This window comes from Rana temporaria, chromosome 8 (assembly GCF_905171775.1).
Source record: "Rana temporaria chromosome 8, aRanTem1.1, whole genome shotgun sequence".
In the NCBI taxonomy this organism is placed as follows: domain Eukaryota; kingdom Metazoa; phylum Chordata; class Amphibia; order Anura; family Ranidae; genus Rana; species Rana temporaria.
The window spans coordinates 26,916,345-27,204,702 of record NC_053496.1 but is presented as its reverse complement, the minus strand read 5'-3'; the positions used below and the strand labels follow the sequence as shown (position 1 = coordinate 27,204,702).

The 288,358-nt window shown below is 42.3% G+C and overlaps 1 protein-coding gene across 1 annotated transcript; it reads right to left on the bottom strand.

The window, feature by feature from the left end:
- Positions 1–65,978: 65,978 nt before the first annotated feature.
- Positions 65,979–182,020, bottom strand: C8H10orf90 (chromosome 8 C10orf90 homolog). Its single transcript, XM_040361427.1, has 8 exons — positions 181,944–182,020; positions 178,987–179,917; positions 164,413–164,616; positions 145,301–145,425; positions 142,310–142,487; positions 73,690–73,753; positions 66,330–66,429; positions 65,979–66,241 (listed from the first exon to the last, which is right to left on the bottom strand). The coding sequence occupies exons 2-8, from the start codon at positions 179,915–179,917 to the stop codon at positions 66,203–66,205; spliced, it is 1,641 nt and encodes a 546-aa protein (XP_040217361.1). The 5' UTR covers positions 181,944–182,020; the 3' UTR covers positions 65,979–66,202.
- Positions 182,021–288,358: the final 106,338 nt, after the last annotated feature.

Below are 288,358 nucleotides of genomic sequence, written 5' to 3'. Positions count from 1 at the left end.
CCCTCATTTACATGGGGTCACGATTCATTACCATACAACATGCCCCCTACCTGCCTATTCTGAATTAGGTGGGGTTATGCCGGGCCATTTGCGCTATGCCGACGTAACTTAGGAGGCAAGTGCTTTGCGAATACAGTACTTGCCTCACTATGTTACGTCGGCGTAGTGCAAATGGGATGCGCTACGCCCGCATAAAGATACGCCACTGTACGTGAATCTAGCTAATGGTGTCTGTCGAATGTTCTAAAAAAAAAAAAAAAAAAAGATTCGACGGAGCATCGAAACTGTACGTTGCCGCATTGAATGTTCCGCCTACAAGCTATAGAAGAATTCTAATGTTGTATGACTAGTAATAATTATATTTATTAACTATTATTACTAGTCAACCAACATTAGAATTCTTCTATAGCCTATGGGCCGAGCATTTCACCATAAATGTCCGCTTGCTGCGATCGTATGTTTTTAGCTACTTCGTCGAATCTACATGTCTCTCTATGTCGAATCTTTTCTCTCTGTTAACTCTTCTTCATGTTTCTATAATGTCGAATCTTTTCTCTTTACGTAGAATAATATTGGACTAATAGAGTTAAGGTTAGGCACATTCGACTGCAACGAAAACGAAAATAAAGCATTTGTTTGTCGGATCTTTCGGTTTTTGTTTCCTGTGCTTTCGTTATCATTTGTTAAAACAATAACGAAAATACCTGAAATTCGGACGAAAATGCATTCGAACGAAAACGAATGCACATGTCTAGTGACGCATTACAGACGTAGAAACACACTTATGCATAACAAAAAGACACATCTGTTCAGGGCTTAGCACTTGAAGATCATGTTCTTACATACACTGTATTACCAAAAGTATTGGGACACCTGATTTTACACGCACATGAAAATTAAGTTTCTACGTTTGTAATGCGTCACTTGGATCCAGGCACCAACACTGCCAGGACATGTGTCCTTGGTGCCCAGGTGTAGCGAGTAGAGATGTGCATGACTGAAAAATGTGTCTTTTGTTTCGTATTCGTTCACTAAGTTATGTAGACACTTAAAAATTATGCCATCACACATAGTATTAAGCAAATGAGAAAAAAATGAAATTATTTACCCTAGATATCTGTCACCCAGATAGCAATATCATGTTGGCAAAGTGGTTCTGTTATCCTGATCAGACGTCATATGACGTGATCAGGGAAAACAAGCCCCCACGGGGGGGCGCAGCGCTCCGATCGTTTCAGTCTGACACACCGCAACTCCGATCTAGGTAAAGAGACTCTAACTGAGACTCTTTACCACGTGATCAGCTGTGTCCAATAACAGCTGATCACGATGTAAACAGGAAGAGCTGAGTATCAACTTTTCCTCACTCGCATCTGACAAATGCAAGTAGAGGAGAGCCGCTCGGCTGTTCTCCTGACAGGGGGGTCTGTGCTGATTATCAGCACAGCCCACCGAGGATGCCCACCCAGGACCACCAGGGATGCCACCATGACCACCAGGGATGGCCACCACTGATGACCACCAGGTATGCCACCCATGGCCACCAGGGATGCCAATGTGTGCCCACATATGCCAATCAGTGCCCATCTGGTGGTTGGTGCCATTTAAGTATAATTTTGATTTTGCCAAACAATGTTTATTAAGTTGGAATATAGTTTTGCTGCAATTTAACATGTATACTATTTATAGTATAGTAAATATATTGTAATTTTTCTAACACAACAAGCATTCATTGTGTTGTTGTACTGGTTGCTGACTTAGCACTTCATGCAATAATTGCACTCATTCTTTACTTGAAAATTTAGGGGAAAACACAAATTAGTTTATTTTCTGTGTAGCTCCTCTGATTGAGGAAGTTGACTATTTTTCTGCAATAAACTATGGGCCAGATTCATAAAAGAGATACGACGGCGTATCTCCTGATACGACGGCGTATCTCTGAGATACGAAGGTCGTATCTATGCGCCTGATTCATAGAATCAGGTTACGCATAGATCTCCCTAAGATCCGACAGGTGTAAGTGACTTACACCGTCGGATCTTAGGCTGCAATTCTAGGCCGGCCGCTAGGTGGCGATTCCATTGCGGTCGGCGTAGAATATGCAAATGACTAGTTACGCCGATTTACGAACGTACGCTTTGCCCGTCGCTGTAAATTTACGTAGTTTCTGTAGACATACGCGGCGTAAAACTATACCTGCCCTCTAGCTGGTCTAGCCAATGTGAAGTATGGCTGTCGTTCCCGCGTCGAAATTTTAAATTTCACGTCGTTTGCGTAACTCGTCCTTGAATGGCGCTGGACGCCATTTAAGTTAACGTCGCAACCAATGACGTCCTTGCGACGTCATTTAGCGGAATGCACGTCGGGAAATTTTCGGGACAGAGCATGCGCAGTACGTTCGGCGTGGGAACGCGACTAATTTAAATGGTCCCTGCCCCATTTGAATTAGGCGGGCTTGCAACGGGCGGATTTACGCTACGCCGCCGCAAGTTTACAGGCAAGTGCTTTGTGAATCAAGGACTTGCGCTGAAAAGTTGCGGCGGTGTAACGTAAATGAGTTGCGTTACGCCGCAGCGCAGGTACATGAATCTGGCCCTATGTTCATAATGGAGTCTAGCAAGTGTACTTTTTGCACAATTAACAACGTTGGGAGATGCTTCTCTTAAAGCCCAAGATTTCTCTATTGAGTTAACTGTAGTCCCTTTCTATAGTGAGAGAGGTTTTAATAAAGTCATGTTTTTAATTGTGTGTGATTTCAGTAAGAAGATTATCCTGTATTTCCTGTACCAGGAACATGTGAGCAAGAAATATGGCGGAGATGTCATCAGCCGACAAAAAGGTACGGACAGCAATATCTAAAATGTTTTTTTTGTGGTTGGACTGTAAAAAAATAAATAATAATAATCTTGAGAAAGGCATTGTGTTAAGTGTACATGATTTATATTTTTCCTAGTTGAAATGGGGACAAAAGCAGCATTTAATTGTTCATGGTTAAAGCGGTGGTTCACCCTGCTGAACAACATTTCAGCATACAATTCGGCATCGTAGCGCGAGCTACAGTATGCCGGTCTTACATTTGTTAACCCCTGTACTCACTGTTTAATCGTACATAGACGATTCCGTCTGCCGCGGGGAATGGGCGTTCCTAGCAAGAGGGAGGGTGATTGACGGCCGACTCTGGCACGTCACGCTCCCCGAAGACAGCCGGAGTAGGTCTCGGCTCTTCACGGCGCCTGCGCACAGGCTATGCGCAGGCGCCGTGAAGAGCCAAGCCTATTTCGGCTATTTCCGGAGAAGCGTGACGTGCCAGGGCCGGCCGTCAATCACCTTCTCTCACCATAGGAACGCCCATTCCCCGGAATCTTCAATGTGGAATAGCACAGTGAGTACGGGGATAAAAAATGTAAGACCGGCATACTGTAGCTCGCGCTACGATGCCGAATGTAATGCTAGAATACATTTTTTTTTTTTTTTTTTTTTTTTTTTAATAGGGTGAACCCCCGCTTTAAGTTTAGAGTACTTCTATTGGAAAACAAGTAATTTGGTTCAACAATTATTTTTAATTAGCATTCCGTTACCAATGACTAATTGATAAGGTTGCAGCATTCTTAATAAATGTAGGACAGTATTTGCATGACATTTTCTATAACATGCCTATAATGCCTCCTCACCCACCTCCACTTACACTAACTTGTAAGGATTTTGTGGAAGCAAACACAAACAAAGCACCATTTGATGGGTTAGTGCACCCAAATATAATATTTAGTTATACTGTAGATGGAGCCTGGTGGGCTGACTCTGTTCCTGGCTTGTAGTACACCTTAAATACACAACCATGAGATCCCCTTGTCATAATTCCCAAGTTTGCTGTTGTCCATTTTGAAGTTTTAGTTGTACGTCTTTGTATATTTCAGTGCCTACTATTGCATTCATCATGATATAAAATACATAATTCCAAAAGTGAGCAGGGGCGCCTTCTCCCATTGGTCACAGAAGGTGTGCAGACCTGGGATTCATCCTGAGATCTCACCAAAAGAACCCTTGAAATATATAATCAACGGCCAGGTGTTTTAATGTTTTAACCACTTGATAACCGTGCCTATTTTGGCACTTCTCTCCTTCATGTAAAAATCTCAATTTTTTTTGCTAGAAATTAATCAGAACCCCCAAACATTATATATATTTTTTAGCAGACACCCTAGGGAATAAAATGGCGGTCATTGCAACTTTTTTTTCTTGCACAGTATTTGTGCAATAATTTTTCAAACGTCTTTTTTTGGAAAAAAAAACGGTTTCATGAATTAAAAAATAACAAAACAATAAAGTTGGCCCAATTTTTTTTGTATAATGTGAAAGAGGATGTTATGCAGAGAAAATAGATACCTAACATGTCACGCTTTAAAATTATGCACACTCATGGAATGGCGCCAAACTTCGGTACCTAAAAATCTTCATAGGCGACGCTTTAACATTTTTTACAGGTTACTGTTTTCGAGTTACAGAGGAGGTCTAGTGCTAGAATTGTTGCACACGCTCTAAAGCACATGACTATATCTCACATGTGGGGTTTGAACGGCGTTTATATATGTGGGCGGGACTTGCATGCGTGTTCACTTCTGCGCACATTTTATTTTACTTAATTTTTTTTATTTTTACACTTTAAAAAAAAAAAAATTGTATTACTTTTATTCCTATTACAAGGAATGTAAACATCCCTTGTAATAGGAATCAGTGTGATAGGTCCTCTTTATGTAGGGATGTGGGGTCAATAAGACAAGCATGAAATCGGTGAAAAAAAAATCACAGATCACATGCTGACAGCCGCGATTGCGGCTTTGTTTACTTCCGGGTACCGCGAGTGACGTCATGACGTCGAGCCCGGGCCTCCGACGGTCATAGAGATGACTGGTGACCAGCTGGTCACCAGTCATCTCTATGCTTTCCAGGCAGCGCCGACCGATTCGCTCTCCTGGCCCCCAATGGCACGGGAGAGCCCGGAGAAGCACCAGATGGCGGCGGGAGGGGGGGGCGTCCCCTCCCACTGCCTATAAGAACGATCAAGCGGCATTCTTATCGTGCAGAGAATCGGTGGCTGAAGACGGTGATATCTGAATGATGCCTGTAGCTGCAGGCATCATTCAGATATCACCACACAAAGTCGAGGAGGTCCCAGGGACGTCCTCGGTTGTCAAGAGGTTAAAGTGTCCCACTTTCAAAAACTACAATCAGGTAGGCCATTTATTGCATAAAAGATATGCAATGTGCAGGAGTGAATAAATTGTTAGCCTCTTAATACATATAAATTGTGTGGTACCATCATCCTGAAAATCAGTTTGAACAGAGATAATAGGGTTCAAGGGACCCCAAAGACCCAAGAGACCAGAAGCAAAAAGCTAAAGAAAAAGGAGAGCAGTAGGACTATAGCGGTACAGGATAAACAAGTGAACTCAAAAGAGCAGTTTATTATAAAAAATATACATTTCTTAACATAGTATTAAGAAAATAAATAAAAGACATCAAAGACAAAAACAATACATCACAATACAAAAAGCAACGTGAGTCAATCATACAGATCACTGGTGGTAGATTATCTCAGGAGGGGAAAGATCACAGTGAAAGTAGGGATCACGTAGAGGAGGGGAGTTTCTCAACTAGTTTTGCGATCAAGTCGCTTTGTCAGGAGAGTTCTAAAACAAATATCCCATCAGCTCAGACGCCAAAGCCACCATGAGGAGAGGTCTCCCGCTGCGACCAAGGGGGACAAATTGGAGATGGACCTGCTCAACTGTATGAGGTGCAATACAGAAATAATAAGGGGCCTCAGGACTAAGCAAGCATCTAGCTGATGTTATTTGGGAGGTCTCTTTTGGTCTCCATGTGCTGACCTCGCCTTACCATCACCACCATTAATTAATCTGTCACTTACTCACCTGCTGTTAACCAGTGAAGTCATGTACACTGACTCATTTGCAAAGCATGAGAAATTGCTATAGAATATACTTGAATGTTGTGCTGAAGGTTCATAATATGTATAACGTACCAAGTTCAAGGTATCCAGTGCAAAAACCACAAAGGAAAAGGGCCTCATTAAAGAGTAAGTAAACCCTCCTTGAAAAAAAAAATCACCCTGCATAGCATACTAGCGCATTATGAATTACTTACCTGAGTTTGTAGCCCCCGCAGCGGTCCTCGTTCGCCTCCTCCGACGCCGCCATCTTTCCCAGAGTGACTTCTGGGTATTGTGGCTCCGGCCCTGTGAATGGAGCCGCGATGACATCACTCCCGCGCATGAGCGTGGGTGCCGCCACTAACGGCATGATCGCTGTTAGAAGCGGCACTCTCAGTGCTCATGAGCCCGATGTCTACGGCGCATGCGCCGTAGACTTCGTTGGTGATGTTTCTGCAAATATCTCCTAAACCTTTTAGGTTTGGGAAATATTTATTGCACCTACAGGTAAGCCTTGATCTAGGCTTACCTGTAGGTTAAAGTGGTTGTAATGGGTTTACAACCAATTTAAGGTGAGGATAGTATGAACACCTGCATCCTGTAGCTAAGCATACAATTATTTATTTATTTTTGTTTTGTTTAACAAGTTGGAAAGTAGGAGTGGGTAAAACTATGGGCAGAAACCTGTTTAAATTTGAAATGGTGTTTTTTTTTTCTACAAATTTAGCAGCTTTATCATTAGCCAGAAATCTGTCTGCTGCAGGAGAAGAAAACAAAGCTTAATAGCTGATAATTTTATCCCGAGCCTGAATAAAAAATCAGCCTTTCATGATGCACAAATTACACAGAGATTGTGAGTCCTCTTTGTAGAATGGGAACGGTGACAAATCCACTTCCTATCTCTATTTTTTCTAAAATAATGTTTACATTTATAAATGTACATCTTTTATTTTAACACCAATATATTGTCCTGTGTTGACAGCTCATTTGTGTAGACCAGAAAATGTTGTTTATTTTGAGGCTGTCGCTACTATCTTTGAAGAAAAAGCAAAATTTAAAAAAATATAATAAACATAATACTCACAAATGTATATCAATCTTTCTTTAGTTTCCTAATTATATATTTTCTAAGTGGTTGTAAACCCTTGTGCCTCATGCACACTGAGCATTTGCTCAGCTCCCCTGGATGTATTTTCCGTAGGGCTGTTACTGATCAAAATTTTTGTGTTCTTTTAATCGATTTTTTTTAAATCGATCGACTTACTTCAATTAATTATAATGCACATACAGATCCAACTACTTTTAGCTGGTCTCCTTGCAGGCAGGGACACATAAAACACACAAAGGCAGCGCTCGATGGGAATAGCATTAAAACTTTTATAGTCTTCAAGTAGGTAACAAAATAAATATTGCACTGGAGATAAAATCGATGTAGCTACATAAACTGTAAAAATGGTGCGAGTAATACCAAATGGTAGCAAAAGCAGTCATAAAAACATGTAGCTAAGTATGATACTGGTATAAAAATGTGTACAACGATGCCACTGCTGAATCCAGATGAGGAGAGGTTAACATCAGTCCGTCGGCATGTAGATGTCCCGTGAAGGGAACTATCACAACTCCCAGTGGATGGCTGTAGAATCCCAGGTTGATAGAGGGAAGTGATAGAGGGAAGTGTAATAGCCCTTGTGCGTGGCAGATAGTAAGGTCCCGCCAGCATACAGATATGAAGACACAGCAAAGGAGCCCTTCAGATGGACGCGGCAAGCCCCGCCGGTGTCCGTGACGGAACTCCCGGAAGGCCCGGAAGCCGGCGGAGAGGTGAGTACCAATCAAAAGAATTTTGATCGATCAAAAAAATTAAAGATTAATCGATGAATTAATAGTTCATTTCCACAGCCCTACTTTTCTGCTGGCAGCAGTAAAGCTGCTTTTAAAATTAGCTTAAAGCTGCATTTTGCACAGGTGTTTAGGCGCATCAAGCATTTGGTCATTCACTCCATTGGTCAGAATATTAATAAATTGGGATGACTGAATGCCCAAGCTCTCAACACGCCTAATGTATAGGCGCATTTACAAGCGTTTAGGAGCATCAAGTGGTTTTATGCTTGAATGCTCATCTCCTGAATGAGCTGTTGATGATTTCTTTTTTTTCTTTAGCCAGTAAAGGCTCCTCTTCTAAAACACCCATGGGACTTTGTTGCAGCCAGACAAAAAAAAAAACAGAATATATTCATAAAAGGTAAGGGCCGGATTCAGATAGAATGCGCCGTCCGTGAAATATCCCAGTGTGCATTGCTCCAAAGTACGCCGCAAGGACGTATTGGATTCGACGTGAACGTAAATGACGTCCAGCCCTATTCGCGAACGACTTGCGCAAACGACGTAAAAATTTCAAAACTCGGCGCGGGAACGACGTCCATACTTAACATTAGCTACGCTTCATATAGCAGGGGTAACTATACGCCGAAAAAAGCCTAACGCAAACAGGAGATACGCCGTCGTATCTCCTATCTGAATCCGGGCCTAAATGTTTATTGTACAAGTTCATAAAATATACATATGAAACTCCTCAGGTTACTATTGATGTACAATATTATACATTGCCTTCCTATACAAAGTTGAGAAGGACATGTAGATGCACATTGATTGCTGAATGCGTGATAATTCAACCACCAAGGTAAGAGGGGAATTGGTTGAATTATTAGGAGATGTAGGTTAAGATTGGTGGGAATCAATGAGGACTTTTGAAGTGTAATGGTGACCAGTGCATATTTAATGAGTTGGGGAAGATGCAAGAAGAGAGGGAGAGATTGTGAGTTAGAGAGTGTAGGATAGAGCCAGCGGGTGACCGTAGTATTTGGGAGGAAACAGGTTCCAGTGGGTAGGTGGGCATAAGAAAAAGGTTTAGCAATCTCATCTATAATAGCGGGCTTGAATGAGGAAAGTATTGTGTACCTGTGGGCATGGATTGTTAAGTGGGGGAGATCTATATACAGTAATGATTTCATCACAAATTATATCAATCTTATTTTTAAACCACTTCCCGCCCGACCTTTAGCAGAATGATGGCCGGGCAGTGGTTCTGTTATCCTGACTGGGCGTCATATGACGTCCAGCAGGATAACATGCCGGAACGCGCTCGCAGGGACGAGCAGCGTGGCGACCGCAGGTGCTGTGTGTCAGTCTGACTAACTGCATCTCCGATCATGGTATGGAGCCTCTGACAGAGGCTCCTTACCATGTGATCAGCTGTGACCAATCACAGCTGATTATCGTGTGAACCAGGAAGTTCAGGCATATCTGAATGCATCTTATGTCTTATATAGACGGTCGATTTGATTTTTAGTTCAGTTGGATTATTATTATTATACTACTCTGTTCGTCTGAGGACGATATTATATGACACATTGTGTCGTGTACTTTTATGCTATGATCTATTTCTAGGACAATGATCTTTAATGTATATGTTTTTTGTATGTTTATCAATTGTTTTCAATATGCAATCGTTTTTTACTATCCAGATAATAAATACACACACACACATATATATATATATATATATATATATATATATATATATATATATATATATATATATATATATATATATATTATTGACCAATCTTCTGGCCACATGCTTCATTTAAAGTCCCAATTTTCTGCTTATTTACGTTTTATTAGGGATGGAGACGTAGGTTTTTCTGCGTCTCATTTAAAGTCCCACATTCCCCACCCTCCCTTCCCCCCTTCTTTTTCATATATTGACTTTTACTAATCCAGTAGACTCTGCAGAGCTTTGGTTGAATCCTCAATCTGAGCAAGTCCTCACTGGATTAGTCACACAGCTTGGATTACCTGAGCCTCACATAAGGCGCAGCCTTGTCCAAAATCTTACTGCTGTAGGACAGAAGTCTTTCCTGAGGGAAGCCCTCACTTCATGCCTGCATGAGGGTCTTGGGTCAAATGGTTGCTTGCTTCGAGGCTGTATCATATTCCCAGTTTAACGCCAGACCATTGCAACTCATTCTGGCAGTGTGGGACAAACAAATTCAGTGCTTAGTCTTATGCGCCTTACTCCCAATTCCAGACTCCCCATAGCAAGGTGTGTTACCAACTCGGCTCCTAAGTTAGGGAAGGCTTTTTCTCAAAAAACTTGGAACACTCTCAAAATGGATGTCAGACTTGGTCGCTGGAGGAGGCCCACCTTCCCATGAACATGCTGGATCTCAGAGCAATTAATTTGTCCGTTCAGTGATGGACTCACTACTCTACCGGCACTCGACAAGAATCCAGTTGGACTATGCCATGTCTGTGAAGGAGACACAAGAAGGTGCATCAGATTAAATCGTGTATTAGTAAAAAGTGCAAATTAGCCACTCACATGAAGTAGGAATTAATGCACATATCAGGTTAAAAGCTGTCGCCTATGAGGACCTGGGTCATTTGAAGCAGATGGGAGCAACCCCGCCAGTGTTATGAGATGCACAAAAGCTCAAAACCAGAGGATACATCAGCTCTGGAGCCAGTCTGATAGCTTGGAACTTGACCAATGACATCAGATGCTGCAGGGTGTGGAGGGGCAAGGCTAGACGTTTATAGAGGCGGCAACGCCTCTTTTTCAAGCCTGTGATACTGAGGAATACAGACATTCCCTTTGAATACATACAGTGGCCAGCAAACCCTGCTCACTAAACTCAGGAAGCTGGAATAAACACATGGAGTGTGTGACTGCAGCTTTGAGGTTGCTTGCCAGGGATAGAAGGGGACTGCTAAATGCTGCATATACAAAGAGAGGCATAATATAACATATAAACAAAGACATATGCCTATGCATGAATAGAATCAAGGGATTAAAAAGAATAATAGTAAAGCTAATAGAGTGATTGATCGTTCCCCATGATTGGAAATCCAGTGTCCCATACTGTTATCTGCAAAACCGATTTTATTGGTAAGTCAAAAATCCTATTTTGTAAAAAATACCTAACCGTGTTCAAGGAAAATCTTTAAAAAAGCAGTATTTTTGCTTGCGTATGATTGGACAGCTCTGCCTCATTAAGGAAATGAACCTTGCAGAGTTTCGCCTTACTATGCCAAGAGATATTTCCCTTTAAAACTTAAGAGCATATTTGCCTTTAGAAAATCAATCCTATAGCATCCTATTAATAGCTGCTTTGAAATGTTATGATGGCTCCAAAGTGAGGAAACATGAAATCTGGTTGCCAGGAGTTACTTCATCATTGTTGTGCACTGGCTCAGTAAATGATCCCATCAGTATAGTTTTCTTTTGTTCAAAGGGAGATTTAACTTGGCAAAATATAACTTATATAACTTGGTTAGTGTGTCAGCCTGTGTGTCACCCAATGTCAACTCCTTTATGATGGTAAGTAAACAGCACACTGAGTTTCCCAGAATATACTGCATGTATTTCTGTATATATACTTTTCAGAAGTAATGATGTCTGCATATTCTGGCACATGCTGGTCAGTGCAAGTTTCCCACACATTGTGCTTGTTATGGAAGGGAGCTCAGCTTTGTTTGTTGCCTTGGGGAAGATTCCCACTTTTGACACAGTCTGCTGGATAGTACAGTGAACTGTGTAGGGAGACACTTTCCTGTCTTGGACAAGAAGCCTGCTCCGGCGTTAAGGGAGCTCTACTTTAGTGTTATTTCCAGCTATCATTTAATCCATTTCCTAGTTGCAACTGATGGCAGACACATTTGCAAACAAAGCAAATGTATTACATTGCACTGATACATTTTCTAAATTCAGATTCTGGTTGTAGTTTAGCGTGTAAAGGTAGAGAAAAATCATGAGGGACATGGCTGTCCACAGGGCCACGTCCCACTCTGACAGCCTGAATATCTGATGTATGTTTGGTACCAGTGATTTAAAATCAACCAGCATGTAGGGATCCACAGTGAGTCTACCATATAAGCACTCTGAAGAATGGCACCATGGATATGTGAGAATGCTGGGGAAAAAAAGCAACAATCAAAATTAAAGCAAGTTCCAATTCCTAAACCCATGGTGGTTAATTTTATAGGACCCCAAGTGCTTCCCCCAACACTTCAAGAGGGCCACCCAATAGGGGGTGCAGGGTGCAGGGTGCGGTGCACAGCTGCATCATCCTTCCGGATCATTGACCAGAGCTGTCACATTTGGAAAGTAAAGTGACCCTATGTGTTGCCTTCAGGGCTTGAACATCCCGACGCCCATCTTGGTACACCCTGAACTTGGCCACATTAAGCCAGCAGCAGACATCTTGTTACACCCAGCCCATATAGTTTGGGCTCGGTGTAACAAGATGTCCGCTGCTGCTTTTATGCGGCCGAGTGCAAGGTGTACCAAGATGGGCGCTATAGGCAGCATAGTAAAATATTTTAGTTTTCTTTTTCCTCTCATGTAATTTAAGTGCCAGATCACCTGTAAGTGCCCAGCCATCCAGTGCCATCTGTCAGTGCCCAGCCATCTGTCAGTTCCATCGGTCAGTGGTCAACAGTCAGTGGTCAACAGTCAGTGCCCATCCATCAGTGCCACTGCCAGCCATGAGTCAGTGCCAGCCATCAGTGCATGTCACCCATCAGTGCCAAAAAATGTTTTGGGGCGAACCCCCGCTTTAAGTGGTTAAGACCCGCCCTGAAATTTTTGAATGGTGACACTAGTTGTGAGGGCCTGGAGGGGGGCAATGGATTCCCTTAATTTGCATATATTTCCTCTAACTTCCTGTTTGGCTATGGGGCAGGAAGTGAAGGGAAATATCTGCAATCGGACAGGGATGGTAAACTGACAGGGGCCTCCCAAAATTAAAAAAAAGTGTTGCCTATAGTTCTACTTTAAGCACAAATTTCTGATAATTTTATGGAGAGGACTAAGAAGATATAATGTTGCAGCACAAAACATATAGCACAGTGAGGAAGGTTTGTGGTCCAGGATGATAGGACTGTCAAAATTAGAAGCAGCCCCCCCCCACACACACACACGCAGTTGCGGAATGCTGGCCTCCTGCATATCGGAAGCAGTGCGGCCGCTTTATGGGGGCGCTAGACCATTTGGCTCTTGGCCCAGTCCGCCCCATAAGACTGGCGCTACACTAACAGTGTAGCGCAAGTCGGTGGGGACTCTTTCCGTGATGCCCTAGGTCTGATGGGGAAATTTGCACCATCTATGACCAGCCTTAAGAATGTGGAGTATCCCACAGCTCCCTGAACCCTATCCAAGTTACTGCAATAAACTTTAAAAAGACAACCCTTATGGTTGCTCTTTGCCTGACTTCTGCACTAGCGGGAATAGAACTTGGGATTTTAAATGAGCAGACCGATAAAGGGATTAGCACTACAGGATTTTTGACAATCACAAATTCGTGAAAAAGTTATCATTCTAGTTTTTGTGCCCACACAAATCCTTTATGTTAACCACTTCAGCCCCGGAGGATTTGGCTGCCCAATGACCGGGTCATTTTTTGCGATTCGGCACTGCGTCGCTTTAACTGACAATTGCGCGGTCGTGTGACGTGGCTCCCAAACAAAATTGGCGTCCTTTTTTCCCCACAAATAGAGCTTTCTTTTGGTGGTATTTGATCACCTCTGCGGTTTTTATTTTTTGCTCTATCAACAAAAAAAGAGCGTCAATTTTGAAAAAAAAGCTATTTTTTACTTTTTGTTATAATAAATATTCCCCAAAAATATATAAAAAAATACTTTTTTTTTCCTCAGTTTAGGCCAGGGATCCTCAAACTACGGCCCTCCAGGTGTTGTAGAACTACACATCCCATGAGGCATTGTAACACACTGACATTCACAGACATGACTAGGCATGATGGGAATTGTAGTACCTGAACAACTGGAGGGCCATAGTTTGAAGACCCATGGTTTAGGCCGATATGTATTCTTCTACATATTTTTGTTAAAAAAAAATCGCAATAAGCGTATAATGATTGGTTTGCTCAAAAGTTATAGCGTCTACAAAATAGGGGATAGTTTTATGGCATTTTTATTAATAGATATATTTTTTTTTTACTAGTTATGGCTGCAATACTGTGACTGTGACATGGTGGACACATCAGATGCATTTGATGCTTTTTTGGGACCTTTGTCATTTATACAGTTATCGGTGCTTTAAAAATGCACTGATTACTGTGTAAATGACACTGACACAGGAAGGGGTTAACCACTATGGGGCAAGGAAGGGGTTTTGTCTTAGGGAGTGATTCTAACTGTGTGGGGGCTGGGCTTCCTGTGACACAACACTGATCACTGCTCCTGATTACAGGGAGCTGACGATCAGTGTCCTGTTACTAGGCAGAACAGGGAGATTCCTTGTTTACAATGGCATACCCCCGTTCTGCCACTCTGTGACATGATCGCCGGACACGGGCGGACATTGAGTCCCGTGGGCATGGTCACAGAGCTTGCGGCAGGTGTGCAAGGCGGGAATTTTAAAGCAAGGTACCCATACATTGCTTTGCGCACACCAGCCATTCTGCCAACGTATATCTACTGGCTGCGGTTGGCAAGTGGTTAATGGTATGCTTCCAATTCATGCAAACCAATATTGTTTTCCTGTATGTGTGTGTGTGTTGCAGTGTATCATCAAAAGGGAAATAAAGCTCTCCTAAAGTAGAGTGCAGGTATCCACTTTGCGCTTTTGCTATGTTACATAAAAGTTGCACTTGTGTAACATAATTACAGACGTTGAGGTTAATATTTTGGGATACATTTCTGGTGATGTGCAAATTACATAATTTTTGCTTTTGAAAACGGTACAAAAAACAAATAAAAAAAGGTTTCAGGGTTTAAGAAAGAAAAAGATTTTGCGACTCAGTTGGTTAATTCCAAAATCTGTTAAGAAGACCACTGTGGTGCAGCACCATTTATGTTGGCATCTCAACTGTAGGTCATGTTGCCTTGGACTCAAGTCTATGTAGCCTGCCTGCAGATCTCGGCTTGGGTACCAAGTAATGGTAAATAAACGCTGGTATTACAATAGATTTATAGGTCTAAACCTACTGGTGAGCCGAGAACTTCCAGCCTGCTCTATCTGACTCTACGACAGCTGCCGCATACTAAAGGCAGAGATACTGTAAATCTCTCCACCCATTCCCTTTGCCTGAAGAAAATCCATCCTGAATACACATCTGTGCATTGTATTAAAGCTTTAGCAAATACGCAGAATGCGCGCTTATGTTTGAGCAGTTGTTCCGCAGCAAGAGAGAACAGATTTTTTGTTGGATATTTATACAAAATTCTCCCTGTTTTCCTCCTGGGTGTTTTGATCTCCTTTAAATTTTCCACTTCTGACTATCATGTTGTAAAACCCATCCATAAATTTCTAAAACCTATCTCTATAAATCTCTCTTTTTCCCAAAGTCCCTAAACTGTCTCTGCGAGCAAAAATGTCCTTCTTTAACCTTTCAGTTTGTTCTGTGATGCCAGATTTTTTTCTTCCTCTCAAAGCTATTAACTTATGTCCTCCTTTTTTGCGGATAGCAACGTGTATTACACAGGAGAATGCAGTGCTCAATGTTTTTTTTTTGCAGTCTGTTAAAAAAAAAAACTTGATGCAAGCCCTGTGTCCAATTCGTGACATGGTGTTTCCTTAAGGTGGCCAAAGACAGAAATACTACTACTGAATGATATTGTTGTCTAAAAACAGATGTATTTGAAGATTTAAACGAAAAAAAAGAGCTTACAAATGATAACTGATTTGTGCAAAAGATCCTAAATGTCTCAATTTATTGAATGTCAATAAAAAGACATCTTTGCAAAACTCGGCATCAAGCAAGCTAGTCCTTAGAGAAATAAAATAGAGTGATCTGGACCTGTACCATCGTCACTAATTGGTTTTACATGTGGAACTTTTTTTATGTATAATCACTTCCAAACAAAACATGGGATTTAATTATATTTTTAACATTGTGAATAGAACCACATGAAACCTTACTATTGTGTCCCATAACCAACTCTACATTCAGAACCATTGGAGTTAAAGTGGTTCCATTTTTTTTTTTAGCTTATTGCATTCCTTGCATTAAAGTGCTTAAGGGTGAAGGTATTTTTACCTTCATACAATCAATGCATGAAGGTAAAAAAACATCAGTGTGCAGCTCCCTCCGCAGCCCCCCAAATACTTAGCATTCAGCAGTTTAGGTTGGGGGGGGGGGGGTTTGGCCTCCCTAAAACTTGCCTTAGCCCGATCCTGATCCAGACTAGAGTAGCGGCTCTCCCGGGTCTCTTTTGCTCCTCATTGGCTGAGACACGGCAGCAGGAGCCATTAAGGAGGGAGTGAGGAGCGTGATTGAGCCATGCTCTTTGTGTCCTATAGATACGCAGCGGCAGCTGTCAGCAGAGACTTTAGTGTGTAGGATAGGCAGCTGATGTCCGCTTTCTCCTGCACACCAAGGGTGCCGCTGGAGACTGGAGCAGCTGCAGAACAGGTAAGTATAGTGAGTTTTCTATTACAGAGCTAGATAGATTAGGCCTAGAATGTGATTTAGAGTAGGTTTAGAGTTAGGTTTTATTTTTACTTCCACTTTAAACCACAATATGTGTCTTGGCACATGTGGTCCCTTTCCTTTTAAATAGCACCCCAACTAGGGTTGCCACCTCATCCCTTTAAAACAGAACACATATGAATTACACAGGTTCTGTGGCTGATTTAATGCAGGTAAGGCACCAAATGAGTCTAATTACCACTTAATTAGAAACAGAACCTGTGTAATTCATATGTGTTCTGTTTTAAAGGGATGAGGTGGCAAACCCTAACCCCAACACACAAAGTCAACACATTGCCAATGTACATGCATTGCAGTGCACCAAAATGCATGGTGCTGATGTAAATAAAGGCAATGTCATTTGTATCTTTGCCCATCACAAACTTGTGAACTACTGGTCATCATGCTAATTTGTGCCCTTGCCAACTCTCTGTCTTGTTGTTATACTTCCAATTTATGCAAATCTGTATATTTTCCCTGCATGTGTGGCAATGTATCATCGAAAGGGAAATAAAGCTCTCCTAAAATAGAGCAAAGTCATTCAATGTAAGCTTTACCCCTCCGCTAGGTTACATAAAATTTTCACTTATGTAATATAGACTTTGAGGTTTATATTTTGGGATAAATATCTGGGGGGTGCACAAAGTACCTAAATGTACATACAGTACAAGAAAATTCATTTTTTTAAATGTTCATATTTCTTCCAAAACACATAGAAAATAATATATACTGTGTATATTTATCAATGTTAAAAGTGTCACCTGACACACGTTGCGGATTGTCACTTGCCACGTCACCTGCCACACATTGCGGATTGTCACTTGCATGCTACAATTGTCACTTTCCTGCTAAGGTGGGAAATGTCACCTCCTGTGTCCCAGAGTGAAGTCAGGCAGCAGAGAGATTATGTAATCTCTCTGCTGCCCGTGGCTGCCTGCACAGTGATGGCAGAACTGCAGGAATGCAGGGCGGGCACCGGACGGTGAGATATAATGTCATCTCTCTGCTCCCCGACCCACTGGCCCACTGATTGGCCCGCCGCTCACCCGCAACTAATTTCTTGGGGGGACAATTGCCCCATTGCCTCCCACTGGATCCGCCCCTGGACACAACAGGACAACAAAGTGTGAATGGGCCCTCTGACTTTTTGCCAGTCATCTGTGCTAGATGTAGAAAATAGTACATCAGTGGAATTGGTTTTGGAGATGGTCTAGATTGGTCAGCTTACTGTTGTAGGGTAAAAGGTTGGGTTATTAAAACAGTAGGTTTTCATAAATTTTAAATGCATAGGTCCTTCTATTAATATTGATCCTCAGCATAAGCCGACAGGTTATCCTGTCTTAGTACCCCAGTCCTATTACAGAAATGGTGGTTTATTTTGGCTACTTCACTATAATCAAACGTATTAACCATTTCCACCGCACGGGTTCTGTCTTGAAGGATTGGTCTGTATATTGGCATTCAGTGGATGATCTTTAGCTAAGATGTCACTTGTGTGTTGACAATACTAACTTTTCTAGCTGGGTTTTACTTTTCACCTCATGGTAGGACATATTAATAGAAATGTTGCAGTATCCTGGCTCTCACAGCACAAATAGACTGACTGAAGCAAAACATTGTCACGTGTCCAATCACAGAGCTTACAAATAAGCAAGCGGTGCAATTGGCTTTTGTCCTGTGGCTGCTTAGAGTTGGCTCACACAGTTATGTTACATAGCAGTGACTGTTTCCGAAATGCAAATCATTGTTAAACTTGACACGGGTAACCTAAACGCCACAGGAAAAAGACTGAAGAAACAACATTTTGCAAACTATACAGTAGAACATGATGTCCTCCTAGCTTATACCTAAAAAGGAATGGATTTTTCAATATTAAGCCGCATTTTGGGTATTGTAAAGCTGGCACAATACATTATATCCACTGCTGTTATACAGTCAATCATGTTGAGTCAATAGGCTTCTAGAGGAATGTAGCGGAGCACTTACATTTATTGTGTTGCAGAAAGTATAAAATATCAGGTAAGCACAGTAAATTTTACAGCGTAGGTATGGCTTCATAATATAAATTTATATTATAAGTAATGCTACTTTTTTCCTTGTCAAGTAGATAATGGAGTGCAGACTTTTGTGGGCAGAAATGTCAGGCATAACTAAATATGACTTCCCACTGTTTGACAGTTGGAGATACTATAAAAAAAATACTGCATGTACACAGTCCTGAATAAAATTATTCATATCTAGTGTTTGTAGGGCTCATGTGAATTATGTGATATGGGGCAAGATGAGAAAACAGTTTTTTTGTTAAAGCTGCTGGTGGAGTTTATATGTGGAAGAGTCTGAACCATCCACATGTCCCAGCCACCTCCTCAGTGTCCGCACATGTCCCTGTTTTCTAGAGCAAAAGTGCAACCATTAGTAATCAGATTGTTGGATTTAATTTGAGAAATTATAATTTTTTTAGCTAACTACTGTGTTTTTACTGTAGTTTTCATGTCATCGCCTTAGTTTGCAATAATTTGAATTGTCTGTGTAGGTTACCCATTTACAGTGATCAATTATATCTATATATAAATGTATCTCTCTACTCCCCCCATCTCATTCCTTCAGTCTCCTCACGTATCACTAATTTACTAACAGACATATTAATCTGGATGTCACACCACTTCCTCAAACTCAATCTATCAAAAACCAAACTCATTGTATTTCTTCCCCCATGTGCCCCTTCTCCTGATCTTTCTGTGAAGATCCATGGTACAACTATCAACCCGTCCCCGCATGCCAAGGTGCTATGTGTAATCCTGGACTCTGATCTATCCTTTAGACCTCACATCCAAGCATTGTTTAAACCTTGCCTCAACCTCCGCAACATCTCCAAAATATGTCCCTTTCTAACCAATGACACCACCAAGCTCCTAGTTCACTTACTGGTCCTTTCACGAATCGACCTCTGAAACTCCCTCCTTATTGGCTTACCTTTACATAGGATATCCCCCCTTCAGTCCATCCTTAATTCTGCTGCCACGCTCATCCACCTTACCAACCACTTTGTTGTCTCCTCTTTGTCAATCCCTACATTGGCTCCTACTCACCCAACAAATTAAATTCAAAATATTAACAACTTACAAAGCCATCCACAACTTGGCCCCAAGCTACCTCACTAACCTAGTCTCAAAATACCAACCTAATCTTTCTTTTCGTTCCTCCAAATACATCCTGCTCTCTAGCTCCCTCGTCACCACCTCCCATGCTCGCCTCCAGGACTTATCCCCCCCTCTGGTACTGCCTACCCCAATCTGTCCAATTATCTCCTACTCTGCTTGCTTTTAGAAATCCCTTAATACCATCCTCTTTGGAGAAGCCTATTCTGCCCCCACCTAACAACTGTACTTTGTTTTTCTCCATCTCATCCCCCACAGTTATTACCTTTTGTATCACTTGACACTACCTCCTAGATTGTAAGCTCTAATGAGCAGGGCCCTCTGATTCCTCCTGTATTGCATTATATTGTAACTGTACTATCTGCCCTTGTGTTGTAAAGCACTGTGCAAACTGTTGGCCCTATATAATCTTGTATAATAATAATAATAATAATAATAATAATAATATTATTAATATATAATGTATCTCACGTATACTGAGACATATGGTCTCATTACTCTGTGGAAGTTGAGAACCTCTGAACCTTTTTTATTCTATGGTGTGGCTCATACCAATTTTAACTAGTTTTTTAGTTTTTGAACTTAGATATATATATATATATATATATATATATATATATATATATATATATATATATATATATATATATATATATATATATATATATATATATATATATCTCAAGGGCTATGGCCTCTAGGAACTCCATCTGAAGAAGTTGTGAACTACCCCTGGATTGAACATGCTTGAACACCCCTCACATTTATGTAAATATTTTATTATAATCTTTTTATGTGACAACACTGAAGAAATTACACTTTGCTGCAATGTAAAGTAGTGAGTGTACAGCTTGTATAAAGGTGTACATTTGCTGTCTCCTCAAAATAACTCAACACACAGCGATTAATGTCTAAACCGCTGGCAACAAAAGTGAATACACCCTTGCTGATATTCGAAGGATGGAACGTCTTACAGCTGTTATAGATGATTCTTTACCCAAATTCAAAGCTATCTGGGAGAGATGGGACTCTTCTGATTTTAACACAGAGCCTCATTCCACTCCACCATAGCTGCCTACTCATTGCCCATATCCCCCACAGTTCTGTTTGGAATGATGCCCCCTTTTTTTTTCTCTTCCCTTCTTCCTCTCTTTTTTCTATACAGGTAATAGATTGTTGATATATGCTTCTGCTCAGCAAAGCCATGATAAGTTGTTCATGTTGAACCCACCACTTATTTTCTATTTTATGGTATAACTAACTTGTATACAACCAGACTTGTCTGTTTCCTGTTGAAAATGTGACTGTTTATTTCTTGCACATTTAATCATTCAAAAGTCTGGATTATGTAATTACTTTGTCTGATTTGAAAATCTATAAATAAACAATTAAAAAAAAAAAGTGAATACACCCCTAAGTAAAAATGTCTAAATTGGGCCCGATTAGTAATTTTTACCTCCCCGATGTCATGTGATTTATTTATGTTACAAGGTCTGGTGTGTGAATGGGGAGCAGGTGTGTTAAATTTGGTGTTATCGCTCTCACTCTCTCATACTGGTCACTGGAAGTTCAGCATGGCACCTCATAGCAAAGAAATCTCTGAGGATCTGAAAAAAGAATTGTTGCTCTACCAAAAGATGACCGAGGCTATAAGAAGATTGCAAAGACCCTGAAACTGAGCTGCAGCACGACCAAGACCATACAGCGGTTTAACAGGACAGGTTTCACTTAGAACAGGCCTCAAGTGAAAAGATATACTAAAATATTAAGATATTAATGTGAGGGGTGTACTCACTTTTGTAAGATACTTTTATATGTAAGCTGCCATTGTTGATATCTAGCTTATCCTCTTTTGCTTTGTGTAATACTAACATTTTGCAATTTTGTATTACACTTGTGTTTATGTTCTCTTACTGAGAGGTCAGACCATGAACATCCCATATATTCCCTTCCTTTGGGTTTGTTATGTGCTTATTCTCTTACCTAAATATTTTCTTAATCTCTGATACTAACTCCAGCACTCCTGATTTGCTTACACATTGCCCAGCTGTTTGTGGGCTTTTTGAGTCACTGATCTGGAACAAGAATCCAGATCAGAAAGACCAACGTAATGTCAGGAGCTTTTATGAACCTGCCTATTACTAGTCAGTCAGTCAGTGACTCAAATGTTGAATCTATTGGATCAGAATGACAACCAGGCAACTAGGATTGCAGTGGCAACCTGTGTATTCACTTTACACAAATTCCTTTGTTACTATACTATTTTATAATATTGCATAATTCTAAAAGAAAATTGTATAATGTATGGCAGTTTAAGATTAGTAAATCAGATTTCTTCCACATTTATGGCCGAGAAACATTTGAATTATTATAGCTCACCTTTTAAAGGATGGATTATTTGACTCATTCTCGGGTGTAGGCATTCAAAAGGCTGTTCATTTTATGTAAATAAAATGGCTTTAAGATACTTGCAAGAAAAGACAGCTTGAGTAAATTACTTTCATTCGTAGGGCATTGTTGTGAAAAAACAAAACTGTAAAGAAGTTAAGAGGAGCAGGGGAAGCTTCTGCTGTATATCTGAAAAAAAAATGTTTTTCAATAGAAAAGTCACAATTGCTAAAGGTGAAAACAAACATGACTGTCAAATGTACTTCTCTTCTTTTTTTTTTTTGTGACTGTGTAATAAGGGGGAATATCTTCTGTCAGGTTTTTGTTGCTGTGTCCCCACCAGGGAGTTTTACCCTCTATTTTTAAGGGGGACTGAAAACCATTGGAGAACTGCAATTGAAAGAGAGAATATTTCAAAGGGGGCACCAGTTTCGGAGTCTCCAAAATTTCCCACTTCTCCCTTTGTATTGTCTCTAGGACAGAAAGGTATGGAAAATCTCCCCAATGAGACACACATACAGTCATGGCCAAAAATATTGGCACCCCTGCATTTTTGTCAGATAATGCAACACTTCACCCAGAAGAAGTGTTGCAATTACAAATGTTTATGCATTCTTAGGTTTATTTGTTTTGTTTGTATTGGTAGGACACAAAAAAGTGGAGAAAAAAAATCCAGATCTGACAAATTCCATGCAAAAAAAAAAATATTGGCACCTTCTCAAAAATGATAAAAGTTGACTCAACCTTTCTGTTGTGTGTCTGTGTGCCGCACTGAGCATGGAGAAGAGAAGGAGCAGCAAATACTTGTCTAAGGATTTGAGAACAAAAATTTTGGAAAAGCATTGACAATCTCAAGGTTACAAGTCTATCCCCAGAGATCTTAATGTTCCTGTATCCACTGTTAGCAACATTGTCAGAAAGTTTACAGCCCATGGCACTGTGGCTAATCTCCCTGGGCATGAAAGAGAAACATGTATCAAAGGGTTTGCCAAAATTTACATGAGGAAGACAAAATTATTTTGGGAGAATGTGCTGTGGACAGATGAAACAAAGTTACAGCTTTTTTGGTAAAGCCCATCTTTCTACTGTTTTCAGAAAAAGAATGAGGCCTTTAAAGTAAAGAATGCAGTCCCTACAGTCAAACATGGTGGAGATTTACTGATGTTTTCGGGTTGATTTTCTGCCTCAGGCGCTGGATATCTTCACTGTGCATGGCATTATGAAATCTGAAGACTACCAAAAAAAAAATCTGGGGTGCAATATAGGGCCCAGTGTCAGAAAGTTGGTTCCCCATCAGAGGTCATGGGTCTTACAGCAGGACAATGACCCAAAGCACATGTCAAAATGCCCCCATGATTGATTTAAAACAAAGCGCTGGAGAGAACTAAACTGGCTAGCAACGAGTCCAGATCTAAATCCCATAGAGCACATGTGAAGAGATCAAACAGCAGTTAGGAAAAGGAACTTTTCCAATCTGAAAGACCTGAAGCAGTTGGCAAAATAGTGGTCCAAAATTCCAGTAGAGAGGTATATGTAATGGTTACAGAAAGTGATTGATTTTAGGTATTTCTTCCAATACCTAATATTAAATTAAGGCTGCCAATAATTTTGTCCAGTACATGTCATGAAGATCCTGCCAGAGACAGGCGCCTCAGACTCTGTGGTTCCCGATTGCGGATGCAACCGCGCATGCATGTGCGCACCTCTGTTGGCGCCAGGCAGGCTATTTTAGCCGGCCTGTCACATACCGTCCCCGCTGTCTGCTCTACAGCGTTTGCGTACCTGAAACATGATCTGTGACTTAACCTGTGAAAGACCCCGGCTTACCTGTGACTATTCCATCCATCCAACTACACCTGATCCTTGGCCTGTTCTGACTATTTTTCTGTCTGCACCTCTGTACCTTGCCGACCGCCTGATAACTGACCCGGCCTATCTGACCATCCTGTCGGCTCCAGTCTGCTGAATGGTTCCTGTCTGTTCCTGGTTCCAGTCCAGTCCGCTCCAGTCTGCTGAACGATTCCTATCTGTTCCTGGTTCCAGTCCAGTCTGCTAAACGCTTCCTGTCTGTTCCTGATTCCAGTCCAGTCTGCTGAACGATTCCTGTCTGTTCCTGGTTCCAGTCCAGTCTGCTGAACGATTCCTGTCTGTTCCTAGTTCCAGTCCAGTCTGCTGAATGATTCCTGGGCCATATTCTGAGTAAGGATAAGATGGAGTATCTCAGGATACTCCATCGTATCTCTCTTTTTTGGCCCGTGTATCTATGCGACTGATTCTTAGAATCATTTTCGCATAGATACACTTAAGATCCGCCATGTGTAAGTCACTTACACTGTCGGATCTTAAATGTAATTACTCCGCCCGCCGCTAGATGTCGTTTACGTTCAGGTCTCATTTGTTTATGCAAATGAGCCTGATACGCCGATTCCCAAACGAATTCGCGCCGCGAACGTCGTTTGCGTAAGCGTAAACTTACCCCTGCTATATGAGGGGTAAGTTTACGCAAGTCCCACGTAGGCCATGTTAAGTATGGCGTCGGGTCCGCGTCGTGTTTTTCCGTCGGCTACGTCGTTTCCCTAAGTCGTTCTTGAATACGACTTTACGTCAATGACGCACACGTCGGCGTCATTGACGTTTTACGCCGAGAACTGGAGCATGCGCACTGGGCTATTTTAAGCCCGGCGCATGCGCAGTTCGTTAGAATCGGGGGCGCGCTTAATTTAAATAGAAGCCGCCCCCTTGGAGATACGCGTGGCTACGCCGGGCCATTTACACTCCGCCGCCCCAAACTACGGAGCAAGTGTTTGGGGAATACAGCACTTGCTCCTGTAGGTTGGGGCGGCGGAGTGTAAATGGCTTACGCGCCGCCCGCGGGCAATGTACGAGAATATGGCCACTTGTCTGTTCCAGTCCAGTCTGCTGAATAGTTCCTGTCTGTTCCTGGTTCCAGTCCAGTCTGCTCCAGTCTGCTGAACGATATCTGTCTGTCCTGGTTCCAGTCCAAGCTGTTCCAGTCTGCTGAACTGAGCCTGTTTGTTCCTAGTTCCGGTCCAGTGATCCAGTTCCTGTCTGCCTAACTTGTCAGATGCTTCAGCTCCTCTTTCCCAGTTCCTCAGAAGTTCCTGAACGTCCTGATTACCTCTACCTTTGTTGATCCTGCCAGGCACTTGTACCACTCACTCCTGTGCCTTTTTGTTACTTTACCAGGGGCCGAGAGTAGGAGCCGTAAGGGAGGTTTCCTTCTGCTATATCGAGCTCACCACCATCACGTATGTGACAGTACATTTTTGGAGTTTTGTGTCTAATGTCAGATTTGACTTTTTGTTTCTCCACTTTTTTGTGTCCTACCGATACAAACAAAAGAAATAAACATGAGAATGCCTAAACCTTTGTAATTGTAACAATTACAAATGTGCGAAGTGGTGCATTATCTGACAAAAATGCAGGGGTGCCAATATTTTTGGCCATGACTGTATGTGTGTCTCATTGGGGAGATTTCCCATACCTTTCTGTCCTAGAGACAATACAAAGAGAGAAGTGGGAAATGTTGTGGTGTATTATCTGACAGAAAAGCAGGAGTGCCAATAGTTTTGGCCATAACTGTATGGCAAAAAAATAACCCCTTTTTGAAGGGGTTCCAGCCATTCAATAATTCATCAAAATTATAATAATAAAATGTTTGGCTTTAAAAAAAAAAGTCGGCCACCAAGTTTAGTCAGTAGTCATGTTGACGTACCATTGTCGGTTTTTCCAAACACTCATCTGAAAAGGTTAGTTTCTCCTTAGTGGTGAAGCAGGAGGTTCTGTATGGCAAGCCAGGGAACTACTGTACATTTTTTTTTGGATAGAGTGGAGAAGGATTAGGGCACCTGTCAGTTTTTATTGCTGCCTTAGAGTTGACACCAGAACAGTAATAGACGGGAAATCTTCGAAAGGGGACACTAGTTCTGGTGACTCTCCTGACACTCTGGGATTCTGTCACTTTGGACGGATTTCCTCTCACCTCCTGTCTTTGCTATGGGGCAGGAGGTAAAAGGAAATCTCCCGTATGTGACACAGATGGCAAAAAAATAAAATAAATGGACAAGAACTTTTGGCCCCCTTTAAGTCAATCAAAATGAAAAAAACATTATTTTCTTTAGTTCTACTTTAAGTGTTACATAGATGAGATGTGTTCATTCTAAAATTCAGACTTTCTGCTGCTTCCCTTTCTTTCCGCATGTGGCTTTAATTTCTTTGAATGTTTTGTAAAACTCTCTCCCTGTAAGTCAATGCAGAGTGAACAAACCTCATTACATTTTCTGCTAGGTTTTCCATTTTTGTCAAAGCCATTCTATAAAAATGTAACAGGCTGAATGCGCTCGTAAGTGAAGAGAGTCGTTTTTCCCCCCACATCTATTTTCTAGTGTAAATTAACAAAGGCGGGAGACAACAGATGTGTTGATGAGATTTGCTGTATGTCTTTCTCACCTATAACATACATCTCTAAAATAGCTGCTTGCGTCATGTCTAAAAGATATCGTATGCAAATTGCCTTTTCAATGAAGTCTTTACACTTTTTCAAAATGATTCCGTTCAAATCATACCACCCCACACATTTTTTTTTCTATTAATTACACATCTTTATAAAACTTCAAGCTTTAAATCAAAATCATATCATGGAGTCTATCAGTAATTTCCTGTTGTGAATACAATTATTAAACAGGAAAAAAAAAAAAATTATGTGATTATACATTTTGTAACTCATAGTGCTGTCTATGGATGGCAGCTGAAAGCTGATTAGCTGATATAGGTGACCCAGACACAGTTTGCTGACTTGCTGATTGTGCTATAGGCAAACCGTGGTTAGTGCACTAAACAATGTCCTTTAATAAAACAATGTAATCCAAAAAATGAAATATATTTTATACATATATGCAAAAAATTGCTGCGCAAGATCTGCAAATCAATTTAAGAAAAAACTTTTACCTTTTTGCTTATATCTTTTCTATATATTACTACTTCTTAAAACTTTAACGTATTTTTTATTTCAGGTACTTATAGCGCTGTTAATTTATGCAGTGCTTTACATATAAATCGTACATTCACATCAGTCCCTGGCCTTAAAGGAGAAGTCCAGCCTGAGCTTTTTAGGCTGGGCTTCTCCTCTGGGTCAAAGGAGTGCAATTTGTTTTTCACTCCTGTGACCCGTTTTCAGCGGAGAAAGGTCTGAAGTCTGCTCTCCGCTGACGTCACTGCTATCAGTCGGGGCAGTGCGTCATCCCGACGTTCAAGTCTGGATCCGCCAGCTGCCCTGATTGATGGCAGTCTCAGCAAGCTGCTGACATGGCCGCTTTCCGCCGCTCCACTGAAGTTAGCGTGGGGGACTCAGTTGTGTTTTGGACAGTTTTTGTAAAGTTAAGCCTCGTTCACACAATCAGATTTTCATCAGACAAAGCGTAGGACTTTTGTCCGAAGGGCGTGAACTTGTATTGCATACAAACGGCAAAGAATTGACGGCCAACAAACTCAAATTTACATGGTTGCCCTTTAGCTAATGTTGTGCTATGGTGAGCATGCGTGTTTGTACTTTGGATTTTTGTCAGACGGACTTTTGTATACACAATCGTAAAATCTGACAAGACACATTTGTTGTTGGAAAATTTTAAAGCATGCTATCCAACATTTGTTGGCGGAAGCAACAACAATTGTCCAAAGGAGCATACAAACGGTTGGATTTTCCGATAACAGACTGCCACACAATTCCCGTCAGAAAATCTGATCGTGTGTACGAGGCTTAAGACTGGCATTGGGAATTTCTGCACACTCTTTCCAAAAGCCTAGTGCTGTATGTTACAGAATACTTTATTTTCTAAATGCATAGAGGAAAAAATATTTAAAACAATATTCTGGGAGGGGAAAAAAATCCTAAAGAACATCTTTCCAGTGATTTGTTTTAAAAATATATCCTTCAGATAAAATCTACATTGCAGAAAAAAATGAAATCAAGTAAGGGAGGAATATGCACACGATTGAGTTGTTTTAATTATGTATGCATGACTCGTAAGAGTGCTGCTGATACTGTGACTCAAATTAATTTCACGTATTTTCTATTTAATCTTTATGTTAGTGTAAAATGGAACAAGAAAAACTTTAAAACTATGGATAAAAGTGACTTTAATAATTTAAGTTAGGTATGCATACCATATGCTAAGCATGTATATTTAATAGGATAGCTAAACTAAGCGGGGGGAAAAGATGGAAGGGGTCCTCAATAGAAATCTGTCCCTTTTTTATAAGAGCTATCAGAGGGAAGGCAATTGTCCTCATATGTCTCCCTGTGGTATCCACCATTCTTGGCATTGTGCAGTCTCTCTAAATTACTTGACCTTGGAGCACTCCTAGTTAGGCTTTATGCCTCCAACAGACCCTCTGCAGTGCAGGTGGCACACATGAGTTTTCCCCTTTTCTTCCAAGGGAATGCAACAATAGCCTGGATAAAAGGAGACTTACTATTTCCACTTGGAGCAACATCTATGCACTTGATCATCCCAACATCCTCTTTTGTTCTGGGTTTTTGTTGTCTCGATATTCCATGCTCTGTCTGGTGACATGAGGCTAAGGGAGCTGCAGTCTCTGTAGTAGCAGCATGTTCTATGAATGAACGTAAACCCTCTCTTGAAATCCCCCTGAGGAAGATATGAGACCCTGTATCGATACGCGTTGGGGAGGGGCACGCAGTACCAGGAACTACCGTGTAGCTAGTTATTTCCATGAGAAGTGCCAGCAGGGCTTGTGTGAATTGGAGAGGTAATTCCCAAACACGGATTTCATCTTTGCTGTTTACAGACTGGTGCGCTTGTAGTACCAGAAAAATGTGAGTACCTTGTCATTGCTTTGTATGCAAATAAATGCTTTTTAAATGAGACAAGCACTATCAGTTTTCCTTCTCTACTATTTATCATTGGTAATCTCTGGCCACATGGGAGCAAGGAGTGAAGTGGAGAGTTGTCTTGTTATAGCCCATGGTGAGGCTTGAAAGCTGTTTTTCTGTTTCAATAATTTTTATTCTGTTTTAACAAATGATTATTATGCAAAAGTTCTGCCCACGCAGGGGCTATCATTGAAGTTGGAACAGGTATTGGCTCATAAGAAGAGCAAAATTAAGCAACACAAATAGAAAAAATGCAACAGTAGTAAATTCAAGTGTGAAGGATACCGACAGGATCCAGGGGTCCAGGGAGGCTCCCCACAACTACTTGTTTACCCCATAGGCCCCTCGTAACCCAAAAGGTGGTGCAATGTACAGCCAAAACTGAACTAACAAAGATAGAGGAGCAGAAAACAGAAGAAAGTTAGGCAGACAGGAGAAGCTGAAGAGAGGGAGGTTGCGCACCTACCGAGTAGGAAGTTGGAGGAGGGATAGGGGAGTCTAGGAAAGAAAGGGAAGACCAGAAGGATGGGGACCAGGAGATGGGGAAAAGGAGAGGGCTCTGGAACATCAAGATCGTCCGTCACAGACTGCCCAAGCTAGCTGGGGGGAGGGTAGGAAAGGCAAAGTGACAGCAATGGTTCCCAAATGTTGAGGAACTTGGCATGAGTGTCCCCGCTGATGTTTGACATCTGTTCATTAATGTATCAGTACAGTAATGCGATCTCTCACCCTCTGAAAGGGGACAGATGGCTTTTTCCAGGCTTAGGCAATAGTTCTTTTGGCTGAAAAAATAGGTAGGAGGCAAGTTTCCGCTGATAAAAAACAGACCTGCAATTGAACAGTGTAATAAGGCAAACTTGGCCTCTTTTTTGGTACAGGCATGTGACACAACATAAATAGGAGGCCAAATACCCGAGACCAGAAGCCAATTAGTCTAGGACATTTCCACCATATATGTATAACATCCCTCCTGATGGCCACAACCCCAGAAACCGCATTCACTGTAGAATGGATTGGCATTGGAAATGCTAGCAGGGACCCAATACCAGCTTTGGAGCACCCTATATGCCCCCTCCAACCTGGCTGTATTAAACAAGCATTTGGCCACAGAAGACCAGGTCCAGTCCGTCAAGTCCATTTCGTTCGCCACATCTTGTTGGCATCACTGAGCTACATAAGTGAGAGAGGAATGAGATGAACAATTATTCAGAGAAGCATAGGGTTCCGAGATGAGTCCTGGAGATCCCAGAAAGTGCAGGCAGATGTGTTTAAACATGGTTTTCTGGAACGGGTATGTAGCAGTCCTGTGCAATGAGGTGAGCCAATGCTTGTTGGAGATACAGGAAGAGCTCCTCTTCTGGTACATCATGAGTCTCCCAAAGCAAGGCCTATTTAGGAAGTGATCTGGTGGTTAGGAAGTGTCGAACATGTGAGAACCCATTAGCAACCCACCAAGAGAATGCCCATGGTTGGTCCAGACCCAGAGAAAAGAGGATTGCTAGTGATTGGAAACAAGGGCAGAAAGGGCAACATGAGGCCAGTGGAGTACCGCACAGAATCCCAGACTTGTAAGCCATGATGCATGAGCGGGCTCAAAGTTGTTGGGCGGAGGTTATGAGGTAGCCAGAGGAGGGTTGGCATGGCGATGGGAGCACAATTTGGTAATTCCAAGAGAACCCACAAAGGCGTATCAAATGTAACATGAAGCAGGCATAATTTGGCAATCTGGACGACCAGGTAGTATTTGGCGATATTGGGAAACCCCAGGCCACCCTGTAGCCTGTGTGCCCCGGGAAATGGAAAAGGGGGATGAGAAGACCCCGGCAAATTTCACAGAAGCAGAAGGGGGCGAGTATATGGCCTGGATCAAGGCTAAGATGACCTCTCCAAACCCCCAGCGAGACGATACAAAGCACAAATATTCCCATGACAGGGAGTCAAAGGCTTGGTAGAGGTCCAAAGAGTAGGAACCCAGGAATTTTCCACTGATTTAGGAGGTGTATGAGGTGGACCACTTTGCGGACGTTGTCACAGGCCTATCGACCTGGGATGAAGCACACCTGGTCTCTATGAATCAGGTGGCTTAAATCTTTCCTAAGATCTTCATATGCTCATTTAGGAGAGAGATAGATTGGAAGGCTTTTGGTTCTGGAGTGTCTTCTGACAGTTTAGGGAGCATAGTGATGTGTGCCATGAGCGCGTCTGAAGAAGGCAGGTGAGGCACTAGGGGGCCAACACATTTCTTGTAATAAAGGCTATCTGGGCCAGGAGCTGAGGAAGGTCTTGCATAGTAACTATAGGTGAGGTTGAAAAAAGACACAAGTCCATCAAGTACAACCTATGTGTGTGATTATATGTCAGTATTACCTTGTATATCCCTGTATGTTGCGGTCATTCAGGTGCTTATCTAATAGTTTCTTGAAACCATCAATGCCCCCTGCTGAGACCAACGCCTGTGGAAGGAAATTCCACATCTTTGAATTAATGTATTGCTTAACTTTTTAGTTTGAAGTCCTCATACACTGCTCCGGCCAGGTATCGCGGGCTCCAGCGCTGTGATTGGCGTGAGCTGCGATGACGTCACTTGCGCGCGGGAACTGCTGGAAACGGCATTCTAGCTAAAGCAACGGCACGGACATGCCGTTGCTTCAGTGCGTATGTACAGATGACGTCGGCACATGCTAATACAGGGGATATCTCCTAAACCTTGCACGTTTAAGGCTCCGTACACACGACCAAACATGTATGCTGAAACTGGTCCGCGGGCCAGTTTCAGCATACATGTTCGGTCGTGTGTAGGCGCGAGCGGGCCGAATTCCAGCAAACATTTGCCCGCCGGGCCTTTTTCCAGCGGGCAAATATTCCTGGACGTGTTTTAAAACCGTCCGCTGGAATCCTGCCCGCTCGGACATGTACGGTCGTCAGTACAGACCTACCGTACATGTCCGAGCTCTCGCCGTCCCTCGCATGTGTCGAATGACTTCGACGCATGCGTGGAAGCCTTTAAATGGCAGGTCCGCCCACGTCGCCGCGTCATCACCGCGGCGACGACGCGGACACGCCCCGCGTAGTGTTTAAGTGCGGACTTCTGTACGATGGTTAGTACAACCATCGTACAGAAGCCCTCTGGCAGGCATGTACGGTGAAAACGGTCCGACGGACCGGTTTCACGTACATGTTTGCTCGTGAGTACCCGGCCTAAGAGTTTTCCGGGGTAGCTACAGGTAAGCCTTATTATAGCAAAAAGTGGTTGTAAAGGGTTTACAACCACTTTAAGGACTGCTGTTTTAGACCATACTTATCTGTAGTGGTCATACTGACCCAGGTGAGAATATTCCTGCAGGGGGGAGCACCTGTGGTGATACATATGCTGGATCCTTTTTGAGCACAGAGTAGATTAATTTTAAGCACTTTTATATGAAGCACTTACACTGTGAGGACTAATTTCTACTATATTTTCTATTTTAAATATTTATTATATGTTCATATGAATTCAGTTTTTTGGTATTTTACAAAATGTAGGCGTTTATGCACTGCATGACTAGTATTGGTTTCACGTATGAAGTGATATTTGTGGTATCATGATAATACTTGTATATTTTCACTATATATGCACTTTAGTGTGTTTAGTTTTAAGCGCTACACAGTTGATTGTTTAAATGTATTGTTACACATGTGGGATAGTGATTAGTGTCAGAAGCTTTTTAGGCTTCCTATTATCCTGTTATAGGAGTGGCGCTTAGGATTTATTTTTGATTTATATTATACTTATCTTCTCTGTGCAATGGTATTGCACATAGCTGCCCTAAATTTCCTCTTCTGGGGTCCCCCTGCCAATTCTCTTCTCCTCCTCATCTGAGGGCTAGCTCTTGAGCTGGGTTGTGTGCATTCATAGACAAACACAGCATGGTTTTGCCCCATACCCCGTTCTCTGCTCACAGGATTTGATTGACAACTGTAGGAGCCAATGGCTCCCACTGCTGCTTTTTAGTCACCAGCTGTCTGGTCACTTTTTTTTGTTTTGTTACTAACTCCAGGCTTGTCCATGTTGGCTGGATCCAAGTCTGTCTTATGGTTCAACAATCTGTTATCTGGTAACAACCTGATATCTACATAATTGTTGTTGTCTTTCAGCTAAGGCTGGCCGTACAAAGTGCAAATTTCTTTCCTGCAACCACAGGGGAATCGGCAATTGTTTTGTTGTGAACAAGCAAGCTATCGCTTTTGAAACGTGTCTACCCCTGCCTGTGTCTGTCTGACCCTTTTGACAATAAAGAAAGATGACATCAAGATAAGTTGGAGTTCCAGTGTGTGACCAATTTCTTGTTTTAATTGTCTTCTCCAGGCAGGGGGGGGGGGAGCCACCCGCCAGGAGAAGACCGTGATTATTATCACTAGCAGATACAGCAGCCACTAGCGATAATCATAAAATAATCTGTTGGGCTGGTTGTACCCAAGTTGATTGATCGATCAACTTGATACTTTCACCATGCCCATTAACGGTTTGAATCTCAGCCGGTTCCTGCTGAACTGGCTGAGATTTGAACCATGTATGGCCGGCCTAAGTTTGAATCCAAAAAAGGAGTTTGACCTTCCTAAGTTTGCATGGGTTTATTATCAGGGCTCTAAATACCCCTCACAACCCAGAAACATACTGTTAACTGTTATACAACCAGATTACCCTTATGTGCATCACCGTGTATGACTATTGAGGGGGACGGGGGTTGTAAGTTTCCCAGGGGGGTAGCAACTGCTGTGTATGGTTCTATGCTCTCAGCAATATATAAATACAGGAAATAAACTGTTCAAGTCCTTGCACATGACATGTATCTGATGTGAATATTTAAATTCTAAAGAAATGGGTTGTAACCATCCTTTACTATATTCATACTTTAGTATTGGTATTAATGGCACAGAAAAGAAAGTATGACATTTGTATAACAAATGCCACCTTTCATGTAATTTAAATTGCTTTGTATCTTGCACGGTAATATGAAGTCAATAATAAAACAAGACAAGCAGAACTAACAGAAAGCCTTAATACATTACAGCAAAATACACTTGGAACTTTTGTAATGTTTTGAGCAGGACCTTTAGTGAAGCGTGAGACCCATAATTAATTGTGATGTATTATTTTTCTCTGTTAGTGGCTGGTTAGGGTAATATGTAAATGTCTGTTTTTCAAATCTGATTACTGTGTAAAGACATATGAGATTTGGTTTATTAAAATATTTACAACTCCGTTCTAGCATACAATGTTGTACATTACTTGTTGGGTTATCTCTTCTATTCAGTGATGCAATAAAGGATGAAATAGATTAAGAAATGCATACCGTATTTTCCGGCGTATAAGACGACTTTCTAACCCCTTAAAATCTTCTTAAAAGTCGGGGGTCGTCTTATACGCCGGTAACCTAACCTTACCTTATCCCAGAATCGCGGCCATACGATTTTTCAAAAGCCGCGCCTCCTACGTCTTCTGTTCCGTGATAGGCGGAAACACTCAGCTTCCCAGGAGGCACTGTGTTCAGTGTTCGCCTATCACGGAGGCCCTCTCGTCCTGTGTTTAGTGTCCGCCTATCACAGAGGCCCTCTCGTCCTCGGACGAGAGGGCCTCCGTGATAGGCGAACACTGAACACAGTGCCTCCTGGGAAGCTGAGTGTTTCCGCCTATCACGGAACAGAAGACGTAGAAGGCGCGGCTTTTGAAAAATCGTACGGCCGCGATTCTGCATGTCTTGGGATAAGGTAGGGGCACAGTCTGGCATGTAATGGGGCACAGTCTGGCATGTAATGGGGCACAGTCTGGCATGTACTGGGGCACAGTCTGGCATGTACTGGGGCACAGTCTGGCATGTACTGGGGCACAGTCTGGCATGTACTGGGGCACAGTCTGGCATGTAATGGGGCACAGTCTGGCATGTAATGGGGCACAGTCTGGCATGTAATGGGGCACAGTCTGGCATGTACTGGGGCACAGTCTGGCATGTAATGGGGCACAGTCTGGCATGTAATGGGGCACAGTCTGGCATGTAATGGGGCATAGTCTGGCATGTAATGGGGCACAGTCTGGCATGTAATGGTGGCACCGTGAGGCGAGGCATGACTAGTAGGAAGGGGGTAGTCTTATACGGCGAGTATATCCCAAAAACAACATTTTGGCTGGAAAATTAGGGGGTCGTCTTATACGCCCAGTCGTCTTATATGCCAGCAAATACGGTACTTTTTGTGCATATGCACTTAATATACTGTAGTGTATGTGTGTTTATTTTATATTTATTACAGCACAGTTAGTGGACTCCAAGGCTTTGTATCTATTTAGCAAGATTGTATGAGCAATTGGCCAAAATTCTTAAAGTCAAGATTTCTCCTGGAAAAAATTACATTTCCTGACAGCATCACCAACACCTAAAACTCCCTCAACCCATCACCTTATATAAGAACAAGATGATTGGTACCTTCTCTGCACGTTTACCTGACATTCACTCAGTCTATTTTCACTCAAATTTGCCAGGTTGAGCTTTGTCAAATCATTGCTTTGTCTACTAATAATGCAATGTTTTTCTAGTGAGAGTTTTCTTTCTTATTCCAGATGCCTAGGAGGGCATGTCAGCAAGTGGTAGCTTATGTCCCACCTACCCTCGCCCATAGGAGGCAGCTTGGTGAATAGTTCCCTCCCTGGTGAACTGGTTTAAGGGGTCTTTTGGAACCCCAATCAATTTACTGAACATATGGGTAAGAAAAATGAATAAAAACAATACCACCATTGTAGTAAAATAGATGACATAGCATTGGGGATAGGGGAACCCATTCTCGTTCATCCAGTCTACCCAGGAAACTTATGGACATCACTGGAATCCAACTGATAAATATTGGTAGATTTTTCAATAGTGTGGGTGTTCTGTACTTTTTCTTATCTACCACAGGTTAGGGACTCCAGGGGCAGGTAGGCAGTAAATAACCCCATTTTCTGCCTTCCCCTTCTTGGTAATGGGGGGGGGGCAAAAAGCTGTGTTGTTAGGGAACCCCTCCCAAAGGACCCCTTCAGGAATGCTAAGGGGCATACTGGCTGGTATCATAGTTACATAGTTAGGTTGAAAAAAGACACAAGTCCATATAGTTCAACCATAAAAATAAAGAAAAAATATCAAAAAATCCCATATACCCAATCCTATACATACAGTTGATCCAGAGGAAGGAGAAAAACTCCAGCAAAGCATGATCTAATTTTCTACAGCAGGGGAGAAAATTTCTTCCTGACCCCCAAGAGGCAATCGGATTTTCTCTGGATCAAATTTACGTATAAATTTAAAGCTGAGGTTCCGCGGTATATAATTTCTTTTTTTGATCAGTGCATTGTTTGTTTTTATGTTCAGCAACTTAGTATATATTCTGTCCGTGTTTGAGTTATATAATCTTCCCCAGTCTGAATTGGCTGAAAATCGAAACTTTTTAAAATCGCTGCTGGACATTGTGAAGCCCACAAGCAAATGCTTCTGGGAAGCGGTGAATGCTGGTCTCCCAGCATTCACCACTCTATCCTGCGCATGAGCAGTCGCCGTCGACACTTCACGGTTCCCATTACAATGGGCGGCGTCATCATAAGTACACGCCCCGTTGTGACGGCACTGTAACAGTTGTGGTTCACTCCGTTCACCAGAGCTGTTACAATATATTTCAAATGTTAGATTTCAAATGTTCGAGTCCCATAGACTTTAACGGGATTCTAAAGTTCACAACATTTGGTTTGTTCGCAAGTTCTGGTGCGATCCGAACAGGGGTGTGTTCGGCTCATCCTCATCGATGCCAATTCCCTCCCAGTCTAAGTCCTGGAGAGCAGCCCTCATCCTTGGAAAATTTTCCCTCTAAAAGTTAAATGTTTTTATCTTTCCCGTATGTGTTTTTTGCTTGCATCAAATTTATCAGTTAAGCAGGGGTTAGCATGCTTACTATTTCCTTGCTAATGGCATAACAGCCCATATGCCTTCAGGAAGGGGGAGGCGGTGAGATTGAAATAAAATGTTAAGAATATAAAAATAAATACATTTATATCTTCTGGTGCTGAAATTTGTGCATAAACACATTTTTAGCAGCATGGGGGAACTACATTTACAGCCTTTTACAAATTCATCCTATTGTAAATAGGGAAAATATGACTATGAAAGGGGAAAAAAGATCAAATCAAGTTTTCACCATGTCTACTATCTATCTAAAAAATATGGCAGCCTAAACTCGAAAGACAAAACAAGAGAACATTTCCGGCTCAACTCACCAACCAGTCTGCTTAACAACCAAATTAACCTGTCCAACAGTCTGCACCGCCTAAACGTCCATGATAATTAGCCTACAGTATGTGTGGGCACATTTGCAGTATATATTCTTTTCTAGCCATCATACCAAAAGGAAGTGAAATTTTATTTGAAATAAGAAATACATCTGTGAACTTAGACGTGTGCAAATGCACATGAGCTGTGTGATTGTTCTGGCTAGGAAATGACCCACAATGTTTGAAGACAACATTATAGAACCTTAAACAACAGACAGCGCAAACAGCTGTCACTTTATCTACCCAAAGTCTCCAGTGATGTGTACAGACTTTTATCATGATGGACATTTTTCTGCAGACTTGGATCCACTGACTGACATGTACTAATGTCTGATAAGGTTTCTACAAGGCACTACTGGCTTGTAATCATTGTCATTTTGGAGCTTGGATATACAGTAGAAAGCAACCTAAGAACACTTTATCCTGTTTTGTCTAAATGATTTACTGGTTGCCTTCCTCTGACAGCTGACCACCCCCTCAAATGCACCTTCTGTGTGTTCACAGTACAAAAGCCTAAAGCTGATGTAAACCCAACCACTAAAAACAAATGATGGCTATAAAAATTCATGCAATTTCAAATATTATTTTTGGCCTGTTTAAATCTGCAACTTTAATTAAAATAACTTGTGATCCTACTATGAAGGTCCTTGTTCAGGCATTTCCTGTATGGGGGTGACAAGTGTAAACTCGTTGTGCTACTGTATTGTTACCCTGTTATATGCACCCCTGATTGAAACTAAAAGCAACCATGACGATATACAATGTGCCAGTGGCATACCTAGACTATCTGGCGATAATTGTTTTTCAACCCCCACAAAAAAAAATGTATTGCATGAATATAGTACCCTATATATTCTGGCCATGAAAAGGGAAAACCATAAAACACCAATAGCGGTGCACTGTATGAAAACAAGCTGCCATATGCATATGCAGACATTTAGCAAATGAAAGTGTGTTCACAGCCACCAAATTGCATGGTTCTGCCATACTTTTTGCGCATTTGGCACCTGTTTGAAATTGGGAGCCTGCCGAAAACATGCCATGTGGGCAATATGCTGTCAATGAGCCCATAATCAGTACTAAATATACAGTACACAACCATAAATACCACGGGTACCTTTCTGAAATAGTACAACAAAAGGTTATATAGATAGTTACATAGTTAGTCAGGTTGAAAAAAGACACAAGTCCATCCAGTTCAACCACAAAAAACAAAAAACAAAATAAAAAACACAGTACAATCCTATACACCCAACTCCATACCCACAGTTGATCCAGAGGAAGGCAAAAAAAAAACAGCAGAGCATGATCCAATTTGCTACAGCAGGGGAAAAAATTCCTTCCTGAACCCCCGAGAGGCAATCGGATTTACCCTGGATCAACTTTACCTACAAATCTTAGTACTCAGTTATATTCTGTACATTTAGGAAAGAATCCAGGCCTTTCTTAAAGCAATCTACTGAATGGCCAGAACCACCTCTGGAGGGAGTCTGTTCCACATTTTCACAGCTCGTACTGTGAAAAAACCTTTCCGTATTTGGAGGTGAAATCTCTTTTCCTCTAGACGTAAAGAGTGCCCCCTTGTCCTCAGTATTGACCGTAAAGTGAATAACTCAACACCAAGTTCACTGTATGGACCTCTTATATATTTGTACATGTTGATCATATCCCCCCTTATTCTCCTCTTCTCAAGAGTGAATAAATTTAGTTCTTCTAATCTTTCCTCATAGCTGAGCTCCTCCATTCCTCTTATCAGTTTGGTTGCCCTTCTCTGCACTTTCTCCAGTTCTCCGATATCCTTTTTGAGAACTGGGGCCCAAAACTGAACTGCATATTCCAGATGAGGTCTTACTAATGATTTGTACAGGGGCAAAATGATATCTCTGTCTCTGGAGTCCATACCTCTCTTAATACAAGAAAGGACTTTGCTCGCTTTGGAAACCGCAGCTTGGCATTGCATGCCATTATTGAGCTTATGATCTACCAAAACCCCCAGATCCTTCTCCACTACAGATCCCCCCAGTTGTACTCCCCCTAGTATGTATGATGCATGCATATTCTTAGCCCCCAAGTGCATAACTTTACATTTATCTACATTAAACCTCATCTGCCACTTAGTCGCCCAATTAGACAGAGCATTGAGGTCGGCTTGTAAATTGGAGACATCCTGTAAGGACGTTATTCCACTGCATAGCTTGGTGTCATCTGCAAAGACAGAAATGTTACTTTTGATCTCAGACCCAATATCATTTATAAATATATTGAAAAGTAAGGGTCCCAGCACTGAACCCTGGGGTACACCACTGATAACATTGGAACATTCAGAGTAAGAATCATTAACCACAACTCTCTGAAGTTGCAGTATATATATGTATCACTGTCACTTGTAAACACAGAAGCTTGGGCTGAACTCTGTGTAGTGTACCCTTAAACTCTGCACTCTGTGTGTAGCGCACCCCTAAATTCCACACTCTATGTATAGCACACCCCTGAACTCTGCATTCTATATGCAGCATACCCTTAACCTCTGCACCCTGTGTGTAGTGCACCTCTAAATTCTGCAGCGCTCTGTGTAGTGCACCCCTGAACTCTTCATGTAGCTCACCCCATAATTATGCACTCTGTATGTAGAGCACCTCTGAACTCTGTAATCTTTGTGTAGCACACCCCTGAACTCTGCACTGGAGCTTTTAAGGGGTGGGGAGATGAGGGCAGTGAAAGGGGGTGTGTCCAGAGGTCAGAGATAAGGAGGGGTTGATGGGGGTGCAGAGGAAAGGAGTGGACGACGAGAGCTAAACTCTGCATTCTGTATGTAGCACACCCCTTAACTCTGCACTGTGTGTAGCTCATCCCTGAATTCCGCACTCTGTGTGTAGCGCACCCCTGAAATCTGCAGTCTCACTGTAGTGTATCCCTTAAATGTACACGGCACACTCCTGAACTCTGCACTCTGTATGTAGTGCACTCCTGGTACAACTCCAGTTCCAAAAAAGTTGGGACGCTGTGTAAAATCTACATAAGAATAGAATAGAATGATTTGCAAATCTCATAAACCCATATTTTATTGACAGTAGAAAACAAAAGACATATCAAATGTTTAAACTGAGAAAATCTACAATCTTAAAAAAAAAAAAAGGCAATTTTGAAATTGATGGCAGGAACAAAAAAGTTGGGACAGGGCCATGTTTACTTTGGTGTTGTATCTCCTCTTTTAACAACACTCTGTAAATGTCTTGGAACTTAAAGCGGGAGTTCCGCGGGAAAACAGTTTTTTTTAAAGAGCTTTTTGTCACGCTGGTGGTACATAGAAAATAGTACTCACCAGTCTCATCCTCGCTGCCGCTAGCACTACGATATCGCCCAGAAAGATATTTTATAAAATTTTCTGATGGACATTGCCATCTTTACTACTGGCACTCTGAAGCCGTCCTGCAGGATCTTCCGGGATGCGGTGAATGCTGTCCCAGCATTCACCGCTCTATCCCGCGCATGCGCAGTGTGACGGCGAGGCGCGCCGTCAACACTGCTGAGTTGCTAGGACAACGGCCGGCAGCGTCCTGAAAAGGACACTCCCCGCTGTGCCTAGCATATAAATTTATGTTTACTATGGGAGAATTGTATCCGCCCCTGGTCACATGACCGTCACCTGACCGCGTGCAGTCAGGTGACGTTCGAAAGATCGCGAGATTGCTTCTCTAGCTGCTGTGTCTCGTCACCGTCCAGAGACACACGTGTTAGCTCCCAAAATCCTTTGCGGAGCTAGCCGACACGCCCATTCCCGAACCCCTACAACCCGGATGTGCCTGCTCGAGATGCTGAAAAGGGGGTATGTAGATTTTTATATTTTTTTGGAACCGCCAAATCGTCAGGCACACCGGGGGGACTGTTATATCAAACAAAGTGACCTAATAGGGTGAACCTCCGCTTTAAGAAACCTGTTTTGGGAGAGGAATGTTGCCCCATTGTTGCCTGATATAGGATTGTTATTGCTTAACAGCCTTCTTTGTTGAATTTTTCATTTAAAGCTACAATAGGGCAGATGCTAACTGAGCACAGCAAACATGACAGTCCAGGCACAAGGCAGGCAGACTTCAGAATAGTTGGGGGTCAAATTTTTAGTTAAAAGGCAGGCAGGGAGTTCAGAGAATAGTCTGGGTTTCAACATAAGGTCATAAACCAGGGAATCCAAGCTAACAAACAGGGAGCTTGGAGCACATGTTGCAATGCTATCGCAAGCACGAGACTGCAGCCTTGGCTGGCTTAAATGAGATTTGATCTCCACCTAAAGACTGGGTACGTAAATTACCTTCCAGTTGGACAGACAGGGAGAATTTATCACAGCCAATAACAGAATGCTGGCATGGGACCAGCAGCTGTCATGGAACAGGAACATTTACACACTCCTGACACATGCACAATATGGCACCCCCATGCCTTCAAAGATGCAGGCTTTTGAACTGAGCACTGAGAACAAGCTGGGAAGTACTGTACATCTCCTCTTTACTCCGAAGAACATGGCACCCATGATTGCCAAAAATTTCAAATTTAGATTTGTCTGAGCACAGAACAATTTTCCACTTTGCAACAGATCATTCTAAATGAGCTTTGGCCCAGTGAAGATGGCGACATTTCTGGATCATTTTCAGATATGGCTTCTTCTTTGCGTGATGACGTTTCAACATGCAGTTTTGAATTGTAATCATTTTTATTGGGTTTTACAAAGGTTGTACAGGAAAAGATGGTACAAAACTGTGTGAAAAGAATAATTGACCAAGAAAAAAAATATTTTTTTTAGAGTGTACAAGAACATATACACAATGAATGGATATATTAGATTTACTGTTTCAAACCATAAAGCAAACTAACAGTGGAGTGCAAAAAATCCAGAGGAAAAATTGAAGGTTTTGGACCTAATGAGTGTATCTCTGCCAGCTGATATTGCCAAGTGGAGTGTGAAAGGCTTATATAGGAGAGCATCTTATTAAAAAGTAACCTATCAAAGCAATATAAAGTTGGTGGAAAATCAAAGAATTCCAAGCGAGATTGAATGTAGGTATGCAATTATTTTTTATAGCATATTTGCACTCAAATGGGGAATTACGATTGATCTCTTTGACAATTTTGTAAATCTTTGGGAGATTGGAGGATTTCTAATGTCTCAAAATATTAAGCATAGCAGAAAGCATATGAGTAATAACCGTTCTAGTGTTGTGAGCGAAGGTGTCTGCCTATGGTCAGGTGGAGTGGCATTCAACCTAATTAGTTGCAAAATATTCTTCCAGCTCTTCCTTGTTAGTGCCACTATTATTGCCAGCTTCTTGTTCCCCTGTTCCAACTTTTTTGAGACATGTTGCTGCCATCAATTTCAAAATCACCCTATTTTTTTCTTAAAATTTTTAATTTTCTCAGTTTAAAATTACATTTTGTTTTCTATTCTCTTTTGTGAATAAAATATGGATTTATGAGTTTTGCAAAATGTTGAATTCTGTTATGTAGATTTTGGTCACACCCATCATTCAATGCAGTTTGTCTGGGAAGGGAGGGGGTGGGGCATAGTTAATTTTTAAGAAAAAAAACTCTGTAGATAATCACCAAAATTTCAAACCAGATTGGCACAAATGTTGCAAGGGCTAAAAGGAGGAATACAGCACTGTGCCAACACAACTCTCTAAGGCCCCGTACACACGACCAAACATGTATGCTGAAACTGGTCCGCGGACCAGTTTCAGCATACATGTTCGGTCATGTGTAGGCGCGAGCGGGCAGAATTCCAGCAAACATTTGCCCGCCGGGCCTTTTCCCAGCGGGCAAATATTCCTGGACTTAGCCATCGTACAGAAGTCCCCGGGCAGACATGTACGGTGAAAACGGTCCGACGGACCGGTTTCATCGTACATGTTTGCCCGTGTGTACCCGGCCCAAGACTCAGTGATGGTGAACCTTGGCACCCCACATGTTTTGAAACTACATTTCCCATGATGCTCAACTGCACTGCAGAGTGCATGAGCATCAAGGGAAATATAGTTCCAAAACATCTGGGGTGCCAAGGTTTGCCATGACTTCTCTTCTCTTAGCATGAAACACTGCATTAAAGAGATTCACGTTGTCCTTCCTCAGTGAGGCTTTTAAAAAGGTACAGCAAGTGCAGGTTGCAGGAAACTGAGCACATTGCTATGAAACTAGCTTATTTCAAATAAAGTGTTTTATTATAAAAATAAAACTTTATTATAAAACTATATCTGGATTTTTTTTATGAGCAGTTCTTTTATGTAATGTGCTCAAGCTGCTTGTATGTTTAGCATTACAGGTCCACTCTAGCATTTTCTTTCCTCATAAACATGCTGCACAGTGGACCTGAAATGATAATCATACAAGGCACACTTCTCTCGGGCATCCTTGGTGCTCGATTTCTAAGGCTGTGTTCACACTGGCACAACACAACTGTTGTACAACTGTCATCCTACTTTGCCCTGTCCTACAACGATCCAACATCAGTCCTGCTTCCATCCGACTTCAATGAACAAGATACAATTTTGCTCCATCTTTGAGATAGTCTGACCTGTCATTTGACCAATCAAACAACCCAAGTGTGACATAAATTATTTTTACTGCTGCTTTAATCATCATATTGGAAGCCACAAGTCGGATGGTTAGTACAAGGATCCGACTTAAATGATATTCAATGGGCTGAAGTTGGACCAAAGTAGTGCAGGAACCTTTTTCAAATTTGGACCGACTTGTGTCAGACCAGGTAAGGCGGATCTTATAGGAAATCATTGATTTACACACTTCAAGTGACCTGTGCTCCCAACGTCGGCACGTATGTCGTACCAGTGTGAACCCGGCCTAATAGATAAACTCTCACCTTATCAGGTGGACCTTATATAATATGTTCATGCAAAGTTTTACCTACAGACTACGGTGGATGGAGCAGAACTGAGCACCAAAGTGTTTTTGAATGATTGTGCACAGGATAGCACCAATAGGAGGATATAGTGCTGCACTAAAAGCCGAAATCCGCTCTGTCACTTTAAAATAGTTTGTTTAAACCAAGCTGATCCAAACTAACTAGTACTTTCATTAACACATGCAGTGGCTGGGTGCACTATATAAACTGTATGTAGCGTCCTCTACATACAGTGTATAGCGCTGTGTTTCGGCAATGGAACCAGACTTCCCATCTCACTCCAAGAACAAAATTAAGTTAGACTGAGCACTGCTCAGCCATTCATAGGAAGCTTTGTATTTTCTGAATGAATATAAGGTGTCCTCTGAGGTTGAGGTGGAGAGGTGGGCAGATGATGTCACAATCTCCAACTCAACCAATCAGAGTAAACCTTGTATTTATTCCCAACTGGGAACAGGACCCTCGAGAATCCCCATCCAGTTGCTGGAACAAAGCTGTCATGAATCAGATGTAATCAGAACTGTGTGTACCGCACAAGTGAATCAGACGTATATAGGTGAAGAAATTAATAATTTATTAAAAAATGTGAATAATATGTAAACGCAACCACCTCCAATATCACACAGTGCACAACAAACCTATATAAGACAAGACCCCAAAATAACAGTCAGACAAATACTGTATATACACATACACAGGGCTTTTTTTCTCAGAGAATAGGTGCAGCAACTCATCCTTTCTGAGTCAGCCCTTGACTCTGCCCCCTACCCACCTCCAAGCACTGTTCCTTGGTTCCACCTCCTACCCACCTCCCAGTATTTCCCCTTTTAGAGAATACAGAACCAAGTATCATTTTATAATGCTAAGTATTTTGTATCGAATTTGTTAATAATAACAAGAAAAGCAGTAAAATGGATTTAGCAACAATGGAGACCCCAGTGACAATACACTCCCAATAGCCAGCATCAATAGACCCTCCAGCAGCCAGCAATACTAGACTCCTCCCTCGATGATTGATCCCCTGCAACATAAGACCCACCCCAGCAACAACACAACCCCCACTGGCAATAACAGACCTCCACAACAACAATCCCGCCCTTCCCTGCAAAAATATGTCCCCTCCAGCAACAATAGATTCCCCAGTAGCCAGCATTAATAGATCCTTCATCAGCCAGCAACAAACACTCGTTCTTCAACAGTAAATCCCTCCCAGCAACATAAGACTCACCCAGCAACAATAGACCCCCATTCCTGAGCAAATAGATTCCCTCCAGCAACAAAAGATTCCCCAGCACCAGCATCAATCGATCCTCCAGCACCCCTTGCCATTACATATATTCAGTTCTGGTGCCGGAACTGCGTTCCCCCGCGTTCCCGCTGAAAAAAAGCCCTGTGTATGTATGTATGTATGTATGTATATGTATATGTGTGTGTATATATATGTGTGTGTGTGTGTAGCCAAAAGTGAATACCGGAATCGTAGTCTCAGCTAAGCCAGGGTCATAACAGGAGATCAGCAAATGGGGGACAAGGAGCAACGGACAGGGAGAGGGTGGAAGGGATCAGACAGCAGGGCAGGGATACAGGGATACAGGACTGACAGAAACAGGTACAAATAGGTTTGGAGTCAGAATCAGGTTCAGGTAACGCCTAAGTGCAGGAAGAGATATCTGCTCCATACTGCCAGGATCCACCCACTGGTGGACGCCAGTACTGCAAGCCCAAAGATCACATAACACCAGCAGGGAAAGGCTCTCCTGACAGTTCCAAACTGCCAGGAGACACCTGCTGGTGGACATCAGTACTGCAAGCCAAATATCAGATAGTATTACCAGCGGGTGGAACCTTTTCTGACGACAGCACTGTTTATTGTATGTAGCTGATGCTGCTACATATGATTTATACAGCCTTCACAGCAGGCACATGTATTGGTGAAGTAAATAGTTTGCTTGGACCAACTTGATCTAAACAAACTATTTTAAAGTGACAGAAAACTGTTCGGCTTTAATAAATAAAAACACTTACTTTTGCTCTTGTATAACACTGAAGTTTATTTTAGGGCACGGTTTGTAAAAGGAGAGTACAGAAGGTTTACTGATTATTAATGACTCTCACTTTACAAATACTTCAATGTTTTAGAAAAGCAAAGGAAAAATAACTTTAATAAATGCAGCAGACAACACTATATCTGCCTAGTCTTCTCCTTGTGCAATATGATACAGCAAAATAAAGTGAAGTCCAGAAATGTAAATACATACACCCAGAGATGCGCAAATGATATTGCCGGATACCCAAGACATTCACTTCCGGGCATCAGGCAAGTGCTTTTGTTTTTACATTTAGCTCTGCTGTGGGCAAGCAGCAGGGTTTACTTTATGCATTGCACCTTTAATGTCAGTTTTCAGTGCCATTGTCAAAGGTAGTTGTTCAACAGTTCAGGCGCGATTCAGATGCAATTCTGATACGATTCTGGGATGCGATTGTGAATACCCTTCCAGTCACCTCTATGCAAAACCGGGTATATATTGCATTCTATGCGAACAGTTATGTCAGCATGCCACAATACTCTATGCTGTGCAAGTTTGGAACGCATCACTCCAAACCCGCACAGGACCCTTTTTTGAACTGAATCAAATTTACATTGCATAGATGTGAATGTCCTTCATAGAAAATTATGTATTTTAAAATGTCATACAAATCCACACAACTCCCTCACCTAGTCCTGGCCCTTCTACTAGTTCAGGGGTACCTCTACACAACCCCTTTCTTAGTCCAAAGCATTCTCCACACAACCCTCTCTCTAAATCCTGGCAACCTCTACACCCCCTCATAGTTTGGGGCTACCTCCACACAACCCACTCACCTGGTCTAGCAGGGCCTTCTCCACACAATCCTGTATTTTAGTCCTGGCTACCTCTACAACCCCCCCCCCCCCCCCCTAGTTCATGGCTGCCTTCACAAAACTCCCTCTCCTTGTCCAGGGCTACCTCTGCACACCCCTCTCCTAGTCCACAGCCTCTTCCACATGCCCTTTCTCCTAGTCCACTGGCATCTTCACACAACCCTCTTTCACCTAGTTTTGGCTACCTATACACTCCCCCTCTTGCCATGTGAGTGTATTTTTTTATTTATTTTTATAAAACAGTGGTTTGCAGTCTGCACATTTCTATGACATTTATATTGGAGAAACTGATAACCAGTATGAAGAATAGCCCTGGATGCAACTTGTGATAAATCTTTATACTAGAAAGTGAGTTTGACCTCCTGTTAGTGGGGTCAATCAAACCGGGGGAAAGGTCACCCAGAGAGGAGCTTTGGTGGGCACATCGGTGGGGGATAAAGTGTAGATAACGTGTAGATAAGGTGTCCCCCCCCCCCCCAAGAAAAAATGTAATAACATTTTATATTAGAACACTTGTCCAGGGTTACTGTGATATTGGCACCCCGACCGATTTTCGGATAGGCTGACGGTACTGCCATTGCTGTTAAGGGAAACCAGGGAAAACAGCCGGTTCCCTATTGCGCGTGTGCTAATTGCCCGGCGGCGGCAGAAGGAGGAGGGGGGCGAACTTCCAAAGTGCTGTCCTCGGAAGTGGGGAAGGGGGACCTGTACCCGTTCCCCCCCCTGAAAGGTGCCAAATGTGGGGTGGGGTAGGTGGAAGTTCTACTTTTGAATCGAACTCCGCTTTAAATAAATTCCTTATGCACATGCAAGAAATTTGTTGCACTTTCTGAAGATACTTCAAGAGCAATATTATATTTGCTATATTTTACTAATTCACATTGTTTATTTGATTTCTGATGTTTTTGTTATATAGCACAGATTACATTTTTAAGATACAGTACAGACCAAATATTTGGACACACCTTCTCATTCAAAGAGTTTTCTTTATTTTCATGACTATGAAAATTGTAGATTCACACTGAAGGCATCAAAACAGCACCCCATCACTCTCCTTCTTGGTCAAATAGCCCTTACACAGCCTGGAGGTGTGTTTGGGGTCATTGTCCTGTTGAAAAATAAATGATGGTCCAACTAAACGCAAACCGGATGGAATAGCATGTCACTGCAAGATGCTGTGGTAGCCATGCTGGTTCAGTATGCCTTCAATTTTGATTAAATCCCCAACAGTGTCACCAGCAAAGCACCCCCACACCATCACACCTCCTCCTCCATGCTTCACGGTGGGAACCAGGCATGTAGAGTCCATCCGTTCACCTTTTCTGCGTCGCACAAAGACACAGGGGTTGGAACCAAAGATCTCAAGTTTGGACTCATCAGACCAAAGCACAGATTTCCACTGGTCTAATGTCCATTCCTTGTGTTCTTTAGCCCAAACAAGTCTCCTCTGCTTGTTGCCTTTCTTTAGCAGTGGTTTCCTAGCAGATATTCTACCATGAAGGCCTGATTCCCACAGTCTCCTCTTACAGTTCTAGAGATGTCTCTGCTGCAAAAGGTGGCTACTTTGAAGAACCTAGGATATGAAATATATTTTCAGTACTTTCACACTTTTTTGTTATGTATAATTCCACATGTGTTAATTCATAGTTTTGATGCCTTCAGTGTGAATCTACAATTTTCATAGTCATGAAAATAAAGAAAACTCTTTGAATGAGAAGGTGTGTCCAAACTTTTGGTCTGTACTGTACATATCGTTTGTATAATTTAGGGAGAGGATTTAATTACAGAGCACTTAGCCAGCATTAATAGATTTGTACGATAGGGGTATCGTACAAATTTTCAGCGTGTTTGGCTGGCCTTATGCCACGTACACACAATCGGTTCATCCGATGAAAACGGACCGATGGATTTTTTCATCAGATATCTGATGAAGCCAACTCTCATCAGTCTTGCCTACACACCATCCGTTAAAAATCCGATCGTGTCCAACGCGGTGACGTAAAACACGACATGCAGAGAAAAATGAAGTTAAATGCTTCTGAGCATGCGTCGACTTGATTCTGAGCATGCATGGATTTTTGACCGATGGATTTCCCCACAGACGATCGTTTTTTTCCATCGTTTTTTTAATTGTCAGAAAATTTTAAAACAGGTTATTTTTTTTTTTTTTTTTTTAAACGATGGGGCCCACACACAATCGGTTCGTCCAATGAAAACGGTCCGATGGACTGTTTTCATCAGACGAACCGATCGTGTGTACAGGGCATTAGAGAAAACGAAATAATGGGCATATCTTCCATTATTAATCCTGTACAATAGATTCTCTTTTATCATGTTGAAAGAGGAAGATCTATATCATTCAGCTCTTGTCAGTCGTTGTCTTTTATTTTCAACTGGACTGGATAGATGCTAGAATTACATCTACAATTAGAAAATACCACATCTAAATAAAGCCGTAGTATCAATATACAAGAGCATTCCTCCCGAAAATAAGGATAATGCCAGAGTATGTGGCAATTCACTGCACTTGCCACCTAATCCGTTTACACAACAATAGACATTGACCTAAAATTCTGCTGTATGAGAAGTTCTACTTTGTGCCTTATCACGTTTATTATTCATATTTTTTCAGCTGCTTGGTATTCATTCTGCAGCGAGCTGGTGATACATTCCTGAACACCTCTGATTTGTGACACACTCCTAGATCTTAGAGTGAAATGAATGGATGGGAGCTTAGGGAGGAAAAAGCTTTTTATACCAGTTTATCCTGCAATGTTTTTCAGCTTTGAAAAGCAAATGTCCTCTTTTCTGTGGGTTTTGTGACTGCTAGCAATTTAAAGGAGAGGCAGAAATACGATCCAAGAAGAAACAGAGTAAAAGACACATGAAAAAAATGGGGGTGAGCGAGAGGTTCTGCTTGGGGGATCCTTGTAATTTTTGGTAATGTTTTCTTAGCCAAGCACATACAGAGTAGATTAACATGAATTTCACGAAGTGAAACATGGATTACAGAATGTACAGTGAACTGGGCTTCACATCACTGGGTTTGTTGTACATATTTTTATGCCTGCAATTTACATTGAAGACATCACTGTTTTGTCACTGATGTCCAAGTCTAGCCAGTTATTCCCAGGATAATTAGCAACCATGTTGTAATTCTGAGGACAGGCTCAGTTTCAGCGGAAGGTGGGGGAATGCCAAGGGGTGCTGGGGTGTGATGAAGGGTCTACTGATGCTGGGGTATCGATTTGTTGCTGGAGGGGATCTATTTTTGCATTGCAGACTATTGTTGCTGGTGGAGGATCTTTGCTATTGGGGGGGTCAATTGTTACTGGAGGGTCTAATGATGCTGGCTGCTGGGAGATGTATTGTTGCTGCTGGGGTATTTGTTGCTAGGAGGGTCTATTGCTGCTGGCTGCGGGGGATCTGTTTTATTGCTTTTCTTGTTATTACCAAATTCCATACAAATTACTTAACAATACAAAATTATACCTGGTTCTGTATTCTCTAAAATGAGCTGTACTGGGAGCTGGGTAAGGGGTGGAAACAAGTGTTGGTGCCCAGAGCTGGGTAGGGGAGTTCCGGCACATTTTCCCTGAGAAAAATAGCACTGCTTATTAGTAGGGATGAGGCTTTGGGTCACCACTGTGTGAATCCTGCATGTTGTTTTTTTTGCAAGAATTTTTGTTTTGTATAAGGATAAGTTGGTGTTTAGGCCATTGAATTCTTTCTTACCTAAAGTAGTACTTGTATTGCTAGCCTTGCCTGTGTTTGCTTGACCTGAGCAAGAATGCCCTTAGGCACGATTCACATCTGTGCATGTTGCTTTTGACTGTTTCTGCAGTGCTTTTTTGCTGTGCTTTCCGCTTTTTCATAACCGTGTTTTTACCGCAATTTTGCCGTGATTTGCGCTTTGTTTTTGTTTTGTTTTTTCATTCACTGTATATAACCAGTTGCTAACAAGTGGGCCGAGAAACCGGCCGCCACTTCCCTATCAACCAATGAGTCATCAGCTGTCAGCTGGCTTCCCCATTGACAGCTGAATGTAAAAAAATTATGAAAAAACTGTGTGGGGTCCCCCCCAAAAACCATACCAGACCCTTCAGTCTGGTATGAAATTGAAGAGGACACCCCTATTACAATTTTTTTTTTTTTAGAAATGATCCCCCAAAATCCATATCAGACCCTTATCCAAGCAAACAAGCTCCCCCCCCTCAAACCATACCAGGACGCATGCCCTCAACAAAGTAGTGTAATGTGAGAAAAGACAATAGACAGTTTTTGACAAGTCCTTTTATTATCTTCCCCCGCTTCATCCTCCAGTCTTCTGCTTCTTCCTCCAGTCTTCTGGTTCTTCCTCCAGTCTTCTGCTTCTTCCTCCAGTCTTCTGCTTCTTCCTCCAGTCTTTTTCTTCTTCCTCCAGTCTTTTACTTCTTCCTCCAGTCTTTATCTTCTTCCTCCAGTCTTCTTCCTCTGCCACCACTCTCGCCACAAAAAAAAAAACCTCCTCTGATGCTGCGATGGGGCTGATGATGTCATTCAGAGACACTGCCCCCTTGTGTCGTCACTGCCCGGGGCATGATGGGCCCCGTGATGTCACAACGGGGAAGGGTCTCCTGATGATGCCATCTGATGGCCATGCCCCACAGTTATATATGAAATGTGCGACATTGAAAGGACAGATCAGCCGAGCGCAGCATCGGAGGAGGATCCTTTCTTTTTTCAGCAGGTCGGTGGCAGGAGTGGCAGTGGAGGAAGATGAACACAGGACAAAGAAGACAGGAGAAGATTAGATAGATTATCCCACACTGGTGCAATCCCAGACCCAATACTGTGGGCCCGAGTGGGCATCAAACAGTGGGGCGGAGACTACTTACATTTGACCAATTAAATGGTTATTCCCATGTAATACAACCTCCCGAACTGGTATCTTTTTTTCTACAGTATCTATCTGCAGCTGTGGAATGCATTTGTGGCACAATTCGGTACTGGTACTTTGGAGCTTAAGTCTTATCCTCTGGAACAGTTATGCCACGTACACATGATAGGTTTGTCTGATGAAAACGGTCTGATGGACTGTTTTCATCAGACTAACCGATCGTGTGTGAGCCCCATCGGTTATTTAGGTTATTTATCCATCTGTTAAAAAACTAGGAACTTGTTTTAAAATCATCTAATGGTTAACTAACCGATAGAAAAAAATGATCATCTGTGGGCACGTCCATCGGCTAAAAATCCATGCATGCTCAGAATCAAGTCGACGCATGCTTGGAAGCACTGAACTTCATTTTTCTCAGCACGTCGTTGTGTTTTACATCACCACGTTCTGAAACAATCATTTTTTTAACCGATGGTGTGTAGGCGCGACTGATGAAAGTCAGCTTCATCAGATATCTGATGAAAAAATCCATCAGACAGTTTTCTTCAGATAAACCGATCGTGTGTACAGGGCATTATTGTGTGATGAATCTATGCAGAAGCCATTGTTGGAAGTGTATATAGAACTATTTGTTGAAAGGCCAAAAGCACTGAGTAAGTGTAGGGACAGATGTATCTCATTAATACCCGATTTTTCAGGGGGATGATTGGGATGAGATGTGGGATCACCTGTTTAGGACTCTGGTGTCGGCTTGTGACCGATATATCCAATTCAAACTGCTCCATAGGGTTTATTATACCCCAGCAAGAATAGCCAGCATCTATGGCACGGGTGAGGCAGAATTCTGTCACTGTAATACTAATCATGACGATTGTGTAATGTGCCCTGCTCTCATGTAATGTACCCTGCTCTCATGTAATGTACCCTGCTCTCATGTAATGTACCCTGCTCTCATGTAATGTGCCCTGCTCTCATGTAATGTACCCTGCTCTCATGAAATGTGCCCTGCTCCCATGTAAAATCTCATGTAAAGTAGCCTACTCCCATGTAATGTGCCCTGCTCCCATGTAAAATCTCATGTAAGGTAGCCTGCTCTCATGTAATGTGCCATGCTCTCATGTAATGTTCTCTTCTCTCATTAATGTGCCCTGCCCCCGTGTCCTCCTGACCCCCTGTACATTGCTTATCTGAAGTTCAACCCACATTTGAACACATTTCACATTAAATAGGTATGTTTCAAAATTGATTCTATTATTTAATGCTATTTCAAAAAACAATATGGAAAAATATGCATATTTTTCCATATTGACTTTTTATTTGTAACAGCTGCTAGACGTGCAGGTTAAATTTTACCTTTGAGCGCTGGGATCAGGGGGTTGTTCAAAACTTCTGATATTGTTTTAGACTATTTAAAAAAACAATTGTTATATGGACAGAGTGCTCCGTGAGCTGTAGATGTGAGCATAATTTCAGTGGTTCCCTGAACCCCTGAAACTTTTTGCTAAGGGTTCCACCAAGGTAAAAAGTTTGAGAAACCATAGATTAAGCTAACACTTCAGCCTCCTGAGATGGCGCCCCCCCCCCCCCCCAAGCACACAGCAGATGATGCATACTCTTAGCTCTATCTTTTAAGAGCCTGTAAATGGGGGGAGGGGTGTCGCTCTCCACCAATCAACTGTTAGATTTAATGGAGCTCTGTGCTCTAACTCTGCAGTGTGTTTGACATCAGATGCCAGCCCCTTGTATTCTGCTGCTGAAATCCGTTGTAAAATGTGTGTTTTGTATGTGAATGTCATGACTAGGCATGATGGGAATTGTAGTTCCTGAACAACTGGAGGGCCATAGTTTGAAGACCCATGCTGTAGTGGATAGAGGGCTGCAGATAAACAGGTAATACTTTTGAAGGAGGATTTGTTTCATCTCTGTGTATCACCTGAGGCGTGTCACTTCACTGGGTATATGTGGGAGTTTACAACCACTTTCATTTAGAGAATTCCTCCACTGCAGTCCCTTTATAAACCCACACCTGAGAGTTTCGATCTTGTTTCCCCAGCTAAGCTCTGTATTTTCTCCAATCGACCTCCTGTCATTACAGCACACAGTAGTGACGTAGAGGTCGGAGGAGGAACCACACCGCACAAGTTCTGTACATTAGAGCAGTGTTTGGATGCACCAATATTGGGAGAGAAAATGTTTACTATCCTCCTTTATAAGCACTTTGATTTCAGCGACTAAGTAACTTTAAGGGCAGATATGCAAGAAGTGAAATTTTGGTAAAAAGAATACTTTTTCTGGTCAGTGTACAGTATGTGGAATGAATGAATGATTAGATTGACAACCCTGAAGTCAGCATATTTAAAAACATGTCTGCAATAGCAGCTCCAATACCTGATCAATTACTTTTAATAAGCAGTCACTAGGTGTGAAGCATTATAAGCCATATTAGCCCTCAGATAAGCTCGGGTCAAATACACTGTCTAAAAATATACAGAATAATCTGTCACTCCAGCGTTCCTCACACACTTCCTCCCTTTTGGCGCTGGTTTGTTCTATTTTTACAATTATATAGTTCACTGGGTCTGCCATTATCCTCTTTGATGTTTGAATTGTGCATCAATGTGCATTCTCCAGCTAAAATCTAAAGATTTCTGGATTAGTTGCATGCCTAATCAATGGGTAAAGCCATTCCTTTGTGTCTTTCCTCCTCTTATCCCTAGCACACATAGCAATTATGTAGCAGAGAGAGGATTGTGCAGGAGTTCTATATAGAAGGCTGATTACTGCCACCATTGTATTGCACTGAATGGCTGATGGTAAACAATATCATATCAAGAAAGTGTTTTAATGAACACAGGGATCTAAAAATTCACCCCCCTAAATATATCCCCCTGATTATCAAATAATTTTCCTATGGTTACCTTAACATAAGTTTACACTGTACGATTAACTGACTAATGCCCCGTACGCACGATCAGGCTTTTGCCCGGCCAAACTCGCATCGGAATTCCATCAGAGCAGTGGTTCTCAACCTGGGGTCGGGACCCCCTCGGGGGTCGAATGATGATTTGCCAGGTGTCACTGAATCCTGGGATGTTCCTGAAGCCCCCACTACTCTCCTAGGCTTTTTGCGGCCGCCCAGCAGAGCTGTCCCTGGAGCCTGTGGCCACACAGCTGTTGTACGTCACCGCGTTCTTGACGGACGAAAGTTCAGAGTACTTTTGTGTGACCGTGTGTATGCAAGCCAAGCTCGAGTGAAACCATGGATGCTTTTTCCGACGGAAAATCTGATCGCGTGAATGCGGCATAAGAGTTAAATAACGGATAATAATATGCGGTAAAATACCACATGTGGTAACAGTTGTGCAAGTGTTCAATTCACTAAGAACTTGGAGTTAAATACTGAATGCAGCATTTCTTCGTTTTAGCTGCAATTACCACATTAGTAAACGCAGTATTTTTACCACATTGAGCTGGGTGCTAAGGAGCAGGCCCAGGAAGCCGGCCGCTGCGTCCTTGAAAACCAATGACTCATCCACTGTCAGCGGGCTTCCCCGCTTACAGCTGATTTAAAAAAAACTGACAATTAAAAAATATGAACAAAAAAACTGTGTGGCCCATCACACCCTCCCCCCAATCCATACCCCCTTTGGGTCTGTTATTGATTTTAAGGGGAACCCCTTGCCAATTAAAAAAAAAATGGTGTGGGGTCCCACTATAATCCATACCAGACCCTTATCCGAACATGCAGGTCAGGAAAGGGGGGGGAGCAAGCACCCCCACTCCTGAACCATACCAGGCCACTTGCCCCTCAAAGAACCTTGTCCCCATGTTGATGGGGACAAGGGCCTCATCCCCACAACTGCCCCTCACCCAGCCAAGGAGCTGGTGCACACAAACGACACCTTCTACTCCCGAGCTGCTGTCAGCAGGAGGAGGAGGGGATCGGCTTGGCACACTGCAGTCCCATGGACAACGGATACCTCCACCAGGACTGCTGTGCTCTTCAGTGACCGTGGCAAGGAACACCTTCACCCATGCTCCCCTCTGCAGGCACCTGTGAATGGGGTGTGTCCTTATCACCCCATGCAAACTAGAATTTTCCAGGGAATTTTTCAGCTTTCAATGCCGATCATCCCTGGCTTGCCACTCACTGCTGTCACTTGTATATACAGATACGCAGAACAGATTAAAACTTGCCCCTGACCATTGTGTATATGTGTAGAGAAGAGACTGTTTCAGACCTATGCAAACCTGTCTCAATCAATCGGCTGCTTTGTATTCCAGGCACAGGGGTAGCAATGAACATAAATTGCAACATCATGTTTGCTAAACGACAGCCATCATGATTTGTACCTAGTTGTGTTGTGAATTACCTTATTAAATGTTCCTCTCTGTCCCTTTTTTTTTTAGTCCATATTTTGTAGCAAGCAGTGGGAGACGTGATAATTCCACTGGTGTAGCAGAAGGAAGAGAAGTAGCACTATAATGAAGTGGATGGTTCGGTGTGCAGCTTATTTTTTTAATAAATGTGCAATGTGGTTGTTCAATTGAAAACAGTGGGGAGGAGGAAGGCACACAAGCAGACACCTCCCAGTGATGACTTGTCAAAAAAAAACTATTTTACAGAAGTTATGGAATTGCTCCGATGACAAAAATGTTTATAATAATAATAATAAAATAAAATATTTTTTAAACTGTATACTGACTATAGTAAAAAAAAAAAATGCATATACCCAGAATACTAGGCGTTCCATTTAGTATACGTTTTCTGTGCAGCTAGCATTTATAATAAGATTCCTTTTAACTGTAATTACTGTGGATGTACAGTGCCTTGAAAAAGTATTCATACCCCTTGAAATTTTTCGCACTTTGTCATGTTACAGTCAAAAACGTAAATGTATTTTATTGGGATTTTATGTGATAGACCAACACAAAGTGACACATAATTGTGAAGTAGAAGGAAAATGATAAACGTTCTTCAAATTTTTTTACAAATAAATTGTGCATTTGTATTCAGCCCCCTTTACTCCGATATCCCCAACTAAAACCTAGTTGAACCAATTGCCTTCAGAAGTCACCTAATTAGTAAATAGAGTCCACCTGTGTGTAATTTAATTTCAGTATACATACAGCTGTTCTGTGAAGCCCTCATATGTTTGTTAGAGAACCTTAGTGAACAAACAGCATAATTAAGGCCGAGGAACACACCAGACAGGTCAGGGATAAAGTTATGGAGAAGTTTAAAGCAGGGTTAGGTTATAGAAAAAACCTCAAGCTTTGAATATCTTACGGAGCACTGTTCAACCCCTCATCTGAAAATGGAAAGAGTATGGCACAACTGAAAACCTACCAAGACATGGCCGTCCACCTAAACTTACAGGCTGGGCAAGGAGAGCATTCATCAGAGAGGCCCATGGTAACTCTGGAGGAGCTGCAGAGATCCACAGCTCAGGTGGGAGAATCTGTCCACAGTACAACTATTAGTCATTCACTCCACAAATCTGGTCATTATGGAAGAGTGTCAAGAAGAAGGCCATTGGTGAAAGAAAGCCATAAGAAGTCCTGTTTGCGGTTTGTGAGAAGCCATGTAGGGGACACAACAAACATGTGGAAGAAGGTGCAAAACGCTATGTGTGGCAGAAAACTAACACTGCACATCACTCTGAACACACCATTCCCACCGTGAAACATGGTGGAGGAAGCATCATGTGGTAGGGATGCTTTTCTTCAGCAGGGACAGAGTTGCTAGGAAAATGGATGGAGACAAATACAGGGAAATCTAAGAAGAAAACCTGTTAGAGTCTGCAAAAGGCTTGAAACTGGGGTGGAGGTTCACCTGCCAGCAGGACAACGACCCCAAACTTACAGCCAGAGCTACAATGGAATGGTTTGGATCAAAGCATATTCATGTGTTAGAATGGCCCAATCACAGTCCAGACCTAAATCCAATTACGGTAAGAATCTGTGGCAAGACTTGAAAATTGCTGTTCAGACGTTCTCCATCCAATCTGACAGAGCTTGAGCTATTTTGCAAATAAGAATGGGGAAAAATGTCCCTCTCAAGATGTGCAAAGCTGCTAGAGACATCCCCAAAAAGACTTGCAGCTGTAATTGCAGTGAATGGAGGTTCTACAAAGTATTGACTCAGGGGGGCTAAATACAAATGTATGCCGCACTTTTCAGATTTTTTTGTAAACTATTTTGAAAACCATTTATCATTTTATTTCCACTTCCCAATTATGTGAAACTTTGTGTTGGTCGATCACATAAAATACATTTACATTTTTGGTTGTAATTTGACAAAATGTGGAAAATTTCAAGGGGTATGAATACTTTTTCAAAGCACTGTATCTACTTTATTATCACGGATACAATCTAGCTGCTTGTATTTTTTTCTGCTGAAACCTAACTTGAAAGATACAAATCTGCTATTGATTACACCCTGCAGGAAGAGCTGTGTCCTTGCCGATGCAAATGTATTGCACATAAAGCTGTCCCTTTACTACATGGGAGGTAGAAAGCTTATCACATTATTCACTTTTGAATATTTTGCATTTGATTTGTCCAATGTTCTTCATTGTCAGAGAAGGCCACTGAAGACCTCTTGACAGAAAAGCATGGACCTTGCATTAACATTGTCATAGGTGTCTAGTACAGCCATTTCAGGATGCACAAGAAACACTAATTGAAATGAATTTGACATCACTCATCAACTGTGGGTAATTTCATCCTGCTACTCCGATGGGGTTTTTCTGGTTGCTGTTTTTAACCTTTAATGTTACAAATATTGACATCCAGTCTCAAAAATAATCCCCTGAAAAGGTCAGCTGTCAAATACCTACCTAAAATTACCCTGAAAAAAATAGTAATGCATGTACATTTGGAGATACAAATCTCAAAGTCTAGGCCAAAACAAACAATATATGAAGATGACCACCAAATAATATAATAATAATAATAATTTATTTTAGAGGGTTTTAAAGTTTCACTAAACTCACATCATAAAAAACTATTAAATGGTGTATTGCATGCTGTTCCTACTCAGTCACTAAGAGGTTAATTTTCTGTATTCTGCATGAAAAACTAGTTATTCCTTCTGCTCTCTATCTCCTCCTTCTGTCCAAGTCCCCAGTGCAGCTAGGGATTTTGCAGCTATGTGGCAACTCTGCACACGCTCAGTTTTCAGTGATATTCTATGCTGAGCATTTCCTCCCTATCACATCTGAGCAGCCCATGTGACTATAGAATCACACATGTAGGTGTATACACAGTGGTAAATTACAGCCCACTCCCTTCCTCCTCCTACATGCCCACTAACAAGCTAAGCACAATGGGGGTGGGATATTACATGAAAATTAATGGAGGCTTCGCCTCCCTCTTATTCTAGGACACAGGGTGGACGAGCGTGGCACAGCCTGTGATTGGCAGAAATCCACCCACAACCATGTTATTTCCACAAAATAGTATAGATTTTACTTTCAAATACATAGATGTATGACAATGTAAAACTGTTTATTGATATTACATATTTATTTTGCTCTGTATCCAAAAGGCTGTTTTTTATGTTAAACATGTGATGTGCAGCAGAGGACTAGAGGCTCCTTCTGCTTATGTTTCCCTGCAGACAGGCTGGGAGAGATCTGGGTCATGTGACAGCTGTATATTGATCAGAAAAAAGGTACTTCGATATATATATATATATATATATATATACCGTATTTGCCGGCGTATAAGGCAACTGGGCGTATAAGATGACCCCCTAATTTTCCAGCTAAAATGTTGGTTTTGGAATATACTCACCATATAAGACGACCCCTCACTGTGCCATTGCCTCACCACACTGTGCCATTGCCTCACCTCACTGTGCCATTGCCTCACCTCACTGTGCCATTGCCTCACCTCACTGTGCCATTGCCTCACCTCACTGTGCCATTGCCTCACCTCACTGTGCCATTGCCTCACCTCACTGTGCCATTACCTCACCTCACTGTGCCATTTCCTCACTGTGCCATTGCCTCACCTCACATCATCGATCTTCATTACTTGGACAGGGGCGTCCATTTTTTAGAAAGCCGCGCCTCTCCCTCGTGCTGTTCCGTGATAGGCAGAACACTCAGTTTCCCAGCAGAGCCTGTGTTCAGTGTTCCGCCTATCATGGACGTCCTCTCGTCCGAGGCTGAGGATGAGACGACGTCCGTGATAGGCGGATCACTGAGCCTATCACGGAACCGCACCAGGAGGAGGTGCGGCTTTTAAAAAATGGACGCCCGCAGTCTGCATCCGGCGTATAAGACGACCCCTGAGCCAAATTTTTAAGTATAAAAGGTATATGCCGGCAAATACGGTAACATTAATTATCAGGAGAAGTAAGAAATACAAGGCCACTTATCTTTCTCCTGACAGGTTATATTTATTTCAGCTTAGAACAAAGTACAAGAGGACTAAACAAAGCATCCTCAAACAAACATATTTTTCACTTCGCTCTATCAGCAAATTTTCTGTGTTTTTTATCTTTAATCTATGAATATATATGTATATGTATCCATACTCTTTGCATGAGTGTGCCTTAATACTTTTTATGCTCAAATCATGTACTAAAGAAACTGTACACTGCCACTCATTGTAAGTAGTAGATTCCTATGGACACTGGAAGGCCAACTCATGAAAATATGTTTATGATGATATGAGTAGAGTGTTGATATACATTAACCAATCAGATTTTACCTATAAAGTATTATGTATATAAACAAAAGAAAAGCATCAATTTTGAAAAAAACTATATTTTTCACTTTTTGCTCTAATAAATATCCCCCAAAAATATATATAAAAAAAAATTCCTCAGTTTTGGCCAATATGTATTCTTTTACATATTTTTGGTAGAAAAAAAAATTATCGCAATAAGCGTATATTTATTGGTTTGCGCAAAAGTTATAGCGGCTACAAAATAGGGGATAGGTTTATAGCATTTTTATTTACTAGTAATGGCGGCGATCAGTGATTTTTATCGTGACTGCGATATTGTGGAGGACACATCAACACTTTTGACACATTTTTGGGACCATTGTCATTTATACAGCGAACAGTGCTATAAATATGCACTGATTGTTGTGTAAATGTGACTGGCAGGGAAGGGGTTAACACTAGGGGCGATCAAGGGGTTAAAAGTGTACGCTAGTGAGTGATTCTAACTGTAGGGGGAGGGGACTGACTGGGGGAGGTGACCGATCGGTGTCCCCATGTACAAGGGACACATCATCGGTCTCCTCTCGCTGACAGGACGTGGATCTCTGTGTTTACACACAGAGATCCACGTTCCTGCTCAGTTACTGGGCCATCGCGGCCGCCGGGCACACGTATCGGGTTCCCAGTGACGCGGCAGTTGCGCGCGCACCCCCCTAGTGGCTCGGGAAGGCGAGGACGTCATATGACGTCCTCCCAGAACGAGAGGCTTATCGTCCCGCCGTCATTTGACGGTGGGCGGTAGTCTTGTGGTTAAATCAGCATAAATGTTTCTAAATGTATGATCAAGCCTCTGAGGTGAATACACCTGTTATGTTTTATCAGTGGTAGTATTCATTTGATTATTCTGTAAAGTGATACAAAGCACACACTGTTTAATTTACATCGTCCCTTCTATTTCTGTATGTAGATGACGACACTGTAATTATTTTAATAAAAATTATATATATATATATATATATATATATATATATATATATATGTGTGTGTGTGTGTGTGTGTGTGTGTGTATATATATATATATATATATATATATATATATATATATATATATATATATATACCGTATTTGCCGGCGTATAAGATGACCTTTTGGATGCAAAAAAATGCATCCAAAGTCGGGGGTCGTCTTATATGCCGGATCTGTCTCCGTCAGGCTGCGGACATCCATGTTTCAGACTGCGGGCATCCATGATTTAAAAGCCGCGCCTCCTCAGACTGTTCCGTGATAGGCGGAACACTCATTTTCCCAGCAGGGCCTCTGTTTAGTGTTCCGCCTATCACGGATGCCTTCTCATCCTCAGATGAGAGGACGCCCGTGAGAGGCGGAACACTGAACAGAGGCCCCGCTGGGAAAATGAGTGTTCCGCCTATCACGGAACAGTCTGAGGAGGAGGCGCGGCTTTTGAATCATGGATGCCCGCAGCCTGAAACATGGATGTCCGCAGGAAAAAAATAAGATAGGGAGATCGTCTTGGCCGGCACAGTGGAGGCATGGAATGGCACAGTGGGGGAATGGAATGGCACAGTGGGGGAATGGAATGGCACAGTGGGGGCATGGAATGGCACAGTGGAGGCATGGAATGGCACGGCACAGTGGGGCATGTAATGGAATGGCACAGTGGGGCATGTAATGGAATGGCACAGTGGGGCATGTAATGGAATGACACAGTGAGGCATGTAATGGAATGTAATGGCACAGTGAGATTTGAAAAATGCCTGTTTCTGTCAGCGGTTGTTCCTGTCAGCGGTTGTTCTGGCTACCCCTCAGCTTCCAGACAGACTAGTAGGAAGGGGGTAGTCTTATACGGCGAGTATATCCCAAAACCAAAAATGTTCCTGTAAAAATAGGGGGTCGTCTTATATGCCCAGTCGTCTTATACGCCGTCAAATACGGTAGGTTTTTATAGCTCAGTAGCCAAACGATGAGTAGTTACTAGACTCCAACAAAAGGGAGTGGTTTGCACTGAAATTTCATCTGTGAGTTATGGCAGGTACACTACCAAGGACTTGCCTACTGTGCAATATGGATGGGTACACCTTTTTCCTTGACATAGATAATGATGCACTCTACCAAAAAAGATTTCTTGTCTAAACTTGGCAGGTCAATATGCAACCTAAAATAATTCAATAACATTTTAAAGCCAAGATTCAACAATGAAAACACACAACATTTCAAGGCACTGAAATTATTTAATTAGGGAAAGTCACATAAAACAAAAGGATTTAGATAACATCGTATTGCTGTTTCAAGAATATGTAAAACAATGTTTGGTAAATAAATATAGACTTGTTTGTATTCGTTTAAAAAAAAGTTAATGTATAACTAATGTTTTGGATAGGGTAGAGTCCCTCTCCACCCTATTATGACACCTGTCCACCTTCACCCTCCCCTCTCCACCTCCTCCCTCTCCACCCTATTAAGACACCTGTCCACCTTCACCCTACCCTCCCCGCTTCACCTCCTCCCTCTCCACCCTATTAGGACACATGTCAGGTTTTTCATTACTGTCTGTGCTCTCATTAAGCCAGCCATAGACTGATTGAAATTTGAACCATGTATAGGTAGGCTGGTTGTACTACAGTTGGACTATTTATCAACTTCAGTGCAACTAGCCTGTTTGTTTTCAGTTCCATTTACACTTGCGAATGCACCTGACTGCCACAATTAGCTGTGAGCAGCAGCCCCATTAAAAGCAATGAGAGGCTATTGGCTCTCACAGCTAATCATGCCCATTCACATGCGAGTGATCAGTGGAGTCAGGCAGTCTTTTAATGGGGCTGCTGCTTGCAGCTAATTGCAGGGACCTGCACTGGGGGTTCTCAAATATAATTGCAGTCAGGTTGCATTGGCAAGTGTGAATCCACCCTTAGTACAAACAATTGCAACTGCCATTAGGAGACTGGTCAGCTGCCAGGCCTGCTCACCGACATTCCAGATCTGCCAAGCTATATATTCTGTATATATGAAGAGTCCACATGCAGGATAGAGCACCAGGAAGCTTTGTTGTATTCTTCACATACAGCAGAAGAAAAACTTACGCATTCCACACTGTAAGCATAAGGATTTATGACTAAATGCTGAAAAATCAATAATTTTATTCTGCTTTAAAAGTCCTGATTTAAATAGTCTTCTGATGCTCTATCCTGCTTTTGGACTCTATTTCTGCATATACAGTATACTTGTTAGTAGATGACAACTGTAACAATCCTTCCATTTGTTAATGTGTAATAAGTCCAGCACTATATATTTGTTCTAGTTGTGGATAGAATAAGGAAATCTTAAAAACCCTATTGGGGCTGTTGGTGCTTATTTAGAGAGATTTCGCTTCAGTTTTGACCACTGTGACAACGTTTCACCTAACAGGAAGTGAAGACAAATTTATAGCAGTATGACAGGCAGAAATACAATTGCTTCTTTTTGTTAAAGAAGCACCCTTTGCACCCCAGAAACATATTTTATGATACAAGATCACAAATAAAGTTGAATATGGACTGCATATGTTCTGCTTCTGGCTCTTTCTCCCTTGCCTCGTTGGCTTTCTTTTTGACAGAGTAGGGGGAGACTACAAAACTTTACCCTTACCAGTCATTGGGCTCCCGTCCTGCTAGTCTTGCTACCACAAGTGGTACAGTGTAGCATATTTGTGGGCAGGAGACATGGGTAATTAAAGACATCTCAATTTATAGAAGGCGACAAGCCATAAAGGAAGTATTCAATAGTGTTTTTTGAGCTGGAGAGAATTTCTCAAATTTCACATTACAAGCATCCTATTCATTCTATCCATGAGAGCAGTTTAGTGAAAAGGCACTAGAACAGCGAAATCTATTTTGTATTTCTTGCAGGGCTCCTATACATGGCCTGATTACTACTTTTAATATTAACTTACTCATCTGTATAACACTTTTATCCTTTAAAAATACACTGTCGCCTTGTCCATGCAGAACAAAGTGACATTAGGGGGAAATTAATGAATTAATAAGTGTCTGGGACAAATTTTGTCTCAAATTGCGTGGGGAAAAATTTTAAGATGGAAACAAACTGGTTGTTATGTGTAAAGGCACCAGTTGAGATAGAACTTGTCTCAGACACTTATTATTTATTATTAATTCGGCCAATTGTCTCTACCACCTTTATACTCTCCATGCCTGTGCTTCACTTCTTCTTCTGTTGCAGCTAATGAAACTGTCTGTGGCTTTTGGATATTGGGAGCATGTGAGCTGTACATGGCTGCTAGGCTAGAACACTGTTACATAATCAAGGAAGTGACATCACTGAACCTCCAAGTTGCTAACGTCGGTAAGTTTAGTGACGTCTGCAATAGGGGGAGGAACAGTGACACTCACTTTGCCCTGGATGTGCAAGGAGCCATTGTCTTATTTAGGCCTTTGCTGCTTTAGGTATTTGTTGTTTTCTTAGAAACTGGTTAAAATTAAATAATTACTGTATATGCTTTCTAGAATAGACCTACTTTATATCGCTAACAAATAATGTGTATACAATGCCTCTTTTTTTTTTTTTTATAAAATACTACCTTTCAACCTTCAGAACAAGTAGACAAATATAAAACCACTGTAAAAGAACTTCTGGCAAATTGATAGAAATTAGTAAAACTGTAATCGGCTTTGGTCTGTATGGTAACAGTATTTGTGCAAAGCAAAACTTAAAGTGGATCTGTTGTTTTACCATACTAGTATAAGTATTGGGTTTAGCAATACTGGACCCTAAGCAGCAGCGTCTTCCCTTTCTCACACTTACCTCAATGTACTTTAAGGCTGAGTTCACACTATTGCGAACTGGATATGTTTTTTTTTTCCGCATTCAATTTGCTTGTCAGGAGATTGTGACCAGCTCTCTATGGAGCCGGTTGACACATCTGCGCAGTAAGTGGCTGCGGAGCGAAATGCACAGGAGTCCTGTGTGTCTTCTGGTCCGTTTTAGGTCCGATTTCAGTCAAAAATTGGGAGCGAAATTGGACCTGAAACGGTGAACAGGGATGCACCAGATCCCTGCTGTGAGCCGCACCATACAGCAGTGTGAACCCAGCCTTAATTCCTGTGTGGGTTTTGGCTTTTTTTTTAATGCATTTATGTGAAAGTTCAAACACCAAGCTCTACATTGGGGAGGCAATGAAAGTGTCACATGTTTTCCCTTCCCCTAAAGTATCTGTGGACCCAAAGAATTTCTCTTAAATGTTCCGTTTTGGTCTCTTAAGTATGCCATTTAAGTTGTTTTATTTTAGATAGTTGCAAAAATAAAGGAGAAAAATATAAAGAAAAAAATCCTGCAGAATATAGCCACCACATCTAAGGACTGATAAGCTGCAAAATGTGGATATTTTTTTGTGTTTAGATGCACTTTCACTACTGGTTATTTATTTTGTGAAACTATGGCATCTGTTGAGTGTGGGAAGGAAAGGACTGACCTCTTATCACCCTGAACATGTTGATTTACCTAGTATAGGCGAAGTACAAATCCACTTTAATTACATTAGAGTAATATGCTAACCAAGACTGTGCAACTAATTACACTTAAATACATTTCTTTCATCAGTCTGAACTCCGATGCAGAATCTGATCCAGAAGTTTCTAGAAAAAGAAAAAAAGTACAAAGTTAACACACAAAGCCATATATTCCCCCCCCCCCCTTCCCCAGAGTGCCTCCTGTATTAGTTACCTTTTTGAATATCTGGGCTCTGTGTCTGTTACTCTGGGTTATCACTCTTTTCTCTTCTTCCTCTTTTTTCTTTCTCACTTCAGGCAAGCTGTTATATATCCTGAAACAGGTCAGAAAATGATGTAATATTATTATATGAGCTCATGGTTAAAGCTATTCAACTGCAGAGATAATAGGATAATACCAGGCATTAGTCAATTCAGGGGAAGGTCAGCCTAATGGATTATTACAGTTGATATAACCATATATAACAAGACACAGATGTCTACTGTGTCTTATTATAGGTTTACTTTTAGGGGGATTTAAAATTAACCTGCCTTGTCTAAATGCCTAAATGTCTAAGGCAGGGGTAGGCATCCTCTGACCCACCAGCTGTTTTGGAACCACAAGTCTCATGAGACATTACAAGACTCTGACAATAACAGGCATGACTCCTAGAGGCAGAGGCATGATGGAATTTGTAGTCTCACCACAGCTAGAGGGCCCAGGTTGCCTACCCCTGGCCTAAGGTAACAATACTGATGATGAAGTGCAAGCTTTTAAGTGCCTGGAAATATTGGTGTTAGTCTTGGTCTCCCTGTGGAATACTTTGGGTCCTTGATCCTAGTTTACATGGAGCCTCAAAAAATGTCACTTCTCTCCCCTCTTAAGGCCCATACACACGGGTGCAATACACATACACACTTTGGGTGCAAAGTCCAATCGTGTGTACAGGAATCCATCTGACTTTTGTCCAAAGTACAAATACGCATGCCCAGAACCAATGTTAATATCAAACCAACAATAGCAGAAGTTGACCAAAGGGTGGCGTAAAGAGCAGAAAAAAACATCTTGGGAAAGTTTTAGAAAAGTTTGCAGAAAAGTCCGATTGTGTGTGTATGCTATGGGTGTGCCCGGCCAACTCCCTTCGGACAAAAATCCAAGGAAAAGTTTGTTTGAAGTCCGATCGTGTGTACGAGGCTTAATATTGACTTAAAGTGTATTAAAACCCTAACATTGAACTTCCCTTATTTGTTTCCTTTTGGTTTAATAAATACTCTCTTTTGTTATATCTGTTTAATTAGTGCATAAAACGCTTGTTAATCCAGACAGAAATCCAGTGAATTTATAACTTCATGTGTAGTGTTATTTCAAGCAGTGTTATAAGCCCTGCCCAGCTTAATTCTTAACCACTTCAATACTGGGCACTTTCACCCCCTTCCTGCCCAAGCCAATTTTCAGATTTCAGTAATGTTGCCATATAAATGACAATTGCACGGTTATACAACTCTTTACCCATATACATTTTTTTTATAGTTTTTGCGAGACAGAGCTTTCTTTTAGTGGTACTTTTTTATTTTTTTGCTAAACAAATGAAAAAAGATTGAAAATTATGAAAAACAAAAAATGTTTCCTAGTTTGTTATAAATTAATATTTCTTCTTCACTGATGACGGAGATTGGGCAACAGGGCAGTATTCCAACATGATAACGACCCCAAACACACCTCCAAGACGACCACTGCCTTGATAAAGAAGCTGAGGGTAAAGGTGATGGACTGGCCAAGCATGTCCCCAGACCTAAACCCTCTTGAGCATCTGTGGGGCATCCTCAAACAGAAGGTGGAGGAGCACAAGGTCACTAACATCCACCAGCTCTGTGATGTCATCATGGAGGAGTGGAAGAGGACTCCAGTGGCAACCTGTGAAGCTCTGGTGAACTCCATGCCCAATAGGGTTAAGGAAGTGCTGGAAAATAATGGTGGCCACACGAAATATTTGACACTTTGGGCCCAATTTGGACATTTTCACTTAGGGGTGTACTCTCTTTTGTTGCCAGCGGTTAAGACATTAATGGCTGTGCATTGAGTAATTTTGAGGGGGCAGCAAATTTACACTGTTATACAAGCTGTACACTCACTACTTTACATTGTAGCAAAGTGTCATTTCTTCAGTGTTGTCACATGAAAAGATAGAATAAAATATTTACAAAAATGTGAGGGGTGTACTGACTTTTGTGAGATACTGTAAGTGAAAGAAAGTGCTCAAGTTGGAGTGGTAAAAATGAATATTCAGAGAACTTAACCCTTACGTGTACTCTTAAGCCACCCTTGTGTAAGAATATATCATATTGTTAGCCTAAGCTGTACTTGATTCATAGACAGGTTTTAACATCTTTGTACAGCCTGGTTAGCACAAGATTTAAACAAGACTGTGTAGCCGATCATAAAAATATCAGAAGGAAGACAAATGGCCAGTGCACAGATCCCCCAAGCCTATCACAGACTTATTAGCTTGACATGGCTATAACATCACAGAGAAGTCACTCCAGGTAAAATGTGTCTGTTGATTTGAAAAATGGACCTTGTTTCTGCAATATATAACTAGAAAATCAACCAGTTCTTCTCTGAGGTCAAAACAACCCCGTCAATCTATAAGGGAAGTGGAAAGCGAAGGGACATATTTTTTTTTTAAACATATTGGATAAAGAAATCCAGGAGTATTTGTACTTTCTTCCTGCAACAAACGCCTAAGCTTTGGGGTAAAAAACAAACAGAGGAAAATATTTTTTTTATTTATGCTTTACTATATCGAGGTACATTTTGGAAATTCTATGTTTTGAAAGCGTCACTAAGCCCACATCATAAAAAATATCAATAAACTCTGTATTACAAGCTGTTCATACTCAGCTTGGTTAATCGAGCTGCTCTCTATCTTCTCCTTCTGGATTTTGCATCTGTGGAGGCAACTCTGCACATGCTCAGTTTTCAGTGAGTTTCTATGCTGAGCATTTCCTCCCTAAAAGGCCCCGTACACACGACCGAGTTTCTCGGCAGAATTCAGCCAGAAACTCGATCGGAGCTGAATTCTGCCGAGAAACCCGACCGTGTGTACACTTTCGGCCGAGGAAGCCGACGAGTTCCTCGTCGAGCCAAATAGAGAACATGTTCTCTATTTCCTCGTTGTTCAATGAGGAAAGTTGGCTCGCCAAGATCCTCGGCAGCTTCACACAGAACTCGACGAGCAAAACGATGAGTTTTGCCCGTCGAGTTCCTCGGACGTGTGTATGGGGCCTGACATCTGATCAGCCCATGTGACTATAGAGTCACACATATGGATGGTGGTAAATGACAGCCTGCTCCTGAGCATGCGTGTTTGTACTTTGGAGTTTTGTCCAGACTTCTGTACACACGATCGGATAATCCGACACAACACAATTGTTGGCGGAAAATTTTAAAGCATGCTATCCCACATTTGTTGGCGGAAAATTCGACAACAATTGTCCGATGGAGCGTACAAACGGTCAGATTTTCCGACAAAAGCCTGTCATCACACAATTCCCTTCGGAAAAAACGATCGTGTGTATGAGGCTTAACATTTACAAATTGCAGATTACAAAAGAGTAGTGGCGGTCGGCTGCAGTTTTATCACAGTGAAAAGTGTCCTTGAAGAACTGTTTTTACTACACCTAAAGCAAAACACTCCTTGACTTCAAGCAACATGAATGACTCTTCAGTATGAAAAGTTCTTTCAGCAATTTTGATGTACTTTTTTTATGCTCCATTTTAAATTTTGTTGTAAAATTTTACATCTTATACCAACTTTATACAGCCACAAAAGAAAACACTCCTAAAACAATGTGCTGCACAGCAGGTATTAAAAGTTTTTTTGTACAGTAACAAAGCTACAAGCAATACACTTTAGCCTAAAAAAAACAGATTACATTGTATAGTATATTGGTGATTTGTTTTATTTTATTTACTGCGGTCTGTAGAAGACCTAGGTCTTACAGGCAATTTCAAAATCGACAAACTCACCTTTCCTAGGTGCTTTCTTTCACTCCTGAGTCGTGACCTTTCAGTCTCAGTTGCAGTAAACAGGTAGATTAAAAGACCATCAGGGCTGAGCTTAAAGTGATTAAAGTCTTGTTTTTTTTTCTATAAAAATATTAAACATGTTATACTTACCTGTTTAGTTGTAGTGGATTTGCATAGAGCAGCCCAGATCCTCATTTTCCCGAGTCCCTCTTCTGTGCTCCTTGCCCCTCCCACCTGTTGAGTGCCCCCACAGCAAGCAGCTTGCTATGGGGGCACCCAAGACAAGCTGCAGCTCTGTGTGTCCATTCAGACATGGTGCTGTGGTTCAGCCCCACCCCCTCTCTCTCCTGATTGGCTAACTGACTTTGACAGCAGCGGGAGCCAAAGCTGATACTGCTGTGTCTCAGCAACCAAAACACTCGTGGACATCGCTGGACAGAGATGGGACTTGGGTAAGGGGGGCTGAGGGGGGCTCCAGCACACAGAAGGCTTTATCTTAATGAGTGGAATGCAATAAGATAAGAAAAAAATCTGAATTTACAACCCCTTTAAGGCCGGCCATACACGGTTTGAATCGAATCTTGGCCGGTTCAATGGGCAGGCTGAATGTACCAAGTTGATCAATCGATCAACTAGGGTATAACCAGCCTGGCAGATTATCTTGCGATTATCGATAGCCAATGCTATAGCTGCTAGCGATAATCACTGTCTTCTCCCGGTGGAGATGGCCCCCCCCCCCCCCCGCCAGGAAAAGATAATGTCCCGGCAGGAGGAATTTCTGCATCAACACAGTCTGTGTTGTTGGGGGAATCAAACTAATTTATTTCCTGCAACCCGTGGTTACAAGAAACAACTATTATCATATTGCTGGGTTTAGTAACACTTTAACATAGCTGTATTTCATCAGAATTTATGAAGGGTGTGTGGACTTTGGTTCTAGCAGTTTAAAACCGGACATTTTTAGGTCAAGGGACTGAAAATGTTTATCACTTGACCTGCTAGCTAAACTATTTTATGGCATGTCAATAAGCCTTAGAACAAAGTGCACTTCTGCGGTCCAGGGGGAGGTAGGGCCAAAAAATCTTTGGTCCTACTTCTCTTTTTATATCTAAATCCTAACTGTTCAGTCAAACGATTAAATTGCTGAATATGAATTTTGATTTGGGGGAGGGTCCTCAGCCCTCCTTCCCCCCCACCCCTGCCATTTAAAATCCTCAGGTTGCTGGTAACGTGATGCTGTGGAATACTTATTCTTGAACCTGCAATTCCTGTAGAGATATCGATTCACCCACACACATCAGTCTCTCTGCAGTCTAATTATGCACACTACAAATTCTATAGCCATTTGGATGTTTTATAATAGCTTAATCAGAATGCTGCAATTGTTGGCGAACGGTAGTGATAAATCCCTGAACAGATCAAACAAACTGCTTTCTATGCTGTAAGTTAAACTATTAGCATTTAGTTACAATCCCATACAATTGGAATATTTTGGGATCATACAAGAAAATTACATTCTAAAAGATATTTGTTCTTTAAGTTAAACAAGTTACTTCTGTTTAGCCACAATTCAGTTACTGTACCAAAGATCGCCCATGTAGCTTTAGGCTAATGCATTAGCATTATACACCTCTGCAGTCATTCATTAACAAGACCATACTTAAAAGAGAAGTTTGAGTTTTTCTTCTTTTTTAAATCACTTTTAAATGATTAAATCATTTTTTAAATCCTACTTACCTAGGTGGATGCAGCATTGGTCCGATGCTGCATCTTCCCCCCTCCAGCTCTAAGACTGAAAACTGAGCAATCAAAGACCGCTGATCACTCAGTTCTCAGTGCTCCCTGAGCAGAAAGCTGGTGACTTTTAGTCATTGGCTCTCTGCTCTGCCTCCCCTCGAACTGGGCCTTGGAGGGGTGGGGCAGCTGGCTCAGGGTCTCAGCAGCTCATTGAGAGGCTGAGCTGGGTGCTGGTCAAGGTGCTGGTTGGGATCCTGGGTGGATCCCAACCATATGGTCACAATCTTTCATCAGCCTGGACTGGCTCTATGACATCAGCTGACAGTGGGATTCAGCTTGCTGTCTGCTGAAAACAGGTCACAGGAGAAGTACAGCCAAATGAGCTTTGGAAGTACTTCTCCTTTAAAGAGGATTATGGCCAATGATTTTTTTTTGTCCATACTTCTCTTCAGGGTCACAGGTGTGCACTTAGTTTTGCTCTCCTGTGACCTGGAATCAGCCAACAGTAGGCTAAAGCCTGCTGTCAGCTGATCTCACAGGCTGCTCCAGGCACTGGAAGGATCCCAACAATTAGTCTGATTAACAGCAGGCTTCAGCTCTCAGTGTGAGGCTGTCCCCCCCCCCCCCTCCCCCTCCAGCCTGGCACTCAAGTCACTGCTGAAGTAACAGAGGGAAGAAGTAAGCATTCAACAGTCATATGATCACATAGTTCTCAGTCTTAGAGCTGACGTGGGCCAGTTGCAGCATCATACTTATGCTGCAGCATTGAGGTGAGTATGTATGTTTTTTGTTACATGTCATTTTTTTTCTCAGAAATTAGGTGCAGGAGCTCGATTTTACTAACAGTTGGAGGATCTTAATGCGCTCCTAGTATTTAGTGCTCCTTTAGGTATCAAGTGCAGAGTTGGGGGGTTTACACACAGAGTGCAGAGTTTGGTGGTGCACTATGTACATAGTGTAGAGGTCAGGGGTGCACTGCCTGCAGATTACAGCGTTCAGCCTTCTTCCACATCTCACTTTCATCCCTCTCTCAGCTCTGACCTCTACATGCAACCCCCCTCCAATGCCCCATCTTTCCCCCATCATTAAAAGCACCACCAACTTCCATGTGTCGTACTTTTGTTGCTGTATTAGGCTGAAGCACCCAGCCGACTCTAGTACCTCTCGCACACTGTAGGTGAGATCTACAGGGAGATCATCCAGTAGGGGTGTAGGCATCTCCACTGCACCCTGGGCACCTGCATCTCCCTTGTCCCCATTCTGCATTCAGTGGGAACCACTCAGGGGAACATATCGTTGGGAGTCCCACTGTCACTTTTTAAACACATAAGTCGAAACATGTGTTTACAAGTGATAGTGGTGAGCAGGGAGCAGAAGACCTGAGCCAAAGGTGGTGGAACTGAGTTCCACCAGATTCCAGCTGAAAATTAGTACTGCATGTAATAATTTGTGATCTGGAAGAAAAGATTTGCACAGAATGAATGACCAGAAACTGCAGTCCTGCCTAGTCCTTCTGAAAGTCATGTTCTATCTGTCAATAAGAGATTGAGAGAAGTAAAATGGGCAGCTGTTTGATTTCTTTTATATTATACGTCGCACACCTCAATGTGACAGAAACATCTCTAAAGAAACTGATCAAGAATTCTGATAATCTCCTTATGTAGAGTATGAAATTGAGGTTTGCTCTGGTAATCAAATAAAAAGAGGGATGACATCTATAAGGAAGCAGTAACTTTTTAAGGAACTCTACAAGAAGCGGAGTGCCAGTGTAATTTCGCTCTGAGCACACTCATTTGATTCTTGGATGGGGTGTCAAGATGTCTCCTACCTTCTTGATCTTTGCTGCATTTCTCTTTCCGAAATAGCTCTTTCCTTTGGTTTGAATAAGTTATCTAAAAGAGAAAAAATAGACATGGACCATCTGAATAATTCATGAGACACAATTTGCGTGTATCACAAATTCCGTGTTTAATGTAAGTGGAAAATTAAATATATTCAGTTATATTTTCAGATTTGGAAAGTTTTTTTCTTTTTTGTTCCGCAGTTAAATAAAACAATTAGGGACCATTTTTATTTTAAAATTTCCACTTTCTGCCATTAATAACAACTTTATGCCTTTTATACAGCCTGTTTTTTATTTAGTTTTCTCTCAGCTGCTTTGGCTGCCTATTATCAGAATGTTATCACTGGTTTCCCGATATAAACGGCACACATAAAAACAGTGGGCTAGATTCAGCATTGAATTACGCCGGCGTATCTATAGATACGCCGCGTAAATTCAAAGCTGCGCCGGCGTATCTTCTTTCTGTATTCAGAAAGCAAGATATGCCGACATTAGCCTAAAATCCGACTGGCGTAAGTCTCTTACACCGTCGTATTTTGGGGTGCATATTTCCGCTGGCCGCTAGGTGGCACTTCCGTCGTTTTTGGCGTAGAATATGCAAATGACCTAGATACGCCGATTCACAAATTTACGTACGCCCGGCGCTATTTTTTTACGTCGTTTACGTTAGGCTTTTTCGGCGTAAGGTTGCTCCTGCTATTATGAGGCATACGCAATGTTAGGTATGGACGTCGTTCCTGCGTTGAATTTTAAATTTTTTACGTTGTTTGCGTAAGTTGTTCGCGAATAGGGCTGGACATAATTTACGTTCACGTCGAAACCAATGACGTCCTTGCGGCATACTTTGGAGCAATGAACACTGGGAAATTCCACGGACGGCGCATGCGCCGTTCGGGAAAAACTTCAATCACGTCGGGTCACCACCCCATTTACGCAACACCGCCGCAACTTACGGAGCAAGTGCTTTGTGAATACTGCACTTGCCCGTGTAAGTTGCGGCGGCGTAGCGTAAATAACAAACGCTACCCCCGCACAAACTTACGGCGGGCTACTTGAATCTAGCCCAGTGAGTGTTATTGCAAGGATCGTGGCACCAGCAGGAGAATTGCAGATTGCTCTTTAGGTGATCCTGGTAATTTTCCTAGTATGGACAATGCACATATTCACTTTACTTGACAGAGGAGAGCCACAGGTCTAAGCCCTTTAAAAATCTGAGCAAAGATCAACTTTGCGTTCAGGTAGTTACTGCCACCAAGGTCAGATTTACAGGTGGTCACAGTAGACCTGCACCTATAGGTAGCAACAGCAAAGAAGCAGCTTTTTTTTTATAGCTATTAGGCACACCTTTCGTAAAACATCAGCAGAAATAGTCATCTCATATTAGAACCCTTTACACTTCTCTGGTGCTTTACTGCACGCACATAAATTATGTGTTACGGCAGCCCATTCATTTTGAACTGGCTCTCAACACACTGCAATGTATTAAAATTCTGACAGAAACCATTTTTGTTTTTTAGCTTACCGATGTTTCCCAGTGCATTGAGGTATATTAAGCCTGGTACACACGATCGGATTTTCTGCAGACAAAGCGTAAGACTTTTGTCCGAAGGTAGTTGGCCGTCAACTTTTCTTGCATACAAACGGCAAAGAATTGTCGTCCAACAAGCATGAAACTACACGTTTTTTCAGCTCTTTCGCGCCACCCTTTGGGCAACTTCTGCAAATGCTGTCTTATGGTTAACATTGCTTCCGAGCATGCATGTTTGTACTTTGGATTTTTTTCCGACGGACATGATCGGATAATCCGACATCACACATTTGTTTTAAAGCATGCTATCCAACATTTTTTGTCGGAAAATATGACAAAAATTGTCCGATGGAGCATACAAACGGTCGGATTTTCCAACAAAAGCCTGTCATCACACAGTTCCCGTCAGAAAATGCGATCGTGTGTATGGGCCTTGTATATGTGTATGGGCCATTCAAAATATTGGCCCATTCAAAACAAATGGCACATTAACAGATTGCCCATTTATGTGTGGCATTAATGAGTGGTAAAAAAATGTGTTCCTACAAATTATGAATCCAGCTTTAGGCTTATTTACACATGGTCATAAAAGTTAGGTTGAGGCCCCCCAAAAAAGGAAATTAAACAGAAATGAAAAATGATTCTGAATTAAAAAGGGAATCCCAGCACATGGTTGTTACATTGGGTTCCACAGGTATCACAAAATGAGGCCCTGACTGTCACAGATACTTTTAGGCCTGAAGACGTAAGCATCTAAAACTTTGAACTGGGTTCACACCTATGCGAAGTAGATGTGGGTTTCTCCACATCCAATTTGCAGAGCAGGAGAATTTGACCGGCTCTCTATGGAGCCGGTTCACATATCTCCGAAGCGGCTGTGGAGCGCACTTTGGCTCAGTTTTAGGGGCCAATTCAGGCAAAGATTCAGACTTGGTTCATCCCTGAAATGGAGAACAGGCGCGCACAGTGTTTCTGTGCAATCCATAGCCGGTTCCAGTGTGAACCGTGCCTAAAGCTAGAAGGGCAGTTTTATAACCCTTATTCTACAGAGAGCCATTTCTTTTATTACATGTTTAGTGATCATTTGTTACATCTAGCAGTTAATGACTAGAGATCACAGTAGCACAACTGATTTACTAAAAGTCTCCTGTGTAGCTCTAGCCTAAAGAGTGGACTGCAAGCAAATGGTTATTTCTATCAGTAGCAAAAGATTAAAATTTTCAGTGTAGATGAGCCCTATGGTCTTCTAACCACTGTGACAGAGTGAGGCTCTGTCACTGTGGAAATGGTAGGGAAACAGACATGGGGTTTGCACATTTTGCTGAGTGCAGGACTACAGAGTGGTAACTTTGAGAGGAGGAAACCGCTTTTGCAGACTTCTTGGTGTTTGGTATTTCTGGATGGGACTTCATAGTTTGGAGATTTCAAAGTGCATTGGGAGGGAATACATCTTGATTGTTTGAAAGACCAGCAGGGTGTGTGCCTAGGTTCACACAGTCCTTATTTTGATGATCTGGTGAGAGTTGCAGGAGGAGTAGGAGAGGGAGTTGGCAATGGCATTGCAGGGGCTGCCGTGTGGAGAGAGACAGACTCCTGTCAGCAGAGCTGGTGGTGCCTTTAAAGACTACATCCCTGGTGTGGCAGATTTTTTGCCAAAGCACTGAGAAAATCGGGACAGTTACATGGGCTTGGGAGACCAAGAGGGAGGCTGAGAAGACTGAGGCTGGTAGTGGGTTCAGGAAGTCTGGAGGTCTCTGAGTAAGTGAACCCGGGTGCTGGAGAATCCTGGCGAGGTACGCTTTGAAGATTGGGTTGTGGGGATTTCTAAGCCCCGAACCGGTGAGTTGACGATCGGATATGTCAGTGCGGGTGATCACCGCACTCAAGGTCAGTGGGACTTGGTGGGGGGGGGGGGGGGAGGGTGTCCTGTGTAAGTTCACCTTACAGATTTTTCTGTACATATACCCTCAGCATAACAACTTTCATAATAGATTTGAGGGCTGTTTAAAGTCTGTAGCCTTCAGTTGTTATCAGGTGTGCTATAGTAAATTGGTTGTAAGGTGTGTGTGATCTGGTCTGGATGCCTAGCTTTAGTGGTTGATGTATTTTTCAAGTGAGTTCACTTCAGTCCATACTTTATCTTGGTGCCTGGTTGCCCACTTTTACTAAAAGGCAAAAATAAAGAAAAAGTCCAAAATAAACGAGTTGCCCAATGCAGGGGTTCTTCTCCAGCCAAATACAAATAATGCCAGCAGCAAAAATGCTAATTCACCTGGTTACGCTTTGACAGCTGCTAGTACACTGGCTTTTTCAGCTCACTTAGCCTTGGTTTGCAGTTCCTCGCTGCCCATGCCTACTCCTGGCCTCAACAGGATGCTTCCTTTGTACATAAACCATTAAAACTTTTCTGACAAACTTCTTCAATTTAAAAAAAATGCTCTGACTGTAGCTGGTCAGAAATTTTAAAGAGCTGTTATTCCTCCCCGAGGCAGTTTTCTTTTCTTCTTTTTTTTGCGTGACTGTGCACTACCTTTCAGTACCGATTCTGTTTAGTTGTTGTCTAAGAACTCTGTAGCAATACCGCTCTGAGTTTCCCACCCAATGATGCACAGGACAAATGGAAAGAGGTCTCTGTTACAGCAAATGACAGCGTGAAACACTATATCTAACTTCACAAAGCGACTTTATCTGTTCAATATTGAGGGGTTCAAGAGAGAATTGAATAAATCTAAAAGTAACCAAGAAAACCCTTCAATGTACTAATCCGGATTGGCAGATGAATCAGTAAATGCAAAGTTGTGTGTTGCTCAGAGATAAGAACACATAAAAAAAACATTTCATACTGACAGCTGTATTAAATACTACTCGTCGCTCATCCTGCAGCGCTGGCACTTAATAAAATCTCACTGTAATCAGAGGTGCTGTACTTAATCACAAGAGTTACGCGATTTCTACTATACAGGTGGGATCTATTTTTCATTTTTTTGGATCACAATGAAGCAGAAGGGTGCAATTATGATAAGTGATTCTATTTAGAGGCAGTTCAGGTAGTTAAAGATTTAAGGTCTGATTACTGAAGAATTATTACTTGATAAGATGACATCTTAAGTTCTGAATTGCAATTCTATGTGCAAATTATTTAAATGTGGAATACATTAAGCTGTATTTTTCACTTGATAGGTGTGCATTTTGCTCATGCCATGAAGCTCAGTTGATTGTTTTAAAGGACAGTATATTCTGTGTGCATGGACTTAGTCCATCCGCATGGGGGGGGGGGGGGGAAGCAGTGGATCAAAAAGCTGATTTTTGTGCAGCCCACAAAAATCTGCTCTTTGATCCACTGCTTCTCCCCCCCATGCCAGCCACAAGTGTAGCATTTTTGTTACGGATTTTAATAATTATGGACTGTCAGATGACCAAAAACCTCATTATGAATGTCTTAAATATTTCATCATGGCAGGAGGATTCCTGGCACATTCAATCTCAGGGATGGCTCTCAGTGGTGGCTGGTGTTTTTTTGTTTCGGGGGACGGCACACAGCCGAACCCCTCCCTACGGCACTTACCCCATCAAGGCGTTGGGCATCCGAGGAGCAGCGGCGTGGATCAGGGATCCGAGGCGCGGCAGGGATCGGGCATCCAAGGAGTGGCAGAGGGGATTGGGCATCCAGGCATCAGTGGGGATCAGGGATCCGCTGCGCGGCAGGGATCGGGCATCCAATGAGTGGCGGAGGGGATTGATCATCCAGGCATTGGTGGGGATCAGGCATCCAGGCATTGGCCAGCGGCTCTTCTCCTTCTTGCTTCCGCTGTGCGTCTCCTCCCCTCCTAGGCGTCCTATAGGATCACCTGTCCTTTTAGCCAATCAGGTGACAGGTATCAGACCCGCTTCCCGATTGGCCAGGAGGATCAGTGTTGCAACAGCGAATATTCATTATAGAGGGGTGGCCGTGGCGGCCATGGATAGATTCAGGCTATGCCTGAATCTTACCAATGCATATAAGGGGTTGCCTGGAGAGAGGGGGCGGCGCCCGGGCACCCCTAATGGACGTGTCGCTCCTGATGGTTCTTTTCTCAGAGTGTAAAGATGATAGGCGCCAGTCTCCTAAGTGAGCTGGAAGACAAGAACTTGTTTACTGCACAGTACAATGTGGGAAAGAGTGTGAGTTGTGAAATCAGAAACATGGATGATCTCAAACACCAGACTAGGTGCTAATCTCTTCCTCGCCTCTCATCAATTACAAAGTCTCCCTACCTTCTGAACACAAACTATGCTTGTTGGATATCCACAGAGTTCTGGCTCCTTGACAATCATTAACGTTCAAGTGGCATCTCAACCTTTATGTTCTAAGGCAGAACATCATCAAAAGGTTCCTGTGTAAACCATGATGCCTGTCTTCCTGTGGAATTATAGCTATATGTACGTATTTATTTAGTCCTCTACCTGTCATGTTCATGTGTTTAAAGAGGCCTTTTATCTAATTTCTACACAGAACACGTTTATTTGTAAAGTGCCCACTATTGCATTATTTTTTTACCAATGCTATTTTCAGCTCTGGCTGCACTTTATTACAGTATCCATATGGGATGGATGGATATCAGGAGCCAAGATTCCAGGATGGGTTACCATACAATCAGGAAGTTCAACAGTGGGCTAGGCAAACGGGAGAGACAAAGGAGGAACTCAAAGTGTAGTAATAAATAATCCAAGCTTTTTAATGAAGGTTAAAACTACTTACAAGAAGGCATAAGTAAAATTGCATATAGAACAATCGCATGCAGACACCCCAGCGGATGTGATAAAGCTGTAGCTCCTTCCAACTAGTTTTGTTCAAAAGAACATTATCAAGGGATAAAGGAGTAACACTCCACTGAGGGGACAAGTTTAGCAGTGTGGAGAATCGAGTAAGAAAATAATCTTTTCAAAGCTCTCTAGAGCTAAAAGAGTAGCTAACCCTTGCAATATGTGCACAGCTCCACTGCAAGAAGGAATTTTTACGTTTGCTGAAATTGGCCTTTAACACACATTTGTAACATTGCTATTAGGATCGGAAACTGTGCTTAGGTGTGCAAAAGAAAATAATTTTGGATGGAAAAAGCTACAAACACACCATGAGATATTAACATAGTCATACAAAATGCAGAGAAGACATACTGCGCAATTTCCAACACTGTAAATAAATAGAATTCAAATAAAATCAAATAAACCCACGAAAACAAATGTTGTATTCAAATATAAGTGAATACTCATATGTAAAGTCCAAATGTGAAATAAACATAAATGTCCAAAGGTGACCACATCCACCCACATACATGATTAGGAGATGAGGGTATCTTGAAAGGAGGCTGAGAGATCCTCCACCAGGTAACATCATGCAGGCTTACCAGATAGCAATGACCTTGTAGTTACAGAAAATCTGAATGCACATCAACCAAAAAGGCCCATAGGGATCTTCTGAAAAAAAATCCTCATATGGTTAGGTAAGCTCCACTCATCATAAAAGGTGCATTCAGGGGAATTCCTCAATCATACGTCCATATGTTTTAATGCCAGAGATAAAAGCAGAAAACTCCACACAGTGTATACCAGTATACGAATTCTCTTTATTAAAAGTAGAAAGAAACTCACATTTATCCACTTAAGCCCCGGACCATTATGCAGGTTAAGGACCTGGCCCCTTTTTGCGATTCGGCACTGCGTCGCTTTAACTGACAATTGCGCGGTCGTGCGACGTGGCTCCCAAACAAAATTGGCCTCCTTTTTTCCCCACAAATAGAGCTTTCTTTTGGTGGTATTTGATCACCTCTGCGGTTTTAATTTTTTGCGCTATAAACAAAAATAGAGCGACAATTTTGAAAAAATTAAATATTTTTAACTTTTTGCTATAATTATTATCCCCCCAAAAATATATATAAAAAAATGTTTTCCTTGGTTTAGGCCGATGCGTATTCTTCTACATATTTTTGGTTAAAAAATCGCAATAAGCGTTTATTGATTGGTTTGTGCAAAAGTTATAGGCCCAGATTCTCGTATCTGGGCGTAAAACTGTGCGGGCATAACGTATCGGGTTTATGTGCCAAATCGCTGCCAAATCGCTGGCAAAGCGATTTGGCAGCGCCACAACAAGGGCGATTTAAAACCATTGTTCAGCTAGTAACGGGGGTTAAAAGTGCCATACTAGGGGCCGAAAAGTGCTTCTTAAATGACGGTAAAGCGCCGCTAAAACTTCCCTTTAAGACTGCAAACTACCCGCCACCATGTTATAACGTGCCTCCATAAAGTTCAGTGCTCCTACATCACAAAGACTGGGAAAAGCAATGGCAACAGAGTCTGTCCGTGTCCATAATCTCTTTCCACCTTCCCTTCAGATGGGAAGCTTTATCTAGCTGCTGTAACAAACTACAGTACATGGATATTAGAATTAAATATATTTGGCTTCATCACTGTCATGATATAGTCATGGAGTTCTTCTGTGAATTCACATGTGCTAATAATGTACAGCACAGGTACTTAACCCAATACACCTATATTTCTACCATCTTCACAAATAAAACTCCTGACCCACTTCTCATGAACTGTTTTTTGTATGCAGTCTATTTTCTGACTGAAGGTACCTAGGTTCAGTTAATTAATGATGTACAGAGCCCAGAATATTAGCAAAATACACAGAAATAGACATATTCCTTCAGGGTAACAGAATCACGATAACTCATATGCTAAACAGCCGCAGAGAACAGTGCTTGCTCTTATTTTGTTAGTTGCTCACATTATGTAAAACTCTGCCCTGAGTGTAAATTGAGGTCACTTTGCATAGTTACAGTTTGTCTTTATTTCTGGGTATCAGTTTCAGCCAGAAGCAGTTAGTTAGATAAGGCAACACATTCAAACCTTTTGGATAAATTGGGAAGGACAAAAAGCATCCAACTAACTCAATTACTGAAATATGGATAAAATGCATGTTGGCTTCTATTCTAAACTTTTTAAGGCTCGTATTGTGACTCTCCTTGTGGCTGGACATAAGCAAATCAGGAGGTGGATGGGAAAATTAGGGATGAGATACTGTATGAAGCTGAACATATCCAATCAGTGTGTTTAGTTACATCCGTTTGTCAATACTACAACTTCACCATTGTAGCATGCACCAGATGCTACAATGGTGCAGTCGTAGTATTGACAAACAGATGTAACCAAACACACGTTTAAGCTATGCAGCAATACAGATGGACTTTTGATCTCCAGTGTGTAAAAGGGAGCCATACTGTCAGTTGGGCTGACTGCCTTAGCAACTGATTTGAGAGGAGCAATATTTATTTTCTAAATTGGTGTCTCACCTTTGTATAAAAGTGTGTAAATTGTCCCTTCATTTGGACATTACAGGTTGCATGAACCAGCTACTACTCACTGGCAGATTCAGCAGGTGATGTTTCTTTCAAAATTAAAAAGGAAGTTAATTCTAGTTAGCCATTGGTAGGGCATGCAGCCTCTGAGGTCTGCATAGAGGATCATGGCGCATACCTTTATATAAAGAGAAACCAAATTTCCCCCTCACCTGATATCCAGGGTTGTCCTCAATTTACACACCTTCCCATCTGATCTGGTGTTGTCCTGCTGTGATCCGCAGTGCCACTGCCACATGCCCTGTTCCATGGCAGCATTTTTGTTCCTGACATTGTCAGGTACCAGGTACCTCTTCCTGGTTCAGGCAGCCCTACCTCCTGTGAAGCACACCAGGCCCATTCTCCTCTGGCTGCTGTACATGGAAAATAAAGTATCCTAGGATGTACATATCCAAGGAGGCTTCAGAGCAGTGATGGTGGCCTTGGATAGGGAAGGGAGGGGGTCTGAGCAGACAAAAAAAAAGTCAACAAAAGAAAAAGATTGTTTTAGAATTTGAAGAAGAGAAGGAGAGCAATGATGCCCAAAGCATCCAGGGGATGAAGGTCCACTTTAAGAATTAAGAAAATAAAATATTTGCCACTTTTTGGCTCCCAGTGTTAAAAGAGCACAAAAAATATGTATTAATATTATTTTCTTAACACTCTCATATAAATCTAGTGTTGAGAATGACCTAAAAATAACCCCAGAGTTCTAATCTGATTAACCTAGAATTTTAATTTAATGTTCTAAAAAGGGCGATGTCACAAGTTTCCATGGGACATAATTTAGAGAAAGTTGAGTTGAGAATCTTCACATAATAAATTGTGTAAAAATCCACTTCACTATCAGATCACATGCAGATGAAATAAGCAAACTAGAAGATTTTCACAAATTTATTGCGTGAAGATTCTCAAATGCTTTAGTACATCAGCCAATTCCAGAGTCCTTATTTTATGAGCTTGTGAAATGAATGCATCCTTTTAATATATTTATGAGAAGCTCTGGCATAGACCATGGGACTCTCCATGAGGAATCCTAAAACCTAGTTGGAAAAATAAAACCGACTATAGGAAGCCAACATTTTCTATTCTGGGAAATTTACTATTTGTCAGGGCTCCATTCCCGGCTCCATTGAGTTCCCGCGCATGCGCGGGGCGACTGGGCACGGGCGCACGTCCGGGCGCAATATGTGCGCGCGCATGCGCGGTACAGCGGCGCGCCGTGTGCGTGGACGCGCGCACGGCCGTGCACGTGACAGCTCTGTGGCCAATCAGAGGACTGGCTCTCCTATTTAAACTGGCCTCATCCCCTGAACAAGTTGCTGGCTTGTCTTCAGCTCCTATGTGTTTACCTGTTGCCGTACCTGCCTGTTTTGACCCGGAATTCCTGACGACTCTCCTCTCACCTGGAACCTCTGACCCTTTGGCTAACGTTACCTGGATTGCTGTTGTCTCCTGCCCCTTGACCTTGGCTTGCTCTCATGGACTCCCTCTGAACTCTCCTGCCCTTGACCCTCGGCCTGTGACTCGGATTTGCCTTCATCTCCTGTGGACCCTACCAGACTTACCTACCAGTGCCTGCCTGACCAACGCTTGTCTACAGTCTTCTGCACCTGCCCTGCTTCTGTCAGCTGCACCAAGTCTGCCTGCCAGCTCCCGTCACCGGTGCCTCCTTGTGCCTTCCCTCCTCTGTCCCAACTCCAGGGAGTGGTCTGCACAGGGTCGCAAAGGTGAGCCGCCCTCAGCATCTCGGTCTCGGTGAGTACAGGTTCTGACACTATTTAATCGTCATTGATTGAATCTGGAAATGCTCAATGCAAAAATAACAAATAGACCAAGTGTGAGGTGTCGTTAGGTGCAAAGATAGTAGAAACGTTTACATTAGAGGCATGCACAAATCTGAAAGTTTGGAAATGTATAGCAAGTTTTGCATGTTATAATGAAATGATCTTATGAGAACGTAATTCTTTTATAATTCTTCACAATGGGAAGTACAGTTAAAGCTTTGTCAATGTATCCAAACTTTACGTGATGCTATGTAATGTTCTGACACCTTGGCCCACTATGCAGGATAACTATCACTGGTGGGTATGATCTCACATTGAACCCAAAGTGCTAAACACTGAAGCCTCAACTCTCTCAGAGTCGTAATAGCATTAGGAAATCTATTTATAAATGTCCTCACACAAGATTCTCACTACTTTCACCCAGGATTTGCACATTTTCCAATTGAATTCAGTTAGAAATATAATTATCTTGTGTGTAAATCTGTAAATCTTTAAAATGTGAATATTATGTGAAAAAAATAATATTATTATATTATTATAGACCCCTAGGAGTATAGTTTTATTAACGAACAAAAAGGTTTTGTCAAAAAAGGACATACAACTTTTCAAGGGACAAAATAGTTGAAAGAAAAAATAATCCCCTTAAAGTGACACTAAACAAAATCCTTGTTCTTCAAATACAATCTATAAACCTTCACTACTTAATGGCCCTGTAATTTTTTAATTAAATCACTTCTTACTGTGTTTAAACACAGAGGTTTGATGAAGGTGCATGTCCCCCAAAATGCGTAAACACACCCCCTTCCCATCCTGTTATACTCAAGTATCTCTAGCTCTGCTCTTGCTTCGAGGCCAACGGTGCGCTCTACGCTGGTTTCAGCCGAAGGTCCCGGTTATCGTGCGCTTGTCTTCCATTTTGCGATCTTCCTATGCTCCACCTCCACTCCGAATGATCTCTGGCATCACCAATCAATTTGCAGTGTGTGCATTTTATCAGCTATGTAAGTCTATATGCATTCTTGTTATGGTATATGCTGTTTCCTCTAGATGTTTGTACATGTACATTTGCTATGTAGCATACTTATTGTGTGTGTTTACTTTAGAGAATCCCCCATTGTACTATCCAAGGGCAATGTCCTGAAGAAGACCACACTGGTCGAAACACATTGGGCCGCTTGCCAAAACGCATAATAGAGTATCAATTTGGATTACCTTGTACATGTTTATTGCTTTTTGTATTTTACCTCTGATAGAGGTGAAATTTTAGCTTTTTCAATAAATGTTTGTTTTATATATTCATTACTGTGTATGACTATTTAAAAAATCTGGGTGTCACAAAGCCCCGGTGCTCCTCGCCATTTCCCCTTTCCTTTGTGGATCATGTTGTACCCACTTATCACCGCTTCCTGCACCGGTTCTATGATCTCCAGCCACACTTCCACCACATGCTCTGCATATACAGCCCAGCTGCTTCTAAGTATCACACTGCTCTACTTGGCCACTGCCCTGCCGATCTCTACAGATACCAGAGCACTAGTAATGCTTTTATGAATTTATACAATGCGAGTGCAACCTGAGTTTGGTGTCACTTGAATCTATCTTGTGGTTTACCACAAGCCCTTCTGCCAATATTTCCCGCATTGTTTTAAAATAGGAATTTTTAATTCTGTGTACATTTCCTATCTTGTGGTACAGTACAGGACACAGAGTTTGTAATATTAGACCATGGATTATATACAGCTACCTTGATTTTTCTCTGGGAAAAAAACATGCTATGGCCAGCACTAGACATCACAAAATAAGCCCCCCCCCATTCCAAGATTCCACTGATTTAGCAATCAAAAAAGAATGATCAAGACACAGGGGGGGGCAATAGTGTATTCTAAAATAAGGAAGTTACTGGTAAATCAAAATTCATATTACCACATCATCATAAAGTACAGTACATAGGACTTGTATTCTTAGACAATGGGACGTACCCAAGCAATAAACTGAAGGGTGGTCAACAACATAGCACACAGAACTGCCAACAGGTGCACAAGAAAACATTAAAGAACTCTAATAAAATGCTCAGATGGCAGCATGAAGCTTCTTGTGAGACCCGAACATTAACTCAGTTGTGAGCATGCAAATCTGCGATGCAGATGCTGTATGCTGAAAAGCCCAAGAGACATCAAAAGTCCTGGTGGAATGAACTCCTATTGGGAAAGGAAGGAATCTGTCCTTAAGGGTGTATGACCTGAAAATTGGTTGCTTGATCCACCTGGCAGTGGTGGAATGGAAAGCAGGATGATGGCCCACAGATAGGACCTAAAGACAGATGCTGTGGCTTTCAGATGGACCCTGACCACATCTAGACAATGTAGGGTGATCTCCTTGTCATGTTTTGGGGACAAGGTGACAAAGGAGGTTATATTTGGGGATTTATATAGGCAACTCCATAGAGAAAAGTCTTGATGAGGGATTACGAGGCAAGATATTTGGGGCAGGGGTGTGCCCGCGGACGGCCGACACGGTGGGGACACTAGGGGTCCTAATTGATAGCGACTTGACGTTAATCCCCTATGTCGGTCAGGTTGTCAAGACCTGCCCTTTTAAGATGCGGCTTCTTTACCGCATTTTGCCTTTTCTGTCAGACCTGGAAAGGATCTTGGTAGTGCGCGCTCTGGTCCTTCCACATCTGGACTATTGTAATGGTCTCCTGGCTGGACTGCCTCAAGTCCAGATTAGGAGACTTCAAAAAGTCCAGAATCAGGCGGTAAGGCTTGCATTAAATCTCAGAGGCCACTGCCCCACCGCGAGACATCAGGCTGCCCTGCATTGGCTGCCAGTTGGTCAGAGGGTGCGTTTTAAAATTCTAACACTTGTTTTTAAAGCGTTTCACGGGCTAGGACCCGCCTATCTATGTGAGAAATTGAATAGACATGTTACTGGCCGCTCCCTTAGATGGAGCTGCCAATTCCGTTTGGAACAGCCAAAGAGTCGGCTGAAAAAATGGGGGGGCAAGGCTTTTTCTGTCCTTGGCCCGAGAGAATGGAATCTACTTCCCCTAAGTCTTAGACAGAGTCCTGACCTACCCACATTCAGGAGGGATCTAAAAACCTATTTGTGGGCAGAGGCAGATTGATAGGAAGAGTGAGGTTAGGGTCATTCTAGAGGGAAGCACTGTTAGATCTGTTTGTGTGGGGAATTGTGTGTTGTCTCTCCTCTGGTATTATGTGATTTCTATGGTTTTTGTACTGTTTTGGTTTTATGTATTGTTGTTTTATTAGTTGATTTTAATTGTGGTACAATTGTGGTACATATTTTATATTGTCACTATGTTAATTTATGCCTGTAACACTCGGTTTTGTTGTGAATTGTTAATCTCTGGAAGCGTTTCGATACCTACGGGTGATTCTACGCTATATAAGCAATAAGCAATAAACAATATTTATGGAATAAAATGTATAAAGCAGAAACTCGACCCTTGTACTTGTAGGCAGTTGATATCTGATGGGGCTATATGCCAGTACTGATAATAGAAATGGAACAGATTCTGTATACCTATTGCAACCCCTAATGACCTATTGCAACCCCTAATGCCCTGTTTCATCAGACGAACGATCGGTTCGTCTGATGAAAACGGTGCGATGGACTGTTTTCATCGGACGAACCGATCGTGTGTGGGCCCCATTGTTTTTTTTTCCCCATCCGTGAAAAAAAATACAACCGTCTATGGGGAAATCCATCGGTCAAAAATCCACGCATGCTCAGAAGCATTGAACTTCATTTTTCTCTGCACGTCGTCGTGTTTTACGTCACTGCGTTGGACACGATCTGATTTTTAACTGATGGTGTGTAGGCAAGACTGATGAAAGTCAGCTTCATCGAATATCTGATGAAAAAATCCATTGGTTTGTTTCTATCGGATGAACCGATTGTGTGTACATGGCATAAGGCTCCATGCACACGGGCATAAAAAAAAAAGCTACAGGAGTTTTGTGTTCTGCCTGTAGAAGCAGCTCAATGTTATCCTATGTGTCCATGCACATTAGGACGATTAGAGCCATATATTGAGCTCAACGTTTAGAGGCAGGAAAAAAATACTTCTGGTTCGTGTTTCTGATTGGATAATACTGGCAGAAAAAAGGTAAAACTCTCCTAAACTCGTCAAGACTTTGTACAAAAAATGCTCTATGTGAGTGTATTTTACTCCCAAGAGCACAGACTTTTTTTTGAGCCCAGTGTGCATGGAGCCTAACAAACTCAATCTAAGAGGATGGGGTGCCCAAACTGCGACCTCTGAAACAGTACTCTGTACAGTTTCAACAACTGATCAGTACAGCAGGGAGGAACATGTTTGTCTAAAGGCGTGTCAGGAATGTGTTCTTTCACTCTGGCTCATTATTTGTCATCACTTGACACTTGTAGTCTCTGCTCTAAGGCTTAATCTACATGGGACATTTTTACAACCTCTCCTGAATGATTTAACCACTTAAGGACCGCCTCCTGCACATTTACGTCGGCAGAATGGCACGGCTGGGCACAGGCACGTACAGGTACGTGCTGTGCTTTTGTCCAGCCGTGGGTCGCGGGCGCGCGCGTGCCCGTGACCCGGTCCAAAGCTCCGGGACCGCGGAACCCGCGGACCCAATCGCCGCTGGAGTCCCATGATCGGTCCCCGGAGCTGAAGAACGGGGACAGCTGTGTGTAAACACAGCTTCCCTGTTCTTCACTGTGGCTCCGTCATCGATCGTGTGATCCCTTTTATAGGGATACACAATCGATGACGTCACACCTACAGCCACACCCCCTACAGTTAGAAACACATATTAGGTCATACATAACCCCTTCAGCGCCCCCTTGTGGTTAACTCCCAAACGGCAATTGTCATTTTCACAGTAAACAATGCATTTTAAATGCATTTTTTGCTGTGAAAATGACAATGGTCCCAAAAATGTGTCAAAATTGTCCGAAGTGTCCGCCATAATGTCGCAGTCACGAAAAAAATTGCTGATCACCGCCATTAGTAGTAAAAAAAAAAAAAATGCAATAAAACTATTCCCTATTTTGTTAACGCTATAAATTTTGCGCAAACCAACCGATAAACGTTTAGTGCGATTTTTTTTACCAAAAAGAGGTAGAAGAATACGTATCTGTCTAAACTGAGGGGAAAAAAATTATATATATTTTTGGGGGATATTATAGCAAAAAGTAAAAAATATTGAATTTTTTTCAAAATTGTCGCTCTATTTTTGTTTATAGCGCAAAAAATAAAAAACGCAGAGGCGATTAAATACCACCAAAAGAAAGCTCTATTTGTGGGAAAAAAGGATGCCAATTTTGTTTTGGAGCCACGTCGCACGACCGCGCAATTGTCTGTTAAAGCAACGCAGTCCTGAATCGCAAAACCTGGCCGGGTCCTTTAGCTGCCTAAAGGTCCGGGTCTTAAGTGGTTAACTTGACAAATAGTAACCCACATTTCAAAACGTCTGTTTTGCCACATTTACATGCTGCGTTTAGCTGTGTTTTTCCGCATTTGCATTTTAAAAAAAAATGAAAAACTCCTGTAAATGAAACGCGGCTAAACGGTAAAATCGTTTGGCTCTTGAAATGCCTCTAAACTCGGCGTCTGAACTCATTTTTTTGCTTTCCAAAAAAAGCCTCTAAACGCAACTGCCTAGAAACAACTATAAACGACCCTGTGTACATGTACTGCACTGATAGGATAACATAGAGGAGAGTTCTAGAGCAGTTGAAAAAAATGCCCAATTGCTCCTAAACTTCCGTTTAGCAGCAGCAATGTACATGAGGCCTTGGTGCATCTGAATGGTTGGCTACAAAGGGAGGGAATGAGAGAGAATAATTATTTGTAGTACACACAGGCATAAAGGAAATGAATGCAGATGGGGATACTTAGAACAGTACTAAGGTATTTATGGAGACTAAATTTCATAGAATTTTAAGGAAACGGGATGAAACAATTGAAACTTGAAACATATGTGTCATTTTTGTATTTCAACTTTTGTTACACTTTAATGTATGCTCAAAGGAGGAAATATTCATGTGAGGAAAACAAAAAGTGATGCTTTATTTTTTGTCGGATGTTGAGCAAACAGGTAGGTAATAGGTGAGAGTATTTAGAATGCTAGGACCTCTTGTGTTTCCAGCCTTGCACTTCGGGTAGTCACTGTATATATTTAAGTATGTTATATAAATACAGCAGGGAAAATAATTATTGAACGCGTCACCATTTTTCTAGGTAAATATATATTTCTAAAGGTGCTATTTTCACCACATGTCAGTAACAACCCATGCAATCCATACATACAAAGAAACCAAAACAAATAAGTTCAGAAAAAAGTGTAATAAAATCGAATGACACAGGGAAAAAGTATTGAACACATGAAGAAAAGATGGTGCAATAAGACATGAAAAGCTAAGACACCAGCTGAAATCTATCGGTAATTAGAAAGCAATCCTGCCCCTTGACAGTGCAAATTAATATCAGCTAGTTCAGTCTCAACCGATGGCCTATAAAAAAGGTGTCACACAAGAAACATCTCATGATGGAAAAAAGCAAAGAGCTCTCTCAAGACTGTTGCAATCTTATTGTTGCAAAGCATACTGCTGGCATTGGTTACAAAAGGATTTCTAAACAGTGTGCACTGTTGGGGCCATAATCGGGAAGTGGAAAGAACATAATTTCACTATAAACCGGCCACGACCAGGTGCTCCTTGCAAGGTTTCTGACAGAGGAGTGAACACAATTATCAGAAGAGTTGTCCAAGAGCCAAGGACCACTTGTGGATAGCTTAGTCCAAATTATTTGGTGGAGGGGGGATTATGGTGTGGGGTTGTTTTTCAGGGGTTGGGCTTGGCCCCTTAGTTCCAGTGAAGGGAGCTCTTAAGGCATCAGCATGCCAAGACATTGTGGACAATTTTATGCTTTGTGGGAACTGTTTGGGGACGGCCCCTTCCTGTTCCAACATGACTGCACACCACAGCACAAAGCAAGGTCCATAAAGACATAGATGAGCGAGTTTGGGATGGTGGAACTTGACTGGTCTGCATAGAGTCCTGACCTCAACCCGATAGATCACCTTTGGAATGAATAAGAGTAAAGACTTTAAGCCAGGTCTTCTCATCCAACATCAGTGCCTGACCTCACAAATGCGCTTCTGGAAGAATGGTCAAACATTCCCATAGACACACGCCTAAACCTTGTGGACAGCCTCCACAGCCTTCCCAGAAGAGTTGAAGCTGTTATAGCTGTAAAGGGTGGACCAACTCAACATTTAACCCTACGGAGTAAGACTGGGATGACGTTAAAATTCATGTGCATGTAAAGGCAGATGCCCCAATACTTTTGACAATATAATGTATATATTACCTAGAAAAATAATGACGTGTTCAATACTTATTTTACCTTCTGTATATAGTCTTAACAGGTGTTGCTTAATTCCTTTTCTAAAACTAGAATTGGCTGTTGGGTTTCTTCTTTTCATCTCTTCCAGCTATAGAAGCAGATCTAATTTGTTCTTGGGTTCCCCTGCCTATACGGGATAATCTATATCTTATGACCGCACTTTGCCTTTAACGCAGGACACATGAATAATGTATAGTGCGTTCTCCTTCCAATGCAGTCCTGCAAAATTGATTTCCCGCAAGTGTCCTGCATTAAAGATCAGCTTGAATCTCTACATAAAGAATGGATGTGTATTCTGAATACAATAAAAAGCCCTTGTCTTCAGATCCCTAAAAAACATTACATTACAGGAGAATCCATTAAAACAGATCAGAAGATATAATGTAAGCAGCGTGTTCCCATCCGGCACAGACCATGTATAGGAAGAAGTGTCCTGTATTGTAGGTTTTAGGGCAGGAGGGTAAAAGAACACAGACAATCATAATGCATATTTTTCTTGTTTTACCATCATCACTGGAACACTGCAGGTTCAAGCAGCAACACAACTAACTGCATAGATCAAGCATACCACATATGCAGAATAAAAGTGATGAAAGGCTATTGCTTAGAGTGTTTTCATGTTTTGTCAATAGGTGTTTCTTAATAAAAAATGTATTACACCTGGGCCAACTAGATCTGCCAGTATAGCGTTACTATCAGATGGGCATGTAGGCATATTTTCTTTCTTTTGCAAGACACATTTCACTATAGGTTCTTTCATACTATAGAGATTCTACATAATGGATCAGATTTAAATATGATGGCCCGGATTCACAAAGCACTTGTGCCGACGTATCTCCAGATACGCCGCGTAAGTGCAAATATGCGCCGTCGTATCTGTGCGCCGTACCCACAAACTAAGCTACGCCTAAACACAGGCTTCATTCCACCGACGTAACTTGCCTACGCCGGCGTAGAGTGGGTGCATATTTACGCTGGCGCTCCCATTGTTTTTCTAATCAAATATGCAAATGAGGGAGATACGCCGATTCACGAACGTACGTGCGGCCGACTCAGGCTACGAGTGGTGCGCGTAAGTTCGTCCGGAGTAAAGTTAAGCCCCATAAAGGAGGTGTAACTCAGCAACAGATGTGCAAAGGTCTGCACCAAGGAATACAAGCCGGCGTATTTTAAGTAGTTTACGTTGGACGTGAATATGACTAGTCGTAGGTTACGTTCACGCCGTAGGCAGTGATCCGGCGTATCTTAGGCAGTTGTTCCGACGTGTTTGTGAGCATGCGCACTGGGATGCATCCACGGGACGGCGCATGCGCCGTTCGTTAAACGTATCTGTCTGGCGCTCGGCCCATCATTTGCATGGGGTCACGCCTCATTTGCATGGCTCACGCCCACTTCCACCTACGCCTAGAAAACCCAGCACAGTTTTGGGAGCAAGTGCTCTGTGAATTCCATGCTTGCCTCTCTGCGCTGCGTCGGCGTAGCGTACAGGAGATACGCTACGGCGGCATAAATGTGCGTCGCTGTCTGTGAATCCGGGCCGATGTTTCTCAGACCACTTTTATTGTGCCCTTTCTCCCATCAAGAAAATACTCAATGGTCTCTTCCAGTTATGAAGTGGCAATTAAAGTAGTACTAATCCCTTGTTGATAATAATGTTTGTCTTTATATTTATTGGGGAAAATAAATAAATGTACAATCATTTTCCATCTATACTTTCTATCCCTTTTTATAGTTTTTTTCCCCTAGTTGCCTCCTTGTGCTGCACTTTTACCTAACTTCTGGATGGGGTACATTTACACAGCGGGGGTTACTTACGAAAGGCAAATCCACTACAAGTGCAAACTACAAGTGCAAAATGCACTTAAAATTGCACTGAAAGTGCTCTTGGAAGTGCAGTCGTTGTAAATCTGAGGGGTAGATCTAAATGAGGGGAAGCTCTGCTGATTTTATTATCTAATCACATGAAAGCTAAAATGCTGTTTTTTTTTTTGCATGTCCCCCTCGGAGCTACAGCGACTGCACTTCCAAGTGCACTTTCAATGCAATTTCAAATGCACTTGTAGTTTGCACTTGTAGTGCAAAGTGGATTTGACTTTAGTAAATAACCCCCACATAATGTTAAAGAATTATATTTTGCTAAAAGAGTTTGTGATGAGTCAAACAAAATTATTTAAAGCCCATTCTGCAACATACTATAAATAGCCCTCTCACCCCTTCCTCCTTTCCCCTCTTACCCTGTTCTATTTCAAATGGCGCTTTATGGATTAATAAATCTTTTTAGACCCAGTCTATACGGTCACCTGCTGACTTTCCATCATCCACAGGCAGCTTAACTCTTTAATAAGACACAGAAGTGTTGGAGGGAATATAATCAGTAGATTTATATATACTTGGGTTAAACAAAAGTCAAACTTCGGACAAAAATGTGTAAAAAGTTAAATTAAGAGTGGGCCAACCACTTGGTCTATTTTCGCTGTCAGACTTCTCTGTATCTATTTGTACATATACCACACCTTTGCGAAATCTGCCTTAGCATTAGTACCAGTGGAAGCTTTTTTGAGGGGGGGCAGCAAAACCACCCACCGCACCCAACCCCCCATCGGTAGGACGATCGGTCACCCCCCAGGTTGCTCGATTGTCAGCCCACCAGCCCCGCACTTACCCTATCTAGCTCACAGTCAGTGCTTCCTCCTCGTTGGCTTCACACTGCATCGTCTCCTCCTCGGTGGCAAATACGATCGCTTCTGCTCTCGGCCAATCGGGTCTCAAGACCCGCTTCCTAAATGCCCGGGAGGAGAATCCGGAAGACAATAGCAAATATTAATTCACTATTGTCACACAAGTGGGTAGTGCTCTGCGCCCCGAAGCCCACCCTTTTTAGAAGCTATAGTGCTTCTAATCATGTGCTTCTAAAAACAAAACCCATTGGAATCCATGCATCCAGCATCCTGCATGTAGATTAGGGGGCAGGCACATGGATTAGGGGGCGGCGCCCCTGCGGCCCTTATGGACAGGCCACCACTGATCAATACTCATTTCCCCCATATATTGCAGACATTTAGGAAACTGATTGGTTATTGGTCATCAGCTGCTGCAATGTCATTAGCTAACCCCTGACTAGACATGGAAATTAGGAAGTTTGAATTGTTGTGGAAATGCTTAAGCCATATCTGTGACATCGCTGGTTTTATCTCTGACAATTAGACGACCTGGCTGGATGCATAGTAGAGCTGTTCTGGCTATCCTTGCATCTGTTCAACAATAGATCCCATAACCGCTGTTTATTGTATGCTGTTGTCTGCAAGCTATGGATCACCACGATGAGAAATCTGTTGTGACTTGAATGTATGTTAGGCTGTATATACATAAATGAAAGAAAATTAAAATAAATGAAAACTGACAGTAAAAGATAAATATTTTATCTGCTTCCTAAGATGTTTCTGCAAATATTGCTCATTTTGACATTGATGCTTATTGCATGCTTGTCACACTTCTGCATGAATGCACAAATACCATATCACTGACTCTGCACACAGAAAAAAACATCCGAAAAAATGTTGTTGTAACCGTGATTTTGTTCCATGAAAACTCGCCACTAGTCTGGCTCATCCATTGCATATAAATTCTTCACAATTTTGTTCAGTATATTTTAAGATTTAAAAGCACTGTTAATTTGAAAAGAACCTCAGGGGTCTCTGGCACAAAAAAAAGTACTCTTATGTCATATTCCTGGACTCTAGAGAATTAGCCTTTTTACATTATGATATAAATTACTGGAATTGCTCTAATTATGTAAAAGCAGGTTAAGGAAAAAGTACCAGATTTTTTTTTTTTGCTATTTCTACTAAAGTAACCTGGACAAAAAAAAATAATAATTTACAATGGACTTCCAAACTGGAATTGTCTGCCAAAAAATGTAAAATCCCCATTGGTTATGAAAAGGTCCGACACTGACCCTGAACCTCAGAGAGCGATGAAGCCCATGGATTGGTATGACAGCCAGGAAACTAGCATTTTCAAACAGGGATGCCCCTGGGGCATCTGCACTGCAGGAAGTCCTCGAGTACATTGATCTCCCTCCCAAAGGTGCCTGCTTGTGGACATTCAGTAGAGCCAGCAGTTTCTCTTTTCTCACAAATAATTAACCACAGGTACTAGTGCTTATCTAAGTGCACCTGTGCCTAGACTAATACTATAATATGTTTTACATATTGTTAATAAGCAGTAAAAGAGCTTTAAAAAGTATTTCAGTTATGAATAGTTGTACTTGGTTAAACTGGTCCATCTTGAGTAAATGTAACTATGCATATACCATTCCTGTGGCATCCCCCTGGAAGCTGGAAATCACTGTAGTAATCAACTCTACTCCAGTGATCTCTACTAATTTCTGCTGCATTGTGAACACAAAGGGTCAGCTGGTTGACACAAGCGCCATGCAAAGAATAGTTTACATTTTCTCAATGAATGCAAAGCATTCTCCGATTGGACTAGGTGGAGAAGCTGGGTGGTGTATTCACGCTCTCCACTTCGTCCAATGAAAGACGGCTTTGCATTCGGAGAGAAAATACAAAGCATTCTTTAAATGGTGCACATGCCAAGTGACTGACCTTCTGTGTTCACAATGCAGCTGGGCAGACACTTGGGATGGGACCCAGAAGCTAGTCGAGATCAAAGATCACTGTAATAGTGGAGCCAACTACAGGGATTTACAGCTTTCAGAGGGATCCAACAAGCATGGAATATACATAGTTCCTTTGCTTCAAGCTGGACCAATGCAGTAAAAATGTTGTACTTTGAATTTTCTTGGGGGGGGGGGGGGTGTAATAATGGTGGCGAAGGTGAGCAAATCTCACCAAAAGAAAGCTCTATTTGTGGAAAAAAGGACATCAATTTTATTTGGGTACAACATTGCACATCCACGCAATTGTCAGTTAAAGTAATGCGGGGCCTTGTTGCAAAAAATGGTCATTAAGTGGGTGAAGTGGTTAAAAAAGTCCCTGACCCTTTTCAAAAATGCAGAGGCTCAAAAATGCATTGATGTAAATGAGTTCCATAGGAACCCATGTTAAAAATATAGCCCTGCATTTCTGGAAAAAGCAGGACCAGTTTCAGCAGACATGTTCGGTCGTGTGTAGGCCCGAGCGGACAGGATTCCAGCGTACATTTGCCCGCCGGGCCTTTTTCCAGCGGGCAAATATTTCTGAACATGTTTATAAACATGCCCGCTGGAATCCTGCCCGTCGGACATGTTCGGTCGTCTGTACAGACCTACCGTACATGTCCGAGCGGCCGCCATCCCTCGCATGCGTCGAATGACTTTGACGCATGCGTGGAAGCATTGAACCGGCAGGACCGCGCACATTGCCGCGTATCGAGTACGTGCGGATTTCTGTATGATGGTGAGTACAGCCATCATACAGAAATCCCCGGGCAGACATGTACTCTGAAAATGGTCCGGCGGACCGTTTTCATCGTACATGTTTGCCCGTCTGTACAAGGCCTTATAGTTAACTGAAAAATGATTACATGTAAATGCTTTTAAAGCATCACCTATATACAATTTTGGTTACTGAAGTTCGTCACCATTTCACTTGCACATGTCATTTTTAAGACTTGACATGTTTGGTACTTATTCATCGCAAACCTCGTGTAAAGAACGTCTGGTGCCACATTTACTGCAATGTGTGTGTTACAATCTCAGTTTGCGTGAGGTTAATGCACACATTCGTCTTTGCACACTAGCACAAGGGGACAGGAGTACTTAAATTTTTTTTAATTATTTATTTATTTATATTATTTTTGTCACAAGGAATGTAAACAACCCAATAATACCCCAAATCCATCCTTTGCACTTAAAAGCATTCGAAATGCCAAGATTGGCGTTTTTGAATACCTTTTGTTATTTTTTTAAACTGGAAGTAATGTCATAACATTGCTTCCGGGTTACTGAGACTAAAGCCGATCTCGTCTTTCTTTGGGTCACCGGCCAGCGGTCGCTCAGATCTCTTGGTGGGACAGGAGAGCCCGGGCTAGCAGTAGAAGGAGGCGGGATGGGGTCATCCCCTCCCGCTGCTTGTGAGAAAAATCAAGCAGCTGCTTAGCTGCATGGGTTGTTATTGTAAGAGAGCTGACCGTTGGCTCTAAACAACGGCACCGGGGTGATGCCGGCAGCTGCATCACTCCGGTACAAGCACTTAAAGTAAAATAACATACAGGTATTTTTTTACCCCTAAAATTTGGGTTTGATGAACATAAGCGCTAATGTCAAGTGACAGAAAAATTGCAACTAGCTGGTTAAGTCTTTCTGCCACAGACCACCAGTGTAAAATAAACATTACTCCAGTGTTTCAGAAAGGCTTCAATGCTGGATCCCTTACCACGAATGGTGGTGGCAGCACCCGAGAGCAGATGGAAACATTAGCTGGGGTGCAAACATCGCTGGATTCCAGGATAGGTAAGTGTACTCACTACCCCAAAAAAAAAATTCCAAATGTGGCACCGGAGGTGGGGAGGAAGCGGATAAGCAGAGCTTCCACTTTTGGCTGGAACTCCGCTTTAAGAGGATGAGCTGTCTTTGAAAGACTCACCAATCAACCGTGTTTGTTAAATACCTGTTTTTGTCCTAAAATCATGCATTTACTGTAAAAAATAAAGGAAACTCTACAGTGCAGTACATATACAGTCTGGGATGTTTTCCCTGTAGAAATTGCCTTCAAATGGTAGGGATGAAATTGACACATAAAAAAATAAATAATAATAATAATGTTATACTTGCCTTCTGCATTACACATCACCATTATTTTAGGAATATATTTGGGGAACGCAGAACAGGTCTGATCCTGCTAGAACAGTGCTTCTCAGCCTCTGTCCTCAAGTACCCCCAATAAGCTGTGTTTTGGGGAACTTCCCTTAGATAAAATAGCTCTTATCAATACCATGTCATTGATGTTGATTTAAAGCAGCTGTGCAAAGTAAATGAAAACTGGAAAACATGAAATGTTGGGGGTACTTAAGGACTGAGGTTGAGAACCCATGCGCTAGAAGATGTAGATGTGCAAGAGTGCTTTCGCAAGATTTGGGCTGATTGGTGTTCCCCGGGATCTTGTTGGAAGGACAAAGGTAAGGCTAGTATAAAATCAAACTTTCCTCTTTACAGGAAAACTTTAAAGCCTCATACACATGATCCAACTTTATGGCCATAATTGTCTGACGGACGTGTTGTGTCAGATAATCCGACTGTGTGTATGCTCCATCAGACAATTATTGGCTGAATTAACGACAACAAAAAGTTGGCTGTTCATGTACAAACAGGCATGCTCAGAACCGATGTTAAACATCAGCCAACAATAGCAGAAGTTGCCCAAAGGGTGGCGGTAAAGAGCTGAAAAATCAAGTGGTTTGGTGAATGTTGGCTGAAAATGTTGTGCCGTGTGTCTGCAGAACAAGTTCACGGCCAACGCCCTTCGGACCAAAATCCATGGAAAAGTTGATTGGAAGTCCCATAGTGTTTACAAGGCTTAAGACCTACTACTAGTCGGCGCTTTATACATGGGAAAGGAGCCTGGATAGTATATGCAGACCTTGAATTGCGTTGCAAGGTTCACTCTAACTTCTTTACACATAACCATGAATTTTTAAGATAACGTGAAAAGTGCCTTTCAAATAAAAAATGTAATTTCTAACCCACTGTAGTAAATGTGCCATGAGCAGATTGTTGTGTGTTGCAGCACTTCAATGCCCAAAGGCCATGACTGCAAAATATATGAGAGAGTTTGGAAGTGGAGAATTTAGTGGCCACGGTAAAAATAAAACCTCTTGGTTGCTAGGTGACAAAGGGATGTCACAAACGAGCAAGTTTCCGTGTATTACCCCGGTGAGAGTTGCTAGACATGAGAAAGCTCTGTTATAGTTTGCCATCTTAAAATTGATCCATCATGTTGCACTCTGCTGCACATTTTACACCGTTCCGAAGAGAAAGATGTATCAACAAGGTTTATTGTATGGCACCATACTTTAAAATGGTACCTATGTATCATTTATTGTTAATGCTCTATAGGATTGGTCCACGGCTCACCCAGAGCTCTCTACAATCTCCGAGATTTGTTTGGAGTTATGCCTTGTACACACGGTCGGACTTTTGACCGTGCAAAAGTCCGCAGTGAGTCCGTCGGAAGTCCAACAGAAAGAAAGAGAACAGGTTCTCTACCTAAGGTCCGTCGGACTTCCGAGAAAAAAAGTCAGATGGTGGCTACACACGGCCGGACTTTACGAGAAAAAAAGCCTGTCTGGCTTTTCTTAGGAAAGTCCGGCCGTGTGTACGAGGCATTACTATGACTGTGTTACTGCTGCCAACCTGTAATAAGTAACTTAAGGAGGGTTTCAACATGTGTAATGCTGCATTTTTTTTTTAACTTGTAGGTAGCACTTATTATAAAATACTGAACATCTTTAATGGCATACGTAGTGGCAGATTTAGGATTGAATATCAGCTGCAGCACTATTTGAAATTGTAATCTTTGCATACAGGACAGCAGAAAATCATGCAATTAAAGCTAAGCTCCAGTGTCCGCTACAGTCTTGCACAGTTGTACAGACTTTTCTCCCGTACTGAAATTGTTTGTCCTGATTTCACACTGAGCTTCTCACAATGTGCAATAGAAGCTGCAGAAAATCAGATAGAGCCTGCCTCATGTCCTGCCCTGAGGACATTCAGCATAATCTAACCCTTTCTTCCACTGCTTTACTGTCCTTGGCCAACTCCTTTCTTTTGTTACATTTCAGTTCTCTCAATCATGGAGGTTTAGCATTATATGCAAACATTACTAAGAGCAGTCTGCATGCACTTCGGAGTGACATCTCCACACTGACATCAGCTGATCGAGACATTTTTGTATTTGTGGTAGAAATGAGGCAGGGTGCTGTACATACCTTCCAGAAATATCACCATGATCTGCTTGCTTGCAATGCATAGCGAAGCACAGAAACCGACTGATGACATCACTGGGATTAAAGTAGAAGTCCAGCCTGAGCTTGTTTGGCTGTACTTCTCCTATGGATCACAGGAGTGTAATTTGTTTTGCACTCCTGTGACCTATTTTCAGCAGTCAGTCCCAGGCACCGTGTCATCCCAACCACGGAGTCTGGACCTGCCAGGTGCCTGGACTGACACCCGGCTCAGCCTCTCAGCGAGCTGCTCCCTCCACAGCTCAGGGCCCCAACGAGCGAGGAAGGAGAAGAGCAGAGAGCTGTGACTGGGAGTCTACAGCTCTCTGCTCACGGAGATGTGAGAACTGAGCGATCAGTGGTGATCGGTTCTCAGTGCAGAGGTGCCAGGAGAACACCTAGGTAACTATGAATCTCACAAAAAAATCCCTTACTTCTCTATTAAAATAAGGTACAGTGCTCAACATAAATAAGTACACCCCAACAGATTTCTCAGAAAACCTTTCCTTTCCTTTCAGAATTAACATATTCTATGGGAGACTATATTATAAAATACTGCCACAAATGCAGGCCATTTGGGGGCCAGGAGTCCCCTGATGATGTCACACGACGTAACGTAATGCGTAGGGCATTCCGGAACAGAAATTATGTCGGAGACCTACATGCTGGTTATATTTTTGATATACCAAGGCGTTTTTAACTATAATTTGCTGTAAGATTTGCTAATTTTTCAATAAGTTCATTTATTTTAATTACTACACTTTGGTAGGTCACTTTGTTTTATCCTAGCATACGGATAAGCGTGGTGGACAGTGCCTTAAAGGGACCAATACCACGGATCACTTAGACATATCTGACTGCATTGGGACCAGGCTAAGATCAGTGGAGCATTGTCCAAAGTGTGAAATTGTAATCAAAAGGAGTATTTGATTACTCATTAGCCTAGGTTCACACTGCTGTGGGATTGAAATTGTGCGAGATACCTGACAGTCCAACTTCGGGGGGCCATTTCAGAGACATCTGTGCGGGTTTCTGCACAGATGTCTATTGAAATCGCACCAGAAGTCGCCAAACGTACTACAAAAACTACTTATGGGAATCAGAGCGGCACGGCCTAATTGCATGCCAAATCGCATCAATGTGAATCAGATTTTTTATATGTTCGCGCGTGAAGTTTTATCTCTTGATGAAAGTAGATTACACATGTTACAGCACCGTTGGAGAATGAACTTTAAGGCCAGGTTCACATCTATGCCAATTGAGTGCGGCTTAAACCGCATTCAATTCGCTTAACATTATAAAATACATTGATTTTAATGAGGCTGGTTCACATGTGTGCGATGCATTCGCACTGCGCATTGCCTAAAGTGTGAATCCAGCCTTATACACTATAATACAGTTTATGCACTCGAACATGAACTGCACTATTGTGTAACATGTATTGATAAGATTCATTTGATGCATTCCATTGGGCAGAATAAACCAATATTTTGACCAATGGAAGCTCAACGCGCCTAAATGCACATAAACACATGTGCAATACGCAGCTTTAGGCACGTTTTTAAGCAGCTTTTCTCATGCCAGGAGTTCTGGCGTTTAGAGGAGAAAAGAAAGGTCTAACATGAGGTGCTTGAGCAATGGTTTTCATGGTAGCATCATCAGTTTTTATTTTAAAGTCAAGCTGCAGGTTTAAAAAGATTAAAAACGTTTAAAATGACACAAACGTGCTAAAGTTTATATGAGATTTTATTGATTGGGCTTAGATGTACTTTTAAGCAGCAGTTCTGTATGATAGCGTCTTTAAATTAGTCATGTAGAAGCCTTTGAAGTAACTACAGTTTGGTTATTTATCTGCGATAAGCTCTTCTGTAAAATGAATTGTTTTCTGAGTAAACTGTTCCATCGATCTTTTCTAGTACTCAGTATTCCGTACGTGAATTATCATTGAGATGTGAGAATCTTGTTTTGACGAAGGTGAAAAGGAAGCACGCAGAGGTATTTAGATGGAAATAGTGCAGTAAAGGAGCTGTTGTACCCAATATTCTCAGCTGACAGCATCCCGCATAGAATGTAGGTATGGGAAGACCTACAGAGCCGTACTTCTCAGCTACACTGTATTCCTCTTCAGATCAAAAAAAGAAGAAAAAAAAAATGATTGTATAACCCTGAATAAATATAAGATACTCTATCTCCCACAAAGGAAAAAACTAAAACATGGCTACAAGGGCAGACATGCGCACAGGTATTTCAATGCACACATAACCTACAGCATTTGTATCACGTAAAACAGAAATGCAAAGAATACACTGCATTGCTAATACTTTACCATGCTGAAAGGTAAACTATATTGGTAAATTTGTAAATGCCTCAAAGTCAATGAAGACATCAAAAGAGGTCAAATGAGCAGACATGATCCGACTGCCAAAACTTCTTCTTTTCATAAGCATGTATGCTTGAATCAGCAATGCAGTAGAGGTCAGCCAGTAATATTAAACTCAGCTAATTGGTTATGTTCAAGAAGGCTTGGCCAGGGAAAGTCTAGAGAGGTCACCGACAGGTACATTTGTTATTTGATCTAAATGTATCTGTCCAGGTTTGTAGAAGGGCATCTTACAATACAAAAATCTGTAGGGACTAGCATTGTGCCTTACCTTTCAGCTCTTATCAAGGACACTACCTGCATGCAGTTCATATGTTCTTCTCATGCATGTGTTGATTGTCCCTGGGTTCTCCAGTTTTCTCCCATAGTTTACAGGACCCAATGGTAGGAAGGAGGAATGGGCTGCCTCCAGGCATAATTGACCTTAATTTATCTATTGCTATATATTGTTCAACATGAAGACTCTTAAAACTTGTTTAGTTTTTTTGAAGGCTGGTTGGTAAATGTGCTGAGAAATCTCTTGTTTGGGCTGTTCAACGCCTTTCCATGTGCACCTTGCTTTAAAGGTTAATGATGTTCGAATCCCAACCACGACACTACCTGCCTGGAGTTTGCATGTTCTCCCTGTGCCTGTGTGGGTTTCCTCCGGGTATTCTGGTTTCCTCCTAAACTCCAAAGACATGCTGATAGGTTAATTGGCTTCTATCTAAAATTGTCCCTAGTATATGAATGTGAGTTGGGGAACTTAGATTGTAATATCCTTGAGGGTAGGGACCGATGTGAATGTACAATGTATAGGTAAAGCGCTGCGTAAATTGACGGCGCTATATAAGTACCTAAATAATATTAATAATAATAATAATAATAAATTCAACTGACATGTTTGTTATAGTATAGTAGGTTGACTGGTTGCTAATGAAATTATGTTTGTGCATGCGGGAATCTGTATGAGCATAAGGACACTAGATTGGAGGCTTCTCTGTAGTCAGAATTGTTTTTATGTGGTTTGCAGTGTTGGATGTTAAATATAAATCGTTAAAATTAATTTTATTGTTTGTACATAAAGTATACAGACAGTCGGACTGTCCTGAGTTCTCCCACAGGTCTTAAATGATGTGTAGTGTAGGTGATGCCATAACAGGTAGGTGATGCCATAACAGATGCAAAAGCACAATGTGAATTCCAAAAAGCCTTAACGGAAAAGTGCATATACAGAAAAACCTTGGTTTGTGAGTAACTTGGTTTGAGAGCATTTTGCAAGAAAAGCAAACTGTTTTAATACATTTTGACTTGATATACAAGCGATGTCTTGATATAAGAGTAGTGCCATGTCACAACTGAGTATAAAAAAGAAGAGAGGCGCCTCTAAGTGTAGCAATATGGTTACATTTAATGAAGGTACAACATTTAGAAACTCACTTGTTATGATGATTAAAACAGGCACATCTAAGTATGCAGGATCTGGGGTAAAGCTGTCCACATAGACTATCCTCCTCACCGCCATTGATGTCATCCCTTCCACGAGAGGTTCAAGCCTCGCTTTCAGAACGCTCTACTGCAGGGTATTCTTCCCGGTCACGATTGCAGACTGATAGCGGTGAGAGCCGCTGGTGAGGAGGACGGTGAGAAGTCTATGTGGATCGCTTTACCCCGAATCCCTGCATGTGCCTCTTTTAATCATCAACCATGCGAGTTGCTAAATGTTGTACCTTCATTAAATGTAACCATATTGCTACACTTAGAGGCGCCTCTCTTCTCTTTTATACTCTGTAGCTCCTGCTGGATTTTGCTTCCAATCCCCTTGTGGAGGGACATTTTATGGTTACACAATCTATCACATTGCTATAATCTTTTTATATGGACTATAAACTAAAGGACTTATAAATAAATGGTTATGGAATGAATCATTTGAGTTTCCATTATTTCTTATGGGGAAATGTGCTTTGATATACAAGCATGTTTCTGGAATAAATTATGCTTGCAGTCCAAGGTTTTACTGTAACTAGAATCTTCTATTAAGATAATGGGTGGTTTGAAGACGTAATGAAAAACTGTCAGAGAGAAAGGTGTTCACCTAGACATCTATGGAAGATGAAGAATAATTATTGCTCTAGATCAAGGTTTATCAACCAGGTTTCCTCTAGAGCAGTGGTTCTCAACCTGGGGGTCGGGACCCCCTCGGGGGTCAAATGATGATTTGCCAGGGGTCACCAGATCCTGGGCTGTTCCTGAGGCCCGCACTGCTCTCCCAGCCTTCTTGCGGCTGCTCAGCAGGGCTGTCTCTGGAGCCAGTGGCCACCCAGCTTGGCTGTTCCTGGAGCACACACCCGCCCACTCAGCCTCTTCGCAGCCACCCATTCAGTTCACAGCATGGTTGGGGGGCAGAGACTAGAGGTCCGCTGATTGGTGAGGATTGTGAGGTGGGAGGGGCTGGAGGAGACCCCATCTCCTGATTTCAGCATAGGTGTCACTGCTACGAGACACCACAAAGTCAGAGACACACTGGGTAACACTACCTGTCATTAGAGTTGCCATTAAAAGTCCCCACTACAGTTCTCATATCAGCAGATGACCTGGATCAAGAGCACCTAAGTTGGCTGATCAGAACTCCCCCCAGCATTGCCACTCATCCCATTCCCCCTCCACCAAGGAGTTAGAGAAGGATTTAAAATTGAGAATACATGCAAGGGAGAGGAAAAGAGTGGGAGGAGGAAAGAAAAAGGGAGAGAAAAAATAAGAGAAAAAACAAGAAAGACAGCTAGAGAGAGGGATGGGGAAAAACAAGAAATTAGGATAGCAAGAGATAAAAGAGAACGAAAGGAGAACAAAGAGAAAGAATGGTACATCCTAAAATGTACCATAAGGGGTTTTAATACTGTATGATTGGAGGGGACTCAGGGAGTGCTAAATTTCTGTGGGTTAGGGGCGCAAATTACTTGTCTTGCCTTGGGTGATGAAAAGCCACGCTACAAAAATAATTTTACTGTTAGGGGTCCCGACAACTTGGGAAATTTTATCAAGGGGTCACAGCTCTAAGAAGGTTGAGAACCACTGCTCTAGAGGTTGCTATAAGCACTTTCTGCCTCTCAGATAAGTTCCCACTGACACCACTGACATCATTGATTTTTGTAGCCATCGTTTAGGGGGTCATTTTTCCCAATGACGACAAATGTAAAGAGCCTTCTTCAAATTGACCATCACACTAATGTATCATAGGTTTTAGATATAGAATTTTTTGGAAGGGCTTCCCTGAGACCGGAAAGTTATTTCAAGGGTTCCTCTGTGTTGAAAATTGTGTTGATTTGGGTAAGTATGTATCTTGGACAGGGACTCCTTTAAAGGGGTTGTAAAGGTAAAAAATGTTTTATCTAAATAGCTTCCTTTACCTTAGTGCAGTCCTCCTTCACTCACCTCATCCTTCCATTTTGCTTTTAAATGTCCTTATTTCTTCTGAGAAATCCTCACTTCCTGTTCTTCTGTCTGTAACTCCACACAGTAATGCAAGGCTTTCTCCCTGGTGTGGAGAAAGCCTCTTGAGGGGGCGAGCAGGAGTGTCAGGACGCCCACTAACACATAGCTCCTTTCTCTATCTGCAAAGTAGAGAGTGTCCTGACCCTCCTGCTCGCCCCCTCCCCCCTCAGGAAGTTTTCTCCACACCAGGGAGAAAGCCTCGCATTACTGTGTGGAGTCAGACAGGAAGTGAGGATTTCTCAGAATAAATAAGGACATTTAAAAGCAAAATGGAAGGATGAGGTAAGTGAAGGAGGACTGCACTAAGGTAAAGGAAGCTATTTAGGGAATTTTTTTTTTACCTTTACAACCCCTTTAAGGGTGGTGTGGAAGGGGGGGAGACAAAAACAAAAGAGAACTATACTTTTTTTTATAAAAGTACAGTTTTCTTTAACTTTTAAAAGACTTTTTAAAACTATTTTGGCAGTTAATACCAAAACAGCTGGGAAGTGCATTGTTAAGTAGTCCTAGTGTATTCCTGGGATCAGGCGTAAAATATTGTAAAACCACATGGATAATCTTACAAAACATGTTGTAAAACATATCCACTATGCTGTATAGAGTAAGCTAGTGCATATTTACCTATTAGAAAAACAGGGGCAGCCCCTGTCACCCCTCTTATACCACAACTTTAAATTTGAGGTTAATTTATTTACTTCATAAACTGCTACAAATTATTTGCAAACCAATCTGGTAAAACAATAATAACACTGGACACAAATCTGCTGAGGAAGCATAAGCATGAAAATGTCAAGAACTGTGAAAGGCGCTGCCAAGTTCTGTAACAGAAGGAAGAGTCCCAGTCGAATAAAAAAAGATGGTATCATAAAATAACAGGAGCTCGGAAATTAATGATATGTATAAGAAGCTTTGTGTCTAGTGTATCCAGTACATGGAGGAAAGGATCATTTAATGTGAAAAGCTGCAGGGCATTGCAGCACTCCCACCACAACAGCACAGTTTGGACATCATTGCATCTTTTGAACTAGCAGTCCCATCAGTGGATTAACACACATGTAATAATCATAAAGCCCATCTTTAGGCAAGCCTACATTTTTTATGAGACCCCCAATCAGTATGCAGTCCTTACACTGTTTATTTAACCTTCTGTCTGTAGAAATCTTTCTGAAGACCAGGTGAAAGTTTCTTCCAGCAGGAGTTACATGATGTAGTCACGCCTTGAAGGGAGGAGGAATGAAGTAGACCAGTCAATCAGCGCACTGTTTAGCGGCTGAATAGTCTTCTCAACAGGAAATGCTACCACTACAGCTAGCAGGACACATTTTTTTCTGATCAATTTTAACTAAAAGAATTAGTAGCTGCATGAAGAAGTAACCCAACAATAAAATTGACACATACTTCATATTTTTTTTGGCATGACCAGAATCTAAAAACACCCTCAATAAACAAATGATCCAGCCTCTGTGCCACAAATGAGCAAATAATAATTCTATTTAAATTGTGTAACGGTCACCACCGTTTACGATATTCCCATTCCATCGCCCCACGACAGCTTATCCGACAAGCCAGCAGACATCAGACACGATCCATCTCATTTCCCAGAATAAACGAGACATACGCTCTGTTCTCTGGTTTCAAAATGAATGAATGAACCTTTAATGGTATCTTAGCTTTCTTATATACAGTACAAGCATGTTACAGTTAATCACAGGGACAAAGAAACTCTCCACCCACACATCACACAATGGGGCTTCAAACACATTCTTTGAGATAATGACATTCAGAGGAGTTAATTATCCCCCAGACGTTCCGTCTCCGACAATAAGTGATTCACCTGCATAATACACATTCCTTTACTAAACATAATTGACATGCTAATTCCCTACCCCTGAAAGGAGACATCTGACCTTTAGACTGCTAACTCACAACACCTCTATCATCAATAGATTTTTCACACAAAACAGTATTAGCATTGAAGGAGACACTCTTATTGACCGGTTGGGGTCAGAATGAAATCACCTGTAAAATGTCCAGATCTCCTGCAATACATGAATTATCAGTAATGTCCCATCTCATGTAATTTATAATTAATATTTCTCAGTCACCCTATGCCCAAAAGGGGCACAGGGTGACCCTAGACCCAAGAGTCATTAGTGACGCTGGCACAGGAGTACCCCCTATCCTTGCCACTTTAAAAGATATATATAAGCAGTAAATTTATTACAAACGGAAGATAAATAGTAGCGCTAAATATATTAACTATATAACACCCATTGATGACAGAGTGCCAATGGTCATAAAGAGTGCAAATGTGAATACATTCATAGAAAGTAGCACGTAAATCAGTCCATGAAAGACAAATCCAGATAATGTCCACTCCACACCATGTGCCATGCGTGTCACCGTTCCCCCATAACATGTACACTCACCAGCAATATTTGCCTCGCATTCTCATGCTTGGCAAAAGGGCATTGTAACCCTCAGTGATATAAGTGAGCCATAGCGTATCCTCCAATCTCATGGGTGAATAGAAAGCTTCCATGTATAAAAGACATAAGAGGAGACTCAAATAGTACAAAAACATTTCCTGCACTCCTCTCCCCCTCGGTATGGACCTCTCACCATCCTCTGCTCCTCACCAACTCCCCTGCTCTCTCAGCACACAAGCTGATAGCTGGAGTCTTTAGGAGATTTTTACTTTTAGCAGCAGCCAGTGACGTCACAGCACATGAGCACTGCGTTTTCAATGGCCAGAGCCCGTGAACCCGGAAAAAAAAAGGCAGAGTGAAGATGGAAGCCCTCTCAGCTGTGACAGCGTGTCGCTGCAGGGCTTCATTTTAAAGCGGTAGTAAACTCAGATAATGTTACCCCAAATCAGCAATATGCAATTTCATGTGTGTAGCTATGCGCCACATACGTTATGCAAATAGAATGTTTTCACTTGTAAAAATGTTCTTTTTATGATCGACTCTGCTTGTACTCAACCACTGCCATTATAACTCCTGTCTTCTGCATCTCAGTTGTATTTTATTTCCGCCCTCACTCTGTGGCCATAATCCCACACATGCGCATTCATTCCTGAAGCCAAGCCTCATTTTCATTTCAGACAAGCAGGCTCTGTCCTCGGCTCTGCGCTCCAACCCCTGTGACGTAGCGAGTCACATGGGGTTAGGATCACCTTCTCAGCGGGGGAGTGTCGCGAGATCTCGGGCCTGGCGTCAGCCAAAGTAAATGACGCAGCCCCGGCATGTACACAGTTTTGCGACAAGAAGAGCCTGCTGGAAAAACGGTAATAACTGCGCATTTGCCAATTATGTCATTGATTAGAAAAGGACAGATTACACAGAAAGGGGTAAGGTAGGAAGCGTTTTACACAGAGCAACTCGTTCATGAGGTGGGAAATCTTGATATGGTGGAAATAGCACAGGATGGGTTTACTACCACTCTAAGGTAAGTCTGTTAAAATGTGCTAGTATGTGATGCATACTAGCAAGCACACCATAATATTATCCGGCAGGGGCCCATTTTTTTTGTCATTTACTACCGTTGTAAGTAGGCTCTACTTTTTTGGTACAGGTTTAAAGCCCATTACCAGGATAAAGATAACCACCCTCCATCCACCCACCCACCCACCTACCCATCCACCTACCTACCCACCTTTTAACTGATCACTTTATTAAAAGAAAACCTTAAAAAAATCTTCTTAAAAAAGGCTTTTATTCTGTTTAATTCTGGCAGGGTTCTGCTTCGTATGTACATGTCACTGCCTGCATAACATGGACACTTCCTATTGGCTGTCCAGAGGGGTAGTCCTCTCAAGATCCAGAAGAAGAGTAATGTAATGACAAAAGGGACTTTTGGGGAAAGCACTCAATGGAGCATCTGCAGTACTAGATTTGCGGTCCTTGGAAACGGCAGCAATGAGGGACCTGGATAGGCTTAAGTGAGCATAACTTGCTTAATTAGGTAAGAAAAAAATAACTTGCAGGATGGGTTAGATGGGGGGATTGAGAGGTCCTTCATATTTTACTGAGGATGGGGCTTTGTTGAAGGGCTTTTTGGTTTCCTTTTGGTCACTTCACCATAACCTGTTGGGTTATAGCATCTAGTTGCTCCCCAAGCCTTACCCTGTAGAAGTCGTTGCTTCCATGCACTGCAGTGATGGTGGCCAACACACTTGAAACATCTGTAGGCAGGAACCAGATGACCCTCTGTTAGGCCCTGTATATACGATCAGTCCAAACTGATGAAATAGGACTGAAGTTCAGTTTCATCGGTCCAAACCGATCGTGTTTGGGCCCCATCGGTCAGTTATCCTTCGGTCGCAAAATTTAGAACTTGCTTTAAAATTGGACCAATTGACGCCTGACCGATAGGTCAAAACCGATGGTTAGTACGCAAAAGCATCGGTTCCAAACCCAGGCATGCTCAGAATCAAGTCGATGCATGCTTGGAAGCATTGAACTTCATTTCTCTCTGCACGTCGTTGTATTTTACGTCACCGCGTTGGACTCAATCGGTTTTTGAACTGATGGTGTGTAGGCACATCAGACCATCAGTCAGCTTCATCGGTTAACCGATGAAACTGAACTTAAGTCCGTTTTCATTAGTTTGGACTGATCGTGTGTACAGGGCCTTAGTGTGTATAGCAGTCTGTCCAACATAAGCTGGTCTAACAACCAGCTTTTGTCAAAGGGACATGCTGGAAAACCAGCATCCGATTAGTGTTCGCATGGGCCACTGGGTTGAACAAAAAAAGACTTGTAGTGTGTATCAGGTTTAAGATATGTATACACCTTGTCATTTAGGAAGGCTTCACTGTGAATTAAAGTAAACACATCTTTTGTCTCTGAGGCCTATCTGTTTTTGTCAGAAATACCAGAAAAATTATCAGAGGTAGTAAAGGGCCTAGAAATGTTGATACTAACTGTCATTCTTTCGCAGTTCAGGATGTAAAATTACATTTTTTTACAGACCATGTAATCATATTAAAAGGTTTTTAATTTAGATGTAAAATATGGTGCTAAATTAAAGCCAGCACATGACAAATGCATTCCCCTTTGCCAATGTAGAAGCAGAATGGGAATCTAGAATGAATAATCCAAGGTTGAGACTGGTATTGACCAGTTATCATGCTTATATCTTTAGTCATTTCTCTTGCAAAGCTTATTGGAATACAAGGCTATCCATAAATCAATATACTTGCTGCGCTGTGGCATCACAGCCAGCTTGCTGATTTATACTACCTACCATAAATAAAAATTTAGTATGATCTGCAAGTTAGTGTATAATCCTGGAGGTTTCTTGCTGATGCTACAAGAATGGTTTGAGAGGATTGTTCTTTCTATTTACTTTTATGCAGAACTGATTACTCTGATGTGCTGGTCTTCAAACTGTGCACATCAGATGGATGCTGGGGAATTGTTTTGTGGCCTTGCTGATATGTAAACACAGAGCAGATGTTTTATCTGAAGGTTATACGAGTCCCTTTTATCCTTCATGTGACAGGGGAGAAGTTGGCAGCTTTCTTAGAGAAGGACACCAATCTATTTTATTGGCAGAGCAATAAGGCTATCAGTGGGCACGGTGCAATCTCACACAACACTGCAAAGCCAAGCCAAACTGCTTCAGGAAATCAGAAATCAGTCAGGAATGCCGCAAATTCAATAAGGACCTGTTAAACTTTCATATGGTCTTAAAAAGAACCTGTCAGGTTGCCTCTTTTCTGTCTTAGCTAAAGCACTTAAAGGGTCACTAAAGGAAAACATTTTTTTTGCTGAAATGACTGTTTATTGGGTATAGAGACATAAAAGTTAACTGATTGCTTTTAAAAATGATTAAAAATTGAATTTAATATAATGTGCCTCTAGTTTCACTTTCGGTTCTAAAGGACATACATGAAGTTCCGGGTGAGAGGTGAGCCGGGAAGACTCACAGAACAAAAAAAAACAAATCCAGGGCAGTGTTTTGTTTTTAAAATTAATCTGATTGGTTCTGAGGAGTTTTAGACACACAGTAATGACAGCTTAGACCACCGTGAAAATCTCCCAGTACCATGGTTATAAGAAAACAGGCAAGCAGGAAGTGTGGAGATCACAGCAGAATTACAGCTACTTCAAAGCAAAAACGAACAATGAGGACATGAAACCAGTACTGCCGTAAGGTAAAGGAAGCCATTTAGCTAAAAAAAAATTCCTTTAGTGACCCTTTAACTAGAGGCAGAAGATGCCTTATGCACACAAAGTGCAGTGATTGATGTTTTTCTGCACTGTCTGACCATCAGTCACTATTAGAACCCATAGAAAACGATTGTTGCCCTGCACATACTGTAACACAGTTAGGAGGTGCGGTGCGGTGAACTGAAGAAGTAAACCGAAGACCTAAAGCATTTCACTGCAACGCACCGAGAGACAATGAAGGTCACCACACAGCAGCACAGCATACTACGCTGCTGTGCGAAGACATTATGAAGGGTCACTGTGTGACACTTTAACACCACTTAAGACCCGGACCATTATGCAGGTTAAGGACCTTGCCCCTTTTTGGGATTACGCACTGCGTCGCTTTAACTGACAATTGCGCGGTCGTGCGACGTGGCTCCCAAACAAAATTGGCATAATTTTTTTCCCACAAATAGAGATTTTTTTTGGTGGTATTTGATCACCTCTGCGGTTTTTATTTTTTGCGCTATAAACAAAAATAGAGCATCAATTTTGAAAAAAAATCAATATTTTTTACTATACTATATATTTGCTATAATAAATATCCCCAAAAATATGTAAAAAAAACTTTTTTTTCCCTCAGTTTAGGCCGATACGTATTCTTTTACACATTTTTGGTAAAAAAAAATGCAATAAGCGTTTATCGATTGGTTTGCGCAAAAGTTATAGGGCCAGATTCACAAAAGAGATACGACGGCGTATCTCCTGATACGCCGTCGTATCTCTGAGATGCGATTGTCGTATCTATGCGCCTGATTCATAGAATCAGGTTACGCATAGATAGCCCTAAGATCCGACAGGTGTAATTAACTTACACCGTAGGATCTTGGGCTGCAATTCTAGGCCGGCCGCTAGGTTACGATTCCATAGCGGTCGGCGTAGAATATGCAAATCACTAGTTACGCCGATTCACGAATGTCCGCTTTGCCCGTCGCTGTAAATTTACATTGTTTCCATAGAGATACGCCGCGTAAAACTAAAGCTGCCCTCTAGGTGGTCTAGCCAATGTTAAGTATGGCCGTCATTCCCGCGTCAAAATTTGAAATTTCACGTTGTTTGCGTAAGTCGTCCGTGAATGGCGCTGGACGCCATTTATGTTAACGTCGAAACCAATGACATCCTTGCGACGTCATTTAGCGCAATGCACGTCGGGAAATTTTAGGGACGGAGCATGCGCAGTACGTTCGGAGCGGGAACGCGCCTAATTTAAATGGTCCCCGCCCCATTTGAATTAGGCGGGCTTGCGCCGGGCGGATTTACGCTACGCCACCGCAAGTTTACAGGTAAGTGCTTTGTGAATCAAGCACTTACGCTGTAAACTTGCGGCGGTGTAACGTAAATGGGATACGTTACGCCGCCGCAGCGTAACGCATTTCTATGTGAATCTGGCCCATAGCGTCTACAAAATAGGGGATAGTTTTTATGGCATTTTTATGAATATTTTTTTTTTACTAGTAATGACGGCGATCAGCGATTTTTTTCGTGACTGCGACATTATGGCGGACACATCAGACACTTTTGACACATTTTTAGGACCATTGTCATTTTCACAGCGAAAAGTGCTATAAAAATGCACTGATTACTGTGAAAATGACAATGGCAATGAAGGGGTTAACCACTGGGGGGGCGCTAAGGGGTTAAGTGTGCCCTAAGGGAGTGATTCTTACTGTAGGGGGCGTGGCTGTAGGCGTGACGTCACTGATCGTCGTTCCCTATATCAAGGAACAGACGATCAGTGTCACTGCCACACAGAAGAACGGGGAAGGTGTGTTTACACAGACCTCTCCCTGTTCTTCAGCTCCTGTGGCCCGATCGCGAGACACCGGCGGCGATCGAGTCCCGCGGGCGCCGTCACTGAGCTTCGGACCGGGTCACGAGCGCGCGCGACCCACGGCTGGGCACAGGTACGTGCCTGTGCCCAGCCGTGCCATTCTGTCGACGTATATCAGCGTTAGGCGGTCCTTAAGTGGTTAAATAAAATTAAAAGTTAAAAAAGAAGACAAATTTTAACAATGCAAAGCTCTGAAACACGCCTCACACCATGCATTTAGCGTGTGGGCAGTGTGAACGAGCCCCACAATCACCTTGAGTCCAACCACTGTTTCAGCAGTGTTTCGGTTCTGCACATACTATTTTTTAGGTTCTGTGGTCTACCAGAACATATTACAAGTATTTTTTTTTTTTTCAGGACAGACAGAGCTTTAATTTGATAGCAAATTTAGATACATATAAATTTGTTTTGCTTCCTTGTTTTCTATTACTAATATATAATACATTTTTTTTTAGAAAAATGAATTTTCCTCAAGGCAACATTTATATAATTTGAGCATCCCCCATATGTTTACAGCAAAATGTAATTAACAAAGTCCTCTAATTAAAATGATATCACATTAGTGTGACTATTACTAGAGGAATAGTAAAGCTGAAATAAAACATATGTTTTATACTTTAGGTGGGCTTTATTTCCATTGTAAGGCTATATTGTGACGCACCCAGAGGGGGAGTAAATAAGAGTTTGCATAAATTGTTAGCATAGCTTTAAAGCGGAGGTTCACCCTAAAAACATGTATATACCATTCCATCCAGCATACTGCCGACATGTACAATATGCTGTTTTTTTTTTTTTTTTCGCTGTACATACTGCCGTATAGCTATTTTCCCCCCCGGCTTCCAGGTAGTGGATCCCGCGGGAGTGGGCGTTCCTATTTAGAGACTAAGTGATTGACGTGATGACAAAAGCTTCACCCCCGGCGCATAAGCGCGTCACCAGTTTCCAAAAAAAGCCGAACTGCGCGTGGGCTCTATACAGCGCCTGCGCACCGACGTTCGGCTTCTATCGGAAACTGGTGACGCGCATTATGCGCCGGGGGAAGCTTTTGTCATCACGTCAATCACTTAGTCTCTGAATAGGAACGCCCACTCCCGCGGGATCCACTACCCCGGAAGCCGGGGGGGAAATAGCTATACGGCGGTATGTACAGCGTAAAAAAGAAAAAAAACAGCATACTGTACATGTCGGCAGTATGCTGGATGGAATGGTATATACATGTTTTTAGGGTAAACCTCCGCTTTAAGTTTAGATTCAGTTCAGTTGACAAGGTCACACATTAGCATTATGGTGACATTCTAACTTGTTCGCAACTACTAAAAATTTGAATGACATTGGGGCTGATTTACCAAGCCTTTACTCATGGAGCAAAGCCAGTAAAAAACGTTTTGTCATTTACTAAAGAAATGCGCTGCCAGTGCAGTGTATTTCTTTATTTACTATAATGCCTAGTACGCCCAGGAGAGGGCGCATGGTGCGCCTGTATAGACCTGGCGTACGGCATTTAGAAATGTAAATAGACGGGGTTTGGGCGGGAGTTTATTAGAGGGGGATGTGAGGTGAAGTGGGGAGGTGTAGTGTTTGTTTAAGTTTCCCGGGCCGAATTGAAAGTGAAAGTGTTTTTTGTGAAATCGAGCACCGTACGCCGCAAGTAGGAATAAACCTCCGGGAGGTTTATTTGCATTCTGCGCATACGTGCGGGGCAAATACGTCCTTTCACGCAGGCCGTCTCACTACGCTGGGAAAATCTTGGTAAATGCCAAGCGGCGTAGCAGCCTTTGCGCGGCATGAGTCGGCGCACGTGAAAGGCCGAACTGTTTTCAGCTTGCGCTGACCATGAAGGGGAACTCCGCGCCAAATTTCAAACAAAAAACGTCGCGAGTTCCCCTCCAGGTGCATACCAGGCTCTTAGGCTTGGTCTGGAATGTAAGGGGTTAAACCCGTGCTGAAAACCAGCGTGGGGTTCCCCCCAGATCCAGACCAAGCCCTTATCCCAAGCACGCAGTCTGGCTGGACAGGAATGGAGGTGGGGACGAGCGAGCGCCCCCCCTCCTGAGCCGTACCAGACCTCATGCCCTCAACATGGGGGAGTGTGAGCTTTGGGGGAGGGGGCACTGCCCCCCCACCCAAAAGCACTCTTGTCCCCATGTCGATAGGGAAAAGAGCCTCTTCCCGACAACCCTAGCCGTTGGTTGTCGGGGTATGCGGGCGGGGGCTTATCGGAATCTAATAATATAATAAGGGGGCCACCAGATGCCGGCCCCCCACCTTATGTGAATTAGTATGGGGTACATCGTACCCCTACCCATTCACCTGGGGGGAAAATGTAAAGTTAAAAAACACACCACACAGGTTTTTAAAATAATTTATTAGTCAGCTCCGGGGCCCCCCCTTTCTTCTTTAAGCTCTTTCACAAGGGGGGGTGTAGGCCCGGTCTTCTCTCTTTCGCCGGGGCCCTGGCCTTCGCCGTTTTCTGCCGGAGGAGGGCGCCATCCCCCAGTCTTCTCCGGTGCCTTCCGCCGGGACTCTTTTACATTAGGGGGGGCATCTGGGCTTCACCAATTTCTGCCGGGGGAGGGCGCCATCCCCCAGTCTTCTCCGGTGCCTTCCGCCGGGGCCCCGGTCTTCCTCGTTTTCTGCCGGGGATGCGCCAACCCCCCCGGTCTTTTCTCTGCTGTCTTGTCATTGCCTCGTCTGCCTGTCTCCTCCGCGGAGCCAGGGATTTCTTCTCTGTTCCCTCTTCTGCCTGTCTCCTCCGCAGAGCCCAAGGCTTTCTTCTCTGTTCCCTCTTCTGCCTGTCTCCTGCGGGGGGCCAGGGCTTCTCTCTGGTGCCTTCTTCTCTTCCATTCAATGTTGACACGACAAGCTCTCCGGCTGTTATGGCGTCTGATCGTTGCGCATTGACTTATATAGGCATAGGGCGTGGTCACCGGCTGATGCCACCCTGCGACCTCAACCTTTGTGACATCACATTCCCATCATGCCCCGGTTCCAGGTGCGGCATCCACCTTCAGGGTGCGTGCATCCATGGACCCCACCAGCGAGGACCACCAGGCTAGAATTGCAGTCTACACAAACCCTCATCCGGAGGTAAAGGGGGACTCCAGTGACTTACTGGGTCCCCAGTTCTATTAAAAGGATCCCAGGCTGGGTGCCGTTTGAATGGGGGGTCGGCTTGAGGAGAACCCGGAGGCAGGATGTCCAACAGGGCTTGAACAAACCAATCGGGGATCTGGTGACCGGAATGCTGACAGATCCCTGATTGGTTCATTCAAGCCCTGTTGGACAACCTGCCTCCGGGTTCTGCTCAAGCCAACCCCCCAATCGAACGGCACCCAGTCTGGGATCCTTTTAATAGAACTGGGGACCCAATAAGTCACTGGAGTCCCCCTTTACCTCCGGATGAGGGTTTGTGTAGACTGCAATTCTGGCCTGGTGGGCCTCGCTGGCGGCGAAACTTGCCTAGCACATGACACCTGTCGCAGATATACCCCTCCCCAGCATGCCTTGTGAGGGAGAAACCTCTCTGATTGGCTGCTGGGGAAAGTTGCTCTGCCAGAACCCCTCTGGCGCCAACTGCTGGCCAGGGATGGTATTGCATGCCTGGAGCACAGACTGTGGAGTGGACGTTTCTGGAGTGACAGAAGTCCCAATTTTAGCAAATTTTGAATAGGAGCAAAATAACTCTCCCATTCCCCACTAACTTTAGAGTAGTGCCCATACTGAAAGTAAGGGGGCGCTACATATATATCTATATAATATATATAGTAGTTCAAGTTTCAAGTCCAGTACATAACCTAAAATGGGTTAGCGGTGAACTGCCAGAGGTGAAATTCTTTTTTTCAGATTAACACAAACTGAAAAATAATGTACATTTCAGAGTTACTGTATACAAAAAAGGCCTTTTTCAGAGAAGAATTAATGGGTTAGCAGCTCACAGTTGTTCTGCAGCAATGTAACTAAATTAAGCCTGAAAGTTGATACTAACAATTCCTACAAGTGTCCCAAATTTTGCTGATTACTTACATTCTTTCTGTTTGTATAAAAGCAGTATTAATACAGATTGTATTACTACATCCTCTTAAGGAATATTTAGACAGTATTTAACTGCAGGAAATTGTATTTTGCTCTCAAAATGGTGTGAAAAAGTAATCTAGCAAAGGGAGACAGACAGAACATTATAACCCTTAAAAGTGTAGGTCTTTAGATCATATGTCAAATAGTGCCACGCAATATCCCATACAATAAATAAATCCAACAAGCTAATGCTGTGTATAATCAGGAAATTTATACTCAAACGTGAAAGGTAGTATAAAAACAAAAAAAAATCAAAACCTTTATAAATAAAAGCAATTCACCATTAAAAGTCACAAAGGAAGTGAAAAAATGTGTCAATGTGGAGCTTAGCGACGTCATCACGCCACACTGATACTGGACACTTTACACTGGTGATGCTACAGTGGTATCCCTAATGGGGGCATGTACCTTTATATAAACTAAGTGTTTTTAAAGGTAGTGTACTACTGAAAATTAGTGCACCTACTTTGTGAGTGCATTTTGCTTTAATTTTAATAAATTGCCATTGTTATTTTATATTTCATATAATAGTTGTAATGTAGCAATGGAGGTGGAACCCTCACTAATTCACTGAATGACTTTCAGTTTTCTATTAGAAATTTTGTGTGTGCTTATAATACGGCAGTATTTGTAATTATTTGTACACAATGGGCCTGATTCCCAAAAAAGCTGCCTAACTTAACTTTCAGCAGTTAAGTTACACTGACTTAAAATTTCTACCTAAGTGCCTGATCCACAAAGCACTTACCTAGAAATTACACGCCGTGTAACTTAAGTGCCTCCGTCGCAAGGCGGTCCTCCTCTCCGGGGGGCGTTTAAAATTTAAATGAGGCGCGCTCCCGCGCCGGCCGTACTGCGCATGCGTATGACGTAATTTTCCCGACGTGCAGCGCGCGAACGTAATTTACGGCGGGCTTTGTGGATTGCGATGGGACACTAAAGTTGCGACGGGTGAAAAAAAAAAAAGTGCCGGGAAAACAAAAACAAAAAAGAAAAATTGACAGCGTCGCTCGGCATGCATTCCTGAGAGGGAGAACTCCATGCCAATTTTCAAAGAAAAAACCGGCATGGGTTCCCCCCCCAGGAGCATACCAGGCCCTTAGGCGCCTACCCACGTGCACCCACCACGTGGGTACCTACCGGAGCATGATGGGACGGTGATGCCTATATAAATGGGATGCAAGGCGCGCTTCCATCATTGCAGTGAGAAGAGGCGTCGAGTCAACATCGGAAGAGGGGAGAAGAACAGAAGAGAAGAAGGTGACGTCACAGAAGACCGCGCTGGCTGCCTGTTAGTAATTGAGCTAACACACGAAGATAGCAGGCAGCCAGCGCTGAAGAAGAAGGCACCGGACAGCTGCAAAAGAACCGGGGTGCGCCGAGTCAACAGCGGAGAGCGGCGAAGATAGAAGAAGACCCCCGGAGAGCGGAGAAGACCCCCGGAGAGCGGAGAAGACCCCCCCTGGAGAGCGGAAGAAGAAACCCCCCCGGAGAGCGGAGAAGACCCCCGGAGAGTGGAAGAAGAAGCCCCCCCTGGTATTAGAGCTAATAAAGAAGACAGGGGGGGCCTCCGGAGCAGACTAATAAATTATTTTAAAAACCCTTGTGTTGTGTGTTTAATAACTTTTACTTTTTGCCTCCAGGTGAATGGGTAGGGGTACGATGTACCCCATATCCATTCACTTAGGGTGGGGGGCCGGTATCTGGGGGCCCCCTTATTAAAGGGGACTCCCAGATTCCGATAAGCCCCCGCCCGCAGACCCCGACAACCAACGGCAAGGGTTGTCGGGAAGAGGTCCTGTCCTCATCAACATGGGGACAGGGTGCTCTGGGGTGGGCCCCCCTGCCCCAGAGCACCCAACCCCCCCCATGTTGAGGGCATGCGGCCTGGCACGGCTCAGGAGGGGGGGGGCGCTCGCTCGTCCCCACTCCTTTTCCTGACCGGCCGGGTAGCGTGCTTTGGATACGGGTCTGGTATGGATTGTAGGGGGACCCCCTACGTCGAATTTTCGGCGTAGGGGGGGTCTCCTTACAACCCAGACCAGACCTAAGGGCCTGGTATGCTCCTGGGGGGGGAACCCATGCCGGTTTTGAATTTACAAATTGCCGTGGAGTTCTCCCTCGGGAATGCATACCAAATGCCGTCGCTTGAATGGGCCTTTACAAGGTGTGACTAATTTTCCACATTGTAAAACCAGCCCTAGTTTTGCGCAAGCAAATCGGAACTTACGCAGAAATCTCAGTGCTGAAAAGCGTTGTGGATCTGCTTAAGTCCTCATTTGCATACTCAAAGCTGCATTTCAATGAGAAATGCCCCCAGCGGCGGATGCGGTACTGCATCCTAAGATCTGACCGTGTAAGTGTCTTACACATGTCAGATTTTCTGCCTAACTTTGGAAAAAGCCTTTTGAGGATCGTTTCCAAAGTTAGGCACAGACTGAACAGCAGTTCCGCCTGCGTATCTCTTTTGGGAATCAGGCCCAATATGTGATGTAACAATATAGTAAATTGCTTTTATGTAGGATTTTTTTTTTGTATACTAGCTTTTACATTTATTTGAGTATATATTTCCTGATTTTACACAGCATTAACTTGTTGGATTTATTTGTTGTGTTGATGAAGTTGAGGGGCAGTATTTGATATATGATTTTGGTTTGATGTGGGGACACAGTGTGAGCATCAATATCCGTACATCAGGAGCATTTGACTTATTTATCATTGATTAATTTTTGATATAGCACTCAGCGAGTACAGTTTCCTACACCATCAAAAGGCTCTCGAAAACTGGAGGAAACTCTGATAGGAGGAGGTCTGGCTGACCCAAAGCCACAATAGAATCAGAAGACACGTTTCTGAGAGTCAACAGCCGGCAGCTCACAGGACAACAGCTTCAAGCACAGCTTAACGCTGATCAAAATAAGCAAGTCTCGGTTTCAACTGTGATAAGAAGATTACAAGCTGCAGGCTTGACAGGTCTAGTGGCTGTAAGAAAGCCATTGCTAAGATGGCATAATAAGAAAAAGAGACCATACCTGGGATATGAAGCACTGCCAGTGGATTTCTGAAGACTAGGAGAAGGTCTTATAGACCGATTAATCAAAATTTGATATCTTAGGATCTTCATGTGGGATTTTTGTATGCTGTTGTTGAGTAGATGAAAGGATGGTTACTCGTTGTGACACCAACTGTCAAACATGGAGGAGGAAGTGTGATGGTCTGAGGCTCTTTTGCTGGATCCTGGGGCAGCGACTTGCACAGAGTGAGTGGCACCCTGAACCGAAACTACTACCACAGCAATTTGCAGCACCAAGCAATACCCTCTGAAATATGTCTATTGGGTTGGGGGGTTCATCCTACAGCATGGGTACTTAACCTGTGGCCCTTCAGCTGTTGCAAAACTACAAGTCCCATCATGCCTCAGCCTTTGGGAGTCATGCTTGTAACTGTCAGCCTTGCAATGCCTCATGGGACTTGTAGTTCTGCAAAAGCTGGAGGGCCACAGGTTGAGCACCTATGTCCTACAGCAAGATATCGACCCAAAACATACCTCCAGGCTGTGTCAGAACTATCTCAGAAGAAAAGAATAAGAAGGTAGGCTTCAAATCATGAAAAAGCCAGTAGAGTCTCCAGACTTAAACCCCATTGAGCTGGTTTGGGATTAAATGGACAGAGGGGTGAATGCAAAGCAACCTACAAGTGAAACACATTTGTGGGCATCTCTGCAACTGTGTTGGGAAGAACTTTCCGAACAATATTTGATTTAAAAAAAAATGCCACAAGTGTGTGCGGCTGTTATATCTGCAAAAAGGTGGCTACTTCAATGGGTCAAACAATTAGATTACATTTTATTAAAGAAAATGATTCCATGATTTCTTTTGATGTCTATTTATTTGTTCTAAGCTTTATTTATAGAGAACACTGAGACATCAAAACTGAGATATCAAAAATGTCAAGAACTGGAAAAATGGGGGTGTTACAATTTTTATTTTATTTTTCTTGGTGAAGCTGTGCAGCACCACATCAGTTCTAATGGTGATCTATTGCTGGCTGCAATCAGCCAGCAATAGATCACTATAGCAGTGATCTACTGTTGCAGGCAGACTACAGCAGTTCTGTCTGAGCCTTCATACTGACAGGAAGTGCTGTGCCGTTACTACTTACATCACTACACTTTCAATGTAAAAACCCTATGCAAACTCAGGTTGCGAGCTCTGCACGGCAAGAGTGCTAACCACTGAGCAAGTGCGCTTATTGACTAAATGATCTTGGGTGAAGCTGACCAAGTAGTAGTGTGAGTATGTGAATGACCACCCTGTGAGTCTGAGGCCCAAGACATCTGCACAGATCTCCAATGTCTAAACACCCTAAATGCCTATGGGTCTCTTGAAGCTGACATATGTATTCTGCTGGTGCTTTTACATCTTAAATCTCCTACTTAAACCTGTTGGCTGTGGGCTGCAGCTAAATTGGCAAGTTTACTGTCACATCAATAAATGTTGTTATGTTGGACTTGGCTTTTAACAGAGTAATTGAAAAACGTTAAGAAAACAACTAGGTGAATAGCCGCCGCTGTTTGCTTCCTATGTGATTGTATCATTAGCATAGATTAAATTGTGTGAAAATGTTTGTGACTTGATTAGTTTGTAAATCTTATTACAATTGCTGTTTTAATGGAACTGCTCCATTTTGTGGAGGCTTGCATGACATATCCTATTTGGACAGTGCCCGTGGATGATGACAACCAGGTACATGCAGTGAGATCAGTGGCTGGTGAGGCACTGGCTAGTATCAGGGTCAGATACACACAGGTTACATACGCTGCTAACGTTAGAGCGAGAGCAATAATTCTAGCACTAGACCTCCTTTGTAACTCTAAACATGTAACCTGTAAAAAAATTGAAAGTGTTGCTTAATGAGATGTTTAAGTACTGAAGTTTGGCGCCATTCCACGAGTGTGCGCAATTTTAACCACTTAAGGACCAGTAGGATTTGTCCCCTTAATGACTAGACCATTTTTTGCGATATGACACTCCATCGCTTTAACTGACAATTGCACGTTGTGTGACATTGTACCCAAACACAATTTACATCCTTTTTTTCCCCACAAATGGAGCTTTCTTTTGGTGGTATTTGATCACCTCTGTGGTTTTTATTTTTTTGCTATAAACAAAGAGCAACAATTTTGAAAACACATTTTTTACTTTTTTCTATAATACATATCCCAAAAAAATACATAAAAAATTAAATGTATTCATCAGTTTAAGCCGATATGTATTCGTCGACATATTTTTGGTAAAAAAATATTGCAATAGGCATATATTGAATATCGCGTTAGAGTTATGACATCTACAAACTACGGTATAGATTTAGGGACTTTTTTTTATTGTTTTTACTAGTAATGGCGGCGATCTGCGATTTTTAGCGGGACTGCAACATTGCGGCGGACAAATCTGACCCCCAAATTACACTTTTTGGGGGCCAGTGACATTATTACATTGATCAGTGCTGTAAAAATGCAGTGATCAATATAAAAATTACACTGGCATGGAAGGGGTTACCACTAGGGGGCGATCAAAGGGGTTAAGTGTGTTCCCTAGGTGTGTTCTAACTGTAGGGGGGATTGGGCTCACTCGGACATGACAGAGATCACTGGGAACAGAAGATCTGACATGTCCCCTGTCAGAACGCTGATCCGCTTGTTTACACTGGCAGATCCCTGGTTTGCCTCTGTACTAGGCGATCGCGGGTCGCTGGCGGACATAGAGTCCGCCCGACCCGCGGGCAAGCTCCAGCAATACAGGTATGATTCTTCAGGCAGGAAAGTCAACCTCCCAGAGTATGACGACGGTGGCTGGTTGGCAAGTGGTTAAAGCGTAACATGTTGGGTATCTATTTACTTGGCATAACATCATCTTTCACATCATACAAAAAAATCGGGCTAACTTCTGAGTTTTTTTTTTTATATTCATAAAACAGTTTTTCCCAAAAAAGGCATTGAAAAATTGCTGTGCAAATACCGTGTGATATAAAAAGTTGCAACAAAGACCAATTTATTCCCTAGGGTGTCTGCTGAAACAATATATATATGTTTGTGGGTTCCGAGTAATTTTCTAGCAAAAATATTATGATTTTTACATGTAGAAGTGTCAGAATTGGCCTGGGTGGCAAGTGGTTAATTACCATAAGTAATATACAAATAATTATTATATTATATATTATATTTTAAGGTAATTTACTATATTTTCAAAGGTTAGTATGAAAAAGTGGAGCGCTTATTTTTGTGAAAGTCAGTTAACAACACATATCAAATGTTGCAAACATAAACATACATACCGTATTTATCGGCGTATACCGCACACTTTTTTGCCCTTAAAATCAGGGCAAAATCGTGGGTGAGCGATATACGACGATACTCGCTTCCCGCACTCAGTTTGAACCACTGCGCCAACATATACCGAGCGCAGTACACTCGGGTATACTCGGGCAGGCTCGGCTCCGCTCGCGGTCACGTCCTGTACGTCCTTTACGCAAGAGGAGCCGAGCCTGTCCGAGTATACCCGAGTGTACTGCGCTCGGTATATGTCGGCTGAGTGGTTCAAACACAGTGCGGGAAGCAGGGATTCAACTCGGAGACCGCGCGGGAGGACACCACGATGGCCGCAGAAGGACGCCGGACCGGACAAGGCCGCCGATGGACGCCCTTGCAAGACACCAAAACTGTAAGTATAAAACATTTTTATTCCAGGAATTTCAGGGCTACATTAGGAGTGCGCACTATACGCCGGAACGCGTAATAGGGCGATAAATACGGTATATATGGAATCTTAATTTCAGTGACACCAAGTGACTGAGTGTGATCCGTGAAAAAAATATAAATCAGAACGAAGCAGTCCTCTATTGAGACCACACACAACAGTCCAAAAGTGTAGAAACTATATTAGTATATTATATATTAGTATATATTACTATATTTTCAAAAACTGTACTCAAGCAGGTGGCTTAACAGACAAAATACGTTTTAATCAAGCTAAATCATATATTATTATGCTATATGTTATAACGGTACCTTTTAGCAGGCAGCAGATTCTCATTCTCCTTCTTAACTGTGTGAGAAAAACATGGGATTGGGGGTACTAGTCCCTCCTTCTAGTTAAGAGGGCTGGGCTGTAAAGGAAGCATTTGTCATTTAGACACATGCGCCCTTCAATGACACTGCAGTGAGAGGCGATTGGTCCAAGGCTCCAAGCTGTCCATTAGCCACCCTGGCGGTATAATTATGTCAGATTTTTGCGTCTTAAAGCGGTACAATCGTTTTGCATAGAATTTTGGCGTTTTAAATTGTAGGCCTGTAATTCTTAGTCATAACACAGTAAATCTGTCCAAACAAGTCTAGTAGACATTCCGAGTATGAAGTTTGAAACACGAAATCATAAATTATAATATAATAAATAACTATAAATAATTATAAAAAATAATAATATAATAAAATGAATTTCCCCACGATTCACTATCACTCAATTCTGAAAGTGTTATAATTTACTATCTCTGTTTTCTAGCTGGTCTAAAACGCTTTTGACGTAAAGTGACACTTTTTGGTTGCCATGGACAATCTCCAGGCAGAAAGAACAGTATATATAATATAAAACTGCATGCAGGGCACTGGACAAAGCACTAGGGACAAAAGGGAGGTGAAATGATTTCATACAGTATTGTAATCTGTAAGATTACAGTGTACTGTATGTGTTAAGAATTTAGTACTAATTTGCCGCCAGGCTCTGCCCCTGTGCATCGCAACGCTCGCAGGGAACGGAGCATGGCACACTGAGGCATCTGACGGAGGACACAGCCTGCAGACACAGCAGGGGGACATCCAGGGGCGAACTGGGCCGGGGTGCAAGGTGGAGATTTCCCCCCAGGCCGTCCCTGACTTATATGCAAAACGGCCGCGGCCCTCGCTGGCGTTTTTTTTTCTTTGAAGTCGGCCAGATACACGGCCGCATGCTGTGGCATGATTCTGGGACTTGAACACAACAGTAGGCGACAGGCCACACAAACGCCCTGTGATTGGCCAAACAGGGTCATGTGCGGCCGCACGCTGTGGAATTCTGGGACTTGTAGTCATGATGTGAAGCTTGCATCATGAGTCATAATGCGAGCCTCGCATCATGACTACAAGTCCCAGAATTCCACAGCGTGCAGCCGCATATGACCCTGTTCGGCCAATCCCAGGGCATTTGTGTTGCAAGTGCCCTGCAAATGGATAGACGTAGGCGGAGCTGGTTACGTGTGGATGCGGCCAAGCGCGGCTGGTCGTGACCGCTTGCTGGAGACTGGAGTCCCGCCTCTCTGCCTGAGGTGCTGTGAGTTTCTGAGGTCTCTCATTCTCATCTACCACCCTCTCTGTCAGCACCCCTCCCCCAGCCATCCTCCTCTGTCAAACCACCTCCTCTGTCAGCCATCTTCCTTTTGTCAACCCACCTCCTCATTGTCAACCCACCTCCTCTCTGTCAACCCCCTCCCCCCTTTGTCAGCCTACCCCCCTCTAAGCCCACCCTCTGTCAGCCAACCCCTCCTCTGTAAGCCCACAGCCCACCCCCCCTGTCAGCCCACCCCCCTCTGTCATCTCCCCTCTATCAGCCCACCAGACCAGGACAGCCCACCAGACCAGACGTCCCCGGACTGAGGACACTGTCCCTGGACCAAGTCTTTCCTTGTTTTGTCCCTGCTTTGCAGGGCCAATTGGGAGCGGGTGCACCGCGAGATGGGGCAGTGGGAGGGCGCCCAGGGTCTGTGCCCATTGGGCTGCCTCGGAGGGGGAGCACCACCAGATTTCACAGAGCGGGGATCTCCCACTTACCTGGCGGCCACTGTCATACGAAGTCCCGCCTCCTGGACTGGCTCCTATGATGTCCATCATGGGAGCGGTCACGCTGGGTAAGTGGAAGATCTCCACTCTGTGTAATCCAGCTGCTCTCCTCTCTAATCCCCATGCACTGGTGAGGCTGCGCTGTTGGGCACTGGTCCCAAGGCTGTGCTGATGGGCACTGGGGATGGTGAGCTTATTCGGTGGTTCAAAGGGTCACTTGACTGGACTTGCCCCCCAGGCCTAAGGCTGCCAGCCCTCCCCTGAAGACATCGCAGGATCCTGGGAACAAGGTAAGAAACCTGCACAAGGATCCTGCAATGCAATCGTGAATGTGGCTCAGGGTTAAGGCTAATGGTACTGAAATTTAACCCTGAGCCACACTCAGGATTGCATTGCAGGATCCTTCTGCAGGTTTCTTACCTTGTTGCCAGGATCCTGCAATGCCCCCCCACTGTGTCCACAGGCTGTGTCCTCCCCCGCCGATGCCTCTGTGTGACTCGGGGTTACCGCACTGAAATTTACCTGTACTGAAATTTAACCCCGAGCCACACTCTGGAAAACCGCCAGGAGGGTTAAGCTCAGTGCTTCTGACAAGAAGTGAGAGGCACTGTGAGCTCAACCTCTCAGTCTGCTGCAAACAGCGTGTGCCAGCTTGTATTTAAACTGTCCGCTTTTGTATTTAGCTTCTGACCGGCTGCACAAGTTAGCCCTGTATAACCGGAACTATAGGTGACAGGAGCCCCACATTTTACCAGCGGCGGGGTAGGACTCTGTGACCCCAGACCGCTGAGTTATGACCCTGGAAGCTCGATCATTTTTTTGGTTTGTTTATTTTGTTGACCTACAGGAAGAGCTGTCAATTGTTTAATAGAAAATATAGTAGATTATTCTACACTAGAATCATACTTTGGGGCTGAATTATTAGACCAATAAGGATGTGCAAATATCTTTATTCCAATACAGTAACAAATAAGAATTATTATGTACTGATGTATTTACTGTACACAGAGATTTAATTGGCTACAATAATTTACTGAACTTCATTAATTTGCATTACGCTTTGCACTGCTTTACTAGAAAAATGTATCCCAACTGAAAAGCAGGATATTGCATTTAAGAGATGGAAATCAATATGGTCATTTTCTTAGGAATAAGAAGGCACCCGCTGTGTATGTTGCTTCCTCTACATTAGGTTCATTTTTCTGGATCAGCAATGACATACTGAGGAGTGGCACGTGCAAAGACGAAAACTTGACTTTGTGCATACATTGATGGCAGTTAGAATCTTCACTAATGACATTTAAAGTGACACTAAATTCTAGTGTAGCGCTCACCCCCGAAGGAGCCGCTGAATTATCGGGTCTTCTGTCTCACCTCTGTGACACACCACAAACAATGAATCCACAGCACACCAGCACACCTTGTGAAGCTTTATAACAGATTTAATAACTGTGGGATAGAGCAAAAGCCCTTAATGTCTCCCCACTCTAATATAATACAACTAATAACAGGATGAGATAATACATTTAGATTGAATGCAATGAACAGTAATATATATATATATATATTTAGCGGTATCTACCCCACCCTAAACTACTGGCCAGTAGTACTGTCCTAGGCTAGCCAACGTTGGGGCCCTGGTGTAGGAAGTACACTTGTTGCAATGGCCAAAGGCCGCTTACCACTTCTAGTGTCTCTTTGGGAAAGGAGGATGATTGTCTGCGAAAGCGAATGTCCCTCTCTACTCAGACCGACGTCTGTGAAATGGATGCAGTCTTTTAAAGCCTTCGGCAGGACATCTCAGATCGTCTAGGGGCCGTCTGGGGAATCTGGCAATAACCTCCGTCAGCTGTCCTCACTCAGTTGGGCAGGCTGGATTACTCCGGTGGCTGGATCGGCCCTGCGACCAGGCCTCAGTTCTATCACTCAAAACACAGTCTCTCTCTGTTTCAGTAGACGAACATCAGTCTCTCCAAGAACTATTGCATAGAGCCTGTGTCTCAGTGGCAAACACACAGCTCTGACACAGGCCGTCTTAAATCACCCTCTGATGCAGATCTGTCTTGCCTGGGTCCTTGTTCCAGACTCCCTCTCCTCACTACTTCCTCCTGACTCCCCTCTCTCCCGGAACTTCCTGTCTCAAAGCCTCTTGGGAAATGCAGTTATCCAGCCCCTTGCTGTAGAAATGTATCTCTATGTCTGTTCTGTACTGCAGCCTCCAAATCTGTGCTCTCTGGCTCCACCTGCTGCAATATATATATATATATCTACATCCTCTTAAATGGCTGAAAATCACAACAGGGCTACATTCTCCCCCTACTTAAAGTCTTTGGGGTCCCCCCCAAAGGGTAAACTGTATTTGTAAGTTCTACAGACAATATATACAGTATGAAAGGCACATATAAAGTTTATACTAGACCATCTGAATACCTTTACTGCGCATAGATAGATGCAGTCTATGACAACGTCTAGCAAGTGGAGGGGGCAGAGGAACACTCCACCAAGGTGTGCTGATGGTCGGGATTGGACACAAGTCCTTTGATACCTCTGTGGTTAGGGTGGACACTTTGGGTGATCTGCGTACAGTAGTGATAGCTTCCTCTGTGCTGTTCCCTGGTGAGTCATAAGTGAGTCTCTGAGGAGGTCACACCAGTCGTTTGGACCTTGATTCTAAAAACCCGGATGGGCCTTCATCTGCTAAGTCCTCTTCTACTTGCTGTGTTAACTGAGGGAATTCAGTTTCCTTTTCAACTGGCTGAACAGGGGCATCTTCTAACACTGAGGTTTCCGGCAAGAGACTTTCCACTTGAGAGGGTACAGAATTATCCTCGTTTGCTTGAGGCACAAATTCAGGGGCATCTGGTCTCAAATTGCTCAAATCCGGCTCAGGAGTCATAATAGTTGGATGAACATCCATAGGTTCAGATGGCCACATCCAACTCGGACACACATCTTCCTCATCGCTGTCGTCCTCACTTTCTCTTGTAGAAGGTGGCTGTTGGGACCGAGTAACAGGTGCTTGACGGGAAGTGGATGGAATGGGTGAAGGAGACTCATCTCTATCTGGTACTCGCACAGCTTCACTCAGAGGTAGGAGATGATTCCGATGCCAATTCTTCAGTGGCCCTGTCTTTCCCTCTGGTCGAATCTGGTTCACTGGCAGGTCAGGCAATTGTTTACAGACGATGTAGATCTGAGAACTCCATCTATCAGCTAGTTTGTGCCTGGCCGAAGCACCCAAATTTCTTAATAGAACTCGATCACCTGGCTGTAAATCCTGTACCCGAACCCTCAAGTCATAGTTCCGTTTGTTTCTTTGTTCTCTACTCCCGGATGTCAAACGGGCCTTCTCAAATGCAGAAGCCAGGTTTCTCCTCAGTCTATCCACATAACCCTGGTGAGAGGCAATAGACGTCTGGTCAAGGGAGAGGCCAAAAGCTAAATCTACTGGTAATCGGGCTTCTCTTCCAAACATGAGGCGGTACGGTGAGTATCCTGTAACATCACTTTCTGTGCTATTGTAAGCATGCACAATGGTAGAGATATGCCGACTCCAGTGCTGTTTCTCCCTGATCGACAGTGTTCCCAACATATTGAGCAGAGTCCGATTGAATCTCTCCGGTTGTGCATCACCCTGGGGGTGATAGGGGGAGGTTCTTGACTTCTGAATCCCCAATAGATCCAAGAGCTGCCTGATGAGTCGACTTTCAAAGTCTCTGCCTTGATCAGAATGGATCCTCTGAGGTAGACCATAATGAACAAAGAACTTTTCTACTAGGACTTTGGCTACAGTAGGAGCACGTTGATCTTTGGTTGGAAAAGCTTGAGCATAACGGGTAAAGTGGTCTGTCACCACTAGGATATTTCCCTGTCCACTAGTGTCAGGCTCTAAGCACAGGAAGTCAATACACACCAGGTCCATAGGCCCTTGACTCTGTAGATGGCTCATTGGAGCAGTCCTAGAAGGTAAAGTTTTCCTCTGGATACATCTTAGACAGGAATGGCAGTAGCTTTCAACTTCGGTTCTCATGCAGGGCCAATAGAATCTGTCTCGGACCAGTTTAAAAGTTCTCTCTGCTCCTAAGTGACCATGGTCATCATGCAAAGCTTTCAGCACATTTTCTCTATGCTTCTCTGGGAGGAACAACTGCTGCTTTTCTTCTAAGTCATCCGAGGGGCCCCTTCGGTAGACCACCCCGTCTAGCAGTTTCAACCGTTCCCACTCTTTGTGGACCAGACGAGCCTCTTTTGGTGAATCGGTTAGTAAGAGCCCTCTTTGACCCGCTTTCATTGCTCTCAGAGTTAACCCGATCAAAGGATCTTCAGCCTGATCTACTCTCAGGTCCTTCTTCGTGAAAGTAGGCAGGCCCTCACTCCTCAGCTGTGTAGGGTTACAATACATTTTAGGGACACCGGCAGCCATGACTCCTATGGCCTCTGCTCCAATCATTCTTTTGGTTCGGCACTCCACCCCTTGGCATAGGGCTTGAACTCCATCTGGAGTCAAATGAGTCCACTCTGTTTCTGGGACCCCTGTGCTATAGGGTCTCCTGGATAAGGCATCCGCGTCTTGGTTATTGACCCCAGGGCGATATTTGAGGCTGAAGCGGAATCCTGACAGGGCAGCCAACCACCGGTGCCCAGTGGCATCCAGTTTGGCCGTAGTAAGAATGTAAGTGAGTGGGTTGTTGTCAGTTCTGACCACGAAATTGGCCCCGTACAGGTAGTCTTTTAGTTTGTCCACCACTGTCCACTTCAAGGCCAGGAACTCCAACTTGTGAGTGGGGTAATTCTTTTCAGAAGGGGTGAGACCCCGACTCACATATGCCACCGGTCTCAGGAGGCCATCATATTCCTGGTATAGTACTCCTCCTAGCCCTTCTCTGCTAGCATCCACATGTAGTTCATAAGGCTTGGCAGGATCAGCGTAGGCAAGGACAGGAGCCCGTGTTAGACTTCCTTTCAATTGGAGGAAAGCTTTTTCACATTGGTCGGTCCATTCCTCCTGGATTGATTCACGAGGCTTCCTAGTTCCGTGGGCTGATGAACCCGGCTCAAAGGACATTGATTCATCTTCTGCTCCTTCCATTCTTAGAAGCGTGTTCAGAGGCTGAGCTATCTTGGCAAACCCCTCTACAAACCTCCTATAGTATGAGCAGAATCCTAGGAAGGACCGGAGTTCAGTAATATTACGAGGTCTCGGCCATGAAGCCACAGCTTCCAACTTCTTAGGATCAGTTGATATGCCTTCTGCTGAAACAACATGTCCCAGGTACGTGACTGAAGGCAGACAGAACTGACACTTCTCTAAGGAAAGTTTCAATCCTTCTTCATGCAGCCGCTTCAAGACCTTTTCCAACCGCTGCTCATGTTCTTCCAGTGTTCTTCCGAAGACTATTAGGTCATCTAGATACACTAGTACCTCGATCAGGTGCATGTCTCCCACCGTCTTTTCCATTAGTCGTTGGAAAGTTGCTGGGGCTCCTGTGAGGCCTTGGGGCATTCTATTAAACTCAAAGAATCCCAGTGGACAGATGAAAGCAGTCTTCTCTTTATCTTCAGGATGCATGGGTATCTGGTGATATCCACTTCGCAGGTCAAGTACACTAAACCACTTTGCTCCTGACAGACACTGTAAGGCATCTTCTATTCGAGGAGTAGTGTATTGGTCGGGAATGGTTCTTTGGTTGAGTGTGCGGTAGTCTATGCACAAACGGATGGAACCGTTTTTCTTGCGAACTACCACGATGGGTGAGGCATAAGGACTCCTGGATTCTTGGATTATCCTGGTCCTTTTCAATTCAGCCAGCTGTTCCCTTAGGTCATCTAGATCTCCCAATGGGACTCGCCGTGACCTCTCTCGAAAGGGCTTGTCATCTTGGAGGCGAACGCGGTGCTGAGTGCTCCTAGCACACCCCACATCAAACTCATCCTTGGAGAATAAATCTTGCCACTTGAGGAGCTGAGACTGAATTTGCTTCTTCCACTCAGGCGAGATAGGGGCATCTTTAGGATAGAATCGTTCAGCTGGGATCTCTCTGTCTACTCCCTCTATCAATTCAGTGGGTGAGAGGGGTGTGGCAGTGGCCACTTGTCCAATCGGCATCCGTGCCTTCAAGGTCACTGGGGAGTCTGACACATTGCATACACTTACAGAGACTCTCCCACGGGCCCGCTGTAGAGCTCTGATGGATATTATCTCAGGCACCAATTCCACTCCAGATCTCTTCATATTTCTGGGATCAGTTTCCAGGACCACATAGGGGCCTGGTTGTGACCAATTCAACTTGACTGAGGCCCGGAAACTAGTCATTTCTCCTGGCTGTAAGACCTTCTCTGCTCTTTCTAATCTCCAAAGCCGTCCCACTTCTGCAGGGGCCCTCTGTTCTTGAATAATCCGCTGGTAGATTGGCCGCAACATCGGGTGCATCTCCTCTGAAGTAGAACTCTCTTCTGTCACTAATGGAGTTATAAGGCGTCTCACCAAGTCAGTATTTGTTCCCACAATCATAGAACTTCGATTAGCTCCTGGTGGGCGGGGACATACAATGGCTAAGGCGTCACAGACCCCTGGTTGTCCAACAGTTGCCGAACTGAACTCCAGCTTCACTTGTAGACACCCATCATATGGAAGCTTCTGAGTCCCAATACCCCAGATTTCGAGATCCTCTAACTCCATCAGGGGTAGATGCTTCAAATGCTTCTGGTAGAAGTCCCGGTAAATCAGTGTTACTTGAGCACCTGAATCGAGGAGAGCCTTCGTGTAAACCCCTTCTACTTGAACTGGGATAATGGGTGAAGGGCCTATCAACTGGTCAGGGGACTTCTTCGGAGTAGTAGAAGGCATAGACCCAGTCGGCTGCACTCTAGCCCTCTTCCTCGCTTGTGGTGGTTGTTTTCTTCCCCCTTCCGGGTGTTTAGGTTGTGGGTGTGCCTTGCCTCCCTCTGACACAGGACCAGACGCCAGGGGAGGGGATCTTTTTGTCGTAGCAGGTGAGGCTCTGGGTAAAGACTTGGGCCTCTTATTGGTATCCTGGGAATCAGAGCAGTCTTCAGTAGTTGGGCACCCAGTTTGCTCCCTCACTGGGGCCCTCTGTAGTTTCCCGCCGGTCGATAACTTCCTCTTGCATTCGATGGGCTCGGACAGGTATTTCGGTAATGACCCACTCCTCCGCAATTATAGCAGATGTTTGACGGTTTCTTGATAGGCACCACCTGAGTAGTAGATTCAGGAACTGGTTCTGAAGTGACTTTTTCAAGGGGTGACTTGACACCTGCAGACAATAGGGTTAGCATTTGCATCAGCTGGGAAACTTGAGCCTTTAATTGGTCCACTTCTGAATTCCCATTCGACACATTGAGCGTTCGAACCTCAGCAGCAAATGAAAATCCTGAGCCCTTCTTTTTCTCCTCTAGGATAGCCTCTTCCTCCCTTACCATCTTAATGAGATCAGAGTATTGCAAAGAGGTACCCCCTTGTAAGGTCTTCAACTGGATCCAGATGGGATCGGAACTCAGAGCGCCTCTCAGGATCTGTTTCATTCTAACTTGATCCATATCCCTGGCTTCTATTCCTTTCTTTAGTACAATCTGGTATAGCATTTTGTTTAGTCGTCGAATATACTCGGAAAGCTGCTCATTTTCCCGTTGAAACATGTGTTCAAATAGGAAGATTAGATCTGTAGCTTTCTCTGTGCGCCCAAACTCATCTTGTAGCATGCGAAGATAGTCATATGCTGTACAAGACTCCTGACTGAATTTCAAATTTCGGATGGCTTCTGCTGCAACGCCTTTCAGACTTTCAGTAATGCGTTGTTTCTTTTGAGCCTCTGGAACATCCCATTCTTCCAGTGCTTGCATAGCCTGTTCCATCCAGGTTTCATACTCTTCTTCTCCAGGAAGTACAGGCTGCACTCCAGAAAAAATTCTCAACTTCCTGTAGCCATAGTTCACAGATGGCGAGGACATTTTTCTAACGCTCTCTACCAGTTTTCCTATGTCCATGAAGAAGGAAGCTGGGGGGTAGTTAGTGGTTGGTACAGAAGTGGTAGTTACTTCCACTGTGTCTGACATGGCCTGGCTTGGTCCCTCCAGACAACTTGCTGAGGTGAGTAGAGGGAATAACCGTGCTTTAACTTCTCCAGCTAGCTGGATGCTATCACCCTGGAAGCAGGTTGGGACTCCTTTCTTCCATTCTAGTAGGGCATAGGTATGGGAGACTTTTTGATCTATTTTCTTGTCTATTACAAACACTTTCTGGTCAGGTGCTAGTGTAGTTACTGCTTGACGGATCTGTTCCTCTGTCCATTTGTCAGCAGGAATGTCCATTACTATACTCAGCCCTAATTGGCCATTTTGTTCTTTGCACCACTCTGCTGCGGTGTTTGGATCCATTGCTGGCTCGTTTGTGCGGTTAACACTTTGCGAGAGGTATCAGAAGAAATCCCGGACGAGCCCCCACGTGTAGCGCTCACCCCCGAAGGAGCCGCTGAATTATCGGGTCTTCTGTCTCACCTCTGTGACACACCACAAACAATGAATCCACAGCACACCAGCACACCTTGTGAAGCTTTATAACAGATTTAATAACTGTGGGATAGAGCAAAAGCCCTTAATGTCTCCCCACTCTAATATAATACAACTAATAACAGGATGAGATAATACATTTAGATTGAATGCAATGAACAGTAATATATATATATATATATATATATTTAGCGGTATCTACCCCACCCTAAACTACTGGCCAGTAGTACTGTCCTAGGCTAGCCAACGTTGGGGCCCTGGTGTAGGAAGTACACTTGTTGCAATGGCCAAAGGCCGCTTACCACTTCTAGTGTCTCTTTGGGAAAGGAGGATGATTGTCTGCGGAAGCGAATGTCCCTCTCTACTCAGACCGACGTCTGTGAAATGGATGCAGTCTTTTAAAGCCTTCGGCAGGACATCTCAGATCGTCTAGGGGCCGTCTGGGGAATCTGGCAATAACCTCCGTCAGCTGTCCTCACTCAGTTGGGCAGGCTGGATTACTCCGGTGGCTGGATCGGCCCTGCGACCAGGCCTCAGTTAAATCACTCAAAACACAGTCTCTCTCTGTTTCAGTAGATGAACATCAGTCTCTCCAAGAACTATTGCATAGAGCCTGTGTCTCAGTGGCAAACACACAGCTCTGACACAGGCCGTCTTAAATCACCCTCTGATGCAGATCTGTCTTGCCTGGGTCCTTGTTCCAGACTCCCTCTCCTCACTACTTCCTCCTGACTCCCCTCTCTCCCGGAACTTCCTGTCTCAAAGCCTCTTGGGAAATGCAGTTATCCAGCCCCTTGCTGTAGAAATGTATCTCTATGTCTGTTCTGTACTGCAGCCTCCAAATCTGTGCTCTCTGGCTCCACCTGCTGCAATATATATATATATATCTACATCCTCTTAAATGGCTGAAAATCACAACAGGGCTACACTAGTTTAAAAAAAAAAATACTCAAAAAAGTAACTCTTATCGCTCTTAGCCTCTTCCAAGTCTCCAAATTCATTTCTTTTTGCTTTTGGTTACTACTATCCAGTACCTTCCAGGTTACTGACCCATTTACATAGCAGTAGTTGAGCGAACTGAATTTTCTACCTTTCTGCTGGTCTTACACATAGTAATCTGATCATTCATTCTTGATTGTTTCAGTTTGAGGATTCAGTTTTCCATTGATAGTAAATCAAATAATCCACTATTTTTGATTGATAGTTGGGTGATTTGGTCGAAGAATCTCTGAATGAGTGTGGTGGAAAATCTGATTGCATTATATAAGATTGCTTCATTTGGTTTCAGTTTTTGATTAATTTTTCTTTCAGCATATTCATACAAGTCTATAAAATCGATTGAGGTTTCTGGATTGATCAAATAATAGTAAGTTGCCTTCTTTCCTTTAATCATTTTAACGACTGAAAGAGCTGCTTGAACTTGGCTGAAATTGCCAGAATAATATACTATGGAGTTCATTTACTAAAACTGGAGAGTGCAACATTGGGTGCAGCTCTTTTTAGAAACCAGCTTCCAGGTTTTATTGTTAAAGTGATTGTAAATTCTCATTTTTTTCCTATAAAAATAAAAAACATGTCTATTTGCACAGATCCTCCTCTTCTCGGGTTCTTCTTTTGTGGTCCTGACCCCTCCCTCCTGTTCAGTGCTCCCACAGCAAGAAGCTTGCTATGGGGCACCCAAGCCGAGTCACAGCTCACTTGTGCGTCCATTCAGACATGGAGCCCTGGCCTGGCCCCACCCTCTTTTTCTCCTGATTGGCTGACTTTGAAAGTAGCGGGAGCCAATGGCGCCACTACTGTGTGTCAGCTAATCAGGAGGAGTGTCTTGAACGGGCGAGACACTTGTGGACATCGCTGGAGAGAGAGTGGGCTAAAATAAGTATTAGGGGGTGTGGGAGGGGGGGTTCTGCACACAGTTTTTTTTAATGCATTAACCACTTCAGACCCAAAAGAATTTAATGCCTTCCTGACCGGGCCATTTTTTGTGATACGTCACTGCAGCGCTTAAACTGACAATTGAGCAGTCATACTCAAACAAAATCGGTGTCCTTTTTTTCCCACAAATAGATGTTTCTTTTGGTGGTATTTGATCACCTCTACAGTTTTCATTTTTTGCGCTATAAACAAAAACTAGCATTTTCAGAATACCTTTTCAATAGAGACATTCATATTTTGTGGCAGATTTAATAGCATGATTTGCAAGTGACCCTCCAACATTGTGAGTGATTGCTCAGCATGCTCCCCTAAAAGGGTGACGTGATGTGGAAAAGGAGCCACACATGGAAACTTTACAATGCCGTTACATTGTAAAGCATGCTGAGGCACAATGCGTTTTATTGATTACATATGGACATTCCAAACAAATACAATTGCGCTTCTTCATAAAAAAATTGCTTATTACTGGGACACAGAGACGTATAAAAGTTCATGATTGTTCTAGGGTTTAGAGACCAATGCCAGATGTATTACATTACCCAACGTTTTTTTGTGAAAACCACTTGCTGAAATTGCAGTCTAGTCTAAAAAGAAAACTTAATTCCTAGACAATTATTTCTGAAAAAGAGATATAAAATAAGAGGAGAGTCATTAGCCTGCAGCAATATGAAACGACTTTACACATACCTCACACCTACACTGTGTGTTCTGCCTCTCTGAGCACATTAGCAGTTTTGCCTAATGCTTTTATCCTTTGCTTGAAATTCCTGAGACAATGCCTATAGAGGGAACGGGTAGTATGTTGACTCAGCACAGAGGGATCACATCTGCATTTTTGCTGTATTGTCAGCAAAATATCCAGGAGAAAATGTTTATTATATACTTGCTTAATGAGGCCTTGAAGGTTTTTTTTTTTTTTCTGTATTCTTATTTCAAAGAAAAAGCAGAATTACTTTATCTATTTTATCCACCATAAGCTGGTGGGTATCACTTGTGTCACTTGGCCTCTGGTCCAGAAGATGTGATCTGTTGTACATAAAAGGCTGCATTTCCTCCCATTCTAGTGAGCACATTTAGAGTGAGTTTTATTAGAAGAAAAAAAAAGTTTTGTTTTTTTTTGAAAGGTTGTTAGATTCCTTTACTTTCTTGCACAAAGTTTTAAATGCCTTTTTGACAGGGTTTTTTTTCAGCGGGAACGCGGGGGAATGCAGTTCTGGCACCTCCAGAACTGAATATATGTAATGGCAAGGGGTGCTGGAGGATCTATTGATGCTGGTGCTGGGGAATCTTTTGTTGCTGGAGGGAATCTATTTGCTGAGGAATGGGGGTCTATTGTTGCTGGGTGAGTCTTATGTTGCTGGGAGGGATTTACTGTTGAAGAACGAGTCTTTGTTGCTGGCTGCTGGAGGATCTATTAATTGCTGGCTACTGGGGAATCTATTGTTGCTGGAGGGGACATATTTTTGCAGGGAAGGGCAGTATTGTTGCTGTGGAGGTCTGTTGTTGCCAGTGGGGGTTGTGTTGTTGCTGGGGTGGGTCTTAGGTTGCAGGGGGTCAATCATCGAGGGAGGAGTCTAGTATTGCTGGCTGCTGGAGGGTCTATTGATGCTGGCTATTGGGAGTGTATTGCCACTGGGGTCTCCATTGTTGCTAAATCCATTTTACTGCCTTTCTTGTTATCATTAACAAATTCCATACAAAATACTTAGCATTATAAAATGATACTTGGTTCTGTATTCTCTTAAAGTGGTAATACTGGGAGGTGGGTAGGAGGTGGAACCAAGGAACAATGCTTGGAGGTGGGTAGGGGGCAGAGTCAAGGGCTGCCTCAGAAAGGATGAGTTCCTGCACCTATTCTCTGAGAAAAAAAGCCCTGCTCTTTGAACAAATAAAGTGTCAGAGAGAAGCGGTTTGGTGCAGAGGCACTGTATCCTTTTTTGTGATATATTATTACGATAGTTGGCTTTCTTTGTTTTGCATTTATAATGGCATGGATACATTAGAGCTTTGGTATATGACTGTTCTGTTTTGCTTATACAAATCCTTTTTGTGATAACTAATATTCGTTCTTTAAAGTGTTACTAAACCTACAACTGTAAACTAATTCTGTATCTATCTATCTATATATATAAAACTCAACGTGTGTGTGTGTGTGTATGTATGTATGTATGTATGTATGTTCCAGCATCACGTCCAAACGGCTAAAGATATTAACATGAAACTTGGCACACATGTTACTTATATGTCAGCAACAAACATAGGATAGGTGGTTTAACCCTTACCCACCCCCATTTGCCATGGTCGGGGTTTTTCTTTAAAGTCCCATTCAACTCTATGGGAAATACATGTTACTTCATAACTTCCAAACAGCTGTAGATATTTCGATAACACTTGGTCACATGTTACTTATATGTCCACTTAAACTATAGGATAGTTAATTTATCCCTTAACTACCCCCATTTGTGAGGGTCGGGGTTTTTGTTTAAAGTCCCATGCAAATCAATGGGAAATGTATGTTCCCACATAACTTCTGTACGCCTGGAGATATTTCAACAATACCTGCTACACATATTACTTATATGCCAAATAAAAATATATGACAGTTAAATTAACCCTTACCTACACCCTTATATAAAAGATGGGTATATTTATATTACTATGATTTTCCTCCCCAAAAGGTTAAGATAGGAAGACCGGGCAGCGCCGGGTATTCAGCTAGTATGCAATAAAGCATGCTTGTTATACGAACCTAAGGGGGTTAATCCTCTGCATTTTGTAAAAAGGCTTTTTGATCCTGTCTTCTCTGATCCTCCCCTTTTTCCACTGTCCCCAATCCATCTCCGAATAGAACAGAGCCTTTGGAGTCACTCTGCACATGCTCAGTTTGGTGTGTATTGCTAGAGATTTTTTTTGTTTAGGGAATGTGATCATCACAGGGCCAATCAGCACTGTCCAGACAGAGGGTTTAGCAGTTTATATTTACTAAAATAATTGCATTTCCATGTACTGTGGGAGACCAGATATAGTGAATGTAACTTGAATATAGTGAATATAGTTTAATAACACTTAAAAGGGTTGTAAAACGTTGTGTTTTTTCACCTTAATGCACCAGTGTCCGGTCCCACAGCCCCCTCGTTTTACTTACCTGAGCCCCAAATTTCCATGGGTCGCTCTCTCCACGGCTTCTCAGCACTTCATTGGATAGATTGATAGCAGTGCTGCCATTGGCACGCCGAGTGTATGACACGGGAGCGCACCCGCAAGGTAACCCCCCCTCAGGAGAAAGCTTCCCAAAAGGGGTTATCTATTGCGGGGAGGAGCTGAGAGAACCGCCGTGGGACCCCAGAACAGGAGGATCGGGGCCACTCTGTGCAAAACAAACTGCACAGTGGAGGTATGACATGTTTGTTATTTTTATTTTTTTAAATGGGAACCTTTACCTTGCATAGGATGCATTAAGGTGAAAAAACACAAAGGTTTACAACCCCTTTAAGGACAGGTCTTTCTTTTTACTATTAGAATAGTAAGGGTAAGTCCAACATTTTGAGCCACCAGAACAGGAAAAGAGGATACATTTTTAATGGGGACTTTTTTTTTTACAGCAACACACTGTCTAAGATTGAATTACCTTCACATTGGATAGCTATACTCCCACTTCCTGTTGAGCTTGTAAAAAAGTGCTTAAAGGGGTTTTAAACCCTTGAGTTTTTTAACCTAATGCATTTTATGCATTAAGGTGAACAACCTTCTGTAGTGCAGTAGCCCCCCAGAGCCCCCCTTTTACTAACCTGAACCCAATCGTTCCAGTGACGGAATGAGCACAGCAGCTCCCGCCGCTGTATCGGGCAGGTCCTCATTGGATAGATTGATAGCAGCATGAGCTATTGTTTCCCGCTTTTATCAATCAAACCCAGTGACACGGGAGCCTGGGATGGGGCCGAGTCCTGCTGTCTGTGTCAATGGACGCAACAGCAGGACTCAGGAGTGCGCCCGCACATGTGCCACCTTGAAATGTGGCTCTCTGTGGGGGCACTCGAAAAGAGGAGCCAGGAGCGCCACTGAGGGGGGCCCCCAGAAAAAGGAGGATCTGGGCCGCTCTGTGCAAAACCCTTGCACAGAGGAGTTAAGTATAAAAATAAAAAAAATAACCTTTACAACCCAAAAGCCATTGTATCCATGGAGTCAATAACTAGCTTATACTACTAGTTGGATAAGCCTGTAAAAATGTATAAACCAGTAATATCTGATGTACTAACCACTTAGAGGATGGGGAACAGTAAACACTTTCTTTCTCAGGTGAATTGGTTTTGCTTGAAGTCTTGACCCTGGTGCTTCTTGCTTCTGTGTTTTTCTCTGTCGTGCCATGAGCACCAGTTTGTGGACACGTTCTTGGGAATTACAAATAAAGTCTGGTCTGTGGTGTTCTAGAGCTTCCTGTTAAAATAAAATGTATGCAAATATCCACCTGATTATCAAGACCTGCTTGATTTTCCTTTTGATTATGTACATTTTCTTTTTAAACTGTGCAGGTCTACAAAGGAACCGGCAGGGTTTTTCTGATAAGTTCACTGCAGGAAGATACAGTATAACAATTTACAAGATCTACTGTACATATGGGGATATAACAAACCTGGCCAGGACCTTTCATCCTGCAATTAGTATATCACACCACTTAAATCTGTTTGATGAGTACAAAAATATCTGTTGATCAAGTCAGAAATTAAGAGCCATCCTGTGTCGAGCCCCTTCTTGTGTTATATCAAGGAGTCTAATTAGCTCTTCTAGTTGTATCTCAGGACACCAAATTATTAGTGTTGCCTCAAACCCATCCTCTATCCTATTATTTGTAATGTATAAGGGTTGATTTACTAAAGGCAACATACTGTTCACGGCAAGTGCAGTTCCTCTAGATCTTAGTAAATGAGGGGAAACTCTGCTGATTTCTATAATCCAATCACGTGCAAGCAAAAATACAGTTTTTCTTCCTTGCATGTGATTGAGTATTCTTTGCAAAGTAAATCTTTACCTCATTTACTAAGCTCTGGAGCACCAGCACTTGCAGTGCACAGTATATTTGCCTTTTTTATACCCCTTTCACACTGAGCTGCTCATAGCGTCGGCGGTAAAACGCCGCTATTTTTACCGCCGATGCTATGGGCTAATTTGCAGCGCATTTCGGCCACTAGCGGGCGAGAAAGGGTTGCAGCCGTTGCGAGCGGTATAGCTGCGCTGTCCCATTGATTTCAAAGGGCAGCAGTGTTGAAGGAGTGGTAAACACACCGCTCCAAAGATGCCGCTAGTAGGACTTTTTTACTGTCCTGCTAGCGCAACGCTCCAGTGTGAAAGCCTTCGGGCTTTCACACTGAAGACAATGGTGCAGCTGTTTGAGGGTGGATTGCAGGCGCTATTTTTAACGCTATAGCGCCTGCAATGTGCCCTCAGTGTGAAACCGGCAATTGACTATCCAGGCATAACAACCGATGCGGCTAAAAGCCGCTCGGTTGTTATGCCGGAGGAGCGGGAGGGGTCATCCCCCCCTCCCGCCGCCTCTCGCCGCTCTGACCGGGCCTCCCGTCCCACCGAGAGACCCGATCCTCGATCCGGCACCTCCAGTGTCCAGCCGCAGACTGAAACGAAGCCGTAAATGGCTTTGATTCAGTCTCCGCAATGTAAACACGGAAGCAACGACGTCACTTCCGTGTTTCTCGGCTGCCAATGGCGCCGGATTTAAAAAAGTACACAGTATTCAGAATCGCCATTTTCGGTGATCTGAATACTTTGAAGTGCAAAGGAGGGATCGGGGGTCCTCCATAAAGAGTACCTGTCACCACCTATTACTGTCACAAGGGATGTTTACATTCCTTGTGACAGCAATAAAAGTGATCAAAATGTAAAAAATAAATAAACACAATTTTAATATTATAAAAATAAATAAGAAAAACATATTTTTTTTAAAGCGATTCCCTCCCTGCGATCTCTGGCAACAAAGGAAACGCATACGGAAGTCGCGCCTGCGTATGAAAACGGTGTTCAAATCACACATGTGAGGTATCGCCGCAATCGTCAGAGCGAGAGCAATAATTCTAGCACTAGACCTCCTCTGTAACTCTAATCTGGTAACCGTAAAAAAAGTTTAAAGCGTCGCCTATGGAGATTTTTAGGTACCGTAGTTTGTCGCCATTCCACGAGTGCATGCAATTATAAAGCGTGACATGTTTGGTATCTATTTACTCTGCGTAACATTATCTTTCACATTACACAAAAAAATTGGGCTAACTTTACTTTTTCATTTTTTTTTTATTCATGAAAGTACATTTTTCCCAAAAAGTTGCGTTTAAAACACCACCAAACAAATACCATCCGACATAAATTGTTGCAACAATCGCCATTTTATTTTCTAGATTCTCTGCTAAAATATATATATATATAATGTTTGGGGGTTCTAAGTAATTTTCTAGCAAAAAAATGTGGGCCGGATTCAGATACGAACGCCTATCTTTATGCGCGGCGTAACGTATCTCAGATACGTTACGCCGCTGTAACTTTGGCTGCAAGTTCTGTATTCAGAAAGAACGCAAACAACGTAAAAAAAAACGCCGGGCTGGTCGTGTAAGACACTTACACCTGTCGGATCTTAGGGATATCTATGCGCAACTGATTCTCTGAATCAGGCGCATAGATACGACTGACCGCACTCAGAGATACGAGGGCGTATCAGGAGATACGCCCTCGTATCTCTTTTCTGAATCCGGCCCATGGATTTTAACTTGTAAACACCAAATGTCAGAAATAGGCTTATGTATGAAAGGGTTAAACATGATTATTTTACACATTGTTTCATTGCTCTGTTGTGCAGTATCAAATACTATCCCAAAAGCTTTATTTTACCTTGAGTTTTCATAAATGCGATTCTGTTTTTCATTCTTTGCAAACATGCTAATTGCTAAAGGCAACCACTTCACATTTAATGTGTTTTCCTTGCTCTATTGTTCACAAATCAGGTCCCATTTGTGACTTACATATTCTTTCAGAAGTAAGCTAGTGTTGGTAAAAAAATATGCAGATAAAGAATACAATATGATAAATTCAGCTGCGGGGCTTAATAATCCAGTACCTTGTTTTGGGTCGTGAGTGCAAGCAATGCTGCATTTTTTATGAAATTAGTAATGTTTACTGTTCAAAGAAGTGCAGCATTCTTGGAAGGGTGAGTATCTTCATAAATAAAAAAATGGCATTAATATATTTACCTGCAGACTCATTGTTTCTTGAGATACTTCCTTGCTTTTGCTGTTTTCATTTATTTCTGGTAACGGCATGTTCTCTTTATCGGAACTTCCACTGTTGCTGCACGACTTATGCCACCTGTGTCCTGCTGAAAGAAAAAAGCACATATTAAAATACCAAAGGAAAATTTAACTATGCATCGCATGTCTAAATTGCTATCTAGCATCATAGTTTTTCAATTTCTAACCTGCATATTTTGAGCTATAGATAGACACCCTGGACTGAAGCAGGTCACACAATTATATGGCTGGCGTGACAGTACAATTCTACACGACTGGCTTTAATTTTGTAACATATTTTCTGCAAAATAATATATATAAAAAATCAGAGCGTATCTGAAAAAGCCTGGTAAATGTTGAAGAAGTTATGTTTAGCTCTAAGGACCTGCTTCTGCTGGTTTTTGGCATATGGACCAGGATTTTGGCAACAAACCTAATATGGAAATACCAGATAAAATTGGTAATAACAATGTAGGTATAAAAGTCATTGATTTGGGTTATAGCTAAGGTTAGTGTTAGGTTTTCACTGATTAAATGTTGAGTATTAGGGTTAAGCAAGTGTGTTAAAGCCCAATAGCAAGAAATGTAACACCTTAAAATTAATTTTCTTAATAATTAGTTTTAGGACATGTAGTGCTACACCCTGAGTGATCACTTGATAGATGGGTACTCCTGACTTTTAATTGACTGTATAATCTAACACAGAAATAATCTCAACAGTAATTTCTGGACACAATAATGCTACAGAGGAACAAATTCCTAAGCATATGGCCCAACTGTAAGTAGAAGGTTCTATTTAAGCTGTTGGCACAGTAGGGCTGTAGAGAGTTAGTTGGTGTTGGGGTCCTAGTCTTCCTGTTGAAGCGTAAAATTTGACGATAGAAAACTCAGTTGGCTAAGAAGTCTCGCTCCACAGAGTGAGTGAGTGAGTGAATAACTTGTATAGCACTGCAATTGTGAACTAAATCGCCTCAAGGCGCTTTGCATCCAGTGTCGTCCTGATCCTTCCGAAGAGGTGGGTCTTTAGTTTTTTCCTAAAAGCCCAATGTTTTTCTTCCATGCGTATGGTCTTGGGTAGAGCATTCCAGAGCCACGGTCCTTGGACTGCAAATCTTCATTCTCCCTTAAATTTGTAGCGGGATTTGGAGGAGGTTTTGGTTGGTTGACTGGAGCACGCGATTGGTGACGTAGGGTTTTATTTTTTCGCTTAAGTATTGAGGAGCGTTCCCTTGTGCGCATTTGTGAGTGAGGCAGAGGGTCTTGAATGTGACCCAATCCTTTACGGCTAGCCAGTGGAGGGACCTCAAGACCGGGGAGATTGTTTCCCATGGTTTTTTACCTGTCACCAGTTTGGCTGCCATGTTCTGGAAGACTTGTAGATGCAAAATCTGGTATTTGGGTAGTCCTAAATAAAGGGAGTTTGCGTAGTCGAGTCAGGAAACAGAAGTTTGTCCTGATCGGTGAAAGGTACGAGAGACCCCCTCAAGCCAGCATTCATTCAGCAGTAACACTATATGGTCCTCTCCACCAGGATTCAGTAGTCTCACCATTGAAGGTCATGGTCTCATGGATATTGCTTGCAGCTTGAGCCTTATCCTTCTCTGGAGTCCTGTCCCCGCTAATGGCAGTCTCTGGGTCACTTGTAGTCTCTCTACTCAGCACATACATAGCAGCTCAGCTCCCCAGCACAGCCCTTAAGCCAGCAAAAAGCAGCATTCTGAGCAGAACAGTTGTCATAAAAGTCTCTGCACAGCAGAAGGGCCATTAAAGAGGGCCTCTTGGAAGCACGGTAAAGACCTTGCAGCCCAGCCAGCAGCATAAGCCCTCTTAGTGCTCTTTCTTACATTGCACTCATTTTGAAACCTTGTACAACTAGCTCAGCACAGTCCTGGCAGCTACTCTACATGTTGCTCTCTCCGTCTCAAACATGGGCTATTCCAGGGCACAAGTGGGCAGGGCTAAAAACTGGCTTCAGAAAGACAGCCACACAGTTCCTTTTTTGGTCCTCCACAAAATGGCTATCACCCCTAGCGTAGTGAGGACACTTCCTGGCGCTGGTTGGCGAGGCTAAATGTCTAAAAGAGCTGTAGGTGTCTCTTTCCTCCTCCATGCATTGCTCATCACAAGCACGTCAATGATCTGCAGGTAGAAAAGATGTCTTGCTGCACGGTCCTAAAGGGCCATTTCCTACTGGAGCTTTATGAATGGGCGGCTGTTCTCTGGGATACACACAGTTCCCAGAAGACAGTGAACCTGATTGCCCAGAAGACAACGTGAGGAGGAAGACCAGCCGTGGACTAGGAGGAGGCAGATTAGGAAGATCTGCCTAGCAACCACCATTTCTAGTAAGTAAAACTTATTTATTTATTTTTTTTGGAGCATTTTTATGTCATTTTTATTTTAGGGTGGACCTCCGCTTTAAATGTTCCGGTAACCAGTCACATAATTTTTTATTTTGAGTAGCATAATGAAGATTTTAAACAATTATGATCCTCATTTTCTGTGGGACCATTCCACGTTGCAGGTTTAATCACAGTCATAAAAATCTATTTTTTTTTTTAGTAACCAGATCACCATTAATCTCACACTTGCACTCAGGTGTGACCAGCCCAAAAAGCTCTAAACCAGTGTTGCAGCCTTCACTGTATGAGGGTCTTTGCAGCCATCCCTTGACTTCCAGCAAAGATAGAATGATATATCATGCACTCACATGCTTCGAGAATGACAACTCACACAACTGTGAGAATCCCTCTTCAGAACCCTTGTATGGATAACACTAATTGTAATCCACTCAGGCTAAAGGCTCTTCTCCCTAGTCAGTGTGTTAGGAAAGAAATAGAAAAGCGGGGAGCCAGCCGTAATAGAGGCTTTTGTATGACAGCTGCCCAGGTTATGGATGGACTGGCAATCAATCTGTAGAGTGGCGTGCACTTGAAGGAGTCTCTGAAGATTATCATAGGTGCTTGTGGGCCACATCAAATGGTTCCATGGGCCACAGTTTATGCACCCATACCTAGCAACAATGAAATTCCATTTGCCTAATGCCGCTTACACACGATTAGAACTTCCGATGAAAAAAGTCAGATGGACTTTTTTCATCGGAAATTCCATTCATGTGTGGGCCCCATTGGACTTTTTTCCGTCGGTGTTTAGAAATAGAAGATGTTTTAATTTTTTTCCGATAGGAATTTCCTATCTGTTTTTTTTCCATCGTCTGTGTTCAACTCCGGAGAAAAAAACATGCATGCTCAGAATCAAGTCGACGCATGCTCCGAAGCATAGAACTTAATTTTTCTGGGCTCGTCGTAGTGTTTTACGTCACTGCGTTTTGGACGGTCGGAATTTGGTCTGACAGTGTGTATGCAAGACAGCTTGAATGGAATTCCGACGAAAAATTCCATCGGATTTTAGGCAATCGGAAAATCTGATCGTGTGTACGGGGCATTATTCTTTACAGTAATACGTAGCTGCTTATTAAACAATATACATCAGCTAAAGTCAAACGAGCTTTTATCTCAGTGTTTTCTTGTTAATGCTTAATACTATTCCCAATATTTGTTCATGAGGACAAATTTCAGGAATCGTTCAGCAAGCTCAGTTTAACAATTTGTATTTTCTTTCTGTTGCCAAAGGCACATTTACAATTCTCTGGGCTGTTTATCACGCACATTAGCTACATTCTTGCATAATGGACCTTACTGAACTTGTAAAAGCTAGTATTATATTATTCAGAATGAACTAGAATTATATCATATAAATGTTTAACCACAGCCATCAGCAAAACAAAAAAAAACAGTAGCCACTGTTTGTTTACAATGCATTGACATACAGTAGCTATATCTCCCCAAAGTGTTAATGGTGAGAAAGTACTGTATGCATGTAACACCCGAAATGGATGGGGTCAGGGATTATACATGGCCTGTTCTCATTGTAAATTTGGTGTGGTATAACCGTTATATGGCAGCAAACAGAATGAAATTATTGATAAGGGCTATTTTCATACCCCCTGTCTGCTGTTTATACTACCATAAAAACTGCATTGCTGTCAGATGTCTGCATATACTGCTGAAATCATATAGTTTATATGAGTATACGTGAGAACTCTCAGGCCCCGTACACACGACCGAGTTTCTCGGCAGAATTCAGCCAGAAACTCGGTTCAGAGCTGAATTCTGCCGAGAAACCCGGCCGTGTGTACACTTTCGGCCGAGGAAGCCGACGAGGACCTCGGCGAGGAAATAGAGAACATGTTCTCTATTTCCTCGTTGTTCTATGGGAGAACTCGGCCCGCCGAGATCCTCGGCGGCTCCAGGACTGAACACGCCGAGGAACTCGATGTGTTTGGCACGTCGAGTTCCTCGGCCGTGTGTACGGGGCCTTCAGGGTTTGACATTCAGTTGTTGGATTTTTGTGCATAAATCAAGGTCTAATGCCGCATACACGCGATCGGACATTCCGACAACAGAACCGTGGATTTTTTTCCGACGGATGTTGGCTCAAACTTGTCTTGCACACACACGGTCACACAAATGTTGTCGGAAATTCAGAACGTCAAGAACGCAGTGACGTAAAAGACGTACAACGAGCCGAGCAAAATGAAGTTCAATATGCAGTGCGGCTGATTCTGAGCATGCGTGCAATTTTGTGCGTCGGAATTGTGCACACGTGATTGGAATTTCCGACAACAAAACTTGTCGGAAAATTTGAGAACCAGCTCTCAAATTTTTGTTGTCGGAAATTCCGACAGAAAATGTCCAATGGAGCCTACATACGGTCGGAATTTCAGACAAGAAGCTCCCATCGAACATTTGTTGTTGGAAATTCAGATTGTGTGTGTACGCGGCATGAGTTTTCAACCTATTCATTGGGCAACTCCTGCAAACTATGCTGGGAATTTCTAAATACATGAAGTAAACTTCCATCTTTAAGTTTTCCCCTAAGGTAAGCCTATAATAAGGCTTACCTATAGGTAGTGTAAATATCTCCTAAACATACACTGTTTAGAAGATCTTTACTGTACATGCAGCCAGTGAAATCACTGGCGCATGCACACTGTGGGAAATGACCACCTGTACGCATGCGTGGGAGTGACGTCATCACAGCTCGAGCCAGTCACAGAACCTTCTCCACAGTCTGAGGTTCAGAGCACTCTGGAGCAGGAATTCATGAAGGATGTCTTTGTACATTGCTGCATTCATCTTTCCCTCGATTCTGACTAGTCTCCCAGTTCCTGCTGATTAGAAACATCCCCACGGCATGATGCTGCCACCGCCATGCTTCACTGTAGGGATGGTTTTGCCCAGGTGATGAGCGGTGCCTGGTTTCCTCCAGACATGACGCTTGCCATTCAGACCAAAGAGTTCAATCTTTGTTTCATCAGACCAGAAAATGTTGTTTCTCATGTTCCGAGTCCTTCAGGTGCCTTATGGCACAATCCAGGTGGGCTGTCATGTGTTTTTTACTGAGAAGTGGCTTCTGTCTGGCCACTCTACCACACAAGCCTGATTGGTGGAGTGCTGCAGAGATGGTTGTTCTTCTGGAAGGTTCTCCTCTCTCCACATAGGAACGCTGGAGCTCTATCAGAGGGACCATCCTGTTCTTTGTCACCTCCCTAACTATGGTCCTTTTTCTCGGATTGCTCAGTTTGGCCAGGTGGCCCGTTTTATGAGAAGTCCTGATGGGCTCATTGGGACCTTCAATGCTGCAAACATTTTTCTGTACCCTTCCCTGGATCTGTGCCTCCATACAATCCTGTATCTGAGGTCTAAAGACAATTCCTTGGACTTCATGGCTTGGTTTGTGACATGCACTGTTAACTGTGGTACCTTATATAGACAGGTGTGTGCCTTTCTAAATCATGTCCAATCAACTGAATTTACCACAGGTGCTCTCCAATCAAGTTGTAGATACAGCTCTAGGGTGATCAGTGGAAACAGGATGCACCTGAGCTCAATTTTGAGTGTCATGGCAAAGGCTGTGAATACTTATGTACATGGGATTTTTTATTTTTAATACATTTGCAAAGATTTCAAACAGATTTCTTTCACTGTGTCGTCATGAGGTATTGTTTTAGAATTTTTGAGGAAAATTATAAATGTAATTAATTTTGGAATTAGACTGTAACATAACAACATGTGGAAACAATGAAGTGCTGTGAATACTTTCTGGATGCACTGTATATTTATGATGTCATAGAAAAGTATATTTCAGTATGCCTTCTACAACCAGACACTGACCAGTTCAAGAGGTAATAAACCCCAAACCAGATGTGGAGGCTGCATTGGGTTTCTTTTTTAAGGCTTGTTTTCCTCTGTTTTCACCTGGTGATCTGGCCAGTAACACACCTCTTGTATTAGCATGCCTCCACTCTGGATGAAGGAACACGGGGCACATGTGGGTGGCAAAATTATCAGTCTGGGGGGAGAGGAGTGTTAGATGTAATAGCAGATTTAGATACACCAAACAAATTGAAGCCAAACTCCAGCTCTTATTTTATAACCAATTACAGCATTTTTTTTTTCCATTTGGGATAAACATGGTTTTACATGAACAAATAAGCACCTCTGCTAGTGTTAAATTGTTTGTCTCATCCCTGTAAACTGATAGATCTTGAAGAGAGTTTGTTTTTTTGGATAAACAACAAACTTACAGCCTTGATCACCAGATGAAAATAGAAGAAAACAAATGCAGCCATCACATCCAACAATTGGTAAACTGCAATATAGTAATTGTTTGTTTTTGGGATTAATATTGCTTCAATGCCGACCTTCATGAAAAAAATCAGAAAAATACTCAAAATACAAGAGCAGAGCTACACAGAAGCCCACTACAGTATATAGTAGCTGTGTAGTAGGTAAAGCTAAAAAAGAACAACTGAATAGATATATAGCATACAGGCTGTAATTTCTCTAGAGAAGCCTCAGCCTTCTGGAATTGTCTTTTCTATCCTTAGCCTAGCTTCCACTTTTGCACTGTGTGGTAATTTTAACTTTATTTTTTGTCTGGTGATCGTAGTGTGTGGCACTGCATAAAACATTGGTGCCTTATTAATAAAAAATATATTTTATTTAATGCAGAGTGCATTAGAAATATAAATCCAGAAAAGCGGTAAATATTTTCAACTTTGTAAATATTTACTTTCTGACATTCCTCTTATAAAGTCGTTTGATATCGGCACTGTTCACATTTTGCTAGACACAATCCCACTACAATGAAAAATTTATGAGCTCCTACTTACTATGGGTAATTTGAAAGCCTTTACAGGGATAATAAAACAAAATAGTTCATGGATACTATTTACAAAATGTATTATTTCACTGCCTACCATTACCATAAACATTTTGTCAGACTAGTGCTGGAATCCCAGCTTATTCCGTACTGGTTTCACACGGTATGCGTGCCAACGCTCTCTAATGTGATATATGTACGCAAAGAGATTTACAACAATGGGAAAACACTTAACAGTTTAGTGACGTTTACTTCAATCCTGAATCAAAAAAGATTAGTCACTAATGGCTAGGGATGAGCTCAGGCATATTTGGACACAAAATTCTGAACCTGCCTGAGCTTGTACGTTGTTGTACGTCACCGCGTTTTGGCACGACCGGATTTTTGACTAATGGTGTGTAGGCAAGACTGATGAAAGTCGGCTTCATCGGATATCCGATGGATCAGATTCCATCAGATATCCGATCGTGTGTACAGGGCTTTAATATTAATTTTATCTAACCAATATTATATTTATTATGTGTGATTTTTTTGGTGTACTTGAGGGAAAAAAACGGATTCACTGAATCCAGAAGCTTACCAACATATGACTTATGAGGCACATTAGCAAAAAAATAAATAAAAAATTCATAGATGATTTATTCCTTTACCTTGGTTGTCTTCTGGATATGAATTACATATTGCATGTAATAAAAATTTTGTTTTGGGATGTAGGGACTTTTTAAGAGTGACAGGAGAAATAATTGGGTTATACAGAATATTGTGCAATTATTTTAAAAGCTTCCCTTGTTTTGTTTTAGCTGTTTGGAATACTTTAATATGCAGTAAACATGTTTTTAATTTCTTTGGATAAAGCAGTGATCCAGCTAGATTCTCATGTTTAATTTGTCCAATATTTCAATCCAGAATATAATTTCTGCTACTAATTGTTCCTGTGTTTATTATGAAAGCAACAGAACAAATTATAATTCTGTTTATCTAATGTTTACTTCTTTTATAAAAGTGTCCATGATGTGTCGTAACAGATTTTTGGATTTATTTCCCTAACAGTGATAATAATGAAGATGGCAAACACTTTAGATATATATGGTAGATGGCAGACTTAAGATAGCAATATGCTAACAGTAGAATTTCATAAAAAAAATGTTTTCTTGGAAAATTAGATTTTTTAATAGTTATTAGGGTCAAAATTATGGTAATTTTTTACTGTAGTGACATGGTAAGTGACAAGAAAAATTATGAAAAATGTTTCACAAACAAAGGAAATTCTAACTGTGAGTGTGGTTTTCATTCAAAAAACATTGTGCTCAATGTAAAGTGCATGTGTATCCTGAAATTGAATGAAGAATTTAAAACATTGGCAAGAAAATCAAACTCAATTTTATATTTGAAAACATAAAAGGGGTCAGCGCTAAAGAAAAATAAATGGGCAGCTTGCAATAGGTAAATATACAGTATTAGATAAATATACAGGGCCGGATTCATAAAGAGTTACGCCAGGGGATCAGTAGATACGCCGACGTAACTCGGAATCTAAGCCCGTCGTAAGTTTAAGTGTATGCTCAAACTGAGATACACTTAAACCTAGCTAAGATACGAAGGCCTGCGCCGTCGTATCTTAGGGTGTAATGTTTCCGCTGGCCGCTAGGTGGCGCTTCCGTTGTGTTCAGCGTAGAATATGTAAATGACTAGATACGCCGATTCACGAACGTACGCTTGCCCGTCGCAGTAAAGATACGCCGTTTCCGTAAGAGATACGCCGCGTAAAGATAAAGCTGCCCCCTAGGTGGCGTAGCCAATGTTAAGTATGGCCGTCGTTCCCGCGCCGAATTTTGAAAATTTTACGTCGTTTGCGTAACTCGTCTGTGAATGGAGCTGGACGTAATTTACGTTCACGTCGAAACCAATGACGTCCTTGCGGCGTACTTTGGAGCAATGCACACTGGAAAATTCCACGGACGGCGCATGCGCCGTTCGGGAAAAATGTCAATCACGTCGGGTCACCAATAATTAACATGAAACACGCCCCCTCATCCTCATTTGAGTTAGGCGTGCTTACGCCGGCCCCATTTACGCTGCCGTAACTTAGAAGGCAAATGCTTTGTGAATACAGCACTTGCCTCTCTGACTTATGGCAGCGTAGTGTAAATACGATACGCTGCGCCGCCGTACAAATGTGCAGAACTACCTGAATCCAGCCCACAGACTCTTTTGCATTGGACTTTATTCACACAGATTTGTTTTTATTATCATTTTTGAATATTGTGGATGCTTTTGCAGATTATTAATGCTGTGTTGATAGCACATGCTTTAAGCTTGTAATATTCTATATATGGATGCGCTGCATTATTTTCTTTGTATATTTTAGATTTAATTAGATACTTTATTATTGTATTCAATACAACTGACAACAGCAGTAAATATATAACAAATAGCAATAAACCTGCGCTTACAAAAATAAATACAAAAAGCAGCTGATACAATACACTGGTGGTGAATAGCAACATATAACATACAAAAAGTGCAGCGCTAAAGAATTGTCAAAAATAGTTTGAAATGAAAAGTTTGTCTAAAAGAGTCCAATTAGTGTTGAATCCAAGTGGTAATAGAAAATCTTGTGAGGGATCCTCAACCAACAGGGGTACATACACTGACTCTTACCGTCCACAGTGGAACACTAGATACAGAGTTCACCTGCGTTTGTTACAAATCCAATCACCTAGACCCAAGACACCTGAACTCCTCCACCCTCAAGTGCACTCCACCTCATAAGAACTGCGATGGATATAAAGTTCCAACAAAGCAAATAAACATTTCATAGTGCAGTAGGTTTGATTAAAGTTTAGTAAAAATCCAGCAAACACACTCACCATGTGTAGGATAAAACAGCGATAATGGCTGGGAAGGATTCCAACTATCAAGATAGCCGCCCTCTGTGCATGGTTACGTCACGTGATCCAGTTTCACCCAATGCGTTTCGTCAAAGAGACGCCATCAGGGGCATGGCCTCACATGTACTCAGTGTTTTATATATGGGAAGGGCCAGAAAAATTAATCGATTACTCGCCGTGCGCTACAAATACCCATATATACTGTGGCGGTGGGACCCTGTGCGACCAAGACAGTTGGTTTACGCCAGAGAAAGGTACGCTAATTGCACAGCTGTGTGTTGGGCTATTTAGTTCTGACCCGACTATGGCTCAGGGCCCCACCCAACAGACAGGAAGTCTGTGCCCAGGGTCAGGTGGACTCCCATCCCTCTGAGAGGAGTTAGACGCTGCACGGGTGCAGGCAGAGTATGCATATCTGCAGGAGGCAGATGTTATTGGTGATTGAGCAGCAAGGCGCTGATCAGGAGTAAGCTAGGAGAGAGCTTAACTCTAGGAAACTCTGTTTGTTCTGAGGAGCAGACCTAAGGCCTAGGCTAAAGGCCTGAAACAGCCGGATGGCAAGAATGAAAGCCAGGAGGCTAAAGTGTTGAGTATGCAAGATACAGTAATAGCGGAACCCCCTGTAAGGACTGATGTATTTGTGAACTTTTTGTGAACTTTTTGGTGCTTTTAAATAAAAGCGGGCTACCTGGCCCTTAAAAACTCAGTTCTGGACTGGCGTACTCACTAAAAAATACACCTACCGCTGGAGTCTGATCACCCCAATCTTACAATACATATGCACCAATATTCGTGCATTACATGCTTATAAAATGTAAGCAATAGCACTGTAACATAATGCAAATGTATTCAAAGTAATACAAGTATTACAAAGGTAAGATGAAAGATACTAATAGAATTTTTGAATATGAAAGAAGAAATATTGAGGTGCATTTTTTGGGGAATTGGTATATGATGGCATAATGGATAGTACAGCTCTGGGAAAGAAAATCAACTTAATTATGTTTGTGTGAGTCTTGAAAGCTCTGTACATTTTTCCTGATAAAAGTGGGTTAAGCACACCGTACCTTAGGCTAGTTGGATCTTTGCTGATGTGCCTAGTCCTTTTTTTTCAAACAGCCAGCATACACAGTTTGGTATTTCAGTACCTGTGCTGTTGTTACTACATGGGACAAATTTTTCCTATCCTGTGCCATGCAGCTGGCATACCAAAGTGGCTCTTTATGGTGCAATAATAGAAATGCAGCATGAAATTGTAAAACCCCCCAAGAATCCCCAATTCCACCCATACAATCACAATCTGATCATTCATGGTAATAAAGAGAGCCAGGAAACTGAAAAGTGGTAAATACCATTGTTAAACCTTTAATCAAACCACTTGTTCAGTCTTTCAGGATGTGAGCACAAAGTAACTGTACCAGCCACCGGGTACCACCATAACACTGTCCACCCACACTTGGTAGTGACAATACCCTACCAGCCAGGTTAAAACCTCACACTCCCACTGCTGTAGCCAACTCAAGCATGGACTGGAGACAGCATTAAAAATAGCACAACCAATGTTGGACAAATGAACAAAATCTTTGTAAAATACCAAATTACCCCAGGAATAAACCCTCCAAGCTCAAAATGATAATAAGATACCCCCCCCCCCCAATGGTTGACATGAATTTATACATCAATCTATTAACCCTTATTCTAATCTTGCTCATATACTGAAGCCAGTACAGCCCTGGTTATATCTCTTAAAAAATAACAGCCTCTGCTGTGCCTCATTCACAGGATAATTGAGGGGCCATGACAATACTTCTGTTATGTAAATGGCTAGTGGGATGGGGGTAAGTGGCGATGCCCGTCACTTTGGGTAGTGCAAGTGATTAATTGTACTAAATCTACGATATGATTAGTTAATCCAAACTTAATTATTTAATCCTTATGGCAAATAGTGTTATCATACGTTTCGTGATAAAGTGGATAAGTGCTGTGCAACAAATATGTGCAAAACGTTTTCCAAGAGTGGTTGAGGCTTAGACGCCCCCAAGGAAAGACCCTCCAAGTGGGTGACTCCCTGGTGTCCGTCCAACCAACCAAAGTGAGACTGAGAATTTAAGAATAGTGGGCAGTCATCAGTGTACCATTGGACAAATTTGTTATAGCACCAACATCCCTATTACTAGAAAATATTAAAAGAACAGGATACAGGATTTTAAAAGGTACTAGAGATAATAGTCAATACAACAGCAATTAAAAAACTGATACTTTTCATTAACTGTTAAAGGCCTACATCTAATACCTAACATGTAACAGTGATGGATTGTATACAGTTGAAAGTACAGTACCTGTTGCCAAGAATGTGTTTCCAGCACGACAGCATTGCGCTGATTCTCGGTGACAGGGTGCCGACATCTCGCACTCACTGGAATAGAGAAAGCACATTCCAGCGAGCGCGTCATAGAATCGATGGGGATCCGACTTGGATTCCCGCCAATTCTAGCTGCGGCATTTGGTATGAATCCTGAGAGGGAACTCCAAGCCAAATTTTAAATAAAAAAACATCATGGGTTCCCCCCAGGAGCATACCAGGCCCTTAGGTCTGGTATGGGTTGTAAGGAGACCCCCCCATGCCAAAAAAACGGCGTGGGGGTCCCCCCACAATCCATACCAGACCCGTATCCAAAGCACGCTGCCCGGCCGGTCAGGAGGGGGGGGCGCTCGCTCGTCCCCACTCCTTTCCTGACTGGCCGGGCAGCGTGCTCCTTACAACCCATACCAGACCTAAGGGCCTAGTATGCTCCTGGGGGGGACCTATGCCGTTTTTTTATTTAAAATTTGGCGTGGAGTTCCCTCTCAGGATTCATACCAAATGCCGCAGCTAGAATTGGTGGGAATCCAAGTCGGATCCCCGTCGCTTCTATGACGGCTTTGTCTTCATTGCGGCAAGCCAGTTCGGCGCTGGCTCCCGCGATGGGGCTCGTAGGTGGTCAATCTCGCTGAGAAAGGGAGCGAGATTGACACAATATCACGGTCACCTACTGTAGCATCCCTTTTTGTTCGACAGTTTCACCGTTAAGGCTTCATCAGGACTGGACGCAAAGGGATACTTTAAATTATTTTTCAAAAGAAATCCAGCTTTAGATGTAAGGAAAAATAAACAATACACATAAATATCCATATTATTTTGCGACAAAAATATACATTGCAAATATTGGTAAGGCATGCATGTAAAAAAAGAAGGAAGAAAAAAAAATCTATGACAGCCCAGGCCTTACTTTGACAGCCTCATAAAAATGACCGGGCAGCTCTAGAGCCACCTGATCACTTTGATCAGAAAGCCCTTCATTGCATTTTTTTTTCTTTTTTTCCTTCTTCCTTCTTTTTTCACATGCATGCCTTACCAATATTTGCAATGTATATTTTTGTCACAAAATAATATGTATATATTTATGTGTATTGTTTCTTTTTCCTTACATCTAAAGCTGGATTTCTTTTGAAAAATTATTTAAAGTATCTTTTCGCGTCCAGTCCTGATGAAGCCTTAACGAAACTTGGCGAAACTGTCGAACAAAAATGGACGCTACTTTTAACTGTATATAATCCATCACTGTTACATGTTAGGTATTAGATGTAGGCCTGTAACAGTTAATGAATAGTATTTATCAGTTTTTTTAATTGCAGTTATTAAAACATTTTTTTTTTTTTTTTATAATTTATGTTGTATTGACTATTATCTCTAGCAACTTTAAAATCCCATAGCCTGTTCTTTCAATATTTTCTGAGATTGAGAATTGTTAATGTAATAAAATAATATAATAAAATAAAGAACTTCAATAGAAGCCCCCTAAAAAGAGGGTTTGGCTAGTGACTATTGTGTTGAGAGGCTGGTGTGCAGCCTCACCGGCCTCTAATAACCTTATTTAAATGTGACTTATTGGTGCTGGAGCCCTTAGGGCTAAACACAACAATGTGAACACAAATGTGACAAATCAAAGTGACATAATTATAGACCGCCACTGGGGGCAGTAGACTGCAGTCAACTGTTCATATATCCTCAGTAATGAGATACAGGAAAAAACTGTATCCAATACAGCGTAAGTAAGTCTGTGTAGCCCAAATGCATATTGTTTTGTAATAAAATATGTTTTATGTGAATTCAATGTGTTTAGTCCTTCTCTGGTACCGTTAAAGTCTGTAAGCTTTGGCTTATTGTTTTTTTACTCTGTTTTGTATGAGGTACTGATACATAAGCCCCATCTTTAATATATTCTGTTGTATTGTAATGTATTCTTTCATTTCCACGCATGCATGGTCTTGGTCACATGACTTCTTCTGGATAAATACCATTATAATTACACAAAAAAACCTTGTTCTGTTATTATACAAGAAAAAAACATTATGTTAGTCCCTTTGGATATTTTCACATGAACTGTCGTGATTGGCTCCCGAAAGCTGTGTACTAATGATCAGATTATCAGACGAACACTCCAAAAGCTGTATTTTTCTGCAATTTTCTCATCATGTGTACTAGGCATTGGCATTGTTTTTAGTTCTCTCCATTAAAAATGAAGACAGTTAATCACCCCTGCAGGAATAATAAAAAGCTGACACAGGGTTCTGCCTGTTCCCAACTCTAAGGTTTGGCTTTAGATACATTAAGTTTTCATAATTACTTTGAGACTTTTGTGACACATGTGAATTATGAGGTACATTTAAAACCTACTTTATTAAAATGTGTACAGAATGTCTTGCATTTTTAATTATATCTTATGTGCTAGTTAGGGTTAAAAAATAAAAATTATAATTTTTTTTTCATTTGGCAAATATTAAATATTACATATATTTGTATTATTACTTTCTACAACCAGCAAAACTGAGCTAATGTTATAAAAAAAAATCATTGTTTTGAGGCATATTTTGCTACATGATGTGCTCCTGGTTCTTGCTCTACTTTAAAGTGGAGGTTAACCCAAAAAATCAATTTTTTACATTAGATTGAGGCTAATTACGGGAAGCAGAATCGGGTGTTTTTTTTTAAATCAATGCAGTACTTACCGTTTTAGAGATAGATGTTCTCCGTGGCTTCCGGGTATAGGCTGCGGGACTGGGCGTTCCTATTTGATTGACAGCCTTCCGATCGTCGCATACAGCGCGTCACGAGTTTCTGAAAGTAGCCGAACATCGGTGCGCAGGCGCCGTATAGAGCCGCACCGACGTTCGGCAACTCGTGACGCGCTGTATGAGACCGTCGGAAGGCTGTCAATCAAATAGGAACGCCCAGTCCCGAAGACCATACCCGGAAGCGGCGGAGAACTCTAAAACGGTAAGTACTGCTTTGATTTAAAAAAAAAACACCCGATTCTGCTTCCCGTAATTAGCCTCAATCTAATGTTACATTTTTTTTCCGGGTGAACCCCCGCTTTAAGGGATACATGTAAGTGACCCGTTTTTCCATCTGGGGAGATAGGACACAATTGATATATACTGTGCTTTATGTGTATATTTTGTATATTACGTAATTAATTATTGTGAATTATGTTTCATAGATAGAAAAGAAAAAGGGGGTTCCCCTGGGTGGACTTTTAAGGCACTAATAGTATTCCAAAATATACAGGATATTGAGAGTAAAAAAAGGGTTTTATTCACAATTGTACATGTTTATCAAAAAAATGAAACATTGAATTTAAATACACAATTCCAATTGTTATCATCATATAGGTAAATACAAGAAGAACCTTCTTTACACCCGACGCGTTTCGGAATAACCTTCTTCAGGTGTGTGTAGAGAAGGGCAATTAGTTCACCTGGAGCGTAAGAATACATAGAGTAAATTGCATGCATTTATAGCATTATTATATATATTTATGTAAATATTCACTTACGTATTATAAAAGGATGATGAATATTTCATTGGATACGTTTTAAAAGAATTGAAAATATACACAACACGCTGGGTTCAAGCAATGAGGTTGCCAGCCAAAGAAGGGTATCAGGGTGTACAATTAATGCAAGTTTGGGATGTTCATCCCGTTGGGGAGAAATTATTCCAAAGATCAAGATGGCGGTGGATCAGCCAGAAGGGATATACTGGGACTGAGATGGAGGTCCCTAAAAATATATTATTATTATAATATATAATTGTACACCCTGATACCCTTCTTTGACTGGCAACCTCATCGATTGAACCCAGCGTGTTGTGTATATTTTCAATTCTTTTAAAACGTATCCAATGAAATATTCATCATCCTTTATAATACATAAGTAAATAATTACATGTATATATATTGCATATAAAAACTTTTTGTATATATTTAATAATGCTATAAATGCATGCAATTAACTCTATGTATTCTTACGCTCCAGATGAACTAATTGTCCTTCTCTACACACCCCTGAAGAAGGTTATTCCGAAACGCGTCGGGTGTAAAGAAGGTTCTTCTTGTATTTATCTATATGATGATAACCATTGGAATTGTGTATTTTAATTCAATGTTTTATTTTTTTGATAAACATGTACAATTGTGAAAAAAAACCTTTTTTTACTCTCAATATCCTGTATATTTTGGAATACTATTAGTGCCTTAAAAGTCCACCCAGGGGAACCCCCTTTTTTTTTTCTCATGTATACTGGATGTGGCACAAGCTTACATTTGCCATTCACCCTCCTCTCTTATGTTTCATCGATAGGTCTGGTTTCTTTGTGGTCAAGGAATTGAGGTCCTGAGGAAGATGTTTGTGAAACGCGTCGACCTCCTGGCCATCTTTACAAGGTACAATATGTGGAGTATATATGTATCAGCCTATCTATCACATGATTTTTTTTAAGAGCATTTGCTCTTTACTGTTTTATATGTAATTATTTTGTAATAAAATATCTTTTATGTGAATTCAATGTGGTTTAGTCCTTCTCTGGTATCGTTAAAATCTGTAAGCTTTGGCTTTTTGTTTTTTACGCAATACAACAGAATATATTACACCACTTCTGAATTTTTGTAACTTTAGTAACCTATTGGTTTTTAATATGAGACTAGCATCCAAAAAAACACAGACAATCGTTTTCTTATCATGTGTACCAGGCTTAACTGATAACAGTGAGCACAGGAAGTTTTCAGCTCACGTGTTTTCTGACAGGATTATCTGGTATTTTTGTGCACTTAGTAAACAGATTTAAAAACACTTGTAATAGTATATTTGACAGACCAAAGAGGAGTAAAAATAAGTATATTGGGCCAGATTCATGTACAATTCCGGCGGCGTAACGTATCCCATTTACGTTACACCGCCGCAAGTTTTCAGCGCAAGTGCTTGATTCACAAAGCACTTGCCTGTAAACTTGCGGCGGCGTAGCGTAAATCCGTCCGGCGCAAGACCGCCTAATTCAAATGGGGCGTGTATCATTTAAATTAGGCGCGTTCCCGCGCCGAACGTACTGCGCATGCTCCGTTTTGTAATTTCCCGCCGTGCTTTGCACGAAATGACGTTGCACCGACATTATTTTTTGAACGGCGACGTGCGTTACGTCCTTTCCTATTCCCGGACGACTTACGCAAAAAAAAATTCAAAATTCGCTGCGGGAACGACGGCCATACTTTAACATGGCTAGTCTAAATATAAGCCATTGAAATAGCATCCGTAACTTTACGACGGGAAAAGCCGACGTAAGAGAATGCGACGAGCGCGCGTAGCTTCGTGGATCGCCATAAACAGCTAATTAGCATACCCGACGCGGAAAACGACGCAAACTCCACCCAGCGGGCGCCGAAGTATTGCATCCTACGATCCGAAGGCGTACGAAGCCATACGCCTGTCGGATCTTACCCAAATGCCGTCGTATCTTGGTTTGAGGATTCAAACTAAAGATACGACGTGGGAAATTTGAAAATACGCCGGCGTATCAGTAGATACGCCAGCGTATTTCATCTGTGAATCTGGCCCCATTGTTTGGTTTTGCAAAAACTTAAATGTGGCTTAGCGATCACCAATATACACTACTTTTTAACACACAGCAGACTTGCTTTACAGTATTTCTAAAGGAGGAAACCACCAGCTGTCATTTGGGTTCTTCCTATAGCCTTCAGTTGCAGCTCAGAGCACCATAAGACATACATGCCAATTCCTTAAGTTTCTGTATAGACATGAGCATATATATACAAATTTTGCACAGACATATACAGTACACAAAGTAAAGTCACTGCAAATGTTAATGTTACAGAGTCTTCTTTTTAGGAAATGGTTGATGTCATAGTGTGTAGATGACTATTAAAAGCTAAAATATTCATATCTTTCAGTAGTGATCATTGATACAATAAATAAAAAGCATTTTTTTTTTCTGGTTTAGGGTATATTGAGAAGCCGTGATTGTAAAAATAGAGGGGCTTCCACTGACTAATTTGTTTTTTTTAAAAGTAATGCCTTTTTATTTTGCATTTCATAATGATCATCTTTCTTGAATCTTTTCTGAATTACTAAACAAGAACAAGTATTTAAGTCAGGCCTTCTGCATTTCACTATTGCTGCTAACTTATTCCATGTCATGGACAGGAAGCATTGAAGCAACAGGAAATCAGGCAACTAGCATTTTTATAGGGAGCTCAGTAGTAGCATTCCCTATTTTATGATTAGTGCATGTCTCCTTTAAAGTGGTTGTAAATTTTTTACCTTAATGCATTCTCTGCATTAAGGTAAAAAAGCATTTTAAGTGCAGCTCCCCCTGCAGACCCCCTAACTACTCGCCCGATCTTGGTCTGGCGCTGTGCACTCTGCCCACTGTACTCTCAGCCCAGCTCAGCCCACTGTACTCTCAGCCCAGCTCAGCCCAGTCAGGGAGCAAGCCCGTATGAGTGCTCCCATGGGAAGCAGATTCCTTTGCACAGAGCAGATAACTATAACATGTTTGTTATTTTAATAAAAAAGAAAGTAACCTTTGATATCACTTTAATAAAAAAATATAATTTAGCATCTTACCTTTAACTAGGATCTTTTCCTTGTGCAAGTTCTGTTTATTGTGCTCTAGGTTTGTAATTTGTTTCCCAAATATTAAGTTAAATGTTGTTACGGTTGGCCTCTCTGGCCCAAGGTTACTGGCGTCCTTTGGCGGGCAGTCCTTTTGCAAATAAATCTCACAAACTGGATGAGAATCCTGCTTGAGTGTCTGCGACAAACCAAAGGCTGAAGAAATAAAAGTTTATGATTAGTCTTAGTGAAGCTGTAAAAGAAACAGTGTTTTTATATGTAGAGGGATATGAATCTGCCCTTATTATCACACTGGAGGAACACATTATTTATCATATCTTCTGTGTAAATACTGTAGAGTGAATTTTTTTTTTCCTGAAATCAGATCATGTGGATAAATGTACCAGCTCTGTGCTACAGGCATGGATCTTGTCAATAGTACATTGTAGGTTCCTGGGTGTTTCTCTGCTTATTTGTGATGTTCATGAATGCTTAGAACATTCTCATACTAAATTGGTTTAAAAGGTCATTCCACAAAAAAGTTGAATTTTTTTGCAATGGTTTGACCCCCGCCACTGTAATGCAGGCGCCCGCCTCCCGAAAAGGGGCGGGACGCCTGAATACGAGGTGGAAACAGCGGCCATGGATGCAATGCATGAATCTATCCATAGTACACGGAGGGGGTGGCTGGAGAGAGGGGGCAACGCTCCGCCACTGGCCTCTTGGCTGAGTGAGTGAGTGAAAAACTTATATAGCGCAACACATGCGAACTGAATCGCCTCTGGGCGCTTGGTATCCATTCTCTGAGTAAACTCTTTTGCCCTCAGAAGAGATGGGTTTTGATCCTTCTTCTGAAGGCCAAGTGGTTCTCCTCCTGTCGGATGCTGGTTGGTAGAGCGTTCACTAATGATCGGTTTTGACCTATCGGTTAGGAATCCATCGGTTAAATTTTTAAAGCAAGTTGGCTTTTTTTTAACCGATGGTTAAATAACCTATGGGGCCCACACACGATCGGTTTTGACCGATGAAAATGGTCCATCAGACCGTTGTCCTCTGTTTAACCTATCGTGTATACGAGGTCTAATATTGCTGCTATCACACCTGACCATTTTGATCCAATTTTCCAATTTCTTTTTGGTCCCTTGAAAAAGGGGAATAGCTATTCTTAAAAGCTGTAATTCCTAAACCCTTTCTCTGATTTGTATGTACATCCAAAGTGCGCACTTTCAGCCCATATCTATTATCTATTGATAGCTTGAATATGTTTTGGTAAATACCTGAAAAAAAATTAAATTGTGACTGTGTCCAAATATATATGCATTTAACAATATCTATATATATATATCTATATATATATATATATATATATATATATATATATATATATACACACACACGACTAAAATTGACTTCTTGTATACACCTCCATGTGAAAAGTTTAGCATGACCATAAATACTGTACCATGATGCATACCTTTCAGTGTATATAATTTGGTTTGCCTGTCTTCCTATTTGCTGCTGTTGAACTAGCCAATTTGTCTCTCAGATTTATCCCTCTAATTTTAATTCTGTTTCTGTTTTATTGTGTTTTCCAGTCCTCTGAGATTTGTGATCAGTAGGAAAGACAAGTTTGTCACCCCCAATGTGAATAATTCTTGTGCTGGTGACTGTTGTTATGCTAACTTGTATAGGGTCTATGCAGATGGATTGTCACTTGTTTAGATTAAACCTTTTACCAGTGCAGGACACATACAGTATAATCGATCTCGCAGAGGCTGTGATTGGCTATCAAGGAGATGGCACTGCAAAAAGCCATACCGACACACCTGACAATTCTCCCTTAGTTTCAGGGTTTTTTCGAGTTTTGACCCTGTGAATGTCATCTGAATGGTAGATGAACTCCAGGCAAACAGCTAAATACTCATCTAAAATACATGTGGGAGCATTTTTACCTGTCAGAATTTGATTTGCCCACCCAGTCCTGAGATTTACACAGATCTGCCACACAGCACAGTTTTCACAAACTACAACAAAATTGGTACATATACAGCATGCTGTAAATGTTAAATCACCACTTTTTTTTATATATTTTTTTGTTTGTGTACATTTTGCATGTGCTTGTAAGTAAAGTTCTTCATTAATGGGCTGCCAATGTACTGACGTGGACAGAAAGCATTCCCTTTTCCTACTGCAGTGCACCCCAAAGAACATTATGAACTTTGTTGTGCATTGCCCAGTAATGTACAGTGTGTTGGAGTGCCTTTCACTATAAAAGTATTCTGAATGGACCCATAGATTTTTTTCTGTTTATGTGCTTATATGTATATTTATGTGTATATATATGTGTGTGTATATATTTTGAGAGGGTAATATAGAAAATCTCATAGATCAAAATTATCAGCAAATGTTTCACTTTTTTTCTACATATTATTTTATGCTGAGTCCTCTGAAGATGTCACTTCTGACAAAACATGTAGGGCGGGGCATACATTTTAATGTCGCTGCACATGCTTGGACAGAGGCATAAGAGGTATATGCTGTATATCTTTGTGAATATGTTTTATGGTTGAATAAATGTGGATTTTATCCTTTGGTTATGTGCTATGTGCTGCCTACTTTCTTTTGGGGTCTGATACCACTATTTGGAGCCATTGTGAAGACTACTGGATTGCACTTCTGCAATCCATCTTTGGTTGAGTGGCAAACGCATTAAACCTTTTTTTTTTAATTAAGGGGTCTCACCACCCGCTTAGTGGAACAGTGAGCTCGGCTGGTGGCGGATCACTGTTTTTCACGTGGTGTAAAGGGGGTAATATAGCAAGGCTACTTTGGATTTGACTTTGCACTATTTGCAAAAAACTTTTGTGAGTGAATAATCATCATGATAATTGAATTTGATTTAGTTTCATTATAAAACTATGGGCTTGATTTACTAAAACTGGAGAGTGCAAAATTTAGTGCAGCTCTGCATAGAAATCAATCAGTTTCCATTTTTTTTGTCAAAGCTTTATTGAACAAGCTGAAGTTAGAAGCAGCAATACAAATCTGAAAGAGGTTCAAATACATCAATCTTCTGTGAAAGAAACACTTGTATAGGAAGCTTTAGAATCCTAGGATACATTCTAGATTGAGTTGAGTAAATACACTCACCGGCGGCTTAATTAGGTACACCTATTCAATTGCTTGGTAACACAATTTGCTAATCAGCCAATCACATGGTGGCAACTCAATGCATTTAGTCATCTAGACGTGGTAAAGATGACTTGCTGAAGTTCAAACTAAGCAGAATGGGAAAGAAAGGAGATTTAAGTGACTTTCAACGTGGCATGGTTGTTGGTGCCAGATGGGCTGGTCTGAGTATTTAAAAAATTGCTGATCTACTGGGATTTTCACACACAACCATCTCTTGGGTTTACAGAGAAAGGTCAGAAAAAGAGAAAATATCCAGTGAGCAGAGTGTGGATGAAAATGCCTTGTTGATGTTAGAGGTCAGAGGAGAATAGACAGACTGGTTCGAGATAATAGAAAGGAAACATTAACTCAAATATCCGCTCATTATAACCAAGGTATGCAGAAAACCATCTCTGAATGCACAACACATTGAACTTTGAAGCCGATGGGCTACAGCAGCAAAAGAACAGGAAACTGAGGCTAAAATTCACACATGCTCACCAAAAATGGACAATAGGGGATTGGAAAAACATTGCCTGGTCTAATGAGTCTCGATTTCAGCTGCAACATTCAGAAGGTAGGGTCAGAATTTGATGTAAACAACATGAAAGCATGGATCCATTCTGCCTTGTATCAACGGTTCAGGCTGGAGGTGGTGGTGTAATGGTGTGGGGGATATTTTCTTGGCACATTTTGGGCCCCTTAGTACCAACTGAGCAGCGTTTAAATGCCACGGCCTACCTGAGTATTGTTGCTGACCATCTCCATCCCTTTATGACTACAGTGTCCCCATCTTCTGATGGCTCCTTCCAGCCGGATAATGCACCATATTACAAAGCTCAGATCATCTCCCCACTAGTTTCTTGAACAAGACAGTTGTTGGAAGAAAAACAGCATAGTCGCTTTATATACTGTGAACTATACATATGCATCATACCTGTCTATACCAGCAGGTGGCACTGCAGTATTATAGTGTGTATCTATGATATGATGTAATGGGAGGAAGTACTGTTTTTCCTTTGTGTGTACTTGTTTGTGTTCAGTTCCTATTTCATGTTTCTCATGCTGTCAGAGATATTCTGTAATCCTCCATAAAAACAAAGCTATTGCTACAAACAAGAAGCTTCCAGCATATGAGTTAAACACTCTGCACAACAACAATGAGGTCACTGTACTCCAATGGCCTCCACAGTCACCAGATCTCAATCTAATGCCGTGTATACACGATCAGATTTTCCGTCGGAAAAACCTTGGATGTTTTTTCCCGACAGAATTATGCTCAAGCTTGGCTTGCATACACACGGTCACACAAAAGTTCTCAGAACTTTTCACCGTCAATAATGCGGTGACGGACAACACTATGACGAGCCGAGGAAATTAAGTTCAATGCTTCCGAGCGTGTGTCAAATTGTTTCCGCGCATGTTTTGGAAATTTCGTGTGTTGGAATTGCTACAGGCGATCGGAATTTCCGATTGGAATTTTTTCCATTGGTAAATTTGAGAACCAGCTCTCAAATTTTTGTTGGCGGAAATTCCGACAGGAAAATTCTGATGGAGCCTACACACAGAATTTACGACCAAAAGCTCACATCAAACTTTTCTTGTCGGAAATTCCGACCGTGTGTACGAGGCATTATAGAGTACCTTTGGGATGTGGTGGAACAAATCTGCAGCAACTGCGTGATGCTATCATGTCAATATGGACCAAAATATCTGAGTATGCGTCCAACACCTTTTGGAATGTATGCCATGAAGAATTAAGACAGTTCTGAAGGCAAAAGGGGGTCCAACCCGCTACTAGCAAGGTGTGCCTAATAAAGTGGCCGGTGAGTGTATAGATCTGTTACCACAGAGCTAGCTTGCAGCCTAAAATTCATGGAAAATCAGTTTCTGTGTAAAGCGTCTCGTATAGGTATCTTATTTTGTGGAATGCATGTAGTAAGCAAGCATGGAATATTTTACAGTGTGCTAAGAAAGTTTTTCTTTTTACCCATGAAAGATGGAGTTGTGCATAACCATCAGCTGTGATCACAGATTAAAAGAGAAATCTTAGCTTGCTGAACTACTAGGGTGCATCCTGGGAGCAGCTGTCAATCTTGTGTGTGTTCATTCTGTGGCAGGTACAAGAGGAGCAGGTGCAAGTGCAGCACTTCGCATTATTCTATTACTCACAGTCAGAAGAACCTTCTTGCTTGTCAATAAAATATATAGCCTTTAGCTTACAGCTTTTTTTCCCTTTAATATGTTACTGTATGGGGAAAGCATCATTCTTTACACAAGCAGGCTTATTCAAAATAAAAGGCACAGTGCAGTAACCCATTGCTAACCCTTGTTTCTCTGGGAGAAGTAAGCAGGCTAATTCTACCCACTGCCACTGTGCTAATAAAACAAAGGCTATTTGATTTAACTTAAAGCAAACCTGTACCTAGTTGTTGAGCAAATTAAATGTACAGCGCATCCCCAAAGTATTCACCGCGCTTCACTTTTTCCACATTTTGTTAGGTTACAGCCTTATTCCAAAATGGATTAAATTCATTATTTTCCTCAATATTCTACAAACAATACCCCATAATGACAACGTGAAAGAAGTTTGGTTGAAATCTTTGCAAATTTATCCAAAATAAAAAAAGGAAAAAAATCCCATGTACGTGAGTATGTACAGCCTTTTACTTTGGTGAAGCATTTTTGGCACCAATTACAGCCTCAAGTCTTTTGTGAGTATGATGCTACAAGCTTGGCACATCTATTTTTGGTCAGTTTCTACCATTCTTCTTTGCAGGAACTCTCAAGCTCCATCAGGATGGATGGGGAACATTGGTGCACAGACATTTTTAGATCTCTCCAGAGATGTTCAATCGGGTTCAAGTCTGGGCTCTGGCTGGGCCACTCAAGGACATTCACAAAATTGTCCCATATCCCCTCCTTTGTTATCTTGGCTGTGTGCTTAGGGTCGTTATCCAGTCTAAGGTCCAGACTTGGTGGGGGGAATGGGATGAGTGGCAGTGCTGGTGGGGGGTGGGATCAATAGCAATGCTGGGGGGAGTTCTGCTTGGCCAACTTGGGTCCTCTAGATCAAGGTCATCTGCTGATCTGAGAAATGTAGTGGGGACTTTTAATGTCAACTATAATCCCAGGCAGTGTTAGGCCTCGTACACACGGATGGACTGTCCGCTGAAAACGGTCCGCCGCCTGTCTGATGGTTGTACACACCATCAGACAGAAATCCGCGCGGACACGATACGCGGTGACGTGGCTGCGCCGTCGCCGCGATGATGACGTGGCGACGTGCGTGGCCCTGGAAGGTCAATGCTTCCACGCATGCGTCGAATCACTTCGAAGCATGCAAGGGCTTTTGGCCGAGCGGACATGTACGGTGAGTCTGTACAGACGACCGAACATGTCCGACGTACAGGCTTCCAGCGGACATGTTTCTTAGCATGCTAAGAAACATTTGTCCACTGGAAACCTGTCCGATCCGCCGGAAAATTGTCCGGTCGGACGTACAGACGACCGAACATGTCCGCTGAAACCGTGTGTACGGGGCCTTACTCACTGTGTCTCCGGCTTCACTGTGTCTCCGAATGTGTGGTGTCTCACAACAGTGACACCTATGCCGAAATCAGGAGATAGGGTCTCCTCCAGCCCCTCCCACTTCACATTCCTCACCAGTCAGATGACCTCTAGTCTCTGCCCCCAGCCATGCCGTGAACTGAATGGGCGGCTTCGTAGAGGCTGAGTGGGCGGCCGCAGGCTCCAGGAACAGCCCAGCTGGGTGACCACAGGCTCCAGGGACAGCACTGCTGGGAAGCCACAGGCTCCAGGGACACCCTGCTGGGTGGCCGCAAATAGGCTGAGAGAGCAGTGCAGGCTTCAGGAACAGCCCAGGCTTCAGTGACCCCTGGCTGCCTGGCAAATCGTCATTCGATCCCCAGGCTGAGAACCACTGCTCTAAAGCAACTGCACTTTTGCGCACAGTCTATTTGCCTATGGGTTAAAGTAGAGCTCCACCTAAGGGGAAGCTCCACTTGTCTGCCTCCCCCCTCTGCTGCCCTATTTGGCATCTTCTGGCTCAGTTCGCCACGGCAAAGTGAGCTGGAAGTTCGGCCCCTCCCTCCTTCCCCCCGCAGCATACCCATTCACAGAGCGTAACGCGATTCGCGCATGCAGTAGCAAACCGGCTTTAAAACTGCAAGGCTTCACTCCTGGCTTCCCTTAGCCAAGCTGGAGGCGCCTGCGCCTGAGAGCCAATTCAAGAATCGACTCGAGTGATGACACCGCTGGATGCCTGGACAGGTAAGTGCCCTAATAGTAAAAGTCAGGAGCTATAGTATTTGTACCTGCTGACTTTTCATTATTGTAATGTGTGTGGGGGGGAACTCCTCGTTAAGTCCAGCAAGGTGCCTGCAACCTTGTGAACATATCTCTTTTATTTACATCTATCAGTTTAAACATTTTCAGTAAAATGCTTGTCTTAAGTTTTATTTTTCTTTCCAAAACCAAAATGCACTTTTTACATCCATGAATATGTGTGTTTACATGTGTACATGATGACGGATCTGACTGCAGTGCATATTTACGCACCTATGTGCAATTCTCAGTTAAAAACAATACGCCTGCATTATTTTTTAACTTCTGTATGCATGAGGCAATACTGATCAAACTCTGAAACATCCAATATGAAAAATCTAGACGGTGAGATAGAAAGTTACAATAATGGCTTACAATGAGTACTTTCTGAAAATGCAGTATACTGTAGTTAGCCTGTAATCAGTAGGCCGGAAGATGCACTATAATTCAGCCTTTGCTTGCTTTTAGCACTGAAAATGTATTGCATACAATCAGTCATGCTGTAAAAAATAGGTTCAGATTATTTAAAGATTATTAAAAATAATATTTATCCAAAAATGCGTATGATGTGGAACGCACCTGTTCTCTTTATGAATGTTTAATTACTCATGCAGGACTACAGGGATAACATTCATTGGCAGGTTTTGCTACAAATGTTCCAGAACATAAAAATGACCATTATTACTGGATTAGAAATCTGCACGTAATGAGCCTTATCTCATATGTGCTATTGAAGCTAAGTATCTGTATACTACTGGGAAAGGGGAGAAGAGCCAATGATAAAAATGTATGGTCCATAGTAACCAACCCAACCACCCATTTCATGTTTTTAAATGTAAAGTTACACATCTAGGCCATAGTATTAACATTCCCCATATACTGTATGAAAGGGAATCCCTGGCTGTATAAAATGTAACCCAAAATAAATCTACTATAAATAGGACAGTACAAATACCCCCCAAATGACCCCCAGCCCAAAGTACTTAGTAAGAGGCATTATTTACAAACTGTCACCAGTGCAGTACAGCATTGTCATATTACTGGTGTGGCAGTGATCAGGGACATTGACTGGTGACGGTATGTAAAAAATCAGTGATCAGGATTGTCTTTGCTTTGCACATTACAATTGCCTATACCAATGAATGTGATTGGCCTGTCTGTACCATGTGTCCACTGTAACCAATCACAGCTAGAAACACAATTGAATACAATGGATGGCATGAAAGGAAGCCATTCATTGTTTACAACTGTCATGTGATCTACTGTGATTTGTCATAGTGATCACATGACACTGGCAGCCAGCCGGTGCAGAACGCGCTGCTACACGGCCCTGTGTTTTGGGAAGATGTCATATGACATCCACCCAGAACAGGAGAGCCCCTGCCTGGCTGTCATTTTACTATAGGCTGGGCAGGAAGGTGTTAACAGTAGAGTGTTTAATTCTGCATTTTAGCACACTAAAATGCAGATCGACGTTAAAAAAACTATTATTTTCTATGTGTCCTATTCACACTACAATGCTGCGTTGACCATGCAACGCGTGTAAAACGCACATCAACACAGCGCAACGCAAGTAAAGAAAAAACTTTGCCTTGTCATTGTGTCCCTGACTCACAAACAAGAACAGGATGTGATGTCACAGGAAACATATTAAATGCATAGCATTTTTTTTTTTTTTTGTATCTTTAATTCCCAACAAGCTTATTTATTGTACGTCTATCAAAATTATATCAGAATCGGCTTGCTGCCAGATGTGGACGATATTCCTGGTAAGGCACTTTGCTTGGGTAGTCTGTCCTCTTGACTTATTGATAGCCGGTCCTTTCCAATGCCTGGATAGGCTTGTATAGGCCCAAGTCTTGTGGTTCTAGAAAGCATTCCAATTCTACTGATGACCCCGCCAGTGGTGTCTTGTCTCGGTACTTGTCCCAGATCTCCTATCCGGTAATGAGGACTGACGCCCGGGCCTTTCAAAGTGGGGGACACAAGATGCCTGTTGGCTTTAGGTGTAATGTGAAGGTCCGTAGATTGGTTATCTCACCACTGGAAGTCATCTAAGGCTGGACCAAGGCCTAATGTGGCAGCACTGTTGAGTATCACAAAGAGTTTCTCCAAAAGTTGGTTTTGTGTTACTAATAATGTCGATTCTGGGTCATCCCCCTCAATTTTGGGTGTCTCCATAAGCACATCCTTCAGAGATGAGGCAGCCTCCCTCAAGACCCTCTCTACCGTTTTTTCTTGTTTTCTTTTCATCTTTCAGCTCACCAATCACCTTGTCCTTCTCTGCAATCATTCTCTGCACCTCTTCTTCCAGGTGGACCATTCTCTGTCTGAGGGTTTCTGCCTCCTCCTGCAGGGTCTGATGGTCTTCGTGCAGCTCAAGTAGCTCATGTTCCTTCTGAATGCATAGCATTTCATTCTGCATCAAAATACATGTCAATGCATTTCAAAATGTGCATCAATACAGGTCAATGTACATCTATTTTCCTTGCTATTTACTGCAAGTCAGTTAGTTTTAGAGGTCAGTGCAGAGCTTGCCAGTCTAGATAGCCAGCCACATGTTTAACAAAATATTGACTCCTCTGCCTAAGGCCGGGTTAACACTATTGCAAATTGGATGCCGGATCCCTGCATCCAATTCGCAATAGCAGGAGAATGTGAATGGCTCTCTATGGAGTCGGGTCATATATCTCCGATGCGACTCAGTGAAAAATTTACACAGGAGCCCTGTGCGTCTTTTGGTCCGTTTTAGGTCCAAATTCAGCGCAAAACCCGGGGCTGAAAACGGACCTGAAACAGTGAACCAGGACGCACTGGACCCCTGCTGGAAGCCGCATCGGCATTAGGTGTGAACGGAGCCTCACAAAGGAAAATGGGAGTGATAAAAGTGTGATGGGAGTTCATAATGGTCAGATTCCAGTGTAAGATTAGGTTTACACTATTGCGGGTAGTGCAGCACGTGTTTGCCCGGGCAGGGAAAAAGATCCTGACCCTTTTTTTTTTCAGTTGTGTTGCGCTTACATATGTTAATGTGGGTTTCAGTAAAACGCAGATAGGTTGCACATGTGCACAATATCTTGGTGTAAACGAGTCACATAGAAAACCGCTATTTTCTGTGTGCCCTTGCAGTGATATTTGTTGATTTTGTGCAGAAAACTGCTGGTCACTTCACATGATGGGAATGAGCCCTAATGATGCAGTGTGGATGACCATTCTGAGGCTGCATATGCCTGCTTTGTGTCATTGGACACAGCAGATGCTATTGAGATGGGTTTCTCAGCACCCAGGATGTAAACACCGCAGAAGATTGCCACAAAGAGTTAAGCATCGGGATGGGGTTTTAGGTTTGAATAGCTCGTGGGGCTCACGTTTTTGTTACAGTAGTGTATTTTTACTTTAAAGCTCATCTCCAGCTTTAAAAAATAAACACAATTTTATATGATTAACCCATGAAAAATAAAAAAAATGCAACTTTTACGGCAAAACTCACCTTTCCCTTGACTCTCTCCCCTGCAGACACCTCACTTCTTGCTGCTGCTGCCCAGAGGGGTTGAATGGCTTCCTGTGTCAACCCACTTTCTGTAAGCCCAGGTTTTCCCTGGGGGTGCCTCAACACACTTCCTGGGCTCATAAGGAATATTGTATAGAACAACACTAAAGCCCTGTACACACGATCGGATATCTGACGGAATCTAATCCGATGGATTTTTTCGTCGGATATCTGATGAAGCTGACTTTCATCAGTCTTGCCTACACACCATCGGTCAAATATCAGACCTTATCAAGCGCAGTGACGTAAAACACTACGACGTGCTGAGAAAAGTGAAGTTGACTTGATTCTGATTATGCGTGAATTTTTGACCGATGGAGTTCCATCGGTCAAATGTCCGATGAAAGCGGTCCATTTTAATCAGACAAAACGATCGTGTGTACAGGGCTTTACACATCAAAATGTGGAGGGGGGGGGGGGTTGGGCTTTAAGATACAGTATGGCATACATTACCCAAAAAATAGTCATGGTAAAATCAATAACCGGGTTTAGAAAAAAACTAGATTGCTTCCATACAACTTCTCATATGCACACTTCTAAATATACAAATAGTATGGAATTGTTTTGACCCAGGAAAAGCAATCCATTCTCCATTTATGGGGTCAGGAAGGATGGTTCTATCTGACAACATTGACAACATCTGCCAGGCGTTTTCCTTTTGTGTTCTTCTGAAGCAAAACTGCTGGATGTAATTGATGATCATATGTCTGCTTTCAGCCTAGCTGATATAACTATGTACACTGCACTGAAAAAAATGGCAGCAAGAAATTGACATCAATGAGGTACATTTACATTTGCTGAAGACACAATAAAATACATTATTGAAGCTTTTGTGGATCGTATTGTATTTTTGCTTAGGCTATCCTTTGTTTTGTAAGTATGCCTTCTATGACAAGATACCTATGAGGATGCTCCCCAAAACCACAACTGCATCTAATGTTAGTATTTATCTCATCTATTGTACAACCATTTTTATAGCCTTATTGAAAAACTGAAACTATTACTACAAACTCTAGAACAGTTTTTGAAGTTTTATATTTTTACTTGCTTGCTGTTCTGTGTCTTGCTTACAGTTTCACATACATGTTAAGAAATGCCAATTTCATCATCTATATATCAGATTACAATAGTATCAAAGGCGTGGCACTTTAACATATAGTTCCCAATGAGAGAGTCCTTTTCAATATGTTAAAATTCCAAAGTATGGGATCCAACCCGTGCAATTTTTACACAAAAGAGGTGCTATAGAGGTCCTCCACCAAAAGCAAAGCACACACTGACCCTTATCCACAGTAGTGGACCACCTAATATAATGGTCAAATACATCCAATTAACCCAGCTCCAAGCCACAAGATCCACAGGATCCCTGGGAGGGGCCAGAAGTGGCGGCGAGGGATCTGAGAAGAGGAAGGTCTGGGCTGCTCAGTACAAAACCACTGCACAGAGCAGGTATGTATAACATGTTTGTTATTTTTAAGCCAAAAAAAAACAAGACTTTAATATTAGGTCTTAATGGCATACCCATGCATCAGAAAACACTGTAAATTTGTAAGTGCACATAACCACATGGTGCCGCAGCACCACAAGGTTCCGTGCAGCCAAATTTTGAAAAAAAAAGAGTCAGGGACTTTTTCCTTGCAGTTTCCTGCAGGTACAGCAGCCCTTAAATGAATGGGCTGCTGTGTCCAAGCAAATGTGGCATGCAGGACCTGGACAAATGTGAATCTAGCCTTAGGCTAGAACAGATCCCAAGAGTTTTTTTTTGTTAGATGGTAGACAGCTGAATCTGCAGTAGATCTGGCAGGGCCGCTGATAAGCCAGTACAACTGGCCCTGTTGTACCGGGCCCGGTCACCAGGGGGGGAGCAATCTGAACAGATTGCAGAAGAAAAAAAAAGTCTTTCTCCAACTCCCCGCTTTTCCCTCAGCGGCTGTTCAGCCATTCTCATCGAGCACTCACTCCAGGCTAAACATATCAGAGGTGGAGCCTGACTGTGAGATCCTGTAGTTTGATTGGGCGGGAGGGGGTGTGGCCAGCTTCTAGTCTGCACACATGAGCTGCATTAACAATATGGTGGCAGTGGATCTGGATTATCAGGGGATTGCAGGTTAGCCCAGTCACATTAACTGCAAGGTAAAGTCAAATGTCTGCTTTGTCATGTAGCACAGCTTCCCCGACTGTGAGAAATTGGGTTTTAAACTGCACTGCCCAATTTCTCACAGCAGTGCTACATGAAAAAAGAGATGCCATCAACGTCGGCAAACCCCACTTTTTATTACTTCTGTCTATATTTTTAGATCACTGGTACACACCATGCCTGGAGTTGAATCACACAGGAAAGCACTGTGCGTTCCTGTGCAAATCACATGTGTGTCTGTGCAGTGCAATTTCAAGCTCATTAATTTTGAATGGGCTAAAATTGCAATGCACCAAAGGAGTGTATGCACTACTTTTTGGAATTCACTGCAACCAGATCACATGGTGATCCAGGGCTGGCAGGTGCAGGGCAAACACATTGTGTTTGCGACCTGCGTTTGAGGTGTCATTAACTTTTTATTGTTTTGTATAGTTTTGCATGCAGGTTGAATTGTACAGGAATCCACAGCACATTCCTTCACAATTCAGATGCAGGCATGGTGTGAACCGGCCCTTAGACATAATATTACTTCTCATTAAAAGTTTAAAAAAAAACATTTTTATTTTTTTTAAAGTGGGCTTAGCTGACATAAATAGCATCTTCTTTTTCATGTCGAACTTTAAGCCATGCCCAATAATTAAACATAATTTAAACCATGTCCATTTTTCTGTTCTGTGGCGCATATTTTTAAATTAGCCATTCCCACAATTTATCCTTTATGTATACCTTAGCCTCTTTGTATACCCCAGCCTCTGTATAGGTGCAGGACGAGGAGTGGGTCTGAAGGAGGGACCAGGGGTGGGGCTGAAGGGGGCCCCGTTAGGTAGGCTGTACAGGGCCCCATGATTTCTATCAGCAGCCCTGAGATCTGGCCACCCACAGTAATGGCATAATCTGACAGCTAAGAGCAGACTAGATGATGGGCAACTGCTGAAATTATTGTCTAGAGGAGATTGAGAGATAGTTCTGTACACTCTCGTTTTCCGTTTCTTCTTTTTGATCCATTTATTTTTACAGGAAATGTCTTGAAAATATACAGCAATAACAGCAGAAATATAACTTAACCTTTTTTTTCATTTTCACATCAATTCATTTCAAGAGAATGTGAGGTATGCATTCACCATTGTGAACCTGCTACAACTTAGTCAATGTGTGGGTCCGGTACCTGCATTATGGGGAGGAAAACTTTTACATCTGACACTTGGAAAGAAAATGAATGTATGTTTTACATATAACGATATCTGTTATAAAGGCAGAACATAACTTGGGTCTGGATTAAAGTAAATGTCATTATGTCAAGAAATACTGGTCGAGCTAAAAAGATGGCACCCTAATTTTGAGCACAGTTATTCTATACTATTTACCATCCTGTGAATCTCACCTTTCATATTTCGATAACTGGAAACATGTTGACTTGCTTCGTGGTCGTGAACATTCTGCTTCTCCTCTTGACTCTCTCGATGCTCTTTATACTGTGTACACTGAATTTCATGGATTGGTTTTGGTGGCTGAGTTTGATCTGCTTTACATTTACTATTTCCCTTAGTACCTGGAATTGAGAAATAGTGGCAGAGAGAGTAAGCAGGTAATTTCGGAGTCTCACATCTACTAATCCCAGTTGGCCTTCTTGGCCTGGGCTGTATTTTAAAAGACATTGTCGATTTATATGTTCTTGGGTTGGCTACCTGACCAAGAGGAAGGAAATAAGACCTGTCTATGTAATAAATGCTTCCTGGAAATGTGTGAGCCACTTTAATATGAACACCAGAGATGAACAATCTTGAATTCCTCTTGTGGATGCCATTTAAATATTTCAGAGTAGTTGCGCTGGGCTGCTGTGGCAATTCCTGAGAATGAAAAAATCCACAAGGCTCAGGAGCCCTAGTATTATACTCTTCGCTATTTAAATATCTACATTGCTGATCATGTTCATCTGATGAAACAGAAGCCTTCATTAATAAGTCATTACTTCTGCACTGAGAAGAAGCTGGGTCAGTGGTAATTTCCTTTGGAGCATGGCTTAAAGATGCAATATATCTTCTGGCTGTAATTGTAATAGAAGAAAATCCTTTCTTCTTAGCCGGGCTGCACTTTTCACTGGAAGGATGGAGGACTGTTCCATGTATAGTTTTATCCAAAGAGGTTAGATGCTTTAATGTGATGGGAAGTGGCGTGAACGTTCTGTTAAAGCTAACTGAATTGCAATTAGTCAGAAATGGCTTTATATGACGGCAAGTGATGCCAGCCTTGGTGATCATACAATGTGCAGAACCGAGCTTCCTATCTTCTTCAGTATCACTCTCATCAATCATCTGAAATACAAGGACAGATACAATCATCTTAGAATTATGCAATCCCCCCAAAAAATTGTCAGCAATTTTTTTTTTATTATTCCAATTTTATTTTCTATAATACATTGTTTTTCATTTGAAGGGGTTTGTAGAAAATTATACTATGTGATCTCTTGCTCAAGGCAAAATATAAACCTTGATCTAAAACTGTTAATTTAGAGCTGGAAAAAAAAATGAGGCAACATTTAACCATCTCCCACCAACCCCATAGACAAATGATGGCGGCAGGGCGTCTCTCTCGTAATTGGATGACGTCATTCCAATCGCACCGCACGTGTGCCCCCACGAGGGCACACAGCGTGACCCTCGCTGATGCGCTGTGTCCCTGGGACAGGAGCGGGGATGTCCCCCTGTGGTATATATTTTGTGTGATGACACTGGACACGTGAAATGCATTGAAATTTGACAATTTGACACGCCTCACACTGGAGCTATGAGTTTTTGAGTCCTGAACAGCTGAGATGCATGCCCATATCGCTTACAGTGAGTAATCCCGCCGCTGTCTCCTTTCATAAAGCTGTGTGTGTGTACTTGCCTGTATACACTGTTTTACCCTGCAAGTTTTAAGAAATAAAAACGGTATTACACTATCCCCGTTTTCTGTGGATTATTGCGGTGGAGCCGTTTGTAATCGTTTAGATTGGATGATTGGAACACACAAGGAGTTACCTGTATTTGGATCTATTGAGAATTTACCTAATTTGGGAGAGAGTGTGTTGAGAAGGATCCTGAAAGAACCCTTTACATGCCTGTAGGTCATTTATGGCCGTATATTACTGGTGAGCGCATTTTGATTGTCACTTCGCGTGAAGCACTTTATTATGCACGCTGCACTTTCTGAGAGCATGGTGGTTGAAGCCTAAATCTGGAACATAGCATTTGGTTGCCAATTCTACATTTGCAATTAATTTGAACTTTTTCTTATTTTTCAACTAATTAATTGGTGTTTACAGGGCTTTTTTTCAGGGGGAACTTGGGGGAACCCGGTTCCACCACCTCTGGCTCAGACCCTTTGGTGCCTGCTCACCACAATCACTTGTCAACACAGAAGTCTGGTTTCTGTGTTTACAAGTGACAGCTCTTCACTCTGTGTGTAACCCCCTGAACTCTGCACTCTGTATGTAATGCAATCCTGGTATTTTAATGCCGCTTTAAGACCCTTCTACTGTTTGTGAAATTTGAATGGGGTCGTGGTTGAGTTCCTGCACCTATTTTTTGAGAAAAAAAGCTCTGGGTGTTTATATGGACATTAATTTACACTTGTTGCACCCTTTGTACCTTTTTTTCACAGTTTATTAGTCACCCACTAATTTAAAAATTTCACATATTTTTATTGGCGCCGTTATCCATTTTTTTCTATATATTTTGTGTGCGTTTGTTCAAATAAACATTCCATGTTCCAGCTTTGTAATTGAGATAGTCTCACCTGGTTCTTGGTTGCAATATGTGGCTGTAATATCTGATATCTGAAGGTCCAGACTGGAGAAAGCGGTATACTGATGTAAGCACTCAAGCAGAGTGCAACGGGGTTCCGTGACACATCCAAAAGTGGAAGCTCTGCTTACCTGTCACCTCTCTCCCTCTAGGGCTACATTTGGCACCTTTTGGGGGGAGCGGGTACCTGTTTTTGACAAGTCCGGCCCCCCTCCTTGTTCCACCGCCACAGGGCCAGATAGAGAGCGCAGCACAGTTTCCGCATGCACAGTTGGGATCAACTTTGAAGCCACAAGGCTTCACTGTCGGTTTCCCTTACAGGCTATGGCGGCGGCAGCACTCAAGAGTCCATGGAAACATTGACTGGGGTGTCAACATTGCTGGATTTCAGGACAGGTTACGCTTCCTTTTATACAAAGTCTGCAGCTACAGTATTTGTAGCTGCTGATTTATTTTTTTCATGTGGGGGGGGGGGGGGGTGGGGGCAGAACTCTTTATTATACCAAGAGAGTATTACTACTGGAGTGTAATTTCAAAAAATAAGTTGCCTTACCTTTCTATGATACTCAGTTTGGCTCTGTGCTTGTTTTATGTGTCCAGAGTTCCCATTGCACTCTTCTAGACCTGTATAAAAATGAAAAGAAGCCGGAAAAACAAAAATGATTAATTACTAATGAATGTTGTACATTTAGTTTACATTGTATGTGGATGTTATCCATGCACAATGATTAAAGTTTAAACCCTTATTGACAAATGTTAATACCTGAAAAAAATTGTGCAACTTTGACATGTTAGTATATCTGTACACAGTAGTGCATTTAGGTTTTGTGCTGCCCTAGGTCTGACTAAGCTTGGGCACCCCCTAATTTAAATATGACCCACCCCTTTCTGTCAAGGCCACACCCCTTTCTGTTTAAAACCCACCCTGACATTTTTGAGTGGGGACACTAGTTCTTAGGGCCTGGGGGGGGGGGCAATTGATTACCTTCATTTGCATATATTACCTCTCACTTTCTGTTTGGCTATGGGGCAGGAAGTGAAGGGAAATCTCTGCAATGGGACAGGGATGGTAAAACAAAAACTGACAGGGGCTATAACCATCTCTTACTCAATACAAAATGAAAAAAAAGTGTTGCCTATAGTTCTACTTTAAGCACAAATTTCTGATAATTTTATGGAGAGGACTAGGAAGATATAATCATGCCAATGGTGCAGTAGAAACATATAGCACAGTGAAGAAAGTTTGTGGTCCAGGCTGATATGACAGTCAAAATTAGAAGCATCTTGTGTTACACTAACAGTGTAGCACAAGTCGGTGGGGACTCTTTCCGTGCTGCCCCCTGTAAAGTGCTGCCCTAGGCTTGGGCATTGTTGGCCTAGGCCAGGATACAGCGTTGTCTGTACATAGCATCACAACTACTTTGTGTATCTAGGTGCATTATAGCTTGTTTTTTTTTCAGGGAAAACTGGGCTTTCTTTTGGAGGAAAATGGTAATAGATATCCCTTGATTTTTTTTATTATCAAAGGAAAACTGACCCAAAACAGTGCAGACTTTGCCAGATCGGATGGCGTGCCTTATGGATACTTTCTACACAGCCTATGGAACGATACACCGAATTTCAACACAGCATTATCATTTACGCAGGACCCTGACCAATGTCCTATTCTAACCCCTACTGTGTGATCTTTTATAGAAGCTGTAAAGTTATTGTTCCCAGCTGCATACCCCTTGGCCTGAGGGACCACTGATACTTTCCTTTCCTACGGACCATCACAATTCAAATCTATAGGTTGAACTAGACCTCTACATATGCCATCCACTGACAATGTTAAATTAAGTCTTGCCTGAATACTCTTGTATTTGATTTCGGTGCCATTCACCATATCTCAAATAAAACATTTCCTATACAAATACCCCTGATGAAAGGACTTTGAACCTGAAACGCGTAGGGTATCGCATAGCTTTCCCAGGATTTGGTTACCGGAAAGTGTTCTTGGTTTCTGGAGAGAAACTACTCCATATACGTACTTGTGTATTCTATTGCAAGATATTTTATTATGTTTGTTTGTGTTTGATGCACATGTTTGTTTTAGTAATCATCGCATGATTTTTTAGTTTCTATTTGTATCAATAAAACTATTTTATTCCATTAGTGTTTATGCCAATTTAAAGTCTAAGTTGGGGGTACGCAAACTTGGCCCAAAATAGTAAACATTTTTTTTTTCAAATTTGGCTGTATATTTCTTGCTATTATCATAATTTACCACCGAAGAATAACCCAAAATAAATTCTCCTGCTCCTGACAATCACAGCAATACCGCATATGTGTATGATATTTGTTGTTTGTACCCATAGTAGGGCCTATAAGCAATGGTGTGCATTGTATTTTTTTTATTCTACCTAAAACACACTGACACTAACACAAATTTATTTTTTTATTAAATCCTACCAAAAATATACTCAACATGACCTTTGACCTTAATCTTTGACCCCAACCTTGACATGTGACCTTTGCCTTGACGCTAACAGTAACCCTGACACCATAGGTGTGTGCGCAGCCTATTAAATTAGGGTGTGCACCCCAAAGCTCGAACACATGTGTGTCTGTATAGAATATATATATACATACATACACAGACATTACATCCAGCATACTAACGACATGTACAGTATGCAGGTATTTTTTTTTCGCCGTACATACCGTTATATTGTTATTTTCCCCCCGGCTTCCGGGTTTTGATTTCCGCGGGACTGGGCGTTCCTATCCCTGGGTTAGATGATTGACGTCTGGTGAAAAACTTCCCATGGTGCACAAGGTGCGTCACCAGTTTTCCGTAAGTAGCCGACCTGCGAGTCGGCTCTATATGGCGCCTGCGCAGTTAGCTCTACACGGCAAGCGCAGGCGCCGTATAGCGCCGACTCGCAGGTCGGCTATTTACGGAAAACTGGTGACGCACCTGTGCACCATGGGAAGTTTTTCACCAGACGTCAATCATCTAACCCAGGGATAGGAACGCCCAGTCCCGCGGGAATCAGAACCCGGAAGCCGGGGGGAAAATAACAATATAACGGTATGTACGGCGAAAAAACAAAAAAGACCTGCATACTGTACATGTCGTTAGTATGCTGGATGTAATGTTAGATAATTGTTTTAGGGTGAACCAACACTTTAAGCAGCCCCATAGATTATACAATTTTCTTTTCTTCCACCACAGGTAGAAGGAAACAGAATCTCGATTCCCCCATCACCACAGTTAGTGTTGATCCCTCCTGCTGCACTATTGTATTCTGACAGCGGGAGGTTTTCCCACCATCAGAATACAATGATCACTGCTAGCCCTTGGCTACACTAAGGAGCACAGGGTGATTAGGGTGTGCCCAGGCACATTGGGCACACCCCATGAGCATGCCTATGCCTGGCACTGACCTACATCTAACCCTGATCTATCAATCTTTTCTGTACATTTATTAAATTTGTACACACACTTTTATTTACATCTGTCCATTCAGAAGAGAAAGTAAACATAGGGGTGGGCTCACAGTGACTAATCACAGTGATAGCCAATCAGAGTCTATTACAGCGATCGGGTAACCCGGAAGCAGGTGTCCCAGGTCCCGATTGTTGGTACAAGACCCGGGGCTCTGTACTCCGTGCTGGGAGTGTGCTGTGCATTAAAGAGGAAATGCAGTCTGCTCACATAATTTGTAATAAAAACATCTTTGCCATTCGGAAACTTCCCTCCAACCACGTTGCATATTATTTTATATATACTGTGATTCTGTACTTGCCAAATATGCTGCAGAAATCCCCTCCACTAAGTCTGGCTGCATCCATTTTAACTGTGGGAAGCTGAAGCTGTTGCCTGTTTACTTCCTGTATTTTCACAGACACACAGAGGCACACCTCCAGCTCTACAGCCCTGCAGCTCCGATTTGCCCTCTTATGACTCATTCCCCCTCCCTTCCTGGAAAAATCTCATGAGAGAGAGAGCTGTGCATGTTGTCCTAAGCCTAGGCTTTTTACCAGACAAGAAACAGGAAGTGGACTGTATAGGGTATTTACTGGCAGAAAATAAAATGTTTTACTATCCAAAGTTAAAACAACAAGGGCAGAAGATTTAATAGATGGAAAGTTGAAACAATTACTGAAGGTCCACTTTAAAGCCTGTAAAGTGTACATTAAAGCCTGTGTTCATGGTCTGTATACAGTTAAAAGAAAAGAACTGATCTCTAAAGATTAAGATCCTGAGTATTTGAGGGATTTTCCACGCCAATCACAGGGAATGAGTTCTTCAGGGCATTCATCTAAATTAAACAAGTATATTATATTACAACTGAATAATTAAGCTTAAAATTGCTAACATATTATCAATGGTAATGATGTTCTAGGGGAAGTTACATGAAGTAAAAGATCATTTGCATATGGAATGAGTTTATGCTAGGATGAGAGTCTGAAATTGCCTTTACTAAGTAATTGTACATTAACCCTATTGCAAGGTGATCTATTTACTGTCTGAATTGCAAAAATGATGAGAGGGCAACATTACAGATAAGCTCCAAATAAATGTAAAACAACCCTTTAATCAAATGACATATTTTTGGAATTGTTAAAAATGTTTGAAATGGCACTGGTATAATCTCATTAACCACTTAAGACCCGGACCTTTATGCAGGTAAAGGACCTGCTCAGTTTTTGCGATTCGGCACTGCGTCGATTTAACTGACAATTGCGCGGTCATGCTATGTGACTCCCAAACAAAATTGGCGTCCTTTTTTTCCCCACAAATGGAGCTTTCTTTTGGTGGTATTTGATCACCTCTGCAGATTTTATTTTTTGCGCTATAAACAAAAATAGAGCGACAATTTTAAAAATAATGCAATATTTTTTACTTTTTTCTATAGTAAATATCCCCCAAAAATATATAGTTTAGGCCGATACGTATTCTTCTACCTATTTTTGGTAAAAAAAAAAATCGCAATAAGCTTTTTATTGATTGGTTTGTGCAAAATGTATAGCGTTTAAAAAATAGAGGATAGTTTTATTGCATTTTTATAAAAAAATAATTTACTACTAATGGCGGCGATCAGCGATTTTTTTCATGACTGCAACATTATGGCGTACACATCGGACAATTTTGACACATTTTTGGAACCATTGTCATTTTCACAGCAAAAAATTCTATAAAAATGCATTGTTTACTGTGAAAATTACAATTGCAGTTTGGGAGTTAACCACTAGGGTGCGCTGAAGGGGTTAAGTGTTACCTCATACGTGTTTCTAACTGTAGGGAGGCGGGGCTGGATGTGTGACGTCATTGATCGCCTTTCCCTATATCAGGGAACAGACGATCAATGACAGCGCAACAGTGAAGAACGGGGAAGCTGTGTTTACACACAGCTCTCCCCGTTCTTCATCTCCGGCGGACCGATCGCGGGACTCTGGCGGCGATCGGGTCCGCGGGTCCCGCTGCCGTGGTTACGGAGCTTCGGACCGGGTCGCGGTCGCGACCCACGGCTGGGCAGTTAAAGAGGATGTACAGGTACGTGCTTTTGCCCAGCCTTGCCATTCTGCCGACGTATATGTGCACGAGGCGGTCCATAAGTGGTTAAATCAAGGTTTATGTGTTTTCTGTAATCCTAAAAACAACAGAGCTAATAGTGGGAGGAACAGAACTCTAAGGCAATAAGGCTATTTTGCTCAAGTATATAAAAATGGTGGCTGCACACCCATCCTGTTGATTTAAAAACAAACCACGCAAGAATCTCGTCTGCCACATTCCCCCCCCCCCAGGGGGGTACATATAGACTCTGTGGCCCGGATTCAGATAGCAGTTAGGACGGCGTATCTCTGGATACACCATCGTAACTCTGAGTTGCGGGGTCGTATCTATGCATAGAATCAGTTACGCATAGATTTCCCTAAGATCCGACCGGCGTAAGTGTCTTACACCATCATATCTTAGGCTGCATATTTACGCTGGCCGCTAGGTGGCGCTTCCGTAGATTTACGCTAGGAATATGCCTGGGGGATCAGGGTAAGGTCCTTCCTTGGGAGGACAATAGTACACTGTTGCATGTTTTGTGTCACTCTTTATGTGTGCACTTTTTTGGCACCAGGTGGAGTTTTTGGGTGTGTTTCACTGGCTTTAAAAAAATAAACTTAGTGGTTTATGTGGTTTAAGTGTGGTACAAGCAAAGCACGCTTGGCTGTACTTCTGTGGATCACAGGAGTGCAGTTCCTTCTTCACTCCTGTTACCAGTTTTCAGCAGACAGAAGTGCGTTGTTGGCTGACATCACAAGTCCAGGCTCGGTAAGATCATGACAATGAAGTCAGGATGCCCTCACATACCTGGACTGGCACCCACACCAGGAAGGATCTGTTTCTGCCTACAGTGAGTACAGATCTGTGAGGGCCATCCCTTCAGCTAGTAGAGTCACTAGAAGGAGGTCAGCCAAAGGGGATGCTAGTGAGTGTCCTGAAGATAGAACAGTTTCATCAAGTCTGCTGCCATAGCAAGCAAAGGACTTATTTCTCCCATACAATTGTTGTATGGCCTAGCAAAGAATCTGCTACCACAGTTAACCTGGTGAGGCCAAGTGAGAATTGTCCTCATCTGCAAATAGTTCCAGTTGGAGTATCCCATTTCCTTCTCCTATCCATGTTCCAACAATAAATACCATAAAAAAAACCAGGATTGATTATTGGATAATGAGCGGTTTAGAGTACATTTGGTCATGTGAAAACCTCTAGTAACTGGCTGCAAGATAATAAGGTGAAGGCCCAGGGAAGTATACACATAGAAATCCCTACGGGTCAGTGCTACATATCAAATACTATTTTGTTACAGAAGTAGGTTTAATACAAAGCTGAAGTTAAAGAAGAAACGCCAATGGACTCTTTCGATAGCCGTGTACACATGATCGGTTTGTCCGATGAAAACAGACCGATGGACTGTTTTCATCGGACAAACCGATCGTGTGTAGGCCCTATTCCATCGGTGAAAAAAAATAGAACATGTTTTACATTTTTCCTATGGATAAAAAAACGATAGAAAAATCCGATGTGTGGAACTCCATCGGACAAAAATCCACGCATGCTCACAATCAAGTCGACGCATGCTCGGAAGAATTGAACTTAATTTTTTTCGGCTCGTCGTAGTGTTGTACGTCACCGCGTTTTGGCACGATCGGATTTTTGACTGATGGTGTGTAGGCAAGACTGATGAAAGTCGGCTTCATCGAATCTCCGACAAAAAAACCATCGTATTAGATTCCATCAGATATCCGATCGGGTGTACAGGGCTTAAGTGTATCATCCTGGAAAGACACATAGGCAAATATTTCTTCCGAATATAGTCAATAAGCAAGTATCTGAATTGTGATGTTACGCAGCTCATCCCAGGGACAAGGCCCACTAAATCTGTTTAAAGTATTTAAGGATACATTGTGGTAATCTTTGGCTCCAATCTTCAGAATGTCAGCAGGTTGGAACCATAACCAACCGACAGTTGTTACCATAACACGTCTCCATTTCACGTTCTCCCCTCTACTCATGGCTACCCTCATACTTTCTCTCCTGGCAGCAATGGTCACCAGGACAAATAGTAGGTTTAGCTCTCCCCAATGGGTCACAGAAAATGTTTGAAACCAGACAAGATTCTTAACCCTCCCATACATTAGAAAAAAGTTTGGCTTGAATTACGCTTTAAGTTTCGAACTCTAAAGAAATGGTTTTAAAGCAGCATGCACAAAAGGCATTTGAAAGATATGATTTTCATTATTACCTCTGTTTTATTTCCTACATGAGATGATGAAGTAAGGAGCTTTTGAAGTCGTGTATCTGGCTGGATTCAATGTTTTCCTGTATTTTTTTTTAAAGTTAAGTAGATTTTGATTTTATCTGCAGCCTCAACAGCACATAACGAGTAATTGGATTTTTATCAAGAAAACACAAAGTTCCGAAGTTCTATACACAAAACTGTATCAGTCGTATGCCCTTGATAGCCTAGACAGGTTCATAGCAACGTGTAACTGAATGTCCAGAGTATAATATAATATAATGTTTCTTTTTAATACCATAAAAGCAATCTCATTGTTCCAATATTAAGGTCTTCTCTAAAATCCTTGTTTGGTGTTTTTCCATTGTATTTCATGAAAAAAAAAAATGGCAACATAATGCTGGATGGCTACAAGTCACCAAATTAAGGTGCAACTGATCACTAGCCCTAATTTTAAAAGTTTACCTGACATGGAATCTGGAAATAGCAAAGACAGGAACACACTATTCACCATACCTGTGATGCTAGTGAGTTTATGGTGTTCTGCATTTAGTTTCAGTCTGTTGCTCCTCAGGTTGCAGCTTTCCCTTCCCTAAAATGCCACTGCCCCTCACCAGCATGGCACCTTCCCCGAAAAGCAGCCAGGAGGCTGTAGACACAATTAGTACTTCACCTACATAGTGACATGTTGTAGGCAGATTTCAAAGGCAAGGGGGTTGATTTACTAAAACTGCAGAGTGAAAAATCTTGTGCAGCTCTGCATAGAAACCAATCAGCTTCCAGGTTTGTTGTCAAAGCTTAATTGAACAAGCTGAATTTAGAAGCTGATTGGCTAGCATGTACAGCTGCACCAGATTCCTGCTGCATACTTGGAGTTTGAGCTTTACCTCTCTCCTAGTAATGAACGAAGGAGTGATGTCAAGCTAGAGGGTAGAGGTTTGGAGAAACAGAGTTCCCCTTCCGGTCATTGCAAACGGGCAATGGGACTCTACTTTTCAAACTCCATCCCCCATTCATTCTTTACTAGGAGAGAAGCAGAATTTACCCTCATGCCTACAATTCAGCAGCAGGATTTTAAACCACTTAAGCGGGGCACAGTTCAGTGACACTGACTTGCATTTTCTGCACTCGATAAATGCAGGCCACTGCTAGAGCACATAGAAAACCATTGTTTTCTATAAGTCACGTTCACACCACAACACTGTTGTGATCTGTTGTGAAAGCCAAATTGGGTGACAAACTATGGGATGCCCCTGGTCCTGCAAATAAACTGCTGTCTGTGGGGACATTTGAAAATGTAGATTGGAGCATGTGATATGTTCCTCACTGCAATCCTGACAACTCCCACTGCTCATTTTTCCCATGTCTTGACATACAAGAATGTCCAGCCATGTTGAATTCTGGTGTTTAGTGACCTTTATTATTGTAATCTATCGAAATAGGTGCCAAGTATCAGAAAATGTTGCCCTACATCAAACTGATGCATAAAATATTACCAAAATTTAACAGGTCCTCTTTAATCATTCAGAGATCACTTAGTGTAATAAATGTACTTTATTTTTTTTTATCATGGCTTAAGTAATAAGGTGATAAAGCTATTGGGCCAGATTCACATAGAGATACGATGGTGTAACTCCTGATACACCGTCGTATGTCAGAGTTGCGTCGGTCGTATCTATGCGACTGATTCATAGAATCAGTTACGCATAGATATGCCTAAGATCCGACAGGTGTAATTGTGTTACACCGTCGGATCTTAACTGCAATTTTAAAATGGCCGCTGGGGGCGTTCTCGCTGATTTACGCAGAGAATATGTAAATCAGCGAGATACGCCAATTCACGAACGTACGCGGGCCTGACGCAGTCACTTTACGCCGTTTACGTAAGCTTTTCTTTCCGGCGTATAGTTACCCCTGCTTCTATGAGGCGCAGCCAATGTTAAGTATGGCCGTCGTTCCCGTGACGAAATTTGAAATTTTTACGTCGTTTGCGTAAGTCGTTCGCGCATACGGATGGACGTAATTTACGTAAACGTCGAAACCAATGACGTCCTTGCGACGTCATTTGGAGCAATGCACGCTGGGAAAATTTCCGGACGGCGCATGCGCTATTCGATCAGCGCGGGAATGCGCCTGATTTGAATAATACACTCCCCCTAGCTGCGGAATTTGAATTCCGCTGGGGGATTTACGATACGCCGCCGCAAGTTTTGAGGTAAGTGTTTTGTGAATTACCCACTTGCCTCTAAAACTTGCGACGGCGGATCTTAAATCACATAGGTTACACGGATCTAAAGATTCGCTAACCTATGTGAATCTGGCCCGATATGTCTATACATTTAATGTATCAGTACACCCACACGGCCAAAGCACAGAAGCAGAAGCAGTTTAGGTATTTCTGAACAGTATAAAAAAACACAACAAATCAGCAGGAACCTGAGATGTTAGACAAGAGGTGAGGGCTCAGATTCTTAATGAAATGACTGGCTGAATTCTCAGGAACATTAGTTCAACAAACAAAATAGATGCCAGTAGTGATTTGAAGGCAAAGCGATATAAGGTAAGCTACAGTTAATGCTCCTGACTGAACAACACACATGGAATGGAGCTGACTAATGTAAAGAACACACTGATAGATCATAGCGCCATGCAGTGTTATTACTAGAGTCAATTAGTAATACAACACCTGCAGAAAAAGTTTAATACTCCTAAAATAAAAGTGGTGGGGAGCAAGATAAAAACATCATGTTCAAGCAGACAGCAAGGTCCCTGCAGTGAATTCTGGGACATCCGATAAGGAATTTCAGTACATGCAAAGCACACTGAGTGGGCATCTTCACAAGAATTTTTTTTGCCACATTGGATACAGAACTCAAATTCACCATTTGTTTATTGAGAACCCCAAGATCAGAGGCTCCTAGGGTGCTTAAGAAAATATGTAAATGCAGGCAACTCATGATAGATTAATAGGTTTGGGAGATTTTCAAGAGTTGCGGTTGGGCTTTGGAGGGGAAGTATTAGAGGTTGTCAAACAGTTATGCCGCATACACACGATCGGAAATTCTGACAAGAAAAGTCCGATGTGAGCTTTTGGTCGGAAATTCCGACCGTGTGTATGCTCTATAGGACTTTTTCTGTCGGAATTTCCGCCAACAAAAGATTGAGAGCTGGTTCTCTATTTTTTCAATGGAAAAAGTTCCTATCGGAAAATGTTTGAGCCAACATTCCGTCAGAAAAAATCCATGGTTTTCTTGTCGGAATTTCCGATCGTGTGTACACGGCATTGGAAAGAATCTGGTTTGACCTAAAGGGTGCCTAAAGCAACAATATCTCCAAAACCCATGCATTGCTAAGTGTACCTATTAGTTTTCAAATTGTTCGCTGTGCCCTTGCAGAAACCTTTTGATCCTTGACCCAAGTTACCAAAGGTACACATTATTTCTGTTTAGATCCATATCCATATATTGTATAAAAAGTGCTTAGAAAAACGCCCGTCCTTCTAATAAAGCACTGCTCAGCGCACAGGAGTCAGCAGACCGAGAATAAAAAACAGCATGGGATACACAACAGCCTCTGTCATCAGTCTTGCACTCTCCACCACTCTGCTTGTATGTGTCTGGCCATGTGTGTCACCACAAACTGTAACTGGTGTTGACACAGGTTGAACATTTGACTCTTCCAGCAGAAGATCACAAACATAGTCACATAAACGCTTCAGATCGTTCACGTCAGGAAAAACTTTGTTTTTTTTCCTGCCGAGAAAAACGGTTGTGTGTACGAGGATATACATTTAGGCTTCGTTCACACCTAGATGTTTTTGGGCATTTTTCTGGTCTACGCCTCAGCTCTAAAAACACCCAACAGGACAAATCCCATTCCATTTAATGGCCCCTGTTCACATCTGAGCGCTCTGTCGCTTAAAGCAAAACTCCTGTCGCCCAAAAAAGTACATGAGCTTTTTTTTGGCAGATTACAGGCGTGTTACTACTTTTACATTGGTGACCTTTTAACAGTGTTAATTTTGGCAGCAAATTTCAATTCAGTTTTGGTCTTGGTCTTAGAACTAAAATGGCATTTTAGTTTTAGTCCCATTTTAGTCTTCTGCAAATGTTTTAGTTTTAGTCGTATTTAGTCGACTAAAATCTCCAGTACATTTTAGTCGACTAAAACAAATTTTAGTCGCCTAAAATCTAATGGGTATAATTAAATTGTAAATGCATTAGTTAACATTTCTCTACAACTTCCAAACTCATTATATACTGCTGGAGGTTAATTTTGAAGTCAAATTTCAATTTAGTTTTAGTCTTAGGCCCCTTTCACATTGAGGAGTTTTTCAGGCGGTACAGCACTAAAAATAGCGCTGCTATCCCGCCTGAAAAACTCCTTCACTGCAGACTCAATGTGAAAGTCCGAGGGCTTTCACACTGAGGCGATGCGCTGGCGGGAGACAAAAAAATCTCGTGTCAGCAGCATCTTTGGAGCGAAGAGAGGAGCGGCATGTATACCGCTCCTTCACCGCTCCTTCCCATTGAAAACAATGGGAAACCGCGGCAATACCACCCGCAATGCGCCTCTATAGAGGCGCATTGCGGGCGGTATTAACCCTTTATCGGCTGCTAGCGGGGGTTAATACCGCACCGCTAGCGGCTGATTCCCGCGGCAATCCCGGTGGTATAGCGCCGCTATTTTTAGCGGCGTTATACCGCCACCACGGGTCCCGCCCCAGTCTGAAAGGGGCCTTATGCCGCATACACACGATCGTTTTTTCCGATGAAAAAAGTCAGACAGACTTTTTCCATCGGAAATTCCGACCATGTGTGTGCCCCATCTGACTTTTTTCCGAGGAATTCCATTGAAGTTTAGAAATAGAACATCTTCTCCGATGTGCATTTGGTCGGGCAGGAGCCCGATCGTGTGTACGCGGCATTAGTCTTTTGACTAAAATGGCATTTTAGTTTAAGTCGTATTTAAATCATCTCAATTGTTTTAGTTGTATTTTAGTCGACTAAAATAGTATTTATTTAGTTGACTAAATTGTTTTAGTCATTTTAGTCGACGAAATTAACACTAACTTTTAACCTTGAAAACGCCTGTACAAAAACGTTGCAAAACTCTACAAAAACACCAGAAAAAAACACCCGAAAGAACGCACGAAAACCGCCTGTAAAATAGCAACGCCTAGATTTGAACAGAGCCTAACATGAGGTCAAAGCATAGATCTTTTTAAATTTATATTGTGCTTAGCTTGGCATATTCTTTTTATCAACAATAACAAGTTGATAAAAGTGAAGAACACAATGATATGCCTGCTGGCATTTCCCTAAGGAGCAAATCATTTTCCTTAAATAGGGAGTTTAAAGTAATATGAAACAGTACATTTTTTAATGATATGTTCATATTACAAATAACATGCACTTTACAAAATATAGCTGTGGCATATTAAAAAAAAATATCAAAATAGAAATCCTTTTTTTTCATTTGTGAGCAGCAAAGCTTTTCCCTTGAATTTTATTACGCTGAGAACAATATATTTTGTTATAAAATACACTGCCGTTGGATTTGATACTGTTACTTAAGTTTAAATAATATGAGCACGTCCCAGCTGTTCATGATCCTATAAAATCCATCCATTGAAGCAATATTATTTTGTGCAGTTGAATACTTGTAACATTTCCAAGAAAAGGAGAAATCTGTTGCTAGGCAACACACCAAATTCATGATTATAGCTTATCCCATATGTAAACCTTAAACCTTTGAGACACGCTAATGCTGCGTTCAAAACAGAATTAAATAATCGGCATAAAAAGACTCATTTTGGATCCCCTTTAATTTATGTTAATATCTTTGTCCCTTTTCGACCAGGGAGAATTAGACTGGTTGGTGAATATTATTTTTCCCAGATCACCCTTACAAATAAATACTAAATGACCCAGGATATTCAGAGTTGATATAATGATAATTAATTAGAGATAAGAACAGCAAACTGTGTATGCTCAAAATTTGTGCATTTTAAAGTCAATGGTCCGGATTTAGAAAGGAGATACGATGGCGTATCTCCGGATGTGTGCGGGGTCGTAACTATGCGACTGATTCATAGAATCAGTTACGCATAGATTTCCCTAAGATCCGTCCGGCGTAAGTGTCTTACACCGTCGTATCTTAGGCTGCATATTTACGCTGGCCGCTAGGTGGCGCTTCCGTATATTTACGCAAGGAATATGCTAATTAGGTAGATACGCCGATTCAGAAACGTACGTCCGCCCGGCGCATTTTTTTACGTCCTTTGCGTTGGGATTTTTCCGGCGTAAAGTTACCCCTGCTATATGAGGGGTATCCTATGTTAAGTATGCGCTGTTCGTAAAAAACTTCAAATACGCGGGGTCACATGTAATTTAAATAAAACACGCCCAAATCATCCACATTTGAATTAGGCGGGCCGATAGATAGACAATTCTATCTGAATCCGGGCCAATGTATTCAGGAAAATAGAAAACTATCTAGTATTGCATGTTGTTGTACAGTCCATTGCATTAAAGTTTTAATCCTACATTGCAAGCCATAACGTCGGCGCCCATTGTCCTCCAAACTTCCAGCCCCATAATCCCCTACAATTTTTTATAACACATTTTTATTGTCCTTGGTAGTAATAGTTCTCAAGTGGCCAAGCAGGCAGCCACCTCCACAGCTCCACAGGTGTTGGCAGAGACAAGGATAAGGGGGCACCACCGGTCATCCTGTACAGAAGCTATGAGTAAGCATCTTACGATGGGAAACGTGTTAGCCATTTTTTGTCCTGTTGTCCACTTTTTTATCTTGACTGCACCATTTTGGATTATGTTTTGATCTGATTTTATCCAATAAAGACGTAGCTTAACAGAGTGTGGCAGTCCAGGATTTTTTTTCAATTCCATCCTGTACAGCAGCTGGGTGAATCGAATGTGGGCAGGGAGGGAATTACCAGAACCGATCCCCTGTATGGACCTCTCTGCAGCAGCTGAAAGCTGGATTCTTCTCCTCTTCCTCTTTCCGTCTTTCAGCTGCTGCAGAGAGAGCTGACCAGGGGATCGGTTCCATTAATTGGCCCCTGCCGCATCGATCACCCTCCCTGTGCACCTTACTTTTCCCCCTGCTACATGGACCCCTTGTGTGCCCCCCCACCCCCATAGTTTTGGAGGCTTCCCTCCTCTTTCCACCAGCAGCTGCAAATCACACAATAGGATCCTTCAGGATGGAGAGCAGGGGAAGGGTCCGGTAACTATGTCACATTTACCAGCCTCTTCCTTTCCTGAAAGAGCAGATCTGTAATCGGTACAGATCACTCACCGTATTCTTTCATAACTGAAGCATACTAAACTGTGTTTATTGTGGGGAGCTGTCAGGTTGGATGTATGGGGCCCAGTAGTTCTTAACAGTAGCCCTGGCTGTTTGTATGCATCCCTACTAACTCTAATGCCGCGTACACACGACCGTTTTTCATGACGTGAAAAATATTTTTTTTTTAATGTCATTAAAAACTATTGTGTGTGGGCTCCAGAGCATTTTTTGTGACGTGAAAAATGGCCATTAAAAATTTAGAACTTGCTCTAAATTTTCGCGTCATTTTTTACGTCGCGAAAAACGGTGGTGTGTAGGCTTTAACGACGTGAAAAAAACGTGCATGCTCAGAAGCAAGTTATGAGACAGGAGCGCTTGTTCTGGTAAAACTAGCGTTTGTAATAGAGATAGCACATTCGTCACACTGTAACAGACTGAAAAGCACGAAGACTGAAAAGTGCGAATCGTCTCTCACCAAACGTTTACTAACACGAAATCAGCAAAATCGAAATCACCCAAGGGTGGCGCCATCCTAATGGAACTTCCCCTTTATAGTGCCATCGTACCTGTTGTACGTCACCACGCTTTTCCCTGAGCATTTTTTTTCATGATCGTGTGTAGGCAAGGCAGGCTTAACAAGAATCGGGTTGAAAAATGACCATTAAAAATGGTCGTGTGTACACAGCATAAGAGGAAACTATCACTTAAATTCTGGAAGTCCAAATTTTTTAGTTGTTATACCATCCCCCTAAAATAAGTTGTGTCACTAGGCCTGAGGCCTGTGTGTGCCTTATCTTCTATTAGGAGCTCTTCGTATACCATTAAAATATTATTATGTATACCATCTCTGCACTTATAATGACATTTACCCCCATTACCTCCAGTTAAAGTCATAATTGTGTGCAGTGTGTGGTGAGCAATGTGCATAGTGATAAGGCCAAGCTCTTCTCTCTTAGCATTGCCACTAGATGCTTTAGACATGTCTTCAGCTGATGCACAATGTATTTGTCACTGCCTGTATTTCTTGCTTTAACATTGTTGTTGGATTGCTAAGTAAGTGCATTAAAAGTATATCTACAACTGTAAATCCATAATCAAAAATTTAACACGTTGCAGCGTATTAGTCCTTGGTGTGGTGTCTGTATTTTCTTTTCTTTTCTTCAAACTTCTTTTGCTTTATTTTCACCTGGCATTTCTGCAAAAAACACACTTCCTGTCCCTGGATGGCTAAATCACTCCACCATTGTATCAGTGGATGGAGCCATGGTTGTCACCCTAGGGTTATACTGACATTGACTGGAAACATGCCCTTATCTCTTCATCTCCATTACATTGGGGGCAGGACAATTGGTAGATTACAGACGATAAAGTATCTAGGAAGGAAGACATTCTTTGGTGCAGTTTCTTTTCAGTGGGTGGAATGTGGTCCATAAAGTGATGACCAGTCAGTCGTTCAGGGTTTACAACACCAGCAGTCCGACGTCCAGATCGGTTTACAGCCGTTGGTGTCTGGTGCTTTAGAAAGATGAGTTCTGCAACCTTCCACACAAAGTCCTCATGGACCATAGGCCTGTCACTCTTTTTTTTTTTTTTTTTTTGAAGAATGAAGGCATTCCACAGGCACTGTTCCAGAAGATGCCTGAAGATTTTTTTATAATTTTTTTTGTTGCTTCCTCATGGCTGGATAAAAGGTCATGGCCTGGTCAGCTCTGTCCACACCTCCCATGGGGTTGTTGTAGTCCAACACAACCTGTGGCTTCATCACATCCTTTCCACCTTTGGTGTGTACCATTATGGTCGAGGTGTTATGAATGGTACTCATAAGGCACACGTCTTTTTTGTCCCGCCACCTCAGTGCCATCATTTTTCCTTTCTGCCAGGCAACTACTTCTCCTGCCCCAAGCTTTTTCTTGTCAAAGGTTGATGGCATGTCACGCCGGTTAGGCCTCACGGTCCCATATGCGTCCGTCTTGTTCAGGAGAAGGAACTCATAGGGGCAGATTCATCAATAGATACGACGGCGGATCTCCTGATCCGCCGTCGTATCTGTGAGACCCGACGGTCGGATCTGTGAGATCCCACCGTCGGAGCTATGCGACTGATTCATAAGAATCAGTTCCGCATAGATCTCCCTTGGATCCGACTGGTGTAAGTGACTTACACCAGTCGAATCTTAGGCTGTAATCTCCCGCCGGCCACTAGGTGTCGTCGCGATTTTTTACCCGTCCCATATGCAAATGAGGAAAACCGCCGATTCACGTCCGTACGCCCGCCCGTCGCTCGTTTTCTACGTCGTTTGCGTTCGGGTTTTTCCGGCGGATAGCTACCCCTGCTTCTATGAGGGGTAGCTAATGTTAAGTATGGCCGACGTTCCCGCACCGATTTTTAAATTTTCTACGTCGTTTGCGTACCGCGATCAGGAATACCGATGGCCGCAAACGACGTACCCGCCGCAAACAATGACGTCGTAATGACGTCATTTGGAGCATGCGCACTGGGCTTTTTCGCCCCGGCGCATGCGCAGTTAAATCGGCGCGGGAACGCGCCTGATTTAAATTGTACACTCCCCCTAGCCGCGGAATTTGCATTCCGTCGGGGGGAGTTAGGATCCGACGGTGCAGTTTGCGAGGTAAGTGCTTTATGAATCATGCACTAGCCTCGCAAAATTGCGCCGGCGGGTCGTAAATCAGATAGATTACGCGGATCTAAAGATCCGCTAATCTATCTGAATCCGGCCCATAGAGTTCTGGGGACATATAAAAATTGTCTGTGGTGACACAGTAGCCCTGGTTCAGCAATGGCTCCTTAACCACTTACCCCCCGGACCATATTGCTGCCCAAAGACCAGAGACCTTTTTGCGATTCGGGACTGCGTCGCTTTAACAGACAATTGCGCGGTCGTGCGACGTGGCTCCCAAACAAAATTGGCGTCCTTTTTTCCCACAAATAGAGCTTTCTTTTGGTGGTATTTGATCACCTCTGCGGTTTTTATTTTTTGCGCTATAAACAAAAATATAGCGACAATTTTGAAAAAAATGTATATTTTTTACTTTTTGCCATAATAAATATCCCCCAAAAATATATAAAAAATTTTTTTTTTTTCCTCAGTTTAGGCCGATACGTATTCTTCTATATATTTTTCGTAAAAAAAAAAACGCAATAAGCGTTAATTGATTGGTTTGCGCAAAAGTTATAGCGTTTACAAAATAGGGGGTATTTTTATGGCATTTTTATTAATATATTTTTTTACTAGTAATGACGGCGATCAGCGATTTTTTTTTCGGTATTGCGACATTATGGCGGACACTTCGGACACTTTTGACACATTTTTGGGACCATTGGCATTTTTATAGCGATCAGTGCTATAAAAATGCATTGGATTACTATAAAAATGCCACTGGCAGTGAAGGGGTTAACACTAGGGGGCGGGGAAGGGGTTAAGTATGCCTGGGTGTGTCCCAAAGAGCCGCCGTATAGCCGACCTGCCGCCGTAGAATGACGGCGGCTGGTCGGCAAGCAGTTAAAAGAAAGAACCAAAGCGGTTGCAATTCCAAAACTGCTGAATCGCTGGCAGAATTTGGTCCCTTTCCCAGTGTACAGGACCGAATTCCAGATGTACCCAGAGCTGGATTCACATAGCATAAATGACTTTATGCCAAATCGAGCGCGCTTTGATGCAATAAACTGTATCCAGCTAAGTCTACCTTTGTAGGCCATAAGACTTTTGTCAAAAGTTATGTCTCTCTCTGGAACATAGGTCTGCTGAAAATTCTTCAAAATAAGTTGGTAAATCTCCCAATTTTTTCAGTTTTGGAGCTGGATGAGAACGCGCATTAAAGTCTTTATTATTTGCAAAGTGCAAATATTTCATAATGAGCGAAAATGTATATTCCGACATAACGGTGCCAAAAAAAGGAGTGACCAGTAATTTGTTGGTTGTCCAGTACCATTTCTGCAGGGGTTTCCCCACCACTCCCTGTAAAATTATAAGGCCAAGAAACTTCCAGATGTCCTCTCTGGTTACTGGTTCCCATTTTCTGCGCCTTAAAAATCGCTGATGGGTAGCAGGTTGTTGCTCCTGGTAGTGATTCGTCTCCAAAACAATTTTGTCGATAACTTCATCAGTCAAAACGAGCTTGAGGTATGCCAAGGGATTGTCATCCTCAACATCCACTTTGATCCCAGGTGCTCCTGAGCACCAAGTCCGCATATCGCTGGGCACAGTCGCAGGATCATCATAAAATCGCTTTCTGCGTCTGATGACAAACTTTCCCCACGAGTCGCTGTCACTCAACTCCTCTGCAAGCAATTCTGTATCGCTGTCACTGTTTTCCAGCAGGTCGCATAGTGATTTTGAGGTGGAGGCGCGCTTTTTTGATGCCATGGTCGCTGTGCAGTTTACAGTCACAAAGTACAGTAAAACTGCAGACAAGGGCACTGGAGAAAGCACTGGGGGGCAATCTAAGGTCACTGTATTTCATTTTTTATTGTAATCCAATAGGATTACATTGTATCAGTGTGTTTTCACTTTATACTGTTTGAATTTGCTGCCGTTCCGCCCCCCTGCGTTGCGACGCTCGCAGGGAAGGGAATTAGGGGAACACTCAGTGCATCGGGCAGAAGATTCGGCCACCGTGCACTGTGGAAATACATCGCTGGATCCCAGGGACAAGGTAAGTAACCTCTTCCAGCATCCAGCGAGGCAATCCTGTGGCTCGGGGTTACCAATAATAGCACTGAAATCTCACCCCGAGCCACACTCGGGAATACCGCCAGGCAGGTTAAAGGCTAAGTTCACCTTTAACAACTTGTTACATGTTACACCCGTATTCAGGGTGCAATAAATATAACACGTTACTAATTCAGCAATGCAGCATTCACCCCGATCCCCCACTATGACATAATTTAGAGTTGGTAAAATGATGGAGTAGCTGGTCTCATTCTGTTTCTCTGACAATGTGGCCAAACATTAATGGATTTTTGTAAAATTGTTGTAGGTGCCATGTAGAAAATAAACAAATCCTTTCCTTAAGGAAAAAATAAATAAAACAAACCCTTGGATGCACAGGCTTTTGTGGGAATTCTTTTTAACTATAGAAGCTCTAATTGGTTGGTTAACAGCACCAGTCAGAATAGAACTTGCCTGAGACACGTTTTAATTCCACCCAATTTGTATAGTCTTATGTGCTGAAAATTCAGACAAGGTACCATTTATTTGCTTAGCGTATAAAAAATGACAATCGGGATATGTAATTGTAATACAACAGGAGACTCTGCTGTTTAACGCAGAGTTTCTAAATGGTGTTTTTAAACACTGTTTAACCGCTTGTCGCCTACCCACAGTACATTTACTGCAAGTGGGCAGCACAGCCAGGCTAGGCAACGGACCCATATGTCACTGCCAAACTTAAGGGCTTGGGGCGTGCATGCTCGTGCCCATTGCTGACCTGTGCTGTGTTTGGACACAGCATGAGTATGTCAGCAGATTTCAGCCAATGATTTTGGCTGAAACCTGCCAATCAGTTGTGGCCATTTACAGCACAAACCCTACAGAACTGTACACAGACAGCAATTTATCAGCTTCTTCCTCTGAAACTTGTTCTGTGTTTTTAGAGAGAAAATACAGATAGAACTGTTAGTAAAAGCAGCACACATTATACTTGTTAGGCACACAGTTAACTCCGTCATTGTCCCTCGATGTTAACACCTTCCCAGCCAGTGGCATTAGTACAGTGTACAGTATTTTAACTGGTCACTGTATTAGTGTCACTAGTGACGTCAGTGTCAGTTAGTGTCCCTCCCAGCCAGTGTCTGTTAGCGGCAGATTGGCCGCCACACAATAACTGTCATACTGATCACTGAGCCATTACTAGTATAGTATCTGAACAGATCAGTATCTGGATAACCATAAGAACTATACTACATAATAAAACATAAAAAAAAAACAGTGGTGATCAAATACCACCAAAAGAAAGATCTATTTGTGTGAAAAAAAAATGATATCAGTTGCATTTGTGTACAGTGTTGCATGACCAAGCAATTGTCAGCTAAGGTAACACAGTGCTGAGTAGCAAAACATGTCCTGAAGGAGGACAGAACCTTCCAGAAGTCAAGTGGTTAAAAGCGATTCACCAATACATTATTGTTACTGGGGATGAGCTGAGTGTTCAGCATGGACAAACATGACAGCTTCCTGCTATCAATGGGTGCTAAAGAAGCAGTGGGTGCCTGCACCTGCTATATCCTTAGCAACCACTGGTTTTACCCAAACCATTCACTCACATGCCTCTAAATCCTAGATCACAGTGAGCAGGGATGGGGAGGAGAGCATGGCCATGACCAAGAACTTGTCAAAAACTGTGTTTAGGCTCGTGCACACCATAGGTTAAACCGATGCAAATGGTCTGAAGGACCGTTTTCATCAGTCCAAACCGATCGTGTGTAGGCCCCATAGGTTATTTAACCTTTAGTGTGTTTACTTGCTCTTCCCTTTTTTAGTGATTGGGTAGTGGTACTATGCATTCCTCATTTACATGGGAGGGCTGCTATTTGGGGATCTCCTATTGTTAAAGAGCCTTCTTGAAGCTTGTTGAAAGTTTTCTGAAGTTTGCTAGCAGCTTTCTTTATGTGGCAATCCACATTCCTATGAGGAGCTGTGTTCAACATTTACAAATTGGAGCTGACTGGTACTTTAAAAGCTTCAAAAAGGCTTGCTGAAAGCTCTGCAAATGCTATGTGGAAGCTTGCTGTTCACACTGCTCTTATACAAGCTGAATCCCATGTGAAACAGGCCATAGTGTGTTTAAAATCCCTGTCCACCAGGTGCTTATAAACATTGCTTGTAAACAAGTGGTTACAAACAACTGACCGCGATTATAAAAGGATTGGGGATGACCCAATGACCTGGTTCTGAAGCGGTAGAAGATGTCCACAAAATGCATCAACATCATTGCATACGTATATTGTGGAATGGTCTATACACAATTCATGTTGTATTAACTGTGGTGGACAGTGATTTTATATTGTATGTTGATACACAAAACATCTCATCTTTTTTAATGAGAGTAGACAGCTGGCATATACATTTTTTTTTAGAAACAGTGTTACTGGTTAAAAAGTGGAAAGGGGACAAGGAGGACAGAGCATGCGACACACACCATGTGTATTGAGATGATTTTTTTGGGGAATACTTTTCAGGACAAAGAAATTAAAACAGCCTGAACTTTATTTAGAACCTGTATTCATCACTTCCAGGATGGAGCTGAAAGGTGCTCCAAAGCCTAAGGTTGAATGTTGTAAATATTTGTTGAATCTGACTACTTTTAGACTACCATTTAAAACTAAGATTAAAGAATTCCTAGTGTTTAAAGCCTAAAATGAAAACATTTGATGGAGAACCACTTTAAAATTCTATGCTTGCACACCATTTGTTCAAGCTAGGAAGTGTACTATGTACTTTTGGATGTGCCGGCTAAATTTTTGCATGCTTGCTGCATATGACTCACATAAGCTTCCACCAACCTAACAGTGACCTTCACTTAAGGGAGTTTAGTATTATCACAGGATACACCCACTGAACTATTTTTACCCTTTTAGTGGAAGGTTTTTCACTTTATCTCATATTGCATTTCACTGGGATTACTTATTTGCTAGAAAATAATGATATGGAGAATCAGTTATTCCCACATTACACCGATAATTATTTTAGCAGATTCCGCCATACAGTCAGATGGAAAGATTTTCCTCTTTAATATATGTTAATATTCTGTTTTTGACACATACTACTAGTTTAAAGGGGCAGTTGCAGAGTCTGTTATTTTGTCCTTGAAAATGGATCTAGTCTTAAAGTCTATCCAAATTTTTTATATTTTATATTTTTCTTCTGAGTGATAAGCACACATTTTTCATGCAAGTTAGCATGTTAAATGTTTATATGCATTTCTGGTGTATTTTTTCAATACAGCTATTGCTCCCTGCTAGAAAAGCATGGGAGGGACTGAGCAGGGATTTTACATACATTTTCTAAGCTCCTGCAGATGGAGCAATGTGCTTACAATTTGGTGTGGCTGTTCTCTCATAGGGCTATCAAACTTGCCAATTTTAGGGATTTGTGCTCATTGAATGTATTTTCTGAATGCAAAGTAGGTACACGCTAATGCAAAGAAGCATCAGTGTTTACGAGAGTACAGCTGCATACAGCCATTCATTTGTGTAGCAGGCTGTGTGCGGCACCCTGGGTGTGGGAAAGTGCTGGAAAATTTACACTAGGCATATAAAATGCCTATTAATATCTATGTGCAGGAATCCTAAAGCAGCTACAGCAGCAGCAATGGTAATTTATTTCACTGCAGAAGGAAGACATTGTCGTCTTCAAAAAAGGTACCTATCCAATAGTTCTACAGGCAGAATCAAGGGGTGTTCCCGAAAAGTTCCAGGGGGTACTTTGAAACTCAGAGAATCCATGCTTACTGGCATGGGTAACCTATATGAAATTAAGTGATTTTTTACTGTGACCATAGTTCTATTTTAAGGAAATCTGTCACTGAGACCTTTACATGCGTGCAGTGTCAAAAATAACAAAATAATACGTTTAGTAAGTTTGTCTGTGTCTAGATTAAAATAGAACTCCACCAAAACCCTTTAATTTTCTATTGGTTGTGGTTGCTGTCTTGTACATAGGTAATAGATTTCCTGTCAATCTATGGTCCTGTAATACCTTGTTTCCTCCTTTCTGGACTGCAGTCTTAATACATTGCCAAGCAGAATCCACTAATGATCTGGCACTAGAAATATATTGCCTGTCCGATAGAGTGACCTTTTTCAAACAGGGTGCCCAGGTACCTTAGGGTGTCTTCGGGTTTTTTCAGGGGTGCCTTGGCAAAATTCCTAAAACATTCCTAAAAAATTGCACAAAAATTGTATACAAACCAGAGGGTGAATCAAGCCTGCCTTTTAGTTACAAAAAGCCATCGGTTTTCATTGTGAACCATTATAACCTTCTATTCGCTGGCGTCATAAGAACCAATGACATTGGTTTATAATGAGGACGTCTGGTGGTTGCACAGCATCTTTGTTTGCCCCTTCCTTGCCCCTTTCTGTCAGCACTTGGGTTACATTAGCTGATCGAGGAAGAGAAAGATTGGAATACCTGTGTGCAAAGGCGCATTTTGCTTTGGAAGAATAAATCACCTTTAACTTGGGTGTCCTACGTGTGTAAATGTTACTGCGTTATGTAAAACTATTAGTTTTGTTTTTACAATTTTTCAATAGGGTGCCTCGACACTACAGAATTTAAAGGGTGCCTTGACTTAACAAAAAGGCTGCGAAACACCATTCTAGAGTATACAGTACTCTACTGCAGTATAATTGAACTACAGCAAAGCCCTGGCTGTCACAACCCAACCAGAGGTAAGGGAAGGCTCCTCACAAAGCCCTGCAAGTGCCAGTAAAGACCTGGCAAGGTTCAACCCCTTCCTTACTTCAAAGGTTTGTTATAGAGTTCCACTTTGATGTTACAATATTATAAAAAATATTGTGTTCTGTTTTGATTTATCATCTGCAATGTCTAGACACAGAGCATTGTCCAGAGCGCTGACTCCATGCAACTTTTAGCTACAGAGTTGTTAAATTCAAAAGAAGATGGCAAACCTTTTCATTTTCCACTCCTGATTACATAGCAATATCAGTATGAATATTAAAATCTCAGATGTGATACACTCGCTTTCATTCCAAAAAATGTAATTTATTTAATACTTTAATACTTAGCAATGCGGGAGCATAATTGGACGTTTAAGCAACATGGAATATACAGTATGAACTGAACAGTGCAAAGGGTATTCTAGCATCAGAGCATGAAGTCAGATATAATTATAACAGATAAAGGAAGGTACATTATACATCAGGTATACATTATACTCCATGTGAACAGTAATTGTAACGGAATATCCCACACTCTGCTTGAGTGCTTCCGTCAGTATTTTGCTACCTAAGCTCTGGAACACAAGACCAGTGGATCTGGCTAAGTTGCCCCAAGAACTAGGCAGTACCAATTTTGGGGTAAACCAGAATAAGAACTCTTTATTTGAACACAGGCACACAGAGATATACACTTTGCATAATGACACAGGGCGGGGGAAAACTTTACCCCCACCAGTAGCATGACACAGGTGGATTCAACTTTCCAATAGTGAACCATCTTTGGGAGGGGCTGTTGGAGAAATCCCCCCCCCCCTCACAGCTAATCCACATACACATATACATCCCATAATAGGTTGCTCTTAAGGCAGACACAAACAATAGAAAAATGTTATACAGCCACACCCCAAACGATCTAGTAAAAGTATACAACAGTCCCAAATGAAAGAGCCCCTTCCTTCTTTCAACACAAACCACACATATATAATCCAGGATAACAGGGGTAAAAGGAAAGGTGTGGTTTTACGGTGAGTCGGGTTAGGCAGACCCGACTGGGACTTTTGGGTCACCCTGTGCCCCTAATAGACACAGGTTAACTTACACATAGGAGGCGCCGGGAAGCTGGACAATGAGTTTCTAGAGCTCTCCAAGGTAAGCTGGGTTCCACAAGCCCTCTGCCCAAAGTGACTCCCGTCACAGTAATCACAACTTATTTATACACAGGTAATCTTTTTTTTTTCTTTTTGTTCATTAGGGACACAGGATCAGAGCTAAATCAGAGCTAAATCAGAGACAAGTGGGTTATACCGCTGCCTTTAAGAGGAAGTGTTCACTGGCAAAAATCCATTAACCATCAGATATAACCTTTCCAACTCCTATCATGTTTTAGTTCTGTAGAAAGTAATACAGGAGTAGATAACAATCACAGAGGGGAGAGACCTTTTTCCTATAAAGTGAGAGTAAACTCCCATCTCTGACTTTTACCTATAGGTAACCCTATAATACAGCTTACCTATAGGTACTTTAAATATCTGCTAAACGTGCACTGTTTAGGAGATATTTACTGTACACTCAGCCAGTGATGGTGTGCGCTGATGGAGCGGCCACCAGGGCCATTCCTTCATGTTCCAGAGCCATAAGTGGCGGCTCCTGTGCACATGCACTTAAACAGCCAGAGTCTGCGAACCTGGAATGAAAACCGGATGACAATAGAAAGCCTCTCATTGGTGACAGTGCGGCGCTGGGTGGCTTCATTTTCAGGTAAGTTTCACAAAATGTGCTAGTATGCGATGCATTGTATCAAAAGTAGACACCCCCCAAACGAAATGATGAAATTTAGTAGAGAACGATGGGTCTGGGAGGTCCTTGAACTTTAAACTTCAGTATAGGGTCTTCTGAATTTTCTGTTTAAAACAAAAAAATACTAAGCAGACATAAAATATTCTGTACATTTACAGACAAATGTCTTGTATGAAGTTCTACTTTAAACATATTTTGAACTGCTCATGTTAAGCATCAGGGAAGGTGTTTGCATAATATGTTCCCATTTCATCAGTGCCCAGTGTTTAACCATTCATAAAATCTATAGTGGTTTTTGGATGGAGGTCATAGATAATGTTTTGCATTATCTGCTAGTAGCGGAGTGCAGGGCATGCTGCGTACCGCTGTTGTGTCAGCTGCAGCAGTTGGTTTTGATGATTACTGTATTCGCAGAAATGATGCAGGTGTGCCAAACAGCAAGTAATGTGTTATTAAGACTCAGATTGAAGCCATTTACTGACTCAGCTACATGAACATTTTACACTATCTCTAAGGCCTAAGACCTACAATATGTGCAGGATTGTTATTTTGTGTTTTTAATTAAGCAGACCATTTAACAAAGTGTTTTTTTTTACTAAAAACAGCTGACAATTATGTCTTGTGCTTTCTGTTTGCAAAATGTAATACGTGTAACATTTTCCATAAAAAAAAATGATATTTTAATACATGTCAGTAGAGAACATTAATAAAACAAACTGTAAGAAAACTGACAATTTCCGGTGTTTGCCATCATTTTGGTTATATGGTTTATTTATAATGCACAGTTACACTCTTCCTACTTTTTGGCTTGGAAAATAGTTTGGTATTTTTTTCATAAAAAGTGCAATCTTTTTTTCATACAAAGTGTAAAAAAAAGTCCCCCATTTTGTTTTCTTACCTAAATCAGAAAATATGCACATGGTTTTAGGATGGCCATACCCTGCTGAACCAGTCGTATTTCAGTCAGTGTGTGACTGCCCCCGTTTGACAGAAGTATATTCTTTGACCGACTTTAAGGGACATGCTGTAGATGGTCACCAGTCATCTCTTTGACGGTCGGAGGCTCGGGCGCGATGTGATGCCCGGGTACCCAGAAGTAAACAAAGCCGCGGTTGCGGCTAGTAAAGCATGAGATCAGTGAATTTTTTTCACGATCACATGCTTTCCAGCCTGGAGGAGAGATGTGGGGTCTTGTTGACCCCGCATCTCTCCATAAAGAGGACCTTTCACACACTATTCCTATTACAAGGGATGTTTACATTACTTGTAATAGGAATAAAAGTGATAAAAAAAAAAATGTAAAAGAAAGTGTAAAAAAAAAAAGTTAAATAAATAAATATATTTTTTCTAAAAAGTCCCCGGTAGTTCGCGCTCAGAAGCAAACACACGTAAGTCCTGCCCACGTATGTAAACGCCGTTTAAACCACATGTGAGGTATCGCTGCGTGCTTTAGAGCATGTACAACAATTCTAGCACTAGACATCCTCTGTAACTCTAAACTGGTAACCTGTAAACATTTTCAAAGCGTTGCCTATGTAGATTTTGAAGTACCGAAGTTTGGCGCCATTCCATGAGTGTGCGCAATTTTAAAGCGTGACATGTTAGGTATCTATTTACTCGGCGTAACATAATTTTTCATATTTTACAAAAAATTAGGCTAACTGTTATTTTATTAATTCATGAAAACATTTTGAAAAATTATTGCGCAAATACCATGCAAGATAAAAAGTTGCAATGATCGCCATTTTATTCCCTAGGGTGTCTGCTAAAAAAAACATTTATAACGTTTGGGGGTTCTAAATAATTTTCTAGCAAAAGAATGATGATTTGTACATGTAAGAGAGAAGTGCCAGAATAGGCCCGGTATTGAGGTGGTATAAAAGCCCTGTATTGAAGTGGTTAAGTGAGTTATTCCTAAGAATTACAGGCCTACAATATAAAACGCCAAATTTCCATGCAAAATAATGTTACCGCTTTCAGCACCTAAAATCTGACATAATTATACCGCTAGGGAGGTAAAGCGGAGTTCCACCAAAAATGAAACTTACGCTTTTTGGATTCCCCCCCCTCCGGTGTCACATTTGGCACCTTTCAGGCAGGAGGAGGGAGCAGATACCTGTGTAATCCAGGTATTTGCTCCCACCTCCGAGCATAGGTCACCGCGGCAATCTACGCTACATCCGGCGCCTCCTTTGTCCCCCTCGCTGTCTTCTGGGAGACACACAGGTCCCAGAAGAAAGCAGAAAGCAGTGGGATTGCGCAGCGCAACACGCGCATGCGCAGTAGGGAGCCAGGAAGTGAAGCCGCAAGGTGGGACAGATCGGCTTTGGGTGCCGACATTGCGGGCGCCCAGGACAGTCATATTAAAAGTCAGCAGCTGCAGTATTTTGAGTTTTACATTTTTTTTTTTTCAGCGGAACTTCTCTTTAACTATGACTGTCAATCCCATTTTTAAAGTCTGGGCTTGTAGAACTGTTTGTTTAAATAACTGTTTTTTCTTTCTCTGTTTCTTGGGCATACTGCTGTGACTCTCAAGGATTTGTTTTCTAAATTTCCAGTCCTCTCTTGCGAGACACTGCTGTGTCTGTCCTGTAATTCCAAACCTCCTCTAATACACCCTGGCAGCATTCTGCTGATTGTGACACTACTGACACATTGAACAAAAAGCACCTCTAAATTGTGCAGCTAGAGCTGACAATAAAATAAAAAAATAAATGTTTTCATGTTCAAAGCATGACACATTCTCTGCACACATCATTAGATAGAAATATCTAATTTTAATCATTAAACATTTTTTTCAGCAACTTTCTTCAAGGAAATTCTGATGTCTTTTTACTAAGAGTCCAGTTCATATTTACAGCACCCTTTACATATTTTTTTTAAAAATGTATTTTTTTTTTTATAATCACCTTTTCTTTATTAGGACAAATTCCAACATACAACATAAAGAAAAAGATTGTTGGGACTTTATATGAGACCATGACTAAACAGTGCACAGGTCCCCATGCCTAGATACTTGAAAAAGAAAATGGCAATAGGGGCAGGGAAGGGGCAGTGGGACTTTATCCCTGAATAGAGGCGTGGCTGTGGACGTGGTATATTTGGATTTTGCGAAAGGATTCGATACAGTTCCGCACACACGGCTCATGTGTAAGGTAAGGTGTACAGGATTGGATATAGCAGTTTGTAAATGGATAGAAAACTGTCTGAAAGACAGAATTCAGAGAGTCGTGGTTAATGATTCTTACTCTGAATGGTCTAAGGTTATCAGTGGTGTACCCCAAGGTTCAGTGCTGGGACCCTTACTTTTCAATATCTTTATAAATGATATTGGGTCGGAGATCAAAAGTAAAATTTCTGTCTTTGCAGATGACACCAAGCTATGCAGTGGAATAACGTCCTTTCAGGATGTCTCCAATTTACAAGTCGACCTCAATACTCTATCTAATTGGGCGACTGAGTGGCAGATGAGGTTTAATGTTGATAAATGTAAAGTTCTGCACTTAGGGACTAAGAATATGTATGCATCATACATGCTAGGGGGAGTACAACTGGGGGGGATCTGTAGTGGAGAAGGATCTGGGGGTTTTAGTTGATCATAAGCTCAATAATGGCATGCAATGCCAAGCTGCGGTTTCCAAAGCGAGCAAAGTCCTTTCTTGTATTAAGAGAGGTATGGACTCCAGAGAAAGAGATACAATTTTGCCCCTGTACAAATCATTAGTAAGACCTCATCTGGAATATGCAGTTCAGTTTTGGGCCCCAGTTCTCAAAAATGATATGGGGGAACTGGAGAAAGTGCAGAGAAAGATTAGAAGAACTGAATTTATTCACTCTTGAGAAGAGAAGAATAAGGGGGGATATGATCAACATGTACAAATATATAAGAGGTCCATACAGTGAACTTGGTGTTGAGTTATTCACTTTACAGTCAACACTGAGGACAAGGGGGCACTCTTTACGTCTAGAGGAAAAGAGATTTCACCTTCAAATACGGAAAGGTTTTTTCACAGTAAGAGCTGTGAAAATGTGGAACCGACTCCCTCCAGACGTGGTTCTGGCCAGCTCAGTAGATTGCGTTAAGAAAGGCCTGGATTATTTCCTAAATGTACAGAATATAACTGAGTACTAAGATTTGTAGGTAAAGTTGATCCAGGGTAAATCCGATTGCCTCTCGGGGGGATCAGGAAGGATTTTTTCCCCCTGCTGTAGCAAATTGGATCTCATGCTCTGCTGGGGTTTTTTGCCTTTCTCTGGATCAACTGTGGGTATGGAGTTGGGTGTATGGGATTGTACTGTGTTTTTTATTTTGTTTGTTTATTTTTTTTGTGGTTGAACTGGATGGACTTGTGTCTTTTTTCAACCTGACTAACTATGTAACTTTATATGAAACAAAACACTAGGGCAGGATGAGTCCGGCAATATGATAAACACAACATTTAATAGTAGCAACATTGAGTATAGTACATAAAATTACATTCATAGTTAATCAATAAAATAATACAGAGTATGGCATAAAATGATTGGTAAATATCAAACATGGTAAAAATGTATTGCATAATATGCATAGTAGCACATGATTCTCATAGATGTCAGCAGTGTACCCAAATGTTGAACATATTAAGGTAGTTCATTAAAATAACATTGATTAATGACTCAAGTGTTTTGTTTCATATAAAGTCCCACTGCCCCTTCTCTGCCCCTATTGCCATTTTCTTTTTCAACATACAACATAGAAATACACATTGCACAAAATATCTATATAAATCTTTTCATTAACATACACCACACCACAGGATAAAGCCCACCCACTTACCTACCCATTTGTTAAAGGGGGGTTCCAGATTCTGATAATCCCCCCCGCCCGAAGACCCCACAACCTCCGGGAAGGGGTTGTGGGGATGAGGCCCTTGCCCCATCAACATGGGGACATCCTCCCCATGTTGAGGGCATGTGGGCTGGTACGGTTCAGGAGGGGTGAGCGCTTTCTCGTCCCCCCCCTATTTTCTTACGGCTTGCCAGGTTGCGTGCTCGGATAAGGGTCTGGTATGGATTTTTGGGGGGAACCCCATGCCATTTTTCTTAAATGGCATAGGGTTCCCCTTTATATCCATACCAGACCTGAAGGGCCTGATATGGAATTTGGGGGGACCCCCATGCTTTTTTTATTTTATTTTGATTCGGGATTCCACTTAATATTCATACTAGACCCAAAGGGCCTGGTAATTGATTAAGGGAGGGAACCTATGCTGTTTTTTTTCAATGACTTTTATCTGTATTGCCGGGACCCAGCAATTCATTATAGCCGCGAGTAGTTTTAAATGACTTGTTTTCCTTTTAGAAATGTAATTTTGTGCAGCGACTTTTCTAAGCATGGGAAACATATGCTACTTTACAGGCATACTATAGACACCCCCAGGTACGAAGTTTAAAGGAATAATTCACTTTTATTGATTCACTTTAAGCATTATTAAAATCACTGCTCCCGAAAAAACGTCCGGTTTTAAAACTTTTTTTGCATTGATACATGTCCCCTGGGACAAGACCCAGGTCCCCAAACACTTTTTATGACAATAACTTGCCTATTAACCTTTAAAATTGGCACTTTAGATTTTTCATGTTCATGTCCCATAGACTTTAACAGTGTTCGCGTTCGAACAAATTTTTTGCCTGTTCGCATGTTCTGCTGCGAACCGAACCGGGGGGGTGTTTAGCTCATCCCTAGTTTTCTCCAAGGGCACCCAAATTCTGTGTACAGAAAACCTCCAGGTTGCCATATTGCATTGCATTTTACAGAAAATTACAGAGCTGCAGACTGAAAAGGAAAGGTACATTTTAAAAACATTCAATTACAATATGCCACAATTGTATATGCTATATTATTATTATTATTTTTTTATTTGCTATTTTTTTTGCTTCACGAAAGTGGAGTTACCCTTTAAGATTTATATTGCCGCAGTATGCAAGCTATAGGAACTGCTATGCATATTAAAGAGTAACAGATTTCAGGAACACAAGGGGTTAGTCATTGTTCCACTTTGTTTTAACTGTAATGCAAAGGGATGTTCCATAGTAATTTGGTTTTAACATATTGTGCTTTAGCTCCTTGAAAAATATTGATTTTACATAGAATGTTGAATAGGAAATAAGAATAGGAATGCAACAAAGGAGCCTATTGTTTTCATCACTTCAAGAAAATCTTCACCTTTATGATGGATATAATCAATATAAAACAATCACATTCAAAAGATTTCATATAACTGAAACTGCAAAAAAAGTGCTGGAATATTGCTTTCTATTTAGGAAAGAGCAACTGAATGTTCTAAAAGTGCTATTGTTACTGAATGCCAAGGTTTTATCTTACAGGCAGTCTGCATTAAAGTTTAAAGATTCTTGCTTTGTTAGGGAATCAAGATCTTTGATATGCAAAATAGAATGTGCCAAATGTTGCTCAATCAAAAGATGTCAACCAGGGGCACATCTTTAAAAAGGTCAGGGAATCTGGGCACATTTGCTGGTACTTGCCACCATTATAATACTGCAAATATTCTCTGAGTGAATGTGTAAAATGTATTGGCTACATTGTAGCAGTTAAAGTGGTTGTGAAGGCACAAGGTTTTTTACCTTCATGCATTTTATGACTTTCAATCACAGCCAGTAAGCCAATCAGGAGACGGAGGGGGCGAGGCCAAGTGGACACACAGAGCCACGACTCGGGAGCACACCTGCTTGCGTGCCCCCACAACAAGCTGCTTGCTGTGTGGGGGGGGGGGGCACCCAGCAAAAGTGAGGGGCCAGTAGCGCTGGCATGGGACCCGAGAAGAGGAGGATCTGGGCTGCTCTGTGCAAAACCACTACACAGAGGAGCATAGGCGTGTGCACAGGGTGTGCCAGGTGTGCCCAGGCACACCCTAATCACTATTTACTGCACAGATTCCCCCTACTGTCCTGCCCCCCCCCCCTTCCCCATGCAGTGCTACCAGCTTCCCTCCTCTCCTGCTAGCTGTTGCTGCAAGGATGTTTTAGGATGAGTGAGGGAAGGGCCGGTAAATATGGAATTGACCATTCCCTTCCCTTTCTGAATAAACATCGTGAGTGATCAGTAGTGTGTGCTTTTAGTGTTGAGCTTTGGGGTACACACCCTACTGCAATATGCTGCGCACACTTATACAGAGCAGGCAAGTATAACATGCTTGTTATTTTAGAATTTTTTTTTTTTTTCAACTTTTCAAAGTGTACATAGACCAGGGGTCTCCAAACTTTTCAAACCAAGGGCCAGTTTATTGTCCTTCAGCCTTTAGGAGGCCAGGTTGTGGCCAGCGGGGCAGAACATTTCCTGAGCCCAGCATCAATAAGAATAAATATGGCCTCAAGGTTGGTAGTCAATAGGAGGAATAGTATCCCATCATTGGTAAGTTTTCAGTGGAAGAAATAGTTCCCCCTTGTTGGTGTCAGTGGGAGGAATAGTGCCCCAAGTTAAAGTGTTACTAAACCCACAACAGTAAAATCATTCTGTATATGCAGTAAAGCATGCTTGTTATACTCACTGTGGAATTTAAGGGGTTAATCCTCAGGATTGTGTAAAAAGGCTGTTTGATCCTGTCTTCTCTGACCTTTCTCTCTTACTGTCCCCAATCCATCTGCTGATAGTTTAGAGCTTTGGAGGCACTCTGCACATGCTCAGTTTGGTGTTTATTGCTAGAGAGGTTTTTCTTTTTTTTTTTGTAGTTCAGGTAACCAGCATTCAGCCAATCAGCACTGTCCAGACAGAGGGTCAGGGGTCATGCCGCCTCGTAAGTCAGTCAAAGGAGAATGAAAACTCATCCTACAAGTTTTAACCAGTACTTGGCAGCACACTGATAGAAGTCACAAGACTGCTCTAGCTGCTGAGAAGAAAAGGTATTTAGCAGTTTATATTTACTAAAATAATTGCATCGTCATGTTCTGTGTACTGTGGGGGACCAGATATAGTGAATGTAGGTTCCTGGGTTTAGTAACACTTTAAGGGCTAAGTTCACCTTAAGCCCTCCTTCACACTGGTGCAATTTGTCATGCGATTTGACAGTTCCAAATGTTTGCTGGCAATGGAACTGTTTAAATTGCCGCGACTCATGCTGCAACAAAGCTAAAAAAGGTTCCCGCACTACTTTTTTACGATTTCATTGCGACTTGCATAGACTTCTGTTAAACAAAGTTGTAGGCCGTAAAAGGCTTCCTGCCAGTCTCCTGAATGTAAACATGGAAGTCACGTCACAATATCACTTCCGATTTACTCGGTTGCCAATGGCGCTGGATTAAAAAAATATACAGTATTCAGAATCGTCATTTTCAGTACTTTGAAGTGTAAACAAGGTATGGGGGCGCCCGATCTCTCCATAAAGAGTACCTGTCGCCACCTATTACTGTCACAGGGGATGTTTACATTAAACACAATATAATAATGTAAAAAAAAAAAATTAAAAGCGCCCCCGCGAGCTTGCGCAGCAAAGAAAACGCATACGGAAGTCGAGCCTGCATATGCAAACGGTGTTCAAATCACACATGTGAGGTATCGCCGCAATCGTTGGAGCGGGAGATGATGTCATCTCTCTGCTGCCCCGGCCACTGGCTTGTTGATTGGCCAGCCGCCCTCACACCCACAGAGCCAACCAGCTGACCGCCCACTCTCTGACTCTCACTCGCCGCGGAGCCGCCCGCTCAGACTCTGTGGCGCCCGCGAATTCCGCAACTAAAACAAATTTCTCGGGGGTGCCAATTGCCCTGTTGCCCCCCCCCCCTGGATCCGCCCCTGGACTGCATAAGGAAATTAGTTAAGCCCCTTAGACATAGGCGCTGTGCCTTTCATTTAGCAGGGGATCCGTGAACAGATCTTCTAATGAATCTGAATAGAACTTTTGTGACATCCGTGTCCATTCAATTCTTTCCAGCCAAAACATAACATACCCATGCTACTGTAGGTCTGTGGGCAGGCAGATGTGCCATGAAATATGCTTTGTTAATGTGAGGAAGGTTTCCCCCAGCAATTTAATACAACATTTTATATTTGCTTCAATGAAAAGGTGGAAGTCTATGTTTAGCTCTAGGCAATTCATGAAATGAAAATTTGCTAATTCCAGTCTGTAGTTACAATGGGGCAAATCCACAGAAGAGATACTCCGGCGTAAGCCGTCGTATCTCTGGTTCTAACTTTGGAACTGATCCTCAGAAGCAGTTTTCCTAAGTTAGGCAGAAGATCCGACATCTGTAAGGGACTTACACTGCCGGATCTTAGGATGCAGTACCGCATCCGCCACTGGGGGCATTTCGAGTCGAAATGCCTCTGTTAGTATGCAAATTAGCACTTAGGGCGATCCTCAAAGCTTTTGTGCCTAGTTTTTTCGCCGTAAGTGTTAGTTTGCCTGGTGTAAAACTAGGGCTGCTTTTACAAAGTGTAAAGTTAGTCACACCTTGTAAAGGCCCATTCAAGCGACGGCATTTGGTATGCATTCCCGAGGGAGAACTCCACGGCAATTTGTAAATTCCAAACCGGCATGGGTTCCCCCCCAGGAGCATACCAGGCCCTTAGGTCTGTTATGGGTTGTAAGGAGACCCCCCCTCCGCCGAAAAATTGACGTAAGGGGTCCCCCTACAATCCATACCAGACCCGTATCCAAAGCACGCTACCCGGCCAGCCAGGAAGGGAGTGGGGACGAGCGAGCGCCCCCCCCCCTCCTGAGCCGTGCCAGGCCGCATGCCCTCAACATGGGGGGGTTGGGTGCTCTGGGGCAGGGGGGCGCACTGCGGGCCCCCCCACCCCAGAGCACCCTGTCCCCATGTTGATGAGGACAGGACCTCTTCCCGACAACCCTTGCCATTGGTTGTCGGGGTCTGCGGGCGGAGGCTTATCGGAATCTGGGAGTCCCCTTTAATAAGGGGGCCCCCAGATACCGGCCCCCCACCCTAAGTGAATGGATATGGGGTACATCGTACCCCTATCCATTCACCTGTAGGCAAAAAGTAAAAGTTAATAAACACACAACACAAGGCTTTTTAAAATATTTTATTATTCTGCTCCGGACGCCCCCCCTGTCTTCGTTATTAGATCTTTTACCAGGGGGGGCTTCTTCTTCCACTCTCCGGGGGTCTTCTCCGCTCTCCGGGGGTCTTCTCCGCTCTCCGGGGGTCTTCTCCGGACTCCGGGGGGCTTCTTCCATCTTCTCCCCTCTTCCGCTCTTGACTCGGCGAACCCCGGTTCTTCTGCAGCTCTCCGGTGCCTTCTTCTTCAGCGCTGGCTGCCTGCTATGTTTGTGTGTTAGCTCGATTTCTAACAGGCAGCCGGCGCGGTCTTCTGTGGCGTCAGGGTCTTCTGGTCTTCTCCCCTCTTCCGATGTTGCCTCGTCGCCTGTTGTCGCTGTAATGATGGAAGCGCGCCTTGCATCACATTTATATAGGCATCACCGTCCCATCATGCTCCGGTAGGTACCCACGTGGTGGGTGCCTACCCACGTGCACCCACCACGTGGGTACCAACCGGAGCATGATGGGACGGTGATGCCTATATAAATGTGATGCAAGGCGCGCTTCCATCATTACAGCGTCAACAGGCGACGAGGCAACATCGGAAGAGGGGAGAAGACCAGAAGACCCTGACGCCACAGAAGACCGCGCCGGCTGCCTGTTAGAAATCGAGCTAACACACAAACATAGCAGGCAGCCAGCGCTGAAGAAGAAGGCACCGGAGAGCTGCAGAAGAACCGGGGTTCGCCGAGTCAAGAGCGGAAGAGGGGAGAAGATGGAAGAAGCCCCCCGGAGTCCGGAGAAGCCCCCCCCGGAGAGCGGAAGCAGAAACCCCCCCCGGAGAGCGGAGAAGACCCCCGGAGAGTGGAAGAAGAAGCCCCCCCTGGTAAAAGAGCTAATAACGAAGACAGGGGGGGCGTCCGGAGCAGAATAATAAAATATTTTAAAAAGCCTTGTGTTGTGTGTTTATTAACTTTTACTTTTTGCCTACAGGTGAATGGATAGGGGTACGATGTACCCCATATCCATTCACTTAGGTTGGGGGGCCGGTATCTGGGGGCCCCCTTATTAAAGGGGACTCCCAGATTCCGATAAGCCTCCGCCCGCAGACCCCGACAACCAATGGCAAGGGTTGTCGGGAAGAGGTCCTGTCCTCATCAACATGGGGACAGGGTGCTCTGGGGTGGGGGGGCCCGCAGTGCGCCCCCCTGCCCCAGAGCACCCAACCCCCCCATGTTGAGGGCATGCGGCCTGGCACGGCTCAGGAGGGGGGGGGGGGCGCTCGCTCGTCCCCACTCCCTTCCTGGCTGGCCGGGTAGCGTGCTTTGGATACGGGTCTGGTATGGATTGTAGGGGGACCCCCTACGTCAATTTTTCGGCGGAGGGGGGGTCTCCTTACAACCCATAACAGACCTAAGGGCCTGGTATGCTCCTGGGGGGGGAACCCATGCCGTTTTTTTCATTGAAAATTGGCATGGAGTTCTCCCTCAGGAATGCATGCCGAGCGACGCTGTCATTTTTTTTAATAATTATTTGTTTTCCCGGCGCGTCTTTTTTTCACCCGTCGCAACTTTAGTGTCCCGTCGCAATCCACAAAGCCGCCCGGCGTCAATTACGTTCGCGCGATGCACGTCGGGAAAATGACGTCACACGCATGCGCAGTACGGCCGGCGCGGGAGCGCGCCTCATTTAAATTGTAAACGCCCCCCGGAGAGGAGGAACGCCTTACGACGGCGGCACTTAACTTACACGGCTTGAAATTTTTACGTAAGTGCTTTGAGGATCAGGCACTTAGGTAAAAACTTTAAGTCAGTGTAACTTAACTGCTGAAAGTTAAGTTACGCCGCCTGGCTGAGGATTTGGCCCAATGTTCTTAAATGTGCAATTCAATAATGATTGTGGTTACAGTGTTTCCCATTAAATAAATTAAGTAATTAAAGTACACTCTAATCAATTTGAAAATTAAGACTGGAGATGTCTATAGGGAGCTCAGAATTTCTGCTCAATGCTTCAGTTTTACTTCCAAGCATTTCTGTATTGTACCAGTCTACCCCATTCTCTACTGTTGGTTATCTGCTGATCTGAGAACTCCTGCTTGCTATGCAAAGTAAAGGAATTCCCAAACACACTAATATGATATAACATTTAAATATAAAATATATACAGACACAGAATAAAGTGAGTGTGTATAATGCATTACAGCAAAATATTGTTGTTAAAAAGTACCAATGGCACCCATTGCTGCCTCAGCCAATGAGGAGGGAGAGATCCCGAAGAGCCGAGGTTCTTATGCACATCACTTGATGACGATGGGGCTGAGGTAGGTATTGGGGGGGGAGCGGAGAAAAGACAGGGCGGTCCCTGCACAGTGTGCGGGGACCGCCCTGTCATCCGCCGGCTCAGCAGGGATCAACGGAGCGATCCCCGCTGAGCAAGCGGAGGTGCATGGGGCGAATCATTACTGATCCGCCCCGTGTGAAAGGGGCCTAATGCCGCGTACACACCATCGTTTTCTGCGATGGAAAAAAACGTCATTTTCAAAAACGTCAATTTAATTGACCGTGTGTGGGCAAAAACGTCGTTTTATGTCTTCTAAAAAACGACAGAAAAAAATTGAAGCATGCTTCAATTTTATGTGTCGTTTTTGGCCGACGTCGTTTTCTGTGTTCTAAACATTGACCGTGTGTACGTAAAAACGTCGATTTAAGCCCGCGCATGCTCAGAAGCAAGTTAGGAGACGGCAGCGCTCATTCATGTAAAACGACTGTTCAGAATGGAATCAGCACATTCGTTAAGGTGTTTTTCAGCTTATAGACAAGAAAAGAAAGCGCTTCTTTAACCCCTGCTTTTAACTGCTACCCAGAAATGGACGTTTGTTGCGGCTGATCTTGTTGCATAGTTATGACAAGCTTTTAATTAGTTTCTTTCTTGTTTGATAATGTTTATGTTTGTGTTCTGTTATTTAGTTGTATCTTCCATCTTAAACATTTTAAATATATATATTGGTCCACCTTTTATTTTTTTTTTAAATTTTTGTCACCAATTTGATTAGTAATCTCTATTTTGTTTTTATTTAGGAGTGTGTGAAGTGTCTGCAACAACCTAATTTTTTAGTTTACTCACCCACAAGCATGTTTTTTTACCTTGTTAATGTTTGCATTATTTATTTTGTAATGGGTCTGCCCACTCAATACTGATCTCTCAAATCTACAATAAAGAAACATGTTGAAATTTGGCTGAAAAATTAATTTTTATTTTAGTCTTCATAAAAATTTTGAAAAAAAAAAAGTGGCAACCCAAAAACACAACATAATAAAAACAAAGATGCCAGGGTAGGCAGCACTTTAGAGCATGCTTGTTTTTTTCTGAAAACAAGGGTCCCCGAAGCCACAAATACAGCCTGTGAGTCCACATAAAAATTCCATCAGGGGCACCGTATTATTTCTTCGCCCTTTTCTTCCCAGCAGCCTTCCCTGCAGTCTTCCCTGCAGCCTTCCCGGTAGCCCGAGTCCTTGGGGGCTGGGTTCCTGGAGGAGATGAGGTGGCAGGAGCCATAGCAGCCTCATGAGGTGGAGAAGCAGGAGCAGGTGGAGGAGCAGGAGCAGGTGCAGGAGCAGGAGCAGGAGCAGGAGCAGGAGCAGGAGGAGCAGCAAGGACAGGAGGAGCAATCCGCACAATGTGGGTGTCGTCATCGAGCTGCCCCAGGGATGCCATGGTTATGGCTTCGAACATGAGGAGTTCGCAGCGCACACGCTGGCTCTGCTCCAGATTGTACATCTTGGCTGCAATGAGCGCTGCGAACCCCTCAACTTCACTGGGTGGCTCTCGGATGGCTGCAGTAGCTTGGCGAAGCAGGCCCTGGGTCTCCTCCTCCATCTGTCGCATACTCCTGAGCCGTTTATTGGGATTGCGGAATGGAGGGATCCGGGAGATGGTATCCCGCCGGCGTGCCTCCTGGGTCCCACTGGGGCCTGCCACCTCCTGGCTCCCAGTGGGCTCTGCCACCTCCTGCCTTGCAGTTGGCCCTGGCTCCTCCTGGCTCCCTGTGGGCCCTGTCTCTTCCTGGCTCCCTGTGGGCCCTGGCTGTTCCTGGCTTGGGTCTGCCTGTGTATGAAAAAAAGGAACATATGTTATTTGTGTTTGTCATTAATCACACACATTTTTACAATCATGAGTGATGCAAATTGAATGTCAATATATATTACACACAGGGTCGCCATCCTTAATTATGTGGCCCCTTAAACACCTTCAGACATGGTCCCCCTGGAATTATGTGGGTTGTTGCATGCCTAATTTAGTAAATAAGTGGCCTTTTCCCCAAAAATTAATTTAATCAATTTAGTGTCAACTAGATAGTACTCAAAAAGGGTGTCTTCCATCTGGGACCCCTTGCAGGTGTATTGCGTTACTCCCCCCCTACTGGCCTATCTGAAAATGCCACCCACTCCTTCATCAACATTATTAATTTGCCCATTTTGACCCCATCATGTTTTCCCACTACTGACTATTGATCCTATCCCTAAACTTACGAGATTCACATAGAATTTAGAACAATAGTAACATACATTTACCATTATTACTATACTTGTCATATACTAACTAAATTCAAACAAAAAACACATACCATTCTCCACGGCTCACAATTGGGGTCCTCCAGGAACTCTTCCTCTTCCTCCGAGCTTGTCTGCTCTTGTCTGCAGGGAACACTGGAGGATTGGCTGCTGGGAAGCTGGGAGCTACCTCTTGGGGGAAGGGTAGACATGGATGTCCTGGTCTCAATGTGGTCGTCCAGGAACTGCAGCTGACTATAGTACCACAGGGTTGGTTTGTATATGGAGTCAGCTGCAGCCCCAGACCTCATTGAGGCCAGGACTTGGACCCGTTGGGCCCTGTAGGTGCCCCTGATGGAATTGATTTTATTTTTCACAGTGGCTGTTGTGGCGTTGGGGACCCTGGTTTTCACAAAAACAAGCATGCTCTGTCTAGCTTTCTCCCTGGCATCTTTGTTTTTATTTAGTGTGCTTTTGGTTTGCCACAGAACTGGATGTTCCTTCCATTTTTGGATGAAGTCTGTGAGGAAGTCCGCATCCTTGAAGGCATCCATTCTTTCTGCACATGAAACAGAAGCCAAAACATAATGTAATTAAAGGCACTAGCTTACTTCCCCTAACTAGCCCACAAACTCATTCCCTATTCACTATAATAAAGTCGGAATTAAAAACTTACGTCTCGTCGTTAGGAAAGATCGGGAATTACGACTTCTTCCACAGACTATGCAGGCCGTTTCCAAACACGTCCCATCCCTTTTACACTACGCACGCGTGACGCTCCGCACGACACCCCGCCCCTGACGTTCGGTATCGTCCTTTCCACGCCCCTTCTCTGTCGTTTGGTGAGTGAGAAAAGATGGACAACATGGAGGTGTATTCTAGCTCTAGCCAGGAGGCAGGCCAGGCCCAAACACGCCGCAGATTCCGCTGCAGAGCCTCCAATATGAGTTTTCATGAAATGGTGGAGATGGTCACCATATTGAGGAGGGAGGACTATGATGCCAAGCATGGCCCCTACATGCATCCCAATAAAGTAAAAGCACAAATTATGGAGAAGGTCATCCGTAGGCTCCAGCGGAAGTTTGGGAAAACCAGGAGCAGAGAGCACCTGCGCAAAAGGTGGTCGGATTTGAAAAAAAGGGAACCCCACCAACTTTACCGAATTAATAAGGTGATTCGAAGAAGAAGTAAGTTTTTTCCATGTGTATTTAATTATTTTGGTGTGTTCTTTGTGCCATTTTTTTTTTTGTGCCAGGTTGACCATAAAATGAATATTATGAATGTGGACGCATGATGTAGTCGTCGTTCATTCGGTGACTTTCAATAATCCAATACCATATTAACGAGAAATGGCATCATGCCTAGTTGGCATGTGCAAAGGGGAGTTGAAGCACTGTATCTGAACAAAAATCGTAAATTGAGGAATTGTGGGCGAATGAACGACGACTCCTATGACCAATTAGTCGACACAAATATGAAAGTTGTGACATTTTTGGGGCTTAAAAAAAAGGTGTATTCAATTCTGGAATAGATGGAAATGTGTTTCAGCTTATTTTAGAAGAAACGTAAATACCTTGAGATTCACAAAAAGGAGCGTTTGCTACTCCTTTTTTTATTGAACATGTGTACTCAGTAGCACAATTGTTTGTCACAATCACAACCTATGTTGGGTCACACACAGGGGTGAGCAGATCCAGGGGAGACTTGTTTAGCTTACATATCTAAACTTAAAAATTGTGTTAACTGATTTGACATTACTTTGTGAATGGATTAAATATTGGTCTATTTTATTGATAATTGTTTAAAAATCAACAATAGTGACCTTTTGTTTAGCATTTCTTATTTTTTGGGTGTCATTTCAGGCCGCTCGTAATGGTTGAACCTCATGTTTTCCCTTTCTTCAATCTTGTAGGGCACAATGAAGCACAAAGGCAGGAGGCACAAGCCAATCAAGCCACACCCCCGAGGGATGTAGAGGAAGAGGAACCTGCCTCAACATCCGGTAAAGTAACATCTACCACATTTTCTGTGAATATAGATATAGGCATACAATCTTTTAACACATGTTTTGGTTCCACATTTCAGGAGGAAATCGGGCTGGTCAGGGACTGGACACGTATAGTGCCCAGCTCCTCATCGGCGAGGTTCTCACCTGCAGGGCCCAAGTTGAGGACATACGTCTGGCCTGCCGTGAAATACGTCACAAAGCAAAGACGCTGGAACGGCAGCTTAAAATTTTTATTAATGTTTTGGGGAGGGTTTAATTTTTGGTGTATTTTCTTTTTTCCTTGAATTTAAAAAAAAAAAAAAAAAAAAAAAAAAATTATATTTTGTAATAATCAAAAAAGACCAAAAAAATAAAATAATTATATTATATTTTGGAATAATCAAAAAAGACCAAAAAAATAAATAAAATATATTATATTTTGAAATAATCAAAAAAGACCAAAAAAAGAAAAAAAATATATTATATTTTCTAATAATCAAAAAAGACCAAAAAAACAAAAAAAAAATATTATATTTTGTAATAATCAAAAAAGACCAAAAAAAAAAAAAAATATATTATATTTTGTAATAATCAAAAAAGACCAAAAAAAAAAAAAAAATATATTATATTTTGTAATAATCAAAAAAGACCAAAAAAATAAAAATATTGATTTGTTGTACTAATCAAAACTAAAAAAGTAACAAATAAATAACATTTTGGACTCCAAACAATTTGTGTGTAGTTATTGGTATCAATGCAGACTCATTCAATTACTCAGGCATATTTGTAGAGTTATTAAGATTTAACACTCATGGGAATTTATTACATCCCAAACACATGGCTGGATGAGAACCTACGAAAAAGAAACATTACCCCCCAAAACTTACAAATAACTAAAATCAAACAAATAAACACTGTTTCATCAAACAAAAAGTAAATTTATTTTTTTAAACAAGATCAGGCATTGCAATGGCCCCCCTCCCCATAAAATAGTCCACATAGGATTGACGCACTGCACGTGCGGTTTGGGGGGCCAAGCCTCTATGGCTAGCCTGATGTCCCGGCTCCGGAGCCACAAGATCAGCCTCATCAGGCAATACCGTCAGGTACGTTTGAGAATTTCTTTTCAAAAAATTGTGCAAAATGCAACAAGATAGTATGATATAATTCCACTTGTATTCCGCCATGTTTATTGCTGTTAAAAACAATCTGAATCGGCTGGCCATGATTCCAAAGGCATTCTCTACCACACGTCTTGCTCTGGCCAGCCGATAATTAAAAACCCTCCTCTCATGGGTGAGGGTGCGTACGGGAAATGGCCTCATGAGGTGGGGACCCAAACCAAAAGCCTCATCTGCTACAAACACGAAGGGCAGACCCTCTTCGTTCTCCTCCGCAGGTGGCAATCCTAGGTCCTCCAACCGAAGCCGTTGTGCGAACTCCGTCTCCGCAAAGACACCGCCGTCCGACATCCGGCCATTTTTCCCAACATCCACGTACAAAAACTCGTAATTTGCAGAGACCACCGCCATCAAAACAACGCTGTGGAACCCCTTGTAATTGAAGAAATGGGATCCACTATGGGGTGGGGGCACAATGCGGATGTGCTTGCCATCAATGGCTCCTCCACAGTTCGGAAAGTTCCAACGCTGGGAGAAGTCCGCTGCCACAGTCTGCCATTCCTGTGGCGTGGTGGGGAACTGGATAGAAAGAAAAAATAAAAAACATTAGAACAAAGATTTTAAACAGAATATAGCTAAAATTACAAGGGATCCCACCAACAATTCAACAAAAAAGGTTAGTATTAAAAAATAACATGTGAACAATTAAGCATATTAATCACCCCCCTCTGATGTTGAAAAAATATATTTAGGGGGAGTGGGGCTCAAGATGAGATGAGAAACAACCCCCCAAAAAATATCTAAATAAGAAAAATAATTATTAGTATGTATTTCAAAAATCTAGGGGGGGGGGTTTGGACAATGGAGGCCACAAATAAACGGGGATATAGGGACACACAAAATGCAGCACTACAATGGAGGCCACAAATAAACGGGAATATAGGGACTATGCTAGGTGGGTTTGCCCACAACATAGAATGATGGACAGGTTGGCTAAATTAAATAAACATGTAGGGCTTTACTAATTGTGTAGAACAGCATACATAGAGACAAAGTGAGCATTCTGAGCATATTAGAAAAGTATTTTTTTTTTTTTTTTTTTGGGAATTAGTTTGACCATTGAAAGAACACCACTTACCTTAACATAGTCCTCCTGAAGAACCTGAATGATGGCCGAACAGGTCTCAGGGATTATGAGGCCCAGAGCCTGGGGGGAGATGCCCGTCGAGAACTTCAAGTCCTGCAGACTTCTCCCTGTTGCAAGGTAGCGCAACGTAGCAACTAGCCTCTGCTCAGCAGTGATGGCTTCCCGCATAACGGTGTCCTGCCTGGTGATATATGGCGACACCAAAGCCAAAAGCTGCTGAAATACGGGGTCAGACATCCTAAGAAAATTCCTGAAATCATCAGGGTTATTTTCTCGGATCTCCCGCAGCAGAGGCATATGAGAGAACTGGTCCCTGCGTAGCAACCAGTTCTTGGTCCACAACCTCCTCCTCACCCTGTTCATGGACCGTCGCTGGGATGCAGCACACATCCTAACAACAAGCACAGCACGATCTCGGCGACGAGTTCGTACCCGCAACATGGCTAGAAAACGGTCGTCAAATCAGATCAGACTAAAAATTACGCCCTGAAGTAAAGAATGGCCTTTGAAGAACGACCTGCTAAACAGCACCGTGCACACCAAACGTAATGCCTAAACAAATACGTCCTTAGTACAAGCACTGTATCACAGATCCGACAACAAATAGACAAACTGTACGACAGAAAATGAAATTTAAAGCACAGTCACTGAAAATCACGAATCGTATCTCACCAAACTTTTACTAACACGCAGCAACACGATATCAGCAAAAGAGGCCGTCTTCCGCATGGAAACGACCCTTTATAGTGACGTCGTGCGTGATTGACGGAACTGCGCTGTGCTAGAGCGTTGTGAAAAAGCGATGGTGTGTATGCTACGTCGTTGTTCAAATTGAAGTTTGAAAAATGACGTTTTTTTAAAGCACATAAAGCGTCGCATTTTTCCATCGCAGAAAACGATGGTGTGTACGCGGCATAAGAGTGCCTGATATCCGGGCACCCGGAGTGAACAGCAGGTAAAAAAGTCATCAGTGAAAACTGCTCAATCAATACATGAAGCCGCTGTCGCGGTGAGGGCTCGATATCCGGATTTGGAAGTCTAGGCGATCACGTGACTCAACCGCTATGCATTTCGGCCTATCAGATTGGCCATCTTCAGGAAGTTGCAACTTCAGGAAGGTGCCAGGATATCAGGCACTCTTACATGCGAGTTGAATATCTTCTTTTAATCTTTTGGAATAAAGTTTTTTAAACGGTACTGCGCAATGAGACTTTTTCTATTACATCTATCCACATGAGGATTATTTACCATACCCAACCACCGGTCCAGAGGATACCTACAGGGGTCATCCCACAAATGCATTTGAACTAACTAGCGATAATTGGTCCAATCCCAAGGGTGAGTGCACATCTACTAGGGTGGCACCCCATTTAAGCATATAAGGAGCACAGAATTTTTCATCCATATTTCAAGTCACAGCACTGTGTATGAGACCTTCAACACTGTTCCAACCAACAGCACAAGCACTTTTTTCACTGGGGACTTTTTCCAGCGATTGATGTTTTTTCGTTTTTGTTTGTGTTTTATTATTTATTTTAGTGTTTCATTATTTACTTTGTTGTATGTAGCATTTAGCGCGGTTTGTTCTTTATTATTTATCAATTGTTTACATCAATTTACACTGCAGCTGCTCCATTCATGTGATAAACTTTCTTATCCATGACATTTTCACAAAGTTATTATTACCTTTTAGTATCTGCATCACTGTCCTTTGGCGCTTTGGTCCTTATATATTTTATCACAGTCCTAAAGTCTAAAGCACCACCTTAACTTTTCTTATACAGTTATTTCTTCTTGACATGTGCCTCTTGTTCAGTTTCACATAGAACAGTTTCCATGGTGGCAACTCAAAAACAAAGAGACGCTTATCTTGTAACGTCAGAAGGCCCTGTGGTTATACATGTTTACAGCTATTGTGTCTCCTCATCTATTATGCATGTGCTGAAATAGTGATGTGGGGGAGACGTGGAAAAGACAACAAGTATGGTTTGATCAGCTGTTATTCATCATTTCCTAAATTAACTTCATGGTTTTGTAATTAGCAAATAAACTTTTTCCTTATGATTTCAACATCTACGCTTGACTATCAATCACGTATGCCTGATACAGCAATAGCAGAGATGATAGTTCTGTGAGCATGACACACTTTTCATGTGTTGGAACACTCTGCTTCTCCACTGTAGCTTTACATTTATCTGTAGCTGCAGGAGGTTGGGACCCTCTTTAAAGTGAAGCTATACTCTCTCACTTAACAACATTAACTATTTTTAATCCTTATGCTGCTAACATTAGTAAATAGCTAGGATGGTATGTTATATTTACTTGTTTAAAATGTCTTTAGTTGCTTCTTGGTTTCTGACCTACAGTAGTCTAAAATGAATTTATTGTTAGCCTCTTAGCAAAACGTATTACTAGTGGTACCATCATCCTAAAAGTCAATTTTGAATAGAGATGGGGCTTAACCCCCATGGCGGTATTCCCGAGCGTGACTCGGGGTGGATTTTTTGTGCTAAAATCGGTATCCCTGAGTCACGCTCGTGGTAGCTATGCAGAGCCTGCAGCGCGCGCTGGCTTACCTTGTTCCTGGATCCAGCGATGCCACCGCGCTGTGTGAGCGAGCGGGACCTCGCTCGATTCACACAGTGCCTCTGTGTGCCGCCGATCTCCGTTCCCTGCGACGTTACGGCGCACGGGGGCGGAGATCGGTGCCAAATTCAAAAAGGTAAACAAACGCCTTACATACAGTATACTGTAATCTTATAGATTGCAGTACTGTATGTAAAAAATACACCCCCCCCCCCCCGTCCCTAGTGGTCTGCCCAGTGCCCTACATGTTCTTCTATATAATAAAAACGGTTCTTTCTCCCTGCAAACTGTATATTGTCCATAGCAACCAAAAGTGTCCCTTTATGTCAAAAATGGTTTTAGATCAGCTAGAAAACAGCAATAATAAATTATAATCACTTGCAGAATTGAGCGATAGCGATTTGTGGGGAAATTTGTCATAAAAAAAAAAATAATGACAGCAACAATTCTGCAACTGAGCAAATTTCAGTGATTTTGAGTTGATTACATTATTGAATAATTGTTATTAGAATTATATTATTATTTGTTATAATTATTTATAATTATTTATTATATTATAATTTATAATTTTGTTTTTTAAAAAATGTCATACCCGGGATGCCTACTAGTCTCTTGTTTGGTCAGATTTAAGTGAGTTATTCCTAAGAATTACAGGCCTACAGTATAAAACGCCAAATTTCCTTGCAAATAATGGTACCGCTTTCAGCACCTTTTTTCTGAAATAATCATACCGCCAGGGGGGTTAAGGGACCCCAAAACCCAAAAGGCCAAAAGAGGGGGGGCAGTCTCCCCCTCCTTTCGTGACCCCTACCTCAACCGTGATCTTCCCCCAAGGGGTCATCAATTTCGGTGACACGTACGGTCTGTCACGATGTTTGCATTGAACTTTATTGTTTATGTTGTTTGATGTTTTTTACTTTGATACTATGTCAAAAAATGTATAATTTTTTATTATATCTGCTCTTTTTGAGTTTAACTACTCATCTTGTACCGCAACAGTCTGACTGTCCTTCTCCTCCTCTTTTGGCCTTTTGAGGTCCCTTAAGCCCTATCTCTAGTCTAAAATGAAGTCATACAACCCAGGAGACTTCAGGAGGGAAAGAGGGGCTTTCTCAGCTAAGCACACACTCATGCCTGGATGCTGAAGCTAAGGGCAGATGGATTCCAGGAAGTAAATGCTACACTAATCACCCGCCCTTACTCAAGAATGGCTGCAGCTACTGTAGAAACACTAGGGGGTGTTTCTTAAAGGGGTTGAAAAGGATTTTTTTCCCCCTAAATAGCTTCCTTTACCTTAGTGCAGTCCTCCTTCACTTACCTCATCCTTCAATTTTGCTTTTAAATGTCCTTATTTCTTCTGAGAAATCCTCACTTCCTGTTCTGTCTGTAACTCACCACTGTATTGCAAGGCTTTCTTCCTGGTGTGGAGAAAGCCTCTTGAGGGGGAGGGCTCGAGCAGGAGTGTCAGGATGCACACTAACACACAGCTCCTTTCTCTATCTGCAAAGTAGAGAGTGTCCTGACCCTCCTGCTCGCCCGCTCCCCCCTCAAGAGGCTTTCTCCACACCAGGAAGAAAGCCTTGCATTACGGTGTGTAGTTACAGACAGAAGAACAGGAAGTGAGGATTTCTCAGAAGAAATAAGGACATTCAAAAGCAAAATGAAAGGATGAGGTAAGTGAAGGAGGACTGCACTAAGGTAAAGGAAGCTATTTAGGGAAAAAAATGTTTTCCTTTACAAAACCCTTTAACTAAATAAAACATGGATGGGTGAGTTTGCTTTGAATGATAAAAATGCATTTTCAAAATGGATGAACGACCTTGGTTTCAATATAGATATATCTACCTGGAATAAAGTATGGTCAAATACTAAAACGTCCTCCCAAAATATACTTGCTATGGAAACAAATTATAAAGTTCTCATGTACTGGTATTTGGTTCCTGTTAGAATAGCAAAATTTGCTCCCCATTATTCCCCGCTTTGTTTTCGCGGCTGTGGTGATCCTGGAACACATTTACATATTTTCTGGGAGTGCCCTGTTACAAAAAATTACTGGAAAGAAATATTCCTCATGATTTCAGCAGTTTTCAAGAAATCCATTACTCCTGATCCGACTACCGCACTCCTAAATTTAAAACCGGATTGTATTTCCTATGCTCAATTTAAACTGTTCCTACAAATCACCACAGCCGCAAAGCAAACCATCTCCAAAGCTTGGAAAACAGCTACGCTTCTAGTTTCTGAAACCAGAAATAGAGTACATCAAGCCATGCTCCACTCAAAATCAGAAGCCATAACCAATGATTCCATAGACATATATGAAACAATATGGAACCCATGGGTGACCTATACTATCTCATCTAACCCAGATGATTCTCTATTGAGACCTTGGTAGGATATTGTAAGCCAGTAACATTCTGGATACAGTCCCTCTATATTATTACTATCTCTATTATGTAACGATCCCGGAGCCTTTCCTCTATCCTGTACTGCCTTTCCTATCCTATTGTTTTCATCACTTTCCACTTTTTATACTCCACATTCTGTCCTTTTTCTTTCTTTTATCTCTCACTTCTTCAAATATATAGCTCAAGCTATCTCATTATATAAAATGGTAAATGTGAATATGTAAATACGATATCTAATTTTGCTCCTATTGTTTTAATATTTAACATGAATAAGATCCTTCTCCCCCCTATTTCGGCCAGTTTTTGAACTGATTCATTGCTAAAATTACAATTGCTCCATAGCTATAGTTCATATCCTAATTATATCCGGTTCCATTTATATCACAATATTCTATAATATTTTATATGAGTTCAAATGCAATAGACTAACATGATTGGTTTGACTATAACCTGCTTTAATGATTCCTTTAATATTCCTCATAGGATCTACAAATATTTATTGGATTTGTCTATGTTTCAAATACTCTCTTATTACATGATACCATTTTTATTTTTCTGTAATCTTTTATTGTCAATTGTATCTACTGTTTTCTCTTTACTTTAAACCCAATAAACAAATTTGACAAAAAAAAAAAAAAAAAAATGCATTTTCAGTTTGTGGTGCTCAGATATAGATTAGTTCACCTTTAAGACATACATGCACTTTAGGGCACTTCTACGTATTGGGCCCTCTTTCAGTGCTGATCATTGTTTATATAGGTTATACTAACCTCTATGCATTTCTCCAAAGATCTTTGCAATGGGGTTTGCCTAGTGCCACAGGCAAATGTTCCCATTTGGCCACCATTTTTACCGCAAATATGTGCCAAAGCTCTACTGACAACAATTGAAAGCACACATGCCGTCTATCAGCCTGTTGGTGGGAGTTTTACTGAAGTCAGTGGATGGAGTATGATACTCACATGCATAGGGCAAGTGACACTACAAAGATCGTGGGCATGAGGGCCTGCTAAGGTTAAAAGCACTAACATGCTTACGTACTTTAAGCCCTTTAAGGTGTAATTGTACTTTTTTAACAAATTTAGTACAAGAAAGTTTAGCTAAAAAATAAACTCTGCATACTTTAATGGTCTGTACAGATGTAATCAAACAAACAGGGTAAAAATTACTGCTTTCATTATCCTTTAGGCTGGGTTCACACTATTGCAAATTGGATGTGGGTTTCTAACTCGCAATAGCAGGAGATGTTGATTGGCTCTCTATGGCGCCGGTTCACATATCTCCGCTGCGGCTCCAGTGCTAATTTTCACAGGGATCCTGTGTGCCTTTTGGTCTATTTCAGGTCTAAATTCAGCCAAAAATGTGTGCTGAAATCAGGCCTGAAACGGTGAACAGGGACACACCGGACCCCTGCTGTGAGCTGCATGCATAGCCTGGGAGCAATTGGGTTTCTTTTCTATGGTCACACAAAGACGGCATTAGATTGTTTGTACAGAAACAAAAATGGTTGGATATTCTCAACTGGGCACTAGCCTAATAATCAAGAAACTGTACAAGTGTGAAGGAATATAAAGGTAACAAATGCCAGGCGCATAGTTAAATATTTTTTGCATCATAACTTTAAATAGCAATTTGGCCAGAAACATTTGCAAATGTAAAGTTACTCTAATGGATTCCAGTTATTGTAGAATTCAGGTTTCTTGTTATTATAAATAGTCTCCCTTTGTTGGTATTTCTTCAGCCAGTAGTAGGCAGGCAGACTAAGCCTGGATTGTCATAGAATATGTTTATTAAGAGACTTGATTCTAGACATGTGCATTCGTTTTCGTCCGAATGCATTTTTGTCCGAATTTCGGGTATTTTCGTTATCGTTTTAACAAACGAAAACAAACGCGTAGAACCTGAAATCCGAAAGATCCCACATAAAAAAATGCTTTATTTTCGTTGCTACAACAGTTCGATATAGATAAGAGATTCGCCATGACGCTGATAATAGCAATCTGTGTTGAATCTGCGGTCGATTGTGCCTAACCTTAACTCTATTAGTCCAAGATTATTCTACATAGAGAGGAAAGATTCGACATTATAGAGACAGTCTTGGGGTAGACCATTCGACATTAACGATGAAGATTCGACGAAGCAGCGAAAAACATACAAACATTGAATCTGTCATTGAAGGCTTATGGTGTCTGTCGAAAGTTCTAAGAAGATTTGACAAGCAGCTAAACTGTACGACGCCGCAATCATACATTTCCGGTCAAATGCTCGGCCCATAGGCTATAGAAGAATTTGAATGCTGGTTGACTAGTAATAATAATTTATAAATATAATTATTATTAGTGTCATACAACATAAGAATTTTCTTATAGCTTGTAGTTGGAATATTCGTCCGGAAATTTACAATTGCGGCATCGTACAGTTTAGCTGCTCCGTCGAATCTTCTTAGAACATTCGACAGACACCATAAGCCTTCAATGACAGATTCGACCTTAATTAATTCGGATTTTCGGACAAATGCATTTTTTAACTAAACTAAATAAATAAAAACAAATTTCGGGAGTAAGTTTATTTTTCGGACGAAATATTTCAGTGTGCACATGTCTACTTGATTCCCCATCACAAACACTTCCACAGCCCAATGTGGGTCCCGACCCATAGTTTAGGAAATACTGCTATGGACAAGTCTTGTGGAACTGCATCCTGTGGTCGCTTGCATCACTCGGTGGACTGTACAAGTGAAATACAGTGGATTTCACTGGGAAATGTGGCATAACAGTAGTGACGGCACCCCATGCGGTTGTCATGAGGTCTATGGGTGGAAGCAGACTCCATTAGCATAGCTGTTGAAGCAATTTAAACATAGAAAATCTGTGTGCATGTGAACATAACACAAATCCATCGCTGTATTCTTAAGGATTGTAGAGGTTGCTGTTGACACTGACCCTGTACTACCTATGACATTTAAAATCAAGAAGTGCTGATGTCGAACATACAAGGGAAAACTTCAGAATCATTGCCGCTGGTCACAGACCCCCTTTGAAGGCAGTGCACGAAAGAGAATTTTTAACATGTCTAAGTAGAACACTGTATATGTATGACTCTCAGAGCTTCTGGTCTTCCCAGCTGGCACTGAAATTAACCCTGTATAACAAACACAGTCTTCCTCAGAGTATTAGGGTTATAGAGTAATTTTGTACAGGAGCACAAACAATATTGTGATTGTCATTACTTAATTTGTAATTTTTTTACTCACTACTACATCACTTATCGGCACTCGTTTGTTATACTAATGGAAGAGGTGGAACAACCGTTTAGGAAATATTTACATTAGTAGCAGCAGGTGACGCCACAGTTGCATTCACACTGCTCTCTGAACGGCCCACAGCTTTGTGCTGTGGGCCGTGACTCCCGTGTGCATGTGTGGGTGTGATGTCCTATTTAAATGGCTGGAGCCCACAAACCCGGAAAGGCGAAGATGAAAGCCATGTCAGCGGTGACAGCGTGCCTTTGGGGGGCTTAGTTTTAAGGTATGTCTATTATTATACTAGCATATTATGTCATTATCCTGCCATTATCCTTCTTATTACTATATAGAGAGGTCCCCACACTCCCCCCCCCCCCCAAAAAAAATAGGGAGTTTTTTGTTTCCCAAGACTTAAAAGGGATCCCATCAGATCCCTACTTAGCAGACAACAGTGCACTCTTATGCATCCCTATGATACTAAGAAACTAAGACGTAGCAGCTAAACAATTAAGGCCTCGTACAGATGACCGAACATGTCTTCTGAAACTGGTCCGCTGACCAGTTTCAGCAGACATGTTCGGTCGTGTGTACGGCCGACCAGACAGGTTTCCAGCGGAAATTTGTCCACCTGACCGTTTTCGAGCGGACAAATGTTTCTTAGCATGCTAAGAAACATGTCCGCTGGAAGCCTGTCCGTCAGACATGTTCGGTCGTCTGTACAGACTCACCGTACATGTCCGATCGGCCGCCATCCCTCGCATGCGTCAAAGTGATTCGACGCATGCGTGGAAGCTTTGACCTTCCAGCGACGCGCACGTTGCCGCATCATCGTCGCGGCTACGGCACGGACACGTCACCACGTTGTCTGTCCGCGTGGATTTCGGTTTGATGGTGTGTACAACCATCAGACCGAAATCTCCCAGCGGACATGTCCGATGAAAACGGTCCGGCGGACCGTTTTCATCGGACTGTCCGCTGGTGTGTACGAGGCCTAAGTCGGCCATACATGGATTGAGATTTTTCACCCATGTATGGGCAGGGAGGTTGTACAGAAGTTAATCTACTGATCGATTTCTGTATAACCACCCTGGTGGGGTTTTCTCCACTTAATCGGCGCTGTAGGTTATATCCTGCAACGCTGATCAGTGTATTCTGATGGTGGGGAGGTTTCCCTGTTGCCAGAATACAGCAGCTTAGCTCTGTGTGGATGGGGGAATTCAGTCAGTTTTTTTTAATTCAACCCACTATTTGAACAATAAAAATTGACTAATCTATAGGCTGCTTAACCACTTAAGCCCTGGACCATTATGCAGCTAAAGGACCAGGCCCCTTTCTTGCGATTCGGCACTGAGTCGATTTAACTGACAATTGCGCGGTCGTGCGATGTGAAAATTGACGTCCTTCTTTTCCCACAAATAGAGCTTTATTTTGGTAGTATTTGATCACCTCTGCAGTTTTTATTTTTTGCGCTATAAACAAAAATAGAGCGTCAATTTTGAAAAAAAATCTATATTTTTTACTTTTTGCTCTAATAAATATCCCCCAAAAATATATAAAAAAACGTTTTTTTTTCCTCAGTTTAGGCCGATATGTATTCTTCTACATATTTTTGGTAAAAAAAAAACGCGTTTATTGATTGGTTTTCGCAAAAGTTATAGCGTTTACAAAATAGGGGATAGTTTTATGGCATTTTTATTAATAATTTTTTTTTTAATAGTAATGGCGGCAATTTTTATCGTGACTGCGACATTATAACGGACAATTGGACACTTTTGACACTATTTTGGGACCAGTCATTTTTACAGCAAACAGTACTATAAAAATGCACTGATTACTGTGAAAATGACACTGGCAGTGAAGGGGTTAACCTGTAGGGGGCGCTATAGGGGTTAAGTGTTCCCTAATGTGTGTTTCTTACTGTAGGGGGCGTGGCTGGTCTTGTGACATTACTGATTGTCATTCCCTATGACAGGGAACAGACTATCAGTGACAGGCTCACTAGGAAGCACGGGGAGAGGTTTGTTTACACTTACCTCTCCCTGTTCAGCTCTGTGACCCAATTGTGGGACATTGGCGGTGATCGGGTCCGCGGGTCCCGCGAGCGCACTCATGGAGCACAGGGCCGGGTCGCGAGCACACCGCCACGGTTTCTTAAAGGGGACGTACAGGTACGTCCATATGCCCAGCCGTGCCATTCTGCCAACGTATTTAGTCATGCGGCGGTCCTTAAGCGGTTAAAGTGATTCTAAAGTAAATTTTATTTTTTTACCTACAATAAAAAAAAACATTATACTTGCCTCCTTTTCTCAGGTCCTTTGACGGTGATCTTGGCTCCTTGGCTCTTCTGTGTCTGGCACCAAAGCAAGCCCCTTGCTTTGGGGGCAGATGTGTGGGCTTACTCCGAGCCGCACTATGTGTGTCCATAGACGCACATCATAGTTCCACCCTGTTCCCCAATCTCTGCTCACAGGGTTTGATTGACAATGACTCGTGTTGCTATCAATCTGTTCCATGAGAACAGGGAGAAAGAGCAGCACTGCTGTCAACGCGCATAACACTGGATCGATACTGGACTCAGATAAGTATTAGTAGGGGGAAGCAATCATTTAGTGAAAGTTTTTTTTACTTTAATGCAGGTAAAGCATTAAGGTAAAACAAACTTGTGACTTTATAACCACTTAGTTACTGTTAGTACTGTTATTACATGTGAATACAGTGATTGGATACTCATTCAGAAAAAGATACATTTGGCATCACTCTATTACATAGTGTTTCCTGCGCAAGGGGATTGGGGAGTCATAAAATCTTTACTTCAATTGAGAACACAGGTCCATTCCCTTGGCTATGGTGTCATAGTCAGCCATTGGAGGTATATGGAATTTAGCTTTCCATTGAAAAAAGTCAGAGTTTATAAATCTAATGTTCATGTCTAATTACATAGTGTAAGTTACTACATAAATTATTTTTGATACCTCTCCAAGATCAATCTTCCATCATAGAAAATCGTCCACTCTACCTCATCTTGTGGAATGGGCACAGATTCTTAATACTCTAACAAACATGGAGACCCAGGTGCCCTTGAATCAAAACAAATATGAAGAAGCCTTTTCTATCTAGACCTGTTGATTGACTTATAGGGACTATAATTTATATAGGGCCTTGATTCAGCAATACCCAAGTCTGTTACCCCTACAGCCTCTAGCGTGGTTTCCCCATCTGCCTCCCTCTTCTCTTTTAGTGGAATGCAATTCTTTCTGGTAACATGCTGCTATTCAGTAATACCTCTAATTTGGGGTGTCCTGTACCCCAATGTACAGACTGTTGTATCATGTACCCCCCTCCCCTTTTTCCCCCTCCCCCACACAGCCTTCATGTTTTGCTCTTCTATTTTGTACAAGCATGTTATATTTATTATATATAACCTGAAAACTTAAATAAAGACATAAATAAATCTACTGTCACAGTTTAAGTCTGCCTTAAAAATCTACTGTCACAGTTTAAAGCAGAGTTCCGGCCACAATTTCACTTTTTAAATATAAATACCCCTGTAATACACAAGCTTAATGTATTCTAGTAAAGTTAGTCTGTAAGCTAAGGTCCGTTTTGTTAGGTTGTTACAGCATTTAGACACTTTATAAAATAGAAATTGACTGGTGCCATCTTAAGTGTGGGCATCATGAAGCCAGACTGTATGACTTCCTGGATTTCAGCCTTGCAAATCTCGCACACGCTCAGTGCTGCACAAGCAGTGTCAGATCAGGTTTCAGCACCTGTGCTGTCCAAGTCACATGATTCTTTGAGACTGGGGAGTGCACAGACTCCTGGAAAGTTACACCCACTACATTCCCAGGAGTCTGTGCGGTGTAGGTTAGGAAGCATTAAGCACCTAGGTGCAGGAAGTGGGAAGATTAACTATTCTGCCTAGCAACAACACTTTGAAGGCATTTAAAAAAAAAAATCGTAAAGGACTAATGACATTTTTTTAAAACTACTGATGTAATGTTATATTTATGAGTGGAACTCCACTTTAAGTCTGCCTTAAAAATCTACTGTCACAGTTTAAGTCTGCTTTAAAAATCAACTCTCAAATATTGAATGGAGAAATTATCATTGACGCACACAGCTGAAATTCACTATTCATTAGAGTAGTGAGGTCAATAGAAGATGACTGATGCTTTCAGCTTCTATAGGCCACTTCACTTGTAAATAGTTTTCTATGTATTCATGTTGCACATGGTAACCACAAGGTAAACTGCATACCACTCTAAATTGTTCTATGGCAGTGACAGCTAAAATCTTAACTGGTTGCTAAGTGCAAAATTACCATTGTTATTTTTTCCACTTTTTATGGCCCAGACGCTACATTTTCATTAGGCATGATGTGTGATGAAATGCCTTGTGCTTAACAACAAAAATTACCAGCTATGTTGTCCCATTTTCCTGCTTGATGAATACTCTGGAGCATTTCGTTCTAAAATGTATTTTTATAATAAAAAAAATCTTGGAAACTACAGAATGTGAAAGCTGAACAGTTGGATAGCAGGAAATCCTAAATGGAGCAGGAAGAAGGATAGATATTCCTTGGCATTCCTTAACCACTTCAAGACAAGGACTATTTCTGACATTTGTTGTTTAACCACTTAAGACCCGGACCAAAATGCAGGTAAAAGACCAGGCCCCTTTTTGCGATTCGGCACTGCGTCGCTTTAACTGACAATTGCGCGGTCGTGCGACGTTGTTTCCCAAACAACATTGGCGTCCTTTTTTTCCCACAAATAGAGCTTTTTTTTGGTGGTATTTGATCACCTCTGCGGTTTTTATTTTGTGCGCTATAAACAAAAATAGAGCGACAATTTTGAAAAAAAATCAATATTTTTTACTTTTTGCTATAATAAATATCCCCCAAAAACATATTTTTTTAAAACATAAAACATAACATAAAACATTTTTTTCCCTCGGTTTAGGCCGATACGTATTCTTCTACCTATTTTTGGTATAAAAAAAATCCCAATAAGCGTTTATCGATTGGTTTGCGCAAAATTTATAGCGTTTACAAAATAGGGAATAGTTTTATTGCATTTTTATTTGTTTTATTCTTTTTACTACTAATGGAGGCAAAAAGCGATTTTTTTCATGACTGGGACATTATGGCGGACACTTCGGACAATTTTGACACATTTTTGGGACCATTGTCATTTTCAAAGCAAAAAATGCATTTAAAATTCATTGTTTATTGTGAAAATGACAGTTGCAGTTTGGGAGTTAACCACAAGGGGGCGCTGAAGGGGTTATGTGTCACCTAGTGTGTGTTTACAACTGTAGGGGGGTGTGGCTGTAGGTCTGACATCATTGATTGTGCGTCCCTATATTAGGGAACACACAATCGATGACAGCGCCACAGTGAAGGACAGGGAAGCCGTATTTACATACGGCTCTCCCCGTTCTTCAGCTCCGGGGACCGATCGCCGCTAGAGTCTCGGAGCTTCGGACCGGGTCGCGTGAGAGAGCAGCGGGCTTTATACAACCACGTACAGGTACGTGATTGTGCCCAGCGGTGCCATCCTGCCGACGTATATCGTCGTTAGGCGGTCCTTAAGTGGTTAAACCACTTCCCATCCGGGCCAATTCTGACACTTTGCTCCTACATGTAAAAATACTATTTTTTTGCTAGAAAATTACATAGAACCCCCAAACACTATATATGTTTTTTTAGCAAAGATCCTAGAGAATACAATGGCCATCATTGCAACTTTTTATCTCGCACAGTATTTGCGCAGCAATTTTTCAAACGCATTTTTTTGGGGAAAAAAAAACAGTTTCATGCTTTAAAAAAACAAAACAGTAAAGTTAGCCCAATTTTTTTGCATAATGTGAAAGATGAAGTTACGCAGAGTAAATGGATACCAAACATATCACGCTTCAAAATTGCACACGCTTGTGGAATGGCGCCAAACTTCGGTACTTAAAAATCCCCATAAGCGATGCTCTAACATTTTTTACTGGTTACATGTTTTAAATTACAGAGGAGGTCTAGGGCTAGAATTATTGCTCTCGCTCTAACATTCGCTGCGACACCTCACATGTGTGGTTTGAACACCGTTTTCATATGTGGGCGGGACTTACATATGCGTTCACTTCTGCGTGCGAGCACACAGGGACAGGGGCACTTTAAATAATAAATAAATAATTATTGTTACTTTAACTTCAATTTTTTTATATTTTGACACTTTAAAAAAAATTGATCACTTTTATTCCTATTACAAGGAATGGAAATATCCCTTGTAATAGGAATATGACATGATCGGTCCTCTTTACAGTGAGATATGGGGTCAATAAGACCCCACATCTCACCTCTAGGCTGGGAAGCCTAAAATAAAAAAAATTAAAAAATGATTACCGCTTCCTAGTCGAAGCAGCACCGTTTTTTGGAATGCAGAGGCTGGGCGTGATGTCATAACATCGAGCCCGACCATCTGGTCCGCCGTCTCTATGATCAGCATCCGGGGCCAGCGGATCCCTTCACCAACTCACCAATCGCACAGGTGAGTCGGTAGAAGCACCGTAGGGTGGCGGGAGGGGGAGGTCCCCTTTCGCCACCCTTAAGAATGATCAAGCGGCAGAACAGCCACTATGATTGTTATTATGATGTAGGGAATCGCCGGCTGAAACCGTCAATATCTGAATAATGCCTGTAGCTGCAGGCATCATTCAGATATCACCGCACAAAGTATATATACGGCCTGCGGATGTGAAGTGGATAAAATCAGTATTTTCTGCTCGAAAAGGACTTGGAATGCCCAAACATTATAATACATTTCAGTAAATTATATAAAATCTAAACCTAGCATGTCGCAATTTCAAATTGCGCACACTCGTGAAATGGCGACAAACTACGGTACTTAAAAACCTCCATAGGTGACACTTTACCTTTTTTTATGGTTACTTGTTTAGCGTTACAGAAAGGGTCTTTTGCTAGAATCATTTCTCTCACTCTAAGGAACGCGGCAATACCTCACATGTGTGATTTGAACACTGTTTACATTTGTGGGTGTGACTTATGTATGCGTTTTCTTTGGCACATGAGCACAGAGGGCACTTTACAATTTTTTTTTATTCATTGATTTATTTATTTTAACTGTCCCTTTAAAAAAAAAAGTCTAATCACTTTTATTGCTGTGACAAGGAATGTAAACATCCCTTGTGACAGTAATATGCAGTGACAGGTACTCTTTATGGAGGTATCTGTGGTCTAAAACCCCCTGCTCTGCACTTGGAAGTATTCAAAGGCCAAGATCGTCATTTTTGAATACTGACTTTTTTTTAAACTGGAGCTGTTGGCTGCCGAATAAACTGGAAGTGGCTTCATTTCCGGGTTTCTAAATTGGAGACCCGATCAAAGCTGATTCCAGCTTTGTTCACGTCTCCAGCAAGCTAGGAGACGTGCCGGCTGGTGGCTCAGGCATCATCCCGGTACAACCACTTCAGCAAAATGACGTACAGTTATGTGCTTTTCTTTGCTCATTTTGGGTACTGTGAATTGGTCCATCTAGAGCAGGGGTAAGCAACCTGGGGCCCTCCAGCTGTTGCAGAACTACAAGTCCCATCATTCCTCTGGGAGTAATTGTAACTGCCAGCCTTGTAATTCCTCATGGGAAATGTAGTTTCATGACAGCTGGAGGGCCCCAGGTTGCCAACCCTGATCGAGAGGGATGTAGGAGGAATGATTTTTAGTATGACAAAAAGTTTTTTGGGTTTTGGGTTGAGGGGAGAGGGATTAGAACACTTCTCAGTTTTTATTGCTGTCTGTTCTCCCATTAGGGAGATTCATCCTCTCTATTTGTCCTGTTTACCATTATCATTGAAAGTGAAAGTAAAAGAAAATCCCAAAATATGGGTTGTCCCTAAAAAAGTAATATTGGGGAAATCTTCCAAGGGGGACACTTGTTCTGGTAAACTAGAGGTCCCCAAGAGATTTTTAGGGATCTACTAAAACACTTCCTGTTGGGCTATGGAACAGGAAGTGAGGGTAAATCTACCCAATGGGACAAAGATGTCAAAAATAAACTTTACAAGGGTTATAACCCTCAGTTACTCTATCCAAAATGAGAAAAAATGTTGCCTATAGTTCTACTTTAATTTCTTAATTTCTAAGATGTTTGTGGCAAGGAAACGTGAATTGGCAGAATGGCTGTGCATTGAAGAGCTCAGGGTCGAGCAGAAGAAAGAAAAAAGGTGAAACGTGTCATCCTAATCAATTTCCCTGCATATAATAAAGAAGGTGAACAAATTTTTAATATTTAAGAATTTCACTTACAATAGCTTATTTACAAATACTAGGTACATGTCTAAAAACTGGAAAGAGTGTCTTTGTTCTGCATAGCAGCAAAGCAACAGCTTTCTTTTTTTTAATCTACACAAAAATATTGATTGGAAAAGGATTGACTGTTGTAACCAACATAGGTATTTGTTCTTCCACTTTTAAAACATAAGTAGCCAGATTCAGAGAGATCGGCGTATCATTAGAGCGGAGTAGCGCATCTGATATGCGCTACGCCGACGTAACATAGAGAGGCTTGTACTGTATTCACAAAGCACTTGCTCCCTTTCTTGCGCCGGCGTAACGTAAAATGGCCGGCGTAAGCCCGCCTAATTCAAAGTAGCAAGGCAGTGGGCGTGTAGCATTATAATGAATCGTGACCCCATGTAAATGCATGGCCGTACAAACTGCGCATGCACACGCATGCTCAGAATCACATTGCAAATACTCCCTAAGATACGACGGCTCAATGCGAACGTAACTTACGCCCAGCCCCATTCACGTACGACTTACGTAAACGACGTAAAATCCGGCGGCAGTTCCGACGTCCATACCCTAAACGACTTAGACCAGCTATTTGGTGGTTTAACTTTACGCCGGAAAAACGCCTTACGTAAACGACGTAGATTACAGCGACGGGCGCAAGTACGTTCGTGAATTGGCGTATCTCGCTCATTTACATATTCGACACGTAAATCAACGGAAGCGCCTCTAGCGGCCAGCGTAAATATGCACCCAAGATACGACGGCGTAGGAGACTTACGTCGGTCGTATCTTGCTACAATTGAGGTGTATGAATGAGCGAATGAGCGCATAGATACGACGGCGCACATTTGGACTTACGACGGCGTATCAGTAGATAAGCCGGCGTAAGTCTACCTGAATCCGGCTATAGGACTCAAAATTTGCACCAAACAATACCAGGTGTTGAGCATCATGACCTTTCAAGTTGAAAGTCATGACAACTACAATTTTCTGGAAACAAAAATCATTACCAGATCCTGACAAGACATTCAAATATGTTGGATGAAGGCTGGTTGTTGGGAAACAATCCAATCATTGAATGATCATATAAACAGCAAGTGTCTTACATCACAAAGGAGCATGGCTCAGAAGGCTGTACTGATGTTATCTGCTCTCACCGTGAAGAAAGACAGACAATAGCATGAACATTTCAGTTTAGTTCATCTGTAGTTATGTAATTTTAGGGTCACCAAATGAGCTTTTTTAGACAGTTCACAGAACATGGGTAATCTTTACAGATTGAAATGATTACAATCAGTTATCTATTGTGTGTGGTATCCTTACAAGCTTGACATTTAGGAGATTTTTACAATGGAAAGAGATTAAAACACAATCTGAATGATTTTGACATAGTCACGTGACAGGTTTTCTTTGAACAAGGTATTAGCAGTCACAGCACACAGCAGATAATACCAGGAAACCAAAAAAAAGGTCCACTAAGTCAGAATATTTTGCTCAATTCAAATATATACTTGGTTTACAATGTCCAACTTTGTGACAAGTTTACGTTGAATAGGTTAAAGCAGGCATGTCCAGCCCAGTCCGGCCCACGGGCCAATGGCAGCCCGCATTCCGGTTTTGAACGGCCTGCCTGGTTATTTGGACATGCAGGTATTTATCTTTTGTGGCCCCTGACAATCTCCCAGCACCACAAAAGATGTATATGCCTTGGAGGGGACAGGGAAGAGACGGGACAAAAGCCGTACACACACAGGAGAATTTCTTGTTTACGGGCTGCCTCTGTAACAGGAAGTATTAGATGACTGTTCTGTCCATCAAATGAGGCAGGACTTTCTATTAAAGAGGCCGCTGTGTAAACAGGAGATTCTCCTGTAGGTAATCTTTGGCGCTTGTGAGTGCATTCCTGGCAATGGTGCGTGCATTCCTGGCAATGGTGGGGCATTCCTGGCAATGGTGGGTGCATTCCTGGCAATGGTGGGTGCATTCCTGGCAATGGTGAGTGTATTCCTGGCAATGGTGGGTACTGCATTTCTGGCAATGGTGGGTGCTGTATTCCTGGCAATGGTGGGTGCTGCATTCCTAGCAATGGTGGGTGCTGCATTCAAGGCAATTGGGGGTGCTGCATTCAAGGCAATGGCGGCTCTGCAGATGGGCACTTGTGAAGCTGGCCTGTGCGCACGCCTATGGTCAAGACATACAACCAAGGCTGGGAATGTGCATATTTTAATTAACCACTTCCATACAGGGCACTTACGCACCTTCCCGCCCAAGCCAATTTTCAGCTTTCAGCACTGTCGCACTTTGAATGGCAATTGCGCGGTCATGCTACACTGTACCCAAACAAAATTGGCGTACTTTTTTCCCCACAAATAGAGCTTTCTTTTGGTGGTATTTGATCACCTCTGCGATTTTTTTTTTGCGCAACAACTAAAAAATTACTGAACATTTTGAAAAAAAAATACGTTTTTATTTTTTTCTGTTAATTTTTTTGTAAATAAGTAAGTTTTCTCTTTCAATTACGGGCACTGATATGGCGGCACTGATGGACATCGATGAGGTAGTACTGACGGGCACAGATAAGGTGGCACTGATTGGCGGCGCTGGTATGCGGCACTGATGGGCACACATAGGCGGCATTGATGGGCACACATAGGCGGCATTGATGGGCACACATAGGCGGCACTGATGGGCACATAGGCGGCACTGATGGGCACTCATAGGCGGCACTGATGGGCACTCATGGGTGGCACTTATGGGTGGCACTGATGGATACTTATGGGTGGCACAGATGGGCACTGATAGGTGGGCACTGGGCATGGATGGGCACTGTGGGGTGGCACTGATGGACACTGTGGGGTGGCACTGATGGACACTGCGGGGCGGCACTTATTTTTCCTATGTTGCCAATCAGTGCCCATTTGTGGGCACTGATTGGCATCTTTTTTTATTTTTTAATGGTTGTGTTTTTTTTTTTTTTACTTTTTTTTTTTTTACTTTTTTTTGTTGTTGCCCTTCCCTGGTGGTCCAGGGTGGGCTTCCCTGGTGGTCCAGTGTGGCGATCCGAGGGGGGGCTGCGACCCCCCCCTGTCAGGAGAGCCGCCGATCGGCTCTCCTCTACTCGCGTCTGTCAGACGCGAATGAGGAAGAGCCGTAAACGGCTCTTCCTGTTTACATCGTGATCAGCCGTGGTTGGACACGGCTGATCAAGTGGTAAAGAGCCTCTGTGAGAGACTCTTTACCGAGATCGGTGTTGCGGGGTGTCAGACTGACATCCTGCAACAACGATCGCTGCGATGCGCGCCCCGGGGGGCGCGCAGCGGCTCAGAATACTGAGGATGTCATATGACGTCCAGTCAGGATTCTACAACCACTTTGCCAACGTCAATTTGTCATTGGCGGGCAGCAAGTGGTTAAAGAAAACGACATTGTTTTTGAGACCAAGGAGAGGGGGAGAGTTTCCAATAAGGAATGGCTGTTCTGGGCTTCAACAAAATGGCTGCCTCCAGCAGGAAGAAACAGGGGATGCTAGAGGCAATTTACAGACAAAAAATTTTTGTAGCATAATTATTAATGTGGGATATACAGTATGTTCTCATTTGCCCCCTGAATGACCAGGCCATTTTTTGCATTAGTTTAATTGACGATTGTGCGGTCGTGCGTCACTGTACCCAAACAAAATGTATGTCCTTTTTTCCCCACAAATATAGCTTTATTTTGCTGATATTTGATCACCTCTGCAAGATTTTTTTATTTTTTGCATTATAAACAAAAAAATACCTATTTTGAAAAAAAACGATACTTATTACTTGTTGCTATAATAAATATCCCCCCAAAAATGTAAAAAAAAAAAAAAAAAATCATCAGTTTAGGACAATATGTATTCTTCAATGCAATAAGAATATATTGATTGGTTTGCACAAAAGTTATAGCATCTACAAAATAAGGGATAGTTAAATGACATTTTTATTATTTACTGTTTTACTTGTAATGGCGGTGATGAGCGTTTTTTTCAACAGGATTGCGGCAGACAGATCGGACACTTTTGATACTTTTTTGGGACCTCTGACATTTATACAGTGATCATTGCTAAAAATAGCCACTGATTACAGCATAAATGTCACTGGCAGGGAAGGGGTTAACACTTGGGGGCGGTCAAGGGGTTAAGTGTTTCCTGGGAGGTGTTTCTAACTGAGGAGGGAGTGTGGTGACTGGAGGAGGTGACAGATCGCTGTTCCTAATCACTAGGAACAGTAAATCTGTCTCTCCTACCCTGACAGAATGGGGATCTGTCTGTTTACATTGACAGATCCCTGTTCTGTTTCTCTCAGGAGCTATCGTTGTTGGCAGCGGACATCGTGGCCGCCGGCCACGCGCATTGGCTCCGGTGTCACGCTGCGCCCCCTAGAGCTCCTAAAGCAGCCGACTTACAATGACAGCGATTCACCCAGTAGAGCCAACCTTCTGCAGTACAACTTAAAGTGGTTAAAAAACATTAATTGTTATCAAACTATTATGGGTAAAGTACCGCTTGAAGGCCTAAATGCTGTCTCCTCAAAACCTATATAAATCTGTACCCAAGTAAGCATAAATGTTGCCAATTGCAGCACTGTAGTTGTAATAAGGCCAGGGTGTCTTTCAGAAACAGATGTTTTCTGCTGGGGCTGAGGAAGCAATTTAAAACAAATACACAGTAAGGCAAGCTATATACATTTAGGGCCAGATTCTCAAAAGAGATACGACGGCGTATCTCCAGATACGCCGTCGTATCTCTGCGTCTGGCCGGTCGTATCTATGCACCTGATTCTCAGAATCAGTTACGCATAGCTTTCTATTAGATCCAACGGTGTAAGTCTCTTACGCCGTCGGAGCGTAACTGCATATTTACACTGGCCGCTAGGGGCGTGTACGCTGATTTACGCGTCGAAATATGTAAATCAGCTAGATACGCGAATTCACGAACGTACGCCCTGCCGACGCAGTTCAGATACGCCGTTTACGTTAGGCTTTTCCTGGCGTAAAGTTACCCCTGCTATATGGTGGAGTAAGTGCGGCATACCAATGTTAAGTATGGCCGTCGTTCCCGCGACAAAATTTGAAAATTTTAAGTCGTTTGCGTAACTCGTCCGTGAATGGGGCTGGACGTAATTTACGTTCACGTCAAAACCAATACGTCCTTGCGGCGTATTAGGAGCAATGCACACTGGGAGATTTCCACGGACGGCGCATGCGCCGTTCGTGAAAAACGTCAATCACGTAGGGTCACAGAACATTTACATAAAACACACCCCCCTGTTCCAAATTTAAATTAGGCGGACTTACGCTGGCCTATTTCGCTACGCCGCCGCAACTTACTAGGCAAGTGCTTTGAGATTACAGCACTTACCCGTCTAAGTTGCAGAGGCGTAACGTAAATAGGTTACGCCAAACTACGAGAATCTGGCCCATAGGCTTCCCCAACTCTAAACAGTTTGGATGAAGGAATCTCCTATGCTAGCTATTGTGTTAGGCTGACAATTTTCCTCCTGGCTTCCTCCTTGAGTCTGATGTGCTGATTGGGCCACCCATGATTTTAAATTTCTGCAGATTGAACAGGAATTGGCTAAAATTTGAGCAATGTATAGCAGGCATAAAGCTGAAATTACTGTAGTTGCTGTAGTTGCTGACTTTTGATATAAGGATACTTACCTGTCCAGGGAGCCTGCGATGTCGGCACCCGAAGCATCGGTTTCGGGTGCAGGCATCCTTACTTAGGCCCCTTTCACACTGGGACGTTTTTCGAATGTTATTCAAGCGTTATTCGAGCGGAGCCTCATCTGCAATCCCAATGTGAAAGCCTGAGTGCTTTCAGAGCCCTTTCACACTACCAGTGCCTGAAAAATGCTGGTAAAGCACTGCTAAGACCCTAATGTTTTAGTTTGTTTTTGCAGGGCCTCAGTGTGAAAGGGTAAGGCGTTTTTACAGCGCTTTCAATTCATTTCAATGGAGAGGGGTGTTTTTGGAGCGTTTTTTTCAGCGCCCAAAAGCTGCTCCAAAGATGCTGCTTGCAGGACTCAGTGTGAAAGGGTTCATTGAGATGCATGGAGAGCATTTTATGAGCGTTTTAATAGCGCTACTTTTAAAGCTAAAACGCTGTAAAAACGCTTCAGTGTGAAAGGGGTCTAAAGGAAACAGAAAGTAATGCCTTGCAGTTTCAAAGCCTGTTTCCTACTGTGCATGCGCGAGTCGCACTGCTCTTTCTGAATGGTTGCGCTGGTTAGTGCCCTGACACGGAAGTGGGAGCTAGTGCCTGTTTTTGATAGATATCTGCCCCCCCCCAAAAGGTGCCAAATGTGGCACCGGAGGGGGGAGCAGGTAAGCAGAGCTTCCACTTTTGGGTGGAACTCCACCAGTGCCGATCCTGACCTCCCTGGGGCCCTAAGCAAAATTACAAGTCACATTAAAGTTGAGAGGGGGGCTGCCGAAAATGACATGTCACATTAAAGTTGAGAAGCGGGGGGGCGCTGCCGACAGTGACGTGTCACATTAAAGATTAAAGTTGAGAAGCGGAGGAAGGGGGTGTTCCGCTGTCGGAAATGACATCTTACATTAAAGTGAGAAGCGGGGGGTGCTCTGGCTTCTTACCTCTTCTCCCATGCAGCCAGCGAGTTGAGAAGCGGGGTGAGGGGCCGAAAATGACTTCTCACCAGGCGGGCCTCTAGTAATTTCGGGGGCCCTCCGCAGCTTTGCGGGGCCCTAAGCGGCTTGCATAGTGAGTCTATAGGATAGGGCGGATCGGCCCTGAACTCCACGTTAAGACATACCACACAAACCCTTTTTAACAAACCTGGCCGGAGTTGAATTTGAGACTAAGCAGGTTGTTTGTGGAAAGAGATTTATAATAAAAATAGAAAACATCCGACCAGGCTAAATCTCACTCCGTGCTGAGATGAGCGATTGCTAAGCAGTGGTAAAACTTCCATTTACCTTTTTCGGATGCTGAAAAATAAACCCGATGCCACAATGATTAATGAAATGCTCATTAGCTTTATATTAGCTAAAATGAATAACATTTAACATGATATGGACGTCTAGGTTAAAAAAAACAAATCTTTCATAATCCACTTCATAATGCTTTATCTTCCTAATTAATGATTTTCATTATCTGGTTCCTGCAGTTGTAACACTTAACACTGGAGATAGACTGACTATGACCTATTTCCTTAGGGTTGCCCGACCACAAGATTTCGGTATGCATCTATTTTGCAAGTGTACAAGTTATAGCAACTGGCAATAAATATTATTCTGTCTTAAACTAAAATAGGTAATGTAATAAAATGTAACCACTAAAGTTCTTTTTGATGGTAATATTGAACAACTATTGCTACAAAGGAATTATACTGATGTATGGTTATGTATGTAAGCGTCTTCCGATCACTTCCTGTCTAGGTGCACACCCTCCCATCAGGTGCACATAATTAATTTTGTAGGGACAAGGCTGGGATTTTTTTTCAGCTGGAACTTCCACCACCTCTGGTTCACATCCCTGAACACATCCCTGAACTCTGCACTATGTACATGGCACACCCCTGAACTCTGCATGTAGCGCACCCCTAAACTCTGTACCAAGCACACCCAAGAACTCTGCACATAGCACACCCCTGGAGGAGGGGGGTTTTGGGGGTTGTGGTCGAGTTCCTTCACCTATTTTCTGAGAAAAAAAAACATGGACAAGGGTAATGCATGTCTCTGTAAATTTGTGTTGGCTTGGTCACTTGTAGGGTAAACCAGGGCAGCATATGGGAGATTTGCACAATTGGGAGAGAACTGTCACCCTACATGAGGAAATACCCAAACAAGGACCTTAAAGTGATATTAAAGGCAATTAAAGAAAAAAAATGTGCTCTTTGCACAGAGCGGACTCGATCCTCCTCTTCTCGGGTCCCCCTCCAGCGCTCCTGGCCCAACCATCCTGTCAAGTGCCCCCAGAGCAAGCAGCTTGCAATGGGGGCACCCAAGTAGGAGCAATCACGGGCCACTGCTCTGCGAGTCTATTCACCTCTGCCCTGCCCCCTCTCTCCTCATTGGCTATCTGGCTGTGATTGACAGCAGCATTGCTCTTGCTGCTGTCTCAGCCAATGAGGGGGGGAGTCCCTGGAGAGCCAGTGCACATTGCTGGATCGAGAGAGCTCAGGTAAGTATTAGAGGTGGGCTGCTGCAAACAGATTTTTTTTTTTACCTTCATGCATGAAGGTAAAAAACTCTTATGCCCTGTACACACGATCGGTTTGTCTGATGAAAATGGTCGGACCATTTTCATCGGACGAACCGATCGTATGTGGGCCCCATCGTTTTTTTTCCCATCGGTGAAAAAACGTAGAACCTGTTTTAAGATCATCTGATGGTTAAAAATCGGATAGAAAAAAACGATCGTCTGTGGGCAAGTCCATTGGTTAAAAATCCACGCATGCTCAGAATCAAGTCGACGCATGCTCGGAAGCATTGAACTTTATTTTTCTCAGCACGTCGTAGTGTTTTAAGTCACCGCGTTCTGACACGAACGGATTTTTAACTGATGGTGTGTAGGCAAGACTGATAAAAGTCAGCTTCATCGGATATCTGATGAAAAAATCCATCGGTCCGTTTTCATCGGATGAACCGATCGCGTGTACGTGGCATTAGCCTTTAAAACCACTTTAAAATGGGACTTTAGTCAGAAAATTAAGTCCTGCTAAATCACTTCAGGCTGGCCCCTCTTGCAGGTATAGCTGTGTAAACAATTAGAAATAAGTGCATATATTGTTTATAATCTAGTGCTATACTGTCTCACCCTGCTCTGCACATGTTCAGCTGCTCCCTATTTTTTGGCACTGCACAGAAAATCAGAGCCACTAGAGGTTGATCTGCTGACAGCCTAGACATTTACTGCTGCTCAGGGGCTCTGGGCCTCAGCAAAATGGCATCCTGTGGCAAGAAGTAACATGAGCAATTATGAAGGCAATTTACAGCACACACTCATTTTGGTCAGGGCCGTCTTAATAGCATCATGGGCCCCTGGGCAAAGTAATGCTTTGGGGCCCCTACAATGATGACAGTGAAGGTAAACAGACATCAAGTAGGTAGGAGGCAGGCTGCCTCCCTGGTGTATCTATCACTCTCAGTGCCATCATGGGGCCCCCAATTTCGGGGGCAGCGTGGGCTCAAGGATCAGCTGCTTTGGGGAAAGTGCAGGGGCCCTCCATGCAGCTGGGGCCCCTGGGCAGTGCCCAGGTGTGCCCTCTCATTAAGACAGCCCTAATTTTGGCAGCATAATTATTAATGTGGAATACATGCTCCTTGCCAAAGAACATTCTTTTTTATCATAATAACAGAAAAAAATTGCGCTTATCACAAAATGGTTGTCAATGGCAATCAAATAACATATCACCTAGACACAGATAGAAACAGGGAGGCAGCGGCTCTTGTGCAGATGCACTAAAGAGATGTAGGGAAAAGAAAGGGGGGGTTAGAACTGCGCCATAGCACCCGGACTCAGTGTGATCAAATAGTCCACAAATATAATATTGGTCCTCTACAGGAACTGTGTTGATGAAGGAAAGTCTATAGTACTTCCAGCTTAGGAATAAGTCTGCTATAAATGGAATATTTCAATCATCAGCGTGATTCCACAGCACACTTCACTCTTCAGTGAGAACCCACCACCAATTAAGTCAAGCAGCTTACCAGATGGGCTATAATATACAGCAGTCGGCTATAGCCCAGCCGCGGCCTTTGGGGAGAGATCTCACTCCCTGGATCGGAATCCACACCTTGGCTCCAGCAAACGCAACAAAGCACCACTGCACGATCATGACGTCACTGCACGTCCTCCCAATGACGAAACGCATCTGGGAGGACGGGCAGTGAAGTGGGGTATGCAAACCAGTGCATCTGCAACTGCTGGTTAGAGTGCTAGCAGGGGATGGAGCCCATCCTGGCTCCTGCAATGGCTCAAGGAAAGAAGGGTGACACCTGAATGCGGCACATTCATGATGTCTTACTGAGATGAGTGAAGTGGCAACCTCAGCCTGGACTCCGACCAGGCCACACCCTTAATTCTGGTTAGAGTGCTAGCAGGGGATGGAGCCCATCCTGGCTCCTGCAATGGCTCAAGGAAAGAAGGGTGACACCTGAATGCGGCACATTCATGATGTCTTACAGAGATGAGTGAAGTGGCAACCTCAGCCTGGACTCCGACCAGGCCACACCCTTAATTCTCTTCGCTCTGCCCTGACTAGGCTCCGAGGGGCAAAGCGAAACACATTGTGGGTGTGGCCTGGTCAGAGTCCAGGCTGAGGTTGCCACTTCATTCATTTCTGTAGGACACTCTTCTTTAATTGCTTATTTTTTATCAAGTTGTTATGGGTAAAGTTCCACCAGGTATTTTCATGAAAACTGCAGATTTACAAAGATTGAAAAAAACTTTTGAAATTGCATTAACATGTTAATGTTTGTGTGATATGTATTTTAGAAATTGGTTTTACATATTAAATATTATTTAAAAATGGCGTCTTTGTGATCATAATTTAGCTTCCTATTGTCGCTTACAATAGAGATCATTGATGGCCAATATGCTTTAAAGATTAGGCATGCCTATTAGATGAATAACGTTTTTTAAAGTTTTGGTATTTTGAAAAGGAACCATCCATTTCTTTTTATTCAGCTTTTTGGACCTTGTTTGTAGAGAAATTTTCTGCATGTCGACAGGTAATACAAAGGTAAAACAAAAACAAAACAAAAAAGGAAATTCCAAATCTATACTGAAGAGGAATGCGTGAAAACGTATAATGGACAAATGATAGAAGAACAAGATAAACCTTTCAAATGAAATTCAGGCTCGAGTCAGGAATCTAGTTATATGGCAATCTTCAGCCTAGTTACAAAGTTTCCTCACCTTCATCTGCACCTGAGATGTATGCCGCTGGCAATATGACCTAGTCACTTACAATCTTTTTTTATTTTCTTTAGATTTTTCATTAGATGTTCGCAGTGACAAAGACATTTAGCTCAGGGGATGTCTTTCACCTTGAGATGTTTCCTAAAAATCTAAGAACCACACAGCCAAACTCTTGAGCTTGTATTAGTTTAAATTTAATTCTGGTGTCAAATATTTTTATACTTATCCAGTTCCCACACTGTATAAAAGCATTTTAATGTAATTATGTTACTGATGACATCACTATTTTAGGGGTAGCCACAGGGCCGACCCACCCTAGGGTCACAGGTGCCTGGGTGCAGAAATATTTCTGGCACCCCCACATGGGCGTGGTCATTGTACTAACTCATCCCCTTTACAAATGTTTCTATGGCAACGACTCAACCACAGAGATGCCCCCCCCCCAACACTGCCAGGCTAGACGGGCTACCCTATGCTCACACACTAGTTCTGGACGGACACACACACATATGCCCATAACACTTGTTTTGGACGGACACAAACAAGGAAAGAAGGAGGGAGGGGAGAACTCTGGCACTTTGGCGCCCCCACCTCTGCAGGTGCCCGGGTGCAAAGCACCCTGTGCACCCTGCCTAGGATCGGCCCTGGGTAGCCATACACAGACAAAATCTAGAGATGCAATATATCTGAGGATCAGTTATGGCAGCTGGTCAGGTAGAGGATAAGGTGTGACCGCATCCAACATCGGAAGTGCACAGTTCAATCACAAATTACACAAATCACAAATTGTTACAAAACCACCAGTGTGACATAGTCCTTTAAACACAAGAATAATGGCAACATTCAGGTCTGATACACATGTGCATTGCTTGAAATTAGTCGCAATTGCTAGTTTGAAGAGCATCAGATTCTGCAAGCATCGTGAAAGGATTTAACAAGCTTTGAGTATCTTTGCAAACTTCATCTAATTTATTTTTTAAATTTGGATAGAAAAGGGTTAATCTGAATTGTTTTAGTTTTTTTCCCCATCTGTAGCTATGTTGGTAATATTTTCCTTCACTTCCGTAATGTTGAAAGTACTGTAGCAGAAACAGGAAGTGAGCAGAAATCTCTTTAAGGCCCCGTGTACACTGCTGCTGCTAAACGGATGTTCAGAGGCAGTTGGACATTTTTTTTTTTCAACTTCCCCTGAACTCATTCAATGTTATCTTATGTGTACATGTACACAGGTTCGTTTACTGTCATTTTTAAGCAGTTGCGTTTATAGGCCTTTCTTTGAAGGCAAAAAAAATAATTCAGAAGTCGAAGTTTCCGTGACTAAACGCGGTAGTAGCATTTAGACGCGTTTTTTTGTTTATAAGCGTTTTTTAAAGGTGCCCTATTTTTTGGACATTAAAATACTTAAACATTATGGCAAACATTGAAAAACCTTTAAAAAAAATGTAATTGCTTGCAATGATTCATAGACCATTTATATACCCTAATAAGCCCTTGATCCACTCCACCTCTAGCATTGCTGTTATTCAAAGTATAATTGGAATTGATGACCCCACCATTGAGCTTGACCCCCAACTTGATCAAACATAGTTGCATGGAATTGAATATGTGTCTTTTTAAATTCCATTTTGCCCTCATGTTAAAGGATCACTAAAGGATTATTATTTTTTTTTAGCTAAATAGCTTCCTTTACCTTACTGCAGTACTGGTTTCATGTCCTCATTGTTCGTTTTTGCTTTGAAGTTGCTGTAATTCTGCTGTGATCTCCACACTTCCTGCTTGTCTGTTTCCTTATAACCACAGTACTGGGAGCTTTTCACGTGGTCTAAGCTGTCATTACTGTGTGTCTAAAACTCCTCAGAACCAATCAGATTCATTTTAAAAACAAAACACTGCCCTGGATTTGTTTGTTTTTGTTCTGTGGGTCTCTTTACTTCACATAAACATAAAACCAGTTTAAAAACGAAAGTGAAACTGCAGGCACATTATATGATTGAATTTAATCAAATTTTAATCATTTTTAAAAGGAATCAGTTAACTTTTATGTCTCTATACCCTGTAAACAGTCATTTCAGCAAAAAAAAAAATTTCCTTTAGTGACCCTTTAAGTTTGCATGGTTTTCTAGGTAGCTTTTTTCTATTGGAATATTTATTATAGCAAAAAAGTAAATATTGTGTTTTTTTCAAAATTGTCACTCTTCTTTTGTTTATAGCACAAAAAATAAAAAACGCAGATGTGATCAAATACCACCACAAGAAAGCTCTATTTGTGGGGAAAAAAGGATGTAAATTTTGTTTGGGTACAACGTCACATGACCGCGCAATTGCCAGTTAAATTGACACAGTGCCGTATCGCAAAAAATGGCCTGGTCAATAAAGGGGTTGAAGAGGCTGAAGTGGTTAACTACTTAAGGACCCGCTCACGTATATATACGTCGGCAATTTAAAGATGGATATCTCAGTAACAGCAGCAGCTGCTGCCACAACCGAGATATCCATCTTTCCTGTGAGCGGTCCTGTTAACGATAACGGTGGTCTCTGCGACGGATTTGCTGCGAGATTAATATGCGGACAACCTCGCCTATGGAGATTTTTAAGGGTAAAAGTTTGACGCCATGCCACGAGCGGGCGCAATTTTGAAGCGTGACATGTTGGGTGTCATTTTACTCAGCGTATCATTATCTTTCACAATTTAAAAAAATTGGGCTAACTTTACTGTTGTCTTATTTTTTAATTCAAAAAAGTAAATTTTTTCCAAAAAAAGTGCGCTTGTAAGTCGGCTGCGCAAATAAGGTGTGACAAAAAGTATTGCAATGACCGCCATTTTATTCTCTAGGGTGTTAGAATAAAAAAATATATATATAATGTTTGGGGGTTCTAAGTAATTTCTAGCAAAAAAAACTGTTTTAATCTTCTAAACACCAAGTCTGAAAAACAGGCAAGGTCCTTAAGTGGTTAAAATAAACATTTTCATTTATTACATGTTTGTATTGAAGCCTGCAACCAAGAACAGCACATCACAGGTGCAATGCACAGGCTGCTGCAAACTTTCCCCCAGCCCCATTTGTAGACTTCCATTTATCAACCTTCTGCTATGGGGCTGAAGGAAGTAAACAATGGACTACAAAGGGCAATGAGGTCACTACGCTTGTACTCTTTTGAGATCTGCATATCTGTCTGTCTACACTAGCAGATGGGACTCATATTCACTGATCCCTGTGAATGGATGACATGGCTGTGTGGAAAAAGGACCCTGTGATTCAGGTAAGCGAGGGGAGTGGTTAACCACTTCAGCCCCGGAAGTATTTACCCTCTTCCTGACAAGAGAACTTTTTGCGATACGGCACTTTGTCACTTTAACTGACAATTGCATGGTCGTGCGACGTTGCTCCCAAACAAAGTTGACGTACACACAACCGTTTTTTTTTTTGGCAGGAAAACTGCCATGAGAGCGCTTGGCCGGTAAAACCGGTCGTGTGTATGCTTCATGGCAGTTTTCCCGACAGGAAAACTGGCAGAAAAAAAATAGAGAACCTGCTCTATTTTCCCATCTTAATTTTTTCCCGTCGAGAAAACCGGTCATGTGTATGGCCCCGTACACACGTACGAGGAACTCGACGTGCCAAACACATCAAGTTCCTCGTCGAGTTCAGTGTTGAAGCCGCCGAGGATCTCGGCGGGCCGACTTTCCTCATTGAACAACGAGGAAATAGAGAACATGTTCTCTATTTGGCCCGACAAGTTCCTCGTCGGCTTCCTCGCTGAAAAGTGTACACACGACCGAGTTTCTCGGCAGAATCCAGCTCCGATCGAGTTTCTGGCTGAATTCTGCCGAGAAACTCGGTCGTGTGTACGGGGCCTCTGCTTTTCCAAGGGTAAAAAAAAAATGGAGATAGCACATTCCTCATGCTGCAAATTATTATTAAGTGCGAATCGTCTCTCACCAAACTTTTACTAACACGCAATAACACGAAGTCAGCAAAAGCAGCCCAAATGGTGGCGCCATTGGAATGGAACTTCCCCTTTTATAGTGCCATCGTATGTGTTGTACGTCACCCTGCTTTGGACTGGCAGGATTTTGTATGACAGTCTGTACGCAAGACAAGCTTGGCAGGAATCTCGTCAAGCTTGGCAGGAATTTTTTTCCGAGGGGAAAACCAGCCATGTGTACAGGGCTCAACTCTTGGGCCCCACGGCACAGCACAGTTTAGGAGGAAATCTTTTCAAAGAAAGGGGAAATCCTTGTCACCAGAGCAGGTGTCACCATGGGTAGAATTACTTTCACTACTTTTTCCTGTGACAACTGTGACATTTTGGTTTTCCGGAGACAATGGTCACAAGGATAGATATACGCAGAGAATCTCTCCAGTGGAGAAAAAGAGATTAATTTACTAAAGACAAAAAAGCTGTTCACTTTGCAAGGGAAGTTACACTGTGCATGGTAATTGCCCCTAAAGCTTAGTGATGTGGTGATATTTCATTTTGAAAAGAATACCCAATCATTTGCAAAAACAATTTTTTGTTTTAGAAAAGTAGCATAATTTTTGGAAGTGCCACTTCCGCAAAACAAATAGTCTGCCACTAGGAAATTAACCCATAAAGACAGCAAAAAGATCCTGCTTTGGTATTACTATGTCCCCATTACATGCAAAACAATAACAAAAAAGAAAAAAAAGGCTGTACATAAACCAAAAATTAAAACTTAAAATAATGCCTTTTAAATGTTATTATGTTTTGAAAGCAAGAGACAAAAATGTGCAAGGACAATTCTTTAAAACCTGCTGGGACCATGCATGGCATTCAGGTACAGCTTGCATTTACCACTGCAGGCTGACGTGTCTGTTGTTAGGTAACGCAACACGGAATTCATTTAAATAGCTCAAGTTGTCTGGTATTACTTACCAAAATAGCAGGCCTCTTTCTTGATCGAATAATATACTGGGAGATGTACCTGAGTAACAAAAGTCTTGGCTGTGCTCATCCTTTGTTTGGAGTCGGTGAGATCAAGATCCATATAGTTATTTAGGAAGATGGGAATCCTCTCCTGGGAAGGCATCGCAGTGTTTACAAGTCTTCAGTGACTAGGCCACTGACTTGTTGCATTGGTAACAGGGAATGCCAGGATCTGTCCCTCAGCTGAGTCTGCGCTGCAGCCATGAATAATGAATGCAGCTTACAACTCATCATTACAATTGCATTCAAAAGCTATTGAAACGATTTATTATAAGACCTCCTTCACTTCTAGTCACATAAAGATTACTAACCCGGGCATGTACCTTTTTTTTCCAGCATGATTGTTTAAAATTACACTTTCACTCAGCAAATTTTAATTTCCTTTATTAGATTCATGAAGCCTTTACTGGTTTTACATTCTACTGAAAGGAACGTGCACGGGCTTTGAGTATAAATGTTTCATCTCTTTGACTTTAATATTTAAGTCCTGGTTCTTTAGTTTGGATTGTTTCCCTGAACAAAGTTAAGATGAGAATCTTGAAGCTTAATTCCTGTACATACAGTACTTCAAGAGGTATTCCCCAGATCTTATCTTGCAGCCGATGCTTAGGCTTTGCATATCTTAACTACAATATCGATACTTTTCCAAAAAAAAGTTATATTTAACTTCTGTGAGGATGGATTAATGCAGTAATTTCAATTTTTAAATTATGACTTTACGGTAACAAAAATAAGAATATAGCAGAAACATAGTGACGGCCGAGAAAGACTAAGTAGTCCATCAAGCCTGCCCATTTTAGTATTATGATTTTGTTTTTTGTTTTGTTTTTTTTTGGGGGGGGGGGGGAGTCTGACTATAGATCTATATTTATTCCAAGCATGTTAAACTGCTTCCCAACCACCACACGCCGATATACGTCAGCAGAATTCCACGGGCAGGTAAATTTGCCGCATCTCAGACTAGTTGTACACAAATCTATAGATAGATGGATTGAAATTTGCCTGGTCCCTGCTGATGTACAGTATCTCACAAAAGTGAGTACACCCCTCACATTTTTGTAAATATTTTATTCTATCTTTTCATGTGACAACACTGAAGAAATGAAACTTTGCTACAATGTAAAGTAGTGAGTGTACAGCTTGGATAACAGTGTAAATTTGCTGTCCCCTACAAATAACTTAACACACAGCCATTAATGTCTAAACCGCTGGCAACAAAAGTGAGTACACCCTTAAGTGAAAATGTCCAAATTGGGTCCAATTAGCCATTTTCCTTCCCCCGGTGTCATGTGACCCGTTAGTACTACAAGGTCCCAGGTGTGAATGGGGAGAAGGTGTGTTAAAATTGTTATCGCTCTCATTCTCTCATACTGGTCTCTCTGAGGATCTGAAAAAAACAATTGTTGCTCTACATAAAGATGGTATAGGCTATAAGAAGATTGCCAAGGCCCTGAAACTGAGCTGCAGCACGGTAGTCAAGACCATACAGCGGTTTACCAGGACAGGTTCCAATCAGAACAGGCCTTGCCATAGTCAACCAAAGAAGTTGAGTGCACATGCTCAGTGTTTTATCCAGAGGTTGTCTTTGGGAAATAGACGCATTGCTGCAGAGGTTGAAGGGGACGGGGGTCAGCCTGTCAGTGCTCAGACCATACGCCACACACTGCATCAAATTGGTCTACATTACTGTCGTCCCAGAAGGGAAGCCTCTTCTAAAGATGATGCACAAGGAGGGTTATGAAAAGATATAATAAAATATTTACAAAAATGTGAGGGGTGTACTCACTTTTGGGAGATACTGTATGTATGGCCGGCTTTAAATCCCTAAATATACAGTATATAAATTATGTAAATTAGTCATACAGTTATTGTCAAGTTAACTGCCCCCACTTTGGCCAGGCTATCTAGGCATCAATGATTTCTGATCATGAGTTAGGCCCCGTACACACGATAGAATCCATCCGCAGATAAATCCCAGCAAATGGGTTTCTGCGGATAGATCCTATGGTGTGTACACGCCAGCGGATCTGTTTCCGCGGAGAAATCTCCTCTGGGATGGATTCCAGCAGATCGGATATTTGCTGTGATGCACAACAAATCCATCTGCTGGAATCCATTCCAACGGATGGATCCGCTCGTCTGTACAGACTTACCGGATCCATTCGTCCAAAGGGATTCCCCGCACGCGTCGTAATGATTTGACGCATGCGTGGAATTCCTTATATGACAGCGTCGCGCCCGTCGCCGCGTCATAATCGCGGCGACGGCGCGACACGTCATCGCCAGAGGATTTCCGCGCGGATTTCAATGCGATGGTGTGTACACTCCATCGCATAGAAATCTGCGGAAATCTTTGAGAGGATTTATCCGTGGAAACGGTCCGCTGGACCGTATCTGCGGATAAATCCTCTCGTGTGTATGGGGCCTTAGGCTTAGTTCACATATGCAGTGTGGGAAACGCAGCGAATTCTGAGTGTTTTCCACACCGCAATGAAATCGCACTAAGTTAATGCAAGGCTGTCCACAAGGTTTAGGAGAGGCGATTCAGTTTGCATGTGTTGCGCTATATAAGTTTTTCATTCATTCATATATGACTATTCTTCCAGAAGCGCATTTGTGAGGTAAGGCACTGGTTTTGGACAAGAAGGCCTGGTTTGCAGTCTCGGCTCTAATTCATCCAAAAAGTGTTGTATTGGGTTGAGGTCAGGACTCAAGTCAGGTCAAGTTCCTTCAACCCAAACTCGCTCACCATGTCTTTATTAGGGATGGGCTGGATGTTCGAGCCAAACAAACAAATGGGGCGCTTGCGGGAAGTTTGCCCCTCCGAAGCGCTCCATAATGCACTGCAAGGTCGCAGTGCATTGACGGCTGCTGATTGCCCAAAGCATGCACATGACCTTTATGCTTTGGCAAATCACAGAGCAATGTACTGTGAGAGCCATAATTGGCCAAAGGCACTGGTGTTGGACGAGAAGGCCTGGCTCACAATCTCCGCTCCCAAAGTTGTTCAATCGTGTTGAGGTCAGGACTCAGGCCAGTCAAGTTCCTCCAGCCCAAACTCACTCATCCATGTCTTTATAGACCTGACTTAAAGCTTAAAGCAGAGTTCCACCCTAATTCACAATATTGGCTGTAATTATTACCGACTGCATGCCCATTCATTTTCAGAGTGTTTTTTTTCCATCTTCTACCTTTTGTTGAGGTGAAAGGCTGCACTTCCGTCCATCCTCACTGCGGTGAGGTACAGATTTTCCCTTTGGCTCCTGGGATAGCAGTATCATCAATCCCAGGAGCCAATGGGCATCCCTCACTGCTAGTATCATGTTATTTTACCTGCTATACACACAGTGGGTTGTGATGTGTTTCTACTGCACATGCACAAAATAAGAGGATGCATACTGGGTAGCCAGCTGCACCTAATCCCGGAAGAGAATCCCATTAGGCTTCAGATGCCCACAATCAGGATGGCTGTTTGCTAGACAAGGAGTTACAAGTAAGTTCTAAGACATGCACAAAGGCAGAATCTCTATAACAGGGGTCTCCAAACATTCTAAACAAAGGGCCGGTTTATTGTCCTTCAGACTCTTGGAGGGCCGGACTTTGGCCAGAGGGGGGTGGAAATTTTCCTGGCATCAGTGGAACTAAACATATGGTATTAGTGGGAGATATAATGCCCCATCGTTGGTATCATAGGGAGGAATAGCGCCCCATTAGTGGTGTCAGTGGGAGAAATGGTGCTCCACTGTCGGTGTCAGATGTCAGAATAGTGTCTCATATCAGTGGGAGGGATACTGTCCCAAGGGCCGGGTAAAGGCAAGCTCGGGCCGCAGTTTAGAGAACCCTGCTCTAAAATATACAGCACATGCCGATTGCTAATGTGCAAGAATGTCACAGGGTTATTTAAAAAAAAACTAACAAAAAAAACATACACTTTAAAAAAGAAAAAAAGTTTTAAACAAGGTTTATTTACACTACTATTCAAGAGAAACCTTTACATCTACTGGTATAGACAATTTAGCAGCAATGGGGGGCCTCACTTGCTAAAGGGACATTGATAAATGCAGCCCTTTGTGCTTAAACACATTCTCAGCGTGTTTTCTGCTATATTGCTTAACAGCTAGTGTATCCTTAGCAATACCTGATTAAACAACATCGCATAAATGATGCTGACATTTGTGTGTGTTTTCTTCTATGCATTCTCTATGAAACAGAAGTACGTGTGAGCACAAGAAGTTTCCAAGGAAGGTCAAACTTTCATAGTTTGAAAGTGCTACAATTGCCACTTATGATACAAAAACACATAATTACAGAAAGTACTTTTAACAGAAAGATTATGATTCCTTTGATACAGCTGTGTAGAATGAGTGAGTGAATACGCAGTAAAGCATCTTCCCATAAAACACCAGCTTTAATGAAACAAGTAATAAAACATAATGAAACCGTTTATGCAGTTCAGTCTATACGTCCCTAATCATAGTAGTTAAAAATGTACACGCACACTCGTTTTCTTAAATACTCTTTAATCCTGCCCAGCTTTTAGTCGCTTTTCAGAACTGAGCAGGTTCATCTCCAGGAATACAATAAAACAATAAATGTTAAACTCAGAGTAAAAAAAGAGTAATAAAAATTATTTAAAGTGAATTCCTTTGATAACAACTGTACCTCTTCTTGTATTGTTTATGGATGTGTTACTATATTGCTAAAGTATGCAATAAAGCTTTAATTACATTTTTTTTAAATTAACCTGCAGTATGTCCACCATATGGACACTTGGGTATTTACAAATTCCTAACAATCAGTAAATAAGCTTTAAAGGGTCACTAAAAGGAAAAAAAATGTTTTTGCTGAAATGACTGTTTACAGGGTATAGAGACATAATAGTTAACTGATTCCTTTTAAAAATAATTAAAAATAGATAAAAAACAATCATATAATGTGCCTACAGTTTAGTTTAGTTTTTGCTGTTGTTTCCCGGTTCTCTGATGTACAGAGCCAGAGAGCCAATAGAGGGCAGGGAAGGTTTTGCAAAACGAAACTGGATTGGTGCTGAGGGGTTTTAGACACACCTCCTTGATTAGTCACCACAGGGAAAAATCTCCCAGTACTGTGGTGATCAGGAAACAGACAATCAGGAAGTGTCCAGAACCGAGAGGAATTACAGCAACATCAAAGCAAAAACGAACAATGAGGACATGAAACCAGGACTGCAGTAAGGTAAAGGAAGCTATTTAGCTAAAAAAAAAATCCTTTAGTGACCCTTTAACACAAAACTCCAGTGACCTCTGTAGTTGCAGGGATTGTGGAGCAATCCTTGCAATTCACTGAAGTATAGTTCTATTTGGTTTCTCAGCAGCACAAGCTCTTCTTGGTTCCTTTCCCAGTAGAAACCTGGCAGCCTCCTGGCATTCTAATATAAATTCAGGGTGTCATTATAGCGTATGATGTGATTAAAAAAAAAAAAAAAACTTTCATGTGAATCAGAGCAGGTCAAAGGAGGGCAATGCCGATTTACCGATGTACTTACTTGGCAGCAGAATTCTGTGAAGGGATGAGTTTAAAAAACCCAGGTAAATTTATATACAGAGAAGCAGATACTGTATAGTAATGGGATGTGAGAATGCTTTGTGTACTTCACAAAGACTTCTCTCAGAATAACCAAGGGTGACAATGTGTACATAAAGCCAGGTCAACAAGTTTGGCAAACCCGAAATCTGCAATCTTGCAGTAAAATTGAAAATGTCATCAAAACTCCCTACATGTAAAAGGGGTTGTAAACCCTTGTGTTTTCTCACCTTAATGCATCCTATGCATTAAGGTGAAAACTTCTGTCAGTGACCGGCCCCCAGCCCCCCGATTTACTTACCTGAGCCCTGGAATTTCACCCGGTGGAGACACGCTCTCTCTCTCCCTGGGGTTCTCGGCTCTTGATTGGATAGATTGATAAAGAAAAAAGGTTTGGGAACAACTGCGCTAGGGTGAAAAATTGTGATTAATAAGCAGCAATTAGGTTGTGTATAAGCAAAGTAAATAACGGATAAAAGGAATAATTGCGCTAAACCCAGACGTGCACTTGTGTTTAAACTAATGACCAAGTGAATGTGCTAAACCACTGTATTTATGTTTGATAAATAAATTCAATGGAGTCAGGGGGCCAAATAGCCTCTCTGCTAGCAATAATGTATATGAACCAAGTGATCAGTAACATGAATAATTGTAAACCATAACCACAATGATTGTTGAAGAAATAACAAAACATATAGTGATATAAAGTCCATAAAGTCCAAAAATAAATTTTAGAAGATAAGTGGTAAGTCCATGTAGCAAATGAAGACACCCGTGAAGATTCCAGGAATGTTGTAATTAAGCACCAAACGTGAATCCTCCACCAATCATGCAGCTGCTTACCAGAAATCTGGGTCCTGCCGGACCACTATCAACATATCTCTCAACCAAAGATTTTAAGGCAGTAGTGAGTCTTCCACTTGCACTAGAACCAATCCGTACTCAACGATGGATATAGAAGACAACAAGACAGAGCTCCACATGGCATAAAATCCGGGTGATTTATTAAAAACAGTAGTAAAACTATGTACATACAACTCACAATTCAGTTGAAAAAAAACAGCAATTGGCCTGTAACGCCGGCCGGACGTATCAGGAACAAAGAGCCACTCGTTGGAGTAATGAAGGGGATGGCGTCCACACGTCACTCACTCCACCCGACGCGTTTCGTGACAAGATCACTTCGTCTCGTCTCGAGACGAAGTGATCTTGTCACGAAACGCGTCGGAGCTCTGTCTTGTTGTCTTCTATATCCATCGTTGAGTACGGATTGGTTCTAGTGCAAGTGGAGGACTCACTACTGCCTTAAAATCTTTGGTTGAGAGATATGTTGACAGTGGTCCGGCAGGACCAAGATTTCTGGTAAGCAGCTGCATGATTGGTGGAGGATTCACGTTTGGTGCTTAATTACAACATTCCTGGAATCTTCACGGGTGTCTTCATTTGCTACATGGACTTACCACTTATCTTCTAAAATTTATTTTTGGACTTTATGGACTTTATATCACTATATGTTTTGTTATTTCTTCAACAATCATTGTGGTTATGGTTTACAATTATTCATGTTACTGATCACTTGGTTCATATACATTATTGCTAGCAGAGAGGCTATTTGGCCCCCTGACTCCATTGAATTTATTTATCAAACATAAATACAGTGGTTTAGCACATTCACTTGGTCATTAGTTTAAACACAAGTGCACGTCTGGGTTTAGCGCAATTATTCCTTTTATTGGATAGATTGATAGCAGCGTAGGCATTGGTTTATGCTGCCGTTCATTAAATCCAATGACGCGGGCATTGGGGGGCGAGGCTGTGTCATACATTTGGTGGCTATGGACGGCGAATGATGGACTCGGGAGCGCGCCCGCAAGGTGATCCCCCGGGAGATCACTTTTTCTAGGGGATTATCTGATGAGAGGAAGAGCCGCCAATGTTTTTTTGTTTTTTTAAAGGTGAAGCTTTACAATTGCTTTAACCACTTCCGGACCGCCGCATGTACATTTACGTCGGCAGAATGGCACAGACAGGCACATTGGCGTACCTGTACGTCCCTGCCTAGACGTGGGTCGGGGGTCCGATCGGGACCCCCCCCCGGTACATGCGGCGGTTCCCGTGGCTTCAGGAGCGTTCCGGGACGAGGGGGCGGCTGTTCGTTTTTGTCCGCCCCCTCCGGATCGCTCACAGCCAATGCGAGCACTCCCCCGTATGTCGCTTCCTCCTCCTGTGTAAACACAGGAAGGGGGGAAGTGATGTGATCTCTCCTCTCTGCGGTATTTTCAACCGACGCTGAGGACAGAATACATCACACAGTAAGTCTGCACAACACTACACTGACACACACTACACATAGGCACATTAACCCCCCCCGATCACCCCCCCCACCCCCCTGTCACAGTGTCACTGAATGCAGTGATCATATATGATCACTGCATTTAGTGTCAGTGTGACAGTTAGTGTGACAGGCAGTTAGTCTTAGGTTCAGGGTAGCCCCCGTACCCCCCTAATAAAGTTTTAACCCCTTGATCACCACCCTAGTTAACCCCTTTCACTCCCTATTGCCAGTGTCACTAAGCGATCATTTTTCTGATCGCTGTATTAGTGTCACTGTTGCCGTAGGTAGCTAATTTTTTTTTTATTGTGATTTTTTTTTACTAAAGACATGTGGCTGAATACATTTTGGCCTAAATGTTTGACTAAAATTTAGTTTATTTGATTTTTCTTATAACAAAAAGTAAAAAATATTGTTTTTTTTTCAAAAATGTCGCTCTATTTTTGTATATAGCGCAAAAAATAAAAATCGCAGAGGCGATCAAATACCACCAAAAAAAAGCTCTATTTGTGGGAAGAAAAGGACGCAAATTTTGTTTGGGAGCCACATCGCACAACCGCGCAATTGTCTGTTAAAGCGACGCAGTGCCGAATTGTAAAAACCCCTTGGGTCATTTAGCAACATATTGGTCAGACCAGGCTTTCCCAGTGACGTACGAGGGTGCGTAAGAGGGGGCGGGGTCACGTGACGGGTGGCCGCTTCCCCTATATAAGAAATGTCAAAGCTCCAGCGCGTCATTCCGCTGGGCTGTGTCCAGCGGAGAGAGGAGCTCGTCTGCTGCGCTCTGGACGGATGGATCTTCTCATCGCTGGACCGGACCGCTGATCACCCATCGCTGGATAGAAGACAACGTTGGAGCAGGGAGCCGCATCGAGAGTGAATTATCACCGCTGGGTTTTTTCTTTTTTTTTTTATTAATAGAGGATTTTTTCTACGGTGTCTGTGTGTTTTTTTTAACCATTTACACTTCCTTCGTGAAATGGTAGAGGTACAGTGTACCCCATTACCAATTCACATAGGGGGGGCCAGGATCTGGGGGTCCCCTTTGTTAAAGGGGTCTTCCAGATTCTGATAAGCCCCGCCCGCAGACCCCCACAACCACCGGGCAAGGGTTGTGGGGATGAGGCCCTTGTCCCCATCAACATGGGGACATCCTCCCCATGTTGAGGGCATGTAGCCTGGTGCGGTTCAGGAGAGGGGGGGCCGCACTCTGTCCCCCCCTCTTTTCTGCGGCCGGCCAGGTTAACGTGCTCGGATAAGGGTCTGGTGTGGATTTTTGGGGGAACTCCACGCCATTTTTTTTCAAAATTTGGGGTGGAGTTCCCCTTAAAATCCACACCAGACCTGAAGGGTCTGGTATGGATATTTGGGGGGAACTCCACGTAATTTTTTTTTAAAATTGACGGCGGGGTTCCCCTTAATATCCATATCAGACCTGAAGGGCCTGTTAATGGAATTTGGGGGGACCCCACGCTTTATTTTTTTATTTTTTATGAATGAATCATCTCTGAATTGCCAGAGCCGACAATTCATTAGAGCCGCAAAGCCGGTTTTAAATGCCTGTTTTTCTTTCAGAAATGACACTTTGTGCAGGGACAGTTCTATGTACAGGAAACATGCGCTTTTTCACATGCTGACTTTACACCCCCCCCCTAGGTACGAAATTTAAAGTAATATTACACTTTTATTGTTTCACTTTTAGCATTAATAAATTCACTGCTCCTGAAAAAACGGCGGTTTTAAAAAAAAAATTTGCATTGATACATGTCCCCTGGGACAGGACCCAGGTCCCCAAACTCTTTAGGACAATAACTTGCATATTAGCCTTTAAAATTAACAATTTAGATTTCAAATGTTCGAGTCCCATAGACTTTAACGGGGTTCTAAAGTTTACACAAACATTTGGTGTGTTCGCAAGTTCTGATGCGAACCGAACAGGGGGGTGTTCGGCTCATCCTTAGTAGAGACAAATCCCAACAGACTAAAGGCCGGAATTAAGGTAAAAAGTGGTTCAACAAAATATTGACAAAAGGTGGTGATCCTTTTTTCCAACCCAGTGATTCTGTTTTTGAATAAAAAAAAAAGAGTTTCTGACAGGTTGGGGTTATATCTTTCACTTGGATATTATAAGTTACACTGAATAAATACAGCTGGATAAAACAAAGACTGTGTCTGTCTTCATTTTAGGCTGCAAAGCAACAAAATGTGATTACTCTTAAGGGGGTGATTATTTTCTATACCCATTGTAAACCAGTGAAATTTTATTATTATACAGGATTTATATAGCGCCAACAGTTTGCTCAATGCTTTTCCAAAATGAAGCCAGACATTACAGTTACAATACTATTTGGTACAAGAGATGGATGTAAACTCTCTCCTATACCCAGTGAAGTGAACAGCCTTAGGCCTCGTACACACGACCAAGTTTCTCGGCAAAAACCAGCAAGAAGCTTGCTGTTGTTTTTATTTTTTCGAGAAAACCGGTCGTGTGTACACTTTTCAACGAGGAAACCGCCGAGGATCTCGTTGGGCAAAAAAGAAAGCATGTCTTCTTTTTCCTCGACGGCAATGGGAAAATTTGGCTCGGCGAGATCCAAGGCGGCTTCACAAGGAACTAGACGAGCAAACGATGTGTTTCGCCCGTCGAGTTCCTCGGACGTGTGTACGAGGCCTAAGATGATACACAGAGATGAAAAACATCTAAGTTTTACATGTATATCTGCTGTCTTCAGCTTCATATATTCTATATATTCATATATACATTGTGTTAGACCTTAATTTAGTTTCGTTTAGATTCGTTATTTATTTACATAAATTTGTTTGGTTAAATTAATTTAAACCCGCGTAATTCATTTTTGGAAGTTGTTTTGTTTACGCGATTCTAATCTATTCGAATTTTCAGAATTCAAATTCAAAACAATTTGAATAGTTTTCAAATCGATTAAAATAGTTCCTAAATTAAAAAAGTTTTCAAATTAAAAAAGTTTTCAAATTAAAAAAGTTTTAAATTCAAATAGTTTTCGACTTCGAATAATTTTGAATAGTTTTCAAATTCAAATATATTTTAAATTCGAAAAGTTTTTGAATTTGAAACGCTTTTGAATTAGAATAGTCTTCTAATTTGAAAGGTTTTCAAATTTGATACGTTTTCAAATAGTTTTCCAATTTCCAAAGAGAATAAAATAGAATAGAAAATAAAGGAATGGAATAGAAAAAAATAGAATAGAAAATAATATGACAGAAAATAAAATAATTGAATATAATAGAGTAAAACAGAACACAGAAGAAAAGTAAATAAAAGGACAGAATAGAAACAAACAGAATAAAAAAATAAATAAGCAATAGAATATAAATTTGAATTTAAATTGAATAGATTAGAATAGAAAATAAAAATAGTATAGAAAAAAAACAAAAAATAGCATAGAAAGAATAAAACCATCTTTCAATGCTAATCTCTTCTTTTCTATTATATTCAACACAATTGATTCTATTAGAATTTGGGGAAATGGTTAAATTCTTTCTATACTATTCTATTGTTTTTTTAATTATATTATTTTTCTATGTGTTTGTTCTATTCTTTTTTTATTCTATTATTTTATTTTCTATTCTATGCTATTCTATCCTTTTTCTATTATTTTCTATTCACATTTATTCTATTCGAAATTCAAATTTCCGAAGATGGTTATAGTCTTTCTATTCTATTGTTTTTTCTAAACTATTCTGTTATTTTCTATTCTAATCTATTATTTTATATTATATTCAAATTTGAATTGATTCTATTTGAATTTCTTGAAATGGTTATATTCTTTCCATTCTATTCAATTGTTTTTCTAATTCTATTCTTTTTCATTATTTTCTTTTCTTATGTATTCAAATTCAAATGTATTCTATTTGAAATAAGATTTTCAGAAGATGGTTATATTTTTTTCTATTCTATTCATTTATATTCTATTCTGTTCTTTTATTTTCTATTTTGTTCTTTTATTTTATTCTATTCTTTTATTTTCTGTTATATTCGTTTATTTTCTATTTTTTCTATTCTATTTTATTATTTTTGGAAATTCGAAAACGATTTGAATTTCTAAAACGATTTAAATTTCTAAAACTATTTAAATCGATTTGAATTCCATCCAAAAAATGTTTTCCGTTATTTCAAATTCGTTGAAATTCAGTACTATTGTAACGAAAATACGTCTAAATTTAAATTCGGAACTGAACTGCATGGCCCAGATTCTCAAAGGGCTTACGACGGCGCAACGCAATGTGCGCCGTCGTAAGTCCTAATCTGGGCCGTCGTATCTATGCAACTGATTCTTAGAATCAGTTACGCATAGATATCCATTAGATCCGACAGGCGTAAGGCTCTTACGCTGTCGGATCTTAAATGCAATTTTTTTTTCGCCACTAGGTGTCGCCTCCGTCGTTTTCCCGGTCGAGTATGCAAATTAGCAAAATACGCGAATTCCCGAACGTACGCGCGGTCGACGCAGTGAAGTTACGACGTTTATGTTAGATTTGCGACACGTAAAGTTGCCCCTGCTATATGAGGGGCAACCAATGTTAAGTATGGCCGTCGTTCCCGCGTCGAAATTTAAAAATGTACGTTGTTTGCGTAAGTCGTCCGTGAATGGGGCTGGACGCCATTTACGTTCACGTCGAAACCAATGACGTCCTTGCAACGTCATTTAGCGCAATGCACGTCGGGAAATTTTAGGGACGGCGCATGCGCAGTACGTTCGGCGCGGGAACGCGCCTAATTTAAATGATCCACCCCCCCTACCCGTCTCATTTGAATTAGGTGGGCTTGCGCCAGGGGATTTACGCTACGCCGCCGCAACTTTACAGGCAAGTTCTTTGTGAATAAAGCACTTGCCTGTAAAACTTGCGGCGGCGTAACGTAAATGACATACATCACGCCGCCGCAGTTTTACGCCCAGATACGAGAATCTGGGCCAGAGTACTTTATACAAAACAAAAACAAAAAAACTCTTAAGAGTGACTGAGTAAACAAGCTGCTTGTTCTCCCTGCAAACAATTGAACTGTACAGGCAAGCAGCACTTAATAATATTATTTTACAAGCACTGCATGCTGAGAATGTCACTTTTTTTTCCCCAGCAAACATCATAATTGACTTGTGATGTTTACCTCATTCTTTTGTTACCATTTATTTGGGTCATTATAGAACTTTCAGAAGATTTCAGCTGTATACAAAATTAAAGCCTTAATTCCCTAAAAGTGTTGTATCTGGTTTTTTTTTTGTTCCCTGGCTAAAAAGAAAAAAAGAAACTTCTGATTATTTCTCCTAGGCGCACCGAACCGTATAAAATGGCGAGCAATGAAATCAATGCATTATTTTTATATTTCACCAGCAGAACAATCACAGCGCTGAGCAAGTAATGAAAACCCTCTTATAATGTATATCAATTTGCATGACTTATTGTCTGTGCAGACTGACAGACTGCATTGTGCTCAGATTATGATCACCAGACATTGAACCTGACACACTGTATCAAGTCTCTGCCAGTGATTCGTCACATTATGTAATCCTGGCATTCAGAACCCAACAAAGGAAAGGCATTTTGGATTGAATGTGCAGTTCATACTTTCTCTAGACCTATTGGAATTCCGTGTGCGTTTAGATAGAACACTGTGACACACACGTCAAATTAGATGCAATCATTAGGCTTCAGAAGCAGAAATGTAACAGCTCTATAGTGGTAAAAGTAACGTCTGAGAGATATCATTGGGAGAATAATACTGTTTTGTTTTTTTTCTGGGATTTATTTTTATTTTTTAAACCAAAAAGTACTTGATAATTTACCGTTGTTTTATTCTTAATTTTTAAAGTAATTACCGGTTAGGTAGATCTGAATATAATAGTGTATAATTAGCATAATAAAATATTGAACGGATGATTTCATATAAAACCTAGTACTTTGTGTTGATCTGATAGTGAGATCTCTAAAAGAAATATATATATACAGTAAAACCTTGGATTGCGAGCACAATTTGTTCTGGAAGCATGCTTGTAATCCAAAGCACTTGTATATCAAAGCAAATTTCCCCATAAGAAATAATGGAAACTGTAAGAAAACCTTTGGCTCCCGTCCGGTGTGCACTCATGCGCATGTGCGCACACGCGTGCGAATGGGCGCCTGCAGATGCCTAGGCGTGCCAATGCGCGTGCAGAGCAGACTGCCTGCACGTGCAGGAACGTGCCCCCAGCGCCAATTGGCACCAGATGGCCTATTTAAGGAAGTGCCCTGACCTCAGCCTGTTGCTGACTGGTCTTCATCTGTTCCCTTGCTACCCAGTATCCTGCTTATCCTGTCTTATACCCGTTGCTGAACCTGGCTTGCCTCGACCTTGTCTCTGGACTCTGTCTCTGTGTTGACTACCTGCTACTGAACCTGGCTATCCTTGACACCCTGATTCTGCCTGCTGCCTTGTACCCTGCTGCCTGCCTGCTACTGAACCCGGCTACCCTTGAGAACCTGCTTCTGCCTGCTGCCTTGTACCCTGCTGCCCACCTGTCACCGAACACGGCTATCTTAGTGACCATGCTCCAGCTTCCTGCTTGGCTTCCTACCACCACCCGAGTGTCTGCGATTACGGTCTTGCGACCTGCTGCAACTTCTTGCTGTAAGCCTGCCAGGGACTCTATATCATCTGATGTTCCAGTGCCACTGTTCAAAGGAAGTGCTTCTTCTACCCCAGCTGATCCTTGGTGCACGGATGCCTTCCCACACCTGATGGTTCTCCTGCTCTCCAGAAGTCGCATTCTCTGCTACAAGATTCTGGGTCTACAACTGCAGGCACTCGTGTTCTTCCTGTACCTCGGTTACCTCTGTTCCACTCCCAGCGGGACCACGACTGGAGATACAAGAGAGGCCGACCTCATCATTTCAGACTCCCTACAGGTACGTGATAGAAACTCAGATGATTCGTTCCACAACCATTTATTCGTAATTCCTTCAGTTTATAGTCCATATAAAAAGATTATTATTATCCTCTTCATCCTGTCATGATCTGGCCACCAATGGGAGCATGATTAGTCTGCAATGGGGGAATAAATTTGTCTTCAATGGGGGGCACAATGAGTCTGCAATGGGGGGCACAATGAGTCTGCAATGGAGGGCCCAATGAGTCTGCAATGGGGGGCCCAATGAGTCTGCAATGGGGGGCCCAATGAAGCTGCAATTTGGGGCACAGTGAGGCTACATTGATGAGCACAGGTGAGGCTGTGCTGAGGGGAACTAATACAGTTGTTAATATTTATTTCTGTAACTTAATTTTGCACAAAACATTTAAGTGTCATTTCATAAGATAATTTATGAGGGCGTGATTAGCGGCAGAATTAGGGGCAGAGCAGGGTAGGGGTTGGGTTAGGCAACCCTTGAGGCCTGGCCAGTGGCTCAAGACTTGAAATTTTGAGCCCTGTCCTACAGTGTATGTCAAGGGTAGGCACCTATAACAGCTGGTGTTCCATTGGTCAGGGGGTGGCAGACAGACCTGACCACAAACCCCCCAGTCGCTCCAGCCCGCTACCGAGCACCATACCCCCTCACCTTGCCCTGGAGGAGGAGCGGGGATCTGATGCAGTAGAAAAAACTTTTGACCCCACGCCAAGGATAAGGAATTTTTTTTATTGGCATAAAAACATCCAACATGAAAAACCATTGAGATTACAGCATCATGACAGCACAGAGGGGAGCATGGTTAACGCGTTTCACCAATTTTTTTGCTGAGTCATAACCTTGGGATTATGACTCAGTGAAGAAACTTGTGAAACATGTCAACCATGCTCCCCTCTGTGCTGTCATGATGCTGTAACCTCAATGGTTTTTCATGTTGAATGTTTTTATACCAATAAAGCAATTTTCCTTATCTTTGGAGTGCGGTCAATTGTTTTGTCTCCGGCATCAGTTTCCCAGATCATGGACTGGACCTGCACCTGATCATTAAGGAAGGTATTACAATCATCTGGAGCGGTGTTACTCCCTGTTTGTTGTGAGGAGCGGGGATACCTACTGCTGACGGAGAATGAATAGAGCCGGGCAGAGCAGGGAGAAGGAGACTCTCCCCCATGTTTGAAACCATTGTCAACAGCTTTCCCCCATTCTATGTCTCGCCCTCCATGTTCCCGATCGGTCTCCTCCTCCCGAACAATCGGGTCTTCTGACTCCTGGCCAATGGGGTCTCAGGAGCCGCTTCCCGATTGGCCAGGAGGAGAAACAGGAAGACATTAGCTAATATTATTTGGCTAATGTCACAGAAGTGGGTGGGCTTGGGTGCAGTGTTCTGCGCCCGAGAACTCTTTTTTTATGCCAACTAGAGCCTCAGGCTCTAATGATGTGCTTTTATAAAAAAAACGTATTAAAATCCATGCGTCCGGCACACTGCATGTAGATTAGGGGGCTGGACGCATGGATAGGGGGGATGTGTGCCCCCTATGGATGGGCCACCATTGGTAGGCACACCATTTGTACAGACTATGCAGACTAGGGCCATGTGGGACTTAGGGATCCAATTTTATTAAATCATTTGGATCAATTGGAGACCCCCTGCTTATGTATATACACTATATTGTCAAAAGTATTGGGACACCTGCCTTTACACACATGAACTTTAATTATATCCCAGTCTTAGTTAGTAGGTTTCTATATTGAGTTTGCCCACTATGGCCCGGATTCAGAAAGCACTTACGCCGACGTATCTCGAGATACGCCGCGTAAGTGCAAATATGCAACGTCGTATCTGTGCGCCATGCCTACAAAACTAGATACGCCTGAAAATAGGCTTTATCCGACCGACGTAACTTTCCTACGCCGGCGTATCGTGGGCGCATATTTACGCTGGCCGCAAGTGGCGCTCGCATTGATTTCCTATTCAAATATGGTAATGAGGGAGATACGTCGATTCACGAACGTACTTGCGCCCGGCGCATAATATACGCGATTTGCGTAAGTCGTACGTCCGGCGTAAAGTTATTCCCCATATATGAGGCGCAACTCATGCTAAAGTATGGACCAGGGAACACAGCTGTCGTATTTTACGTCGTTTACATAGTACGTGAATAGGACTGGGCGTAGGTTACGTTCACGGCGTAGGCAGTGATTCGACGTATCTTAGGCAGCTGTTTCGACGTGATTCTGAGCATGCGCACTGGGATGCGGCCACGGGACGGCGCATGCGCCGTTCGTTTTAAGTACTTGTATGGCACTCGGCCCATCATTTGCATGGGGTCACGCCTCATTAGCATGGCTCACGCCCACTTCCACCTACGCTGGCTTACGCAGAGGAAACCCAGCGTAGATTTGACAGCGAGTGGGAGCAAGTGCTTTGTGAATACTGTGCTTGCCTCTCTGCGCTGTGTCGGCGTAGCGTATATTCGATACGCTACGCCGGCATAAATATGCGCCGATGTATGTAAATCCGGGCCTATATCTTTGTCAAGCAAAATGGCTCCCACTGCTGTCTCTGAGCCAATGAGAAGTGAGAGGGCCATGTACATCGCTGGATCAAGATCGGGCTCAGGTATGTAGGGGGGGGGGGGGGAAGCATTCCTAAGGTTTTTTACCATGATGCAGAGAGACCTCAGCTCTTAGAACCACTTAACCACTTAACTTTCAAAGCACCAGTGTAGTATACATCAGCTGTGCAGAAGCACAGCAGGGGGGATTTTTATAAATAACGGTGCGCTGTATCCCCAAAAAAATCCCCAAAAAAGAAAACTTCAGCTTTAAGCAACATAGTGTGATCCCTGAGGATTAATGACTATACACTAAAAAGTGTGTGCTAACAAACTAAGATCAATTAAGGGCTCTTGCAAGAGTCAAACGTGCTTTTAATGCTTAGTGAATCTAGCTGATTTTATCTTCACACACTGTTCCTTTTCATTCACAATTTAAACATAAAGACACTTCAGAAAGAAAACTGAGTGTAATGATGTTGCAGAACAGCAGATAAAAAGGGAGTTAAGGAAATAATCTGCAAAACATTTACCAACACCTTCACACAGAAGCCCATGCAAAATAGAAGCAAATGTGTGATTTCCTCTGAAGATTACAAAGGTACTTGCAGCTTGTAGCTTCTGTGGGAAATCCCCCCCTCTAGTGGTGATATGTATTGTGTCAGATTTAAAGGAATCCAATGCCATGTAATATATATAATAAACTGCCGGTGAAAATGCTAGTTGTCATAATCTGGCTTCAATATCTTGTCACAAACTCGAAACAAGCATTCATATTAAGAGTTCTGATTTCCGTCTGACTGCCTGCTTACTTATCCTGGGTGGATCAGTCAGCCATTTAAGAGACCAGAGACAGTCAGCCAGCATTTTTAGGCCCATGCACACAGGACATTTTTTATACTCCCCTCGATGCATATGGTCCCAAGGAGGAAATAAGCAGCGTTAACATGCCTAAGCCCAGGTTCACACTGAGTGCGGGAATGAAATTGTGCGAGTTCAGCTGAACTCACACGATTTCGTTCCCGCATGTCCGTCCCGATTTCAGGGATGATTTCAGAGACATCTGTGCGGGTTTCTGCACAGATGTCAATAGAAATCGCACCCCGAAATCACCAAAAGTAGTACAGAATCTACTTTTGAAAATGGGTGCGGCGCTGCAAATGCAGATTCACACCGATTAGGACGGTGCCATTGCTGGCAATTGCTGCCGATTTGGCATGCGTTTTTCAAATGTGTTCAGGCGCATCAAGCACTTGGGCATTCATTTACTTCACTGGCCAGTAGTGGCGGCCGGTGGTAAATTTGTGGGGGGGCAAATGCACCCTACTGGTCAGTTGGTTACCAGCCCTGCACTTACCCCATCTATAGCGCAAGCAGCGCTTCCCTCTGGCTTCCCTTGCCTCTCCTCCTCTGCATCAAGGGAGCCGTGCGTCTCCTCCCTCCTCCTCCTCCTAGGCCAATAGGATTCCTTCTCCTTTTGGCCAATCGGCAAACAGGTATCATGACCCACTTCCTGATTGGTCGGGAGGAGAATCATTGTGACAGTAGTAAATACTCATTCGCTATTGTCACACAACTGGGTGGGCTCAGGGCGCAGTGCTCTGCCCCTGAGCCCACCCTTTTTTGAAGCCTATTAAAACCCCAGGCTCTAATCACAGGCTTAAAAAAAAACAATTGAAATCCATGCGTTCGAGTGCCCTGCCTGTAGATTAGGGGGCTTAACGCATGGATAGGGGGGCGGCATCCCTGCACCTTGCATTAGGGGCCGCCACTGCAGGCCAGAGTTTTAATTGATTCTGGCCATTGGAATGAATGAACGCCCAAGTGCTAAATGTGCCAAGCTCTAAAGCGTGTTTATTAGGTTTGTTTACACGTGTTTAGGCATGCAGGGCATTTTTTTTTTGCTGCAAAACACTTCTCTCCTGAAAGGCACTGGCCCTGGGTTTTTTTTTTTCTCTAAACATCGTAAACACTTATGTGTGCATGGACACATAGGTTAACAGAAGTTATGCCGCGTACACACGGTCGTTTTTCGGCATGAAAAAAACCGGAAGTTTTTAAAAACGTAATTTAAAATGATCGTGTGTGGGCTTTACATAGTTTTTCGGCTTCTTTAAAATGTAGTTTTTCGGGTTGTAAAAAATGATCGTGTGTGGGCTAAAACGACATTTTAAACCCGTGCATGCCCAGAAGCGAGTTATGAGACAGGAGCGCTCGTTCTGGTAAAACTATCATTCATAATGGAGTAAGCACATTCATCACGTTGTAACAGACAAAAAAGCGTGAATCGTCTTTTACTAACAAGGAATCAGCTAAAAGCAGCCCAAAGGCGAATAGAACTTCCCCTTCAGAGTGACGTCGTACGTGTTGTACGTCACCGCGCTTTGTTCATCATTTTTTAAAAACGATGGTGTGTGGGCAACATCGTTTTTAATGATGAAGTTGAAAAAACTTTGTTTTTTGGACATGCTGAAAAACGACCGTGTGTAGGCGGCATTAGAGAAAAAAAAGAAGCAAAATGCCCCTAAAAGCATAATTTGTAATGTCCTGTGTGCATGAGGCCTTAGAAGGGGGCAGACGGGGTGGCATTAAGGCCAAAAAATGCCCTAAACATAGCCCAACCATGACGCCCCCTCAGATCCTTAGTTGCTTAACAGACAAGACATTAAGGCCGGCTTCATATTGTGCACCCACTTCTATAGGTGAATACAGATGCTGCAAAAAGTGTCTCAGCATACAGGACCTGTCTCAGCACCTGTCTAAATGAGCCCTTGTAAGGCCGGGTCCACACTGGTACGACAAACGATTCGACATTAGGAGCTCATGTCGCATGACGTATGAAAATCAACGTTTCCCTATGAGAGCCATCTTAACTGGTCCGACACAAGTCGGTCCGACTTTGAAAAAAGTTCCTGTACTACTTTGGTCCGACTTTGATCCTACTTTAGCCCATTGAATATCATTGAAGTCGGATCAAAGTAGGATCCTTGTCCTAACCATCCGACTTGTGACATCAGACATGGTGATTACAGCAGCAGTAAAAGGAATTTATCTCACACTGGGATTGTTTTGATTGGTCAAAGAACAAGTCAGACTATCACAAAGTTGGATCAAAGTAGTATCCTGTTCATGAAAGTCAGATGGATGTAGGACCAATGTAGGACTGATGTCACAGAGCAAAGTAGGATGAAAGTTTTAGGACTGTTGTGTTGTACCAGTGTGAACCCGGCCTCAAGCTGAAGATAGAGCTGTTACAGATTTTGACTGCACCAGTTTTAATAAATTTCCCTCACTGTGTTTTACATTTCTTAATCCTGACTACTGAATTCTAAGTTCAGCACATTCTTTGTTAAAGTGGTTGTAAAGGCACGCATTCTATGCATGAAGGTAAAATACCGTCATGGGGGGTGGGGTTGGTGTCATATGCCTAACATCATTTTACTCGTTCCCATCTCAAAAAGTTGGGAGGTATGAAGATGATTTGTTGTCAGCACACCCACAAACTTGCCATAAGTGCAAAGCTTCCTTTATTTATTGGGCGTTCACATAAACATACAACATTTCAGGACAAAAAAGGGTAACTTCATCAGGCATCTGATAAGCATACAACAAAGAGTGCCAACATATAACATAAATCTAGAAATCGAAAGAAACAACTGCGCTAGGATACAAAGCTGATTAAATAAGTGTAGAATAAAGCTCTTGTTGTAAGGCCCCGTACACACGACCGAGGAACTCGACGAGCCAAACACATCGAGTTCCTCGTCGAGTTCAGTGTGGAAGCCGCCGACTTTTGCCATTGAACAACGAGGAAATAGAGAACATGTTCTCTATTTCCTCGCCGAGGTCCTCGTCGGCTTCCTCGGCAGAAAGTGTACACACGGCTGGGTTTCTCGGCAGAATTCAGCTCTGAACTGAGTTTCTGGCTGAATTCTGCCAAGAAACTCGGTCGTGTGTACGGGGCCTAAAGCAGCAACTAACCTGCAAACATAACAGTGAACGAATTGGAAAAAATATATATAGTTGTGCTAAATCCAAATCCCCCCTTGAGAGGTAGTAATATGAGAACTTCCGCTAAGGAAGTATCACATGTGCACATACAGTGTAAGAATATTATAAATGGTACAATATATCATAAATGACCAATGAAAAAATAGTGAACAAATCAAATTCATAAATCACAAGTGTAAAAACAAAACATAAATGTAAATCACACAGTGAAAAAATTATTGGATGTCAACACTAAAAGTGACCATGTACAGTATGGTATAAGTCCAAAGCAATAAAAAAAGTCTATTAGTGACTTCAGTGAAAGAAAACACCCATGTGATAATCCAAACAGCTGGACTCTCTTGACAGAGTCTAGAGCCAAAGTGAAATCCGCCACCATGTGATAGGTGATATGTGTGATATGTGATAAACTGCTTACCAGAACCAATGGTCCTGTGGACCTGAACCAGTGTGTATGTAGTACCCAACGGGCAAATGACAGCAACTGTATCCGCAGTAAGGTAGACCATCGGGTAGACTCCACGGCTTTCATGCTCGTTGGTATCATGCAAGGAAACAAATGCCCTTTCAGAAGCAAATAATGGTCCAACAGACTTCAGTTATGAACACTCGTGGATACTTGTCAAATATTCTCTCTTTTACCCAGGAAATCCTATGCAGATATCGAAAAAGGTATGAGGCTCGACCATTCAGTGGTGTAAAAGTATAAATCTGCAGCTCTGGATGGTCACGATCTATGACCTTTGTTCTGATGTCCGTGAAAGCATGGATCCATCTTGCCTTGTATAAAAAATTTCAGGCTGGTGGTGGTGTAATGGTGTGGAGGTTTTTTTTTTGGCACACTTTGGGCCCCTTATTACAAACTGAGCATCATTTAAATACCGCGGCCTCCCTGAGTATTGTTGCTGACCATGTCCATCCTTTTATGACTACAGTGTACCCATCTTCTACATCTGTATCCATCATCTACTTCCAGCAGGATAATGCACCATGTCACAAAGCTCAAATCATCTCAAACTGGTTTCTTGAGCATGACAATGAGGTCACTGTACTCCAATGGCCTCCACAGTCACCAGATCTCATCCAATAGAGCACCTTTGGGAAGTGGTGGATGGATGTGTAGCCAACAAATCTGTAGCAACTGTGTGATGCCATCATGTCAATATGGACAAAAATCTCTGAGAAATCTTTCCAACATCTTGGTAAATCTATACCACAAAGAATGAAGGCAGTTCTGAAGGCAAAAGGGGGTCCAACCCGCTACTAGCAAGGTGTACCTAATAAAGTGGCCAGTGAGTGTATAATAAAAAGTTTCACTGAATCCTGATGCAGTAGCATGACCTGCATTCTATTATCACAGTCGTTCGAGGAGGAGACCAGCTGTGTAGCTGAATAAGCATAAATCAGTACAATTAGTTTTTTTGAGCAGTACGGCTATTGCAAAAATGGAATTAGTTACTGCAAGTGGCGACCCAATAGACTTCCATTGCAATGACTAATTCCACTCATAAAAGCACAGGGCCAGTATGTGGAGAGAGACATAACTCGAAAGAGACGGCACACGGGAGGAAAATGTAATTAACACTTTACACTTATCTCCCGCTGTCCTATCTAGTTATCACTCCAGAAGCTCTCCTTTAAATAATCTTTTCCCAAAAGAACATTGACTAAACTCTGGTGACTGTAATCAGATACGTAAAGCGATGATCAGAAGCGAGAGTGTTTAAGGTGAGGATGTGATATATTTCTTGCAAATAGGCAGAGAAGTTCTGTAGACACTTTTCTCATCCTCCACAGGGGTCACAAATTGGCAAGAGAAAATTGATCCAGTGTCCAATGCTGATCGGATACTTGGAATGCAAACAGCATAGCGATTCTTCTTGATCAGCAGTACACTGAGAGAATCATGAAGTCTTTACATCACCCTCATTTGATAAATGTGGGGTTAGAATAGGAATCTGTAAATAAAACCATTTCCACTGGTGGAGAGAGTCTTCACATTTACCCCTTCCTGCTGACAGCAGGAGCAAGCACGTGTACACATATAGCACAAGGGTTAAACCTGTCAGTTCACCTATTTAACCCGTCATTATACAGCAGCAAGTTGGCACGACTGTGCAAACCGCCGTAGGTGTACGACGGCCACTTTAATCACTTAAGGACTGAGTCTCTTTCTGAGACTTGGTGTTTTTACATGATAAAAAAATATTTTTTGGCTAGAATATTACTTATAACCCCAAACACACACACACACATATATATATATATATATATATATATATATATATATATATATATATATATATATATATATATATATATATTTTAATACCATAGAGAATAAAATTGTGGTTGTTGCCTTTTTTTTGGAAAAAAATTGTTTCATGAATGAAAAAAAAAAAAAAAACAGTAAAGTTAGCCCAATTTTTTTTGTAAAGTATGAAAGATTATGTTACACCGAGTAAATAGATACCTAACATGTCAGGCTTTAAAATAAACACTTATGGAATGGCGCCAAACTTCGGTACTTAAAAATCTCCATAGGCAATGCTTTGACATTTTTTACAGGTTTTTTACAAGTTACCAGTTTAGATTTATAGAGTAGATCTAGTGCTAGAATTGTTGCTGGCACTCTAACGCACGCAGTGATACCTCACATATGTGGTTTAAACGGCATTTACATATGTCGGTGGGACTTACGTGTGTGTTCGCTTCTGCGCGCGAGCTACTGGGGACAGGGGCGTTTTAATTTTTTTTTTTCTTTACTTTTTTTTTTTTTACACTTAAAAAATAAATCACTTTTATTACTATTACAAGGAATGTAAACATCCCTTGTTATAGGAAATGTGTGTGACAGGTCCTCTTTATGGAGAGATACGGGGTCAATAATACCCCACATCTCTCCTCCGGGCTGGAAAGCATGAGATCGGTGAAAAAAAAATCACCGATCTCATGATTAGTGTTGCTTACTAGCCGCAATCGCAGCTTTGTTTACTTACGGGTACTCGGGTGTGACGTCATCACATCACGCCAGGGCCTCCGACGGTCATAGAGATGACTGGTGACCATCCGGTCACCAGTCATCGCTATGCTTCCTGCCTGCGCCGGACGATTCTTTCTCCGGGCCCCCGATGGCACGGGAGAGCCTGGAGATGCACCGGATGGCGGCGGGATGTCCCCTCCCGCCGCTTATAAGAATGATCAAGTGGCGGAACCGCCGCTATGATCATTCTTATGTTGCACAGAATCGCTGGAGATCCCACCTGTGGACGTCAAATGACTATGGGCCGGTATTGAAGTGGTTAAGAGCTATGGGCGTGATGTTTTGACGTTGCTTCGGCCCTGCAATAGTATGGAGAAGGGTGGGGGCCATCTTCCCCTCACTCATCTCCATACCAAGCCAGGGAGAGGACCCGATCGCCTCCGCCGCTACCATTGGCTCCAGTAAGCGATGGAGGGCACTGGAGAGTGGCAGGAGGGGGCCCCTCTTCTGCCGCCGATTAAAAAGGGATCTTGTGGCAAATCCACTGCAGAGATTACTTTTATCAGAAACCGGACCGCTCACTAAAGAAAAAGATACCGGGGGTTATGGCAGCTAGCTGCTACCATAACGACGATATTCCTCATCAAAGTGCAGGCGTTTATCGGCGACGGCGTTAGCCGGCCTGGAAGTGGTTAAGAGCTATTGGGGCGCGTACAACGCCAGAGCCGATGCGCCTGACCGGCGGCTGCCGACGACCCACGATCGCTCCTCGGAGAGCCAGAACGGGGATCTGTCACTGTAAACAAACAGATCTCCTACTTTCTGTCAGGGAAGTAGAGAGAGATATGCTGTTCCTAGTGATCAGGAACAGCAATCTCTCTCTACTCCCAGTCAGCCTCCTCCCCCCACAGTTAGAAACACATCCCTAGGGAACATTTAACCCCTTGATAGCCCCCTAGTGTTAACCCCTACCTGCCAGTGACATTTATACAGTAAAACGGAATAGAAAGGCACCTCTAAGTGCAGTATACATGTTTTTATAAAGTGCACAAAGGGTTAAAAAAGCTTACAAAATCGTTGAGTGTTAAAAGAGTCCTCATCTGTGGCATGTGTCCATCCTCAGCATGGTGGTAGAGAGCAGTGTAGAGCCGTCGAGCAGCTGTAAACCATTCTCATACTGTATGTGTTGGAGAGAGGAGGCAGCAGGGAAGCCTGTATTCCGGGTTCACTGCGGGACATATGAGGCTGATGGTGTCAGTGGGGAAAAGGGTGCGGTAATGCGTTTCGGAGCATGTGTTTTATTTTTTAATTGTTGCTCTGTTTTGTTTATGGTGCAAAAAATAAAAACCGCAGAGGTGATCAAATACCACCAAAAGAAAGCTCTATTTGTAGGGGAAAAAAAGACATACATTTTGTTTGTGTACAACGTTGCATGACACCGCAATTGTCATTTAAAGCAATGCAGTGCCGTATCGCAAAAAAATGGCCTGGTCAGGAAGTTGGTAAATCCTTCCGAGGCTGAAGTGGTTAAAGTGGTTGTAAATCTCAGCCATGAAATAAATATGAACAAAGTATATGCCTCTAGTGTGTACTTGTCTCAATCCAGAGTACTAAAAGCAATTTCTGTCTGCAGGTGGAAGGAAGAAGTATAAATTAGGAAAGGTGTTTTGTTATATACTGTATACACGTATATTGTTTTGCATTTAACAGGTAGGGTATTCATCTGCCTAGGGACGCCCACTCCTTCAGACTGACACCCACCTACCTTGCTACATCTGTGTGCATTAACTGCATTCTATCAGGCATTTAGGCAGTCGGGGTCTGGCAGCTGCTGGAATACAAATGTTGGCAGCAAAGTTTCCTCCATCCATACATTTTAATATGGAAGCAGAAATATACATGTCACAAACCTGATGGATGAGCCCTGGGCCGGACTTACCATTGGGCTTGACTGGGCTCAAGCCCATGGGCCCCGCCCAATAGGGGGCTCCGCCCATTTACGTAAAAAAAATCAATAATATGCCAGTCATTACATTTTTCATTTAAAGTGTGTTGATTGGTCTAGCATTTTTACCTATTCTAGGGACATCAATTTTGTCCTCCGTCCAAGTAGACAAACTGTCTTTCTTTTATTATTACCCTTGTGAAGCTATTTTTGCAATATTATGCCCGGTGTCTGTCCTTTTGCGGGATATGGCATGTTACTTTGGCTCCATTTGCTGGATTTACCCTTTGAATACATTGCACTCTGACTTGTGTCAGTGCTTTTTTGTGCCCATGCGCAGTATACATCATGGCCTTCGGGACAACGCTATGTTTACTATTGATGACTATGCGTCATCATTATGCCACGCGGTCTACGCATTTGCGGGCATCCGAATGACACTATTTATAGCTGCGGCGACTACCGATGGACAGACGTGACGGCTCGTATGGCAGAATTATATGATCCCTCTCCATCTGACAGGTACAGCGGAAGCTCTTTCCTTGCCAGGCTCTTTGTGGTGATATTTATGCCCATACACACATTAATTTTATGCGGGTTTTACTTCCCTAGGCATACTGTACCCCTTTGAAGTGGGAGAATACATAGCTTGTGTATGTATCATTTTGTTCTATTTAAAGTAATGTATAGAAGGTAGGGCCCGAAAGTGACTCAAGCCCAGGGGCCCCCAGTCCTGCCCTGAGCCTGACGTGCAATGGGAAGGCCTTTGTGTACAACCCCGGTCCAATCACCACCAATGTTGCATCAGTAGCCGCAAGAGCCTGGTGTGTATGGGGGCCTGGATTGTCTTCCCTGCAGCGGATGTGTCACCAGTGTAGACCAGCAGGTTAACGGCAGGTGTAGTCGGTTCAGCTGATGCAATCAGGAAACAGGAACAGAAAGCAGGTATTGGCAGAGCTGAGGAGGTGCTGAATGCGTAGTCAGACAAGGTAACAGATGACCATGCTGATATAAACGACAGGCAAAGAATGGTCAGGATGCAGGCAAGGTTCAGCAACAGGATATCAAGCAGTGGAGAGGTTAGCATAGTCAACAAGGCAAGCCGGGGTCAGCATAACAGAGAGCAAACGTAGTCAGAACAAGCCGGGTCAAACACAGGAAACAGATCATGATCTCAGGAATAGGTTTTCACAGGTACAAGCTGCAGATCAGACAGCAAAGACTCTTTGTACTTGAGGTGTTTAAGTATTTTGGTTTGGCGCCAGTCTCATTGGGTTGTGCGTTCCCGGGTGCGCGCTCGTGCATTGGCACACGTGTATTTTGCGCACATGACAATACAGTATGCATGTACGGCTAGCCTAAGACATTTTCTTACAATGCTTTTGTATTATTCTGTATTGTTTTTTTTAGTTTTGGGGGCCAATTGGCAAGTCATCAGGTAATTTCCGTTTGTGTCTTGGATACTGAAATTCTAGACCTGTTCTTATGTGTTATGTACAATTCATTCAAAGCTCTTTTTTTTTCAGTGTTCAAATTATGAGTTAGAAAGAAACCGAGACATTGTGATTGACCTGTGTGATTGACCTGTGTCAACACGTTCATGGTGAATTCCCGGCAAAGAAGCAAGTGATTTGGAAATGTCATTTTGTACTCCGTGGCCCATGTTATTAATGTAAGTACTTTAGAAAGAATAAGCCGGGAAAATGTCACAAAATCATTGACTGACTTGTGATTTATATATAAACCAACTTAATCAGCAAGAGAATGACAGAAACTTAGCGACAGTTGTCATTCTTCGGAAATTCTCCTTTCCAAAAGTGATTACAGACAATTTAAAGAATAATCGGAATAACAGTTTTCACATTCATCACTAGGCAAATTTCTTACCAATATATGCATTTACTGTATATGTATTTCTGTGACCATCTGTCACAGCTGGATCAGTATGCACAATTTGTAAGTATCACCTTAACAACATATCAACACTAGTCTAGTATGAAGCAAGTATGAATGGCAGGATTAAAAACACCATTAGAAGGTTGGTCATAATATATGGCATGGTTTAGAGATCTCATTTCAGCAAAAGTGAATTTCTTGATTCCAGACCTATTAGAAGTATTTAACTGCCATTCACTGGCCACAGACTTTTCTTGGAGATATTTGGACTGCTTCTAGAAAATGTTGTCAAAATGTACCCAGTTAACACAAGCACCTAAGAAAAAAAATGTATCTCTCCTCATTGGCTCACTGTCTGTAAGCAGGGAGAGCCCCCAGAGAGCCTCTCATGCACATTGCTGGATCTTGATGGGGCTCAGGTGAGTATTTTGCCGTGTACAGACGGTCATTTTTTGTGATGAAAAAAAAATGACGTTTGAAGTGATGAAAAAAAACGACATTTTTGAAATTTCATTTTCAAAAACGATGTAGCATACACACCATCGTTTTTCAAAATGCTCTAGCAAAGCGATGTTACGTTCAGCACGTATAACGGCACTCTGTTCCATTGAAGCTCGCTTCATAACTTGCTTCTGAGCATGTGCGGGTTTAAAAACGTCGTTTTCAACGTCATTTTGCCCACACACTATTATTTTAATTGACACAAAAAACGACATTTTGAAAAATGACACAAAAAATTCGAGCATGTTCGAATTTTTTTTGGTCGTTTTTCTGAAGACATAAAACAACGTTTTCCCCACACACTATCATTTTAAATTACGTTTTCAAAAACGTCATTTTTTTTCATCACAAAAAATGACCGTCTGTATGCGGCATTAGAGGGGCTGGAGGGCTTCTGCACAGAGAAGTTTTTTTTTAACCTTCCTGCATAGAATGCACGAAGGTATAAAACCTTGGGCCTTTAGAACCACTTTAAGGTTAACCACTAATTACATAACCGCTCTTGATAAAGTCTGGACTTGAATGAAACGCATCAGTAGTCATGCACAGGGCCTGCGCATGCACTGTTTAGCAGTGTGGTGGACAGGGACCCTTAAAAGGCAGAGTGATCCCAGTAAAAAGGATGATTAAATATCGGAGTTGCCCCGTAGCAATATGGACCATGCTAATGTTATCATTGGCAAAGACCCAAAATTGAAAGAACATACCTAACAAATAGATTTTCAGTTTGCAAATATTTGTACTATAACACAA

Excerpts from the sequence above, each read along its gene's own strand:
- C8H10orf90 (XM_040361427.1), bottom strand. The coding sequence starts at position 179,917 with ATGATTGATGAGAGTGATACTGAAGAAGATAGGAAGCTCGGTTCTGCA. Across the intron at positions 145,426-164,412 it reads GGAAAAGATCCTAGTTAAAG|CAGGACACAGGTGGCATAAG; the intron begins GTAAGATGCTAA and ends TTTTTCTTTCAG. Across the intron at positions 73,754-142,309 it reads TGTTCCCCATCCTCTAAGTG|ATAACTTATTCAAACCAAAG; the intron begins GTTAGTACATCA and ends TTTCTCTTTTAG.